The sequence below is a fragment of the Lagenorhynchus albirostris genome, chromosome 6, assembly GCF_949774975.1.
Source record: "Lagenorhynchus albirostris chromosome 6, mLagAlb1.1, whole genome shotgun sequence".
In the NCBI taxonomy this organism is placed as follows: Eukaryota; Metazoa; Chordata; class Mammalia; order Artiodactyla; family Delphinidae; genus Lagenorhynchus; species Lagenorhynchus albirostris.
Genome location: NC_083100.1, coordinates 64,092,697 through 64,381,054, shown reverse-complemented (window position 1 = coordinate 64,381,054; position 288,358 = coordinate 64,092,697). Strand labels below are relative to the sequence as shown.

Below are 288,358 nucleotides of genomic sequence, written 5' to 3'. Positions count from 1 at the left end.
CTGTTTCACGCAAAGAGAATGGAGGGCATGTGGAATTGTGGAGCAGGTTTTTATGCATCCTGACATCTGCCCACATTCATGAGTCCATACTCAGTCATATGATCCTACCTTATTGCAAGGGAGGCTAGAACATGTGAGCTTAGCTGTGTGCACAACACTGTGTGTATGTGTGGGCAGGTAGGAGAAAGAGTAACAAAGCCAAGAACAGACCCCAAAAGACTTTGTTTCCAAGTAGTAATACTTGTTAAGCATGAACTTTGACACTGCCAGTATAATACTAGAATGCATTAGTGCTTCAAGCACAAGACCATTTTTCATTCTTTTAAAGATATAGTTTAAGAACAAACGTTGAATTTTTTAGTGTGGACTTCTATTAGAATTTCACTTGAAAATCAAACTTATTGTGAATTCCACTAGAAATTCCTAGGACTGAGCAATGAAATAGTGTAATTTTTAGTAAGTGCCAACCATTTCCATGTGAATGGGGCCTTTATTAAACATATTTTAACACTCCTGTAGATTAATAATGTGTTAGCAGAAAAAGACATTTTGAGCTTAGTGCAAGTATCCTTCCATCCCAATTATACTGTGACATTAAATCTTGTGACATTTAATAAGAAAGGCCTTTTCACCCATGGCTACCTCTAGTGCAGATGATTTATGCAACAGTGTTCCCATAGACAAAATTACGAAAAGAAGGCATTCCAACATGCTGATATGTCTAACTGCCCACATAAATAAGGTGTAGCAAAATATATAAATTGTTAATATTATAATTACCTGGTACCTGAGATAAAAGAAAGAGAAATTAACAACACTGGCTTTTAATTAATAAAAATTAAACAAATATAAATGGATAATTCATAGGAGAAGTTGCTTAGTAAAAGGGATTCAGGAAGTTATTTTTCCCCATGGGAGGCATTTAAAGCTTTTTTCATAATGTATATTCATCTGGCATATTTGGCCTCTAGCATACCTTAATATTTGTTGAGATTTAAATTACTTTGACTTTAGAGTTATAAGATGCCTTGATTACCTTAGAGAGTTGAAATTCTTGTGTCTGAGGTTGAATTCTTGATCTTTTAAATTAAGGTGTTTTGACACCTTAAATGTCTAAATTTTACTTTTATGTGTGTGTGCTTAATCTGCCAGTGATTGTATAATTTCCTTCCAGAGGGTTAGAATGTCTAACTCTGATTCTGAATTTGCTCTGAGTTTTACAATTAAACTATTCATTTGGCATTAAGTAATAAAGAAGAAAGTCTAAGAGGTGCTGATTAACTATTTGTCAAGGTACATATTTACTTTTATTTTTGATCTTTACACTGTTGACATGATGGAAAATATCTAATGTGATAGAAAATAAATCATCAAATCAGACATTTACAGGGTTACCTTAGACTTCAAATGACCAGAATGAATTTTTAATTTAAATAAATAAATTTTTCAGTTGTTTTTGGTTTTAAATCAGAATCATAGTTTTCAAGAGAAAATGCTAGAGTCACAAAGAGCCATTTTTTTTGTACACTGAGAGGTCTGGGGAGAAAAATTTTTTTCCTCTGCCCTCTTAGGTTCTATAACTGAGCCTGAGAATTAAACTGACAAAAGACAGATTAACAGGCAAAAAGTGTACAAATTTTACTTGATGTTAATATTATTACATGTACACAGAGTCCTTCATATATAAGAAATGAAGGCTCAGAGAAGCAGGTAGGCTTGAGAACTTATATACCATTTTAATAAAAAAATGATAAGTTACAGAGATGTGACAAAGCAAAGGAAAAGGCGGTTTCGTCTAGGGTTAGCAAACTGTGGGAAAGTGACTAGGAAATATATGGGGGAAACTAATGGAAAATAAGGGTTGTTTTAGTAGGTTTGTCTGTACAGATTCATCTCAGCATCAACTCTGTGTCTGCAGTGGTAAGAATATTCTCCTCTTCCTGTACAGGGAGCACATCTTTCTCATGGGAAATCTGTGCCCTACTTATAGGTAGAAGGGGAGAGGTCAGAGAGCCCTTCTTGAAACTCAGTCACCTTCAGCTCAAAATGATCAATATGGTGTATTTTGGGATGGCACGTTCTGATCTCCTTCAGAGTTTTATATTACTTATATAGTTAGTATTTGTATGTGTTTAATTATGCATGCATATAAGTAGATAAATAGGAAAGATAACTAGCTAAATGATAGCATATCTTAATCAAATGGTCTAAAACTTACTATCTTTGAATTTCAAGCCTTTACAAGTTTTAGACAGTGCTCAGATCCACAGACAAGAAATGACACTATTAGAATTGAAATAGCCTTGATAAGATGTTAACCATTCTGAAGACAGCCCGTATCTATGATAGAAGTAGATTTAAAGGACAATAATCTTGAGATTAAGAACTGCCCCCTAATATCATTATCACAGAATCCCTCCCTCACATTAATATAAGTAATACTATATCCTCTAGATAGATTTTGTCTCATGTGGCAGGCAAATGGCCCTCATCGACTTAGTGATGGGATTGGCTTCCAAGGATCCTAGAGTAGTTTATCATTAGAGACAGATATTATACTTACTGATGTATCTGTTGCCCATTCCCATCCTAAATGTGCTTATTGAAAACAGGACCCATGACTTACTATACGATCTTTATAACCTCATGGCTACTGTCTGGGTTACTGTGTTAGTTTGGGTCCTTTGGACTACCAATAACAGGCCAATCCAAGCAGATTTTAGCAGTAAGAAAGCAGAGCATAAAATAGGGTGGGTCCAGCGGCTCAGTAATGTTTTCAGGTTCTAGAGTTTGTATCTCTCTCTGCTCTCCATCCAGAATGTCGTCTTCATCCTGAAGCTGGTTCCCCTTTGATTTAGAGTGACTTTCAGTGGCTGCTGCATACCCCCTTGTTCAAGTCAAGGAGGAAAAAGAGACATTAACTTGAACTGTTCTCTAGCAAGAGACAGGGAGAATGTTTTCAGAGGTCACCAGCATGTACTTCTTTAGATCTCATTGTCTGTTATTGTGTTGCGTGCTTTTCTTGAACTTATTACTAGCAAAGAGGATAGAATGCCTGAAGGCCAATCACAATAAGGTCAGTCCCCCCAGTTGCCATTTTGCTTCTCCATGGAAAGGAAATGGAATGGATGTTGAGTGACCAACCACAGTGTTTACCATAATGGGATAAAGGCATGGAAAATGAGGAGGGAGATGATGGAGAAACAGATGTGGAATGAAGGCATTGGAGGCCCAGTGGGACTACCCTTCTGCCAGAGATAGAGACAATACAAGCCAAACAAAACTGAAGATAAAAGCGGAGAAGAAATGACAAATCAAAAATAGATAAGAACTATTTCATTTTTTTAAAAAAGTGGAGTACCAAACTTTTGCCAAAAATTTATGTTTATTCATAGAGATATTCTATTTTTCTGAGAAGATGAGGATGTACTTTAAAAGGATAAGAGAAAAGCAAGGAGACAGATAGTGCTGTCTTTTAGTTAATGTTAACTCATGATTTGGGAAAAGGGTTGCGTATGAGAAAGACTACCCTCTTGATCTATTTCTTTTGTATAGAAAGATTTAACCATGTAAATGTTGACATATTGGGTGGTTTGTTATAAGTGGGCAGAGTATAGATAATGAGAAGTTCAACTGTACTTAAAATCAATGAGCTTGTCTTTGTGATGAGCTGTAATGAGTCTGCTCCTATGTATATTGGAAAATGCATGTTCTTTGTAGAAAACCTATCTCTACAACCTTTCCTGGATTTCAGCTTCTAGACAGAGATTTACCATTTCATAATCAAAATTATGTGCAGGTACCAGCTCTAAAAGGTTCACTATCACTATCCAAAGTATCAATACATAGCTCTAGGGGACTGACAAATTCACCTACTCCAAGGAGGAACTGTCACTAAGGCAGGCCAGAGTTAAGTATCGATAACCACAAGGTTTCCTCTAATAGCATTTCAAGTGAGAAATAAGAACATAACCTGGTAGTAGTAATCATTCCAAAATGTCTACCTCTTTAATAATTTTAATCCCGAACCAACCCAGACCTCAAAATCTAGGGAATGGGACAGATCTCTGTGTTTAGAACAAGTGTCTGTGGCTAGTGATAAGACCAAAGTGGAAACCACATCTTCATCCAAGATAAAATCTAGGGACCAAAATCTGTGTCACAAGCCAAGCCAGTTGTGAGATGCCAGGGGTCATAGAGCCAACCTTAGGGCAAAGGTTGCTTTTAGGAAATTTTCTTCCTGGTTTATTTGGACAGAAAAGAGAAAACCTACTCTTGAGACCTCGAGCATCTGATTAATTTGTATGTTAATTGGGTTAGCTATATAAGTGCTTCACCTGTCATGTTGCCTGTGTAGAATAATCCTGGACATATGTACAGTTTCTCAAAATATGTTTGTTTTTTAAAAATGGGCTTTTTTGGGCTTCCCTGGTGGCGCAGTGGTTGAGAGTCTGCCTGCTGATGCAGGGGACACGGGTTCATGCCCCGGTCCGGGAAGATCCCACATGCCGCGGAGCGGCTGGGCCCGTGAGCCATGGCCGCTGAGCCTGCGCGTCCGGAGCCTGTGCTCCGCAACGGGAGAGGCCACAACAGTGAAAGGCCCGCGTACCGATAGATCGATAGATAGATAGATAGATGGATAGATAGATAGATAGATAGATAAACGGGCTTTTTATGATATAACATTGTTAAAATATAGTAAGCTGTCCTTTCTGGAGGTTACCTAGAGCCCTTCATCATTTTCTCTCATTTTCTCAAATTCACCTTCTGGCCAAATCCAGGGTGCACCTTGGAGTTTCACTTATGAAAGTGTTGAAAAGTCACATAAAGTCATTTTTGCATTAAGGCCCTGGCAAGATAGCTGGTTTTGTGTGTGTGTATATATGTATATATATATATATACACACACACAGACACAAAGATTACTTATGGCGTAAATAGACATTGCCAGGGAGTTGCAGTTAAGAAATGGGGTGGGCTGCAGTGCTCAGTAAGAGGGATATCTGTGAGAATTTCAGTGTATCAAGCAAATTTTGAGGTAGAGGAGTGCCCTGGGGTCACATAGTTCCATCTTGGCCAAACAAGCTCACAGATCTGCAATTCACCATAGTGCAATTTTCTTTCCCTAGTAAAGCCTAATCTTTTAATGTTTGAAACCTGTGGTTTCTAAAATGAGCATCTAATATCCACCTCTTGGTTCTCTCATATTCCACTGCTGCAGTGGGTAAATTGGGCTAGTGCCCCTGCAGCACATCTGTTATAACCTTAAGGATGGCATTGCCTTATGAAAGTTTTTTTTTTTTTCCCCTTGTCAAGTTTAAGCAGAAACATTTCAGACATGGAGGCTCAAAAAATCATTTACAGTCTGGGAAATACAATCCATCATATTTCTTCTCTGATGGAAAAGAATAACAGATTGTTTAATTCAGAAAAGGGAACAAGTGGCATGTTGATGTGTTGCTTTAGTTCCAAACATTACTGGCAGAAGGCTGATAAAAATGTCTTTATATATAATCATTAACAGTAGGACTTTTCTAGGGAGTTGGTGACAGCCTGTAGATAAACAAAAGAACTAACTTACCTCATTCTAAGGCAGAATGCAAATCTATCTTTCATTGTTAAAGGGATCTTAAGAAAATTACCGATTTCTATGAATGATCTAGTTTGTAGCTTTTATCAGTAGATAGTTAATTTATGAATAGTGGACCTAAAAAATTCAATATTTTCTTCCCTGTGGTAACATGTTTGCAGTAAATGAGACATTAACCTTTTAAAATCTTTGCCTGAAACCAGGAGTCAAATGGTTTTTAACAGACGTTATTGGGGCCTTTTTTTTCTTCTGCTACAGCTTAATCACTGTGCTTCTACATTATGAGTCAGCCCAGAATTCCATAATGCAAACTAACCAGTTCTCTAATAATCCTCTATGTTCTAATTCTCATTGAAACATTGAATCTACTGGGCTCTACACTTGTTTTGATAGGTTAAGTAATCAGGTGTCTTGAAGGCTAATATTCAAACAACCTACACCCTTTTTATTTGCTTTTCAAAAATATTAAATAATTTTTTGCTATTTTTCAGACATTCTATAGTATTTATGTGTGAATTTTATACTGTGCAATTTTTAAAAATCCTTTTTTCCTTGAAGAATATCATGTTGGTATTGAAAATAATGTCAGACTCTAACAGGAGGTCATGGGAAAATTTATGAAGATTTACCAGCTTGAGCAATTCTTAACCTTCTTTTTGTACTTTCTACAATAATTCCTATTTTTTATCCCATTTAGAAAGCAAGATATAGAAGATAAAATTCTATTTTTAATGTATTTTATACACATATATTAGAAAGTGGAAAGAAAATGTATGAAAAACAAATACCCAATATTTGTTGTGGGATAAAGCGGGGTGCGAGAGGATGGTCATGACCCAGGAATTGGGCGAGTGCCTGGGATAGGCCGCCAAGTGATGGCTCTTGGCTTCATGCAGGAAAGAATTCAAGAGCAAGCCAAAGAAAAAAGAAAGCAGAGTTATTCAGAGAGACACACTTTGCATAGAATGTGGACCATCTCAGAAGTCAAGAGCAGCTCCAAGGCGTGGGGGTGGTTAGTTTTTATAGGCTGGCTAATGTTGAAGGCTAAGGAGCGGGAGGATTGTCCTCGCTATTTCGGGGAAGGGGCAGGGATTTCCAGGAACTGGGCCACTGCCCAGTTCTTGACGTTTTATGGTCAGCCTCAGAACTGTCATGGTGCCTGTGAGAGTGTCATTTAGCATATGCTAATGTATTACAATGAGGATCAAGGTCTACTGGAAGTCGAATCTTCTGCCATCCTGGGTCTAGTAGGTTCTAACTGGGTTTTGTCATGTCCTGTTCTTCGTAATGGTTGTGTCATTCTTTTAATGGTTGTGTCCTGCCCCCTTCCTTCCTGTCTCATATTGACATCGATAACTATCTCCTGTTTATTAGCCTATGAGTTTTTGTTTTTCTTTTTATCTTGTTTATATTTCTAACTTTTAAAAATAGTAGATACATGTTACTTCTGTAGAGAAAAAAAAATGTTTAAAAAATATTCTTAAGCTGTTTTCCTCTGAGGATATATGTCTAGATATGTTAGAAGGGGAGCCCAGATTTTGACAGAACTGGTAATTGGCAATTAACTTATTTCTTTCAGTACTTTATCTTTTGGGAGACACAATCAAATAGGTTAAAATATTGCAAAGCTTCAATATAATTTTTATTTTTAGAAATATTTAATGTATACAAAAGATCGTCTAAGAATTCAAAAGATAATTAAACGTCAAGGATATTTTTAATTAATTATGAGAACATCAATATCCATTTCCAAGACATTTCTTAGTAAGCTAAAAATAAATGTGCTTTTTCTTGAAATTGTAATCTCTCAGAAACTGAGAACCAGGGAACTGTTGAAACCATGTTCACTAAAGGCAAGGATAAGGCCAAACTGCCACTAACACTATTATCATTCTATATTTTTCTACAAGTTCTAGCAAATGAAATAAAACAGCAATAGATAAATGTATGTGTTGGAAAAGAAGAGACAAGATTGTGAAAATTATTATTATTTATAGATGATACAATTATCCACTAAGGAAAACCTAAGAAAATCAGCAGATACTTTATAAAATAATTTAGTAAGTGGCTATCCTTGATAACACAAAAATTCAGTGCCTCTCTGTATGTGTCATTCATAATATCAGTATAAAAGAGAATAGGGACTTCCCTGGCAGTCCAGTGGTTAAGACTGTGCACTTCCAGTGCAGGGGGTGTGGGTTCGATCCCTGATCGGGGAACTAAGATCCCACAGCTGTGCATCCCACATGCCGAACAGGGCAGCTAAAAAAAAAAAGAGAGAGAGAGTGAAAAAAAGATCTCGCATTTAAAGTAACTACTATACATATGAAAACTCTAGACTTGAAAGAGGCAAAGCCTCTGTGAAGAAAATGACAAAATCTGGAGGGCAGACATTAAAAAACAAAACTAGATGGAAAATCTAAATATGTAAGAGTTATCAATTCTCCCTGAATCTATTTGTGAATGTAAAAGTCTTCATGGACATCTAGTAGGATTGCGGGGATATGCAGAGTTCTTAGAAAAAAATGTGAATCTAACATCTATCCAGCAAAATAAATATTAAAATAGTTTAAAATTTTAAAAAGATTAATGCCTATGGGCTTGTTAAAATGTGTTCTAGAACTCTAATAATTAAAACGGTGTAGAAATGATAAGTATTCAGGGAATTCATATAGTTCATTGGGGCATAATGCAATGTCCAAAAGCTGAATGAAGTTCAAATGCAGACTGACAATGTGATAAACATATTTTAAATGTATCAGAAAAGGATGAAATATTTAGTATATCAAACTGATACAATTGGCCAACAATTGATAGGTAGGTAGGTGATGGATGGATGGATGGATAGATAGATAGTTATAGATATAGTTTTACCCACAAACTACTCCTAACTAAGTTCCAGATTAAGTTGAATATGAAAAGTAAGAACATATACATATATACATATATATATATATATGTGTGTGTGTGTGTGTGTGTGTATATATATATATATATATATATATATATACACACATACTAAAGAAAACATAAGAGTTTTAAAATAAGTATTGGACTAAGAATGAACTTCCTAAGCATTGTATCAAAGCCAGAGATGATAAATGAAAAGATTGTTGATTAACCCACCCAAAACTGTAAAATTTTGTGAGTCACATATGACACCGTTTAAAGAGTTGAAAAAACAATAAAAGTAAGATTTAGGACAGAATACTAATATCTTTAATAATTATAATAATACCTAGCACTTATGTAGTGCTTATCATGTCAGGGCCTATTCTAAGTGCTTTAAATGTATTAACTAGTAATTCTAAGAGCTCCATGAGAAAGGTACTTTATTATCCTTTTATAAGCAATGAAACTGAAGCAATAAAACTGAAGTATAGAAAGATTTTTAGTAGCCCAAAGTTAGACAATTAGTAAATAGAACCAGAATTTGAAGCCAGGTCACCTGGATATCAAGACTGTGCTCTTCCTGCTCTGATGTATGCCACTAAACACTTGACTTACTAACAATTAGTAAGGTAAACATTCAAATGGAATAATGGACAGAAAGGTTATTTACCAAAGAAAGAAACAGTATAGTCAATAAATACTTGAAAGTAGTAGACAATAATGATAACCAAAGAATGAAAAATAAAAGGGGACTGATTATTTAGTTTTTCATACTAGTAATGATTGACAATGTTGATTAAATATCCTGAGGAGTTACGTGTGTGGGGAAACAGGACCTCTTATGTGTGACATTTCTAAAGGGCAATTTTGCAATCTGTATCAAAAAAAATTTTGATCACATACTTTGACCCAGTAATTATTGTCCTAAGGGAACTATTAAGCAACTGTTTGCTTGTGTGTGTGTGTGTGTGTGTGTGTGTGTGTGTGTGTGTGTGTGTGTGTACATCAACCAAATGAGTTGGAATTATCTAGGCTGAGTGGCTTGTAACCATAAGAAATTCATTTCTCCTAGTGCTGGAGGCTGGGAAGTCCAAGACCAAGGCACTGGCAGATTTGGTGTCTGGTGAGAGCTTTCTTCTTGCTTCATAGGTGGCTGTCTTCTTGCTAAGTCATTACACAGCAGAAGAGGAAGAGAGCTCTCTGCGGTTCCTTTAATAAATACACTAATTCCATTCACTACGGTCCCACCCTCATAATCTAATCACCTCCTAATACCATCATATTGGGGGTTAGAATTTCAACATATGAATCTTGTGAGGACACAAAGATTCAATCCATAATACCAGGCATTTTCTATCACTCACTCTCAGCATGTTGGCTTTTCCATTTTAAACTTAACGCCTCATGGTCATAAGATGGTTGCCTCAGCTCTAACCATCACATTCATCACACAACCACATCAAAGGCAGGAAAAATAATGGGGAGGGGACATGAGCATTTCCACCTTGTGTGTTTCCCTCTTTTTATCTGGAAAGAAAATATTTCTCAGTGTCTCCCTGTCTCAGCAAACTTCCTTTATTGTCTTGGGAAAACTGGCATGTCCACCCTTAAACCTATCATTGGGAGACAGGCATGGGATTCCCATTGTTTGCTTAGAACAATTATGAGTCACCCCTGGGGCTGGATGAGAATCCACTCTCACTGTAAGAAAAGGATAGCCCTTTACTCCACCCTCAGTTATACAGAATTAGGGTTCTGTTAGTAGAAAAAAAAAGGGGTGAAGGCTGTTAGGTAGGCCACAAGTAGTGTCTGCCATAAAAACTGAATCTTCTTGTTGACACAGTAAAACAAAACACAGCAAAACCTTTGTCAGACTTTTATTGGAAAAATAGGCTAGCCCACATTTCAAATTAACCATTCTTTTATCATTTATAATTTGGGAGATACAAAATCATAGAAATTTAGAACTAGAAGGGAATATAAAAATTACCCAGCCTAATTTGCTTAATTAATAAGGGAAGTGGGGTCCAGCAGGTTATAATCTACTTCACATCACTTGGCTTTGTAATTAAGGAGCCAGCCCAGCCTGTTGATTTCCTCCTCAACACAGGACCATCCGTGTGTTTGCCCCTAGCATGCTTGAATCTGGATAATACAAAGCAATGTTATAATGGACTTCTCTTCATTTATTGTGTTTTGTCTGATTTTCTGCTGTTGGATTAAGATTTTTTTATTTACTATTTCATGGCTTTCTCTTATTTAGTCCATACTAAATCCAAATGAAAACCTGTCACATTTTACCATGGCAAAAAACAAACAAAAACAAACTGAAACAAAGGTATAAAATACTTTGGAACTTCCTTTTTCTTCTTGTTACCTGTCCCACCATGAAAACCTCTTCTTTGAACCCCTTTTCCACCTTTTTGCTTGAAATATTTCCTCAGTTTCAGATTCCTAATAGTTGACACTTCCATAATTTTCTCCAACACAAAATTTCCAAAAACATATTGGATTACAGCACATTTTTTCAAAGTTTTTATTAAATTCAAACTTGCAGAAAGATTGCAAAAGTAGCACAAGGAATTTCCATGTGTACTACATCCGTATTACCAAAATATTAACATTTAAACACCTTTGCTATATGTATGTATGTGTGTGTATATGTAAACTTTTCTGAGCCTTTTGAGAGTAAGTTATAGACATGATACCCCTTTATTCCAAAATACTCCAGTATGTGTTTCCTAAAACAAGGACATTGTCTTACATAAACACAAACAAAACAATAATCAATATCAGGAAAATAACAGTGGTACAATGTCATTATCTAACCTACAGATCTTTTTAAAATTTCACCAATTCTTCCACAAATGTTCTTCATAACAAAAGAAAAGAAATTTTCCTACTCTAGATCACTGCAGAATCACGGTGCTGTATTTGGGTGTCATGTCTTTTCAATCTTTTCTCCAAAGCAATTCCTTATGGCTTTGTTTTGACGCATATAGGTCCTTTGTTTTGTAGAATCTCTCTCAATTTGCTTTGCTTATGTTACTCATGATTAGATTCAAGGTGAGCATTCTGAGTGCTTCAGGAAGCAAATTATGTCAGCTTTTTCCTTTATAGATGATAATGTTGATCTTTGATTAAGGAGGTGTCATGCCAGACTTCTCTACTCTAAAGTTACTTTCTTTTTTCTTTGTAATTAATATCTTCTGGGGAGGTACTTTGAGACTATGTAAATATTCTCTGTCTCATCTACTACACCCACTACTTTTGCCTGAAGCATTTGTTACTTACAAGAGTGGTTGTCAAATGATTTTCTAACTCCATTCTTCCTAGTACACTTATTAGTTGGCATTCCACTGGAAGAAAGTTTTCCCTTCTCTCCCATTTATTTATTTATTTACTTACTTATTTATATCACTATGGATTCATGGATTTTTGTTTTTATAGTTTATATTGTCGTTATTTGATACTCAAATTGTCCCGGGTTTTACCAGTTGAAACCCCTTCAAGCTGGCTTCTATATCCTTTCTATATGTCTTAATCATTCTTTGAGCACTTTACCTCCCAAGCCCCAGCTCTGAAATCAGCCATTTTTCAAGGTTCCTCGTCCTTTTCAGTAGAGAATAGTATTTAGACCAATATCCGGTCACTAGGTGTGTTCATTGTTACTTGGGTGTTATTGCTCATGGTATAATTTTAAAGTATAATATACCAATGGAAAACCAACTGGGGTTCTTAAAATAGTATACATGCTTGGATTAAAGTGCACAAGAAAAAATCCTGACTGAATTAATTGATGAAAGTAATGTTCAGAGATTTATTCATACAAATTTTTATGGCATGACAATTAGAATTCCAGAAATTCTGTAGAATCAAATCATGGGATAGAGGATGGGAGGATTGAAGGATAAATGGGTGGATGGATGGATGGATGGATGGACGGAAGGTTGGATGATAGACATGTTTTACAGAATATAGTTTTGAAACTTTATTACCACTTCAGTCTCAAGCACTAAACCATTAATTATTAATACCATTATTAATACTTTTCAGTTCTTCAACAGCATGTGAGGACAAAACTCATACAACTTTCTGTCCTAATATCCCTCTTTTTTTTTTCCTACTCCCCCAGTGTTGGTTTAGAATGCATTGCTTCTTTTCACTACTAAAAATTGAATAAGGAAAGTTGTTTTTAAAGCTGTAATGTTAAAATGCATCAGTGATTCAGATGAAAAATCTCTCTGTGCTTTGCATTATGATAAATGATCCAGCAATTATTTCAAATATAGTAGGCTCTAAATTCGAAGCTAGTAGAAATGCATCTGCGTTTTAATTAGGTATTTATTGTTTAATGTCAGGGAAAATAAAATTTTTTGAATAGTTAAAATACTTGTATATGTGTCAGGAAAAAACCTTATATAGATGCCCTCTCTCTAGAAGTAATTTTACAGTATCTTTTAGATCTAATTTTGGGATTCTCAACATTGCAATTTTGTTTAAATCCTATACCTTAGAGCTACTGAACTGTAGCTTTATAAGTGTGATTCCTTTATAATGCTTTATATTAAAACCTCAATTTCATAACACTTGATGACATGTTGATAGATGTAATTCAGCACATATACACTGTCTATCTCTCTCTCTCTCACACACACACACACACACACACACACACACACACACACACACACACACACACACACACACACACACACACACACACACACACACACACCCCAACAAGAAAATAGCAGAAAAATCTCAGCTTTCAGGTGATTTATGATTTATTGCAAGTACTGAAGATTATGGGTTGTGGAATCTGCAGGAGTTAGATTCTCATCCCAGCTCTACCCTTTACTGGCTGTGTGACCTGGGGGTAAATTACTTTACTTTTCTAAACTTCAGAGTCCTTATCCAAATGGTAAAATGATTCAAATGTGGATACCGCCTAACACTATCTCAAAATATCTCACCAAAATAGTACAACCACATGAGATAATGCATATGAAGGGTTGGTGCTAAACCTGATTGATTGCAAATGTTCAACAATCTCCATTGTTAGTATTTACTAAGGATATTTCTCTAGAAAGATGAATGAAAATTCAGCTTAAAGGTGAGCAGTCTGCTTTTTGTTCTTCCTCTTCAGGTGCTGTATGTTTTCAGAGTTTTAGAACAAGATAATATTAGAATACTGTTTCAGTTCTGGATGTCTGAGTACTTGTGCAAACTTTTTGCCTGAGTTCTGTTTTGTCCTACCTATATTTATTGAGAACCTACCCTCCCCTATGGCTTTAAAATGCACATGGATTTTGATGATTCTTACAAGTACCACTCTGACTCAGAAATATTTTTGGTTTCCTCTGCTCCCTTCCCACTGACTCTTAGAACTTTGACTTCACTCCCTAGCACTTATCACAGTTTGTAATTATAAATTTATATATAAACATTTGTTTAATAGCTGCACCCATCCTTACACTAGATACTAATTTGCATGAGGGCAGGAACCAGATCTATTTCAACCATGGAACATCCAGTGGAGTGCCTAATCATCATAGTTGTATTTTAGGACATTTCTGTCCTTGAAACTATTTTAAGGAGTTAAACCCACATGTACAATTGCGCTGTGCCTTTTTTTTCCTGACATGAACATTGAGAAAATATAACTTGAAGGATAAAGAAACAAATTAAGAGGTAATATTAATTAACCGGATCCATCGTCATGAAAAGGTGGAATCTTCCAGATACTTTGTGGCAGTTCTGCCAGGTATGTTTATGTGTGGAGATCCCAATATAAAGAAATAACAACATTGTTTCTTGTGATATTGCATCATGATATTAGTGAATTATTTATATTGTGTTCTATCCTCAGTGCTTAGCTCAGGGTCTAGAGATGGACTGTGCTCAGTAAATATTTGTTAAATGACTCAGTTTGCACATGAAGCTGAAAAACATTTTGGATAAATGGCAAGGGCAGGCAAATATGTGTGTCTTCCTTTAAAATAAGTATTTGGTATCAGGTAATTTTCGTCTATCATGTTATGTCTGTACACCTTATTCCCCAGCTTGTAGCAGTGATGGTCTTTACCATTTGTAACCGTAGTGGAGTGCAAACTAGCTGCCTGTATGGTGGCATCCTTCTGCCAACAGTACTTGTGTCATACTGTTATAAGTTGCAGACAAATGTCACCAGCTCAAAATTCTGGAGTAAGTGTAGGATTGATGAATGGTTTAAGTCTTACAAAAGTGAGTTTTGCCCAGCCACTAGTTGTCAGTTGCCAGATTTTTGTGTAGTGAAAAGTTGTTGATCCTTTAAAGTGCTATTCATTCAATGAGTCAGTCAGTTGGTAGCTAATACTTATTCAGGGGTTTCAGCGGCCAGACACAATGTTAGGCATAGTTATATACCAGTCATCGAATAGGCTGCCTTTAAGGAGCTTGCAGTCCAATAAGAATGATAGGCATTAAGCAAGGAGATTCCTAACTACTAATTGTACTAAGCTAATAAAAAGCACAAAAAGAATGTTATAAGGAACAGTAACAGGAGGGACCTACTTTAAATTGGATGGTTAAGAAAATCCTTTCTGAGGAGAAGCTATGTTAGCTGAGATCTGATGGACAGGACAAAAACAAATGTGGAAGGAAAGAAAGGGGTATGTGTGTGTGTGTGTGTGTGTGTGTGTAGGAGAAGGAGAGGAAGAAAAGGAGAGCATTCCAGTGAGGAGGTGAAAATGTAGAAGTATGTGTGAGACTTAGCTGGGGAAATATTGGGATGTCCAAAGAACTGATAAATAACCCTGTGGCTGAACTCCAGTACGCAAGAAGGAAGGTGGCTGGAGAAATTGGACAGAGAGGCTGGAGTGAAGCTAGCAGGTCCTTGTAGGCAGTGGCAAGGATTTGGGATTGTATTTTTTTTTTTTTCCTGAGTCAAATGAGAAGTCATTAAAGGTTTCAAGTAGGGCATCACCTGATTCAAAGTACAGTCAATCCTCATCATTCACAGACTCTGTATTTGCAAATTCACTTACTTGCTAATAACATTTGTACCACAAAATCAATATATGAGGAGCTTTCATGGTTTTTAGCAGGAATGTGCAGAGTGGTGAAAAATTCAGCTCACTCTGCACACAGGTTCTCAGCTGAGGTCAAACAAGTTGACACTGCCTTCTCATTGCAGCTCTCATACTATAACAAGTGTCTTTTTCACAGTGTATTTAGAACCACATTTTGTTCCTTTTTTTTCTCTTCCTTGGTGATTTTGCTGTTTAAAATGGCTTCTAAGCAAAGTGCTGAACTGCTGTCTAGTGTTTCCAAGTGCAAGAAGGCTGTGATGCGCCTTATGGAGAAAATAAATATGTTAAATAAGCTTCATTCAGGCGTAAGTTATAGTGCTGTAGCCATGAGTTCAATATTAGTGAACCAACAGCATATATTATATAAGGGGTCTTTAAACATAAACACACAGAAAACAAGGTTATGTATTGATCAGTTGACCAGAGGCTCACAGGAACCTAACCCTCTGTGTCCTCTAAGAGCAGTTGTTCAGTATTTGTTAATTCCATGTTTGCAGTAACTTTAGAGACTTTAACTACTATGAATATCATGAATCTACTATATCGGTTTAGAAGATTACACTCTGCAGGAAAGAGGGTAAAGAATAGACAGGAGTGGAAGTAGGAAGCCCTATAGAAATATTTCAGTGGAAATGTGAGAGATCTAGCAGCCTATACTGGGAATATGGAGGATATGGCTATGAGGAAACAAATTTGAGAGACTAGGATTGACTGCAGGTAAAGATCCAGCGTAAGGTCTCTTTGGCGCCCTTTCTGACCTTGTCCGTTTCTCTGCTGCAGATACACAGAGTACTTACGATTCTACCGGCCCATTCTCTCAGGGAAGTTCTCCATTATATAATAGTATCTGTTATGTTATAAGCTAAGGAGATTGATGCTTATAATTGGATTAAATATTTAACTTAGTATTGAAATATGATTCTTTAAAAAAATCTTTCAAAGAATGATTCTGATGTTGACCATATCATACAGACTATGATAGATATTATTTTTTAATTAGTGTGGACTTAATTAATGTATCCTTTTGACATATATTTAATAGGCTCTCAAGGGCTCTCAACTCATTCTCTGTGAGGAAATGTCTTCTTCACCAACTTGTAATACTGATACTAATCAGCCTGTGAAAACAAATTTGTTACCTTATCATCTAGAGAGCCCTCACCATCAAGTCGAAGGGAATTTTCTTTCCATAGTGAGTGGATTGGCATATTAAGCAAACTGGTTAATGCTAGCTGCAACTGTGACATTTATGAAGTGTCTTTTACATTTTTATAAAGTATCAATCAATTTTCTTAACTTTTAAATTTAATTTACGTGACCAGAGGAGTTTCTAGGAAGAAAGCAGTCATGGATGAGGCTCTCTGCTACAAATCATGAGACTTCTTTTTTTTTTAATTGAAGTATAGTTGATTTACAATATTGTATTAGTTTCAGCTGTGCATGGTGATTCAGTTACTCTTTTCTGATTGAATTCCAATATAGGTTATTACAAGACATTAAATATAATTCCCTGTGCTATGCAGTAAATTCTTGTTGCTTGTCTGTTTTATTTATATAGTATTGTAGTTTGTATCTGTTAATCCCATACTCCTAATTTGTCCTTCCTCGTATGTCCTTCTCTTTTTATTTCAAATAAAATCCAAGAGCTTCCAGTTATAAAGGTAAACAACTCAAGCAAACACATTATCAATACTTTAGCAAACAATTGGCTTTAGAAATAGATACATAAGCAGAGACATAAATAAACAAATTGCAGTGAACACGTTGGTATCTATTCAAATAAATATTCCCTCCATTCTTGTTAGCAACACCTCGATATTGTGCACATGATCTTCTCATCAGGTCCATGTTCTTGAAAAAGAGGGTCTTATCATCAGCCCCAGAGGTTTAGAACTTGAACCTCTTTAGCCTATGGTGACAGTATCATCCCCTCTTCCAGGGACTGACTTGGGGAAAATCATGTGATTCAACTCTGCCCAAAGAACTATGAGAAGTAACTTCTGAGAAAGGATAGCAGCTCAAGCATGAGGACAAAAGCTAAGGCCCTGGGGAAATATATTAAAAACCTGGGTATGTGATGTCATGGCTGAGCCTTTTAATTAACCAAACCTACAGGAAATTTTGTTATCTGTACTTTATTATTATCAGTGTTTAAGGCATTATGATTTGAATCTTCTATAACTTGCAACCAAAAGCATCCTAATATGGACCACCATTAAGGAGTTTATTGTTTCATACTTCATAGATTGGAAGATGCACATATTTGCACACTTCAGTATCTCTGAAAAGAGATTGTATCTTACAGTTGATAGTATCCTAAATTCAGTGAACTAAAGGAATTTTTTTGCTAAATTTAATATTCAACATGAAAATATACAACAGTACTATGTTAAGGAAAAGTGCCCTGGTGACATTTTAAGTTATCTAGGCATTGATAGAACCTAGGGCAGTCAATGTTAACCTGATCCAAAATGAAATAACGCATCACCCATTACATTAGTTACAAAATATGACTATAGAGCATGAACTATAATAGTGGACTGAAGATAAAACAGTCAAGACTATAACATCTTTTGATTCTTCCCAAATATATGTTTTATATTTAAGTAACATTACTTTTACTGAAAAAAATATATAGCTATTTGGTTTGAAAATACAAAGTCATTTCTGATTAATTGATCATAAATTAATAAATGCCAGCTATGACTATTGTGTGACAAGAAGTTTTTACCTAGCACAGGGGATGAAATCTAACTCACAACATTTTAGGGAAGATAAGACATGCACAAAAGTTAGCTGTAACACACAGCAGTGTTTCAGTGATGATATTAACTACTGTCAGAACACCTGTGATGTAAAAATGGATACTCTACAAGGATATTGGGAGGTATTCATGCAGAAGAATCATTTGAACTTCACTCTGAAGTATGCTTCAGACATGTCAAGATGCAGTAGGGTAAGCATTACGCCAGAGAGACCTGTCCAAACAAAATCATAAAACCTGTAATTGCTAGTTTTTCCAGGAAAAGTGAGGCCTAACACTAAAATGTTAAAATGGATAGAATAATCGGCAACAGGGTAGGCTGAGGATAATTGTATGCTCACCACCACGTTATTCCTCCTAGGTCTGCTAAAAAGATGTAGTCCTGTAGTATGTGGTAATGAAGTTCTAATCTTTGACCCCTGACCATTGCTACCTTCCCCAAAGCAAAAACTGGACCTTCAACTTTCTTTAACATGCTTCCTGACGGTTTTCACAAGAAACAGGACAGGACAGTGCAGAACGAGAAAGGAAACTGCAACTAAACATTCATACTAATTATAAGTAAAATGAAAATCAAAGCAACAGTTCTCTTGTGTTCTGTGCCAGCACTGTGCTAACATTTTACATATAATTTTATTTAAAATGCCCAAAACAACCTTATGACTTAGATATGATCTTCATTTTATTTGTGAGGAAACTGAGTTTCAGTACCTTGCCAAGGTCAAGCAACTATTAAATAAGAGCTGGAATTTGACTGTGGGTCAGTCTAACCCTAAAATTTAAATTTACATTAACTGGGGGTAGGGATAAATTGGGAGATTGGGATTGACATATACACACTACTGTTAATATGTGTAAAGTAGATAACTAATAAGAGTAATAAGAACGTACTGTATAGCTCAGGGAACTCTACTCAATACTGTAATGGCCTATATGGAGAAAGAATCTAAAAAAAGTGTGGATATATGTATATGTGTAACTGATTCACTTTGCTATACACCTGAAACTAGCACAACATTGTAAATCAATCATACTCCAATAAAAATTTTAAAAAGACTAAAAATAAAAATGAATTTACATTTACTATTTCCATATATTATACTGTCTTCTAATCTCTTTTTTAAACATGGCTTTAAATAAGTGGGCTTCACTCTTTGGTTTGCCATGTTGAAAAAGGGATTTGGAAGAATTTTTCTCTTTTAGTTAGGTGTTTGGAGGTGTTTTTCTATTTCTTTTAGTTTATTTGTTCTTCTTGCAGAGTCCTATTTGCTTTTGTTTTCTATTTGCATTAAACTGTATGAAGAACGTTCATGAAGAACATCTAGTATTTTTTACTAGGAAATAACCTACAATTACCTATTTCATTAAAAAATTACTGAATAGCTGTCTAAAGATTGGTCAAACCCAACTGATCAACCAGCTAATGATTTTCTATCAGCATAAAGTATTTACCATTCCCTTGGGCCAAATTTCCTTCCATAAGGAACAGAGAGCCAAGCCTAATTGGAGAATAAATCTCAGACATACATCATGAGGAATATAGATTTTATTTTATTTTCTACAAATAACTTGTCTTGGAGGTGCCTTGAACTTCAGAAATATTTTGGAGTTCTGCCGACTAAAGTACAAATAAAATAGAAAAGTATGAACCCTTCCATCTTTTTATTTTAATCAATTTAAAGTCCAAGGCATGTGCTTTAAGTATACACCAGTCTGGAACTCCAAAGGCCACAAAATGCCATAGAAATAAAAATGGATGGCTAACCTTTGAGGCAGTGCCAACCTGGCCACAATCATTCTGACTTTGACCAGTTTAATCCTTTTATAACAGCTTTGTAACTCCTTTGTTTGAAGTGTTTTGTTTTTTTGGGTGTGTGTGTGTGTGCGCGCGCGCGTGTGTGATTTTTTTTTTTAAACATCTTTATTGGAGTATAATTGCTTTACAATGGTGTATTAGTTTCTGCTGTATAACAAAGTGAATCAGCTATACGTATACATAATACGCTAAAACATTTGTTTTAACCAAACATCAGTATTTAACAGGGCAGTACAAAGCAGATATCTGTGCTTATATAATATGATTATTTGATCAGTAAGATAAAGATACAAAAAGGCTAAATCTCAGACAAAGAAATTGGATATTAAACATTAAACCACCCCGCAACGCACACACTGATTTATATTTTCACATTCAGAAGGAAACGCCCATCTATTTTCCATGTCAAAGGAGAGCTTTAGATTAGTGTTATAATTAACTGTATGGCATGATTCATTCCAAACTATAGTTTCTCTGCACTTTGCTTGTAATTAATTTTCCTCGTTTTAATCTTTGGAAACTGGCTTTGTTTCCTTCCCCCATTTAATTTCTCTGTCTTACATAAAGACTGCCTGTTGACTTCAAAATTATCTCTGGGTGTGACAAATTAAGGTGAGGCTGTAGAAATCAGTGAGTATAGAGATATTTGTAATGTTTGCTTTCTGCTTGAAGCCAGGTCATATAAGTTAGAAACCACCCAGGGCTTCCCTGGTGGCGCAGTGGTTGAGGGTCCGCCTGCCGATGCAGGGGATGGGGGTTCATGCCTCTGTCCGGGAGGATCCCGCATGCCGCGGAGCGGCTGGGCCTGCGTGTCCGGAGCCTGTGCTCCACGGTGGGAGAGGCCGTGTCAGTGAGAGGCCCGCGTACCGCAAAAAAAAAAAAAATTAGAAACCACCCAGATGACAGAAAAGTCAACTTCTAGGCTCTTTATACTTTTTTTTTTCTTCATATCAGGAATTTCAAAATCTAAGCCACAGCAATGGTTGCTGAAAACTCCAAACAATTTCCCTCTGAAGGGAACAATTTTCAGCTCAACCAAAACTACAGCAGTGAGGCTGGGAAAAAGAAAAAGAAAAGAAGCATAAAGTTGGTCATGAGTAGAATAAAAAATATTTTACTAAATACCGTATTTTTCCTCATTTTTTAAAGTGACAGTGAGTGGCCTATAGCCATATCGAAATTTTTTTTAATTATAAATTCATAATGACATGTATACACTGCTGTATTTAAAATGGATAACCAGCAGGTTCCTACTGTATAGCACCAGGAACTCTGCTCAATATTCTGTAATAACCTAAATGGGAAAAGAATTTGAAAAAGAATAGATACATGTATATGTACAATTGAATCACTTTGCTGTACACCTGAAACTAACACAACATTGTTAATCAACTATACTCCAATATAAATTTTTTTTTAATTCATAATTATAGCTCTAATTTGAATCCAGCCCCCCTCATGGATCTTTTCTGCCTTCCTCCATTAAGTATTTGTATCTTCTTTATCCCACAGTAATAACCTTTGCATTCAACAATGTCAACATGTTAACTCATTTTTTCCATCCTTCAATATACCATAACAACCCTATATTAAGTACAAGTCAAGATTTCTTTATGGTTCTGTGTCAAGAAGTTTGGTGTCTGGAAATTATATTTTGAAGCTGAAAATGTTGGCAAACGTTTGACAGATTTCATCAAAAATAGATCCAGAGAAAGCACACAGTTCTTTCAAGTTCCTGATTCATTCTCTTATTCAAAGACCAAAAAATAGAAACATTGAACAAAACTGTATTTTTTCTTCCCTAGTAGTTTTGGCTTGCCTGTTATCTTTCTGTTAATATTAATTTAGTAACGAAAATTAGAATAATTGGAAAAAATATGTGCATCTCCTTACGTATAATATTCTGTGAGAGGCTAATAGACAGATTATTCCACAGCCAAATACATTCAGTAAATATTCAAGTAAATGTATTTATAGTCACTGTAGAGACTCTTGGGGTTCTTAATGTGTTCATGTATTAATAAGGGGGAGCAGAAAGGTGGGCATATAGTGTACAAGGTCCCCCAGACTTATCTGATCATAGGACCCTTTCCTCATACAATTTTCTTTAAACCACAAAGCAACAAAGCAGTTATTACAGTTTGTGGTTTCACATTTATACAGTTATTTAATTAATATCTCCCCTCCACTGGGCGAATGATCCAGGAGGGTCAGAACCATGTCTGTTGTTCCTTGTCATTTTCTCTCCAGTTCCTTGCCATTTTCTCTCACATGTACTTTTGATGACTTAATGATAGAGCTTTATAATTACAACCCAGCTCCACACCGCTGGCTCGCCTTACCCCTATTCTCTGCTTTTTCTGTTTCCTCCATTGCACTTAAGACCATCTGACATAAAATACATCTTATCTGGGTCATTATTTATCTTCATGTTCTCTAACTAAAATCTGTGCCCGCGAGAGCAGAGGTTTTTGTCTGCGGAGTTCCTTCTGCCAACTAGCATTAAATCAGAGCCTGGCACGTACTAGGTCTTCAGTAAGTATTTATTTAACTAATAGTACACCTTCAGTTTTCATCCATCTGGCCAGAAAAAGAACCTTAAAAGTTAGTAATTTTATTTCAGTTCCTTTCCTAACATTAAACCATAGCTCTTCCATCGATCAGAAAACATTCCAATCTCATGCAAAACAAATTATGTAGATGCTGTTGGTTTAGTTTGGGGTCAATAAGGCTAAGACCTCAATAATGCAAGTATATTTGTCTGTAATGTGTGTGTATTTGTGTGTGTGCTTGTCAGGGTTTTGAGGTGTAATTTATCTATGATGCTACAGTTCACACTTGAACAACATGGGTTTGAACTTCATGGGTCCCCTTATACACAGAATTTTTTTCACTAAATGCATCTATACAGTCCAAAGTTGGTTGAATCCCCAGATATGGAGGAACTGCAGATATGGAGGGCTGCCTCTAAAGTTATATGTAGATTTTTGACAGCGTGGAGGTTTAGTGCCCCTAATCCCTTCATTGTTCAAGGTTCACCTACAGTTGCCTTCTTGTAATGTATACTTCTCCGAGTTTTGACAAACCTATACAGGTATTTAATTGTCACCACAATCAAGCTATGGGCCATTGCCTTCACCCACAAAAGTTCCCTCATCCTCCTTTATCATCAGTCTCTTCCTCCCCTCTCCAATGTCTCTTGCAGACAAACAACCACTAATTGATTTCTGCCCCATGTGTTATTTTTTTTGTTTTTTGGTGTGTTTTTTTTTAACATCTTTATTGGAGTATAATTGCTTTACAATGCTGTGTTAGTTTCTGCTGCATAAACAAAGTGAATCAGCTATACACAAACATATATCCCCATATCTCCTCCCTCTTACATCTCCCTCCCACCCTCGCTATCCCACCCCTCTAGGTAGACATAAAGCACCGAGCTGATCTCCCTGTGCTATGCGACTGCTTCCCACTACCTATCCATTTGGTAGTGTATATGTCCATGCCACTCTCTCACTTAGTCCCAGCTTACCCTTGCCCCTCCCCGTGTCCTCAAGTCCATTCCCTACGTCTGCGTCTTTATTCCGGTCCTGCCCCTAGGTTCATCAGAACCTATTCTATTTCTTCCCTGTTCAATCTTGGAAGGTTGTGCATTTCTAAGAATTTGTCCATTTCTTCCAGGTCGTCCATTTTATTGGCATAGAGTAGCTTGTAGTAATTTCTCATGATCCTTTGTATTTCTGCAGTGTCAGTTGTTACTTCTCCTTTTTCATTTCTAATTCTATTGATTTGAGTCCTCGCCCTTTTTTCCTTGGTGAGTCTGGCTAATGGTTTATCAATTTTGTTTATCCGCTCAGAGAACCAGCTTTTAGTTGTATTGATCTTTGCTATTGTTTCCTTCATTGCTTTCTCATTTATTTGTGATCTGATCTTTATGATTTCTTTCCTTCTGCTAACTTCGAGGTTGTTTTGTTCCTCTTTCTCTAATTGCTTTAGGTGTAAGGTTAGGTTGTTTATTTGACATGTTTCTTGTTTCTTGAGGTAGGATCGTATTGCTATAAACTTCCCTCTTAGAACTGCTTTTGCTGCATCCCATAGGTTTGGGGTCGTCGTGTTTTCATTGTCATTTGTTACTAGGTATTTTTTGATTTCCTCTTTCATTTCTGCAGTGATCTCTTGGTTATTTGGTAGTGTATTGTTTAGCCTCCATGTGTTTCTACTTTTCACAGTTTTTTTCCTGTAATTGATATCTAGGCTCATAGCATTGTGGTCAGAAAAGATATTTGATACGATTTCAATTTTCTTCAATTTATCAAGGCTTGATTTGTGACCCAAGATATGACCTGTCCTGGAGAATGTTCCATGAGCACTTAAGAAGAAAGTGTATTCTGTTGTTTTTGGATGGAATGTCCTATAAATATCAATTAAGTCCATTTTGTTTAATGTATCATTTAAAGCTTGTGTTTCCTTATTTATTTTCATTTTGGGTGATCTGTCCATTGGTGAAAGTGGGGTGTTAAAGTCCCCTACTATGATTGTGTCACTGTTGATTTCCCCTTTTATGGCTGTTAGCATTTACCTTATGTACTGAGGTGCTCCTATGTTGGGTGCATAAATATTTACAATTGTTATATCTTCCTCTTGAATTGATCCCTTGATCATTATGTAGTGTCCTTCTTTGTCTCTTGTAATAGTCTTTATTTTAAAGTCTATTTTGTCTGATATGAGAATTGCTACTCTAGTTTTCTTTTGATTTCCATTTGCATGGAATATCTTTTTCCATCCCCTCACTTTCTGTCTGTATGTGTCCCTAGGTCTGAAGTGGGTCTCTTGTAGACAACATATATACAGGTCTTATTTTTGTATCCATTCAGCCAGTCTCTGTCTTTTGGTTCGAGCCTTTAATCCATTTACATTTAAGGTAGTTATCTATATGTTTGTTCCTATTACCATTTTCTCTATATGTGTGTTCCTATTACCATTTTCTTAATTGTTTTGGGTTTGTTATTGTAGGTCTTTTCCTTCTCTTGTGTTTCCTGCCTAGAGAAGTTCCTTTAGCATTTGTTGTATAGCTGGTTTGGTGGTCCTGAATTCTCTTACCTTTGCTTGTCTGTAAAGGTTTAATTTCTCCATCGAATCTGAATGAGATCCTTGCTGGGTAGAGTAATCTTGGTTGTAGGTTCTCTTTCATCACTTTAAATATGTCCTGCCAGTCCCTTCTGGCTTGCAGAGTTTCTGCTGAAACATCAGCTGTTAATCTTATGGGGATTCTCTTGTATGTTATTTGTTTCTTTTCCCTTGCTGCTTTTAATATTTTTTCTTTGCATTTAATTTTTGATAGTTTGATTAATATGTGTCTTGGTGTGTTTCTCCTTGGATTTATCCTGTATGGGACCCTCTGTGCTTCCTGCACTTGATTATTTCCTTTCCCATGTTAGGGAAGTTTTGAACTATAATCTCTTCAAATATTTTCTCAGCCCCTTTCTTTTTCTCTTCTTCTTCTGGAACCCCTATAATTCGAATGTTGGTGCATTTAATGTTGTCCCAGAGGTCTGTGAGACTGTCCTCAATTCTTTTCATTCTTTTTCTTTATTCTGCTCTGCAGTAGTTATTTCCACTATTTTATCTTCCAGGTCACTTATCCATTCTTCTGCCTCAGTTATTCTGCTATTGATTCCTTCTAGAGAATTTTTAATTTCATTTATTGTGTTGTTCATCATTGTTTGTTTGCTCTTTAGTTCTTCTAGGTCCTTGTTAAACGTTTCTTGTATTTTCTCCATTGTATTTCCAAGATTTTGGATGATCTTTACTATCATTATGCTGAATTCTTTTTCAGGTAGACTGCCTATTTCCTCTTCATTTATTTTGTCTGGTGGGTTTTTACCTTGCTCCTTCATTTGCTGTGTATTTCTTTGTCTTCTCATTTTGCTTACCTTACTGTGTTTGGGGTCTCCTTTCTGCAGACTGCATATTTGTAGTTCCTGTTGTTTTTGGTGTCTGCCCCCAGTGGGTAACATTGGTTTAGTGGCTTGTGTAGGCTTCCTGGTGGAGGGGACTGGTGCTTGTGTTCTGGTGGATGAGGCTGGATCTTATCTTTCTGGTGGGCAGGACCACGTCCGGTGTTGTGTTTTGGGGTGTCTATGAACTTATGATTTTAGGCAGCCTCTCTTCTAATGGGTGGGGTTGTGTTCCTGTCTTGCTAGTTGTTTAGCATCGCGTGTCCAGCACTGTAGCTTTCTGGTCATTGAGTGGAGCTGGGTCTTAACGTTGAGATGGAGATCTCTGAGAGAGTTCTCGCCATTTGATACTACATGGAGCCAGGAGGTCTCTGGTGGACCAGTGTCCTCAGCTGAGCTCTCCCACCTCAGAGGCTCAGGCCTGACTCCAGTCAGAGCACCAACAGTGTGTCAGCCACACGGCTGTGTCAGGCATCTGACACTTGAGAGAGCAGAGGGTTTAAAGTCAGAAGAACTGGATGAAGTGATGCCTCAGTCACTTGCTGTTTGTGGAACCTAGGCACAGCCCAAAGCTCCCTGAGCCTGTTTCTCACCTCCACTCAGCCCCAGGGCTGTTCCAACATCATTGGGGCTCCACCTATTACTCGTGGCTGGTGCACTTCCTCCCCTGTCTGGACTGATATTTTTTCTTTTTCTTTTTCTTTTTTGTGCGGTATGCGGGCCTCTCACTGTTGTGGCCTCTCCCGTTGCAGAGCACAGGCTCCGGACGCACAGACCCAGCGGCCATGGCTCACAGGCCCAGCCACTCCACGGCATGTGGGATCCTCCCGGACCGGGGCACGAACCCACGTCCCCTGCATCGTCAGGCGGACTCTCAACCACTACGCCACCAGGGAAGCCCCCGGACTGATATTTTTTAAGTGGTAATAAGCAAGGTCATTTTTCATGGGTTTTCAAAATAAGTCTGTGTGTGGTTAGTTCCAGGAGAGGAAAAGAGCTAGAACTTATGGATACGTAGCAGGCAACAAGATCAAAGCATTCCCCAATTATTTTCTGCCCCATTTAATTATTTATTCATTCGTTTAACAAATACTTATTGATGATGCACCTGATAGAAGAAGTCTGTGGAATGCACTGGTGTTAGTTGGAAGCTTCAGGAGTTCCTCTGGCTGCAAGTTGAAACTGACCGCCTGTATACTGAGGGTGAGGAGAGGTGCCCCTATGTTTTGTCTTTTCCAAAATGACCATCTAAATGGAGTCATGCAGTATGTAGCCTTTTGAGTTTAGCTTCTTTCTTCTAGCATGATGTTCTTTTTTCTTTTTTAAATTATAAACCATTTTCAGGTTCTTTTTTTTTTAAGAGTTATTGATTTGGGCTGTGCCAGCTCTTAGTTGCAGCATGTGGGATCTTTAGTTGCGGCATGCAGGTTCATTAGTTGCAGCACGTGAACTCTTTAGTTGCGGCATGCATGCGGGATCTAGTTCCCCGGCCAGGGATTGAATCCGGCCACCCCCCCCCCCCGCCGCAATGGGAGCACAGAGTCTTACCCATTGGACCACCAGGGAAGTCCCTAGCATGATGCTCTTGAGGTTGGTTCATGTGACTGCACGTATCAGCATTTTATCCTTTTTGTCACTGAGCAGTATACCATCATATGAATATACCACAAGTTGTTTATCCCTTCACCAGCTGATGGCATTTGAACTGTTTCCAGTTTGGGACAATTATGATTAAAGCTACTGTAAACATTTTTGTACAGGTTTTTGAGGATGTATATCTTGGTTTCTCTTGCATAAAAACCTGGGAGGGAATGGTTGGGTCTTATGATAAGTGTGTGCTTAGCTTTTAAAATAAACTACCAAACCATTTTCCAGTATGACTGTACCACTTTGTATTCCCACCAGTAGAAATGCAAAGTTCGAGTTGTTCTGCATCCTTGTCAGCATTTCGTATTGTCAGAATTTTTAACTTGAGACTTTCTAATAGGTGCATGGTATTACTTTGTGATTTGAATTTACATTCCTCTAGTGACTGATAATTTTGAGTAACCTTTCATGTGCTTATTTTCCATCTTCATCTATTCTTTTTTTTTTCTTTTTTTCTGGCTGCATTGGGTCTTTTTTCTTTTTTCTTTTGGAGTAAAATTGCTTTACGATGTTGTGTTAGTTTCTGCCATACAATGAAGTGCATCAGCTATATGCATACTTATATCCCCTCCCTCTTGGACCTCCCTCCTCCCTTTCCCCCCCACATCTAGGTCATCACAGAGCACCAAGCTGAGCTCCCTGTGCTATATAGCAGCTTCCTACTAGCTATTTTACACATTGTAGTGTATTTATATCAAACCTAATCTCCCAATTCGTCCCACCCTCCCCTTCCCCCCATATCCACATGTCCGTTCTCTACATCTACATCTCTATTCCTGCCCTACAAGTAGGTTCATCTGTACCATTTTTCTAGATTTCACATATATGAATTAATATATGATGTTTGTTTTTCTCTTTCTGGCTTACTTCACTCTGTTTGACAGACTCTAGGTCCATACACATCTCTACAAATGACCCAGTTTTGTTCCTTTTTATGGCTGAGTAGTATTCCATTGTATATACGTACCACATCTTCTTTATCCATTCATCCATCATGCTGGATCTTCGTTGCTGCGTGCAGGCTTTCTCTAGCTGTGGCCAGCAGGGCCTACTCTTCGTTGCAGTGCACAGGCTTCTCATTGCGGTGGCTCCTCTTGTTGCGGAGCACGGGCTCTAGGGTGCGTGGGCTTCAGTAGTTGTGGCTCACCGGCTATAGAGTGCAGGCTCAGTATTTATGGCACATGGGCTTAGTTGCTCCGCAGCATGTGGGATCTTCCCAGACCAGGGATCGAACCCGTGTCCCCTGTGTTGGCAGGCGGATTCTTAACCACTGCACCACCAGGGAAGTCCCACCTGCATCTTTTCTTTAGTGAAGTTTCTTTTTAATTGTTTTTCCTATTTTCTAAAAATTGGGATGGTTGTTTTCTTATTATTGAGATTTGAGAGTCCTTTACATATTCTGGTGAGCAGTCCTTTATCATATATGCAATTTCCAAATATTTTCTCCCAATCTGTGGGTTGTCTTTTCATTCTCTTAACAGTATACATTGTGTTTGACCTCAAATGATTTTTCTAACATGCTATTCTGTTGTGAATTGGAGATGATAAACAAAAACTCTTTTAGTGGAGGTGGCCCTTTGTACATCAGTACTCATATTGATTCCACTTTAACTCCATTTAAGTCTGTGAGAGCAAACTTTTGGGGGACAGAGTTGAGACAGTTGCTTTTACAGTCATTCCCCTTATTTGGAAATCTGGCTTGCTATACCATTCAGTCAAATCTCAGATTGTATCTTTAAGCCCAACCCTAAACATAGGTGGATGTGTGGCCAAATTTGAAGATGCAAACTTTGAAGATGGACACACCTGGCCTCCAGGTTTCATCTGGAGCGACAGCTACCAGCAGGATATATCTAGAATGGTACAAATAAAAGATAAGCTAGCTAGTGGATTTAACAATCCTCACTTTTAGATCCATTGAATGAGTATAAATAGTTGTAAGAATTCACTCAAAATCTTCTTGTATCTCTAATATCACTGAACCAGGTAAATGCAACAAAAAAAGTGGAAGAAGGAAAGAGTACTGGGGAAAAGTTATTTGAACTTTGTGGGACTTCAGTAGCAAAATACCACGTTTTCATTTCATTGTGTTAACTATAAGTAGTAAAGGCCTGTATTTTACTTATTATATATTTTTTTGTTATAAACATGTTCAAAGGAATGAAGTATAATCTATCATATCAGGGATTTTATAGGTTTTAAATCCCTTAGTGTGGGAAATTTTATTTATTCTGAGAAAATTACTTGGATGGTGCTAAGTGATATAGAAGAAAATGCACAGGGTAAGGAGACAAGAAGCCAACAACCGAAGCCAAGATCGGTAGTAATGATTGCTAGTGTTTGGAGACTACCATGAATTGACATAAAAGAAGTAAAAACAACCTCTCTGAGTTATATCACATATACAACAGATGGTGCATTGGAGCAGAGATATGTTATGATTCCTTAAAAAGGCAAACTGTCTTCCCAGCCACTACTTTCCAGTAACCATATTGGATGTGAGCATAGCTAATCCACCAGAAGAGAGACTTGGTCATCTTATAATGTCTAAGTGATAGGAAATTTTGGACAGTGAGGCTTTGATGTAAAGGTACCATTGGCAAGGCCAGCAGTGTTCTGAAGATGGGTGAACTGGGCATACTTGACCTGAAGTTATTACACCTAAGGATCATTTAAATAGCTTTTCTTGTTTTTATTTTGAGGTCTGCCTACAGGCAGATAATTGCACGTCGCATAGATGAGAGTTACAGTGCGCACAACAGTTTTATTTCTCATCATGAATTAATAAATATACGCTCTGGTTTCTTACATGAGTTAGGTTAATATGAGCTCACCCTAGAAGACAGAGCTCCTCTATGGAGGCATTTCCTTCCATCATCATGATTTTTTTTTGCTCTAACTATATGCCCTCTAGCCCATTATTTTCTTAACATTTCTCTTTAACTTTCAAGTAACTCATCTTTGTTTTTAACTGAGCCTCAGGCTAAAGAAAACTATCTGGGGTTAGCTATATTATTTCTCTAAGACAAATTAAAATAAGTAACTACAAAAAATAAAAATGGTTTGTACATGAACCTCAAATTACCTTGCACATCACACTGATCTTGGCAGTAAGTAAACCTTGGCAGATTTGCACATGTGAATGCCACCCTGTGAGAAGCCAGCTGACCTTCCCCAGTGACACCAGCTCATTAAGTGCTTTTTACACTTGAAAATGATGTACTTAATAATTACGTGACTAGGCATATCACGCAACTGGTATATCTGGGCCTCTTTTTCTTCTATGTAAAAATAATACTTTTCCAACCCTTAATGTTACAGTATTTGACGAAATTATGTGAGACATACATGAGACACCTATGCAGAACAGGGAAGAAAACACAGACTTGTGACCATAGAGAATTGAGTTTACCTCTCTCCCTTCCATTTTCTTATCAGTCAAATAGATACATTAGTGTTATTAATGTCTTAGGGTTGTTGTAAGAATCACATAAGATTAAAAGCATGAAATGCACTTGCAGCATTTCTTGTAATGCAGGCACCTTGGTCATGAAGAAAATGAGTGAATAGAGAAACAAGCTAAATATTACCCTGAGGAAACAACCAATTTGATCTCTTCACGAAGTCAGTGTAATTTTTTTTTTTAAAGGGTAGAAGGGAGCACTGTTCTAGATTATAAGCAATTTAAAAGAGTTTACATCCAAATTCAAGGTGTGATTCTTTTTTTTCTTTATTTTTTATTTTATATTGGAGTCCAGTTGATTAACAAATTCAAGGTGTGATTCTTAATTGAATACAAGTCCCCTCACCAAAAAATCTATTAATGATATTTGGAAAATAATTGGCGGCATTTAATAGTTGTGGATATTAGAATATATTTAAGAATTATTATTGAATTTGTTAAATACAAAAATGGCTATCCCGGATAATGTTCTTAGCCTGTAAGCATTCAGGAATGAAGTGTCGTGATACCTGGAGTTTACTTTGAAATGATTCAGTAAAAAAAAAAAAAAAAAAAAAAATACGAGATAGATAGATAATTGAAAGGTACAGTAAGTGAATTAGGCAAAGAATTAGCAGTCTTAATCAAGATGGAGATATTGGCTTGGCCAAAAAGTTCCTTCGGTTTTTAAGTAAAAATATCAATAAAAGACACATTTTTCATTTTCACCAAGAACTTTATTGAACGACTTATTCAGCCTTTTGTTCCACTACCTTCTGCCATTTTTCAGGCAACTTCATAATTCCATCTTCCCCAAACTTTTTATCTTTTTGAGCTAAGAACCGTTCCAGGTGCCTTTTACAGTCTTCCAGGGAATTGAAATTTTTTCCATTAAGAGAATTTGTAAAGACCTATATAAATGGAGATCCAAAGGTGCAATGTCTGGTGAATATGGCAGATGAATCAGAACTCCCCAGCCAAGCTATAACAGTTTTTTCCTGGTCATCAAAGAAACATGCAGTCTTGCGTTACCCTGATGAAAGATTATGTGTTTTCTGTTGACTCATTTTGGATGCTTTTCGTCAAGTGCTGCTTTCAGTTGGTCTAACTGGGAGCAGTACTTGTTGGAATTAATTGTTTGGTTTTCCAGAGGAGCTCATAATAGAGGACTCCCTTCCAATCCCACCATATATACAACATCACCTTCTTTGGATGAAGACCAGCCTTTGGTGTGGTGGGTGGAGGTTCATTTCGCTTGCCCCACGATCTCTTCCATTCCACATTATTGTTCAGTACTTTTCATTGCCCGTCACAATTTTGTTTTAAAAAATGGAACGTTTTCGTTACGTCCAAATAGAGAATTGCATGCAGAAATATGGTCAAGAAGGTTTTTTTCACCTAACTTACGTGGAACCCAAACGTCAAAGCGATTCACATAACCAAGCTGGTGCAAATGATTTTCATTGCTTGATTTGGATATTTTGAGTATGTCAGTTATCTCCTGTGTGGTATAACACTGGTTGTTCTCAATTATTGTTTCGATTTGATCGCTATCAACTTCAACTGGTCTACCCGACCGTGGAGCATTGTCCAGTGAGAAATCTCCAGCATAAAACTTCGCAAACCACTTTTGACACGTTCAAACAGTCACAGCACCTTCTCCATACATTGCACAAATCTTTTTTTGCGTTTCAGTTGCGTTTTTACCTCTCTTGGAATAATAAAGCATAATATGCCAAAAATGTTGCTTTTTTTCTTCTATCTTCAGTATTAAAATGGCTACACAAAAACTCACCAATTTTGATAAGTTTTTTTTTAAATGCACACTGACATGACAGCTGTCACATACATTCTAACAAAATTGTTTTGAATGAAGTTAAACACAAGTGCTACTAGAGCCACCTTACAGAAAAAACAAACGAAGGTTTTGGCCAACACCACGTATGGGTGCTTATTGTACCAATCTTACTGCATATTTGAGAATTCTCATAATAAAAACTTTGAAAAAATTATCTAAATAGAGTAAGGGTTCCAAGATATACTATAGAGCAGATAAAGCCAAAAGCTAAGGATTGTACAGAATAATTCGATTTTACACAATCTTTCTTCTTTCCTTCCTTCCTTCTTTCCATTTTTAATTCCTTATGCTGGAAGAATAAACAAGAAACTTTAAATCATGATATATTTATTCAGAAGAGAACTGGAATTGGGGAAAGGAGATTTTACTTTTTATTTTATTTCTTTCAGTATTATTTGAATTTTTAGTATATTCTTATAGTAACTACTTAAAATATTTAAATAAAATAAAGTCATAGCCAAAAGTTTATGTTAATTATCATTCACTGTTTAACCAAAATTATTAGTGTTTCTCTGAACTTGAATCTTCTCTAGAGTATATCAGGGCACCATATTCTGAAACCAGCACTTTTATGCAAAGTATCATCTGAGGTACTGATTTGACTATAAAAAAAAATGGAGGTTTATTCAGGACACAAATACCCAAAGAAGAGGAGTTGTTGGTACCGCAACACTTGTCATTTATGTGGATAGAAGAAATATCCAGATACTTGCTCTTTATTTTCTACAATTTGCCTTTAAAAAATACAGATTGTTTTGAATGATTATTTTCACTGTTAAAATGTAATTTTTGAAATTTCCCTTGGTATGTAGTTTCTTGATTTCCTGATCTAATAATTCTGTTCTAACATTCTATGGTAATATTTTTTAATTCCATCCACCTGCCTGTAGTGAGAGCAAGAAGCTATGCTTAGTTAATATTCTCATAAGTCTAAACTTCTTAATAAGACATAAGTTCTACACATGCTTAAAAATGATTTCAGGTAAGAAGTATCCACAGGAACCCAAATAAGAAGTCTGCATGTATTATCTCCTTCCAGGACATATATTATCTATGGGAGAGATAAAGATAGAAAGTTACACGTTGTAAACCTCGATGGGTCATTGTATATAATATTAGGCCCAAGAAATGTCATGTTGCAAATTTGTTTTCACAGTGCTATACTAGATGTCTAATACTTGGTTTATCTATGATTTGAGAATTAATCTGCATTTTAGCAATCAGTTTGCATTCTTACTTTGAATTTTGAGGTTTATTGAAATTACTTTTAAATATCAAGTAACAAACCTGTAAACATTACTCAGTCAAAACAGAAACACATTAAAGAAAGAAAGCCTGTTCTTTTGGGATCTTCTTCACATTGCTTGTTCATAATAAAGTTGTAAGCAAGTTGAGATTCTGTGTTTATTTGTTCATGTACTGTTATTGGCTCAATTTAATCCAAGAACAGTATATTAAGCAGTTACTGTAGACATAGATAGACAGACAGAGGGATAAATAGATAATAGTATGGTTAATCAGCTTCTTACAAGCTTACTCTCCTGCTAATGAAGTAACCTTGTAGCACCAATGCACTTTAAAAATTCAATACTGCTATTTTTTTTAAGGATATATAATCTTTCTTTAGTCTGTGTATAAATGACGTATAATTCTATGGATCCAGATAACAAAGCGCTCTACTACCTTATCGATCAAAAGAAATAATTTAGCTGACATCCAAATCATTGAAGAATTAGCTGGTCCCTGCGTATAACACTTCAGTTCCATACTTCCTTGATGTCAAACGCCAAAGACCCCACAGGAAAAATGGAGTGACACGTGAAAGTGGATGAAAGAAAACTTTTTTTTGAGGCTACCTGGGAGACATTGTAATTTATAATAAGGTGCTAAAAAAATTCATTTAAGACTAAATGATAGATTAGAATATTATTTGTCAGCGTTGCGACAGACAATAGTTTTGTGTAATATGATGTCCCAAATGAATCTCTGAAGATATATTCTTTTGATCTAGGCATTCATTATGCTGTGAGAGGTGCCAAGCAGTTATAAAATATTTACCTGACTGTAGAAGATATTTTTCCCTTACAAAAAGTTGACCTCACACCCTCCACTTCTGTCAATGCTGCCTAAGGCTGTCACCTCAACTGGAGAGAGGTATAATACATTGTACACCACACACTGATCCTCAGAGCCATGCCCATGCATTGGGTTTTCCTTGGGTTACATGGCTTTTCAGACAGATCTGTTTTAGATAGTAATTATGACCTATGCTTTTCTTTTTTATTCTCATTGAAGGCCTTGAAATATATATTCTCCCCTACGGCTTTTACTTTTAAACATTCAGCCGTCCTGCTATCTAAAATTATGGTAAATGTCAAAAAGTTCAATTTACTTGTTTTACTGTAAGTTTGACTGATTTTCCCCTAGAATGAACTGTCTTCATTAGCAGGGTTGACAGACCAGAAGCCATAAATTAGTGCCCCTTGGGCCAGTATATTCCACAAGTGTGTTCTATTTACACTGAACAGTATTATCAAAAAATTGAATTAAATGCTAGCTTTTAAAACTAGGAGATATTTCATTTAAAAATTCCTGATTTCTGGCTTCTCTCCAGTATGCCCCCATTGTCTTATTCCAAAACTTACAACTGGCTCATTTCCATTGCAGCCTGGTCTATGTAGGCCTTTTAGCTTTGGAACTCTGATCTAGACAGACAGACCTATCATCCCATAAGTGAACATTTTGGGCAACTTATTGACTTAATATTTCATAAAATTTTACATATTGAGCTCCGCAGTGGTCTGAGCTTCTTTGATGATATTATACTTGACCTTTTCAAACTTTGCGTATCTGTAAGTCCATCACAAAATGAATTTCTTCCATTAACCTCTTCCTTATCCTCACCCTGATCAACACTAATTGAACACTGAACAGATGAGAGAAATCGCGGTAAAAGCTGAAATAACAGAGATAAAAAATATAAAGAGTGCTTAGTTCAGCAGCAAAGACAGTTATCTGAAAGAATAATTGCAATAAAATATTATCAGGGCTGTTTTAATAATAGCCATCAATTATTGAATATTCTAGGTGCCGGGCCTAGTAACTGTGTGCATGTCTATACCCACGATCCTTACTGTCTCATTTCCCATTTATTCTGCAAACCACTCCAGGTTCTGTACTGCTTTACGGAACAGCTCTGTTTAAGGTCATCAACTGTCTCCATCTTCCTAAATCCATTACTGAGACTGCATGACCAAGTTATTAATAATCTATTCCACAGTCTCCTCATCTGTAAAATTATGACAATAACAGTACCTACTACACACGACTATCGTGAGGACTATATGGGATAATCCACGTAAACCTTCAAAACAATGTTTGGCAGATAATAAGGGTATACTGCATGTTAACTATTATTATGTTATCATCATTAGTACACTACTATGATGACTACTGATTTTGGCAGCAGTACTTTGCCACAAATGGGCATTCTCTTCTTGTAACATTTTCTTCCCTCGGTTTGCCTTTCCTGGCGTCACACTCTCCTGTTTCCCTGTAATGTGACTGGCCTTGGTTTTCTTTGCCACCTCCCTCTCCTTGTCAAACCTGCAAATATTGGAGTACTCCAGAGCATGGCAGTGGGCCTCCCTTTTCTATCTACTCTCTACCCATAGTAATCATATCTAAGCTGGGCCATTTATGCTCTCATGACTATAATATTTTTATTTCCGATCTGACATTTTCCATAAACTTTAGTCTTGCATATCCAAGTGCCTTCTCAACATATTTTTCAGGCATCTGCAGCTTGAACTCCTGACTGCCTTCATACATCTGGTCATCCTGTTTTTACTCTTTCTCCAGAGGGTCCATTCTGCATAAAGCAGCAGAATGATTTATTTTTAAGTTTTGAATCACTCAGTGCATCTCTGTGGATTGATGAGTGCTGTGAGCAATATCTGGTTTGCTGACATCCCTGCTGGTGTGTGACAGCTACTTCTTCTCACTGCAGACTTGGGGAGATAGAATTCAACAGCAGTCACTGTTTCCAACTACACCCTGCGCTTATCACTTGCTGCCAGAATTCTAGAATAAAAAAGGGTGATAATCACTAAAGATGATTTACCGTTAGTGGTTCCAGCCAGGAATTTTATTTTTCCCTGAGAGCCAGTGAATCTAAAGCTGTATCGTACTTTGTATTCATGTACCACAAAAATAGCTGGTGCAAAGAGTGAAAAATTCAGACCACAAACCACTTGTTTTGTCCATGTTTATTAGACCAAACAGTTGATTTAATCGTATTTTCTGATCGCCTTGTTGTTGGATTAGTGTTGTGTAAATACAACCCATCAGAAGATAAACCTTCTTTCCCTGATTATCAGACGTTTCCTTCCTGAGAGCTTCATACAAGTCTCTACTCAAACATCACCCTATTAGGTAAGCTGTCCCTGACAACCTGATCAGCAATGGCACCCATCTCTCTGTGCTCACTCTCCCTATTCTATCTGTCTTCTAGTATATTATATATTTACTTGTTGAGTTGTTTGTCACTGCTGTGGTTGTTGTTGTTATCTGTCTCTTTCCTCAAGAACAGAAGCTCCACAAGAGGAAGGGCTTCATATTTTATGTTCCTATTATATTCCCAGTACCTAAAATATTGGCTCATATTAGGCATGCAATAAATAGGTATGAAATGTACAAATGAATGATTACTAGTAATGTGCAAAATGTATAACCAAATGCATGCTCTCAGAGGGCTCATCCTGTATCATTTCACCAGATAAGAATTTAACGCTATAGTTATGTGTAAGGATGTAAGGAACCTACCCATTATAGAGTTGGTTGGAGTTGCAGTTAACTTTACAGTATTTTTTTTATTGAAATATAGTTAATTTACAATGTTGTATTAGTTTCAAGTATACAGCAAAATGATTCAGTTTTTTTAATATATATATATACTTTATATATAAAACTTTATCTATACACACATAGTTTTATATATATATATGTACACCTTTTTCAGATTCTTTTCCACTATAGATTACAAGATATTGAGTATAGATCCCTGTGCTGTAAGTAAGTCCTTGTTATTATCAATTTTATATATAGTAGTTTGTATCTGCTAATCCCAAACTCCTAATTTATCCCTACCCACTTCCCCCCTTGGTAACCATAAATGTTTTTTCTATGTCTGTGAGTCTAGTTCTGTTTTGTAAATAAGTTCATTTGTATCATTTTTTTAGGTTCCACATATAAGTGATATCATGATATTTGTCTTTCTCTGTCTGACTTACTTCACTTAGTGTGATAGCCTCTAGGTATATCCATGTTGCTCCAGATGGCTTTTTATGGCTGAGTAGTATTCCGTTGTATATATGCACCACATCTTCTTTATCCATTCATCTGTTGATGGACATTTAGGTTGTTTCCATGTCTTGGCTGTTTACTTTACCGCATTTTTAAGGCATATCTTATAGAATGGGTTAGGTTACATGAAGATAATTCTTCATATAGTAAGCTTTGTGCACATACCTTTTCTAAAATCCTCAGTTACAAACACACACACACACACACACACACACACACACACATATATGCACTAATGTACGTTAAATCTTTCTTTGAGATTTAGGGGGAAATGATTTAGCTACATTAAGAATGAGAAATTCAAAGCCTCACCTTTACTTCCTTGTTGATGACTCAAATATTATTGGTATTTTATCTCTGCTGCCACTAATCACACTTGTTAGTGGTATGTAATACAGATTGGGATTGGATCAAAATTTATGACATCCATGGTTTACATCATTGACCATTTATTGGCATTGCTGGCCGTGGAGATGCACTGGCATGACTTGCAACTTCATGCCCAAGAAAAGAAAAGGCACGATATTAAAGTTGTCTGTGGAGAATTGTGGTGATCATACCGAAACCCAAATTTGGATTGCTGACCCAGGCAGCTGAAGACAGAAACAGAGAGAGGAAGAAAAAGGCAATAATGCCAGATTTCTCAAGACTTAAACAAACATGCCATAACCCCTTTCCCTACAGTCATCACGCTAAATGGAAGAGATTACCCACACATACCTAATTCTTCCAAATGTAACACGTTTTCCCTTTCGTGAGGTTCATTTGAATTGAACTTTGTTTACAAATGTATAAGGTGCAGGTATCTGGCAATATGATTAACATAGGTCTGAGAACCTCAGGTACCATATGCAGACTTCTCTGTTTTTTCATAGAAATTATTTATGGTTATAGTTCTTTGTGCAAAGTGAATTAGAGGACTGAGGCAGTTGTTTTGAACTGTTTTGCCATTAACTCCATGTCTCTTTTATGTATAGACATTGTCAATGTCTGTAAAGTGGGTGGGATTATCTATTCAGAAAGAAGAGAAGAAAGGAGCAAAACACAAAGTAAAGGCAACGTGTAAATTAAGATAAAAGTACACAAAATAACTACTAGAGTCCAGTGTTCCTAGTTCTGAAGGTGGTGTTTAAAACAGTTAATAATTATTTTATATCATGTTGATTATTTGTTTTGATACTGGCAGAAGTGGGCAGTCATTGGCACGTCAATTTTTGATTGGTCAAAAGTCAGATACTAGTTGGATCTAAAGTAAAAACGTTTATGAATGAATTTAATTGAGATGTTTCGGATGGGAGAGGACAAGTTCTTACCGGTAGAATACAAGCAAACAAAACCCCTTATTATCTGGTTTAAAAAGGGGGGAAGGCTGTTTTCTAGAGGACTTGAAGAGGAGTGCCTTCATTGATTTCATTTACATCAATCTCCAATAAAAAGCCCTGAAAACCCTGTACACAGCATAACTAAAAGAAATATCTTTCAAGATCACCTATTGAACTGATCTTAAAAACATTTTACCAGCTTTTATTCTGAGTAATATATTCTTAACAGATTTTCTTTTGCACTTCCAAACAGGAGTCTTCTTTCCCGAAGGTACCATATCGATTTTGTTATCTAAGCTTTAGCACCATTCAGACTCAGAGCCATGTTTACCTGAAGTGCCTAATTGCCGCTGAATATTTACTGGGGAAAGGTTGAAACTTCACCTTCGGAATATTTTCTAATATGTTTCCCGTTTATTCTGAGTACAGCACTACAGACAGTACTAGGCCTAGAGCTTTCTTTATCTTCCACCATAATCCTCTCCTCTTGTTATCTTTAAGCAAGACTCCTATTGAAGCAGGCAAGACTTAAGGGGCTGACTTGAATGGGATTCAGCCATCCACGGTTATTTAAGAAAGACTGCCTGCTGAACTGGCCACCATATGCTCATCACTCTGATTTATTTTTCAAAGCTCTTCCAGATCTTTTCTAACAATAATTTTTTTTAAGGAATTACTATAATGAAACATCATGTTGAAAATTCTTGGTAATACTTTGCTTAAATGCTTCTCTAAAAAGTCACTAACAGGGGCTTCCCTGGTGGCGCAGTGGTTGAGAGTCTGCCTGCGGATGCAGGGGACACCGGTTCGTGCCCCAGTCTGGGAAGATCCCATATGCCTCGGAGCAGCTGGGCCCGTGAGCCATGGCCGCTGAGCCTGTGCTCGGCAAAAAAAAAAAAAAAAAAAAAAAAAAAAAAAGTCACTAACAGCTTTTTGGAGAAGCAGGGTGGTGCAAACAAGATAGAAAATTTAAAGATCCAATGACGAATTCAGGAAAAACCCGTGGACGTTATCAGAAATAAGAGGCACTGCTTCACTGAGAACTAAGTTGTTAACAGGTTTCACGATGCTTCTGTGGTTTTGGAAGAGTTTGCACTTGTTCTATCCTTGGCCACTACCCATAAAAATGTATAACTGGGGGCTTGTAGCAGTTGTGGAATATCTATGTGAGCTCACCATCAGGAGAATGGCTTCAAAAACTATGAATGAAACCTTAGAAGTGATTTATAGGTAAATTACACCTGGTTTTCTTCGTGAACAGTTTTCTGTATCTTTTCTGAAACCATGGAAGGTTGTGGTTGGAAGAAAGCTTAGAGGTTATCTCTTTTGATCCCTTATTTTTATAGAAAGGCACCTAAGGCTTGGTGAAAAGAAATGGTTTGATAAAAAAAGTGAATTAAATTTCTCAAAGATATATTGTGAAAGGTTACCACAACCTAAATGAGAGTCACCCCAGGCCTAATAAAGATCTGGGTGCAGTTTTAAGTAGACCAGACAGGTTGAGTAAAGAAATAGAAGGCCTCCTTGCTGTAGACTCTTTGGTCTCTCATGGGCAGGACCTAAGTCTTCCTGATCAGAAAGGAGGTCTTCCCTGGGATGAAGGGAGCAAAGGGGAACTATTTTTTTTTTTTATCACTCTGTTCCTCCCTGTCTCCTGCCTTCTCCTAGTTCCCGCCTACCCGGCACTCTCTTTGTCTAACGCCCCCAGTGTAGCTGCTGACACAGCTGAAGCTACCTTTTTGTGAGTGTCTGGTTGCTGTTTTTTGCTTTGTTTTCCACCTTGACCTCATCCACCATTACGTGATCCACTGAAACCTGTAGCCACAGCAGTGGGAAATCAGATACTTATAAAAATACATTCAGCAAACAAATCTGAATTGGCACAGTTCTGAAGCCATCCATACACTGAGGGTGAGTGAGGACCCCCTCAGCCTTGTGAGAAGAAGAAAGAAATAAAAATGGCAAGGAAAGAAGGGAATAGCTTTAGACTGGTCAACAATCATTTGTTAGCTAAATGTATGTAACGTTTTTCTGGCAATGACTTTTGAAAGCCAAGGGATTTTATTAACAGATTTGTGTGGGTTTGTTTTGCATCATTTCTAAGATCTTAATCTAAAAGTTTGAGTTTTTGTCTTCTCATTCACTCAATAGACGTTGTTGTGTCATTGGATCTTCAAAAGTATTCTAGGGATCTCTTCTTTGAAAGCATAAGTGTAAAGTTTATTTATCCTAGTTTAGTGTTTGCCTTATTGTTTTTGCTTTTGACACTCAGTGTCTTCACTTACCTTCTAAAGCAGAAAACTGCTTTTATTAGAACAGATTTTTCTCAAGACTCCTTCCAGATAAGCCAGTTTACAACTAGATGTGAACCTTCTCAGCTACATGTAATGTGTGTCTCAGAGAGGAAGTGGCAACGTTCCCCATGAATGCATCCCACGCAGCTGGTATGCTGGGCCAAGTGGGACCCCAGACACCCTCACAAATTTTCCTGAAAATCCAAGTAGATTGTTACACATTTTCATTTATATTTGCTACTTAGTTTGCTTTTCTTACATTACCAGGCACCATCTTACACAAAAGCCTTCTCCCAGGTCTTCAAACCGAGCCAAGCATGAAGAGCAAAGAAAGGAAGCCCACGAAAATAATCCTTCAGGAGAGAAGCAGTCTACTCACGTGGTTATACTCAATGGCCACACTTCTCTTCATCTCATGACACATCTCTTTTTCTTCCTCATTCTAGATGGAATACACAAAAGCAAGAGGCAAGGCAAAGAGTCCCTTCATTAAATAATGATGCAATATGCTATTTAAATCATTTATCCAGAGTAACTCTAAAATTTGAGAACCCTTGAGAGAGTACTAGAAGTGTCCAAACAATGGCTTTCAACTCTCTATCTCCTGACCTGGATTCTCTCTTTACTTCCTGTTGGGAATGTTTGCCCTACAGAAATCTCCACCCTGGAATGTTCCAGGGACTTCAAACTCTCAGTGTCCGTTTGGACTCATTGTTCATGCCCCCAGATCTAGCTCTTCTTTCCAATCACTCCATTCTTGATAGTGTTTCCACTGTCCTTCTAGTTTTTCATCTTACAAACCTTGGAATCATCTAAGAATTTTTAAGTGTAATTCATCTCTTATAGTTATTGGTCGCTAAATTTCATGTCCATATAATCCTTTCTTTCAATCTCAGTGTAATCATCGTAGCTCCATGAGAATCCTGCCTGGGTTACCATCAAAACCTCCTAACCAGTCATCTCCCTCTTGTGATCTCCCATATTTTCAATTCATCCTGAATACAATTAGATTTACCTTCTAAAATTCTGCTTTTATAATACCATAGCCTTGCTCAAAATCCTCTAATAGACCCCATCTGCATGTAGGATAATGCCAAACTCTTCACATCAGCATTTAAGGACTTCATTTGTCTGATCTTACAATAAATATCCAATCTTAATTTCTTTCCCTGTACAGTATTACACTTAACAAAGTCCTCACTGTCTCATCTATCTTCCCTGCCATGTCCATCTCATTCTGATCCTTACTTACAAGTAATGTCTCTACCCCCTCCATCTGTGGCCAATTCCTACCCATTCTTTAGGGTACAGTATAAATCCTATTTATCATATGAAATATTCTCACCTATCTTTATTCCACACTAATCTATACATCCCTCTTCTATTCACCAATGAAGACATCTGGTCTTGGACTTTTCTTTGTTGGGAAGTTTTTGAAAACTGATTCAATCTGTTTACTTGTGATGGATCTTCTCAGATGTTTTATTCTCCTTAAGCCCATTTGGTAGTTCCCATGTTTCTTGGATCTCTTACTTTCCTTAAGCACATTTTATTTTTCTCTCCATTCAAGCTTAAGCCAGTAGAAAGGTGTTCTTCCTCTGAAAGTAACTCTAAATGAAAATATGTTAACTAGAGTAAAGCCAGTTTCCTACCAAACTAACTAAATGAGACAAGAAAATGTCTCATTATGTTTTCCATGTTTTGAAACAAAATTTCTAAGGAAAACAGGTGGTAGGCTTGACCTCTCAAAGCCTTTTTTAGACCTAAATTTTTTCTAGAAAGGGGAATTGTTCTGAGATTCTAAGTGAGAACAGTAGTCTAGTATTTTATGCAGTGAACTTTTGCGAGGGAACTCACAATTCTCGAAGTCTTTCTCTTGTTGTGTTGCTTCTCCTACAAATTGCATGTCAGCTTTATATGCATATCCAAACATATCCCTGGAGGAGCAGGAAAGGTGTGTGCGTGTGTGTGTGTGTGTGTGTGTGTGTGTGTGTGTGTGTGTAAAAAAGAGGGTAAAGTAGCCACTTCATGATTATTAGTCGCTCTGAAAGGAGGTAGACTTCAGTCAGGATAGTGTTACCCACACCACAAAATGTCTTCTGATTTAACCTGCATCTTCATTACTTTCCCTATGCATTTAATACCTCTTTTAATCTGACTCACTTAAATTATCTTTTAGTGTATGCAGTCAGCATAAATAATTATGCTTATTCATTCAGAGGAAAAAGGAGATATCTGCCGAGACACACACACACACATAAATATACACCAGCTGCTTCTCCAAGTTTATTCAGGAAATATTGATTGAACACCTACTATGTGTCATGTACGTATCATGTTGGACTTCGAAAACATAGTATGAACGAAACAGATATGTTTGTCAGATTCAGGTCATGATTCCTTTTGTTAAAGATCCAGTTCATAAGAATCCTGCTTTTATCATGTGCAGAGTTCAATAGTGCAGTTGAACAAAACAGTTGAGGGCTCACGTACCAGTGGAAGTTAAATGGTAATTCAGAAATGACCCCCAAGCTTCTGCTGCCCAGGAAACAGTTAATGGCGTTACCCAGGAAGTATCATGACACCATACAAAGGGGCATCTGTTTGCAACTCTAACCTCGACAAAGAAGCAATTCTTCTTGCCAAAGGGAGTAGAATAAATTCCCTTCCTTTTGCCCCAGGGTGCCCCACACCACTGATCCGGCAGAGAACGCTGAATGCTCACAATAGACAGAAGGCTGCAGGGTCAACCAAACCAACAAGAGCCACAACAGGGGTTAACGAGGAAAGCAGGAAGCCAACACTTTGCTGAGCATATTGGGGGGGAGCAAAACCTTGAAGCCGTTGATCGAAGCTGTATCCAGCACAGTCGCAACAGCCAAGAGTGAGATAATCTACCAACACCTCAGAGTTCAGAAATGAGGAAGCAGCCAATCTCAGGACAGACAGCCTGGGGGGAAAAAAGTGGCCCTGGCTCCAGAAAAGAGGCTCAGCAGAGCCAGGGCCGGACAAGCCTGTTCTTACTTTAGCGGTGTGGAATTGTGGCTAGACCTGGGATTGAATTCCAGCTCTGTTGCTATCCTGCTGTGACATTGTGTAAGTCCCTGAACCTCTCTGAAGCTTAGCTTTTTTGCCTGGAAAACAAGTTTCCAAGATTGCAAGAATTAGAGAAACTGAATGTAAAGTAGGCATTCAGTCAATGGCAGCGACTTTTATTTTGAAGTGTGTATTCAGTCATTACACATGAATCCCTTGATAGTCTTCTTAAAGTTCCAACATGTCCTTTGGTGTTAAAAGTTTGGTGTCAGAGGAGGATTCCTGCCTTAGAGATGACTCTTCAACGGCTTATCTGTCCTAAATGTGGTACACCTGATGATGCCCTTAGTCCATAGTACTTACATCTTTCTCTGTCTCCCTCACATCTCTTGCCTTCTGTCCTCTCCATACTAGACACTGTTTGGAGTCAGACCCATGCCTCGTTCCTGTTTGTCCCTAGTGACTGTCATAGTTTTTATACATGGTAGGTACGCAGTAAAATTTAACCCTATGTATGCCTCTTTTTCATCACTTCGTACCACATTTTCATGCATTTTTGGCTTGAAAAGTCAGATCATAAGAAAAGTGAAGTATTGTAGAGGTGCATGGATATGGATATTTCTGTGCATATGTCTGTGTCTGTGTGTAGAAAATGAGACACCACCTCACCTTCATTAATAGCTAGATGTCTACACATGCCAAGGATTTGTGGAAAATGCCTCGCCTATTTATTGAAGGGAATACTTACAAATGGGACTTTTAAAAATGTTTATATATAGAGATGTTAACAATAGTAAAATTATATGAAGAAGACTCCCCTGCTGGGCTTCAAAAATAAAATCCAGTCAATTTGATCTGTGTAACTATTTGCGTATTTATGTCTTGAAAAGTATTTAATACAAGAAGGTCTAAAAACATGAGGATTCAAAACAGCAGGCAGTTGTGTGTCCAGTTGTCCAACTGTGGCCAGTGTGGACATTAACCAAAGTGCCTCATTTGCTATTCATTGTTGCTAATTTTAGTCTTCAGGTTCACATATAGCAGTTTTTAAACCCTGAAAATTCCATGAGGTCTTTTGTTAAAACCCAGCCTCGCCCATATGATCTCACTTAATTCTTTTTTAATAAGTAGCTTCACTCCAGCATCCCAGAACCTGTTTGAGCTGGCCAACATTAAAAGATAGAAACTGTGGAAAGAGCAGCAACAGCTCCCTGGAATCACAGAATCGTCAAGCCTCTGAAATGAAAGAGCTTTAGAAGTCTGCAGGCTCAGCTTCCCTCCCCATGCTCCAACATCCTACCAGGTTATTTACAGGAGATGCTACAGGCCCAACCTCCTTATTGGTATTCCCATTTGCTGAGCTGAGCCTGTGTCCAGTGTCGGGGGTCTATGCTTGAGTCTCCTTGAAACCATAAGAATTAAAGTATCAACACTATTGTAGTAACCAAAAGCTATGTGTGCCACTGCTGCCATTGCCCTGGTGGGAGTTCATCGGTTGGTTCCATCTAGTCCCTCCTTATCCAGGTAATGAACTGGGTAATGACCACTCGCAGCTATCCAAAGTCCAAACATGCATTCTTGGGGGCTAATGAGTGATTACCCTGGGTCACTGAAATGGGTGCTGTCTGCACCCAGGACATCTGTGGGGCTGATGGGCAAAGTCTTGGGTATCACTCCTGCTGGATGGTAAACAGGTGACACATGGGCTGGTTACTTGAATGCCCTCCTGAAAGGGCAGTAGAGTGTTGGTCAAGAGTGTGGCCTCTGAAGTCAGGTTGGCTGGTTGACATCCTGGCTTCAGCACTTTTTAGTTGTGTGATCTTGGACCTGTCACTTTTTGTCCCTCTGTTTCCCCTTTCATAAAATAGAAATAATAATAATAATAGTACTTATTATAGGATTCCTGTGAGGATTAAGTGAATGCATACTCATCACGCACTTAGACTGAATGGCATTCAGGGGATACTTAATAAGAGTATTGGCTGTATTAACCTCATCAAATGGAACCGAACAGAACAAACTTTATAGCTCCTTATTACCAACTTCTGCTCTGCTGATCAGCTCTGATGCTGGCTGGTCAAGCTGAACTCTGAGATCAGACCCTGTGAAATCTTTTCCAGTCTTTCTGTTTCCCACCTCTCCCAGCCCAGGAATGAGTTAAAAGTGGGAGCTAAAAACTTAACTCTGCAAGGCTGCATCAGAATTTTCTCTCTTCTATCTAGACCCTAGACCAACTCCTTTTTTTTTTTTTTTTAAACTTATGACTTTGTCATTTTGACTCTCAGGTTCTGTAATGACCCCTTTAATATTCTTCCTACCCCAAGTAACTACCTACTAAATTAGCAATCAGTGCCTCTGTCTAATTGGGCAAGATAGAGAAGGCCTCTGTAATAGAATTAGTGAACAAATTCCGTGAGTAAAGGGAGTCAAAGGGAATTGATTAATATGCTTGGAAACAGTATTCTGTCATGTAAATCTGGAACTATACTTCTTACCCAGAGATTTATACTAATATTGTGTTCAAGCCTACTTAATACTAAACAGTTTTTATCACTCAAAGAGATACACAAATCCCATTTGAATGCCGGCAAAAATGATTGGCCATACATGTTTTTAAGTTAGAGCAAGAAGGTTAATAAGACGTCTTAGCTCTGTAATCTAGACTCTCAACTTAACATTCAAGCCTAAGGCAAGCTGGTGCATATTGTGATCCATAATATAACTGAGGAGAGTAGAAATTATAAACTCAATGAAAGAAGGTGAGCGTTCAAGAATTCAGGAAAAAAATAAAAATAAAGAAATATTCCATGCAGGTGACCTGACCAAATCACTGTCTTTTGTTTCTTAACCACAAACAACACTGACTAAATTTGATTATGCAGTCTTAAAAAACAATAACTTAGGTCTTGAAAATCAACATATTGTGACGTATATAGAAATTATGGAATCACATGGAAATAAAATACCACCTTAGCAAGGGAGCTTAGAAAATATATCTTGGATACTGGAAATTTTATTTTGGGATGAGAACAGGAGAATACACTTAAAATTGTTTATTGACAGTTGGTAAATCATTTTTTTCCCATTTTTCTCTGTGTGGTACAGATGGGAAACTAACATCTTCCAAATTCTTTTCTCAGTTATACATATGTGTAAATTAGCCTGTGCAAATTACACATTTTTGTGTGTGTGCTTTATTAAATCCTGTCAAAGCTGTTATTAGGACTGATTTTATATTGTCTAGTACTTATGAAAATTGACAATGTAGTTTGTTAGTCGCTCCAAAAGACTTTTAAATATCTGAGCAAATGCTAGAAAGCTAATAAAAATATGTGAGTGCATAAATATCCATGCCCACACTTCATGAACATTTTCTTTCCTATAAATACACTACTCAACTTAAAAGAGTCAAAATATTCTCTCTATTGGGCCAGCCACACTGGAGCTCCTCTTCCCCTGATAACACAATGGTCTCACCATTAGTTTATATGTTAGACAGTCTAGTGGATTCAAATAACCCTACTTTTGTCTTCACTTCTCATTCCATGGACACCGTATAGATTTATGTGAGGGAAGAATGTTAGGCTCTCCAGGACAGTAAAGGTATCCAGACTGAAAACCACTTCATACTCTTCCTCCTGCCCATAATTTCCGCATTCAAATGGTGTCTTCTCACCCTCTCCAGGTTAGAATAGAGCCCAGTTTCAATCTGACAAGTTAATCCTTCAGAGGTCTTCCCCATGGTTCAATGCTTGGGTCTAATCCCACAATGGATCCACGGAGGCTTTACGACAAAGAGCAAAAGCAAGCAAAGTAACCACAACAAATTTAAGTATAAAGCTCATTGTTGAATAGAGAAATTTCCAGGGTCTGACTTTTTTCGTTTAGAATTGCATTTTTCGTGTGAAGTATTAACAACTTTTTCAATCCTCTTTTGTACGCATTTCCCTTAAAATTCTAAAGAATCTAAATTTAAACCACTATGGTATTAAGGAAGAAGAATTATACTTCTGTGTATTGTGCTTCAAGCATGTAATTGGAAAGAAAAAGGCATCAGAAATGAGAATAAGGACAAGGCATTGAGACATTGAACTGGCATATTTAAAGGTTGTGATTTATACTGGATTAGCCATCTTAAGGCTTACTGTTGGTGCCACAAAGGGAAATTGATTATAGTGTATTATCTATACAGAACTTAACCACATTCACTTAGTAAATACTCAATTTGGCACTTCCCTAATAGATGTGTCTGGATTTTAGAGAGGGATGAAAACCTAAAGGGACCCATTGGTCTTTTCTCTAATACCTTAGAGAAAAATAAGTTTCAATAAATACTGAGAACTTACATTTGATAAGTATGCCGCTGGGTGCCGGAGCTGCTTTGGTGAAGATAGGGCTCACTCTCTAGTGAGGGAGACAATAAGGAAAGAGGCAACTCAGAATGAGTGTAATAAAGGTTTATGATAGAGGAGAAAATAGTTTTTCAACTGGATGGAAGGTGGTACCATTCTCTGAGATAGGCAAAGTTGGAAGACAGAAGAGGGCTGAGAGGGTGTTGGAGGAAGTTATGTTCAGTTTGGAACCTGTCCTTTGAGATACTTGTGTTATATTCGAATGGAGAAATCCGGTGGACAGCTGAGTTTGTGGATTTTGAAGCTCAAGAGAGAGATTTGGGCTGGAGAATAAAATCTGGGGAATTGTCCGCTTTTGATCATTGAAACATCAGGACTGGCTGAGATCAACAGGGGAGAGTATGCAGAGAGGAAAAAGCAGAGAGCCCAGGGAAGAAAACTTAAGGGTCACGAATATTTAAGGAGTGGGCTGGGGTATAGAAGCCTGCACAACAGCCTGAGAGGGGGCAGTATCAATGCTGAAAGATGTATGTGTCCACAGAAAAAGGGAGCAGGGGTCATTTTGATGAGTTATTTAGTCATCCATTACCAAAATGTTTAAGAAAGACCATATTCTTGGAATTCAGATAAAATCTTATCAGTTAACTTTATTTTCTAATGTGAAAATATATGACATTATAATTCATTTACCAGGAGTTATAACCAAGGAACAAATAACAAGGTTTTTTGATCCTTCCTGAATATTAATGGTCAGGGCATTTATCAATGAACAGCAAATTAAATTAGTGTGGTCTACTTTATAAGAATGTGTAATATAAGGATAGGTAAGCATGTATTTGATTACTTTCAAACTGGTATGATTCCCTCAACTAATTGGTTAAGGTATTTGATGATTCATCCATGCCCTATCCTTTCCTTGTTCTTTAAAGAATCAGCACGCGAACTCTATTCATTTATCTTAATTAGCATATCTGAAACCAGTAGAATTAAAAGGTTCATTCCTACCAACATAAAGAAGCAATTTCAAACAATAAGTTCTATCAAAACAAAAAAGCTGTGCTATGAAGTTTCCTATTCTTTCCATAAATTGGTGACTACTTATTGGGTACGTACTGTGTGCCTGGAACTATTGTAGCTTCTGGAGATAAGGCTGTGAGCAAGCCAAAGAATGCCTCTGAACATGTAAGACTTACATTCTAACTGAGGAGACAGAATTTGAATACATTTTAAGAATTAAACACACAAGAACTATCAAGTACTAATGAATGCTATTTAAAGACTAAAAGAGAATGCTGTGATCATACATATCATGATAGATGATGGTAGGAAAATTCCTCCAGAAGTAGACAAATTGATGATTTAGGAGAGAGGAAGTTTATCTATGAGTGAAGTTTTGAGAAAATTAGAGGGGGTTGGATCGAGAGCTAAAATTGAGGGATTGGCCTTTGACAGACCATCCTTATCACAGTAACAAAAGGGAAGGATTGTTCATGAGAAGAGATAATGTGCATCTCTTCTGAACTTCGCTGTCAGAGAACCTGACCTAGGTATTTTCACCACGGGAATCAGCAAATGATACAAATCAAGGCTTTTATTTTTCGTGGACTCCTGTTTGGGAAACATTTACCAGCACATCACTGGCAAAGTGTATGACTAGGCTGACGTATTTCATGATAGGAAGATAAGCCATTTCCTGGCTGACGATAGCTATTTACTCCTAAGAAATATGAAGTAAGGTCATCACCTGAATGTTATATAGATTTGAGGCATTTAAATAAAATCTGAATGGCTGCTGCCACAGGATGCTATATAGATTTAGGTATCTGACCGGAGTTTGAACTAGATGATCCCAAAAGTCCTACCCAGCGCTAAGAATATATGATAATATTACAAAACTGATTGCTAAGGAGCAACAAATTCTAATTTACTTTTATCTTTTTAAACTAGTTTTCCCAGATTTTTGCCCAGAGTTGTAGATGTAAATATAAGAATCACTTGTCATTTTTCTTTTTGAGTTAATTTTTATCACTACTATTCAGTTGTTAATGTTTCACTTTAAAAAGTCCATAATTCTGTGATTTAGAAATTGATTGCACTTTGGAAAAACAAAAGAACTAAATCAGAGGTGGGGACAAAAGGTATATCTGAATGGATGAAATTGTGGAACTGGTATTAAAGCTTTAATTAGAAAATATCCTGGGCTATTTCCTGTATTATTTGTTTCTAATTTTTAAAGGTATTTTAATTTTTGGCCTTTCTCAACAGTTGCTCTGTTATGCTTCTTTGACTCAAGGTTGCAATACAAGTACTACAAGGTAGTTCAATATGTGTAGTTATACGGAAGCCTTTTGGCAAGTGACCAGTCAGATGAAAACTTCAACTTTGAAATCTTACTAGGTAAAAGCATTGAAAAAAATCTTTTTAATTTAATTTTTATTGAGGTATAGTTGATGTATAATATTATATGTCTCAGGTGTACAACACAGTGATTCACAATTTTTTAGTTATACTCCATTTATAGTTATTACAAAATATTGGCTACATTCCCTGTGCTGTATGATATATCCTTGTAGCTTATTTATTTTATACATAGAAGTTTGTACCTCTTGATCCCCTATCCCTATCTTGCTACTTCCACTTTTCATCTTCCCCCTGGTAACCACTAGTTTGTTCTTTGTATCTGTGACTCTATTTCTGTTTTGTTATATTTACTAGTCTGTTCCACATATAAGTGATATCATACAGTGTTTGTCTGTCTCTGTCTGACTTATTTCGCTTAGCAAAATGCCCTCCAAGTCCATCCATGTTGTTGCAAATGGCAAAATATTATTCTTTTTTATAGCCAAGTAGTATTCCATTGTGTATATATACAACATGTACTTTATCCATTCATCTGTCAATAGACATATAGGTTGCTTCCAAGTCCTGGCTCTTATAAATAGTGCTGCAATGAACATTGGGGTGCATGTGTCTTCTTGAATTATAGTTTTCTCCGGGTATATGCCCAGGAGTGGGATTGCTGGGTCATGTGGTAGTTCTATTTTTAGTTTTTTAAGGAACCCCCATACTGTTCTGCATAGTGGCTGTATCAATTTACATTCCCACCAATAGGGCAAGAGGGTTCCCTTTTCTCCACACCCTCTCTAGCATTTATTGTTTATAGATTTTTTTGATGATGGCCATTCTGACGGGTGTGATGTGATACCTCATTGTAGTTTTGATTTACATGTCTCTAATAATTAGTGATGTTGAGCATCTTTTCGTGTGCCTGTTGGCTATCTATATGTCTTCTTTGGAGAAATGTCTATTTAGGTCTTCTGCCCATTTTTTGATTGGGTTTTTTGGTTTTTTGTTATTGAGTTGTATGAGCATTTGTATACTTTAGAAATTAATCCCTTGTCAGTCACATCATTTGCAGATATTTTCTCCAGGTCCGTATGTGGTCTTTTCATTTTGTTTATGGCTTTCTTTGCTCTGCAAAAGCTTATAAGTTTGATTAAGCCCCATTTGTTTATTTTTGCTTTCATTTCTATTGCCTTGGGAGACTGACCTATGAAAACACTGGTACGATTTATGTCAAGAGAATGTTTTGCCTGTGTTCTCTTCTAGGAGTTTTACGGTGTCATGTCTTATATTTAAGTCTTTAAGCCATATAGAGTTTATTGTTGTGTATGGTGTGAGGGAGTGTTCTAACTTCATTGATTTACATGCAGCTGTCCAGCTTTCCCAACATCACTTGCTGAAGAGACTGTCTTTTCACCAATGTATACTCTTGCCTCCTTTGTCAAAGATTAATTGACCATAGGTGTGTGGCAACATTTGTTATTTGTATTCTTTTTGATTATAGCCATTCTGACAGACGTGAGGTGATACCTCATTGTGGTTTTAATTTGCATTTCTCTGATGATTAAAAATGTTGAGCATTTTTTTCTTGTGCCTGTTGACCCTGTGTATATCTTCCAATAGATATTTGGAAAACTGTCTATTCAGGTGTTCTGCCCATTTGTTTGTTTTTTTGTTTTTTGTTTTTGGTATTGACTTATATGAGCTGTTTATATATTTTGGATATTAACCATTTATTGGTCATGTCATTTGCAAATATTTTCTCCCATTTAGTAGGTTTGTTTTTTTGTTTGTTGATAGTTTCCTTTGCTGTGCAAAAGCTTTTAAGTTTAGGTCCCATTTGTTTATTTTTGCTTTTGTTTCCTTTGCTTTAAGAGACAGATCCAAAAAAATGGCTACAATTTATGTCAGTGTTCCATCTATGTTTTCTTCTATGCATTTTATGCTTTCTTTTCTTACATTTAGGTCTTTAATCCATTTTTAGTTTATTTTTGTATATGGTATTAGAGAATATTCTAATTCTTTTACATGTAGCTGTCCAGTTTTCTCAGCACCACTTATTGAAGAGGCTGTCTTTTCTCCAGTGTATATTCTTGCCTCCTTTGTCATAGATTAACTGAACATAAGTGCATGGGTTTATTTCCAGGCTTTCTATCCTATTCCATTGATCTGTGTGTGTGTGTGTGTGTGTGTGTGTGTGTGTGTGTGTGTGTGTGTGTGCCAGTACCATACTGTTTTGATGACTGTAGCTTTGTAATACAGTCTGAAGTCAGGGAGCATGATTCCTCCAGCTCCATTTTTCTTTCTCGAGATTGATTTGGCTATTCAGGGTCTTTGTGTTTCCAAACAAATTTTTAAATGTTTTTGTTCCAGTTCAATGAAAATTGCCATTGATAATTTGATAGGGACTGCATTGAATCTGTAGAGTGCTTGGGTAGTATGGTCATTTTAAAAGTACTGAGTCTTCCAATCCATAAACATGGTATGTTTCCATCTGTTTGTGTCCTCTTCAATTTCTTTCATCAGTGTCTTAATAGTTTTCAGAGTACCGGGGTTTTACTTCTTTAGGTAGGTTTATTCTTAGGTATTTTATTCTTTTTGGTGTGATTGTAAATGGGATTGTTTCCTTAATTACTCTTTCTGATAGTTCATTGTTAGTATACAGAATTGGTACAGATTTCTGTATATTAATTTTGTATGCTGCAACTTTACCAAATTCATTAATGAACTCTAGTAATTTTTTCGTGGCATCTTTAGGATTTTCTATGTATAGTATCATGTCACCTGCAAACAGTGACAGTTTTACTTCCTTTCCTATTCGGATTCCTTTTATTTCTTTGTCTTTTCTGATTGCTGTGGCTAGGACTTACAATACTATGTTGAATAAAAATGGTGAGAGTGGACATCCTTGTCTTGTTCCTGATCTAAGAGGAAATACTTTCAACTTTTCACTGTTGAGTATGGTGTTAGTTGTGGGCTCATCATATATGACTTTTATTATGTTGAGATATGTTCCCTCTATACTCACTTTCTGGAAAATTTTTATCATAAATGGATGTTGAATTTTGACAAAAGCTTTTTCTGCATCGATTGAGATGATCATACGATTTATATTCTTTAATTTGTTAATGTGGTATATCACATTGATTTCCAGATATTAAAAATCTTTGCATCCCTGCAATAAATCCCACTTGATCAAGATGTATGATCCTTTTAACGTATTGTTGGATTCAGTTTGCTAATATTTTTTGAGGATTTTTGCATCTATGTTCAATATCAGTGATACCTGCAATTTTCCTTATTGGTAATATCTTTGTCTGGTTTTGGAATCAGGGTGATGGTGGCCTTATACAATGAATTCAGAAGCATTCCTTTCTCTCTAATTTTTTGGAATAGTTTGAGAAGAACAGATGTTAACTCTTCTCCAAATGTTTGATAGAATTTACCTTGGAAGCCATCTGGTCCTGAACTTTTTTTTGTTGGGAAGTTTTTTTTTTATTATTGATTCAATTTCATTACTGGTAATTGGTCTGTTCATATTTTCTGTTTCTTCCTGGTTCAGTCTTGGGAGATTGTATTTCTAGAAATTTGTCCATTTCTTCATTGACCAGTCAGATGAAAACTTCAACTTTGAAATCTTACTAGATAAAGGCATTGAAATTTCTTCAAAATAAACCATAAGGGAAACTTTAAAAATTGACACTACGTATATTCAAAATTTTGTTCTACTACATTGTGGAATACTTATTTTGCATATTATTTCTTCATTACTTTCTAGATGTCTTTGGTTCCTCAGACATTTGCATAAATTGTACAGATGCAGGAGAAAAAAAAGGTAAAGTAAAATATTATTTTTAGCGGATTGTAGGCAGTGATCCAGTTACTGGAAAGTCTGCCTGTGTTGGGTTCTCTCTTCTTGCCCCACTACCAGCCTATGGTAAAGCCAGAGAAACACCTCTGAAGAGGTTATATTAACTACTCTGTTGTGAAATATTTCTGTAGTCTGATGTGGATTACTTATGTGAGGGCACTTTCGCAGGGAGACACTAGTGAGTTGATATCTCTCTCAGATCAGCAATAGTTGAGTCTTAGGGCATTTCAGAGATAGGAAATCTCCTCCCTTCTTCTTACAGTGGAGGAAAAATCTTCACTTCTACCCTGGAACCAGAGCCTCAGCTGCTCCTGCTTGTGAATGATGACTAGTAATGATGGTTCCCCAGTTCCAGAAGTGAGTGGTACCTAATTCCAATTTTTATCCCAGTTTCAGGAAGCCTGTTTCTCTTGCTCTGAGTCTGGTCTTCCCCAAGAAGGTTATTTTCTGGAAAGAGCCTGTCCGAGAGGGGGAAATTTCCCCCTCTACCCCTTGAGTTCTTGTGGTTGGACTAATAATAAACTGACACAAGACAGGTTAACTGGAGAAAAAGAAACAAATTTTAATTCATGTGCAAGGAAATCTCATGGAAATGGGACCTAAGAAGTGACCTAAGCAGGCAGACTTTATATTTTTTAGACAAAGAAACAGTAAGTAACTGAGGAATTAACAAGACAAAGAAATAGGCTTTGGGTGCTTAATTAGTGAAGAATCTAAACAGAGTTTGGGCTTGGATTTGGGCTTTGAGTAGTAAATTAAAGAAGTAATAAGGTTTGTTTACACAGGCTTCTTGGCCCCAAATTTCCTATCTCTGGTGATAAGGGTATCCTTCTACCTCTAGATGCAGGGGGTATACCTTTCACATGAGAGATTTATTCCCTGCCTTCAGGGAGACGGCGGGGGTGGGGGTGGGGTCCAAGTGTCCCTCTTGCATCAGCTGCTTCTTAAGTAACTTTAATCCAAAATAATCAATATGCCATTGAGGCATATTTTGGGGGAAGCCTGCTCTAGGCCCCAACAAGCCCTTGGGATACAGCTGCCCTACATATCATTTGCCCAGCTCCAGATAGAAGGTCTTTTTATTTTGTAAACTAACTGACATTTCATAAACATAGCAATACTCTTTGGCAGGGAAATTTTAAGTTTGTGCAGCATATTTGGGAAGTGAATTTTGTCACTTGAGCACTTGGAGCTCTCTCTCCTCATAGCTGTTCCTAAGTCAACGATGCAAACCTCGGAAGTTATTACAAGAAACTAACTGTAGCTGTTTGTCTTCCCTCCTACTGTGTGGTTCTCTACTTTATGGAAATGTGAATAATGATGGGTACTGTGCTGTGTAGCTGGTCTGTGTTTTAAGGGACCAGAAACAGCCCGGTAGGTCAGGGAAGAATATTAGTGCAGTTCAGATGAGTTCAAGTGATACTTAGTAGAAAGAACAGCTTGCTGTGCTCTGCTGTGATGGCAAAGGTATCTTGAGAGAAGATTCTATTATTGTGATTTGCCTTCTCAGGCCACAGGGACCTGAATACGTTCCATATTCTAATTGCTTGCAGACTATTTCTAGAATAATTCATGAAGGGAGTGTGTGAATTAATATCTATAAAGGATCTTTCAAAACACAATTTCTGAGGGTCTGGATCCTCCTTTCAGTACCCATTTTTGTCTTACTGTGGCCAGACAATGTTGGCTTATGCCTCTGTTTACCAACTTCTAGGGAACCACCTTTGTTTTATCAAATGAAGGATACACTGATGGTGACATTTTCTTTATCTTATCAGAAGGCTTTCACATAACTGCAGCATGACTGCTCCCTGGCTGACAGTGATTGCATGAGGCGTTGTGTTTTAAGATACACCTTGTTTCAGAAAGGTTAAAAGGTGAAAATATGCTGTTTCTGAGAATTGATGAAATAGGTAGTAAGGGGGAATTTTCTGGACTGCCTCATCACATTTACAAATTTGATAAATAGCCTTTGAAAAATTGTTCCTGATAGTTTGTCATTGTTAATGCAATTTGTAGTTTTCAGATGTATGTTTGATCAACTGGAATGAAAAGAGAGAAGGATATGTTATAATCTTTGGGTTTTCTTCATCGTGCATTGGGGCTTAAATCCTCCATGTAGCGTGCACACTTACCATCATCACTGAGGCTACAAAAGAAATAAATTGAGTAAGTGGGAAAATATTCCTTTAAATCTGGGAAGCGATGTTGTCACCCTCTTGTCCCTCAATTACAGTGTGCAAAATCTCATTAGTATTTTATAGAAGATGCTTTTATAGCCCTTTGTATTTCATTAAAGCCCAAAGCAACTTCTGTAATATACTATGGCAGGTCCTGAACTGCTGCTTGAGTTACTCTATGGAAAAGACTGTTGTGGAGGAACATTAACTCACTGTAGCCCCAGGAGGACCATTCTGTACAGTTTGATGTCTTCAAACTGATGAAAAGTTCTGTCTGCTTGGAATGCCATCCACCTCATTCAAGTGCTTCTCAGCTCTTGTTCTAGAACAGGGTTTCTCAGTCTCACTACTACCGACATTTGGGATTAGATGATTCTGTGTCCATGGGAGCTGTCCAGTGCCCTGTAGGATGTTTGGCAGAATTTCTAGCCACCAGGTGCCAGAAACTTCCTCTCCCCAAAACTGATAATTTAAAATGTCTTCAGGCATTGCCAAATGTCCCCTGGGGCACCAAATCACCCTGGTAGAGAACCATTATTCTCGAATTCTCTCTTTCAAGGTACAGAGGCCCTGAAAAGACAGGGATCACATGCTTCAAGAATTAGTTCTCATCCATGTTATTATGATGATCAAATGTGAAACCAAAGGATTAATTAGCCAGAGGTTATATAAAAGCCATAAAAGCAGTAGAGCAGATGCTTTCAGCGTATGGACTCAGTATTGTAACATGCAGCTACACTATGAGATAATTTAGTATCGGGGGTGAGTTTGAAGACGGCAAGGATGACATATACCTCCTTTCCTCTCACACATTTTCTGTAAAAGAAAATCTCAGACTTTCAGAAGTGTAAGAAAACTGCCAAAAGCACACAAAATCAACTCTATTCAGTGTAGACTTGGTCCTATATTGATTGGAGAGACAGTCAAAAACGTTGAGTTTTTCATAAAGATAAGTAATGAAAACAAAGAAAAATAACAAACTCTGTGGTATGATTCAAATGAAAATGTTATGATAGTAACACTCCTCCACCTCGTTAGTGCTTGGCCCATCCACTTGAAAATATTTGTCACCTAGATGCTTGCCCAGGAGTATATAAATGGCTTATTTTTTTAGTATTCTTTAGTATTTCAACAGTTCAGTATCATAGCCGTGGTTGGTTGTGGTTTCCTTTTAAAACAATTATTTTTAAAGTATGTCAAAACAAAAACTGTACTCTTATTTTGCACATTCAGAAAAGACTCTCCAAGAGTTTGCCTCAGAAAAGTAGGCAATGCTTTCCCCAGTGCTGTAGTAGAAAAAACCAAGTACGTCACCTGCAAAGATTAGGGCTCAATTGGCACCAGTGTGGAAAGGCAACCTGTCTCACATAGCTTATTGCAATAGCCCACTTATTAGTCTCCTTGCTTCCACCTTACTTCTTAGTGTCTCTTCTCTCCACTGTAACAAACAGAGCAGTCCTGTTGAACATCATGAGATGGTGTAAATCCTTTGCTCAAAGCCCTTCAGTGGCTCCCAGTATTACTTAGAGTAAAAGCTAAAGACTGGAGAATGGTCTGCAAGACCCCACCTCTGGGGTTTCATCTCCTATTGTTCTCCCCCTTGTGCACCCCCTCCCAGCTACCTTGGCCTCCTCAGTGCTCTGAGAACACACCAGCTCTATCTCAGAAATTTTGTGCCTGCTGTTCCTTTGCCTGTGATGCTCTTCCAAGGATATATACATGCATCTCTCGCTCATCTCCTTAAGTCTGCTTTAATGTCACCTCTTCAATGAGGCCTCCTCTGACTATCTAAATTTGCTATCTCACCCCCATCCCCACTCCACTGCCTCTCTCCTTCTTCTCTTTATGTATTGTCATGACATGTATCTTTCTAATATATTAATTCCTTTTTGTTTTGCTCTGTATTCTCCACTCCTCTAAAGAACAAAAATTCAATGAGGCAAGGAATTTTTACTGTTTGATCCTCTGTTACGTCACAAGGTTCTAATAAGGGCTGGTGGTATATGTGTTTATTGAATGGATCTGTAATCATGGAAGCAAGTAATAGATATCGTAAGCAAAATTTATTTTCAAAGTATAAATTCAAAGATCATGAAGTTTCAAGATTAGCCTGGTGCTGAGTTTTTTTGAAAAATGAAGTTTCAAATTATATTGGATGTAGTCTTACGTTTCTTACCATTCTTTTTTAAAAATACTTTTGAAGTATAGTTGATTTACAGATTATATTAGTTTCAGCTATACAACATAGTGATCCAATATTTTTATGGATTATACTCCATTTAAAGTTATTACTTTAAAATAATGGCTATATTCCCCTGTGCTGTACAATATATCCTTTTGCTTATTTATTTCATACATAGTAGTTTGTATTTCTTAATTCCATACCCTATCTTGCCACCTTGCTTCCCTCTCCCCACTAGTAACCAATAGTTTGTTCTCTGTATCTGTGAGTCTGTTTCTGTTTTATTATATACGTTCCTTTGTTTTATTTTTTAGATTCCACATATAAGTGATTACATAGAGTATTTGTCTTTCTCTGTCTGACTTATTTCACTAAGCATACTATCCTCTAAGTCTATCCACATTATTGCAAATGGCAGAATTTTGTTCTTTTTTATGGCTGAGTAATATTCCATTGTATGTACTTATAGGATGTGATCTTTTTAAAATCCCTATTGCCTGAAAATACAAAGCAGTTAGTTGTGGAAGGGATTAATTTACAAGTCAAAGAATTTCTTATTATGAAATATGAAATTTATTAACTGTTTTTTAAATCATCCTGATTTTGAAGTGGATATAAATTTTGTGGGGAACTGTCAATGATTAGATTATTATAATTTGCCTTGAGTCAAGTTGAGGAAAAAGGGATGGATCTATAATTTGTTTTAACTATTTTAGTTTTTGAAAAACACATTATGAGGATGAGCAACAATATTTCGTCTAGGAAATAAATATACATATTATAATCAAAAGATTTTTTTAAACATCAAGTTAGATAGTAACTCAAGGGATTTTCTGTCAGTGTTTCCAAGTTTTAATTTACATTGTGTGTATTAATCAAGGTTCTTCAGAGAAACAGAACCAACAGGGCGTGTACATATGTATATGTCCCCCCATAGTGATATTTATATTTACATTTATAAAGAGATTTATCTTAGGGAATTGGCTCATGCAATTATGGAGGCTGCGAAATCTCAAGAGCTGCAGTCAGCAACTGGGAACCCAGGAGAACCAATGGTACATCTTCCAGTTAGAAAGCCAACAGGCTGAAAACAAAAGAAAAATCAGTATCACACAATGGAATATTAGTCAGCCATAAGAAAGAACAAAATAATGCCATTGCAGCAACATGGATGGGCCTAGAGATTGTCATACTGAGTGAAGTAAATCAGACACAGAAAGGCAAATATCATATGATATCGCTTATATGTGGAATCTAAAAATAGGGTACAAATGAACTTATTTGCAAAACAGAAGTAGAGTCATGGATATAGAAAACAAACTTACAGTTATCAGGGGGTAAGGGGAGGAAGGATAAATTGGGAGATTAGGATTGACATATACACACTACTATATATAAAATAGATAACTAATAAGAACCTGCTGTATAGCACACAGAACTCTACTCAATAATGTGTAATGGCCTATATGGGGAAATAATCTAAAAAAATAAAAATAAAAGTGTATATATGTATAACTGATTCACTTTGCTGTACACCTGAAACTAACACAACATTGTAAATCAACTATACTCCAATAAAAATTTTTTTAAAAAGAAAAGAAAAACAAACCAGAGTACTAAAAATGAAGAAAAAAGAAAATCAGTTTCAATTCGAATCCAAAAGCAGGAAAAGATAAAGATCAATGTATCAGCTATAGTCAGGCAGGAGGAATTCCCTGCTACTTGAGAGACAGCCAGACTTTTTGTTTCATTCAGGCCTTCAGCTGATTGGATGAGGCCCACCCACATTAGGGAGGGCAATCTGCTTTACTCAGTCTGCAGATGCATTGTTATTCTCATCCAAAAACACCATCACAGACACACCCACAGTGTTTTACTAAATATCTGAGCACACTGTAGTCCAGTCAATTTGACATATAAAATGTACCATCACAGTGTGTTCCAAATTTCCTAAGTATTAAAGATTTTTTCTAATAATGATTCTAGAATAAAACTATATATCTTCATTGTCTTCAAAAGGAAAGGTAATACATAGGTTTTTTTTTTATTGAAGTATAGTTGATTTACAATGTTGTGTTAGTTTCTGCTGTACAGCAAAGTGATTCAGTTATACATATATATATTCTTTTTCATATTCTTTTCCACTGTGGTTTATTACAGGATATTGAATATAGTTTCCTGTGCTATACAGTAGTACCTTGTCATTTATTTTATATGTAGTAGTTTAATATATTGTTTATTATGTGAGAGAAATGATGAATATTTCAAAAACTATCTGAGATAATGTCAGAAACTTATATTTTTTTAAATCTCTGTTTTTCTATTGAAACCTTCCATTTAAAGAAGATTGCAAATTCTGAAATACAACTTTAAGAGTGTATTTCTATTTCATTGTGAAAGCAGTATAAATGTAACATTTCTTATGGGAGGGAGCTTCTTTGTTACTAACTTTCATTTCATGTTTTATACAATAATCAAAAGAAAGTGAAACAAACTTCAGAACTACTTTTTTAGAGTAGTGACAGTGAAATATGTGAATAATTACAATGGCCCCAAAACAAATATTTTCCCACAACTTTGATTTTCTCAGAACTACACAAAGCTCAACTTCATCTATGAGCATATTATCTTCAGTGTTTATTCTGTTTGTTCAGTTGATAGAGGTTTTTTTTCATGAAATGCCTTGATCGTAGAGTCACTATAAGCTCAGTTAACTTTGCAGAGAAAACTGGGTGCTCATTTTCTCCTCTGTATTGCCCAATAACATACTCAAACAAACATTATAGTGGGGAGAAGAGAGCCCATGACTTGACACTGAAGAGTTCACGTATATGGAGTGGTATTCAAAATACTTAACAAATGGTAAGACATAAGTACCAATCAATAAGAACACAAGACATAAATGTCACTAAATGGAACCTGCCTAAAGTTCTCAGTGGAATTTTGGAAACTATTGTCACATAAGAAAGCAATGATGTTTACTAACTTAATCATGCCTATACAGATGTTACACTTTCTTTGGTATGTTGTCCCATTTTTGCATTTCAAACTCTAATTTATAGGTCCTAAAGCTTTCTGAGGATGTAATAGTTTGAGTATGATGCTGGCATTGTTATCATGGAAATTGGGACTTTATGAAAATATCCCATACTAAATAATACATCTGAAAATTAAATTTCTCAGAAAGCTTCATTAAAGCATCAATAGATTTTATTGAGAATGGGTCAGGAGAGAGAGAGAGAGAGAGAGAGTGTGTGTGTGTGTGTGTGTGTGTGTGTGTGTGTGTGTGTGTGTGTGTTTGGGGCGGGGTGTCTAATAAGGGTACACACGGAAAAAGCACAGCCCTCAGAAACAGAACAACTAGGAAGTGGGAAATATATATACATGAAGAATTAGAAAACTAGATCAAATATGGTGGTTCCTAAGAAGAGGCATAGGAGGATGTTATAGAGCATTGAGGGGAGAAGATCCCTTTGTACTAAGAGACCTCAGAGAAGGCTTCATGGAGAAGGTGGTGGCATAGAATATGAGAGAACAACAGGGAAAATGAATGATCGATTTGGGATCATCTCATTGTAAGCCATAAATGGTAAACTAAGGCACCTTGCTTGTTAATGTGGGGTATAAAGAAAGTTGAAAGACAGAAAGAGTGCTCTCCCAGGTAGAAAATAATTACATATTGATATAAGAGAAGGTAACGCTTATAAAAGATCGAGGTGATGCTTGTTGGAATCAGTCATCTTCTGAAAGAGTAAGTGCTGTTATCAGATTACATTTTTTTCTTTTTTTAAATATTAACACACACTTCTTTTTATTATATTAAAATCGGGCAATGGTCTGACAATAAAAAGTCTGCTTATGGAATACTGTTATGTTAAACTTTACTTATAGGATGTTAAATCCTTAGAACTAGGGTTTTCCCCAGAAAAAGATTAATGGAAACATCAGGTGCTTTGCAGACTTGATAGTTGCTGCTTTAAAAGGTGGTTTTACACCACAAACACTAAATTTAAAAAAAAAAAAAAAACTTAGAACACAATGAATTGCTCTTATTTTGGTATGCGTCCAGCATCTCAGCATTTAGTGGTCCTGAACAGAAAAGTGGAAAACGCAGCCACTGGCCAGGAATTCCGGGGATCTGCCATGCACGCCAAGTTCTTTCTTATCCCTGCTGAGGACTCAGAGAAGCAGCAGCACTGAAACCAAAGTATGCACTGAGTTCAAGGTTCTTTATGTTCCAGTTGTCAGATTCCAAACTAGACCCAAATGGATTGCAAGGATGACCAAATGAGAGCCCTGTTTAAAACGTCTTCAATTTTTAAAAGCAAAAGCAATTACAGGAAAAGAAAACAATTCATTCAGAGGAATCGTGTGTGCTTACCAGTGTCTTCTGTGGCCTTTCTCCAAGTTTAACGACCAAGGACTTTGAGAGCTGGCAGGTCTGAGTGACCTTGGTGACTGTTCTTTTCACCTTATCAAAACCTGAGCTAGGGCTTCCCTGGTGGCGCAGTGGTTGAGAGTCTGCCTGCCGATGCAGGGGACGTGGGTTCGTGCCCCGGTCCGGGAAGATCCCGCATGCCGTGGAGCGGCTGGGCCCGTGAGCCATGGCCGCTGAGCCTGCGTGTCCAGAGCCTGTGCTCCACAATGGGAGAGGCCACAACAGTGAGAGGCCCGCGTACCACAAAAAAAAAAAAAAAAACCTGAGCTAAAAAAACGTATCAGCTGATGATGACAGCAGAGGGTGGCAGGCCTGAGAACCCAATATTCATTTCCCAGGCTGGTGGAGAGTAAATAAGTGTGGTTCCAAAACTAAATGAGGGAGGTCAGAGATGCTCCAACCTTACCTTATGGCTTCTGGCCAAAGCAAGGAAGTGTCCTGGAAGTTGTTGGGTGGTGATGGTGCAAAAAGGGACTTGAGTAGGAAGAAGGAAAAAGCAGCACCCGTCGATTAAGGTGAGGGGAGAAGATATGGGGAAATCCCTGAATTCCTTACCAAAGGCCAATTTCAGAGGGGAGCTGAGGGGGTTACAATCTATGCTTCGGCCAAGGGTGGTAGTGGAGACTGGGAAGAGGATGATGGCTTGGAAGGGAGGCAGCATTTAAGAGTTAAAGAAAGAAACCAGGGGTGCAGACAAAGCACCCCACACACACCCAGGAGTAGTCCCACAGGCTGTGACCTGCAACCTTCACATCTACTCTAAGAAGCCACCCCCAGCTGGAGGGCTGTTGCAGGGAGGGAGGAGGCAGGGGGAGGGGAAGGGGGAGAAGGCAGAGACCCCAGGCCATGTAATCAGCAGCAAGGTGATTGCGTGGTGTGTCTTTTGACAGTTGAGTTAGATGTGCCCCGCCGGTTATGATGGGAATCGATTTAAATACACTTTCTTGATCCCAGAAGTTCAGCTATGTGGACAGTGGTTACACTTGACAGGATGATTTGTTATTGCACAACTTATATATTTCAAATGGAAATAGTATCAAAAAATTAGTATCATTTACAGTATCTTACGATAAACTGCCTTTGAATGGGAGTTTCCTTTCCAGTACTTTGAGGTCTACAAGACGTATCTAGAAATTTTACTACTGTGGAAGATGAAGACGACTGCTTAAGTTGAATGGGGGCTAAGGGCGGGCCTGTGGTTTTTCTTTTTGATTAATTGCTGTAACACTGTCCTTCAGGAGGCTGAGGGAGTTTCATATTTTCTTTAGACATCATTAGGCGCCGAAACTCTTGCAGGACAACTTTGATGCTATATGAGTTCTGCCATTCTGCTAGCACTGACATGGCTCTTGGGTCCACCACTCCATTAGAACTGTTAACTCCATTCATATTAATTTTTGTTACAAATCTTACAAAGAGGGGTGCTTCTGGGTATTTAAGTCCACATTCTATTTTAAGGCTGTGTATTCAGTTTTCATAAACTGTTCTTGGAGGCCCAATTATCATCCCTGTCCATCTTGTAAGTGTCATGTCTTTGTCATCTTCTAGACGCCAGCTAACTGTGCCATCTCCTATTCCTTTCTGGCCTACTTCGAGTTCTTCCAACAGTGGGCAATTGCGAGGGACTTTTACTCCCTAGCCCGTGGTGGCTACCATCTTGCGTCGCTGTCGCTCAAAGGCCGGCCCCTTCTTCACCCCCAGATTACGTTCTTTAGTTCTTCCCAGTGACTCCCAGTAAGCCCAACACTGAGAGATACACATGAACAAGATTCGCACCTTGCACAATACCTTGCTCCGGGTGAATAAATATTTTTCAAATACCTATTTTAAGATTAAGACCAAAATCCTTATATTGAGAGCTCAAAAAGGGTCTAATAAATATCTTTCTTTCAAGATACCTAATTGCCTAATTAGTATTCTTAAAAGTCACAAGAATTATCTACTTCAGAATTGTTTCATTAGATATTTGGGTTGTAATTAGAATATAGTTAGATATTATGATCTAGTTAGTTATCTAGAAAAGCCTTTGGGGTGAATCATTTTTTTTTAACATCTTTATTGGAGTATAATTACTTTACAATGTTGTGTTAGTCCCTGCTGTATAACAAAGTGAATCAGCTATATGTATATGTATATCCCCATATCTCCTCCCTCTTGCATCTCCCTCCCACCCTCCCTATCCCACCCTTCTAGGTGGTCACAAAGCACCGAGCTGATCTCCCTGTGCTATGCGGCTGCTTCCCACTAGCTATCTGTTTTACATTTGGTAGTGTATATATGTCCATGCCACAAGGACCTCTGATTAATCAGAAAAATTGTTCCCCTCATTACATTGCTAAAGAAAGATAAAAAATAATGACTGATTATTATAACATTTACTTTTTGCCATTAATCCTAATAGTTAGATAAATTGGAAATAGGGTATTAACTAGTTCTGAATTAAGCTTTGCTATTTTATTTATCCATGGAAATTATTGTTTTAATTAAAGATACAACCACAGTAAATAGCAATAAGTGGTCTCAAGACCTACGTAAACTACCAGTTACTAGGATTGCATATATATTAGATACAACTAACATTGGTATTAAAAGAGGAAGGCCTCTAGGACTGTGAATCAAATATTTTTACTTGTTATTAAGATGGTGCCTGCCAACAGGCTGCTCACAAATACCCATTAGCGTTATAAAGCAAGAATTTATCTTAGTTTATTAATGGAAAGTTAATGAGTAGAACGCATGGCCTCTCTCTCTCCTTCTCCCTGCTTCCTATCCCATTATAAATCCACACCTTTTCTTCATTTTCTTTGGAAAAAAATTTTAGTGTTCCAGTTTATCTTACGTAAGCAGAAGATAACACTTAGAAATGTACTTGCAACATAAAAGGGCCAGTTAGTAAGCATGGGGCCACGTCTGGACTAAAAAGCATTTTGATGCAGCCTCCAGAGAAGCTTTTGTCAAAGAATAACAAACATATGAAGTAACCAAAGAGTCCATCCTGAGGTCAATTTGTTGAGAGGTCTATAGACCCAGGATGTCTCAAAGGAGTTGACAGCATCCTGCTTTGGACACACATAAATAACATGCTGGCAAAAGCATTACTGATGAACTGGTACAATTTGATGAAAATATCAGACCAAAGTGATGAAAGACCAAAGAAGAAAATTAAGATTTGCCTGTTTTTTAAAACATGGTAATTTTTAAAAAGAATTTATATTTTGACTCTTTTTAAAGGCTGGGCAGTTTGACCTGTAATGAATAGTCGCATATTTGTGATTATATGTCTACAATATGTATTAACAAATTATTAAAAACTGTTTGCCCCCAATACAAAAAAGGGAAAGTTATAATATATCACTTCCTGAAATTACTTTTGACTGGGTGTCAAGACAAGCAGCTGGAATAGGACCTGATGCTGGAAGTGCATTTTCCCAAGTTGTAGACATACAATAACGTGTAGCATCCTGCCCAGGACTGTGGTCTGGACCTGCCAGATGAACCCCTCTGCACCTTAATGGCCCAGCCCTTGTGTTGAATGCACACAGTGGTCTTCTTGCGTTCGGAGTGCTTTATCACCCTCCATCGTTTTCTACAACATGTGAATAAAAATGGCCTCTGTTTGGAAAAGTTAAAGTCAAACTGAGAAATGAACTTGATTCCCAATCCGCCATAGTATAAGAGAAACTGAGCGGTTTGAAAATACTTTTGTGTTACTTTGACACACTGGCTCTCAACCCTGTCATACTCCAAGCCCCATTTTTATAGCAAATATTTTATGAGACATCTTTATTTGCCTCAGAGAAATTCCAAGATAAACTACCTGCACAGACTATTTAAAGAAATAAATATAATGCTCTGCCTGTAATATAAGGGAAAAATACATAAATGCCCTGGAGTACAACTGCATTGGTGACATAATGAAGTAATCAGACACCTGCATCTATCCAGAGGTAGACTCACTGGAGACTCATAGTGAATGTGGCAGCTACAAAGGCTGACTGATACGGGTGAGTGTATTGGGAACTCAAATGCCTTGTGATGTTTGTTACTTTTCAAAATAGTGAACACTCCTGGCAAATTAAAAAAAAATTGAACAAAATACAGCATTTCCTCCATTCACACAGCACTTCCATTCCTGATAAATTCAGTATACGCTAGAACCATACTAAAAATACTTTGTGTTTTACTCTGTGTAAAAAAGTTAGGTTACAGGCTTCTGTAATTATACCCAGGTGTTTTACCTTCATGCATATGTGAAAACCAGGTAGAATGGGGACTACTCTGTACATTGCAGAGTGTCTAGCGTCCCTGGCCTCCACCTACTAAATGCCGGAGCACCCTCTCCATTTTTATGACAACCAAAACCATCTGCAGAGATTCGCAAGGCACCCGCAAGGGGTGGTACCAATGCCACTGAGAGCTTTGCCTGGTTCTCAGCATGGCACGTGATCACTCATCACTTCTACCCTACCCCAGTCCTGTTAAAGTCTGAAGTATAGCAATACTGTTAAAGCCTGAAGTATAGCGATACTGACTTCCTATCTATCAGAAAAATTCATACCAAGGGATTTTATAACCTTTGCTAAAAAAAATAAGGAATCACAAAATTATTTTAAAATTCAAACCTGATCATGTTTCTTCCTTGATCAAAACTTGAGTGGATATTTATTTATTTACTTAATAGTTGATTTACAATGTTGTGTTAATTTCTGCAGTACAGCAAAGTGACTCAGTTATACATATATATATATATATACATATTCTTTTTCATATTCTTTTCCATTATGGTTCATCACAGGATGTTGAATATAGTTCCCTGTGCTATAGAGTAGGACCTTGTTGTTTATCCATCCTTGATCATTTTTTAAATTCAAATAGTTTTTAAGGAGCAGATCCTTTTATTCAAACAAAAATCTTACATGAAAACACAATATATAAAAGAGATAGAAGCAGTTCTGCTCTGCTTAGAACTAGGGAGGGGACCTGGCACCTTACCCACCCAAGCCTCTCCTTAGCAGTGTCTGAGGCAATCCCACAAAACCTTTCATCTAGGGCTCTAAGGAACACTGTTTGGAAGGCACTGACTTATAGGATTCAGGCTACCAGGCTCTAGCCCCAGAACCCCTCCCTCACAGTTGACACTCACACTATAGCATCCAACCATACCTGCTAGGGGCCATTTACCTCCAAATGTCTGCTGCCCTTTACCTTTGTTTTCACTGCTTCTTCTACCCTGAACTCATCTTAATCACCAAGCCTACCCATGTTTTATCAGCTCTCTGGGATGTTTTCCTTCACATCGCTAGGTAGTCAGGCTCTTTATTCTCTGTGTTTCCATCTGTTCTGCCATCCATCATGGGTCTAATAATGACAGCTGGCATTGGTTGATTGCTTGCAATGTACCAGGGCATTTTATAACCTCTTTCTTGTTTTAACACGTCTTCCTCATAATAATCCAATGATATAGGTACTAACGGTGTCCCCATTTTACAGATGAGGAAACTGAAGCCCAGAAAAGCTAAACAACTTTCCCAAGGTTGTTTGTAACTTGGAAGTGCAGGAACCACAATCTGAATTTAGGTAACCTATGTGATCTGATTATCATGCCTTTTTTCCCACTGTCTTCTTCTACACTGGGAATTCCTTGAAACATCAGTCACATCTTACTCATCTTCCTGTACCCAGCACTCAATAAGCCTCAAAAAATGCTATTAAATAATCAAAATGAGTGCTTCCTTCATAGACTCAGCCCAGTGAGATACTTTAACTCAAAAATTCATAAAATGTTTACTGGCCTTCTTATAATGATTTCTCCTTTTCCCGCTTTCATTACTTTATTAAAAGCTGATAAAACTAACAATGTTAGATCACAGTGCAGCAAGCAGTGTGCGGCTCAGATGGTCATAGAAATTGAAAATATTTAAAAGAAAATTCAGTTAATAGATTTATAATTGTTTTCTGAACAAACTTCCAGTTAATATATTAAATGTGCTTATTCAATAGGGAATCTGTTTCATGTAATGCATAGTTTTCATGTTGCTATATTAAATAGGTGTGTTTCCTGTACTAAAGTAAGGAATAAATATATTTCTTTTCAGGGGGGGCTTTATATCTTTTTTTTATTTTTTAAATTGAGATATAATTGACATATTAGTTTCAGATGTACAACATAATGGTTCAATATTATGTGTTGTAAAATGATCGCCACAATAAGTCTACTGAACGTCCATCACCACATACAGTTACAGTTTTTTTCCTGTGATGAGAACTTCTAAGATGTCCTCTCTTAGCAACTTTCAAATGTGCAACACCTTGTTGTTAACTATAGTCACCATGCTGTATATCACATCCCCGGGACTTAGTTATTTTAGAACTGGAAGTTTGTACCTTTTGATCACCTTAGTCCGTAATAATTCGTAGGATTATATTCATAGGAGTGAATATATTTCTATTTCAACTTTTCCAAAGGCTCAGTTTTATTTTTATTAATTATATGTAATTTCAAACCTTTCTAACCTTTATTATACCTATTCTTTTACTCACCCACTTACGCAGTTACATTTCTTTTTCCCCGGCATATCTTCTTAATTCAGGCCTTTTGTAGAACTCTCTAAGAATTTTCCAGATCTTGAGATTTCAGAGCTTCCAGTAATTAAGACTGTGGGTCTCAGAATCTGTCAGCCTTGGCTCTGCCTTTTACTAGCTGGAGGACACTGAGCAAAGTTACTCATCATCTCTGAGCATCAGCTTTCTCATTGGTAAAACTGGATTATACTTGTTCCTGTCTCAGTGTCTTTAAAATGCTTACCTCAATGAGTAGCTCATACTACGTGCTCAGTAAATGTTAGTTATTTGTAACTTTCATGTTTATCTTTGGGGGAGAGGCTGCTTTTTTAAAATAAGTGTCTCAACTTTCTCTTAGACTGAGTACCCGTTGTTACTTCCCTTCTGGCAAGTAGCATAGACTTCATTTTTAGCTCCCCTTTATTGATAGAATGTGTTATCTGACATTGGTCTTGCTAACTCATGAGTTCTTTCTAACTTAATAGACCATGTTAGTGCCTAAATTACTTTTTTTTTTTTTTAACTGCTCTTTGGTGAAACCTTGGAGCCTGGCATTTTCTAAATGCTAATTGCTTTCTTTTCTCACTCTGGTAATTCATCCCAAACACATACTTTTGATTAAGGATTAGTTCTATATAAATATTTTGTGAATGAAAAATATCACATACAAAGTTAAACCTTTGTTCTGAATGTAGGGAAGATTTATAAATACACATCACATTAGAGTTGCCATATTGTCAAAAACCCAGGAAGAGGACGTTTTTGTTTCTCCAGTTCAGTAGGCTGATATGTAAAAAGTCATTCACAAGTCAGTCTGTTTATATGTTTTGTGTTAAAATCCAGAATGGGAATAAAGATTTAATCTCTCTCTCTCTCTCTCTCTCTCTCTCTCTCTCTCTCTCTCTCTCTCTCTCACACACACACGCACGCGCGCGCACACACACACAGAAGATAGTGCTTTGCCTGCCCTCGTAAGCACACATCAAAATCTGCTAGTGGTTTGCATGAGGCACAGGGGCAGGTGGGCAGGCAACCTTTCTAATGACTACGTAACTAAATAACCGGGTTTCCAAAGCATTCAGATCCTGGATGAGGATTTTTTTAAGGGGATGGGGAATTAAACCTATCCCTCCATATTTGTCCTATGTTATTATGTAGTTAAAATGTTTTTCCAATATCTTCTAAGTTCACAGATTCTGAAAGAGCTAGGTATTTAGGATTCATGTGGTTTTTAGTGAGTGAAATATATATCTCAAGAGATTCAGATTTGTCTCAGCCAAGGCCGCAGAAAATGCCAGGGGCAGAGCTAGAATGTGGACTTGGAGACATTTCTTACATCTTCCCTGATTCCTGATGCAGAATTTACTTTTTTTTTCAAAAAACTGAAACCATTAAGAAATCTTTCTCATTATACTTCTGGTGAAATAAAATATATAAAATAAAAATGAAATATAATACAAACTAAGATGCACATAGTTGCAGAAGTTTGATCTAATATATAGAAATAAAGTACTTTTATGATTTTTCTATGAATGTGTTCAACCATTTAAAAATTTTGAAGCTAAATCATTAATTTTTAAAATTTATAATTGCAAGGTTGCTGTTATTGGCAACAAAGGCTGTGGCAAGGAGCCCTGTACTACCAGAAAGGTAGGGGATGGAATGGAATGAAAGTAAGGGGAGGAGGTCCAGTGGACTACACTGTGGTGAGCGCACAGCTTAGGAGAGGGCCACGTAATGTGGAAGTATTAACCCGATCGTAGCGTTTTGCTTTCAAGGAGTGATGCAGCCTCCAGATACAATATTTTTCCATACATCCCCCAAATCTGCTTTACATAAGCATTTTCTGCTGGATCAAGCAAAGAGTTAGAGAGTCCAATTTTTTTTTCCTATTTTGGTTTTAATGACCCCATAGTCTATGAAACCATTGCCATTGTGAAATACCTCGCAACCTTCTCACTCTCCATGAATCTTGTTGACCCTCTGAGAAGAAATTCACATGGCAGCCCATGGGCTTCTTAGGAGTTTCCATGATGGGTAAGGCTGGGGTCTACAAAGTCACAAAGATTTGGGTCCCAGATCATCAGCTCTTTGAGTGTTTAATGGTTTGACCTTGGCAAGTTAAATTTCTGAGCCTTAGTTTATTAATTTGTAAAGAGAGGATAATCTTACCTCATAGGCTCACCATAAGGATTAAATATGAAGATATATGTGAAAGGCTTAAGCACAGTCCTGACATTTAAATAAGTGGTAGTTACAAATGCTTTCCACTAACTCAAGATCAGACCCACTGAGTAGACATTTTTGTTGAACCATAGAAGTTTCTTTCTCATTTCACTATACATCACAGACATGATTGATTTGCATAGAAATGGACTTGGTGTTCACCAAATAACCAATAATGATATTGGCTGGTTTATATTAGAGTCATCCCATTTGACTGAACTTTATTAACCGCAAATCACAGAGAAAATAAACATGAGCACCAAAGAAATAGAAGAAATTTAAGAAGAAATGTACAATAGGTGTAAATGAGAAAGTACAATAAGCACTTAATCAAAATAAGCCTAAAGCAGAATCCTTGTGCATTAGACAAACTGCTGCAAGAACTAAATTCTAAACCTCTGCACGCACAGACCTTACATACCTCACCTAGCTTGCGTGGGACTGAGTTTCCTCATTTATAAGACAGGGACTGAATTAAATCATCTTCCGGGCCCCATTCAGTTCTAATATTCTAGACTTGTCTTGAACTGGAGAATGTTAGCAACTTACGTCTTAAAAGCAAATCCAGTGCTTTAAAAAACTCCTGTGAAGCAAGTATAACTGTAATCTTTCCAACTAGCAATCCTTTCACTCATTTATGCAAGCTTTGCAGAATTCAGTCTGAAAGACCGTGGGCAAATCCAGGTCATATCTCCAAAGTCAAACCAATGGTGGCTGTTGACCACGAAAAACATCTGGAAAGCCATCTGCTACAGTTCACACAGGGCCTCTCACATTCAGACTATTCCCCGATAGGACATTCAGTGTCCTAAGTAACCGTGTGACTGCCTGGAGTGCCTTTCATGTGGATTTTCCAGGACAAGGATACTGCCAGAGGACAGTGTATTTAGGGATGGCCTTAGAGCAAGCAGAGGCATGCAGTACGGGTTTTCTGGAAGTTATTTTAAGCCAGAAAGTGCTACTTCCAATCAGCACCGCAATTAATTAATCAGTTTGTGTATTCTAAAACCAAGATTGGAAGGCCTGTCTGTGTGCATCACAGTAGCAACACAACAGCGAGCTTGGGTCCTACTGCTGAGATGCTCATGGCGCAGTGCAAGAAGCAGGCGCACAAGCATACAGTTGTTGCAGTGTGGTGAGGCCCAAAGCAGAGGAGCCAGTCCTGAATCCAAGGCTGATGCATAAACTCTGTCATCAATGCAGTTTGTTTTCAGAACAGTGAAGGGTGATGCTGAACTGTACTTTCTTTTGTTCTGTTTTCCATTGAACCATTCTGTAAAGTGATCTCGTTTAAGATAGAGCATATTGAATCAGTTCCATTTTCAAATAATTCCAGAATAATGAATTTTTATGTAAAAAAAGTCACAGCTATTTTGCTTCCTGTCTTTTCCCTCCAATTGGGGACCAAGTCCTTTAATGTTTCCCTTGTTATTATATGACTCCCTTCTTCCCATCCTGTCCCTGTTGCCCTAGATTTCATCCTCTTTGTTTCTTGCTTTGACTCTTGTGCCCTCCCTGTCTGTGCTTGCCTAGTTCCAATTCATTATCACCTTTGTGACCTGATATTTTAACTAAACTATTTTGATCCAATGGAATAAGCTTTCTCAAAAAGACAAAATAAATAAAATATTAAACTTTCAACCAGTTAAAATATCAAATAAGGTGTGAAACTAATTCTTCATCTGAATCCTAAATGTTATTTCGTCTCACCCCATCCTTCATCCTATAATTGATGCCATGTCAAAAAACTGCATTGGAAAATTCCAGTTTGCATTGGAAAATTAAAATCTCCTGCCCCTCCTCACATGGCTACCAGAGCACTTCTCCTAAGACATTTAACCCCTCACCCTGCTTGTTTGCTTAAGACTCTTCAGTGACCTCTGATATTGCCAAAGAAAATGGTTTCAAACTTGAACATGTGTGGGAATAATGTAAGCGTTTTTCGTTGTTGTTGCTTTTTAAAGCAGAGTCTCAAGGCTAAACCCTCCCAAGATTCCAATTTAGTAGTTCTGGGGTGTAGGGCCTAAAGGATCCAGCCCACTATGGCATGGGTGCCCTTTTTCCTGGCATCTCCTCCAGTTCTACTCTTCCCTTGCTGTAAATTCCTTGCAGATAAGAACCTACTATGTCCCCGTACCTAGCAAAAAATGGATGGCTCAGGAAATTGATGGCTTTCCATAATTACCTTTTTTTTTTTTTTTTTTCTTTTTGCGGTACGCGGGCCTCTCACTGCTGTGGCCCCTCCCGCCGCAGAGCACAGGCTCCGGACGTGCAGGCCCAGCAGCCATGGCTCACGGGCCCAGCCGCTCCGTGGCATGCAGGATCCTCCTGGACCGGGGCACGAACCCGCGTCCTTGCGTCGGCAGGCGGACCCCCAACCACTGCGCCACCAGGGAAGCCCCATAATTACCTTTAAATGAAAGAAGGAAGCAATGTGTATACTCAAAATTATTCTGGCTGATCTGATAAAACTAGAAACGAAACGTGAGATTTCGACAAATATCTGAAATGAATGCATCAGTTGGTCGAAGATTGAAAGAAAACATATGGAGCATTCAGCTTTGGTTGTGATTAACATCTATTTCTGATTATCCTTAGGGAAGAAAATTCTAATTTATGATGATTGTGATTATTGTGAAGATGATTTATAAACATATAGGTTTTGAGAAAAACAATTCACTTGCTTTTCGTTTTCAGCGTTGTTAATTTACAAAGATTCCCTAAACGCTTTAAGGCAGTTAGAGCAAGAATAAAATTATGTTGCTCATTTGTGACAGGGTATTAAGGTTATCAGGCACAGTGCCTTCTTAATGTGCTTATTTTTAATTACATAGTGGTGATAGGCACCACAGACTTCCTGAGGAAGGTGTGGAGGTGATCCAGATGAATGTGAACCTGGCCTTCTTCAAAGTTCATAAAGCCCTGCCCCTGTACAGTTCCAGCCAGGGGAATCTTGCTGTAACCCACTTTGCCAGGAGGTTGACTCTGTTATAAAGTGATAGTGCCGACACAGATACATCTAAGGCGATCCAGGTACTGAAGTGCTGTGTGTGATTCCATGCAAGAAGCTGTGGTTCACAAGATCATAGAAGAATAAAAATTACTGTTATTTTATTTTTGTGTTTTGGCCATAGTGAATGGGAAGATACATTAATGCATCCACACCGACATGCGCATTCTTCTCTCTATCTGGAACATTTTCCCTCTTCTCACAACTATTTCTGGCTTATCCTTTAGATCTCATCTTGGAATCAGGATTCTGGGAACCCTTCCTGGGCACCACCACTGGGGTTGATAACCCTTCCTGAATGTCATCTCTCTTCATTCCCTCGTTCTGGTCTTTATCACAGCACCTAGTGTGATCCATTGATATTACACATTTACTTGTTGGCCTCCCCATTTGACCATGAGAAAGAAATGCTATCATATTCTCCATTGTACCCGCAGTGTCTAGAATAAAGCCTACAGTAAGGCAGATATAGAATAAACATTTGTCAAGTGAATCAATGATTTATGTGTATTTATTAGATCCAAATCACTTAGTATCATCACAGCCTAAAAATTACTTCAATTTTTATCTTGTTCTCCTTGTTTTCGTACTTCCGTCCCTAAAAAATTACCCAGTGTCTGATTTAACTTCTAAAGAGGCGTAAATTGTATAGATTGGAAGGTCTAGGAGGGCAACAATCTGCCTTCAGTCCTGGCTCTACCACCAACTAGCTAAGTGATTTTTACAGATCACTATGCCTTTCTGTTGTTTATGTTCCTCACTTAGAAGAGCGGATTTCCGACCCAAAGATTCCATAAGTCCAAAAAAGAAAATCTTCATATTTCAGGCAAAATACCTACTCCAGTGATAAGTCTAAGCCTTGATTGTTCTCCAGCCATGTGATAGAAGTTTTCTTGGTGATATTTTGTGACACTAACAAATATCCAGTGGCTTTAAGCGTATAGCATTTTTTCTGTATTCTAAGCAGAATTAACATGAAAAGGTAAAGGTGACTTTGTGCCTAGTGGTGATGGCAGCAGCTTGGTGGTCAGATCAGGTAGCACTGATGCCAAATGTGGGCGGATTTGTTAACAGAGTTCACACAGCCATCTGTGGTACATATATTGCTGTCCTGTCAGTTAATCATCGCCATCTGGGGCTCATGAAAAGTGGACAAATGACAGTGAAAGGTATGAAATCGACATCAACCACACCACTGGATAGGAGTTACAACGTGACCCCTTCCTTATCTAAACTGTAGAAATTGGGCAGCAATACATTACCTTCATTTCCTCTCAGTTTATATAAGCGTCTAAGAATATAACAAGATGTTGTACATGGAAATCTTGGTAAGTTGTAAAATGATTATGCAAATGTTAGTTCTTACACCAAAATCAGACTGTCACAGAGCCATCCGTGAAACACCCTGAGAGTCAGTCAGTCTATAAATATTTATTGAGCCCATAATATGTGTCAGATACAGTTCTAGGCATGGTGCTAAAAGAAGCTTGTCCATTATTCTAGGTAGGGTAAACAGAAAACAAACACAGCAAAATAAATAAGCAGACAAACAGATGAACAAATTATCTTGAGAGGGCTATTTTAGCGAGGCTCTCAAGGAAAGACCTAAAAGGTATCCTTTGAATAGAGAGCTGTTTAGATCTGAGGAAGTTCATCCTAAGCAGGTACAAAGGCCCTGTGGTAGGAATGAACTTGGCATGTTTAAAGAATGGAAATAGGCTGCTGAGGCTAGGAAACAGGCTGCTGAGGCTAGAAAATAGAGAAGGATGCACAAGAGGTAGAATATGAGACAGAGACAGAGGAAGGGGCCAAGGGAAGGAGTTTGGATTTTATTCTATGCAGTGGAACACCACTGGAAAATCTAGAGCACTGTGGCCATACACCTAGTGGCCCCAAACTACTGCTCTCTGAGCTACTTTTTCCCTCCAGAGGAAAGGGCTAGACAGACAAGCAGTCTCTCCAGCAAATTTAAACCAACTAAGGCCACACAATGTTTTGTGTGCTTTCTAAAACCTATTAAATATTTTATTCTACCTGCTTTACTTAAATGAAAAGGTCACTTTCAATTATTTTATTATTGGTTTGCTTTCCTGAAAATCAAAATAAGATCAGGAGTCATTTGCAATAAGTAGTGACTATCAGTTTGTGATCCTGGAATTCAAAGTGATGGATTATTAGAATTCTTTCTCTGCTTTGACTTGTTAATTATTTTTAATATTCTGTTTTGAGAGAAATTCGAGGTAGGAAGATTAGACAGTGCATTAGGATTTATGAACAGCTCATTTTAATAAAAAATTTTAAGACTATGCAAAATTAGGTGTACTAATAAAAACATATGCTGCGTGCCATCCTGATATTCTCATACATTTATCTACAATTATTTACTGGGCCTTCTAGTCTTACTTTTTTTTTTTTTTTTTTTTTGCGTTACGCGAGCCTCTCACTGTTGTGGCCTCTCCCGTTGCGGAGCACAGGCTCCGAATGCGCAGGCTCAGCGGCCATGGCTCACAGGCCCAGCCGCTCTGCGGCATGTGGGATCTTTCCAGACCGGGGCACGAACCCATGTCCTCTGCATCGGCAGGCGGACTCTCAACCACTGCGCCACCAGGGAAGCCCTAGTCTTACATTTTATTTAGACTCTGATCTTATAGTTTTCATCTGAGCAAAAATCTCATCTATTTAAATTTAAAATTTTAATTTTTTAAAATTTAAAAAATTTTTTTTGAAGTATAGTATGTTGTGTTAATTTCTGCTGTACAGCAAAGTGACTCAGTCACACACATATATACATTTTTTATATTCTTTTCTATTATGATTTATCCCACGGTATTGAAGATAGTTCCCTGTGCTATACAGTAGGACCTTTTTGTTAAATTTAAATAATCAGAAGTAAAACACAATATTAGAAAATTCAGTGATGCTTTATTAATTCATGTGTATTTCTATCTGATTAGCCATTAGAAGACTCTTTATACATTTTTTGTGTTTTAATTCCATGAAATTTTTAAAGAGTATGATTTTAAAGGTCAAACCTGAGTTACCAGGATCAAACCAATTCTTTCTCCTTGCTAGATTGTTACTTATTTAAAGATTTTGTTTTTGTTTTTAATTGGAAAGAACAATATTTGAATAAAATTAAACTCCTCAAAGCTAGTCAGGTCTTTAAAAAATAGTATTTAAGCAATCTGGAGTGTGCAAAATCATATGTTGGTCCCGTACCGGCTCGTTCCAACATGGCTGCATGCACTCAGGCATGCACACACAGGGTAAATTAATATCTTCGTTCCCTAATATACGAGACTCCTAGAAAAGTGATGACCAATTATAAATTTTTGGGTGCTGACTTCTTCATTTAGGGCCACTGCTTCCTCTCTGCAAAGTTCACCTCTGAGCAAGTCAGTGTGGGCTCCCTGTAATGTGCAACAATCACAACTTCACACAGAGAGAAGCTGAAGGGGTGCCATGTCTAGGCAGACATTTTTAAATAAGCCAGAAAGAGGTGTTTGTTACCATTTGAGCATTTTTCAATATTCTGATGTGGGTGTGCTTAAGAGGTCTCAATATCAATTCAGACATCTTATAATTTGGAAAAAGCTTTCCGATTTATTTAATGATATTCATAAATTTTGCTCTGTATCTGAGTTACAAATTCCTATACAGAACTTGAAAAACTCTATTAGATGAGTGTTGGCCTTTTTTTTTTTTCTTTCCAAACTGCCTTTAGAAGAATTAGGAAACAGAATAGATGTTCTATAGCCAGCAACTCTCTTGTGTTATTCTTTTGAAAGAGTGAACTTGAGACTTATCATATAACCAGTGTTTTAAACAAAAATTATAGAGTATCCTGAATTGCTTAAGCTACATCTCTAATTTAACAGTGAATATATTTAAATGAAGATGAGCTAAAGGGTTTGGTAGTCATGGCAACATGATATGAAAATATACCATGTCATTCAAGTCTATTAGAAAAAAATATATTATCATTCCAAAGGTTTCTGTTGCTACTTTAAATACTGACTGTAGAAGAGAAAAGAAAAGAAGAGGATGAGAGAATAGATGAGGCATGAAATATTCTAATTTTTTATTACAAAAATGCTGGTTTGAAAATAATGTGATCTAAATTCTAAATAAATTTAACTACAAACAAAATTGATATTAAAAATAAGAATATGAGAAAATAAACAGATATCAGATTTGCTGCTTGACAAAAATGTGTTAAATCTACTTCCTGCAAGTAAGCTTCTAGAAGTGAAGAGTAATTTCATATTTTTAAGATTTAAATAAGTTGCTTTTAGAGCACATAATTTGTGACTATTCATATGAGAAACAAAACCTCAAAAACACAACTTTAACTAAGTTTAAACAAACATGTGAGATATTCAGAGCTTTATTCAAAATCAGATGATTAAATAGTGATTATTGTAGATAATTTAAAGCACAGAAAGACAAAAATGTGAATCATACAAATATCATATTCATAAAAAATACCAGCTAACATTTTGAGGTCTATTCTTAAATTTTTTCTGTGCTAGAAATATTTGGCTGTACGTTTTTTCTCATAAAAATAGAACCACACTATACTTTTTGTCTATAATTTGAAAGCCTGAGAGCCTGGCTTTTATGTGAGACACACTTGGATTCTAGTTTCACCTCTCATTTCCCACTCCCAAAGGTGTGTTTTGAAGCCTGTCTCATTTCCCACTCCCAAAGGTGTGTTTTGAAGGGAGCCTCCACTCCCTTATGTGAAAAAAGAATAGAATAAAAGCACCTCTAGCAAAGGACCATTTTCAGACCAGGAGATATCTAAAAAAAGACAGTCAATAGATGCTATAACAGATCTGACAGAATATTAGAATTTTCTGCCAAAGATTTTAATGCAGTCATGATAAAAATGCTTCAACAAGCAATTATGAACACACTTAAAACAAATGAAAAAAGTGGAATCTCAGTAAAGAAATAGAAAATGTAAAGAAGAACCTGATGGAAATTTTAGAACTGAAACATACAATAACTGAAAATGTTAAAACTAAGTAGATGGACCCAACAACAGAATGGAGGGGACAGCGGTTGCGGGGGTGGGAAATCAGTGAACTGAAAGATAGAACAACAGAAATTACTCAGTCTGAACAATTGAGAAGAAATTGACTTAAAAAAAAAAATCGGGCTTCCCTGGTGGCGCAGTGGTTGAGAGTCCGCCTGCCGATGCAGGGGACACGGGTTCGTGCCCCGGTCCGGGAAGATCCCACATGCCGCGGAGCAGCTGGGCCCGTGAGCCATGGCCACTGAGCCTGCGCATCCAGAGCCTGTGCTCCGCAACGGGAGAGGCCACAATCGTGAGAGGCCCACATTCCGCAAAAAAAAAAAAAAAAAAAAAAAAAAATCAACAGAGCCTCAGGGACCTGTAGTTAATACAAAAGGTCTAATATCCATATCATCAGATTCCTGAAAGGAGAGGAGAAAGAAGGCAGTACTGAAAAAATATTCAAAGAAATAATGGCTGAAAATTTCCCAAATTTGACCCCAAAAAAGTAAACCTATAGATTCAAGAAGCTGAACAAACCCCAAATAGAATAAGTCTAAAGAAATCAACACCAAGAAACATTATAGTCAAACTTCTCAAATATAAAGACAAAAAAAAAAAATCTTGAAAGCAGTAAGGAGAAACACCTCATTTATAAGGGGAAAACAATTTGAATGACAATGGATTTCTCATCAGAAACCATGGAGGCCAGAAGTGGCACAACATTTTTAAATGCTGGAAAAAAAAAAGAAAGAAAAGAGCTATTAACCCAGAATCCTACATTCAGCAAAACATATCCTTCAGGAATGAAGGGGAAATCAAGACATTCTCAGATGAGGGAAAACTAAGAAAACTTGTGACCGCAGACCTACCTTAAAAGAATGGCTTCAGAAAATTCTCTAATCAGAAAGGAAACAATAAAAGGAGAAATTGTAGAGCAGCAGGAAGTAAGAAAGAGCATAGTAAACAAAAATATGGGTAAATACAGTAGACTTTCCTTTTCTTCCTGAATCTTCAGCAAAGGGTGAAGGCTAGTCTACTTATAAGGATTTCTGGACTCCAAAAGACAGGAAGACTCATTGCAGGTCGGGTACAGAGGAGTGATGTGATCTGATCTGACATTTAAGAGGATCTTTCTGGCTGCTGTAGGGACACCAGAGTGAAAGCAGGGAGAAAGCAGAGTGAAGTGATGGAGACCTAGACCAGGGTGTCTGCAGAGAAGGTGATAAGAAGTGATCTGTTTCTGGGTGCAGCAGGATTTGCTGTTGATGATCATATAGCAAGAGAAAAGGAGCAGCTTCATCAAGGACAATGATAAGATTTTTGTTTACAACAACTGGAAGAATTGCTAGCAGCTAATGGAAGAGGCTGCTGGTGGAGCAGACAATCGAGGAAGATCATGAGTTTAGTAAATAAGCCTATGAGAATTAAAATTTCAGAATATTTGAATTCCCTGATTATCTTCTCATACAAACATCCAAAGGGCCACATTTATCTATTTGTGTATTAGCGCCACTCTCAAATTTGGCAATTTGGAAATATTCAAGGCCATTAACTAAGATTTGAATGATATATACCCAGTGATGCAATGCAAGAGAAAAATGACAAAAACTGTAACTGAATGTTCAGATTCCATGATTTTAAAAAAACAGTGAAAGTAAATATTTAATACACAAAAATATGAAAATTTATAAGCATGATAAAATGCCAAATAAAAATTAACTATAAAATATGAATAGGCATACCTTAATATTCCAATGAAAATAATTACTAGGTAAAATTAATTACAATAAAATGTTCAAGTGTAACAAAATATTTATAGTGTAAAAATGAATAAAATTCAACCCGTAATATTTTAAAAGAAAGTGAATTAACATTTTTCAAAAAGTGAAATCTTTAAAAAGCAAAGAGTATTAATGATGTCATTGTAGAGTTTCAAGTATATTTTTGGTGCACATTTTCTAGCTCTTGCATAAAAGTCTTTGAGTCAAAAAGGGTTTGAGGAAGAGTGAGAACATAATTATAAACCAAGTCCAAATACTTTCCTTTGACTCTTTCATTTTCAAACAATTTTGTGCATTATTTGATACCTTTGGAGATTTTTTTTAACAACTTTTTGTTATTTGCAAGAGCTGAAATGTTTTTATTGAGTGAAAGCTGCAATTTGTGTTTCAAAGAATATATTACCACCTTATCTTTGTTTAGATCCATCATTTACAGATGGAGATCTCACTTTTCAGAAAGGCTTTGAACTAAAGTAAGAATTATTTGTGCACTAGAAGCTTTGCTCTGTTGATTTTCATTGTTTTCTCCCTTTAGGAAATGGTTTACATATGGAAGAATGCTTCCTCAGCATAGGTACCTTTGTTTATATAAAATTTTATCATTTTAAAACTGACTAAATTGTAAGATGAAAATAATTCAAATTTCAGATTTTTTCAAAGGTCTGAAATAACAATAAGAAGACGAACCAAAATATCAATATTTTAATTCTTCCAAATGGCACAAAATGCCAGAACAGCTGAATATGGAAAAATTTTTATCTAAATTCACGAATAAATAACTTTTTGTTCTAGTGTCTTTTTAAGTAAGTACAGCTAAATTCTAAAAAACCTAAAATCCTCACAAGTAGTTTAAGGTCTTGTTCTGTTGCATTTTTTCCCTCTTCAGAGCTAGTCAGAACTTATCTTTATATTTTGCATCAGTATCACTTTTGTTCCAAAGTGCACTGAATTTAAACTGGCTTTGACCTACTTAATCCTTCCCACACGGGATGGGGACTCTTCTAACCACAGCTAAACATCCCATCTGCAAGTGTGACATTTATCTATATTGCCTACAGGTCCCATTGAAAAGTTATATTTTCTTTTAACTGTGCAACCACTTTGTTTTTGCCATGAAAACATACTCAAAATAAGCTAACTTGTATTTTTTCACATTCAGTAAAATTAATACCAACAAAATAAAGATCATTACATGAAAATATTTTTTAAAACAGATTGTAGCATCACCATAAATAAAAAGGTTTAACCACTCAGAATTCATTAGAAGATTTTGTTTCTTTGTACTCTGTTGAACAAGCAAAATTTTTTGTTTTAGGGAAATGTAAATTTTTAAAATTTTTATTGGAGTACAGTTGATTTACAATGTTGTGTTAGTTTCAGGTGTACAGCAAAGTGAATCAATTATACATGTACATATATCCACTCTTTTTTAGATTCCTTTCCCATATAGGTGATTAGAGAGTATTGAGTAGAATTCCCTGTGCTATACAGTAGGTCCTTATTAGTTATCTATTTTATACATAGTAGTGTGTATATATCAATCCCAATCTTCCAATTTATCCCTCCGCCTCCTTTTCCCCTGGTAACCATGAGTTTGCTTTCTACATCTGTGACTCTATTTCTGTTTTATAAGTTCATTTGTACCATTTTTTTTAGATTCCACATATAAGCGATATCATATGATTTTTGTCTTTGTTTGGCTTACTTCACTCAGAATGACAATCTCTAGGTGTATCTGTGTTGCTGTATCTATAATGCCATGTCATTATTTCATTCTTTTTTATGGCTGTGTAATGTTCCATTGTATATATGTACCACATCTTCTTTATCCACTCTTCTCTCGATGGACATTTAGGTTGCTTCCGTGTCTTGGCTATTGTAAATAGTGCTACAATGAACATTAGGGTACATGTATCTTTTCAAATTATGCTTTTCTCCAGATATATGCCCAGGAATGGGATTGCTGGGTCATATGGTAGTTCTATGTTCAGTTTTTTAAGAAACCTCCATACTATTTTCCATAATGGTTGTACCAATTTACATTCCTACCAACAGTGCATAAGGGTTCCCTTTTCTCCACACACTCTCCAGCATTTATTGTTTGTAGTTTTTTGATGATGGCCATTCTGACCAGTGTGAGGTGATACCTCACTGTAGTTTTGATTTGCATTTCCCTAATAATTGGTGATGTTGAGCATCTTTTCATGTGCTTTTTGGCCATCTGTATGTCTTCTTTTGAGAACTATTTCATTCTCTGCTGTATCATCAGCACTTGAATTTTGCCTAGTACATAGTCGGATGTTCAATACACATTTGCTAAATAAATGTGTAATATGAGTTTCATGTATTTGAGAATATTTAATTCTGCTATGGAAAACAATGGTACATTTATGAGTAACTTAGTGTCTTATAAGGCGTAGGCAAAATTCATAGACTGTGTTAGGTATAAAGATAATGAATAAGCAAGTAGTGTGTGAAACATAGGCAGAACTATAAGACCTACAGGTATGGATATAGGTATAGATGTTAGTTACCTATGAGACAAATTGGTCATGGATAAAGTAAGTAAAGCATGTATAACTAAGCATCTCTTATGCATCACATGCTAAATACATGTGAGGCATATGGGATGTTCCACATGCGGACTATTAAGTTGACCACCTTTTAATGACATACATCCTGGCAAATGAAACATATTGCTGCTCATCAGGCTAAACCTTTAACTGTGGCCAGGAATACTTGCCTCTTTCGTAAAGTATGTGTGTGTTGGTCTAAGTGCCTTCCATCTGCCAAGCCCCTTTGCTCAAACATCACCCTTGGTCCTCGTAACCACACCATCAGCAGCAAGATGGAGATAGGATATATAACATTGCATAATACAGAATTCAGGTGGAAGACTGCTTCTTAGCTTGCACTTTTCCTGTCACATCTTTTGCCTCTTTCTTCTTGCTATGTGTTTAAATTGATTTAATGAACCGAGTAATTCAAGTATCTTAATTTGGTCTGTGAGCTTTTCTGTTCCCTGGCCTTGGGGGTAATTTGCTTAATTGTGCACTTAGAGTCTACTTTGCATCATATCCATATGACATAACTCTCATAATATCAGTATATATGTGAATATGTTTTACTTTGTAAAAAAAAGAGCATGAATACTCATTTTTTTAAAATTTAGAGCTTAGCACAATTCCCACTTTTTCTTTCCTTTGAGTTGGTTTGAGAACCAAAGTTTGCTTGTTATTAACATAGTTGGTATAAGCTTTGTAAATGCCCCATGGTTTAAATTTTACGTCTTTCTTTGCACTTAAACAGACATTTTCACTTTAATAGATTTGGATATATTTCTGATTAATAAGAATTTTAAAATAATAGAACTTTTTCAAGAGTTTTTAAATTATCCCAAATCATAAAAATCAAATGCCAAGTGTCATCTAGTTGATAACTATAAATAAATGATTCTAAAAGAAAATAATATCTTAATTTTTTTAAATCATTGAATACTGCTATTTTAACTCAGTAAAGACATTATAGTCCGAGGGTAATCCAGGAGAAAACTGATGAGATGGGCTCTTCTTTCAAGTTCCCTAGATATGCCATTCAGGCCAATTTCCAACAAGTTTTATGAGCCATAAAAAGGAAGAAAGTCTGCAAGAGTGCAGACTGACAGCATGATAAGTAAAATTATAGCTCTTAAGGAAGCAAGAGCAACATAAGGGGTTGCTGAACTTGTGATTGAATCATCTGAGGCTATCAGTGGGAGATGTTGGTAAGCTAAATGAGAATTCACAGTCCAAGAATGTCCAAGGTCCTGGTGCAAAACCCTGTAGAGAGTTTGGCTGAATGGTTATCTAATCTCAGTCATTTCAAAAGCCTTTATTTTTAAAGAGCCAGACTCCCAATTGAATACCAACTTGAAAATCAGTGAAAGATAGAAACAAAAAAAGATACTAGCAGATGTTGAACCAGAAGCTAATGAGTGTGGTAGTCTCTCTAAGCATAGGAAGCAGAAACGTAACATTTAAAACGCACACACCCTTGGGTTCATCCCTTCTTAAAGCCCCTTGGTGGAAAATTATGAGTGACCTTGAAAAGGCAAAGAAATCAATAGGACTTTAGGCTTCATCCAGCTTTATGAAGAGTGGCAAATAATGTCAGAAAGAGAAAGACAAATACCATATGATATCACTTATATGTGGAATCTGAAATATGACACAAATGAACTTGTCTGTGAAACAGAAACAGACTCATAGACATAGAGAACAGACATGTGGTTGCCAAGGGGGAGGGAGAGGGAGGGAGGGAGGGATTGGGAGTTTGGGATTAGCAGATGCAAACTATTATATATAGAATGGATAAACAACAAAGTCCTACTGTATAGCATAGGGAACTATATTCAGTATCCTGTCATAAACCATAATGTCCAAGAATATGAAAAATAATATATATGTATAAATGAATCACTTTGCTCTACAGAAGAAATTAACACAACGTTGTAAATCAACTATACTTCAATAGTAAAATAAATTTTTTTTAAGTGGCAAATAATGAAAAAGACTGTCTTCTTTAGTGTGCTCTGTCAACATATATTCTGCTGTGAAAGCAGTGGCATAATTTGGAGGAAAGGAATTCTCCCAGTGATTCAGTAGGTGACAAAAAGAAATACCCCTTTTATAGACTAAATACACTAATGACAAATTCACATATTTCACTGTGCTAATTGGCACTACAGATAATGCCTATACTTTCTAAATGTAAGCTGCTATCTGATTTCTTTACAATGTTTGATACTGTAGATTGTCCTCTACTTGAAATATCTCTTTCCCCTGCTTTCATAGTACTACATGTTTCCGATCTATTTCCAGCCCTCCTAGATTTCTGTTTCTTCTACTGTATTAGTTAGCTATTGCTGTATAACAAACCACCATAAAACATAGAGGCTTAAAACAACAATTTATTCACAATACTATTGGTCAGCTGGTCTAAGCTGGGTGATTCATTTTTTCCATGTGATATTGGCTGGGGTTCCTTATGCAGCTGTATTTACTAGGAGCTCAGCAGGGACTGGAACTTCCAAGTTGGCCTGACTCATATCTTTGCAGTCTCATCTACGGTGATAAGAACTGGTTAAGGTTGGCTGGGCCTTTCTTTCCATCAGGGTATCAGGAATGGTGGTGCAAGCCTCTAAATGGAAGCTGTAAGACCTTCCAAGATCTAGGTCTGAAAATGCTCCAGTGTCATTTCTACCACGTTCTATCAGTAAAAGCAAGTCACCAGTGTCAGGGGGGCAGCCAAGATGCAGGGTAAGGGGCCATAGACTATACCATATAATGAGAAGAATGGCAAAGAATTTGCAGCCCTCATTAATACAGCACATGCATTTTTCCTCTATGTCTTCCCAGCCAACTAGTATTTCTGTTGCTGAAGATTTGGACCTTAACTCTCTACTTCTCTCCTTTAAAATTTCCTCATTTAGAGAACTTCATCCGAAAGCTCTTCAATATCCTCTGACACTTTCTGTATTTTGACCCTACTGATTGCTTTCGTCCCCAGAATGAGCCATGCTGTCTGACATGACCTTTGCTCAAAACACTCCCTACCTTATCACTCTTCTCTCCACATCTGATTTACTCCTAATCTCTCTGTAGATTTCAAATTAAGCATCACTTCTAGAATATGTTCTCTAATCATCCAAGTCAGAGTTAAGTTGTATCCTATGCACTCCAATAAACTTTCATCTTCCCTCTTATTCCTGAATTCAATTCACTCTGCGGTGACGGTGAAAGTTTCTATTTTGTAGACCAGAATTACCTAGTAGATACCCTTTGTATTCAGATTATTAAATATTCTCATAACCTTCTTTCCTATTTCCTGGCTATTTCTTAAAAGTTATCCCCAAATGATTAATTCTTGGTTATCTTTAATCAATGGTTAATCTTTAAAAACAGTTCTTATGGGCTTCCCTGGTGGCACAGTGGTTGAGAGTCCGCCTGCCGATACAGGGGACACGGGTTCGTGCCCCGGTCCGGGAAGATCCCACATGCCGTGGAGCGGCTAGGCCCGTGAGCCATGGCAGCTGAGCCTGCGCGTCCGGAGCCTGTGCTCCGCAACGGGAGAGGCCACAACAGTGAGAGGCCCGTGTACCGCAAAAAAAAAAAAAACAAAAAAAAAACAGTTCTTATTATATCACACAGGATAGATAATCAACCTATATTTGCTGAATGGAGGAGGCAGTGAATCAATCAGTTTACAAACCCTTGCTCAAAACCTTTAATTGCTCTTATTTATGAAAAGGTACATCCTCAGCCTGAGCAAGGAAACCCCTTTACAACCTGATCTTTCTATATATCCAAGAATATTTCCTGCTGTTTATCAAATATACCTTGGCCTTAATTTTTTTTTTTACCAAACACAATTATGTTTATTACTGCTTCTGCCTCTTTTTTTTTAAACATCTTTATTGGAGTATAATTGCTTTACAATGTTGTTAGATTCTGCTGTATAACAAAGTGAATCAGCTAGACGTATACATATATCACCATATCCCCTCCATATTGCGTCTCCCTCTCACCCTCCCTATCCAACCCCTCTAGGTGGTCACAAAACACCGAACTGATTGCCCTGTGCTATGCTGCTGCTTCCCACTAGCTATCTATTTTACATTTGGTAGTGTATATATGTCCATGCCACTCTCTCACTTCGTCCCAGCTTACACAACCCCTCCCTGTGTCCTCAAGTACATTCTGTACATCTGCATCTTTATTCCTGTCCTGCCCCTAGTTCTTTAGAACCATTATTTTTTTAATTCCATATATATGTGTTAGCATATGGTATTTTTTATTCTCTTTCTGACTTCACTATTTTCAACAGAATCTACGTCCATCCCCCTCACTACAAATAACTCAATTTCGTTTCTTTTTATGGCTGAGTAATATTCCATTCTATATATGTGCCACATCTTCTTTATCCATTCATCTGTTGATGGACACTTAGGTTGCTTCCATGTCCTGGGTAGTGTAAATAGTGCTACAATGAATACTGTGGTACATGACTCTTTTTGAATTATGGTTTTCTCAGGGTATATGCCCAGTAGTGGGATTGCTGGGTCACATGGTAGCTCTAGTTTTACTTTTATAAGGAACCTCCATACTGTTCTCCATAGTGCCTGTATCAATTTACATTCCTACCAACAGTGCACGAGGGTTCCCTTTTCTCCACACCCTCTCCAGCATTTACAGTGTGTAGATTTTTAGATGATGGCCATTCTGACTGATGTGAGGTGATGCCTCATTATAGTTTTGATTTGCATTTCTCTAATGATTAATGATGTTGAACATCCTTTCATGTGTCTGTTACCATTCTATATATCTTCTTTGGAGAAATGTCTATTTAGCTTTTCTGCCCATGTTTGGATTGCGCTGTTTCTTTTTTTAATATTGAGCTGCATGAGCTGCTTGTATATTTTGCAGATTAATCCTTTGTCAGTTACTTCATTTTCAAATGTTTTCTCTCATTCTGAGGGTTATCTTTTCGTCTTGTTTATGGTTTCCTTTGCTGTGCAAAAGCTTTTAAGTTTTGTTAGGTCCCATTTGTTTATTTTTGTTTTTATTTCCACTTCTCTAGGAGGTGGGTCAAAAATGACATTGCTCTGATTTATGTCATGGAATGTTCTGCCTGTGTTTTCCTCTAAGAGTTTTATAGTGTCCAGTCTTACATTTAGGTCTTTAATCCATTTTGAGTTTATTTTTGTGTATGCTGTTAGGGAGTGTTCTAATTTCATTCTTTTACATGTAGCTGTCCAGTTTTCCCAGCACCACTTATTGAAGAGGCTGTCTTTTCTCCATTGTATATTCTTGACTCCTTTATCAAAGATAAGGTGAGCATATGGGCATGGGTTTATCTCTGGGCTTTCTATCCTGTTCCATTTTTCTATATTTCTGTTTTTGTGCCAGCACCATATTGTCTTGATTACTGTAGCTCGGTAGTATAGTCTGAAGTCTGGGAGCCTGATTCCTCCAGCTCCATTTTTCTTTCTCAAGATTGCTGTGGCTATTTGGGGTCTTTTGTGTTTCCATACAAATTGTGAAAAATTTTTTTCTAGTTCTGTGAAAAAAGCCATTGGTATTTGATAAGGATTGCGTTGAATCTGTAGATTGCTTTGAGTAGTAGAGTCATTTTCACAATGTTGATTCTTCCAATCCAAGAATATGGTATATCTCTCCATCTGTTTGTATCATCTTTAATTTCTTTCATCAGTATCTTGTAGTTTCCTATATACACATCTTCTGTTTCCTTAGGTAGGTTCATGCCTAGGTATTTTATTCCTTTTGTTGCAGTGGTAAATGGGATTGTTTCCTTAATTTCTCTTTGAGATTTTTCATCATTAGTATATAGGAATGCAAGAGATTTCTGTGCATTAATTTTGTTTTCTGCTACTTTACCAAATTCATTGATTAGCTCTAGTAGTTTTCTGGTGGCATCTTTAGGATTCTCTATGAGGAGTATCATGTCATCTGCAAACAGTGACAGTTTTACTTCTTTTCCAATTTGGAGTCCTTTTATTTCTTTTTCTTCTCTGATTGCTGAGGCTAAAACTTCCAAAACTATGTTGAATAATAGTGGTGAGAGTGGGCAACCTTGTCTTGTTCCTGATCTTAGAGGAAATGGTTTCAGTTTTTCACCATTGAGAATGATGTTGGCTGTGGGTTTGTCAGATATGGCCTTTATTATGTTGAGGTAGTTTCCCTCTATGCCTACTTTCTGGAGAGTTTTTATCATAAATGGTGTTGAATTTTGTCATAAACATTTTCTGCATCTATTGAGATTATCATATGGTTTTTCTCCTTCAATTTGTTAGTATGTTTTATCACATTGATTGATTTGTGTATATTGAAGAATCCTTGCATTCTTGGGATAAATTCCACTTGATCATAGTGTATGCCCCTTTTAATGTGCTGTTGGATTCTGTTTGCTAGTATTTTGTTGAGGATTTTTGCATCTATGTTCATCAGTGATATTGGCCTGTAGTTTTCTTTTTTTGTGGCATCTTTTTCTGGTTTTGGTATCAGGGTGATGGTGGCCTCGTAGAATGAGTTTGGGAGTGTTCCTCCCTCTGCTATATTTTGGAAGAGTTTGAGAGGGATAGGTGTTAGCTCTTCTCTAAATGTTTGATAGAATTCGCCTGTGAAGCCATTTGTCCTGGGCTTTTGTTTGTTGGAAGCTTATTAATCAGAGTTTCAATTTCAGTGCTTGTGATTGGTCTGTTCATATTTTCTATTTCTTCCTGGTTCAGTCTCGGAAGGCTGTGCTTTTCTAAGAATTTGTCCATTTCTTTCAGGTTGTCCATTTTATTGGCATATAGTTGCTTGTAGTAATCTCTCATGATCGTTTGTATTTCTTCAGTGTCAGTTTTTACTTCCCCTTTTTCACTTCTAATCCTGTATATTTGAGTCTTCTCCCTTTTTTCTTAATGAGTCTGGCTAATGGTTTGTCAATTTTGTTTATCTTCTCAAAGAACTAGCTTTTAGTTTTATTGATCTTTGCTATTGTTTTCTTTGTTTCTATTTCATTTATTTCTGCTCTGATCTTTATGATTTCTTTCCTTCTGCTAACTTTGGGTTTTTGTTGTTCTTCTTTCTCTACTTCTTTTAGGTGTAAGGTTAGATTGTTTATTTGAGATTTTTCTTGTTTCTTGAGGTAGGCTTGTATAGCTATAAACTTCCCTCTTAGAACTGCTTTTGCTGCATCCCATAGGTTTTGGATCATCATGTTTTCTTTGTCATTTGTCTCTAGGTATTTTTTGATTTCCTCTTTGATTTCTTCAGTGATCTCTTGGTTATTTGGTAACATATTGTTTAGCTTCCATGTGTTTGTGTTTTTTACGTCTTTTTCCCAGTAATTGATTTCTAATCTCATAGTGTTGTGGTCAGAAAAGATGCTTGATATGATTTCAATTTTCTTAAATTCACCAATGCTTGATTTGTGACCCAAGATGTGATCTATCCTGGAGAATGTTCTGTGCGCGCACGGATGGATGGAATGTCCTATAAATATCAATTAAATCTATTTGGTCTATTGTGTCATTTAAAGCTTGTGTTTACTTATTAATTTTCTGCTTGGATGATCATTCCATTGGTGTAAGTGAGGAGTTAAAGTACCCCACTATTATTGTTTTACTGTTGATATCCTCTTTTAGAGCTGTTAGCAGTTGCCTTATGTATTGAGGTGCTCCTATGTTGAGTGCATATATATTTATAATTGTTATATCTTCTTCTTGGATTGATCCCTTGATCATTATGTAGTGTCCTTCCTGGTCTCTTGTAACATTCTTTATTTTAAAGTCTATTTTATCTGATATGAGTATTGCTACTCCAGCCTTCTTTTGATTTCCATTTTCTGGAATATCTTTTTCCATCCCCTCACCTTCAGTCTTAATGTGTCCCAAGGTCTGAAGTGGGTCTCTTTTAGACAGCTTATATATGGGTCTTGTTTTTCTATCCATTCAGCGATCCTGTGTCTTTTGGTTGGAGCATTTAATCCATTCACGTTTAGGGTAATTATCGATATGTATGTTCCTATTACCATTTCCTTAACTGTTTGGGGTTTGTTTTTGTAGGTCCTTTTCTTCTCTTGTGCTTCCCACTTAGAGAAGTTCCTTTAGCATTTGTTGTAGAGCTGGTTTGGTGGTGCTGAATTCTCTTTGCGTTTGCTTGTCTGTAAAGCTTTTGATTTCTCCGTCAAATCTGAATGTGATCCTTGCTGGCTAGCATAATCTTGGTTGTAGGTACTTCCTTTTCATCATTTTAAATATATCATACCATTCCCCTCTGGCTTGTAGAGTTTCTGCTGAGAAATCAGCTGTTAACCTTATGGGAGTTCCTTTGTATGTTACATGTTGTTTTTCCCATGCTGCTTTCAATAATTTTTATTTGTCTTTAATTTTTGCCAATTTGATTACTATGTGTCTCAGCGTGTTTCTCCTTGAGTTTATCCTGTATGGTACTCTCTCCACTTCCTGGACTTGGGTGGCTATTTCCTTTCCCATGTTAGGGAAGTTTTCAACTATAATCTCTTCAAATATTTTCTCGGGTCCTTTCTCTCTCTTTTCTCCTTCTGGGACCCCTATAATGCGAATGTTGTTGCTTTTAATGTTGTCCCAGAGGTCTTAGGCTGTCTTCATTTCTTTTCATTCTTTTTTCTTTATTCTGTTCCACAGCAGTGAATTCCACCATTCTGTCTTCCAGGTCATTTATCCATTCTTCTGCCTCAATTATTCTGCTATTGACTCCTTCTAGTTTATTTTCCATCACAATTATTGTGTTGTTCATCTCTGTTTTTTTGTTCTTAATTCTTCTATATCCTTGTTAAACAGTTCTTGCATTTTCTCAATCTTTGCCTCCATTCTTTTTCCGTGGTCCTGGATCATCTTCACTATCATTATTCTGATTTTCTTTCCTGGAAGATTGCCTATCTCTATTTCATTTAGTTGTTTTTCTGGGGTTTTATCTTGTTCCTTCATCTGGTACATAGCCTTCTGCCTTTTCATGTTCTCTATCTTTCTGTGAATGTGGTTTTTGTTCCACAGGCTGCAGGATTGTACTTCCTCTTGTTCTGCTCTCTGCCCTCTGGATGAGGCTATCTAAGAGGCTTGTGGAAGTTTCCTGATGGGAGGGACTTGTGGTGGGTAGAGCTGGCTGTTGCTCAGGTGGGCAGAGCTCAGTAAAACTTTAATCAGCTTGACTGCTGATGGGTGGGGCTGAATTCTCTCCCTGTTGGTTGTTTGGCCTGAGGCGACCCAAACTGGAGCCTACCTGGGCTCTTTGGTGGGGTAATAGCAGACTCTGGGAGGGTTCACGCCAAGGTGTACTTCCCAGAACTTCTGCTGCCAGTGTCTTTGTCCCTTAGTGAGCCACGGCTGCCCCCCGCCTCTGCAGGAGACCCTCCAACACTAGCAGGTAGGTCTGGTTCTGTCTCCTATGGCATCACTGCTCCTTCCCTTGGGTCCCGATGTGCACACTACTTTGCATGTGCCCTCCAAGAGTGGAATCTCTGTTTCCCCCAGTCCTGCTGAAGTCATGCAGTCAAATCCCACTAGGCTTCAAAGTCTGATTCTCTAGGAATTCCTCCTCCCGTTGCCAGACCCCCAGGTTGGGAAGCCTGACATGGGGCTCAGAACCTTCACTCCAGTGGGTGGACTTCTGTGGTATAAGTGCTCTCCAGTCTGTGAGTCACCCACCCAGCAGTTATGGGATCTGATTTTATTGTGATTGCGCCCCTCCTACCGTCTCATTGTGGCTTCTACTTTGTGTTTGGGGTATCTTTTTTGGTGAGTTCCATCTGTCTTCCTGTCGATGACTGTTCAGCAGTTAGTTGTGATACCAGTGCTCTCGCAAGAGGGAGTGCATGCACGTCCTTCTACTCCACCATCTTGAACCAATCTCTGTTTATTCCTGCTTTGTTTTTCCTGGGCTGGTCTTAGAAAGTGTCACAGTTTTATAGGGATTTAGTGATGTTACTTAATCATGTGGTTTTGTAAATTAGTACTTTTTATGAAAATAAGGAAAATGCTTTGAACCATCTTGGTCATTGTGGATGTTTTGTTTATAAGCAACACAAAGTTTTTTGGTTTGAATTTTATTTATGGCTCATTAAGCCATACTTTCAGGTTCAAGAAATTCTGAGAAATAAACTTAATGAGGAAAATAGAGAAAATGATTGTTAAAGCACTTACTTCAGGTCATCTGCTTCCTATTCTGCAATCCATTAGTGTGTAAATGGATTTAGATTTTATAAAGTAATTTTAAAAATGGGGCATTAGAGATTATGTCCCTCTAAGTCCTTCATTTTACAAATATCTCAGCAATTCAAAGTCAATCCAGGCACAGGCAGGAGCTGAGCCACCAAGATCACCACCTCTCTGTATTAGGGAGGACAGAAAAGTAAAATGAACTCATTGGCTTTTATTTTAAAGCTTCTGAAAGTAATAAGAAGGACAGGGCTTTGACAAGTTCGTTCAAGGGTAAACTACTCCTAGAAAATCTTATTGAGACAAATTTTAGAGAATGATTATTCACCCACATAAAAAAACTAATAGAACTTCTGTTCAGTAAATCTTTGGCCTTTGGAGGGTTAGCATTTGTGTTTTTGACCCTGTAGGCTCATAACATGATCTAAGGCAGGAATTGGGGTCTATTCAGTATGGCTATATTTTTCTCTCCTTATCTTTGAATACACAATAAGTCTTCTAAGGATATTGTTCGTGGAATTTTAAACACCAAAGAAAATCCATCTTTAACGTTAAGAATGAAAATGAAGAGAGTCTAAAGAGATCTAAAAACATGATTCTTCTTAGCTTTAAAATAATTTTAAAATTATTTTATTCTGTATTTAAGTATTCATCAGAAGCCAAATGGTATTTCTAGCATTTTTAGCTATAGGGGAAATAATATGCTGCAGAGTTATGGTGAATTTGCCAAGATCTGGGTTTTGGTTTTTTTTTTCCTTTTAGATGTAAGCATTCACTGTGTTTATAACAGTAATAAGATTTTTTTGCTTGTTTTTCACACAATTAAAAAATAATGACTGTTTAGTAGAGGCAGATCTATATAAGGATAGATCTGTAAAGCATCATTTATAGAATATCATCTTACTGAAGTTGTTGCCCCAATAGACATAAAACATAAGTATTTTGTTGTTGATTTTCTTTTACCATTGTTCCTAATTTAAAAAAATCTTTTAACTGAAACTAGAACCACAATTAACCAGAATATGATCCACTCTGCTTTTAGTTGAAAGGATAAATGACCAAAAAAAGTGAATAGGCAACATTTGCAAAAATTGAAGTAAATTTCTCAAATATACCATTACAAGGACATACTTAATCTGCTATAACTTCTATGCCCAAATCTTTAAAAGTAAGTTTAAATTCACAAAAAAAATTACTTTTAATCACTGTAACATCTTGATTATCAATAAAATATTAGGGAACATTCAGTATACTTAATTTAGAAAGGCAAGCTATAAACCAATATATTTTAGACAAAATTTTAATTAGAGTTTAGTATAGAGTTTTGTCATATAATGTTCTATCAAATATAACATTAGCCAGTATAAAAATCAATATGGGAAGTTAGCTTTTCTTGATCATCTAGTTTTTTTGTAAGGTTTGTCATCACTATAGAAATAATCTAGAAAAATAACTCATCTTCATTCAAAAGGAAAAGTATTATCTTTATTGTATTCATGTAAAAAAATCTTTGTGAAATTATAATTTTGAGAACTGATATACCTAGGAAAAATGTATTTTTTCTGAGATTTAATGCTTAATTCTCAGTAGGTGAGTTTCTTAACTTTATTTTGGTCATAAAAATGTGTCTATTCAAAGAGAAACAGAAGAAATAACTTAATAAATTAATGGAACATTTGTTTACTGTCATCACTCACGTGGATTCAAAAAGCATGTTGGATTTTCAGTAGAGAGTAGAAAAGGACAGTGACCCATGGGCTAAATCAGGAACCAAGCCTGACCCCAGGTTGGCATTGACATCCCAAAGTGGTAGCGGTAAAAACGAAGAGGGTTTCAGAAGAAAGTATCTCTAAGAAAGCATGGCATTTGTACTCACATAGGCCATGCTTGTTCATTTGTGTTTTCAATGTAAAAATTCTTTATTGGTAAGCAGACACTTAAAACTTTTTGATTACATACATCATGCAAAACAATTGACCTCCTATATGGTTGTCTAACTGCTCATTATAACAATCTTTTTTGAGATGATGATAAATATTAAAAGTTACAGTGACTACAGTAGTAAAAAGAATTCAGGAAAATGACTCTAAAAGAAGCAAAACACTGTGTAGCACTATGTTTCCACAGACTGTCCTCTCTCAGAATCAAGATCCTATTATCTGCCTTCATCATCATTATAATTTGTTGATTGTTTATCGTGTACCATGGATTGTGCCTATGGCTTGTATGAATTTAATAGTCACAACTTTATGAGACAAGCACTATTATTGTCTTTATCTTATAGATGACAGAAAACAAACCCAAAAGACAAGGAAGCACCATTAGTAAGAGGAGCAAGCAAAGGTCACACAGCTTGGCAAGGTCCCCCTAGTGCAATGAGTCCTCCCAGGACTGAGGCCAGACGGAGATTCACAGGTCCCTGGGGGTGGGTGGAGCATTGAGGTAGCAGACGCTAAAGTACTAATTCCTCACCCTTGCTGTAGGAGGGTGAGGAGTGGGCCCACCAGAGATGGTGGGTGGAAGGGAATTCATCAGGAATAGCCTTGGCACCGCGTGTGGTAGAGGGGCTAACTGAAGGTTTCCAGTGCGGCAGCCTGTAGGGGAAGAGACCACAGGCACTCATGCTTGTAGTAGCCGAAACAGTCAACATTTTAAGAAAATGAAGAGTTTCCTATGAAAATACCTATGATAGTCATAAAGTTTCTAAGTGCATTGACAGAGTAATGAATGCTGGGTTTCATAACAATAAACATAAGTTAGTTCGTGAATCTGATTTTTTCCCCTAAGAGTTGTTAAATTGGAAAAAAGTTTTAAGATCTTCTTACTTCTTTATGTTCCTTTGTTTTTACTGCAGCAGGTATCCTTGATCAAAAATTAATTAGTTACAATATAAATCTGTGAGTTTCGATAATTGCAAATATCAGGCAGCATACAAGGCTCTTTTTCTTGGACTCAATTCAGATATGCTTTTAATTTCACATAAAAGTTTTCCAGCCGGGCATTTGAGGACAGATGCTATTTGGCAGGCACGAACACAGCATATCAAGCCTCTTTCGAGTTCTTTGTGGGAGCTTTGGTGCTTTAGTATTGTATCGCATTTGGACCTGTTAACACCTGTGATAATTTCTCATCCATTTCAAATTATGCCCACTGAAATCTGGCATGTCACCTTCCAGCCTGAGTTATGATTGAGTTTTAAAGGAGTTCAGGCTTTTTGAAATCCTTTGCCGAATAAAAATTATACATTCGTAACATTCGGACCTGCAATTCTTTGAACTAAACCTCATAGCGGTGACTTGTAAGAATCACTATGTGATGTAGTCCTCTCTTTACCAGAAGTTCCCTTTTCGTGGTTCCCTGAGAACTCTTGGGCCACCTACTACCCAAGCATGCCACAAGCCAAAAATCTTCCTTTGGTCATTCACGAGCAACTCTGTGAAAAAGCAAAAGAGCAGAAGAGAAAAGATTTCAGTTGTTATGCTTAAGTCAGATCCATTCCTGTATCCACCAAATATTGTATATTATATCTCTGCATTATATTACTTTTTCTGAGAAATGTTCTACTCAATGAACCAATATTCTTCTATCTTCAGTTTCCGGGAGAGTGTGATTAAAATAATGTGCATATATGTTGAAGGGCAAAGGAAGGTATTGCATAATATAGATGAAATCGCCTTTGGTTTGTTTTACATTCTATTCATTTTTAATGAGCAAATTCCCATTTATAGGAATTAAATGTTCCAGATACTGATTTCAGAGGGATAATATATAATATGAAAATAAAATTTGGTAGCCTTATGTGATGATGTGTAATTCAGTATAGCTAGAACCCTGGAAAGTGAAAAATGATGCTATTCCTGTCGAAATAGTTCAGAAAATCAAATTAATTCCCTGAAGTACATTATAATAAAATTGAAACAATGTTACATGATTTATAGTCTTTTAAATCTGGTTTTTAAAGGCGATTTTCATGTCAGAAACAAAGGGATTGGGCTTCTCTGGTGGCGCAGTGGTTCAGAGTCTGCCTGCCAAGGCGGGGGACACAGGTTCAAGCCCTGGTCTGGGAAGATCCCACATGCCGCGAAGCAACTAAGCCCATGGGCCACAACTACTGAGCCTGCGCTCTAGAGCCCGCAAGCTACAGCTACTGAGCCCACGAGCCACAACTACTGAAGCCCACGTGCCTAGAGCCAGTGCTCCACAACAAAAGAAGCCACCTCAATGAGAAGCCCACACACTGCAATGAAGAGTAGCCCCTGCTCGCCGCAACTAAAGAAAGCCCGCTCACAACGAAGACCCAACGCAGCCAAAAATAAAATATAAATAAATAAATAAATTTATTTGTTTAAAAAAACAAAGTGATCCTTAACCCTCTGTTGCTCAACCATGTATATATTCTATAATGACATCTGAAAGATCTACAAAAGAAGCGTTATAAAGCAGATGTGCCCCCAGGTTTGCTCCTGCTTCACTCCTGTGGATGTGGAATACTCAAATTATGTAAGTGGATCTGGATTAGATCCCAGTCACTCGTAGGTTTTCTCACAAAGTAAAATACTATACTTCCTTCTATCCATTTTTAGAGAGTGAAGATTCACCTGGTAAGATTTGTACTAATCCTTTCAGAGTATCAGAGGGACAGTTAATTAGTGGAGAAGCATTAGAAAGTAAATATTTATTGGGGGCCTTTACCAGCCAGGCATTGTTCTAAGTGCTTTCACATGCCCTCTTATTTCACCCTCACAGGACCCGATGAGCTAAGCGTCATTTTTATCTGCACTTTGCAAGAAGGGAAAATGAAGCTCAGTAAGGCTTTAGTTACTTGCCAGAGGTTGTACAACATCGTAATGGAGAAGCCAAGTTTCAAATTCAGAAATCAAAGGGCCTGCTCTAACCTCTGGACCACTCTCCTTAATGTAAAATGCCCAGAAAGGATGCAAATGGCTAGAATGAGGGGACCGACTTCTGTGAATGGTCATGAACTTGATTTCTGAAACCTTGACACATCCTAAAGTGACCCAGGAAGAGCCTGGTCCTGGGATATTTATGTTTTGTAATATTTTCTCTTCTAGAGTTGGTCCTGAAGGTTGAGATTGTGTTAAGGTGAAAACACGACCGTTTGAGTGATGCAAATAGAAGCTTTTGCTGTTAGAACAGATGACATCTGTTGCCTGGCTACAATTCATTTTACGATGACACAAAATGATGCTACCAGAGACCACGGTGCTTTCATAAGAAAACAGAAACTCTTGGTCACTTTTCCTCTAAGTGACTTCCTGTATGGGAAGCTGATCTCAATCTGGAGTGCTTAGAAATGGTTGCCAGAACGGATCACTTTAGAGGAAGAGATATTTATAAATCAAGGACTAAAGATAAACTCAATTGGAACTAGAGCAAAACAAAATTAAAACTCCGACTGAACTCTAAAATACTCCTGTCCCCTCAAAAGCACACTTCTTTCTCTCCTCTAAGAAGCTTATAAATCATGGAAATATGAAGTTGATTTCTATCCTGCCAACTATGACAGCCTGTCAAAATATTCGAGGTATAATGATATGGTTTTTATTTTTAACAACCTTTTGTCATAAAAAATAATACTTGCTTACTGAATAATGATCTAATGGTATGATAGTATATGAAGGGTACAGTGAAAATGAGATATCAATACCTCTCCCCAGAAGCAACCTAGCCTTCCTAATCCCTTCTAAGCAGGTATAAACACAAACATTTACTTATATAAATAGTACATTCTATCTATCATCTATCTTATTTTCTAACCTACTTTTAAAAATAACAATATTTCATTAATATTAAGGAGTTGTCTTCTAAAAATTTTGAATGGTTTAGACTAAGCTGGAATTATTTTAGACAGGTGCCATAGAGCTCCAAATGGGATGGCTCCAGAGAGACTGGGTACTAAATTAGTCATTGGTTTTTAACTAAATGAATATCAAAGGCTTTAAGGAAAAGAGAAAAGGTAACAAAATTGATGCATTGGGCTTCCCTGGTGGCGCAGTGGTTAAGAATCTGCCTGCCAGTGCAGGGGACACGGGTTCAAGCCCTGGTCCGGGAAGATCCCACATGCCGTGGAGTAGCTAAGCCAGTGCGCCACAACTACTGAGCCTACACTCTAGAGCCCGCGAGCCACAACTACTAAGCCCATGTGCCACAACTACTGAAGCCCGTGTGCCTGGAGTCCGTGCTCTGCGACAAGAGAAGCCACTGCAATGAGAAGCCCATGCACCGCAACAAAGAGTAACCCCCGCTCGCCACAACTAGAGAAAGCCGGCATGCAGCAACAAAGACCCAACACAGCCAAGGAAAAAAAAAAAAAAAACCACACACACACACACAAAAATTGATGCATTAAGACTAATTTTTCTATCACATCACATTTAGACTATCAAAAAGTTATTAAAGATCACAATTAGTAAACTAGTTTCCAGATAACTAAATTTGCTGATGTATTTGCTATAAAAGAATGTGATTTTTAAAAAGTTCCCCAAAGATGGAAGTAAAAAAGAGAGGAGTCAAAGCATTGTCTTTCCAGGTATAGAAAGGTTTTTTTGGTTTTTTTTTAAAGCATTGATGTTGTTATCACAACCAGAAAAGTGTGTGTGTGTGTGTGTGTGAGAGAGAGAGAGAGAGAGAGAGATAGACAGACAGACAGAGAGGCAGACAGACAGAAACAGAGAGTGAGGAGAGAGAAAGATTGAGTCTGATGTAGGTATGGTAAATTAAATTGCGGGTCCTAATTCTTCACTCTCTCACAGTAGTGTTGTACATCCAAACTTTCTCCAGGGCCTCATAATGGGAAGAGTGGATCTCCCACCCTTTGACTCTTGGCTTGCCTATGTGACTTGCTTTGGCCAACGGGATGTTAGCCTATGTGATTTGAGCAAAGCCTTGAAATGTGCTTGCAAGACTAGGTTTTCTCTTCTGAGCTTCTACCATCTCTGTGAGAACATGTCTAAAATACATAGAGCAGACCTGAACCTATCCTGTAGCCTGGGGGCACACTCAGCTGTGCTCAGCCTAGATCAATTGAAGCTACCCAACCTGTACTTGTTTAGTTTGTAAGCCACTGAGTTTTTTGGGGATGATTTGTTACACAGCATTGTTACTGCAATTACTGACTTATTGGTAGTTGTAACTGACGCAAAATAAAAACTTGTCTCAGCTTTAAACCCTGAAGAACTCTTCTTTGGGACTCTGCTATTTATCATGTTTGAAAAATTGGGAGAAAGGTGATTCAGGCCTGAGGCAGACTTTGCCAGTATCAAAGCAAGATTTGGGGAGCCTTAGGACAGGAATCAAGATGCTCTTTCTAGTAAAAGCATCCGTGAGATCCATGAATACAAGATAATTGGCATCGTTATGTCTTTGTTTTCTCACAAAATAAAACTGTTCAAGGTAAAGCCGGAGTCCAGTTGAACTCCTCATGCCTTGAAATCCAGTGGTACAACTAGAATTATATCCATATATAAAAGCCTTATATTCTCCCAATCTCATGGAGCTCTGATTGCTTTAGACCTCCTTCCTTGGCTATGAAAGAGCTTTCAGAAACTGAGGACCCAGAAGTCACACTAAGATTTCATCATTTAGAGTCATGCTCTCCAGTGTGGTAGCTACTTACCACATGTGGCTATTTACTTTTAAATTCAATGAAATTGACCTAAAAATTCAGTTACTCAGGGCTTCGCTGGTGGCGCAGTGGTTAAGATTCCGCCTGTCAATGCAGGGGACACAGGTTCGATCTCTGGTCCAGGAAGATCCCACATGCCACAGCGCAGCTAACCCCATGCGCCACAGCTACTGAGCCTGTGCTCTGGAGCCCGTGAGCCACAGCTACTGAGCCCGTGGCCAACAACTGCTGAGCCCGTGGGCCACAACTACTGAAGCCCATGTGCCTAGAGCCCGTGCTCCATAACAAGAGAAGCCACCACAATGAGAAGTCTGCGCACCACAACGAAGAGTAGCCCCCGTTCACCGAACTAGAGAAAGCCCGTGCATGGCAACAAAGATCCAACACAGCCAAAAATAAATAAATGAAATAAATTAAAAAATAAATTTTAAAATAATTCAATTAGTCACACTAGCTACATTCCAAATGCCTAATAGCCACACATTGATAGTGGCTACCATATTGGACAACTCAGATATGGAGCACATTCATCATTGAAAAAAGTTTCTATTGGACAGTATTGACTACAGGCAAGAGGACCCTTTCATTAGTCATCTCCTACAGGAGGCTCAAGCCATTTGGGATTGGGACCAAAATTGTATAGGCCCTTATTTGAAAAAGAAAAAGCCCAAAAGAAGGGGACAGTTATGAATTATGGGGTCTCCAAATGGAAGCTACTTTAATTGATAGAAAATTTAACATACGTCATTTTACCTGTTTTATCATTCAACCAAGCCTATTCTTCTCGATAAGAAAGACAGAAATAAAGATATTGTGGCAAAGAAGGCAGAGGAGATCTTAATTACTGTAATCGCCAGTCAACTAAGACTACATGGGATTATGTACCTTGAGCAATTAAAATGTTCAAAGGCAATCTCAATTCTGTTATTGTGAGTCTGAACCTAATATACTTACTTTGGAGTTCAGTTAGATCTTAACTTGCTAGATTCCGTTTGCATAAGGGACTGAGCAGCTTCTTAAAGAAGTAGTGTCCTGGGTTTCCTGGTGGCGCAGTGGTTGGGAGTCCGCCTGCCGATGCGGGGGACACGGGTTCGTGCCCCGGTCCGGGAAGATCCCACATGCCGCGGAGCGGCTAGGCCCGTGAGCCATGGCCGCTGAGCCTGCACGTCCAAAAAAAAAGAAATAGTGTCCTATGTGGGTATTCCTTAACAGTGTAACACGAAAAGCAGAGGGAGCAAAAGCTGCCATTCCTCTTTTGTACAGCCTAACATATGCATTTGGTTCCTAAGGGTGATAGCGCAGTGGGAAAAACAACAAACCTTCCATTATCCAGAAGACACAGCTGTACTCAGAAACAGCAGTTGGAAGCAAGAGCAAAGAAATAAAACTGCGTATATTAGGTGGTAAATACATGGCTTATTTTTAAACACACATGAGAAAACACACTGTGGGCTTCCAGAAATAATTTTGGAAGGTAGTGCACAAAGCGTTGAGATTTCACGTGTGAGGTTTGCAGATTGTATCTTTCAAAGATGGCCTCACCGTCTCCATGCTCTACTAGAAATGTGCCACTTCCTCTCAAGAGGTGAATCTATGTCCCCTCCCCTTGAGCCTGAGCAGGCCAGTAGAATATGGCAGAAGTAAAGTTAGGTTACTTCCCAAGCTCAGTCATGAAGATATCATGCTCTTCTACCTTGTTCTTCTCCCTTGTTTCCTTGGGCTGCTTGATCTTGCAGTCATCTTGCATCATGCTGTGAGGAAGCCCAGGCAGCCTGTGGTGAGACACATGTGGGAAGGGAATGAGTTCCCAAGCCCACAGCGCCACCTGAGCTCCCAGCCAAGCTCCCAGCTAACAGCTAATACTTATTCAGCGATGGGAGTGAGCCATCTTGAGAGTAGACTCCCCACCCCCCAAAAGAAGCACCAAGTTTATGGTGTGTAGAACTGAGCCAAACTGCCCTACTGAGTCCTGGCCAGACTGCAGGTTCACAAGCAAAATAAATGATTATCGTTATTTAGATCACTACATTTTCAGGTGGCTTATTACGTGGCAATAGATAACTGATACAGCTCTATCTTTGCTGCCGTAGCAAACTGTGTGGCTTAAAATAACACAGATCTGTTATCTTACCTTTTGGTAGGTTAGAAATTCAACATTGAGTCTCATTAGGCTAAAATCAAGATGTTGGCAGAGCTGATTTCCTTTCTGGAAGCTCCAGAGGAGACTCCATTTCCTTGCTCTTTCCAGCTTCTAGAGGCCACCTGCATCCCTTAGCTCACGTGTCCCTTTCTCCACCTCGGAAACCAGAAAAAGTGTGGAGTCCTTCTCTCACAGCATCACTCTGACCCTTGCTTCTGCCTTTCTCTCCCACTCTTAAGGACCCTTGTGATTACACTGGGCCCACCCAGATAATCCAGGATAATTTTCCTATTTTAAAGTCAGGTCAGCTGATTAGCAACCTTAATTCCACCTGCAACTTGAAATCTCCTTTGTCATCTAACCCCACATATCCACAGGTTCCAGGGTTTAGGATGTGGACATCTTCGGGAGGCTATTACTCTGATACCACAACAAGTATGGACGTGAATCAATGAAATCTGAATCATAGCTTTAAAATAGTAGTTACATTGGTTAATGGCGTCTAGATATCAGCTGAGCACCCCATCCATTGAGATTTAAGTGCAGTTGATTCAAACATCATGTTTAGTGAAGGCTTCATATTCTTTCCAATCATACCAAGAACTCTGGTGGAGAAGAGAATGGCTTACATTGTTCGTAGTCACCTTTATTTTTATACTCCCACATCTCCTGAATTTGTTAAGTTTATGAATTTTCTCACCATCCCACACATGGTATCCCCGCTCTGTACTATATCTCACTTAGATATAATATCCTTCCTTTCCTGGATTGCCACAAAGAGCAAATCAAATCAAACCAAATATAATAAAAAAGAAAACACTTAGAAATACTTTACTAAAAGTGTGAGGAGATGGAAAGGGTGCATATCACAAGAGAACTTTAAAGTTATACTTCAGATGTTTTGGTCAAATGCCAGTTCTGCCAACTCAGGTCAGCCTCCCCACAAGGCATAGCTCTCTCTTCTGGAGGAAAACAGAAGAACATGGAATCATCTTATTGCTTCATGCACAACAAGGCAACTCCTTCCAGCCTCTGACCCCAAGCTAGGTTCCAGGCTTTCCATTATATACACAAAGTTCATTGATGTGCCCCACTCAACATTTCTCCTTCCCTCATCGGTGTCTGGGAGAAAAAGAAAGAGAATGAGGGATCTATATCCAGAGTAACGTAAACAATATCACCACTTCCGTCTACCCCCATAGAAGGCAGCGCAAAGGTAACTCTTTGTTTCGCTTTAACATGTATTTTCTCCTCCATTCAGTTATATGAACCTTAAAGACATATTTATGTAACACTGATATTTAGTAAATCTTATGAATTCAGGGATCTAGGGACCTCCGGATAAACGTTTTTCTGGGTTTTTTCCTCCTGACCCTCATACCCTTCTGTGACCTGGAGACCAAAAATCAGACAAAGCAGACCAAGCAAGGAGGCTGCTCGTCAACACAGCAAAGTATCTGGTAATGTGTGTTTGAGAAACAAAAGGAGGCATTCTTGCCAGGAGCTGGCCTCAGGCCAGAGCAGCGTAGTGCTACCGGCAGGAAGAATAACAAGCCCAGATGTAACCTAGAGTCTGCTGGGCACTTCAGACATTCCAAGGAAAATTAAAAACTAATAACCAGATAATACATTCTGAACTCTATGCCCTGTGGGCTTCTGCTGAATTTTGGATATGGTGAGAAAAAGAGGGAAGGAAGGGTGACTAGGGAAAGAAACCAACCTTTCACAAAGGCCACGGGTAGAGTGGAAAGTGCTCTTGTAACTGGTGCCCAAGGGCTCAGGAAGTCACTGGGGGTTGGGCATGCTAAAATTGTGTTAATATTTATTTAGGAAGAGGTACTCAGCTTTGATAGCAAATTTTAGTGGGGCAGAGTTGTGAATAATCTGAAAAATTTAGAAAGACTGCAGCCTCCAATAGCGTAAAAAGCTTAGTGATAGCTGCGCATCAGGACGCTGCTGGGAGAGTCTGCCTCGGGGGTTGGGAGTGAGCCTGGGCCAAGGAGGGGCCTGAACTGGCCTGAAATCCTAGCTCTGTCACCCTCTAAGGTTCAGTTACCTCATTTGTGAAGTGGGACAAATATACCAACTGCTTCTAGTTCTGAGAATTAAATACATTTATATGTGAAGATCATTTATCATAATGCAATGTGTGACCCACAGCACATGCTCAGTAATGGCCAATATATGTTACATGTCTATGTGAGTAAGTATAGATAATACGTATTTTCCACTAAGGGGGGTGATCCTGCAAGAAAAAAAAAATTTGCTTATTAGAATAAAGGGAAACATTCCAACTCGGGTTTATGTACCTCTAAAGAAAATAGTTTTGTCCCAGGTGTAAAGGTAGACTTAATGTTCAAGAAAAAGGACTTTACTTGCTCTCACTTCGGAAGAACTGTAAATACTAAACCAAAAAAACCACATTTTTAAAAATCCAGAATTAAGTGTAGGAATGTAACAATAAAAAACACCTGAAGAATCTTTATTACTGTAACTTACTTATGTGTATGACTTATATATTCAGGATCCCTAGAATAGACCCAGTGGGGTTTTAAAACAGAGAATTTAAAAATTGGAAGTGGCCACAGAGAGCATCTAATTTAAAACTTCTTACTTTACTGACAGAGATACCATGGCTCTTCAACACTGAAACTCCTAGCTGTGCTCCAGAGCTACCCACAGGGTAGCACAGCTGCTGAGGAAGTTTGCAGTAGGTGGTCCTGCCTGCCTCTTAGGATTGGCTGTGCTGCTCAAAGCTTTGTCTGCAGGTTCTTCTCAGGGGACAACAGACCCACCTCCTGGGCATTAATGTGCAAAATGAAATGCATGTACCTCATGCAATCCAGATATCACTTCATTGGAATTCCAGAAGGTGCAGCTCTCTGTTTCCCATTAGTTTTGGAAAGTTGGGAATATTTTTGCTGACTTTTTAATGTTTATTTAACATGATTATCTCTTTCTAAAAATTTTTCTTGGGGTATAGTTGTTTTACAATGTTGTGTTAATTTCTACCGTACAGCAAAGTGAATCAGCTATACGTATACATATATCCCCTGTTTTTTTGGATTTCCTTCCCATTTGGGTCACCACAGAGCATTGAGTAGAGTTCCCTGTGCTATACAGTAGGTTCTCTCTTTAGTTATCTATTTTATACATAGTATCAGTAGTGTATATATGTTAATCCCCATCTCCCAATTCATCCCACCACCCCCTTTCCCCCCTTGTTGTCTATATGTTTGTTCTGTACGTCTGTGTCTCTATTTCTGCTTTGCCAATTAGATCATCTATACCATTTTTCTAGATTCCATGTGTATGCATTCATCTACGATATTTGTTTTTCTCTTTCTGACTTACTTCACTCTGTATGACAGACTCTAGGTCCATCCACGTCTCTACAAATGACACAATATTGTTCCTTTTTATGGCTGGGTAATATTCCATTGTATATATGTACCACATCTTCTTTATCCATTCCTCTGTTGATGGACATTTAGGTTGCTTCCATGTCCTGGCTATTGTAAATAGTGCTGCAATGAATATTGGGGTGCATGTGTCTCTTTTTTTTTTTTTTTTTTTTTTTTGCGGTACGCGGGCCTCTCACCGCTGTGGCCTCTCCCACTGTGGAGCACAGGCTCCAGACGCGCAGGCTCAGCGGCCATGGCCCACGGGCCCAGCCCCTCCGTGACATGTGGGATCTTCCCAGACCGGGACACGAACCCATGTCCCCTGCATCGGCAGGCAGACTCCCAACCACTGCGCCACCAGGGAAGCCCCGCATGTGTCTCTTTGAATTATGGTTTTCTCTGTGTATATGCCCAGTAGTGGGATTGCTGGGTCATATGGTAGTTCTATTTTTAGTTTTTTAAGGAACCTCCATACTGTTCTCCACAGTGGCTGTATCAATTTACATTCCCAACAACAGCGCAAGAGGGTTCCCTTTTCTCCACACCCTCTCCAGCTTTCATCGTTTGTAGATTTTTTGATGACGGCCTTTCTGACCAGTGTGATACCTCATTGTAGTTTTGGTTTGCATTTCTCTAATAATTAGTGATGTCTAGCATCTTTTCATTTGTTTGTTGGTCATATGTATATCTTCTTTGGATAATATGATTATCCTTGATTCCTCTCTTCCTTTTACCCCTCACGCCATCAAATCAACGATCAAGCCCCACTGAATCTGTCTTTAAAACACGCAGCAAATCCATCCACTCCATACCCATTTCCCCAGGCATCAACAGCCCAAGTCAAAGATACCATCATCTTCCTCACCTGGACTAAGGCAATAGCCCTCCAGATGCTCTCCTTACTTGCATTTCATCTCCACAGTGCCAACAGTCTTCTAAGTGCAGATCAGAGTGTAGTAGTCCTGCTGAATGAAGCCCTCTGTGGTTTCCCACAGCCTTTAGAATAATATCCAAATGCCTCACACTGCCTACGACACCCTATGTGATGTGGCCCCTGTCTCCATCATCAGACTCATCTCTTACCCATCTTCCACTTGGTTCTACACTCTAGCCAGGCTTGCTAGATGTTCTCTTCCTTGAACATCCCCTGTTTATTCCCACCTTATAGCCCTAGCACTGTGTTGCTTCTCTTTGGGATGCTGTTCCACCCAAGTCTCCCATAACTAAATACTTGTCAATCACATCTCCACTTACATGTCATCTCCTCAAAGATGCCTTCCCCAACTATCCAGTCCAAACAAGACCCTAGTCACACTCTGTCACATCCCTCTGTTTTATTTTCATTGTAGCATTTGATATCTTGATGTTTTCTTTCTGTTTGGATTATCATTGTAATCCCAGCACCTACTTCAGTGTCTGACAATAGCAGATGTTCAGTGAATGTCTGTAATGAGAGAATGAATGAGTGAATGAATGAATGGCAGTATAAGTAGAAAAGGTGATACAGGAAAGTCCTCTTAGTAACTGAAGGGGTTTGCAGACTGACAAGAATGTGTGAGAAAGAGACTTGGAGTACTAAATGGTATTTTGATTTAAGGGCCAAAAAAATTACTTAGTTTTTCTTCCTAAGCCTAAACCTACTGACAGTTTCCAAGTGGTAAGAAATTTCATCACCACCAGTTCTAGATAAGTAGCCTAAACCTTGTTAATAAAAATAATTTTAAAAAACATTCAACAATTCCTTAGAAATGTAACGGAAAGCTTATTAGCACGTCCATACAGAACTTTTAACCAGTGCTTATTTTATGTTTTGGGCTTTCATCTCTTACTTCTTTTAAGCCTTTCAGAAGCATTCCTTTCTAAATATTTATGGCTTTTAGTTGTGTCAATTTCCATCTTTTAATCCAAACTTTTAATCATCGGTCAGTGGGAAAACAGAAAGAGATCAAGGAAGTTAGAATCCCAAACCTGGATTCACCTCCTTGATTTGATCTATTATTTGTATTTTAAGCCTCCAAATATGCTGCAGAATAAAATAATATCTACCAGATGGTTTCCAAAGTACAAACTAACACGTGATTAAGAAGTGAGATGAAGAAATGAGAATAAAAATAATGTGGAATACAGTGAGCCCACCTGCCTACAAATAGCACCTCACACTCAGAATTTCACAATAACCAGCCCTATCATAGACTACAGCCAGCCAACAGCCTTGGAAGCACTTTCTCTTAGAAGCCTAAACTTCCGTTTGACTGGTGCTTGAATAATACTTCCTTAGTCTTAAGTTTTGTGAGTTTTCTTTCTGCTTTTTTGTAAAAACATTGACTTTATTTTTAAGAGCAGTTTTAGGTGAACAGCAAAATTGAGAGGAGGGTACAGAGATTTCCCACATATTCCCCACCCCCATACATGCATAGCCCCATCAGACATCCCCCATCAGAGTGATACATTTGTTATAATTGATGAACCTAGATTGATACATCATAATCAAAATCCATAGTTTACATTATGGTTCACTCTTGTTGTTGTACCTTCTTTGGGTTTAAACAAGTGTATAATGCCATGTATCCACCATGACAGTATCATACAGAGTAGTTTCACTGCGCTAAAAATCCTCTGTGCTCTGCCTGTTCATCCCTATCACTAACCCCACTTCTGGTAACCACTGATCTTTTTTTTTTTTTAATAAATTTATTTTATTTATTTATTTTTGGCTGCATTGGGTCTTCGTTGCCGCGTGCGGGCTTTCTCTAGTTGCATTGAGCGGGGGCTGCTCTTCGTTGCAGTGCGCAGCTTCTCATTGCGGTGGCTTCTCTTGTTGCGGAGCACGGGCTCTAGGCGCATGGGCTCAGTAGTTGTGGCATGTGGGCTTCAGTAGTGGTGGCTCACGGGCTCTAGAGTGCAGACTCAGTAGTTGTGGCGCATGGGCTTAGTTGCTCCGCGGCATGTGGGATCTTCCCGGACCAGGGCTCGAACCCGTGTCCCCTGCATTGGCAGGTGGATTCTTATCCACTGCACCACCAGAGAAGCCCAACCAACGACCTTTTTATTGTCTCCATAGTTTTGCCTTTTCCAGAATGTCATATAGTTGGAATCTTACAGCATGTAGCCTTTTCAGATTGGCTTCTTTGTCTTAGTAATGTGCATTAAATGTTCCTTTATGTCTTTTCATTGCTTGATAGCTAATTTTTTTTTAGTGCTGAATAGCTTTCTATTGTCTGGATGTACCATAGTTTATTGATCCATTCACCTAACTGAAGGACATCCTGGTTGCTCCCCAGTTTGGACAACTATGAATAAAGCTGCTGTAAACATCTTTGTGCAGATTTTTGCATGCACACAGCTCCTTTCCGTAAATACCAAGAAGTGCGATTGCTGGACCATAAGGTAAGAGTTTGTTTGGAAATTGCCAGGTTGTCTTCCAAAGTGGCTGTACCATTTTGCATTTCCGTCAGCAGTTAATGAGAGTTACAGTTGCTCCACATCTTCACCAGTATTAGATGTTGTCAGTGTTCTGGATTTTGGCCATTCTAATAGGTGTTAGTGATATCTGACTGTTGTTTTAATTTGCATTCCCCTGATGACATATGATGTGGAGCATCTTTTCATATGCTTATTTTCCATCTGTATTTCTTCTCTGGTGAGTGTCTGTTAAGGTCTTTGGCCCATTTTTTTTTAAGTCAGGATGTTTATTCTTATTATAGAGTTTTAATACTTCTTTGTGTATTTCATCTGATGTCTTTTGCAAATATTTTCTCACAGTCTGTGGCTTGTCTTCTCAGTCTCCTGACAGTGTCATTTGCAGAGCAGAAGTTTCTAGTTTTTATGAAGCCCAGCTTATCAATTGTTTCTTTCATGGATCGTACCTCTGGTGTTGTATCTAAAAAGTCATCAGTAGACCCAAGGTCATTTAGATTTTCTCCTATGTTACCTTCTAAGAGTTTTATAATTTTGCATATTACATTTAGGTCTGTGATCTATTTTGAGCTAATATTTGTGAAGGGTATAAGGTCTATGTCTAGATTTGTATTTTTGCATGTGGATGTCCAGTTCTTCGATCAGCTTTTGTTGACGGAACTATCTTAGCACCATTGTTTTACCTTTGCTTCTTTATCAGAGATCAGCTAACTGTGTATATGGGTCTATTTCTGGGCTCTCCATTCTGTTCCATGTATCTATTTGTCTATTCTTTTGCTAACACCACACTGTCTTGATGATTGCAGCTTTACGGTAAGTCTTGAAATCAGGTAATGTCAACCCTCTGACTTAGTTCTTCCCTTAGATATTGCGTTAGCTATTCTAGGTCTTCTGGCTCTCACATAAACTTCAGAATTAGTTTGTCCGTACCCACAGAATGATTTGCTGGGATTTTGATTGGGATTGCATTGAATCTATAGATCAAGTTGGGAAGAACTGATATTTTGATGATATTAATCTTCCTGTCCATGAACATGTATTATCTCTCCATTAGTTCTTTGATTTTGTTCATCAATTATAGTTTTCCTCGTATAGATCTTGTATATATTTTGTTAAATTTATACCTAAGTATTTCATTTTTGTACTGCTAATGTAAATAGTATTGTGTTTTTAATTTCAAATTCCACTTGTTCATTGTTGGTATATAGTAAGGGAATTGACTTATGTAATTACCTCATAGCCTACAGCTTGCTATAATCACTTATTAGTTCTAGATGTTTTTGTCAATTCCTTCAGATTTTTCTGTACAGATGATCATGTCATCTGACAACAAAGACAGTTTTATTTCTTCTGTTCAAGTATATATACCTTTTATTTCTTTTACTTGTCTTATTGCATTAGCTAGAAGTTCCAGTACAGTGTTGAAAAGGAGAGGTGAAAGGGCACATCCTTGTCTTGCACGTGATCTTAGTGAGAAACCTTCAAGTTTCTCACCGTTAAATGTGATGTGAGCTGTAGATTTTTTTGTGGATATTGTTAATCAAGTTGAAGAAGTTCCCCTCTATTCCTAGTTTCCCAAGAGTTTTTATCATGAATGGGGAGCTGGATTTTATCAAATGTTTTTCTGTATCTATTGACCTGATGTGATTTTCTTTTTAGGCTGTTGGTATGAATTATATTAACTGATTTTAACATGTTGAACCACTTGGTCATTGTGTACAACTTTTACTCCGAATGTGGCTGAATACAAACTCACTAGCTATGTAAAACTCATCTCTAACAAATTAGATTGCTCTGTGCTTACTTGGGAAAACTTGGACTTGAATCAAGGCCCTTTCCCTTTTATTCTTCTTCCAGGTCCTTGTTGTAGTTTCTTTTGCACATGTGTTTCTTTGAGGGGTGGGGTTGTCCCCATTTCAAACTCTAGAAAAAAGTATTATGTCCTGTTGGGAGTGACCCCATCTCTAGTAGCAAAGATTTAGGAAAATACTAGGCTCAAAGTTAAATTTGTTTAAATAACAAATGAATAATTTATCTGCTATCAATAGAAAAAATACCACATCAAAGGGTGAAATTAGTGACCATTTAGAATAAAGGATGTCCATATGGAAATATTAGATAAAAGTTAGCGATTGGAGAAGGAAGCCCCATGATTTTTGCAGGTGTACACATGGCGATTGTTGTCCCTTCTGAGCAGAACAGAAAAACAAGTATCTGCATCCCCAAATTTTAGTTGTAATACTTACTATTAATGACACCCAGAATCTATTTACAAATTCTTATGCTCATTCCCAAAATCTGGAACCAAATTAATGCACAGCTTATTTAACTTGTTACAAGCAAACTGATAACTGTAATGCTAGAACATATATAAATTCAAAAAATAAGATATAAATAAGGTATTATGAAAGTTTTCTTGGAAGGGGGGCTATTTGAACTGGGAATTTAAAAATGAATTCCAATTCATTTTATAATTAATTACTGTTACTGTAAAATGACATAAAAATAGTATAGAGTGTTTGGAAAGTACATTGGAAAACAGGTAATTTCACCATCCTAACAAACCTATTATCTGTGCTATATGTCTTTCAAGCATGTTTTCACATGTATATATTTTTTATAGATTTTATATTGATGCTACCAAAGCATCCCTACTCAGAGGAAGTCTGAAATTATCCCAGGCTCCAAGACTTTCATTTAACTTGATTTTACTCATTTTCTGTGTTTTTTGTCCAGTGTGTGTGTGTGTGTGTGTGTGTGTGTGTGTTGGTTTTGAGATTTTTCTTCATTTTTTTATTGAAGTGTAGTTGATTTACAATGTTGTGTTAATTTCTGCTGTACAGTAAAGTGATTCAGCTATACATATATATATATATATACATATATATACACATTCTTTTTTTATATTCTTTTCCATTATGGTTTATCATAAGATATTGAATATAGTTCCCTGTGCTATACAGAAGGACCTTGTTGTTTATCTATTCTATATATAGTGGTCTGCATCTGCTAACCCAACCTCCCACTCCATCCCTCCCCTAACCCCCTCCCCCTTGGCAACCACAAGTCTGTTCTCTACGTCCATGAGTCTGTTTCTGTTTCATTGATGGGTTTATTTGTGTCATATTTTAGATTCCACATATAAGTGATATCATATGGTATTTGTCTTTCTCTTTCTGACTTACTTCACTTAGTATGATAATCCCTATTTGCATGGTTTTGAGATATTTTTTAAATGACATATTTTGCTACTTTAGTTATTATTTTATCAAATAATATAATGTTTGATGTACAGGCAGATTCAGTGAATTTGTTCTTGTTGTGCTATAGCAGTAATAATAAACTCTACATGATTACAAGTATGTTTTTGCACCAAACTTCATATCACATAATTTAACATAAACTTATCAAATCTAAAGAAAATAGGATTCATTTCTGTGATTGCCATGTATTATAGCAGAATCCTAGTCCTTAACGCTTACCTACAGAGGAACAATGTACAAATCCGCTGTGTTTGAGAGGCCTGATTCTTATCAGAACAATGAGTGATAAAGGTGGTAAGAAAGTGTACGAAGTCTGGCTTGGTTTCCAGACTTCACTAAGTTTCCTTAGTGAATGGAAAGAAGTAGCCACAGTTCTTGACCAAAGGGAGCTGTACTTCTGCTCTTGCTTTGCCCAATGAATTGTGCCATCCATACAACTGCATTACTGAAACACATGCACGAAAACCAACAATGTTACTCCGTGCCTAAACTTCTAGCACCTATTTCCCTTCTCCATCTGAGGTTATGATTAAAATGTGATTTTTTTAATGGGTTTTCTTGGTAGTGCAACTCTGGAGATACAGCAGGATAGACCATTTTGATAAAAATAATGCTTGTTTTATCTCAACATTTGCTATTTAGTAATTGGCTTTTTATGGTAAAATCACTTTTTGTTTGTTTATTTTTGTGGTTTTATATTGGCTACTTATTAATTTACTCACTATTTGTTTTTTGCTGGTAGAGGGTATATTATGGAAATACCAGCTAAAACATCTGGATGGAAGTTAAACATTCAATTGTCTGAATGTTTCACCTACATCATGCCCAACATCTGGACCCTGGAAATTATTCTCAATTTCTATTCTGATGACTATAAATGATACTAAACTCAATCGCTCTCAGACACCTCTTGCATTAAAACACTGGGGTCATTCAACTTGCAAGGCATCCATGAAGTGAATCCCAGTTGGGGAGTTCAACAAAAAGAAGCCTGTTATACACAGTGGCATAGTCACCAAGGAAGAATTCCAGGGACAGGACTTGGAATTCCTGGGAATTCTTGGCTCTCACCCGATTCAGTCCCTCCCTCCCTCCCTCCCTCACTTGCTCACTTACCCAAGAAGTATATGCAATGCTGTTGAAACCGGACTTTGGTCTTGGAAATGATGCATTGGAGTGACATTATTTAAATTTCCTCCTAGAGAAAATTCCTCTGCTGACCATTTACCCTCCTTACTACCATTCTTGAACTTTTGGTTTGGTTAATTTTTGACTGAATATATTATATGGGGCTTCCTGACTGGCAGGTTCCTGCCTTTTATGCACTAAGAGTACATTATTCTAAAAGTTACCCTAGAGAGAAGCGAAGGATGCACCATTCACTTGGAGGATGTATTGAGGACATCACAGGAGGCATGCTGTGGGATTAACTTTCTGTTTGTACTCTGTTATTATTATTCTTGGGCATTCTCTGTCTCTGTCTCTCTTCCCTCCTCTCCCTCCCACTCCTTCCCCTTCTCTCCCTCTTCCTCTCTCTCACATTTCAGCCACAAAATGCTCTGCAGGTGTGATTCATCATTGACAACACACTCTGTTACAGACAATCTCGTTTATGTGCTAGAGCAAATACACAGTTACAGAAAATTTATTTCATGCAACCAGGAAGTTTTGGTATCTGATCATAGCTCCTGCTTGGAGGAGCTAAGGAGAACAGGAAAGGATTTAGCAGGTTTACATACAGTTAAAGCAGAGGAAAGGGTAACTGAAGCGTTGCAGAAAAGGGAGAGTTTGTGTCTCTCACTGTCTGTACTGCCTTTGATGATTTTCCGTTGTAGAAATTCCTTTTGTGGACAGACAAGGGCAGAAGCAGAAAATAACAGCATAAATTAGAATCTTTCCCTTGTCAGAAAACAGCAGGTACATCTTAAGAGAAGTATAATTGTGTGTGTTTTCTGGATGAGTGGCAGCCTATAGGAACTAGAATCCAGGAAGCAGCTGGGACTTGGTAGGACAAGATCGGACCTCAAAATGAGGAAGGGAGGAGAAAATTGGGGAAAGCTTTGCAGAGTGTCGGGGCCCAAGTCAAGGTTTCAAGACAGGAAAGATCCTACTCAGGACAGAAGAGGAAATCACAGTACATTCTCAGGGATCCACCTGTGGCTGACACATCTCAAGACTTATAGCTGCCAGGGCTGCACATACAGCGTGGCCATCAGGCAGCAGTGGCTTTGAACCTGGGCAGGGCTGGTCCTGTAGGCAGATGAAATCCAGTCCTGTAGTAAAATAGAGGTTGAGAGCAGGCAGGGATAGCATTTGTCATATTATTTGCATTATTTTCAACTTATCTCTTTTGGGGTAGGCTTATGTGTCCCCATTCTTTCACTAAGGATAAATTCTTTTTTGTTATTTTGATTGTTTTCTTCACAAATATTCCCATTGGATGTAGTATTCTTTCTATGTTGCTTTTGTTGAAAAAAAGAAATCTGTTTTGTGTAAAAAGGATAAAGGAGTTAACTAATTACTCTTCTCAAATGTTAATTGTAGTACTAATACTTGTTTACTTGGAATCTTTGCATAATAATTATAGGCTTTGATGTAGGCTACAGTACTGATGTACTATAATGTAAATATAAATTCCATTTGTATTAGAGAATTCCCTGCACAGCTACTTTGAAGTTAATGAATCTATACAATACATTACAGACTGAGTATTCCTTCCTCCTTTTCATATGATGTGAGTGGATTATGTTATATAAACAATTGACCCATTTTCTCAAAGTCAGTAGACTTAAATTACCCCAAGAGGACGACTTTAGTGTCTTTTACTTGACATTGATCAGTTTTCAACTTTCCAAATGTACTGAATAAGTAGAGAATATCAGATATTTGAAAATTTTCATTCCTTTTAATTAGCTTTTAATTAACTTTCTGTGTCCTTTAATGAGAATTCAAGTTCTTTGTAATCATACAGAGTTCATGACTCCTACATTTTCTTAATGCTGCTGAAGCCAGAATTTTAAATAATAATTGGTTACTTAAAATGCAGTAGCATGGTCGACAAGCTATAAGCTGATGGCTTTGAATTAGCATGGTCTTTGATAAGATTTTTATTCCACTGCTTTGGGAACAAAAACATTTCAGAAAGAGTTGTTTAAAATTGGATGAAACCCAGAAGTAGTGAAAACTGAAATTCCTAAATCACATGACACAAATTTCAGTAAACCAGATAAATAAAAATTGAATTGGCCCAAGAATTATTCCTTTCCCTCACCTCTATCTCTACTCCACTCCCACCACCCCCAAGATAGCCCAGCAAAATGTGGGGAAAAAATACTCAATGATCAAGTGAGTCCAAATATTTTTTATTGAAAAAATCTAAATTCTTTAAAGGGTAAAAATTCTACTTTTGCCTGAAATACTGTTATTTTCTGTAAAGATATTCTTGAGATCTTCTATAAAATGTCACTGAACTGATGTCACCATTCACTGTTTTGTGATGGTTGATCTAAGATTGTGATGAATCTTGCCTTTGAACCTTGTAGTAAAAATAGTTTAAAGGGTAAACAAAAAAAATTATAAGACAGCAGGTGACATGTTTTACTACCTGAGAGAACAAAATATACTTAAGAAACCTACTTGTCCTACATATGAATGAATGTAGAGCTGATGATTATTGGTGCATTCTCTTTACTTAGTAGATGTGATAACGGGGAAACCAAATAACTTGTTCAAAATTGCAAAGCAAGAGTTTTGCTTTCATTAAGTTAAGTCTAGTAATATATATATTATATATATATATTTTGAATTCCATTGTATATTAGCTGGAAATATGAAGTATATTCCAAAGCATTAAAATTTCATCTGTTAACATTTTATTTGAAAGTATTTCCATTCTGAATTTATTTTCATATATTTAGTTTGGACTTCATCTCAGTTAGTCAGTTTATACTGAGATTTGCCCATAGTCATAAATCTTTTTGCTCCAAAGATAAGGCTTAACAATGTTGTTTACTGTTTCCTGTAAACTACACACGAGTGAAATATTGAGAGAGAATTTTACATTTGGTACATTTAAGTGATAAAACTTCAACCAGTTACCTAAAGATAATATTTTAAAATGTAATATTTCTCACTAGCATCAGTAGAGAGATTTTCCTTGCATTTATCCTAAGTTTTTCTTCATTTAATCCAATCATGCCTGGTTGCAAGACATTTTCATCACTGGGTTATTCTAGAGGCAGAAATATAGGTGAATAGTGTGAGGCCCACTAATACTGTCTCTCAGGATTCACTCCCAAGCTCAAAGCCAGTCCATGGTGGAGAGAGTCCAAACCCTGAAGGGAGACCCTCATGTGCCTGATGGGTCAGCCCCCATCAAACCAAATATCTGAATACCCATATCTCGCAGACAACTTAACATCTCATAGAAACTTAGAAACCAAGAATCTTTGCTCACTTTTACTGTTATTAAAAGACTGATTACCTATTCAGAAACACTTGAATTCCGATGCCTCTGAAACAGGGCTTCAGACATTTTTATCTCTTTACCCTCTTAAAAACTATTGAAGCCTCCCAAAGGGCTTTTTATTATGTAGGTTATATTTATCAACATTTACCATATTAGATATTAAAATTGAAAGATGTATATAACATTCTTGTTTAATTAATTTTAAAGAGCAATAAAGTCATTACATATTAAAAATAAATAGCATCTTTTTAAAAGAAAATAACTACATTTTTCAAAACAAATTAGGGAGGAGATGGTACAGTTTAATATTTTAGCAAATCTCAATACTGTCTGGCCCAATAGAAAACAACTGGAGTCTCATATCTGCTCTTGCAGTCAATTTATCGTGATCTGTTATTTTGGTTGAAGTTTAAGAAGAAAATCAGGCCGCATAGAAATATGTAGTTGGAAAAGGACGGATCTTATTGACCTCCTAAAATGGTGTCAGAGACACATGGAGATCCAAGGACCACACTTTGAGAACCTCTGCTCCAGAAAATACAAGGCCTTATTTCATCCAATTGTTGGAGAACCTGACAACAGAGGAGCCCCAGTTGCATTATTCAGAAATCACAATGAGAATCCTTTCTCCAAGAAATCATAAAAACCCATCAGCCAGACACTGCTTTGTCAGAGGGGTTCCTATAATTCAAAGCCTGTGTGTCCCAGCAGGGTCATTTGAGCCCACAGCCTGCTCCTATGTTCTGATGTACTGCCCTTTGGACATTATAAAACCCAACATTCTGTCATCTAGAAGCCTTGAAACTTGGAGGACAATAGTCAGTTCAAACCTCTAACGTAAAGCCTTGGTATTTCTACCAATTCCTGGTGTAGAAGATCTGAGAAGACCTTGTCCCAGTTCTAAGACACCATAGTACTTTGCAGCCAAACACATTATGGTTCTTTCATCCCCTTGCCAATGATACTTTAATTTTTTGTGTCCTGGACGTGCTTGGTTGAATTCTGATTCTATATATATACTTTTGCAGCTCTTGTCTTTTTCCTCAGGGATATATTTTGCATCTCTGGAGTCTCTGAATGAATAATTTTAAACTAACTTACTTCATCATAATGGAACTTCTTATCTCCCTTAAGATGTTATAATTCAGGGCTTCCCTGGTGGCGCAGTGGTTGAGAGTCCACCTGCCAATGCAGGGGACACAGGTTCGTGCCCGGGTCTGGGAAGATCCCACATGCCGCGGAGTGGCTGGGCCCGTGAGCCATGGCTGCTGAGCCTGTGTGTCCGGAGCCTGTGCTCCGCAATGTGAGAGGCCACAACAGTGAGAGGCCCATGTACCGCAAAAAAAAAAAAAAAGATGTTATAGTTCAATTCCTTTATCTTTCAGATGACAGTAAGAAGGACCAAATGACTTTCCCATGGGTACACAGACAGTAGAGCAGAATTTATATCCACCCCTTTATGAACCCTTAGCAATAATGTAGCTAGACTTTCTAATGGACTGGAATAAATATGGCCCCAGAATGGGAGCCCTCTCCCACACTCATGATCTCACAGAGTTGAAACATTCTACAGTTGACCTACCACCAACCCTAAATGTCAACATTGTGTTAGTGTTAAGGGAGGTGGGGAACTTCCTGATAAAACCTTGAATTGTCCAGGATCTCCAAGAATGAAGAGCAACCCTAAATCAAACCAATTAAGGTCACAGTAGATCTACTTCTCTCCAAGAGAGAACCAATTCTCAACAGTTCTGTTCACATGTTATGCTGTTACTGACATATTTAGAAATATTGAATAGATATCTGGTGTTAGGGATCAAATATGCCTTAATAGATCTTGGTCCTTTAAGGAAGAGAGTTGTTGGCTTCTCCATAAAATTGGTTTGAACAATCCTGAGTTGCCACCTTTTCAGGGAGGAAGAAACGGCTTCCCCTGGAGCTATCCATGGTGCTCATCTCAGGGCATCATTTTTCAGACTGCTTTGCGAGCTTAGGTCTGTCCTACTTCCAAGTATTTCTAGAATATCAAGCTTCTGTGTGAGTCTTGTTGTGATTATTTCTTGACATGGTGCTTATGTTTTTCATACCCACAAGCCTTACAGTGCAAGTTAACATTGCCAGCTCTACTCCCTACCTGCTTCTCTTTTTCTTTGCAGCCTTATCTTCTCATGAATCTGCACACCTGCCTCTGCTCCTGGCTTGGCCTTCACTAGTCCAGGCACATTGCCCTGCCTGAGGCAGCAGCAGCCTTCCTCACCTTAAGAGTAAACAGTAAGTGAGCCTTATTCACCTTAAGAGTAAACAGTAAGCATGATTTAATGATCACAGGAGAAACCACCTTGCCCCATAGTATTTTTCCCTTGTAGACTTGCAATTTGACAACTCTCACATTTGGTGATGTAGCATCAAAGAACAATAGTGACTGGATTTAGGAAGTGCACTGGGTTAAATACTTTAGATACTTTGTCTAATTAACATTCACAACATCCCCATAGGATAGATATCATTATCCTCCAATTTATAGTAAAGAGAACCAAGACTCCAAGAAGTTAATAACATGTCCAACTTAGCATAATGAGTATGTGGCAGAGGCAGTTTCATCTTTAGATCTATCTGACTCTATACCTAGTGCCTTGCAGAATGCAGTCTAAAAGAATTTCAGGCATCTTTAAATTCATTGCTATCTACATGTAAGCAACATTCAGAATTTGATCTTTAATATCTCTTTGATATAGGCACTCTATCATTTCTATGTCCCATGTTCATTCACCCTTGACTGAGGGTAGAGAAGGTGTATGTTCTTCACAAACCAACTGATTGAGTGCAAGTATAAAGCTATGTCATCATAAACATCTAACCCCTTTCTCTATACAAGGTAACAGGCAATTAAATCACAGTGATTTGCTCTAGGCCAGAAGCTCATTGCCCAGCACAGACATCTATACTTTTTTTGAGCTTAAGAGATATCATTAACAACACAAAGCCCCAAAGCCAGCGTGAAGCAAAGTTTTACAAGTGATGGATTTAAGCCTGTCCTTTGGGAGCTATCAGTGATTATCTCCATCAGCTTTTGTTGGCACTTTTAGAGCTCATTCTCTAGTTTCTCTTAATCTCCAACCTCTTCTAATTTTAAAGTCCCAGGGCTCAGAGAACTGACTCTGGGCTAAGCACTTACTTGACTAGCCAGCTAGCCTTTTACCAATAATGTGATGCCATTGATGAGGAGTTTTCCTCATCCTTCTTTTAAAATATTCAACAAATGGCCTGTGGTAGATATATAGATTCCTCTTTTACCTCATTTTATAGGGCTTTTCTTTTCTTTTTGTACTGTTTTTCTTATTTTTAAAGTATTATATATCCACTTTTAAAAAAAAATATGAAAGAGAACATCCATCCTGCTCTATCCCAAGTTGATGACTTCATTTTAACTGCGAGGTACAGCAGTCAAAGGTTGTCCTTACTATCCCCCCAATACCCAAAGGTTCTTTTTACTTTTAAAGTACCTGGGCACTTCCTAAGGTCACTGGATGGTGGTGGGACAGGGACTTTCAGAATCTGCCAGGCACGGCTTCCACTCCTGTGGTCAAGTACCCACCCAAAGACCTGGTAGCCTGATCTCTAGACCCGCTCCAAAGTGTTCCTGGGACCCTAAAATAGTGCCCCTTTGTAAGTATTGGTCATGCCTTTAGCATACTGGTTCAGCATTGTCCCCTAGCAGTGACCATTGTCACACCACTTGCCCAGCTGGGACTCCCTCTCCCTTTACCCTTCTTGCTCAGCCTCCCTTTTCTTCATACTTTCATCCCTTTATTCTCTTCCCATCAAGGCCCTATTTCCTTATCATTAGTGATTCTTGGGTTATCTGGAAATATTTGAAAATCTACTAAATCCAGAGTTGACACCATTAATAAAAGAAAAAAATATTTTCTCTTCAAGGGCAATAAATTCTTTCCTTTAGAACATACCCTTTAATTCCTGTGAAGTAAGAGAGTTGCCTGTGTTCTTTCCTGGAGAGCACTGTATTCCCCACTCTGAATGGGTCTAATGATCAATTCAAGGTTACGACGAGCTACTTTCATATCAACAAAGGATTAAATGTTTATATCCCATTATATAAATATGAAAAATGTGATCAAATATCACCTAAACTGTCAGTTTTCAGAAACACCATGTTATATGGTATTGTAGACTGAATGTTTACACTCCCCAAAATTCATGTGTTGAAGCTCTAGCCATCCCCCACCCCCAGTGTGAAGGTGTTAGGAGGTGGGGCCTTTGGGAGGTAATTAGGTTTAGATGAGGTCATGAGGGTGGGGCTCTCCTAATGAGATTAGTGTCTTTTTAAAAAGAGGAAGAAATCCGGGCTCTCTCTTTCCCTCTTTCCCATGTGAGGACACAGTAAGAAAACTGCAGGTCAGAAGGAGAGCTCTCACCAGAAACCAACCATGCTGTACCCTGATTTCAAACTTCATGTCTCCAGAGCTATGAGTAAAAAATTCTGTTGTTTAAGCTACCCAAGCAACCAAGACATATTGTCTTCCACATGCATTTCTTAATTTATTTATTTTTGCTGTGTTGGGTCTTCGTTTCTGTGTGAGGGCTTTCTCTAGTTGTGGCAAGCGGGGGCCACTCTTCATCGCGGTGTGCGGGCCTCTCACTATCGCAGCCTCTCTTGTTGCGGAGCACAGGCTCAGCAGTTGTGGCGCATGGGCCCAGTTGCTCCGCGGCATGTGGGATCTTCCCAGACCAGGGCTCGAACCTGTGTCCCCTGCATTAGCAGGCAGATTCTCAACACTGCACCACCAGGGAAGCCTCCAACATGCATTTCTTTTATTTATTTATTTATTCATTCATTCATTCATTCATTCTACTTTTAAATTAACATTTATAGTACAGTGTATTTTTAATTTTTATTTTTTTTTTACTTCATAAGTCCTGATAATGCCATACTGTACTATTATATGTCCCTGTCTTCTGCATTAGTTTCCTGGGGCTGCTGAAACAAATTACCACAAACTTGATAATTTAAAACACCAGAAATGTATTACCTCACAGTTCTGGAGGCCAGAAGTCTAAAATCAAGGTTTTTGATGGGACTGAACTTTCTCCAGAGGTTCTAGGCAGAAACCGTTCCTTGCCTCTTCTAGCTTGTGGTGGATGCAGGTGTTCTTTGGACTGTAGCTACGTCATTTCAGTCTTCATAATGCCTTCTCCGCTGTATGTGTGTGTGTGTATCTCAAAATTCCCTTTGCCCTTCTCGAATAAGCATACTTGTGAAATTTTTAGAGGTCCTGTCACATAACCCAAGTTAGACACCTACTCTCAAGATCCTTAATTTAATCATATTGTTTGCTGTATAAGGTAATAATCACTGTTTTGTCATATAAGGTAATATTCACAGGTTCTGAGGATTAGAAAGAAAATACATATTTGGGGGGAGTGGTGGCTTTTTTCAGCTCACCATAGTCCATCCTCTGATCCCCAGAGATTCCCATCCATCCTACATGCAAATACATCCTACCCCAGCATCCTCCCAAGTCTCAACCCAGCACAGCATCGATGTAAGCCTAAAATCTCATCTAAATCACATTGGCTGAAAAGTCCTAAATCTCATTGTGCAAATCACCTAAGTCAAGTAGATGTGAGGCTGGGTATGTTCCATCATAGAGCAAATTTGCTCTTCACCTATGGACCTGCTAAACTAGAAAAAAGGTTATCTGTTTCCAAATTACAGTGGTGGGACAGGCATAGGATAACCCTTACAGACATTCCCATTCCAAATGGGAAAAAGAAATGAAAGAATGTGGTCTCCATCATTCATGGTCATAAGTTTGTTTGCCACACTGGCCACCAACAGTTCTGCATTGCTTCCCAGTGACATAGCCCTTCTCATAACACAGAATCTTCATCTTGACGTTTCCCAGTCTTAGGGTTGATATTAAAATTTTGAGGCAAATCACAGGACCCCAAAAGCCACATACGCTTTTTTTTTTTGGCTCTATTTAGTTTTGGTTTTTGCTCACTTGTGTAGTAAATGGATGAAAGTTAAACAGCTCTTCTTGAAAGTTAGCCAGAAGCTTTTGATAAGTTAGTGCCTGAGTGAGAGTCCTTCATGATGTGTGAATCAGCCACACTAGCTTCTCCTGGCTTTGAAAATCCTATAATCTATTCCTGAGACTTAGCTATTTCTAGTGCCTTTAATTGCATTGTCTGGTATGCAGCAGACACAGTCTTCTGCATACACAATATTTTTCATGTCAAAGCTGTATCTAAGCATATTTTAAGACAAGTAAAATAACAACTAAAATGACAATTAGAAGTACAAACTTAAGTTAAAATTCAACATATACGGTGATGCCGTTACAAATAGCTCGACTGAGGTGGCACGCAGATAAACAGAAACCCCTCTCTTTATACGTACTGCATCTGCACACACAGGCAACGTAAGTCACAACTTAGTCATCTGCTCAGTAACTGTTGAATTGTTTCGAGGATGGTGTCTTAATATATACTAGGGATTCCGCTGATCAGCACACATAATCTGACACCCTCGCCACTACCCTTTCTCTGCTGTAAAACGGCAGGTGCAAATAGTGAACACAAGGATGATGCCATAGAGTTAGGGAAGAGATCTGGAAAGTGGAAGGAGTGTGTGGGCCCCTGAAGCACCGGCTCAGTGATTGTATTCATTAGTATAAGAGGAGGGTGACAGCCTGCAATTGTGTACAGGGACACACCTCACCAGGGGCAGACATGGAACCTTCTGCTGAGAGTAACAATCGTCTGATCCATGTATCTTTCCCTCTCCCCGTATCTGAGGCTTTTCTTTAAATCCTTTTTTAAGTTTTTTTTTTGAAGTATAGTTGATTTTCAGAGTTGTGTTAACTTCTGTACAGCAAAGTGATTCATTTATATGTATATTTACATTCTTTTTCATATTCTCTTCCATTCTGGTTTATCACAGGATATTGAATATAGTTCCCTGTGCTATACGCTAGGACCTTGTTGTTTATGCATCCTATATATAATAATTTGCATCAACTAACCCCAAACTTTCAATTCTTCCCTCCCCTGTACCCTCCGCCTTGGCAACCACAAGTCTGGGTTTATTTTTCAACATGTTGCCTTACCGAATACTATGATTCATTTTCATCAATCACCGTATCCCTCCATCTTCTCTAACGTATTCTCAATGGTCTCTCCTTCCGACCTGCTTACTGTATACTGAGATTCAGATCAGATTCAAGCAAATCCAAAAGAATCACGTACAGAGGTAAAGTGGGCAAAATCCCTTTGAGAAAAAGCATGAAAAGAGTGAAAAGAGCTAAGGGGCATTCCACTGACCTGCAGAGCTGTGGGCTGTGGCCAAGCGCACACCACACCAGCCCCAGGTCTCCAATTAGACCCTATTTCTTCTTCATAGACAGACTCCCGAGGGTGTGTGTATGTGTGTGCGTGTGTGTGTGGTGAATGAGGCATCCTGGCCTTATAGCTGACCTGCAGTGCCCGGAAGGGTACTAGATCAGCATTGTCTAGGCTCTAAAAGGAAGAAAGGAGCCCACTGTCTCTTGAGAAAAGCCTAAAATAGAACTGCGCTTTTAACTGCTGTATGACATTGGGAAAGCTCAACTCTATTTTCTGTTTTACTTTAACCACTGGGTTGCCCATCCACAATGTTACTGTCTAGGTTTCTGTAACTCTATTTCAGAGTCCTTTCTTCATGCATAACGAGATACGTCTTTTTCGAGGTTGAATCACATTTCATTTTTTGTTTGTTTTAAGCTAAATTTAGTACAGTGTGTCTTGGTTCTTAATGGTGTTGGCAAGGACTCCCAAATTAGAAAGCTCCTGAAACTTCACGAGCAATGTGTTGTTTTCTTGCTTTTTTTCAAACCTTCTCACGGTGTGAACATAATTACTAATATTTGTACAATGCTTTACAGTTTACAAAATACTTTCAAACCTATCATCACCTGACAGGGGTATTATTCGGAACTCTTTTACCAAGGTGGAGCCTTAAAGATATAACTGGTTTGTCGAAGGCTACACAGCCACTCACAGAGTTGAGATTGAAGCAGGTCTTCTGGCTCCAAATGTCATGTCCTTCATGTCACACAGCACTGCCTGTGTCTGTCCATGGGTTCCACACAAGACATTATGGATAGAAAATATAAGTGTTATTATTTAACATGTAAGAGAATAAATCTCAGCATCTGGAAAGATGTTCCAACTGTCAGTTTTTCGTCAAAAATGTGTCATCTTGCTCCTGTTCACATGAAAGGAATACACACGAAAACAGTAGCTGGTGCTTTTAAAGATATCAATAGCTCACATTTATTGAGTACTTACAATACACCATACTTTCTACTCAGTGCTTTCCAAATACTATCTCAAATAATCTTCATACAAACCCATGAAAGAAAGTACTAGGGTCTTAGCTCAGGCTGTTCTAATGGAATCCTGTAGACCAATGAGATGGTTTAAACAGCAATTTTTTTTTCACAGTTCTGGAGGCAGGTGCCAGGATGATTGAGTTCTTGGTGGGAGCCCTCTTCCTGGTTCACAGACAGCTGCCTTCTCTCTATATTCTCACATGGCAGAAAGAGGTCCCTTCCTCTTCTTATAAGGCCACTAATCCTATCAGTGGGGCTCCACCTTAATGACCTCATTATCTAATTATCTCCCAAAGGTTGCATCTCTAAATACATTGGGGATTAGGGCCTCAACATATGAATTTGGAGGAAGAATGCAAACAGCCCGCAGCAACCAACCAGTATTATCCCCATTTTGTAGATGAACAAACAGTTGTAAGAGAGCATGTCAGTCACTCAAGCTAGTAAGTAGTAGGGTGGGGACTTGAACCCAGGAAAAATGGCTCCAGTGAACACAGTCTTCACCACTAAACCATGAGGATTAAGATGTTCTGTAATCAACCTTAGGTTAGAATTTCAGCTGCACTGGTGACGAGCTGCGTTAAATCGGGCAAATATTTAATCTCTCTGAAGCTGTTTTTTCATCTGTCAAATGACTAAAATAAGTTAACCAAAATTTGCACCTAATTAGTAGTCAATAAATGTGAGCTCATATATGTGGAATCTAGAAAAATGGTACAAGGTTTGCAAGGCAGAAATAGAGACACAGATGTAGAGAACAAACGTATGGACACCAAGGGGGGAAAGCAGGGGGTGATGGTGGTGTGATGAATTGGGAGATTGGGATTGACATATATACACTAATATGTGTAAAATAGATAACTAATAAGAACTGCTGTATAAAAAAAAATAAATGTGAGCTAGTATTATTCTACTGATGCTACACACAAGCTTCATTTATTTATTCTGAACTATATACTGAACGCCTGCTGTGTGTGCCGGACTCTTTCTCTGCAGACTCAGTTTTTAGAAGCTCCATCTCCTCAGTACTCCCAAGATCAGCAAAGTCCACGGCTAACCAGACACTTTCCCTTCTTTCCTGCACTTGAACAATTTTCTCACCATATGGAGTCAGGATTACTCACTTTTAGCTTGCTGTCATTGCAGATGAGTTGGTAACTCCAGCATCTTTTGTTTTGCACCATTGTATCTCCTCCACCATTGTATCTCCTCCTAATACCTCCTTCTTAAAAATGTCAGGATTCATGTGACAGTTCTCTAGGGCTATTGGAGGTCACCCTCCCTGCGCATGAAGGAAACCAGTCTGTTTCACTATGGACATCTCCCATTTGCACAACATGATTTAAAACCAAAGGCTTCCATCTTGAGGCCCCCTCTCTTTTTCTGTTCTGCTTTCTTTTCCGCTTATAGAAAATCATGGGCTAATGCCTCTGAGTCAGAACGGTGGTGTGTGATGGTCCTCTCCCCTTAAGTGGTTTTGTTCCCAGGCCCCTTCGCCCTGACTGTCAATTGTCTTTTCCCAAGACTTTTGTTTTCCCCATTCCTCAGCCGTGAAAACTTACTCAAACTTTCATTTTCCTTTTGACCTACAGTGATTTGGTAAAACACTTGTTCAGCCTTGCAGTGCTCACTTGGAAGGGCAGTGTTTTATACATAGAATTGCAACCTATATAATGCTTTTCTATATGAATATGGCCAAGAACAAAAACTCTAAGTTCAATGTCAAACCTGATACCATTGTGATAAAACAAATGCAAAACACCTTTAATTGGAACAGACGTTTTATGATCTGAGTATTTCTGTAAATTTAGTCCACACAGCCCATGTAGCCAAAAGTAGAATCCATTGAGACATAAAATTGTAAACTGGACATGTGGACGAGCTTTATTGATATTGTAAATTATTATGGTAAAAACTTTCTGTCAAATCTCCTCATTTTGGAGCACCACATAAAAAAATAAAACAGTGAGAGTTGTGAGTAGTGCTGACGTCATTAGACGTGGAACCTATTTGGATTCACAGCACTCACTCCAGACAATTACAGTGTTAAACTTTCAGCAGATGGCCGGAATTAAGTCCTGGTGAGCCTTCACACAGCAGTGAAGCTGACACGCAGTAAGATCTACCATTGGCAAGGATTTAACTTCACCTGGAGATAAGCTGCTGGGCTGGAAACTGCTGAACCTGATAGTGGTGTGGCTGTAACTTCAGCAGAATAGCTGCTTCCATTGTAAATCTCTACTGTTTCTGCGTAGAACTAAAATGTGGTCAGTTTGGTGGGAAACCCATAATTGAATGAAGTAGGGGGAAAGAGATAGAAAAGGGAGGCAAATGAATCAGTTGAACTTGGTCATTTACATAAGCAAAACCTAATGTTCTTTAATAGAAGGTATTGCTCCTATTCATGTAGTGTTGGTACTCAGTTGACATAGCAATGATCTATCATGGCCCTACATTGAAGATAATTAAATGAAAGGATAAAGAGGAAGAAAAGAATATTCTCTGAGAGATTCATGAAAACTCTGCTGATACTTTTTGAGTGTTTACTATGCATTGGGTCTGGTATGCTCTTTACTGTATGTTGGGTATGCTATAACTCTTTAAATATAAATTTTTTAATCCTCATAACACCCTGTGAGATAGATACTGTTTTTCTTTTATTTTTTAGACCAGTTTTAGGTTCACAGAAAAATTGAGCAGAAAGTATAGACATTTCCCACATACCCCCTGCCTCTACATATGCATGGCCTCTCCTACTATCAGTGTCCCCTGCCAAAGTGCTGCATGTGTTACAATTGATGAACCTACAGTGACATAACGTTATCACCCAAAATCCATGGTTTACATTAGGGTTCACTATTGGTGTGGGGCATCCATGGGTCTGGACAAATGTATAAAGGCTTGCACCCACCATTATTAGAAACTATTTGTATTCCCATTTTATACCAGAAAAGAGTAAGGCAAAGAGAAGTCACATAAGCTGGTAAATGACTGAAAAGAGTCTGCTGGATCTAGCCATAAGGAGGCTTATCTGTGACCCCAGTGAGGGCAGTTTTAAGGGAGTCGTTGGGTGGGGTGGGAAGAGAACCTGATTTTCTTATTAATAGGTCCCTGGAGGCAGGCACAGGAGGGGAGCCTGTGGGCATCTACACATTCACGTACAGAGATGCCACCCTGCATGTTTCTCATCCAGGAATTTTGGCTTCAGTGTGCTCTTGACCATCATGGTAACCTACCTCTTGGTGTCTCATTTGTTTAAACAGTTTCTGACTTTCTAAAACCCTTTCAATCCAATACAATTTGATTGCCACAATCCTGTAATGATTGCTTCATTGTACAGACTAACAGCAGAGGTACAGAGAGATTTCAAATGATTTGCCAAGAGTGCAAAGCTTGTTGCTGGTAAAGTCAATGTGAGAATGGAGGAATAGCATTCTACTCTTGAGCTCAACATTCTTTAGAGCTGATAGTCTTTGACTCAGGTCCCACAAACACAGCTAATAGGGATGCTTCATCATGTGTCTGATGGGCTTAAAGAGAGCTTCTGTGGTGATTGATAGGATCCAGGAGACCCTGTCATTCCTCCTTCTCCCCCAGTGTGCTGGGCAAAGGCCACTGACATGGTGATGTTACTGGACTAAATTCACTTGGGAGCACCAGGCATTTTGCCATTTCCTGGTTTATCCTAAGTCATATTACTCAGCTTGCCAGGCCAGGAAAGTAAAAAGCAGGCAGCGTAAGTTCAAGGTCACAGAATGAGTCAGAGAAGAGCACAGGCTGCTCAAGTCCTTAAGCAACGTCGTTCCCACTTGTGCATAGGCAGGACATTTCACTCATTGGTTTATTGACATCTAAGAGTCATGTTTGTGGGTGTATAAAAATTATTGTTGACTGCAAAGATTCAGAAACATGAATCCAGGGAGTGTTCTGCAGAATAAACTCCCGTGTGATATTTTCTAGAGCCAGTCAGTAAAGAAGTAAACATATGTTGGTCCAGTCATTATTCACCCAAGCAGGGGATGTAAAATTTTAAAAAAAGGCACAGTGGTCTTTGATCTCAATTTCTACCCGTTTACAAGTTTATTTGCTTGTGGCTGCTACTATAACATCAAGTTAACACAATTTCCAGGCCGTTATTGCTCTAAGGCAATAGCAACTTTTCAGTTGCTGTCGACAGGGCCTATATGTGTGGGAAAACTTCAGAGATTACCCAGACATCAGCAAAACACGAATTATTTGAGTGAGGGTCTGTGTGAGTCCTTGGTCAGGAAATGAACAGCACAATCCGTTTATTCCTGAGGGCACTAAAAGTTATGCATGTCATCCTAACAGCCACAGCGATCTCTCTTTAAAAGTATTCACATATGGATCTTAGAGAACTGAGTATGAATTATGAAAGGCTATCTTTTAAAATTTCCTTAACAAGCCATTTCCTCCAGTTTCACTGCTGGACCTCTTTGCTATTAAATCAAGCAGATAATATAAAGAGGAGACAGATGATGTATTCAGAGTTAGTTGACTTCTTTTTATTTATTTACTTATTCATTCATTTGTTCATTTATGGCCACACAGCTTGCAGGATCTTAGTTCTCTGACCAGGGATCAAGCTGGTGGCCCCTGCAGTGAGGGCACCAGGTCCTAACCACTAGACCACCCAGGAGTTCCCAGTTGACTTCTTTTTATTATGTTGTTTCTGCATCTTTAATTCTTCTGATTTTTCTTTTTTGTATGTGTTTTCCATCCATCTTTCTTTACTCGATTTTCAGGTATTTTCAAATACCTCATTAGCAATTGCCGTTTTCCTGCCCTTCTGTTTTCAGTATGTGAAGTATTTTATTTCTCTTCCCTTTCTGTTTATGCTGCCATCATCTTCTCACTCTCCAAGTAACTGAGTTTACACATGGTTTTAGATTTTTGAACACTCATTCTAACAATGTTCCAACTGTCTCTGAAGAAAGGAATACAACCTTAATTATAAATAAGCCTGAGTCAAGTGAAAGCAAAGCATTAAATCCCCCCTTCCGATTTCCAAAACCATACTGAGAAATAGCTTAGGTCAGCTAGAGAGGATGTGGTAAAGATGAAAAATGATAGTATGAAGAGCCTGTGGTTATATCACATTTTCCTTTTTTATTACTTTGGATTTGCCAATAAATTCTGGGAGCCATGCCTTTTTAATATATTTTCTTGGTCTCTGCTAACTCCAGCATTTGGCAGGTGAAATTCCGATAGACTAGAGACCTCTTGCCGCAATAGCAGCTAAACATCTCAGTGGGCCAACCACAGAGCAAGAGTAATGAGAGCATGAATTTCGATCTTTTCTACCCTTGCTGTCTTAGCACTGACTGCTTATATTTGATCATATGTAGCATAATATTTGAGACACATTTTTACTGGCTCAAACTAGCTGTGCAAAAACAAAGAAACGAATACATCTCTCCTACATATAGTTCAACAGGTATATGTAGATATAGATATATACCAGTGAAGAATGAAAAAAGGCTTGAGGACAGGAAGGGAAAGAAGTAATGTATGATGATTCACTGAGCCTCTACTCTGTCCCAAGTGCTTTAGCTATATTATTTCATTTAATCTTACAATTATCCTATGAAGTATTTACAACTATACCTTTTGCAAAAGTAAGAAAGTGGAGGAATAGGATGGTTAAGGAAATTGCCAGTGGTCACCTGGTAAATGTTAAAGTCATCTATGAATCTGGATGATGATGATAATGATAAAGTAGAAGGAGGAGGAGAAGAAACATTTATTGAGCCAGACCCTGTACTAAGCATTTCATACACATTATTTCATTTACAGCAACTCTCTGAAGTAGGTAATGTTATTACTTCCATTTTATTTATGAGAGACCAAACAGTAGCATCAGTAAAATAATTTGTCCGAGTCATGGAACTAGTGGGTAGAAGATCCAGGATTCGAACCACAGCCGACTGACTTCATATCCCACACAGGAAACTCCAAATTCACAGGCTTTCCACTCTATAACCATGCCTCTTGAGACATTTCAAATGGATATTCAACACCAAAAATATTTTTTAGTGCCATATTTAAGAAAAATAAAAATTCTATATCATCCAAGATGTGCGTAGCATCCCAGTGTAGCCCAAGTACTGAAAGAGTTATGTCAAAAGATAATCCGTCAAGCGTGGAAAATGTTCGTCAATATCTTGTCATCCCATGGATAAAGATGTGGCACATATATACAATGGAATATTACTCAGCAATAAAAAGGAACGAAATTGAGTTATTTGTAGTGAGGTGGATGGACCTAGAGACTGTCACACAGAGTGAAGTAAGTCAGAAAGAGAAAAACAAATACCGTATCCTAACGCATATATATGGAATTTTAAAAAGCGGTACTGATGAACCTAGTAGCAGAGCAAGAATAAAGATGCAGACGTAGAGAATGGACTTGAGGATATGGGGGGAAGGGGAAGCTGGGATGAAGTGAGAGAGTGGCATGGACATATATACACTACCAAATGTAAAATGGATAGCTAGTGGGAAGCTGCTGCATAGCACAAGGGGATCAACTCAGATGCTTTGTGATGACCTAGAGGGGTGGGATAGGGAGGGTGGGAGGGAGGCGCAAGAGGGAGGGGATATGGGGATATATGTATACATACAGCTGATTCATTCTGTTGTACAGCAGAAACTAACACACCATTGTAAAGCATTTATGCTCCAATAAAGATGTGAACTATATATATATATATATATATATCTTGTCATCCCTGCAGTACATGTAGGACTCCTTCTTCAGAATGCATTAGGGTTTCAAGGTGGTATTGATAGGAGAAGGAGAGAGCAGTGTAAAATCTAGTTAACTCTATTGCTCATGCAGTATTAGCAGGTTGTTTCCGAACTGGAGTAATATATTCAAAGAATTGCATGAACTCAACTAGAATAAATTCCAAATGTTAGGACTCCAAACTGAACAAAACCAAGTAACTCATTCTAACAAATCCCTTTTGACAGGGTTAAAGCAATTAATGATGTCCACTCTTTCCTTTGATAAAAGTATCTTTATAAGCAATGCAGATAAATAGATATATTATTCCATAATTATTTTCTCCTTTAACTCTTTGGATCTCCTTGTCTCTTACTGTGGCAACTTTGAATAAGTGGGAAAGTATGGACTTACAGGAACTTACTTCAGTATTTACTGTGTGCCAGGCATTGTGCTGTGTACTTTATTTGCATTCTGTTATGTGAGGTAGGTGCTATATAATCTCTGTTAAATGGATGAGGAAACAATGGCTTAATGAGAGTAGTTAATTTCCCTGTGTCACATAACTAAAAGGAGCTTGGCTTTAAATCCAGGTCTTCCTTGACCACAGAGCTCAAGCTCTTCATCAGTATTCATTGAATTCATAGCTGATCAAATGTTCATGTTCAAAAGGTGTGGATTAACAGATCATTGTCAGCATGAAGGGCTGTGCATTGTCCAGTTCTGGGTCTTCCAGTTTAAAAGAAATACAGGTCACTTGCAGTGTGCTTAGAAGAGAGCAACTCGAGGGGCAAAGGGCCCACAACCACTTCAGCTGAAAAGGGATCTTAGGAGCCAGCAGTGTTTAGCCAGGGGAAGGGAAGACATAATACGGCCCTGTCTTCGGAGATTTGAAGAGCTGCCCGGAAGGAAGTGAAATGAGCCTCTATTTAGAGGGGCCTGGAAGAGACCATTTCCAGGGTTGTTAGCCATTCTGTAATTCTATGATACATTCCTCATAAATCCAGAGAGTATGTCTTAGTTCAGGCAGCTCTAACAAGACACCACAGACTAGGTGGCTTAAAGAACAAGCATTTATTTCTCATGGTTCTGGAGGCTGGAAAGTCCAAGATCAAGGTGCCAGCAGATCTGGTGTTTGGTGAAGACACTCTTCTTGGTTTGCTGTTGGCCATCTTCTCCTTGTATCCTCACAGGGCAGAGAGCAGAGAGGGCTCTCTTCTTCTTCTCACGAGGACTCTAGTCCCACCGTGAGAATTCCACCTTCATGACCTAATCGCCTCCCAAAGTTCCCATCTCTGAATGCCATCTCATTAGAGTCTCAACATATGAATTTGCGGTGGTGGGGGGAGACACAAACACTCATTACATAGCAGAGTAGAGCCTGTCGAAATTGCATGTCAGCTTAGCTTGAAGAAGAGTTCTCTGCTAGAGCAATCGAATGGTGGCAGTTGTGCTTCGGACTTAATCCATCACTGCAATTACCAGCATGGTCAGAAAAACACTTGGCAGGAATTTTGGAAAGGAAATTTAAATATAGGTTGATTGATTAAACGAAATGCCTTTCCCAGACTGGAGAGTCCACGAATTGACACATAAAATCTTCGTGATTACAAACCCCCAAAGCATTGTGCTAAGATTCCTGAGCCTGGGATCCCATGTTTCCTCTGCTCATCTCAAGAAGCCTTCAATAGAAAGGGAAGACTAGAGAGAAGAATTTATAATGACAGTAGCGTCAGCTCTCAGCTCTTGCACTTGAGTTCTAAAATGACATAGACAGAGAGGTAAGAAAATCTATGTGATTATTCACAATAGTCAAGGGCTGAAAGCATCCTACATGTCCATAGACAGATGAATGGATAAACAAAACATGGTGCATGTACAATGAAATATTATTCAGCATTGATAAAGAATGGAATCTTTACATATGCTACAGCGTGAATGAACCTTGAGACATTATGCTAAATGAACTAAGCCAGTCACAAAAAGACAAATATTGCACAATTCCACTCAAATGCTTCATCTAAAGTAGCCAAACTTTTATTTTTATTTATTTATTTTACGGTACGCGGACCTCTCACTGCCGTGGCCTCTCCCATTGCGGAGCACAGGCTCCGGACGCACGGGCTCAGCGGCCATGGCTCACGGGCCCAGCCGCTCCGCGGCACGTGGGGTCTTCCCGGACCGGGGCACGAACCCGTGTCACCTGCATCGGCAGGCGGACTCTCAACCACTGCGCCACCAGGGAAGCCCCTAAAGTAGCCAAGCTTTTAGAAACAGAAACTAGAATGGTGATTGCCAGAGTTTGAGGGGAGAAAGAAGGGGGAAGTTGTTATTCAGTGGGCATAGAGTTTCAGTTTTGCAAGATGAAAAGTTCTAGAGATGTTACACAACAATATGAATGTTCTTAACAGTACTGAACTGTTCACTTAAAAATGGTTAAGATGGTAAATTTTATGTTATGTGGGGTTTTTTTTTACCACAATAAAAAAATAAGAGAAAAACCATGCAGGAACTAATGAGATAATTCATAAGTGTTTTAAAAAGAACAAAACTCCATTCATTTTAGGAAATATAAATAATATCAACAAGTTAGAGAGGCAACATTTCTAACTGATAGAGAATCTTCCTTGGTTAAATGCAACTATATATGGATGTGGGTTAATGAGTGAAAAATTCAAATTAGGTGATAAGATCAAATTCGTTTTTAAAATGCAGTATAATCAGACATCATGATGAACACAATGAGAATGACAGGACCTACTCAGCAGATACACTGAAGATGGGGTCAGTTTCATCTTTAGCTTTTCTCAAGTGATTTTCCTAAAACAGAAGTTACTTCAGTGATGTTCTTTTTTTTTTCTTCTTTCAACCTCAAATACCCCCAATATCTTCTATGTGAAACACACATACATGGATACACAAACAAAAAATAGTTAAGAACCCCTGTCTAGACAGACAGGGTTACAATTTAGACCTCTGAAAAGAGAGATTTCAAATAAAACCTCGAGATTTCTCAGCCTTTCAGACTAGCTAGAAGTTTCAGAGAAAAGTCAAACTCTCCCTTCTGATTGCTTGTTGTTTGTGTATTTTCCATTGTGGAACCAACTCTTGTCTATATTTGAAACCAAGAAACAATTGCCTTTGAACCCCATGTATCCTTGACATCTTCCATTTTCTGACATTCACTATCTTTCCAGGTTTCCCTTGATAGCTCTTGGATTGAAACATAGAACTGTTAAGACAGCATTATAAGCAGTCCTTCCTTTTTGGTTAGACATGAAATCGTCTGTCACCCTAAGCTCAACCTACCCTATTTTTTAAGTTTCTTGCTGGTTAATTCTACTCCAGGTTTCATTCCCCTCTGCCCTCCTTACTCAAGTTTGGATTGATTTTTTTCTTTCAGCTGCCGAAGCTGTAACAATTGGGGGCGTGTGATAAAGGATAAACTAGCTATGATTCTAAATTGCACCTAGCGAATGGAGACATTTTTTAATTAAGTTGTTGTTCCTAACTTTATCTAAACAACTGTAATTTCTAAATTTATGACTCACATATAGCTCTGATGTAACTTATAGGGCAGCTTGGTGTAGTGATGAAAAATTTAAATAATTCCCTAAGATAAAAGATCAGAGAGCTATCCATAACATGTAGTAGCTTCCTTGGTCCAAAGAAGGAAAGCATAGGGGAAAATGGTAGAGATGGGAATCAGGAAACATTTGTCCATGGTTCCAAAGCTAAGGATTCTTCCTGAAAGCTAGTGTCAAAAGGATTGTGGTCCAGTTGGCTTTATTTCCCATGTTAAGTGTGGGGAAGTGATTTGTGTTCCCTTCACTCACATACTTTCCAGGTATTTAGCATTTTCTCCCTCCTTTCTGGTTCTTACCCTACTTTATTTTCTCCATATATATAACATGTTAAGTGCTTTTCTCCACTTAACATATTACTGGGTTGGCCAAAAAGTTCATTCGGGTTTTCCATGGTACGGAAAAACCCGAACGAACTTTTTGGCTAACGCTAAATATATATTTGTGTTTCGTATCAGCCTCCATATCACTAGACTGTAAGCTCCCCGTCATTCCAAAGATAAGCCCATAGCAAGAGTTCAATAAATATTTGTGAAATGAAGGAATGACTGAACGGTGAAACAAGCTTTTTTTTTAGAGTCCACATTGCATTAAAAGCAATTCTGTTGGGGAAACTTATAAAGCAATGTGTTTGGGGCTACTCAGATTAGGGTAAATGGAACACATTTAATAGCGGTCCACTTTTTGCAACAGTAAAGATGGATGGTATATACAGTCTCCCTATCTTCATGCTTAAAAGGGAAACATGTATAAATATAGAATTTTCAGAGTTCTTTGGCCTATTTTTTTTTTTCCAAGAATGTTAATACATACTACCCTTGAACACCAGTGAAAGCACCTTATAGTGAGATGTCTTTGGCCTCTCTGGCATTCTTAACTTGTGTCAACAAAAATAATCAATGAACAATCTATAATAAGAAGAGAAAAGTGTTTTATTTGAGCCAAACTGAGGACTATAGCCCAGAAGACAGCTTTTCAGATTGCTCTGAGAAACTGCTCCAGAGAAGCATGGCTTTCAGTACAATTTTCTATCTTGCCAGAACAAAGAACATTAAACAAGTCAGGGATACATTTCTTCAAGGTTTCAACAAAAACAGACCAGCACATACCCAGTGAGTCAGTAGGGCCTTGGCACCTGGGAAGGGAGCCTTATCATCAAAGGAGTACCAGCATTGGCATTCCAGGGAGGGAGGCATTTAATCTTTATTTTTAACATGGACATTCTTTACTTCTGGTCAGTGTGCCCTTTTCTTTAATAATTAAAGCAGATGTACAATGTATGTTTGATAGGCCACAAACAGGCTATTGTAGCATAAAATTAGCATAAAATTCAAGTTAACTCATGTATAAAGCAGAATGACTTCCCTATACCTCAATATATGAAAATTTCTTTTGTGACTTGGATGCAAAATAATACTGAATAAAACTCTTGTGGACTTTCTTTTTTTTCTTTTTTTTTTTTTCTTTTTGCGGTACGCGGGCCTCTCACTGTTGTGGCCTCTCCCGTTGCGGAGCACAGGCTCCGGACGCGCAGGCTCAGCGGCCATGGCTCACGGGCCCAGCTGCTCCGCGACATGTGGGATCTTCCCGGACCGGGGCACGAACCCGCGTCCCCTGCATCGGCAGGCGGACTCTCAACCACTGCGCCACCAGGGAAGCCCTTGTGGACTTTCTTTTAATCAAACATGGCAGGAAAGACAATATTACCATAGCATGATAATAAATAACTTTATTTTTTTAGGTACTTTGCAAATGCATTACAGGAATAGCCCACATAGTAATTTGGAATAAAAAGGATACAGAATAGAACTATCTTGCCTGACTACCCCTCTGAATGAGATAACAAGGAACAGACAAGATCATCTTTATGCAAATACTCTGAAAAGTAAAATATTAGCAATACAAATAATCAAATATGTAAATAATGAAAAACTTTCTAGGAATGGTTCATATATAGTTGATTATTTTTAGATTTTGCCCAGTATCATAAGCTCTGTTCCAAGCAAAAGCTGCTTTCACACTCCACTATACAACCAATTATCCTTCATCTCTTTGGTGGGCACTGTGGTAGCCTCTCAACTTCCGTTCCCGCTTCACCTGCTAAAAACTCCAGTTTTCCTTCCGGTTTCCGGGAGGGGCTCCCTTCTTCCCTGGTTCTAGGAGCCATTGATTCAGGGGTAAGCTCATGACCCAGGCCAGGGCAATGAGAATGGAGAGCAAGATTCGGAAAACAAGCTTCCTTGCCCTTGTGGGGATGTTTCTGGAATTACGCTTTGATTTCTCCAGTCATGAATGAAGACTTTTGTAGCCTTTGGAGTTACTGGAAGCCAGTTTGTGTCTGTATGGGTGATGTGACACCCCAGAAAGTAGAATGGAGAGGCAAAAGAAAGTGGGTATTTGATAACATTGTTGGGTCACTGAACCAAGTTTCTCTCCTGATTCAATGTATCTGCTTTGTTGTCAGTATCAGTGTAAATTGGATGCTTGGTTACTTGTCACCAAGCACATCCTAACAAATGAAATTCCTTTCTTCAACAAGCATACATTAAGAATCCACTAAATGTTAGGCTTTGTGATCTGAAGGTAATTTAGGTCTCTTTCATGCCCTCAAAGAAGTTATAATCTGGTAAGAGAAACAAAAAGTAAACACCCAGGTGGGCTGATGATGTGGTGAGAATGTCCATCAGAGACGTGGGCAGTAAGAGGGTGCATTGTTTAAAGAGAATTTTAAAAATTACAAAATTGACTAAAAGTCTTCTTTTTATCATCACCACACACTGTAATTTTAAATAATGCCAGTGTAGTGATAGGATACTCCTCCCTGCCAGGATGGACCATTCCCACTGCCTCGGGTCCCCACATCTGATGTATCATTGTTAAATGACTACCTCTGAATCACAGTAAATCATCTTTGTAGCTTGAAGCTCACCATTTCAGAAATAAGGCTTCTAAAAACAGCTGCTCTTGATCATATGGCAACCACAATCTTGATTGCAATACGGAGTAGAGTTATCAAACTATAACAAGGTTGGCGACAGGGAGTATTTAATTTAGTATTGTATGAAGGCAACTTGGGAACTTATTGAAAGTGTATGAAGGTTCACAATGGGATAAGGAAAATTATATGCCACAAAATATTGATGCTAAAGAGGGGAGGGCTGATATATACTTGCAGTTTGTCCTTACTGAGAAACTGATAATATCTCTCAGCCAGGTGAGGCTAAGAGAACAGACTCTGTAATGACTCTAAAAGTTCCTACTAAGGTAATTTAATCCATCGATGCTGTTCTGTGCATCTCCCATTCTGGCTATGTTCTAGCCCTTGTCAGGTGCTCTAGCCCTTCATCAGTGCTCTGTACTCTCACTTTCCGATGAATGGTTACTCCAGTATTGCTTTAAGTGGAGTCTTTACCCATTGTAGTATGAAAGACAGTTGCTTCGACATTATGGCTTGGCTATTTCCTACCTGATGGATGCAGATTGCACTGTGTTGACCTAAAACAAACAGACTGCCAGTGACTTCTCCCACAGAAATGGGTTTATTCAGGATAAGCAAAAAATCGCAGTTTGGAGTATGCAACCACGGCTAGCCATGTGGAAGTGCCCGCACAGCACGGAGAGGAAAACTCTTTTAAAGAGGGGAAAAGGAAGTTGGGGGGGCTGTAGTAAACAGAGAGTCCGTTGGAAGAACTGAAATTTTGAAGTATAGTGGCTTTTCATTGGCTGAGTTGTGACAGTCTCTCACTGGCTGAGGCCTTGCCCAGCAAGAAAAGGAAGTTTTCTTCTTACCCTTGGGCTGTGCTAGTATTGTAGGGTGTGACAGCTCTCCCTTATGGCCTCCCAACTATTTTCTTTGAGCTTTTTGTTTATTAATTTTTACAACTGCAATAGAGGTGCAGATAATATGGAGTGGGAGAACTGACTCTGGTGAAGTCATTCCTCACTGGGGACATGAGGAAGTCCTGGGCCCTGACAGATGAGAATGGTTTGTATGAGCAGAGGCAGAAACTGAAGGCACTGAAAGCTGAGGACATAGTTTAAGATGCAAGAGTATAGAACCATGTTGTATATTCATTAAAGAACTGTAAAGCAGCAAGACGAAACTGTGAGTATGTGGCAGTATGTGCGAGGGAAAGAAATCTGTTCTAACATTACAGAAAGGAGACTAAAAGTATTTAGCAGAATGACGTTGCATCTAGAACATTATGCTAATTACTTAGAACTTCATTTGGTAAATAATAAGGAGCTATTAAAAAAGTTTACCCCCCAAAAAAAAAGTTTACCCACAGAAATGATAGAATTCTGTTTTTCAATTTTATATTATGTAATATTTGAACGTTCAAAAATACATTTGAAGGGACTCCCCTGGCGGTCCAGTGGTTAAGATTTCACCTTCCAATGCAGGGGTGAAGGTTCGATCCTTGGTCAGGGAGCTAAGATCCTGCATGCCTTGCGGCCAAAAAACCAAAACTTTAAAACAGAAGCAGTATTGTAACAAATTCAATAAAGACTTTAAAAATGGTCCACATCAAAAAAACTTTAAAAAAAATACATTTGAAATATATGTTATGAATAATATTATGATTAATATCTATGAAACTATCACCCAACTTAGAAAATTAAAATAATTCTAACACCACTGCATATCTACTTTGTTTCTTCTCTACTCTGCTTTTTACTTCCTGCTCAGTTATCAGATCATTAATCTTGTTTTATCATTTCTTTGCTATTTAAAAAGAAAAAGATTTGGCATGTATATATCCCTAAACAATGTATTGCTTGGTTTTCCTTGTTTTTAAAAATTATATGCTACATGTAGTTTTCATTATTTGCTTTTTTCTGTGAATACTATTTTTAAAACTTATCAATACATAGTTGTTATTTTAACTTTAATTCACTCATTTTCATCACTAACATGCCAATGTGAATATGCCACATTTATTTATCTATACTCCTGCTAATGAACATTTCAGATTTTTTTTTATTATTACAAGCAGTGTCTTCTGTGCACATGAGCAAGAGTTTCTCAGGTATATACCTTGGAAGGGAATTGCTGAAGGTTATGTTTAGGAAGGTTCAGTTTTACAAAATAGTGCCATTATTTTTTCTAAAGCAGTTAAAACAATTTAAACATTGGCCAGCATCAAACCACAGCAGCCTCAACAAGGGTGTAGAGTCAAACTTCTTGTCTTTCTGCCAAACAAGGAAACAACAAAATGTATATCATTTTTGTATTGCATTTTCCTGATTACTAAGGAAATTGAGCATTTTTAGGATATTTATTTGCGATTATGTCTCTTTTAAGATGTGTCTGTTCTTATCTTTTGCCATTTTTCAATTGAAATATTTTCGTAGTTATAGGACTATTTCAATTTTCTATATTTTAAACCAGTTTTGGTAAGAATGTTCCCTATTTTGTCTGAGTTTTCAGATTATTACATTTCTCTGAATGTCTTTTTATTATTTTTAAAATCACCAATGTATCTCTAGTTATGTTCTCATTTATATTCCAAATATTTTTAATTTATATCTTCTCTCTTTTTCTCTTCATCAGTCTGGCCACCAGCTTATCTATTTTAATAGCTCCTCAAAGAAACAACTTTGCTTTTGTTGAATATCTGTGTTAATCTGTTTCTTATTTTGCTTGTTTTAAAAAAACTCATCTTTATTATCTCTGTTATTCTGCTTTCTTGGTACTTATTCTGTTTTTCTAACTTCTTAATTTGATGGCTTATCTATAAGCACACAACGTTGCGATGGTTTGTTGAGCACTGTTTCAATATAACATTATCATTCCATTTAGATATTTTAATTTCCATTAAAAATGTTTTGACTTATGAGTTATTCAGAAGTGTGTGTGTTTAATTTCAGACTACATGGAGATTTGTATCGATCCTTTGGTTATTCTCTTCTAATGTATTTGAACTGTGGTTAGAGGAACTGGTCTATGTGTACTGACTTTTCAACACTGAGACTTGCCTAATGGCCTAATATGTGAAAGATTTTTTTAAAGTCCCATGTTTCTTTTTCTTTCTCTGTCTGACTTACTTCACTTAGTATGATAATCTAAGACAAATATCATATGATATTGCTTATATGGCTATATATCACTTATGGATATGATATCACTTATAGTGGAATCTAAAAAAAGTGATATGAATGAACTTATTTACAAAACAGAAATAGACTCACAGACATAGAAAACAAACTTATGGTTACCAAAGGAGAAAGGGGGGGTGGGAGGGTTAAATTAGGAATTTGGGATTAAAATATACACAGTAATATATATATATAATAGATAAACCACAAGGACCTACTGTATAGCACAGGGAACTGTACTCAATATCTTGTAATAACCTATAACGGAAAAGAACCAGAAAAAGAATATATATATACACATACAGATATATATATGTATGTGTATATATATATATATATATGTATATATACACATACAGATATATACACGTAATGATATATGTATGATTTTAGTGGTTTAGTGCCTTAGGATTTTTACCATGCATACTTAATAAAGTCTAATGTTAATCAATGTATTAATTCTATCCTAAAACTATACAAGGATCTTGGAATATTTATTGTTTACCCTCTCTCCTAACTTTCACACTATGGTTTATCTTTTTTTTCCTCCCTGCATTAGAGATGATTATGCTTATTTATATAGACAGTATTAGTTTAGATGTATCTGCTTATTTACAGTTTCTTCTCACCATTCTGCTTGCATTTCAGACTGTCTTTTTGAGACCATTTTCCTTCAATACATAATGTCAATATTCTTTTAGTGATTGCCTATTATTAGAAAACTCTATTTTGTTGGTTATTTTTTTTAATGAAAATGTCTCTATTTTATTCTCATTCTTAAAAGGTAGTTTTGATATTTATGTTGAAAATTCTTTTCCTTCAACACTTTGAAGATTTTATTCTGTTGGCTTTTGGGTTCCATTATTGTTGTTGAGAATCTTTTTTTAAATTGCAGTATATTCTTGTTACAATATTATATTATTTTCAGGTATAGTGATTCAATATTTTTACAACTCATACTCGATTAAAAAAGTTGTTGCAAGATAATGCCTTGTTCCTTATCTGTTTTACACATAGTAGTTTGTATCTCTTAATCCCATACCCCTATCTTCCCTCTCCCCAATTCCCGTTCCCCACTGCGAACCAATAGCTTATTTTCTATATTTTTAACTCTGTTTCTGTTTTCCTGTATACATTCATTTGCTTTATTTTTTTTAATTTCCACATATAAGTGATATCATATAGTATTTGTCTTTCTTTGACTTATTTCACTAAGCATCTTATTCTCTAGGTCCAACCACATCACTGCAAATAGCAGAATTTTATTCTTTTTATGGCTTATATTCCATTGTGATATATATATATATATATATATATATATATATATAATGTATGTGTGTGTGTGTGTGTATATATATATATATATATACACACACACACACACACATATATATATACACACCTCACATCTTTTTTTATCTGTTCCTCTGTTGATTAACACTTGGGTTGCTTCCATATTTTGGCTACTGTAAATAGTGCTGCTATGAACATGTATCTTTTCGAATTAGTGTTATCATTTTCTCCAGATATATACCCAGAAGTGGAATTGCTGGATCACATGGTAGTTCTCTTTTCAGTTTTTTGAGGAACCTGAATACTGTTTTCCATAGTGGCTGCACCAATTTACATTCCCACCAACAGTGTATGAGGTTTCCTTTTCCTCCCCATCCTTGAGAACATTTGTTATTTGTAGATTTTTTGATGACAGCCATTCTGACAAGTGTGAGGTAATCTCTCATTGTGGTTTTGATTTGCATTTCTCTAATGATTAGCAATGTTGAGCATCCTTTCATGTGCCTGTTAGCCATCTGTATGTCTTCTTAGGGTACATATCTATTCAGGTATTCTGCCCATTTTTTGATTGAGTTGTTTGATTTGTTTTTAATATATTTAGTTGTATGAGCTATTTATATATTTTAGATATTAACCTCTTGTCAGTTATATCGTTTGCAAATATTTCCTCCGATCCTGTAGGTTATCTTTTTTGTTTTCTCAGTGGTTTCCTTTGCTGTGTAAAAGCTTTTAAGTTTAATTAGGCCCCATTTGTTTATTTATTTATTTATTTTTGCCTTAGGAGACAGATCCAAAAAATAATTGCTACAATTTATGTCAAAGAGTGTTCTGCCTGTTCTCTTCTAGAAGTTCTGTGGTTTCAGGTCTCACATTTAGGTCTTTAATCCATTTTGAATTTATCTTTGTATATAGTGTGAAGGAATGTTCTAATCTCATTGTTTTACATGTAACTGTCCAGTTTTCCCAGTGCTACTTATTGAAGAGACTGTCTTTTCTGCATTGTATATTCTTGCCTCCTTTGTCAAAGATTAACTGAACATAAGTGTGTGGGTTTATTTCTGGCTTTCTGTTCTGTTCCATTGATCTATGTGTTTTGATTACTGTAACTTCATAGTATAGTCTGAAGTCTGAGAGTTTGATACCTCCAGCTTTGTTCTTTTTTCTCAAGGTTGCTTTGGCAATTCAGAGTCATATGTGGTTCCGTATGAATTTTATTTGTTCTAGTTCTGTGAAGAAGTGTCATGGGTATTTTGATAAGGATTGGATTAAATCTGTAGATTGCTTTGGGTGTTATGGCCATTTTAACAATATTAATTCTTCCAATGCAAGAGCACAGAATATCATTCCATTTCTTTGTCTCACCTTCAGTTTCCTTCAGCAGTGGTTCATAGTTTTCAAAGTATAGGTCTGTCACTTCCTTGGTTAAGTTTATTCCTAGGTATTTTATTCTTTTTGATGTGATTGTAAATGGGATTTTTTTTTTACTTTCTCTTTTGGAGAGTTCACTATTGGTGTATAGAAAAGCAACAGATTTCTGTATATTAATCTTTTAACCTGCAACTTTACTGAATTCATTTATTAGTTCTAATAGTTTTTTGGTGGAGACTTTAGGGTTTCCTATATAAAGTATCATGTCAGGACTTCCCTGGTGGCGCAGTGGTTAAGAATCTGCCTGCCAATGCAGGGGACACGGGTTCAAGCCCTGGTCCAGAAAGATCCCGCATGCCACGGAGGCAACTAAGCCCGTGCACCACAACTACTGAGCCTGCACTCTAGGGCCCACAAGCCACAACTACTTTCCATGTGCCACAACTACTGAAGCCCACACGCCTAGAGCCTGTGCTCCACAACAAGAGAAACCACCTCAATGAGAAGCCCACGCACCACAACAAAGAGTAGCCCCCCACTCCCCACAACTAGAGAAAGCCCACACTCAGCAATGAGGACCCAACGCAGCCAAAAATAAATTTAAAAAAAGGAATCTGCCTGCCAATGCAGGGAACACAGGTTCGAGCCCTGATCTGGGAAGATCCCACATGCCACGGAGCAGCTAAGCCTGTTCACCACAACTACTGACCCTGCACTCTAGAGCCCATGAGCCACAACTGCTGAGCCTGTGTGCCACAGCTACTGAAGCCCCGGCTCCACAACAAGAGAAGCAACTGCAATGAGGAACGCACCACAACGAAGAGCAGCCTCCGCTCACTGCAACTAGAGGAAGCCCATGCGCAGCAATGAACACCCAATGAAGCCAAAAATAAATAAATAAATATTTTTAAAAGTATCATATCATATGCAAATGGTGACAGTTTTACTTCTTCCCTTCCAATTTGGTTGCCTTTTATTTCTTTTTTCATGTCTAATTGCTGTGGCTATGACTCCAATATTATTTTAAATAGAAATGACAAGAGTGGGCATCCTTGCCTCGTTCCTGATTTTAGAAGAAAGGCTTTCAGCTTATCACCATTGAGTATGATGTTAGCTGTGGGTTGTTGTAAATTTCCCTTATTATGTTGAGATATGTTCCCTGTATACCATCTTTGAGAGTTTTTATCATGAATGGATATTGAATTGTGTCAAGTGTTTCTTCTGAGGTGATCAGGTGATTTTTATCCCTCCTTTTGTTAATGTGGAATATCACATTGATTGATTTGTGAACATTGAACCAATTTTGCATCCCTGGAATAAACCCAACTTGATCAGGGTGTATGATCCTTTTTGTATATTGTTGGATTTGGTTTGCTAATTTTTTTTTTTTTTTCCTGATATGCGGGCCTCTCACTGTTGTGGCCTCTCCCGTTGTGGAGCACAGGCTCTGGACGTGCAGGCTCAGCAGCCATGGCTCACGGGCCTAGCTGCTCCACGGCATGTAGGATCTTCCCAGACCGGGGCACGAACCTGTGTCCCCTGCATCAGCAGGCGGACTCTCAACCACTGCGCCACCAGGGAAGCCCTGGTTTGCTAATATTTTGTTGAGGAGTTTTGCATCTGTATTCATCAAAGCTATTGGCCTGTAATTTTTTTTTTTTTTTTTTTTTGGTAGTGTCTTTGTCTGCTTTTAGTGTCAGGGTGATGGGGGCCTTGTAAAATGAATCTGGGAGTGTTTTGTCCTTTTCAGTTTTTTGGAATAGTTTGAGATAGATAGGTATTAGCTCTTCTTTAAATGTTTGGTAGAATTCTCCTGTGATGCAGTCTGCTCCTAAACTTTCGTTTGCTGGGAGTTTTTGTATTACAGATTCAATTTCACTTCTAGTCATCAGTCTGTTCAAATTATCTGTTTCTTCTTCATTCAGTCTTGGCAGGTTGTGTGTTTCTAGAAATTTGTTCATTTCTTCTAGGTTGTCCAATTTGCTGACATGTTACTGTTCAAAGCATTCTGTTAGAATTTTTTGTATCTCTGTGATATTACTTTTTATTTCTCCTCTTTCATTTCTTATTTTGTTTATTTGTACCCTCTCTCTTTTCTTCTTGGTGAACCTGGCTAATGATTTATCAACTTGCTTATCTTTTTAAAAAACCAACTCTTGCTGTCATTGATATTTTCTGTTGTTTCTTTTATCTCCATTTTATTTATTTCCTTTCTGATCTTTATTATTTCCTTCCTTCTGCTGATTTGGGGCTTTGTTTACTTCTTCTTTTTCCAATTACTTTAGGTGGTAGGTTAGATTGTTCATTTGAGTTTTTTTCCTTTCTTGAGGAAAGCCTGTATTGCTATAAACTTCCCTCTTAGAACTGCTTTTGCTGCATCCCATAGATTTTGGAGTGTCTCAAGGTGTTTTCTAATTTCCTCTTTGTTTTCATCATTGACCCATAGTTTTTTGGGGTGTTTTTAGTAGTATGTTGTTTAGTCTCCGTGTGTTTGTTATTTTCCCATTTTTATTTCTGTAATTTGTTTTTTCTTTTATATCATAGAGGTTGGAAAAAATGCTTGCTGTAATTTCTGTCCTCTTAAATTTGTTGAGACTTGTTTTTGTGTCCTTGCATGTGAACTATCCTGGAGAACATTTCATGTTTAGTTGAAAAGAATGTGTATTCTGCTATTTTTGGATGTAGTGTCCTGTAGATGTCTATTAAGTTCAACTGGTCTATTGCATCATTTAATCCACTGTTGCCTCATTGATTTTCTGTCTGGATGATCTGTCCATTGATGAAAGTAGAGTGTTAAAGTCCTCTATTATTGGGAATTCCCTGGAAGTCCAGTGGTTAGGACTCCACACTTCCACTACAGGGACCATGGGTTCGATCCCTGGTTGGTGAACTAGGATCCTGCATGTCACATGTATGTTCCTATTCCCATTTTCTAAATTGTTTTGGGTTTGTTATTGTAGGTCTTTTCCTTCTCTTGCCTAGAGAAGTTCCTTTAGCATTTGTTGTAAAGCTGGTTTGGTGGTGCTGAACTCTCTCAGCTTTTGCTTTTCTGGAAAAGTTTTAATTTCTCCATCAAATCTGAATGAGATCCTTGCTGGGTAGAGTAATCTTGGTTGTAGGTTTTTCTCCTTCGTCACTTTAAATATGTCCTGCCACTCCCTTCTGGATTGCAGAGTTTCTGATGAAAGATCAGCTGTTAACCTTATGGGGATTCCCTTGTGTGTTATTTGTTGTTTTTTCCCTTGCTGCTTTTAATATGTTTTCTTTGCATTTAATTTTTGATAGTTTGATTAATATGTGTCTTGGCGTGTTTCTCCTTGGATTTATCCTGTATGGGACTCTATGTGCTTCCTGGACTTGATTAACTATTTCCTTTCCCATATTAGGGAAGTTTTCAACTATAATCTCTTCAAATATTTTCTCAGTCCCTTTCTTTTTCTCTTGTTCTTCTGGGACCCCTATAATTCAAATGTTGGTGCGTTTAATGTTGTTCCAGAGGTCTCTGAGACTGTCCTCAGTTCTTTTCATTCTTTTTTCTTTATTCTGCTCTGCAGTAGTTATTTCCATTATTTTATCTTCCAGGTCACTTATTCATTCTTCTGCCTCAGTTATTCTGCTATTGATCCCTTCTAGAGTATTTTTAATTTCATTTATTGTGTTTTTCATCATTGCTTGTTTCCTCTTTAGTTCTTCTAGGTCCTTGTTAAATGTTTCTTGCATTTTCTCTATTCTATTTCCAAGATTTTGGATCATCTTTCCTATCATTTTTCTGAATTCTTTTTCAGGTAGACTGCCTATTTCCTCTTCATTTGTCAGGTCTGGTGGGTTTTTACATTGCTCCTTCATCTGCTGTGTGTTTTTCTGTCTTCTTATTTTGCTTATCTTACTGTATTTGGGGTCTCCTTTTTGCAGGCTGCAGGTTCATAGTTCCCGTTGTTTTTGGTCTGTCCCCAGTGGCTAAAGTTGGTTCAGTGGGTTGTGTAGGCTTCCTGGTGGAGGGGACTAGTGCCTGTGTTCTGGTGGTTGAGGCTGGATCTTGTCTTTCTGGTGGGCAGGTCCATGTCCGGTGGTGTGTTTTGGGTTGTCTGTGGCCTTATTATGATTTTAGGCAGCCTCTGTGCTAATGGGTGGGGTTGTGTTCCTGTCTTGCTAGTTGTTTGGCATAGGGTGTCCAGCACTGTAGCTTGCTGGTCATTGAGTGAAGCTGGGTCTTGGTGTTGAGATGGAGATCTCTGGGAGATTTTCGCCGTCTGATATTACGTGGAGCTGGGAGGTCTCTTGTGGACCATGAAGTTGGCTCTCCCACCTCAGAGGCACAGCACTGACTCCTGGCTGGAGCACCAAGAGCCTTTCATCCACACAGCTCAGAATAAAAGGAAGAGAGAAAGAGAGAAAGCAAGAAAGAGAGAGAGAGAGAGAGGGAGGGAGGGAGGGAGGGAGGGGATAAAGTAAAATAAAGTTATTAAAATAATAATTATTAAGAAAAAAAATTTTTAAGTAAAAAAAATAAAAGACGAATGGACAGAACCCCAGGACAAATGGTGAAAGCAAAGCTATACAGACAAAATCTCACACAGAAGCATATACATACACACTCACAAAAAGAGGAAAAGGGGAAAAAATAATAAATCTTGCTCTCAAAGTCCACCTCCTCAATTTGGGATGATTCGTTGTCTATTCAGGTATTCCACAGGTGCAGGGTACATCAAGTTGATTGTGGAGATTTAATCTGCTGCTCCTGAGGCTGCTGGGAGAGATTTCCCTTTCTCTTCTTTGTTTGCACAGCTCCTGGGGTTCAGCTTTGGATTTGGCCCCACCTCTGCGTGTAGGTCGCCGGAGGGCGTCTGTTCTTCGCTCAGACAGGACGGGGTTAAAGGAGCCACTGATTCGGGGACTGTGGCTCACTCAGGCCGCGGGGAGGGAGGGGTATGGATGCGGGGCGAGCCTGCGGTGGCAGAGGCCAGCATGACATTGCGCCAGCCTGAGGCGCGCCATGCGTTCTCCTGGGGAAAGTTGTCCCTGGATCCCGGGACCCTGGCAGTGGCGGGCTGCACAGGCTCCCCGGAAGGGAGGTGTGGATAGTGACCTGTGCTCGCACACAGGCTTCTTGGTGGCAGCAGCAGCAGCCTTAGCGTCTCATGCCCGTCTCTGGGGTCCACACTGATCGCGGCTCGTGCCCGTCTCTGGAGCTCCTTTAAGCGGTGCTCTTAATCCCCTCTCCTCGCTCACCAGGAAACAAAGAGGGAAGAAAAAGTCTCTTGCCTCTTCGGCAGCTCCAGACTTTTTCCCAGACTCCCTCCTGGCTAGCCGTGGCGCACTAACCCCTGCAAGCTGTGTTTGTGCAGCCAACCCTAGTCCTCTCCCTGGGATCTAAGCTCCGAAGCCTGAGCCTCAGCTCCCAGCCCCGCCCACCCCGGCGGGTGAGCAGACAAGCCTCTCGGGCTGGTGAGTGCTGGTCGGCCCTGATCCTCTGTGCGGGAATCTCTCCGCTGTTCCCTCCGCACCCATGTGGCTGCACTCTCCTCCGCGGCTCCGAAGCTTCTCCACTCAGCCACCCGCAGTCTCCGCCCGCGAAGGGGCTTCCTAGTGTGTGGAAACCTTTCCTCCTTCACAGCTCCCTCCCACTGGTGCAGGTCCCATCCCTATTCTTTTGTCTCTGTTTATTCTTTTTTCTTTTGCCCTACGCAGGTAGGTGGGCAGTTTCTTGCCTTTTGGGAGGTGAGGTCTTCTGCCAGCGCTCAGTGGGTGTTCTATAGGAGCAGTTCCACGTGTTGATGTATTTCTGATGTATCTGTGGGGAGGGAGGTGATCTTCGCGTCTTACTCTTCCGCCATCTTCCTCAACTCCCGCATGCCACATGGTGTGGCCAAAATTTAAAAAAGAAAAAAAAAGTCCCTTGCTATTATTGTATTATTGTCAATTTCTCCCTTTATGTTTTTTGTTGATAATAGTACTGTCAAATTTTCATCCTTTGTAGCTGGTTTGTGTTCTTCCTCTGGCCATCTCTTTATTTTTGGTGTTCTGCAGTTTTCCACATGTCTAGGTGTGGATTTCTAAAAATCTATTCTGTTGGCATATGGTGTGCTTCTATTTTATGTGGAGTCATGTTTTTCATCAGTTCTGAAAATTTTTCAACCAAATATTGAATTTAAATATTGTGTCTCCTCTATTATTTCTAGTCTCTCTCACTGGACAACAATTGTGCATATGTATATTCTCATATTATCTGCTATGTCTCTTCTCTCTAATAACGTATCTTCTTATATCTACATAATTGTATCATATCTAAGTCTTAACCTGTGTCTAATCTGCTAAATCTCATAAATTGGTTGAGGATGGAAATAGAGAAGTAGAGTAAAGGATGATTTAGGAAGTGGTAGAGTCATTTCAAAGATAGAGGGGACAGATTAATTTCTTTCCTAAGTAACTCACATTAATAAACATTATCTTTCTTGTTCTGTTTTATTTAGAATATCTGTAAAATTCATGCTGTACAATTAACTGAAATTTTCACTTTAAAAGAAATTTTAGCTCATCTTTCTGATTGTTACATTAATTTTTCTTTTTAAAAGATAAATAAAATGACATTTTTAAAATTTATTTATTTTATTTATTGTTTATTTTTGGCTACATTCCTGTGCAAGGGATTTCTCTAGTTGCGGTGAGCGGGGGGCTACTCTTTGTTGTGGTGCACTTGCTTTTCATTGCGGTAACTTCTCTTGTTGCGGGGCACGGGCTCTAGGCGCGTGGGAGTCAGTGGTTGCAGCACGTGGGCTCAGTAGTTGTGGCTCTTGGGCTCTAGAGCACAGGGTCAGTAGTTGTGGCACATGGGCTTAGTTGCTCTGCAGCATGTGGGATCTTCCTGGACCAGGGCTCGAACCAGTGTCCCCTGCATTGGCAGGTAGGTTCTTAACCACTGCACCACCAGGAAAGTCCAAAATGAGATCTTTATTAAGTTTCAAAGTTCAGCTAAGAAACTTAAGAGTCAGTGCAGTAACATGCATTTGAAAACTCACCCTAGTGATTTATTTGATGTGGGATCATCTCCTAAGCCCTCTCAAGTTTTTTTACCATATCTCTAAGAGGGTATACATGACCTAACCCAAGGACAGCACCATATTCTATGAGTGTGTGATTTATTGTTTTCCAAAAAGATCAAAAAAAAAATCATGGGTTCAACAAATGCAGCTAAATTCTCCTGCAGTTGAGCAAATTCATTTCTTACTGACTTTCTTCAAAAATACGTGACTACAGAACTGCTTTTCCACTATTCTTAGCAATGACAGATTGTTCATACACGTCAATTAATAATAATTTGGTAAATAGCCTTGTTGTATCTGTTTGCCAAAGTCAGTATTCCTTGTTGTACATTAATTTAAGATACAGAGCTTCAATTATGAAATTTGTTTTTCAGCTTTTACATATTACATTTAATAGCCCCCAAATTTGTTGTGTCTCTTCAGTCCCCCTTCCCCACAGACTGTAAATCAATTTCATTTTTATTTTATGAAAAAATTAGATTAACACATACAATCGATCTCAGAAGTGGCATTAAAATGCATGCATTCTGCATATCTAATAATATAATAGCATTCAGATTAAAGAGATATTTCTTTCATTCCCTGTGTTGACAGTCCTCCTTTCCTGTCTTTACCCCTTCCTTCCTGCTTTCCTTTCTTCTCGTTTCCGCTCTCACCAAATCCAAAATTATTTGGAGCCACCGTGTTGACATTTTTCCCTTCTCTACTGAGTTCAGCAGTGTCAGTGTTAGCATTTGGACTTATATAGAAAATAACTTCTTCATTATTTATGGTAATAATGGGGGACAGCTTTGTGGGAGTGGGTGTTCTCTGCACTTGTAGAGCTGGCAGTCAATAGGATGGGATTGGAAGGCTTTCTAACCCTTGAGGCCATTCCCAAACTATTAAATTCTACCATTAGCAATTTGATCCTAGGGGTTAGGGCATTGACCCTTATCAAAATGCGAATCCCTCTGAGCCAGAAAATGCCTTAAGCTGCTATCATTGATTAACATCATGTGACTAATTCATATATTGGAATCTTTCCAGCAGAAGTAGGCTGAGAGCAGATTTTGTAAGGAGAGCTAGAGAGGTTCAGTTTGAGAGAGGGTCAGCATGAGATGAGGTCACAGAGCATCCAAAGAACAGTAGGAAGCCATTTCAGGCAGAGAGAAAGAACAACTAGAGGTTGAAGAGGCTGAAGAGAAACTCACCTAGTTCCCATTTTTGCCCATCCTTACTCCTAAGTGTGAATTTTTTTTTAATGAAGAAAAAAAAATCCCCATAAACTTAGAGCAGGGGACACAGTCTCCTGCATAATTTCATTTGGGATCACATTAGGCAAGAATCATGGAGAGTGGGAAGCATCAGTAGAAAATAACTTGTAGGTGATCAAAGCATGAAGAAGTGAGGGGTAGGGAGTAGAAAGAGGTTATTTATTGCATTTGCAGGATTTTAGAACACGTATGTAATTCTGATAATGACTATTAAAACTAGACACAAAAACTCGTCGGAAGTCTCATTTTAATCCAATAGTTTAATACTCGTTTCACCAAACTGGAATTTGATATGTTTGCATATGCTTCTTTTTTCTCTTCTCACATTTAGTAAGCATTTCTAGTATCTTTGTTTTTACAAGTTTTATTGCTAGTGTTCCAGGGAATACAATGAAAAACAAAAGAGCTGTCCCCAAGTAGCTACCAAAGCATTACAAAAAAGAAAATTAAGCAATAAATATAGTACAAGGTAGACTATGATGTGAGCTCCTTGGGAAGAACAGAGGAAGCACAATGTGGTATACAGAGGGTGTTAAATAATACTCAACGCTTTGGTTATAAATAACCTATTCAGCCTTTGCTATAAAGATTGGCAGTTGCAGGGTGAGAGTCACTTTCATGCAGATCACCTAAGGCAAGCCACCAGTTATCCACTGAGATGAGGGTTAAAATCCTGGGAATTCATCATTGATGAAAAGAGCTTCTGCTCCCACCTTTGCTAGAAATTCTCAAAGATCCATAAGACTTCAAGGAAGGAAACAAAAATTAAAATATCTCCCTGAAACTTTTTCTTAGATTATTCCTTCTGGGTCAGAATCCCTCCTTGTCATAGTAGAGTAGCGTTAGGGGTTGGGAAATGCCAAAGTGTTAGAAGTTAGAGCAGGGACTTCTTAAGTTGAGGTAGCAGAAGGCACCACAACTAAAGGAAGGTTAAAAGTGGACAGCTGGGCTTCCCTGGTGGCGCAGTGGTTGAGAGTCCGCCTGCCAATGCAGGGGACACGGGTTCGTGCCCCAGTCCGGGAGGATCCCACGTGCCGCGCAGCGGCTGGGCCCGTGAGCCATGGCCGCTGGGCCTGTGCGTCCGGAGCCTGTGCTCCGCAGCAGGAGAGACCACAACAGTGAGAGGCCCGCGTACCGCAAAAAATTTTTTTAAAAAATTAAAAAAATGTGGATAGCTATGTGGAAGTTGAGCAGCTATGATCCAGAATTTCAGAAGGACAAACTTAACGGACCACAAATTTGAAGGAGCCAGAGGCAGGTATTGAAATCAGGCTGTGCGGCCAGAGTTCTATAAGTTAGTCACACTGGACCCCACAATAAGTGGCAGTGTTTGTGGCTTACTTTTGTGGAATATATGGTCAAAAGGCCTGAGGTCAAACTTATTGGGCCAGGGGCTGAGTAGATATTGCCAGCCAAAGCCAGTCTTCCTTGGACAGCATCTCTATCTTTGTGTTCTCACACTGCTTAATAATAAGTGATGAGAATCATTCTTGCTGTCATTTATGCCTCATGCATTTAGTAAGCAGCAGCTGTGTTCTAGGTTCCATGCCAAGTGTGCATGGAGAGGCGAGTGAAAAAGTAGATGACGCTTCAGAGCCTAGAGTCCAAAGGGCACGTGTAAACCACCAAGAAGCCAGACAGAGCTACGTTGCATGTATTTTTGTGAGGTTGGCCAAGGGCTGGTCTTAGAAGTCTAGCTTCAACATGTAAATAGTCATGATTAAGCTTCCCACAGAACTCACATGATTAATCATAAAAGTCCTTTGATCACAACCTTCTCATAGACTGATGTACTGTAACATTGACCTTGAAGACACATGCCTTTAGAGGACTGATGAGGGACTTCCCTGGCAGTCCAATGGTTAAGACTTTGCGCTTCCACTTCAGGGAGCCTGGGTTCTACCCCTGGTCAGGGAGCTAAGATCCCACATGCCACGTGGTGCGGCCAAAAATAAATAAATTTCAAAAAAATAAAGGACTGATGAGCAGAAAATAGGTAGGCTCTACTCAGGTAACACTCAGGAAACTTTGGGACTGTCATATTTGTTCTCTTGGACCTACATGTCCCACTGTCCTGCCCATCTGTTCCTTTCACTCAAGATGCCGGAATCCTACACCATGGGCAGGATTTTCACTTCTCAATATAGAACACGTACCTTACCTCATGGTCCAACTGACTTCCTGAGAATAAATCATTGTCCTTGTACTTTGTAAGAGACAGCAAACAATGATTTTGTTGTTGAGGTATATGAGGCTGCATTCATTCGACGACGACATATTTTAATCACCAACAAGTATCCTAAAATTTTGGATTTTAATGCCCTGAAAGATCAACTTTTAATCAGTTATTGATTACAATTTGAGGAGCCTTGTGTCCAGGCTAAATGCAGTGTGACTTATTCTATGGTGAGTAACTCCTGTTCATTTGAAGTCTTGAAGTTGTTTTAAATGCCTTAAACCAAGTTTCTCCAACAGCAGTGTCAGAATTGTGACATTTTATGCTAGTTTTACAGTGAAAAGGATTCTTTAGCAATGTGTTGAAAGCACTGTGAGTTCACTCTGAGTCTTTGATTATGTTTAATAGCTTCGCTGTCAGACAGTGAGTCATGATCTTTCTCTTTACAGTTTGTATTTACACCTCCTGGCGTTTGATAAAAGCAATGTAGCAGGCTCTGCCTGTTGACAGTGATGAGTCCTTTATTGTAATCAGTACAGCAGAAAAAATAAAACTTGGCACAATAGGGTGTAAAACCCCTTCCTTCTGCCATTTTAAATGTTAGTAGTTATGTGTGTAACCTTGTAGAAAGACTGCTTTGTGAAACAAAATGTCAGCATATCCAGTCATTCGATTTACATGAGAAATTTTGCTTTCTCTCTATCAGGTTCAGTTTAGCAAATGAAGTTAAGAAAAAAAATTTTTTTATCTTCTCTATTTGCAAACCTTGGTGATGTAACCATTTATAAGCATGCCTATGTAATATTTAATGGGAGAAAATCAACGCTAATTCCCTCTCCAATCCAGTGAGGCTGAATTTGTCTAGCAGTAGGGAGTGATCAGAGTAAATGAACTGCAAACAGAACGCTGACGAAGGAGTGGGATTGCTATTTCTGAATTCCTATTGGACTACAATAATTGTTAATAATTTATCTCAAGTTTGCCTCACTCTAGGCTGCATTTTTTTAAAGTAATTTCCTCTAGAAGTCTTTGAGTTGAGCTTTGCAGGTTTTCCCCCCACATATGCTAATATCTTTAGTCAGATGTCACTAATTTGAAATAGGTTTTGTCCCTTTTGGTGAAAATAGCTTAGAATTCAACAAAGTAGGTATCTGGGTACCTGGGTTCTAGCCCCTCATGTAGGAGTCTATTTAGGATCCAAACAGAGAGATGAAGTAATGGATGAGTATAAGGTGGAGTTTGGTAAACTTTTTCTATAAAGGGTCAGATAGTAATTATTTTTCGCTTTGTGAGCTATGCAGTCTCTGTCGCAACTACTCAAGTCTGCCAACGTAGCGTGAAAACAGACATAAACAACACATAAATGAATGAGCAATGATCATGGTTGTGTTCAAATATAACTTTATTTAAAACAACAGGGAGCAGCATGGTTTTGGTCTGTGCACCATAGTTTGCTAATCCCTGCTATAAGATTTCAGCCCTCCAGAACCGTATTTTGGCACATTACTAAAAATAGCGATCACATATTTTTCTTTACATGTTCATGTAGAGAAAGTGTTGGGGTTCCTTTAGACACTGCTGAGTTATTTAGAATGTGTCCTAACACCAGCAAACCCTTGCTCTAGGCCTGCAAAACCCAAGGCAACAAGTGCTTGAGTAAAGGGCAGAAAAGGACCAGAAGAGACCTGGGCCAAAGAAGCAGCCATACCCACCCAGCATGTTTTCCTGGTTATTAATAATGTTGGGTGGAATGCATTGACGTGGGAGTAGAGGAGGGAGTCTGGTCATGCGAGAAGCTTGGACCAGGGACTGTTCTTGCCAGTATGATCATTCCAAATCAGAATCCATCCAAGGCCTTAAGGAAGTAGGAGTTATCAAGATAATGGGACCTTAGCCTAGCAGACAATTCAGAGAGGAGAGTCAATCCCAGTAGGGAGAATAGACCACTTGGTAGGCACCACGTTGGACTGTTGGGGGAGCTGATAGAGGTGAAGACGTGGGAGGAAGCAAGGAGTGGTTGATGAGATGTTCAGAAAGTGGAAACTTGTGTTTTCAGCAGCCAACTTAGACACCCAAGTTCTTCTCCGACAACCTAATTCCCGGAATATCACAAGGTTTAATTAAGACACCGCTGGAATGTGTGACCGAGTTTCTGACCCACAGGTTGGGTAGATGTCTGTAGATACTACAGCAAAGGCTGGGAAAGGGGATGATCAAGACCTAGGAACTAGGCAGCAGCTGACAGTATGTATGTATGTATGTATTGTGCTCACATAGGACAAAAGCTGCGAGGGCCAGAACTGAACTCTTTCATTATAAAGTCTGATTTATACCTCTGTGGGAAAATCAGCCACTATGCCTAACACTGCATTGTTTCATGAGAGTCTTAGCTACTGAAAGTCATATTGTCTAACCCTTTTTTTTTTTTTTTGTGCTCCGCGGGCCTCTCATTGTTGTAGCCTCTCCCGTTGCGGAGCACAGGCTCCGGACGTGCAGGCTCAGCGGCCATGGCTCACGGGCCCAGCCGCTCCATGGCATGTGGGATCTTCCCGGACTGGGGCACGAACCCGTGTCCCCTGCATTGGCAGGTGGACTCTCAACCACTGCGCCACCAGGGAAGCTCTGTCTAACCCCTTTTTTGTGACTCATAAAGAAGTTTTACATTGTAAAAAGATTTTTAAAGATGCAGTGATAATTTCACTTGAATATGGAAGCATTTTCAAGATGAAAAGCAGAAACAAAGAACAGCATAATAGGTATTATGTTCCGTAGACATTTCAAGATGAGTTATTGTACTGTAGGCATTTTTTTAAATACAGAGAACAATGCTTTTAACCTTTATGTGTATATTTAAACACTCATAAAACATTTCTACTTTTTATGACAAAAATTTCAATGTACTAATGTACTTACAAATGAAAGTAAAGAAGAATACCTGATGTTAATTGTATAAACATAAATACATAAAGCACATTGCTTTTATAGCCATGAGGAGACCCGTGTATACCATTTGGGTAGGTTTATTCTAAATTTCCCATAAAGCAATATTCTATTTGTTCTTTAATAAAGTGCGGGCTTTGCCATCAGTGGAAAATAATAACCACCGTTTAATTTCGCAATTAGTGGCTTCTCCCTAGATAAGATTTGCCTGAGAGGATAAGTGCATTCCAGTTTTGAGAAATTAACATCTCCTAGGTGAACAAACCTCTAAAAAGAAAGTCAAACAAACCTCATCTCAGAACCTCACAAGAGTTGGAAACAACAGGCCTGATACCTCAGTCCCACAGCTCTTTGCCAACCATGTTTGGGGAATTGCTGTGACTGACAGAAGTAGAGAAGCTGAATTTGAGATAAACAGAAGTGAGATGCTTCCTAAGTGAGCCAGGAGAGATGAGATAGCTAAATGCAAGCAGCACTAACTATGCTCTGCACCGTTGATTCCCGGGATAAATCTACATGTGAAAAGTGGGGGCTGGATTGGAGCCGTGTTAGAAAATCTACCTACTGGTGGCTCCAGGGCTGATTCTGGAAAAGAACCTTATTCCAGGCAGCCCACTGGCATCAGTGGAGGGCCTACTGCATGCAGAGCATTAGAGAGAGGGGCCATTTCATGGAACCTGAGAACCCAAATGCAACTAGATACTTGAGTTTGAAACTCAGAAATGTGAGTAACACTTTTTTTTTAATTTAATTTAATATTATTTTATTTTATTTTATCTTGAAGTTGATTCATTTATTTCTTTATGAAATTTACATTCTCATGAAAAAGACAGAGTAAAACTCTTTTTTTTTTTTGCGGTACACGGGCCTCTCACTGTTGTGGCCTCTCCCGTCGCGGAGCACAGGCTCCGGACACGAAGGCTCAGCAGCCATGGCTCACGGGCCCAGCCACTTCGCGGCATGTGGGATCTTCCCGGACCGGTGCACGAACCCGCGTCCCCTGCATCAGCAGGCGGACTCTCAACCACTGCGCCACCAGGGAAGCCCCGAGTAGCATTCATTTTAAGGAAGGGGAAAAAAAATAGGGAAACTACAGTGATAGCAAAGGCCACTCAACAGTTGTCCAGCCTTGAGGAATACCTAGAGCCATGTCCCTCTGCAGAAACATCTGATGAGCCCCAAGTCCTTCATTATGCTCCAGCTGTTGGTCTGAAGCCATGTGAGGCTAAGAGGGTCACTGCCAGCAGGGGAAACCCAACCACACAATCTGCTGTCCGTAAGCCACTCATGTAACCTCCCATTTTCCATGCAGAGAGTTGAGTTCAGACACCAAAAATGGTCTCCTGAAGCTTTTTTCATTTCCAGGAGCACCTGTGTCTCTACAGAGCCAGCTCGCCTGAGGAGGTTCTGAAATGCACTCTGTCCCCACGGTCTCCCTCTGCCCTTCCCAGGAAAATGTGGAAAAGTTCCTTACTCACCAAGTGGTTTGCCTTGATGCCAAACAACTCACTTGGTAATTGGTTCAATTGTAATAAATTAGCTTAGCCACGATTTTGGAAGAGTTGTAGCTGCATATTGCAGACCTTCTTCACTCAAACTGCTTCCCACAGACCAACCGGGGGCTCTTAGAGAAGATGAACTCTTCTGGTTGCTAATCTGAGGGGGAAACCTAGCAGATCGCGTTTACTTAGCCTCTCCATTCAATTTGCCTGTGATAAACTGGGCTCTGCTAGATTTGTGCCTGTTTTATACAATAGGGATAATGGAAATAAAATGAATACTTCAGAACAGAGGCAATAAAGTATTATGGCTAATGAAGGAATGATTTGTTTTGAATGTCAACTGCTTAGAGGCAAGGATTTTATAAAAAATCAAATAATAAATGGTCACCATATCGACAATATAAATATTCCCTTATTGATCTTACATGGAAATCAGGTTTCAGAGAGAAAAATACCCAACACACTTCAGAATAGATTCTAGAGCAAGTATCTATGATGAATTACCAAGTTCCTAACTTGCTTGCATTACATTTTTCGAAGCACCCTGATATTTGATTTATAACTGTTCTTACATTACTTAGATTTCTAGATTCTATGGGTTACTAAAATTGAAGTGAAAGTTTCATGAGTCGAAACAATCAGAATAAGGCATTATATAATGCAGTAGTTCTCTTAAGCTTGCACTAGACATACATGGAGAGTTTATTTAAAAGACAGATTCCCAGGACATATCCTCCAGAGACTTTGAGTCAGAAGATCAGGTAGGACCTAGGAATCAGCATTCACACTAAACAGCCAGCGAGTTTCTCTGCTTGTGGCCCTTGATCGTATTTTGAGAAAAACTGCAATAGAGTACATCCTGCTTTTGAATCAGGTTTCACAGGACACCCATAAGAGGACAGAAAGTTAAGAGGCTTAAGATAGCTGAAATGGAGCTGAGATCAAGCCTCTGGTTCAGAGTAGAGTGCCAAAGGGAGGAAGAAGATAAAAAGGAAATTTTATAGACGGGCCACTCACCTTGCTCCCCTTTTCCTGATCCACACCAAGTCTACATCTTACAAGAGAACCCAGAATTAATCCCCGCACAGTGCCTAATGCACCCACTGGGTTCAGTAAGCCCTGCCTCTCTGGAATAAAGGCGGGTTTTAGTAAGGAACATTGCAGTTATAAAGACTAGGGCTACTCAATACAAAAAAAAAAGGTAAAAATGTCAATGATAGAAAAGTACTGCCTGCCCTACTAATTATTTTAAAACATCTGGATAGCATAGTTAGTCTACAGTTCATCCAGATGTTTCAGCTTTGTGTACAGAGCCATGCTATGCATTCCAGCTGTCTGTTTTGACATGCATTTCCATGCTTGAACAGTCAGTGTCTGATGAGTATATTGTGGGGTGGAGGGGGAAGAGACAGCCTGAAGCCACGCACACACAGTCCCCAGCTTCAAACAGGTCTGTGCCAAATATTGGTTTATTAGATGTTCAGTATTCAGAGCGTGGTTTCCTCTGGAAACCATGTTTCACACAGTGGTTAACTACTCAAGCCAGTCCACAGAAGCCTCTTTAATCCATAACATAGCTAAAGTAGGGAATGGATAAAATTACCCAGTTGAGTTGTAGAAGTTGGATGTCCCCATGAAGCCCTCTGGAAGAGGAGTGGGAGAAGAAGAATTTTTTCTCTTTCCTGGAGTCAAGGATGAGCCTGGGCTACAAGACGTACTGCCTCCCTCCCCAACACTCAGGCAAAACTCACATTCTTAAATGTAGTTTGTCTGAAATAAATGGGCTAAAAAGAAATTTGGACAAATTTGATTGACCAGTAGCCCCCTAACTTTCGAGGAGATATTTGTCTTTTAAAAGAGGCTGTTTATTTTTTATTGAATTTCTAATTGTTGAAATGGCAGGCAGTGTAGCATATTAGCTTGCATGAAAATAAAAGAGAAATACTCAGATTCTTTTGGAGAAAGGGAGATTATAGGCAGGTTGAACTTGCCTAGGAATCCTTCTCTAGTCGGTTCCCCAGGGTGCTGCTTCATTTATGCCAACATTTTCTATTTCTTTGCTTCCAAATATTCATATGTTCCAAATGCTATACAATGTGTTTTGAAATAGCCAATATGGAGGCAGTTAGGCCACCCCACTGTGTGTGTGTGTGGTGGACAGGGTTTGGGTAGAGGCAGAGGGACAAGCATTTGAATCTGTGGATCATTTCTGAGGTGAGTTCTGCCACCACTAAAAAATATATTGGTCTATGTAGACAAATACCTGTGTTGATTGTATATAAATATACTGAGTGTTGATGGTGAATCATGTTAATTAACACAGACCAACACTTGTTAGTGATATGCTACGATCAATACTGTTCTATTATGATATTCATCTCTAATTAATTTTGGCTCAGCAGGATGAAGCTGCAGACTCTGGTTACTCAGGGGATGGCATTTAAAATATGCACTGCTTTACTTGTGGACTAAACTAGTGAATAGCTAATCTTGGGCAGTGGAAGAAATTATTTCACATCACTGCTCTCTGCTGATGTGTTTCCACCAGAGAACCTCTGCAAAGATGGGAAAAAAAAAAAAATCACTACAAGAGAATTCCAGAGGTGGAAAGAGAAAGAAACCATGCAGATATCTAAGAAAATCTTGGTGCTTGAGTAGAAATCATCCACAAGGACTGACCAATTTACTGGCATTATTGCAGAAGCTGGACACTCATTGCTTTCACTCCATTCTCTTTGTAAGAGAGTATAATCCTTCCTTGAGATGTTTGGAAAGCAGTGTATTGGGGTAATAAATAGAGGGACTTCTCAAGTCCAAAAGAGTGGGTTCAAATCCCATGTCTTCACCACTAACTGGCCATGTTATTTGGGTCAAGTTACTTATTTTCTTTAGTATCCCTCTCCTCATCTACAGTGTCAGACTGATAATAGTAATTGTTGTCCACTACCTCAGAGGAAATGGTAAAGAAGACATGGCTTCAAGGGGCCTCACACTCCATTAGCATTCACAAAATGTGAGCTGTTATTAGGTTGAGGGACATATTTGCTCTCGTGGCCGTTCAGTTCAGTGTAACAATGGGCTGTGTGTAGTAGCGTCCTAGTGTACCCATCCAGACAACATAGGCCAACTCTGCGACCCCCATGACCTCAGGAGACTAGAGAAGCAAGATCCACTATTTCTCAGAGCTGCCCTTCAGCAACCTCAAATTTCTGACTGTATAGGTAGCTAGGTCACAGGCTTAGAAAAGAATGACCAGTTAAGTTTCGGGAAGGATGTGGCCTTCTCCATCGTAATCTTAGGACAGGACTGATCGCAATCTGAACAAAAAGAGAGGGGTCCCCTTTCTTACCCAGGCCTTGAACATACAAAGGTCAGCCTGTGGTTGACTTGATTTGATTCCCTATTCACTTTGTAACTGTGGGGCAGGTCCAGGACCGGGATATCCAGGGTGCACGTTATAAAGCCAGCTTGTAATTCAGGCTGTGATTTCAGTCCCCTCAGATGAAGGGGAGGAGTAAATGCCCCAGCTCAGGCTTGAACAAGTCATGGCAGGTTCCGTCTTCATGATGCAGTGCTGTAACTCATCTGCTATTTGTCCCTCACCCTAATGAACACCAAACTCACTCAGAATATACTAAGAGAGAGTTTTTATTAAAGATAACATTAACAAAAAGGTTAGGCTCTCTTTCAGCACTGCAGGCAATTACTGAAGTATATGAATTCAAATAGGAGCAGAATTATAATGGGTTTTTGCTTTCTTCGTCTTCCCAGTTTCCACCCTTTCCCTCCATTCCCAGCTCTGTCAAATAGGCCTGTAATGAGAGCGTGTAGCGATGTCCCAGGAACCCCTTTTAGAGAGCCCTTTGATGTATAGTCCAGTCCATCCAAGCATATCTGGTCTCGGATTATAATCACCTATGAACATCTCTATCTGCCTCATTAGATCATAGCTCCTTAAAGATTGGGATCGTGTGTTTTCATCATTTTTTTTTTGCCTGGGCCCCACTCCTCCCTGCCTCAGCAACTGGCTCTGAGCCATTCTGAGATGATCTCAGTGATAGGGATACAAAAGAAGGAAGGAAGCTGGGGAGGTGGGCTCAGCAGCCTGCAGCCTAGTGCTCCCTGGAGAGCAGGCTCATTGTTGGGGACACACCAGCAGCTCTGGTGAGCCAAGCAGTGACTCCAGTCCCCTGGGTGCCTTTGCTGCCTCTGTTCCTGTCCCCCAACACTGCTCTGTCCTCTCCCCAAACTCCAGCTCCGTCAGGTCTTCTGTCATCTCCTAACCTCTGTATAGTGGATTTTTTTCTGTGTGTCTCTTGGCATTAGTGCCTTCTTTGTGTGTCTCACATCTAACCTCTTCGGGAGAGGATTTGATTCGTTTCATTATTACGCAGCTCTCACAGCAACTTAGCTCAGACGCCACAGGCCGGTCTAAAGATGCCCCGGCCCAGATCTCTGACCCAGTCAGCTGTGGTCCAGGAGAACTGTGTTACCTGAGACGAACATGTCCACCTGGGCCCAGTGCACTTGTGGGTACTCTGTACAGAGAGAAGTGTTAGGTGTGGTAGGTTCTCAGCCTTGCAGCACCTTTCCTCCAGAAAAGAAGCCCTCCAAAAATGTTTCCTGAATGGCCAACTGGCTCTGGGGGCTGGGCCTTTGCTTTAGGCAGAGCGAATAATAGCTTTTTTGAAAAGATGAGCACAAGAATTGCTAAATTCCAACATTGTGCAAGACACAAAGGAGAGAACAGTTGACTAAAATGTTGTCCCTATTCTCAAGGTGCCGGCAGACTAGTAGCAAAAGACAGATATGTAAGCCTCTAAGAGCAGCAGCAGATGACCATGGCTAAGAGTATGGGCTTTGGATATCAGTTCAAATCATAGGTCGTCTATTTACTAGCTGAGTGACCTTAACTTCCCTGCGTTTCAGTTTCCTCAGTTTCCTCATTTACAAAGTACAGCCTTGTACTGGGAATATACAGGGAGGGAAGAACGCCCAGCACACAGCCTAGTGCTTTGTGTAAAACTGGAATATGAGGATAGTATTACTAACTTGCATGAGGTTATAATACATAAATTTGGACGTAAATCACTTAGCTTGGCACACAGGGGAATCTTACTGAAGGATAGCCATCTATTTTTCTAATGCAATGTAAATGTGAAAATCAAAGTATCCATAAAGTATCACGGAAAGGAAAAAAGGAGAAAACAGAGGTCAAAGAAGCCCCTACTGAGAGCTGGCTGTTTGGAGCAAGCCAGTAGTTGGCAGGGTCAAGGCTCAACCCCAGGAGCACAGTGGTGGTTTTTTCCCACTGTGCTATCCGGAGCTGCTGGCTTTTCTCCCCAGGCTGCCAGAAAGCAAGGAGCAACCACGTGGGGGAAACTGAGGCATGCCAGCATCCTCAGGACAACGGCAGCCCCATCTGTAATAAGCTACTCTGTTATCCTGCAAAATGCATATCCTGTTATAATGGGAGAGCTCAAAATGTCTAGAGATTTGCATTGATTTTGTGTCCATCTAGGGCTATTAGGGTGTTATTACAGCTGAGGCGCCGTTTTGAGGGTTTGTTTACTTAAGTTGAACCACTCCTAGGAAAGCACAGTATGAAAAATACATGACTGTGCTCTTGGATTTATTCAGCTCAACTTTTTCTCTCGTCACTGGACTCTGAACTCAAGTACTAGTTTGAAAGTCTAATTAATAGCCAAGAAGGTCATTAGAGAAGGACTTGAGAGTTCATTGAAGGATACAGCCATACTTAGTTTATGTCACACGAAAAATTAAACACAAAAGTAATAGCCACAAAGATTTGTTTTTGCTATGTGATAGTCTTAGACCAGAGTGGGGAGACTTATACTTGATTAAGCTTCTGATGAAAGTAAAAGATCCCCTTTCATAATAAATGAAGATAACTATTTCTGGACTAGAGGTCACAATTTATAATATTAACATGCCTGGCATTATGATGACAGTGGCACTTTAGTGAGTCACTGAGAGGATACGGACCCTGGGTATGGGAACGAGAATTGTGATGAATGCGGGAAGCTGGCTATCACGGCGGCACTTGTCCTCTGCAATCATCAGGCCAACCTGCTACCCTGCAATATGATGAACAACGAGGTAATCAGGACATTGCTGTGCATTAACAGGACAAGATGCTCCTGCTAAAAATCAGGCCCGCACCACCACAGTCACCCTTTTTTTCTGAGATTAAAATGAAATGCTGAATTTCAGTTCTTGTCATCTTCCTTTTCAGACATTTGGAAATTATCTTCTACTAGCAGACTTGTGCCTTTGGCTTCTCCAGTAGCTTCTTAAGCTACCTAATAAGTATAACTCTTATTTCTTATCATCTGTAAATTGGGATGCTTAATAAATTCCATAGGATGATCATTTAACATTCTACAAAAGGAAAACTAAAGGTGTCACCGTTGTCTTTGGCATTCATGATACAGTGTCTTTAACTGTATAAACGCTGTCTAAAGAGTTCATTCCATGCACTGGAGACAGGACTTAGGGTGCACCATATTTGAACCTGGAGTGCAGCAGGGTGCTTCACAATTCAATATTATGTGTGCCTATTTGACCTTGAGTCCCCTGAGAACAGCCTCGGGTTGGTGGTGCATTCCTCAGCGACATTGTTCCAAGGCTCTAGATAACTTTTCCAAATAAAAAAGTAGTAGAAAATAACGTAAAATAGTAAAACAGTGGTCATCTAGTGATCGTTTAGCCTGTTTTCAGCACCCTCTCTGTAATACAAAGAAAGTTCCAGTTAAAAGTTCAGTAGCAGTTTTTTCTTCTGCAGCAAAAGATAGATTTTCAAACGATAGTTCTGGATTGATACAAAGCACCACTTCCCTCAGAACATTGTTGCTACTGTCATCATCAGGTCCTCCTGCCTTGGGGAAGCAGCATATGTAAATTTTAAAAGGAGCACATTTATCAAACTTAGAAATACAATGACAGGTTGAAGGTGTGTTGCTTGGAAGAATGCATTTCAGGGGGGCCGCGGGCGCAGCCTCCTCGTCTCTCCCCCGCCACGGCGGCGCTCTGCGGGCTCTTCAGTCGCCTCCCCCCTGGGCGGCGGCTCGGACTTCCTGCAGCCGCCGCCGGCTTTCCTAAGCCGGGCCTTCCCGCTGGGACCGGACGCGCCGGGCTGGCCCCGCAGTCGGGGCCCCAAGCAGCCCGGGCGGGAGCGGGGCGCGCCGATGTGTTTCAGATCACCGCAGTTCACCGTAGAAAGAAACACAAGCGAGAGGAAGATTGTCCAGTAAGAAAGAAGAGGCTATAACTGAAGCAGAGCTCTGTGCTGGTCCTAATGACTGGATTCTTTGTGCACGTCAAGATATAGAGGGTCATGGAGTAAATCCGTGCACTAGTGGCCTTTCTGCACCTGGCATGTTAGTTGTTATTTGTGAAGAGACGAATCAGACAACAGGAGAACCACAGTGTGCAGTTGCCCGAAGGAGGCTTCAGGAAATTGAGGACAGAATAACTGATGAAGATGAACTTGAAGCTGACAGAAATATTAACCGTCTTCCCAGGCTTGTCCTTCCTGATACCATGAAAACAGGTTTGAAGAGGGAATTTGATGAAGTCTTTACAAAGAAAATGATTGAGTCCATGAGCCGTCCTTCAGGGAGCTTGTGCTCTGGAAGCCTCTCCCTGAACTCCTTTCTGCTAAAGCCGTCATCTAATGCTAAGAACTACGCAGGAGAGAGCCAAACTAAGTGTGCAGCTGCTGCAACTGTCTTCCCTCGAACTGAACTGTTCTTAGAACCTCGCAGACAGGGTTGCCTGTTTACACTAGTTTGGAGACAGCTGCTTGCACAGAAGAAGAGATGGAACTCTAGAAGCCAGTTTCTACACCAAAGTTGTCAAATTTAGAAGGCTTATGTGTTCAGTCATGAGCCTGCTTGTACAGTATAGGGACTTGAAAGTTTTGAAATGGGTGTAATATCTCCACCTGTGATTTGGGATGGGACTCTCATTTGGGGTAGCCATTTCTTGAATTCAACTTTTTGCCAAGGAAACTTGTCTCAAGGGAAATGCAGTTTTCTAGGGGGCTTATTAAAGGAATAAGGAGTACATTCTGCAAAGTCAAGTGTAGAAGCTATATGTGTAAGCATGACTTCTAAGTCATCTGTCACATTGTCTAAATCATTCAGATACTTGAGTTGAAAAAGATGCATTAAGAAAGTAGGATGCTCTCCTACTACGGGTACCCTGGCAGTCGAGCCACAGCTTCATCTGTAGACGTGAGCTCTGTTTACAGTGGTGACTATATATCGTTGGGGGGAAGGAGGAAGAAGGCAGTAGTTTAAGCCTATGCTGGGGAATTTAACAGAGGCTCTGAAACCTGTGTATCAGTTGTCAATTCAGTGTAGCTGTATTGATTAAATAGCCAGTAGCATTGTGGCTCCCCTCTTTGCCTCTGATAATGCAACGAAAAATACAAAGAAAAGGTTTTTCCTTCGAGGCTTTTTTGCCTTGTGCTACCATCGCTCCTTGGTTTCCCTTCCAAAATCGATAAGCCCAGCTATTCAGTAATGTTTACAGCTTAATTAACCTTGAGTGATAGTTTAAAAGATTGTGAGGTAAACCATGTGCGAATGGGCTCTGGGAGAAGCATCCCTCAGGTAATCGTGGGGCGGTGCTGTATCAGCTAAGCCCAGCATATAAATTCTGTAGTTAAAAAAAAAAGCAAGTTGAGTTGTTTAATGTTAATTTAGAAAACAGTGACTGAATAATTAGCTGAGCACATATGGGCAAGTGACATTGAGATTTACTGAGATAGCCAACTTGCCTGTTGTTTCAACTGTTGTGCAGTAAGCCTAAAAGTTAGCAGAGGGCTTCCCTGGTGGTGCAGTGGTTGAGGGTCCGCCTGCCGATGCAGGGGACACGGGTTCGTGCCCCGGTCTGGGAAGATCCCACATGCCGCGGAGCGGCTGGGTCCGTGAGCCATGGCCGCTGAGCCTGCGTGTCCGGAGCCTGTGCTCCGCAACGGGAGAGGCCACAACAGTGAGAGGCCCGCGTACCGCACAAAAAAAAAAAAAAATGTTAGTAGAAAATACCTTCCTGCTAGCAGGAAATCTTCATCTTGAGGACCTTACCCAGGCTCAAGGTGTCCTCTGAGGGTAGCCAGGATTGAAGTTCTTTATTTCTCAGGAAGAGCTCTTCTGCGTGGCAAGGACTCGGTAGTACAAAGTAAAATGACAGTTCCTTTAGTCCTACAGAATATCCACTATAACTTGTTAAATGAGTGTAATATTAGCCCTTTTATCAGACAACGGGAGACCACCCCAGTTCCTTCCATTTTGCTTTCTGGGTTTCTTTTGCCTTTGTAGGAATCAGACACCTTGTGTAGAAAACATGGTTTGTGCCAAGCAGAGGTGACTTTAGGCGACAGCTCCCAGGCAATTTTGAAACCCATGCCGAAGTCCCTCCCCTTGTTACAGATGGCATAGCAGTCACAAGTCTGTTAACTGGACTGTTTCTTCTCCTGCCTGTTGTTCCTGCTTTCTCTATTTCTGTCTTGATAGTTAGGAAAAGATTTGATGTTTCATATTTAAACAAAATAATGTCTGCACAGTAAAATTATTCAAACTGCAAACCAGTATTGAAACCAGTTGGAAACCAGCTAATAGTTTCTTAATCTCAGATTTAGAGATGAATGTAAACTGTATTCTGTTGAAATGTGCAAGTGTTTGATTCATGCTGTTTAAAAAACTCCTGCCCCTAGGTCCTTGTTAATGGGACCAACTTGTGAAGTTTGTAGCCTTAAAGAAATCTCTACTCTAAAATGTTTATTCTGCTACAGCTCAAAAGCATGGAGTGACTGCCTGGAATTTGGAGTTAATCCCAGTGTTCAGGTGAAGGAGAGGTGACAGCTTTCCAAAGAAGAACCCAAACACACTAACACTGTCTTCTACAGAGATTGTTGGGCAGGCCTGGGATCCAGGTCAGTGAACAGGAGGAAGGAAGAGCTCTGAAACAAGGCTCTGAAACCACGGGTATATGTAGGAGAGAACTAACAAGATTCTGTTAATTAAGAGCTAAGCAGAACTTGTTTCACGAGTCCTTTTATCTGACATGATCATTATTTCTGCAGGAAACATGGATGCTCAATGATCCTTTTTAAACTTTGTCTTGCATATGTTTGTACAAAAATTGTCTTCTTCATCCTTGTGATGCTTATTCATCTGAGCTGTCTCCACAGTCCCCATGCCTCTGCTTTGTTTTTCTTTTGTAGAGGAAGGGTTTTGCTTTTGCCGTAAGGTTTCGCTAGGGAATTGACAGGTCTGGTCATTTCGTACAGCGTTTGCGCATGGATCAAACAGTGGCTTACTATGCTAACATGTGAAAAGAAATAATTGTCTAAGGCAGGTGAGCTTTAATGAACAAACGTATATTTTCTCTGCGTTTGATTAGGGTGCGTGTGGTTTTGTTTTGTTTTTTAAATTAATATGAAGAAAGTTAAGTCCAGTTCGCACAGCTATTAATCAAATAAAAATTGCTACTCATTCTTGAAAAGGTGCAATTGTAAAATTTTAAAAATAAGTGGAGTGGAGGCTAGAACCATGAGAAAACTGTTTACCAGCAGGTTCGTTAATTATTTTGGATCTGGAACTTGGTTTTGTTTTTTAATAGTAATAAGAATGGTGGAGTACTAGGAAAGCTGCGGAAGATGCTGTTTTACGTTAAAATGAGAATCTGGTGTTTCTGTATTTTATTGTTTTCAGTAAAATTTCTTAAGTGTTTTGGAAAAAAAAGAATGCATTTCAAGTCAGTGGATTCACATTTACCTTTTCTCTGTATATGTATTTATTTAATTTTACCCATTCTTAATGGTGTTGTTTTGTAATACTATACATCAAGGTGTTTTTTCCATCGTCCACCAGATGTTTAAGGGGAAGTAGAAGCAACAGAAAGGAGAGATGTTTGAAAGAGGTCTTGTATGGTTACTCAAGGCAGTGAACCAGTACTTCATAGATTTGTAACGAGCCAAGGCAAGTGAAACCCCTGCTATTTCACAAGCATCCTTCTGGTTCTTTCATCAGAGGTTCAAGTCTTTTCGAAGCAGTGAAGTTCAACATCTGGAAATAAAGATAAGAAATTGATTCACCCACCTTCACAGGTTCAAAAGTCTCTGACTCCTACACATGCATTCAACCAAGACATTTAATCTACAGGTATTTAAGAATGGGGTCAGATCTCATGGTCCCTCATGTCTATTAAATATCCAAGTTCTAAACAGGCTGCCTCTTGTCCATTGATGCCTCCCCACCACAATGTCTAGCACGTAGTAGGTACAAAATACATGTTAGTTGAATCAACTTGGAATTTTGAGGGAGTGAGGAAATCCAGATTTGAAAGGAAAATTATCAGCATTTGTTGTTTGTAGATTTTCTGATGATGCCCATTCTAACTGGTGTGAGGTGATACCTCATTGTAGTTTTGATTTGCATTTCTCTAATAATTAGTGATGTTGAGCAGCTTTTCATGTGCTTCTTGGCCATCTGTATGTCCTCTTTGGAGAAATGTCTGTTTAGGTCTTCTGCCCATTTTTTAATTGGGTTGTTTGTTTTTTAAATATTGAGCTGCATGAGCTGTTTATATATTTTGGAGATAATCCTTTGTCTGTTGATTCGTTTGCAAATATTTTCTCCCATTCTGAGGATTGTGTTTTCATTTTCTTTATGGTTTCCTTTGCTGTGCAAAAGCTTTTAAGTTTCATTAGGTCCCATTTGTATATTTTTGTTGTTATTTCCATTACTCTAGGAGGTGGATCAAAAAAGATCTTGCTGTAATTTATATCAAAGAGTGTTCTTGGGCTTCCCTGGTGGCACAGTGCTTGAGAGTCCACCTGCCGATGCAGGGGACACGGGTTCGTGCGCTGGTCCAGAAAGATCCCACATGCCGTGGAGCGGCTGGGCCTGTGAGCCATAGCCACTGAGCCTGCACGTCCGGAGCCTGTGCTCTACAACGGGAGAGGCCACAACAGTGAGAGGCCCGCGTACCGCAAAAAAAAAAAAAAAGTGTTCTTCCTATGTTTTCCTCTAAGAGTTTAATAGTGTCTGGCCTTACATTTAGGTCTCTAATCCATTTTCAGTTTATTTTTGTGTATGGTGTTAGGGAGTGTTCTAATCTCATTCTTTTACATGTAGCTGTCCAGTTTTCCCAGCACCACTTATTGAAGAGACTTTCTTTTCTCCATTGTATATCCTTGCCTCCTTTGTCATAGATTAGTTGACCATAGATGCGTGGGCTTTCTGTCTCTGGGCTTTCTATCCTGTTCCATTGATCTATATTTCTGTTTTTGTGCCAGTACCATAGTGTCTTGATTACTGTAGCTTTGTAGTATAGTCTGAAATCAGGGAGTCTGATTCCTCCAGCTCTGTTTTTTTCCCCTCAAGACTGCTATGGCTATTTGGGGTCTTTTGTGTCTCCATCCAAATTTTAAGATTTTTTGTTCTAGTTCTGTAAAAAATGCCATTGATAGTTTGATAGGGATTGCATTGAATCTGTAGATTGCTTTGGGTAGTATAGTCATTTTCACAGTGATGATTCTTCCAATCCAAGAACATGGTATATCTCTCCTTCTGTTCCTATCATCTTTAATTTCTTTCATCAGTGTCTTATAGTTTTCTGCATACAGGTTTTTTGTCTTCCTAGGTATTTTCTTCTTTCTGTTGCAGTGGTAAATGGGAGTGTTTCCTTAATTCCTCTTTCAGATTTTTCATCATTAGTTTATAGGAATCCAAGAGATTTCTGTGCATTAATTTTGTATCCTGCAACTTTACCAAATTCATTGATTAGCTCTAGTAGTTTTCTGGTGGCATCTTTAGGATGCTCTGTGTATAGTAGCATGTCATCTGCAAACAGTGACACTTTTACTTCTTCTTTTCCGATTTGTATTCCTTTTATTTCTTTTTCTTCTCTGATTGCCGTGGCTAGGACTTCCAAAACTATGTTGAGTAATAGTGGCGAGCATGGACATCCTTGTCTTTTTCCTAATCTTAGAGTAAATGCTTTCAGTTTTTCACCATTGAGAATGATGCTTGCTGTGGGTTTGTCATATATGACCTTTATTATGTTGAGGTGGGTTCCCTCTATCCCCATTTTCTGGAGAGTTTTTTATCATAAATGGGTGTTGAATTTTGTCAAAAGCTTTTTCTGCACTATTGAGATGATCATATGGTTTTTCTCCTTCAATTTGTTAATATGGTGTATCACATTGATTGATTTGCATATATTGAAGAATCCTTGCATCCCTGGGATAAATCCCACTTGATCATGGTGTATTATCCTTTTAATGTGTTGTTGGATTCTGTTTGCTAATATTTTGTTGAGAATTTTTGCATCTATATTCATAAGTAATATTGGTCTGTAATTTTCTTTTTTTGTAGTATCTTTGTCTGGTCTTGGTATCAGGGTGACCGTGGCCTCATAGAATGAGTTTGGGAGTGTTCCTTCCTCTGCAATTTTTTGGAAGACTTTGAGAAGGATGGGTGTTAGCTCTTCTCTAAATGTTTGATAGAATTCACTTGTGAAGCCATCTGGTCCTGGACTTTTCTTTGTTGGAAGGTTTTTAATCACAGTTTCAATTTCATTACTTCTGATTGGTCTGTTCATATTTTCTATTTCTTCCTGGTTCAGTCTTGGAAGGTTATACCTATCTAAGAATTTGTCCATTTCTTCCAGGTTGTCCATTTTATTGGCATAGAGTTGCTTGTAGTAGTCTCTTAGGATGCTTTGTATTTCTGCGGTGTCTGTTGTAACTTCTTTTTCATTTCTAATTTTATTGATTTGAGTCCTTTCCCTCTTTTTCTTGATGAATCTGGCTAATGCTTTATCATTTTGTTTATCTTCTCAAAGAACCAGCTTTTAGTTTTATTGATCTTTGCTATTGTTTTCTTTGTTTCTATTTCATTGATTTCTGCTCTGATCTTTATGATTTCTTTCATTCTACTAACTTTGGGTTTTGTTTGTTTTTCTTTATGTAGCTCCTTAAGGTGTAAGGTTAGATCGTTTATTTGACATTCTTCTTGTTTCTTGAGGTAGGACTGTATTGCTATAAACTTCCCTCTTAGAACTGCTTCTGCTGCATCCCATAGGTTTTGGATCATTGTGTTTTCATTGTCATTTGTCTCTAGGTATTTTTTGATTTCCTCTTTGATTTCTTCAGTGTTCTCTTGGTTATTTAGTAACGTATTATTTAGCCTCCATGTGTTTGTGTTTTTTATTTTTTTCCCCGTAATTCAGTTCTAATCTCATAGTATTGTGGTCAGAGAAGATGCTTGATATGATTTCAATTTTCTTAAATTTACTGAGGCTTGATTTGGGACCCAAGGTATGGTCTATACCGGAGAATGTTCCATGCGCACTTGAGAAGAAAGTGTAATCTGCGGGTTTTGGATGGAATGTCCTATACATATCAATTAAATCTATCTGATCTATTGTGTCATTTAGAGCTTGTTTTTCCTTATTAGTTTTCTATTTGGATGATCTGTCTATTGGTGGAAGTGAGGTGTTAAAGTCCCCCACTCTTATTGTGTTACTGTCAATTTCCTCTTTTATAGCTGTTAGCAGTTGCCTTATGTATTGAGGTGCTCCTATGTTGGGTGCATATATAATTGTTATATCTTCTTCTTGGATTGATCCCTTGATCATTATGTAGTGTTCTTCCTTGTCTCTTGTAACATTCTTTATTTTCAAGTCTATTTTATCTGATATGAGTATTGCTACTCCAGCCTTCTTTTGATTTCTATTTGCGTGGAATATCTTTTTCCATCCCCTCACTTTCAGTCTGTATGTGTCCCTAGGTTTGAAATCGGTCTTTTGTAGACAGCATATATATGGGTCTTGTTCTTGTGTCCATTCAGCGATCCTGTGTCTTTTGGTTGGAGAATTTAATCATTCACGTTTAAGGTAATTACTGGTATGTGTGTTCCTATTACCATTTTATTAATGGTCTTGGTTTGTTTTGTTTTTGTTTTTGTTTTTTTTTTGGTAAGTCCTTTTCTTCTCTTGTGTATCCCACTTAGAGAAGTTCCTTTAGCATTTTTTCTTTTTTTTTTCTTTTTTTTGCGGCACACAGTCCTCTCACTGCTGTGGCCCCTCCCACCATGGAATACAGGCCCCAGACGCGCAGGCCCAGCGGCCACGGCCCACACGCCCAGCCGCTCCGCGGCACACAGGATCCTCCCAGACTGGGGCACGAACCCATGTCCCCCGCATTGGCGGGTGGACCCCCAACCACTGCACCACCAGGGAAGCCCCTAGCATTTGTTGTAGAGCTGGTTTGGTGGTGCTGAATTCTCTTAGCTTTTGCTTGTCTGTAAAGCTTTGGATTTCTCCATCGAATCTGAATGAGATCCTTGCTGGGTAGAGTAATCTTGGTTGTAGGTTCTTCACTTTCATCACATTAAATATGTCATCCCACTCCCTTCTGGCTTGTAGCATTTCTGCTGAGAAATCAGCTGTTAACCTTATGGGAATTCCCTTGTATGTTACATGTTGTTTTTCCCTTGTTGCTTTCAATAATTTTTCCTTGTCTTTAATTTTTGCCAGTTTGATTACTATGTGTCTCGGTGTGTTTCTCCTTGTGTTTATCCTGCCTGGGACTCTCTGCACTTCCTGTACTTGGGTGGTTATTTCCTTTCCCATGTTAGGGAAGTTTTCAACTATAATCTCTTCAAATATTTTCTCAGGTCGTTTCTCTCTCTCTTCTCCCTCTGGGACCCATATAATGTGAATGTTGTTGCATTTAACATTGTCCCAGAGGTCTCTTAGGCTGTCTTCATTTCTTTTCATTCTTTTTTCTTTATTCTGTTACGCAGCAGTGAACTCCACCATTCTGTCTTCCAGGTCACTTATCCGTTCTTCTGCCTCAGTTATTCTGCTGTTGATTGCTTCTAGTGTATTTGTCATTTCAGTTATTGTATTGTTCATCTCTGTTTATTTGTTCTTTAATTCTTCTAGGTATTTGTTAGACATTTCTTGCATCTTCTCGATCTTTGCCTCCATTCTTTTTCTGAGGTCCTGGATCATCTTCACTCTCATTTTTCTGAATTCTTTTTCTGGAAGGTTGCCGATCTACAATTCATTTAGTTGTTTTTCTGGGGTTTTATCTTTTTCCTTCATCTTGTACGTAGCCCTCTACCTTTTCATCTGGTCTGTCTTTCTGTGAATGTGGTTTTTGTTCCACAGGCTACAGGATTGTAGTTCTTCTTGCTTCTGCTGTCTGCCCTCTGGTGGATGAGGCTATCTAAGAGGCTTGTGCAAGTTTTCTGATGGGAGGGACTGGTGGTGGGTAGAGCTGGGTGTTGTTCTGGTGGGCAGAGCTAAGTAAAACTTTGTTTGTCTGCTGATGGGTGGGACTGGGTTCCTTCCCTGTTGGTTGTTTGGCCTGAGGTGACCCAACACTGGAGCCTTCCCGGATCTTTGGTGGGTCTAATGGCGAACTCTGGTAGGGTTCACACCAAGGAGTACTTCCCAGAACTTCTGCTGCAAGTGTCCTTGTCCCCACGGTGAGCCACAACCACCCCCCGCCTCTGCAGGAGACCCTCCAACACTAGCAGGTAGGCCTGTCTCCTATGGGGTCACTGCTCCTTCCCCTGGGTCCCAGTGCACACACTACTTCGTGTGTGCCTTCCAAGAGTGGAATCTCTGTTTCCCCCAGTCCTGTCAAAGTCCTGCAATCAAATCCCACTAGCCTTCAAAGTCTGATTCTCTAGGAATTCCTCCTCCCGTTGCTGGACCCCCAGTTTGGGAAGCCTGACGTGGGGCTCAGAACCTTCACTCCAGTGGGTGGACTTCTGTGGTATAAGTGTTCTCCAATTTGTGAGTCACCCACCCAGCAGTTATGGGATTTGATTTTATTGTGATTTCGCCCTTCCTACCGTCTCATTGTGGCTTCTCCTTTGTGGGGTATCTTTTTTGATGAGTTCCAGTGTCTTCCTGTCGATGATTGTTCAGCAGTTAGTTGTGATTCCAGTGCTCTCGCAAGAGGGAGTGCACGCATGTCCTTCTACTCTGCCATCTTGAACCAATCTCAGCGGCATGAAGGCTTCTGTTGTTGTGGCACATGGGCTCAGTAGTTGTGGCTCACAGGCTCTAGAGCGCAGGCTCAGTAGTTGTGGCACACAGGCTTAGTTGCTCCACAGCATGTGGGATCTTCCTGGACCAGAGCTGAATCCGTGTCCCCTGCACTGGCAGGTGGATTCTTAACCACTTTGCCCCCAGGGAAGCCCCCAAAATGTTTTATTTTTATTCTCTACAGTTCTTAGCATAACATGTCACTTGATACTTAATTGAAATGAAAATTATGATTTAAAATATCTTCATGTAAATCCATTAAAACAGTATCAATACTTATCAGTACATGAAATTCACATTACTAGATCACGAATATGGCATTTGAGATGAGAACAGTTCCTTCTTCCACTCCATTCCTTTGTAGTTGCAATTATCTTTTGAGAGGAAATGTACCATCCCCTTGACAATGCTGAGATTATAACTTCAGAAATTTCCAAAGGAATGAAAATGGATCTTTTTCCTCTGGAGCAGGCCACTTCTTCTGCCTCTCAGGTCAACCCAATGCCCTAGGAGTCTTAAGACATTTTTAAAGAAAGAAATGGCTTTGCGAATATAAAGGAAGTCTGAACTGAAAAAAACCTAATGAAGAGGTTAAATTTAATAAGACAGCTATTTCTTGCTAAATGATTTATGTGCTGATTGGGCTGATGCCCCTTCACAAGTAGAGTGTGGGATGTGTCCAGGCTCCTTTGTGAAGAATGAACTCCACCACATTTTCCTTGAGAGGCAAGAGAGGAACTTAGGTTGAGCATTTGGTGTGAAGGATTTCGGAAGTGGCTCAATTTAGCTAACTTAAGATTGAAATAGTGAGAAAACCAGTAAGATCCCAAAGGGAAAATTCTTTCTTCTGTAAAAACTCATCTTTTGCCCCCAAAATGCTTGCTTTGTAGTACAGAAGGAACTCTTGGAGCTGTGATTTTAAATCAGTTGCTATCATTCTTGCCCAGAGGGCAAGAATAAACCTGAAACTCATCAGCCATGTAGTAAAATTACATCTGTTAATAAAATGCATTTTTTCTTCGTAGAAAGTACTACTATATGTTCTGTAAGTGATCTCTAGATTTCATAATAATTATTCTGCATTTATGGTTAAAACAATTAAAAACACTTATCAAGTACCTAGGATGTATACAGAATGATACTAGGTATTATGAAAATATCATACGTGGACAACCCTACAGACTCTTGTCTTGAAATATAAAATAAATGCTGAAAATATTCATAAAAGTAAAGATTGGGGAAACTAATATCTTCTTTCTACTTTCGGTTGCCTTTTTCTATTACTAGTGATAGGAAGGGCATAAAGGAACAACTTTGGTTTAATAAGCTTATCAATAAAAAAGTAAGTAAACATTTTGGAATGTACATAACAGCTGCATGTTTTAAACAAAGTAGACAGCATCTGTTGAGACAAGAGAGAAGCCAAATTATGATCTGTTCTTCCTTCTCAATAGTCTATGTCCAACAGAGGCATTTTGAGAACTCTAGTAAACTATTCAGGTATGAAAATAGAAGCTAGTGTATTTGTGTTAATGGAAAAAAAAAAGAAAAGAAAGAAAGGCTTTTGATCACTGGATTCGTCTCTAGCCCCTAAAGAAAGGTACTAAACAGTGTTAAGAGTAACAAAGGAAAATATGAGCTGCAAGCACATCCTTGAAGACAAAGTCCTGATGAGTTTTCATACAAGACCAAAGGTTTGGGATAGAACGCAGCCAAGAGTCATTTACATGGAAGTGGAAGAGATGCTTTTGAAATGAAATCACTCTAGCTTAAAAGTTATAGAATATAAAAGACTCAATTTTTAAGTGTTATGAGAAGAGATACTTTGCATTTATACGTACAATTACCTCAGTTTTCAACAGCAAGGGAAAAGTTTCCTTTTTTAGGTGTAAGAGCTCCAAATAGCCTTGTAGTCTACATTAAATGTCCAGTGCCCCTTTCCTTCACAAAACTCCTCTGGTTCATTTAAGTCACTGAATTCCAAATCTTCATTGGGGTACCAGAATTAGTCCCCATTATTATATTCATAAATTAATCCTAAATAGATTATAATACTTCAAAGTTGGCTTCTCATTTTCCCTTTTAATTCTACAGTATAGTTGATACTTTTCACTAGAGTTATTAGTAATATTAAAATATTGGGTAGCAGTTGCCTGCACAGCTGAGGAGGAAGTGCATACCCAGGCATGCGCATGCAGATGCATAGTGAAACCCAAAGACATGATTGGGTTAGTCTCAGAAATAATCCTACCCTGTTATTGTTTTATAAAGGCCTAAATTAGGTTGGCATAAATACAAAAAAAGCATTCATTTTTATTTATGTATCTTGAATATGCTTTTATAAATATGTCAAATGAACATATTTTGAGAGTTTAATGTATTTTATAATTCTATTCCTAGATAAACATACTCTTGAGAAAAAAAAAAGAGAAATAATTATTCCTTGATTCATTCCAAATTAGCTGAAGGGACCAAAACATAACAAAGCAAATAATGAATGCAAATAAGGAAAGACTCCCCGTATTGCTTTCCTTCAGCCCCAGATTTATTAGAACATGAATATATGAAAATAAGTAATGGCTTTCTACACAGATCTTTTTTTTTTTTTTTTTTTTTTTTGCGGTACGTGGGCCTCTCACTGTTGTGGCCTCTCCCGTTGCAGAGCACAGGCTCCGGACGCGCAGGCTCAGTGGCCATGGCTCACGGGCCCAGCCGCTCTGTGGCATGTGGGATCTTCCCGGACCGGGGCACGAACCCGTGTCCCCTGCATCGGCAGGCGGACTCTCAACCACTGCGCCACCAGGGAAGCCCTCTACACATATCTTGATCCATGCTGGTGGACTGACTGCTTGGGTGTCCCCAAGGGAAGCCTTGGTAGTCTGAGCTTTACAAAGACCAGAAAAAGCAAGTAGGGATATTATAGTCGTTTGGGCTGTCTCTTTAGATACCTGCTAACTTGCCAGGTTAAGGAGAAAAATGAACAATTCACTTAAAGGTGGCCTTAATTAGGTAAATTTCATTTAAAGTATCTTTTCAAAAGATACTTTTTTGTATGAGAGAAGTTTATTAATCTTTATGGCTCTAACGAGGAAGGTCTTTGTTAAATATATGAAGAAACTTGTAGACACTGTAGTAATATATTCACTCCATGTCTTCCAGAAACCAAAATCTTTATTCTGAATAGTAGGATTGGGTTTCTTTGCATCTGGTTGGAGGTGTTTTGTTTTGTTTTGTTTTGTTTTGTTTTCCTTAAATGAAATCGTCATCATGGTCTGAAAACTGGTGGGCAAAGGACCTCCCCACTCAGGATTTACGACGTTACCCTCTGATGAAAACCTACTAACTTGCGTGGCATATCCACTCTAGGTTAGAGGATATGGAATGATGGTGCGATTACAAATTCCACTCATAGGAAAGGCAATTATTTTGATGACAGGAACACGTTTATTCTCAAAGATATCAGAACATAAATTAAAATGTTAGATACTCAAGCTGACACCTGGAAAAATAAAGGTTTTTCCCAGTGTGTATGGTAGATATTTGCCTCTGATAAATTCATAAAATGCATCTTTTTCTTAGTGTTGTCACCAGCAACTCTCCCAGACACCTGAAATTTCCGTGCTTTTAAAATGCACTTAAGGTTACGTGAGGTATATGAGAGACATTTGGAAATTGCAACGTTTGGAAGTAGTTGATAGTGATTGTGTGGAGATTCTAACAATAGCCAAGGTGCCTTTGGATCCTATTTGCTTTTACTAATGCCTTGATCATAAATTAGAGTCTTGTTACATTTGCTATTCCATTTAGGAAATTGTTGCTTAACAGGACCCTAGTCAGCTTAGAAAGGTAATATACTTCCAGAATTGCCTAATTTTCTCACCTTCAAAGGATTAGCTAATATAAGAACTTTTTCTGTTGACTCTATCTTTAAAGAGCTAGGTGGCAGTAGAGAAAAAAATTGTATTTGGAATTGCACTGAGTTAGTTGGATTCTCCTGAGGGTGTGCCCGTTGGATAGGCAGTCTAGCAGCTCTGGGGATCCCAGGCCAGCCCCAGTAGAGGCAAAAAAAAAAGCCTCTGAGCTCCAAGACCTTGTAAATTGTCACTTTAGGCTGCACAAATCCTGGAGAGTACAGATGTGATATACTTCAAGAAATAAGTCTAGATCGAGACCCCAGCCCCTGCAGGTACCTTCCGCTCTCCTCCAAGACTAAGTAAGAAAGAATAGAATCGGTTGCTGAATTTCCTAAATCTCAGTGCCTTCTTTTTTCTCTGTTTTGAATTTAATTTTCATCTTTTAAAACGTTATATGCAGTAAGATTCACTCTCTGGCATATATTTTTATGAGTTTTGACAAACGCAGAGTCATATAACAACCACCACGATTAAGATACAGAATAGTTCCATCATTCTACCCCCATTATGCTACCCCTTTGTAGTTGAACTCGTTCCCCATCCTTAATAGAGAACAGAATTATTCTCTGTAGTTTTGTCATTTCCAGAATATTGCATGAGTGGAATCATACAGTATACAGCCTTTGAGTCCGTCTTCTTTTGCTTACCATAATGCATTTGAGGTTCATTCAAATGCAGTATATATGATAGATAGACAGATGTTCTTGCATGTATCCATAGCTTATTCCTTTGTATTGCTGAGTAGTATTCCACTATATGGATGTACCACAGTTCATCTATTCCTCAGCTGAGGGACATTGGGTTGTTGCCAGATTTGGGCAAATATGAACAGTACATTCAGGGTTTTGTGTGAACATGGATTTTCATTTCATCTGAAATACCTAGGAGTAGAATTTTGGGGGTCATATGACAAGTATATGTTTAACTTTGTGGGAAACTGCTGAACTGTTTTGCAGAATGGCTGTACGATTTGGCTTTTACACCAGCGGTTCATGAAAGTTCCACTTGATCTACATCCTCCTTTGCACATGGTATTGTCAGCCTTTTTTTTTTTTTTTTTACTTGTTTGTTTAGTTTAGTTTTTATTTTAGCCATTCTAACAGGGATACAATGATATCTCATGGTGGGTTTAATTTGCATTTCCCTAAAGACTAATGAGATTGTGTATTTTTTCATGTACTTATTTTCCATTTGTATATCCTCTTTCGCCAAATGTCCATTCAAATCTTTTGTTCATTTTTAATTGAGTTGTTTATTGTTGAGTTTTGAGAGTTCTTTAGATATTCTGAATATCAGTTGTTTGTTAGGTTTGTGGTTTGGAGATGTTTTCTCCCCATGTATGGCTGGTCTTTTCATCCTCTTAGTGTCTTTCTCAGAGCAAAAATTTTATCTTGATAAAATCCAATTTATCAGCTTTTGTCTTTCATTGATCATGCTATTAGTACTAAATCTAAGAAATCTTTACCTAATCCAAGGTCACAAAGATTTTCTATTACGTTTTAAACTAAAAAGTGTATCATTTTTTATATCAGTGCCCCTTTTAATTAGGCCATTAAGTACTCTGTGAATTCTGAGTATTGTAAATGGACATAGAAATTTTAAGATGTCAGAGAAATTTTTAAATGCCCAATTAGATTTTTAGCTCCTTGAGTCAAAGGCTACATCTCCCAGTGACATCACTGTGCCTCACCCTAACCCCATCCTTGTCAGCAGCTAGGTGTCCAATGAACACTTATTAAGAACTGATATATCCTCTTGGAGAAGCAAACCTATTATCTCAGCATTGTGTAGTACAGGAAGGATAGGCTTTCAATCAGTTCTAAGTTCAAATTACAGCCCCATGCCTTTCTGGCTCCATGATCTTGGGAAAGAATTTACTTTAGTTCTCTGTGATGAGTTTTCTGACTTAAAAATATGGACTGATGGGCGTCCCTGGTGGCTCAGTGGTTGAGAGCCCGCCTGCCAATGCAGGGGACACGGGTTCGTGCCCCAGTCCGGGAAGATCCCACATGCCGCGGAGCAGCTGGGCCCGTGAGCCATGGCCGCTGAGCCTTCGCGTCCGGAGCCTGTGCTCCGCAACGGGAGAGGCCACAACAGTGAGAGGCCCGCATACCGCAAAAAAAAAAAAAAAAAAATATGGACTGATAATGCATTCCAAGGTCTTTGTGAGAATTAAGTGTGGTAACATATGAAAGTGTCTTCGTAGTACGTGGCATGTACTGGAAACTCCATAAAAAGTTATTTTCTCCCTTTTTTCTTTTTCCATCCAGTCCTAAATATGTCTCTGTTTACAGTCAAATAGCTCTGGTTCTGAATAACTGAAATCTCCAACATGCTATGAATCAATATATTCCACATCTGCAGTTTGAATATATTCTTTCATGTACGCATGATTTTTTAGCAAAGATGACTAAGATGGTTCCACGTGGCCATTTTCAACAGGTTTTCTTAGAATAACTCTTTTACTGTACACAAGTAGAGGGAATGAAAAGGGGCCACGTTAAAATGGGGAGTAGTCAGAAGGAAAACCCAGGAGTGTAGCATTCATGGGAGAGTCCCCGTCTCACTCATGTTTGGAATTTGGCTGGGCAGTTTTAATCAGCACCTGGCAATCCATAAGTTAACTAATTATTAAATACAAATGGGAGAAAAATGGTTCTGCTTAGGATTTGCTTATCAGATCATTACCAATAACTTAGTGCATGTAAGTTATGCTACCTTTTATTAATATCTCAACTCTTTATTAAACTAAAAGGATTTTTCTATGTAAAATCGCTCATTAGTGGATGACTGAGGGGATCAAAAAGGCTAGCATAGTTTCTAGTCCCAGATATTAGGTTGGTAAACTGGATAATCAGAATCATTTTGCTTGATTGGCAGGCTACAAAGTAAGCCCCCAGATTAGTTAGTTTAAAAGCACAGACCAACACAATATCTTTAGGTGCTCTTGAAATTGGTTACTTTGAGAGTTGACCTGAAAAGAAAATCATGATGACATTTTGTCTAATAATAGTGCTATGCCTTAAGCATTTGCTCAATGCCAGGAAGTGTCACTGAAGCTTTTTGTACATTATCTCATTTAATTATTATAACAACCCTGTGAAATGGCTATTATTTTATGAACAAGGAAATTGCAGGCTGAGGTTAAATATCTGCCCTAGGTCACACTAATAAATGACTAACTCAGCATTTGAACTCAAGTCTGTGTAACTGGAAAGCCTCTTTTTAACTGCTATCCATTATCACCTTATCCTACATGGCTTACAACTTGTGGAAGTATGGATAGAAATGCTCTCTAAGACATAGAATCTCAATTTTGAAGACCCAGTGAATCAGGAATGTACCTAACTTTTAGATACGCAGCACAAGGCCTTTTGATTAGGCGCATATGTATTTCCATTTGCAATTACAAGATTAAAGGTCACTCTAGTTTTATGTTTCCTTATTAATATCCTAAACATTTTAGCACTTACAAATGCATATCATACCAAGTATGTTACTCTTCTCAAACTCATCTAAACATATTCAGTGTTACTGATTAAATTTTTCAATATCTGTCAAGAGGTAATTATCATTTAATAGAGCTGTCCAAATGTTTCCTAATTTCCTAAATGCAGAATTTCCCCAGCCAAAAGAAAACATTGCCTTAACCCCTTAGGCAGAGACAATATGGAGCCTCTACTATCATTTTTAGCAAAAATTCCTCTGAGTTTCTTAGTGAAAGGACAATATCCTATTCACTGTGGTATAGTGCATTGATTTAAGGAGAGAATCAATTAATGATTGTTGGGTTGAGGTATGAATGAATGAATGAATGAGTGAATGAATGTGGCAGTTGGCAAATTTTAACTCAGTAAATACTTTTAGGATGAACAAATCAATTAATGAATTCATCTATTTACAAATTTTAGCTCATAGAGCAATAACTTTACCCACTTAGAATGAATTTTAGAACAAGATCATTTAGAAGCAACTTTTGATACTATATATATTATGTTTGAAGGTATAAACACAAATATATAATATTTGCATATATGTATTTATGGTACATATATATATTTTTAAGGAAAACATTAGTATCAAACTTACCTTGCCCTAATTTACTATGCATTTTCATGATATTAAATTTATAGCTCATGGATATGTCTCCATGACTGGCACTTTAAAATGGTTTACTATAAACTAGATCAGCTCTGCAAAGAACTGCATAAAAGATGCATGAAATAATAGAAGTCACAAGCAGCAGACATATGTTAGGTTTGGGGCCTTATATAGGCCAAATGATAAGTGAAAAATAGGAGGAAGAAATTAACTGCAGAAAAGCAAGACATTGCCTATATGGTAGCAGTCGGACTCTCCAATTCTACATGAACTTCCCTAAGTGAAAGTTACAAAATTCAGTGAGCACAAAATTCCAGACTCCTTTGGCAGATTTCTCGCTCCACATAGGCTGCTAAACTACTGTACTTCAGGATTTCTGGAAAGAATTTCAAAGGCAGTGGGAACCACATCCAATCATATATATTTTTTTGATTTTTCATCACTCTTTTGCATACTTATTAGCTGATTCCAAAGTAAAACAACTAGGGGGAAACCATAACCAAGTCCAAGTGGTCGTTTATTCTTGCCAATCTACTAATCTGGAGGAGATTTATGCTTCTGACCTAAAAAGGTCCAAACCCACGCCTGGAAGTATGGCTCATCAGCTTATTGAAAGGTTAAACTGATAGCTAGCTATTCTGAATACTCAATTTAAAGATCCGTGCTTCAGATTGAAATTGAAATGGTGTCCCATTTTTTCAACTATTGAAAGGCTATTGTTTATGCCTCGACTTACAGGACATTTTTTCATAACTTTGTGTTCATTTGTTTATTTGTTGAACCATCATGTGGCTGTTAAGCAGGTGATAATAAAATCACTGAAAAAGTAATTTCTCATTCGTTCAAGAATCCCATGTTACAGTCAACCAACTATGTGACCTAGTATGTTCAAATTTTCTAACAATCATTTGAATATTTACTGTTAACATTACAATAAACATGGATTAAAGAGCCAAAGTCCCCTACCTTTCTTATACCTTGATCCCAGCAAGCATCTATCAAAATGAGAATATTACTGAAAAGATTGAAGAATGATTTTCCTTGCCATTGTCATTCCCAGAGTTTTATTTTTCTATATGAAAACGGAGAAACCATTATCCTTTCGATATTTGCTTCTGTAGCTCCCCTGTGTTTATTCTTAAAACTTGAACTGAAGCTAATGAACTGGGTTTGCTTAATTACATTAATAAACTTATTAAAAATCAAACTCACTAACAATCAAAAGAATGCAAATTAAAGTAGCAATAGGATATTATCATTTGCCTCTCAGAGCAGAAGCACTAATTTTTTTTTATTTTTTTTTTTCTGTGCGACATCTATAGATACGACTTTTTTTCAACTCTTAATATTATTTATTTGTGCTTACCTTATATTTTTTTCTTATTGACATTGACAGAGATATGTCAATTTTACCTGTATTTTCTTTTTTTTTTCTTTATTGGAGTATAATTGCTTTAGAATGGTATGTTAGTTTCAGCTTCACAACAAAATGAATCAGTTATATATATACATATGTTCCCATATCTCTTCCCGCTTGCATCTCCCTCCCTCCCACCCTCCCTATCCCACCCCTCCCAGCGGTCACAAAGCACCGAGCTGATCTCCCTGCGAAGCACTAATTTTTAAATGATACTGTTTAATGCTGATGAGGTTACTTTAGGTAATCCTTCCCATGTGCAATTTGTAGTAGGAAATATAACCTTCCTGGAAAACCTAATGATTCTGCCTTTTTAACCAATAATGTGAGTTCTAGAACTCTATAAGAAGGAAGATAAATATAAATGCAGATAAAGATTTGGGAATAAGGAAATTCTTTATGCTGTTATTTGAGACAAAAATTTTAAGCCAGTTAAATGTTCACAGTATGAAATTAGTTAAATTATACTATATACAAATGATGGCATATTTTCTATCCAGTAAAAGGTGTGTTTACAAAAAATGATGAAACGCTCATAATATAATGTTACATAAAAATATAAACTGTTGGGCTTCCCTGGTGGCACAGTGGTTGGGAGCCCACCTGCCGATGCAGGGGACACGGGTTCGTGCCCCGGTCCGGGAAGATCCCACATGCCGCGGAGCAGCTGGGCCCATGAGCCGTGGCCGCTGAGCCTGTGCGTCCGGAGCCTGTGCTCCGCAATGGGAGAGGCCACAAGAGTGAGAGGCCTGCGTACAGCAAAAACAAAAAAAAAACAAAAAACAACAACAACAAAATATATACATATATAAACTGTAAAGAGTATAATTCCAGTTTACTTTTTAAAGTATACACACATAGAGAGAGACAAAGACACACACACACACACACACACACACACACACACACACACATACACGTGGGGGAGGGGAGAGGGGTTGTATATGCATGTGTATATGGAAACCAGACTCAAAGGCAGACCATCCAAAACCAGAGATATAGTGGTTATCCCTGAGCTATTGATGATACTCTTTTCTTTCTTACACTTTTCTGTAATTTCTGGATTTTGTACCCTCAACTTATAACACATATACTTGGAAAATAATTATTTTTAATTAGCTCATGAGACCCCAGCATTATATAAATGAGTGACATGGAATATAAGATTACCAAAACATGAAAGTAGGAGGATAATCAATTTCAAAGGAAGACTGTGAGATACAGTATTAAGCACGATTATTTTATAATTTTTAAGGGCTCCTCTCCTAGTGAGTGATTTTAACTCTGGTTAAAGCACTGTTTAACAAAAGGAATTTTTAAATAGTGTATTTCGAGCATTCCCCAAGTTTCCTGCTGTTTAGACTATAAATAAGATTATGCAACATTGGATTTTTTATTTAATTTAATAGTATTCACAGGGATCTTAGGAAACTTAAACAGAGACGCTTCCATACCCAAATACATGAAGAAATAACACTACGTGTATTACCAATTTCTACACATCTGATTACTTTGTGTAACCAGCAATGTCTTATATAAATCGGACAATAATAGGAAATGTGCTTTTATTACAGGCAGAGCTCTGCTCTAGGTACTGTCGAAAGACCCAAGAGAAACAATCAATAGAGTCCTTACCCTTCAGGGGTCTGTAACCAAATGAAAGAAACCAGAGTACAAAAAGAACATCAGAAAATGTGTTAGGCAACTGTACAAAGAGATGGTTATGTAAATATGGGCGCACACACACACACACACACACACACACACACACACACACACACACACACACACACACACACACACACACACACACACACAATGACAGGTATCTAGGATGCTTTCCCACCTCCACAGAGATGTTTCTGACTTTTGTAGTCATGCTCAGCACCTCCAGACCTGGATGTTCTCTCTCCCCTCTTAGGGATTATGTCATTCACATGACTAGAACATAGATGTGAAAGATGAGGGATTCTGGCCATGTAAGCCATGTGAGGGGGTGTTTTGTGGGGAAAATTCCACCCCATTTTCCCCCAACCATCCCTTCATGGAAATTAGCATGGTTTAGAGGAAAATCCGTAACCTTGGAATTAGAAGACCCCGTCCACATCCCAGTTCTGACACTTACTGAGTTTCTTGAACATGGGAAAATTACATTACCTTACTAAACCTGTCTCCTCTTCTTTAAAGTGTGAATGACAGAACTGATGACACACGGTGTTCTGAGCAGTAAATTAGAGAACACAGGTGAATGAGGTGGTGCAGCAATGACCCCATCAAAGGCACTCGATAAGCTTAGTTGAAATTGGATTCAGAGCCTGGATGTGGATTAACCATCAGTGCTTCTCTGTATCTGACATACTCTTTGACAAACATGTCACAAGAATCTGTTTTATTTTCATCGGCTCCCTGCCTTGGTTTCCTAGTCTGTGAAATGGGACATTGTATAACTTCAATTTCTGCTTTCTAAACATCTGAGGGTCTACAGTGAGAAATATGATTTAGATCATAAGACAATTGGGAGTAACATTTAGAAAAACTTTCTGAATTCCTCTTGCCATTGTGCACCTTGAGTTTGGTATTATTTGGCTTTGTTTTGTCTTTGAAAAAAAATGCTTAGAATTCTGTCTTTCAGTTCTGGTCTCCACTTATATGTGTTTCTTCTCTGTGTACGTGCTAAGGTTTTTTTGTTTTGTTTTTGGTTTGTTTTGTTTTTTAAGATCAAGTAATGAGTTTCTCATATGGAGTAAAAGTAGATTGTAGTAACTTCCCAGTGACTACTGGAGAGAAGAGTAAGAGACAATTAAAATCACATTGAATTTTTCTGAGTATCAGGCACATACCAGATTTAACTTGGAACTAAAAATATATAATCCCACTGTTCAGTAGAGTTTGGGGAAAATAGGGTTTATAATAGAGTTTTTTTAATAACAGAGATGTAAAATGAACAAGTAAACAAACTACGTATATGGACATGACACTTGATGACATTTATTAGTATACCAATTGCTAATGATCATTATGAATCATCGTATCTACCAACTAAACACTTTAGGAAAAACGAAACCTCCTATGATATTGTTATAGCATTCCTCCAAAGGAGGACATTTACAGTCTCCTGAGAACAATTAAAACAATATGACATATTTGTACCTTGATGTCTCTAACAGTGTATTGTCATTAATTACCAAGTATATTTCAAGCACTGAGTGGATTTACTCCATTGGGTCCATATGCCTAGAACAATGGTTCTCAACCAGGGGTGATTTTGCCCTCAGGGGATACTTGGCAATGACAGAAGACATTTTCCTCTGTCACAACTGACTGGGAACATGTAGTGGCTAGAGACCAGAGATGCCGCTAAACATCCTACAATGCACAAGTCAGTCCCCACAACAAAGAATTATCTAGCCCAAATTGTCAATAGTTCCGAAGTTGAAAACCACCGGCCTAGAACAAGCATGAATTTAGGGATGATCTGTAACATATCCGTTCATCCGATCCATGTGTTTTGAATACCAATGCTAGGTACGACAAAAAGTGTAGACGTTTGGTGGATGTACATTTGTGGTTGAATAATAAACTAGGAAACAGCTTTTCCTCCTTAACTCTGAATCAGTTCACCATTTACTTGCTTCACCTCTCTTGTATTCTACTTTACTTCTATTGTCACCTCTGCATTTTTTTCTCCTTTTCCTTTCCGTGCTTCTCCCTCCATCAACTCTGTGTCCATTTTCTTCTTCTGTTTCCCTATGACCCACGCTACACCTTTCCTCTCCTATACTTTTCATCTTCCTGTCCTTTTTTTCCTTTCCTCTAGGATTGAAGTGCTTGAACATTCTTCCTCATCAGTGCATAAATTGTGTGGAAACACAGAACTAAGTTTTATGTATAGTGGACACAAAGAGAAGAGTCTGTACGCTTCTTCCATTAGCAGGCAAAATAGAGACCCAACAGCTACTTCGATATTTTGTTTTTTCCCTCCTTAGGATTTGGAGACAACTTTGGCATTGAAAGTAACTTATGTATTTATGTCCTTTCAATAAGCAGAACCTTGTGGTTTCTTGTGGACCACATTTTCACAGGAAAAGAGAACTTATAAAGGAGTACCAACCTGCACAAATGGGAGGGGTGGCAAATCCTTTGGAGTGAAATTCTTAGGGATTGATTAAAACGTTAAAGCAAACCATTTTCTCTGACTTATCCCATTCTGCTAGAATGAGGGGTGGGCCAGTCAGAGCGACTCCCTAGTACCTCCTTGGAAAGTCAGGGTACCTGGGCTGATTCTTACACCCATCTTTATCTCCTGATGGGACACCTATCAATTAACAAAGACATCAAATGCAAAGATTTTGGTCACAGAATTGGGAGGAGGCTAGATCTCTGCAGGTGTACTATCACCTGAGAGTCCAGAAGAGCCTTAAGAGGGACTTACCCAAGCAGAAATGCATCTTTTTTCATTCATTCACTTTTTTCATCCCTTCATTGAATGTAACTAGATGCCAGACATAGGTGAAGTATTTGGACAACAATGTCCAGGTTATTTTTTTTTTTTTCTCTTTCTCTCCACACATTTCTTCAGTCTTTTTAAACAGGCCACGTAGCAGAAGAAGGACATTTGGAGCCACTTGGAATTGCTTGTCGTGTGTAGATTATCAGAATTTAATGGTTTGCATGATGAGAAGGGAATGGCAGACTCATCAGGAAGGTAGTAGAAGTATTTCAGATTGGTAGATGTTTTAAGACCAACAGATTTCTTTAAGTTACCTGCTGTGATAGGTCCATTTTCTTTCTATTGTGGAAAGGCTCTGACTTGCATAAAATATATCCACAGTGATTTCCTGTTTTTCTGATGCAGTTAGCCCTGATCAATATGCTTTTTTTCCGTTGGTTAGTATTTATTGATCATAGCTACTACATCGAGAATGACTGTTGAAGTACAAATCCCTTGGTATGCACGCTCAGAGAAGCTATTAGTGCCTCTCACTAATTTGTAGGTACTGGTCATTTCATGTGTCCACGGGCTCTGTGGTTCAGTGCCCAGCAGGCAAGGCCAAATATGAATGTCAGTTTATGAAAACAGCCGTCAAAAAGAACAGTAAGAACCAGAGCATCACATATTGTATTGTTCTCACAGTGCCACTCAAACTCATAACTTATTAATTTCAGAGTAATCACTGGATGAGAGAGTTTGATCCATCTGTTCAGAGAATTGTGGAAAACTATTAAAAGAATTTACCACATATGTAATCCCTTCCTCTTAATATCACACATCCTAAAAACATTCAGCTTTTTAAAATGTATATCAAAATGTCAATGTGAACGTGAGGACCATTATTTGCTGGCTAACTGCCAAGGTCTGTCTCACTGAATGGATCACAGATCTCAAGGAAGTTTCAAAGAGACTCAAGAAAACATCACACAAGAGTTCATTTTTTATCTTTGCTGTGTTACATCCACCATATTCAAGACAGTACCTCAAGACAGAGAATCAAGTTTGCAAAGCAGCTTTTGCAAACAGAGACTTCCTGTGACGGAAGAGTCTCGAATGACAAATGTTTATGGATAATATTGCATTGCACACAATGATTTAGATCAGTGCCTCCAAGCTGGTGTGCTGCAATACTGAACTCTGAGCCCTAGGGATGGCTCATGGGGCCCGGAGTGACCAGAACCCCTGGTCCAGTCATCTCCAGACATGATCAGCTTTGACCATTGACCCCGATGTGCTGCTCTAATATCTTTTCCTGTATGTGTATTGGCATAGAAAAGGTTGAGAGCTCTGCTTTCAACGATCAACTTTAGTAATCGTGCTCTAAGGAAGACAGACATTCTGTACTCTGAAAGGCCCACTAAAATTGTAAAAACTCACAAAGAGAAGACATCTATTATGATGACATCTCTACACAGCTGTCTGTTGTTAAGCACTTTCAGTAAATAGTCAATTCCCACAGTAGTTCTCTGCCCATAAAGCTCCCAGGGACTCTCACATCTTTTTGTTAGTACATCTTGACACACTCTTACAGATGCACACTTTGTCGATAAAGCCTGACTTATTGACTAAATTGCTATACTTTAGAAGCATAGCTGTCCCCTGGAATTGTTTCCTGCCACTACCAAAATGCCACTTTTCTGAAAGCAGAGAAGTGATCCCTGCTGAAGTTTCAGTGATGGACTTCAACTGTATTTCAGCTCTGCAGGTGTTATCATACCTGACAGGCAGCCTGAGTTAGTGTGGAGGTGTCACTCTGTGGTCATTGACAGAATGCACAAAAAGGGACCAGGGAAAGTCTTTTCAGAGTTAACTACAAAAGCTGTGATGTTCTTGTATGTAAATCACACGGCTGAAGACCATGGAAGAAAGTTCTTTCAAATAAAAAAAAAATTGTTTAAAGGCATTTCAAAGTTGAAGATCTCCAACAGGCTATAGGCTATTCATTTCTTTCAGTAACACTAGGAATGGCCCAATAAATGGGGATGCCACGTTGTGGAGGGAGGCATCCTGCAGTTCTTGGGTAAATCTGTGTGTTCCACAATACTTTGGCTTTCTAGAAGTTGAATATGAAATATAACCCCATGGATTTGTTATCTTTGCTTTTATTTTTCAAGCCAACATTAGCTTGAAAGCACTAGAGACTGGAAAGTGTTAGAGTCGCATGCTGTTAAAAACACATGGGAATGAAGTACTGATACATGCTACAACACGGACCAACCTTGACATCACTATGCTAAGTGAAAGAAGCCACACACAGATGGTCACATATAATTCCACTTATATGTAATTTCTAGAATAGGTAAATCCATAGAAACAGAAAGTTCTTGGTGGTTCCAAGGGCTGGAGGGTGGGGAGCATGGAGAGTGACTGCTTAGTGGGTACAGGGTTTCTTTTTGGGGTGATGATGAAAAGATTTTGGAAGTTAGCAGAGGTGGTGGTGCACGACGTGGTAAATATACTGAATGCCACTGCATTGTTCACTTAAAATGGTTAATTTTCTCTTATGTGAATTTCACCCCAGTTAAGAAAAATTAAAAATACACATTCAGAATCAGAGAACTGCAGTATTAGATAAAACAACAACACAATGAAAGAATCTCCTCCTCTGAGTGAATGTAGTGTGTTATCTCAATTATTCCATAAATAAAATAAGTAATTATACACCATTCCTGACTCCTGGAAGGAAAGTTATCTTAACAGAGTATGTGCTTTAAGATTCTCAGTAGAGGGCTTCCCTGGTGCAGAAGTTAAGAATCAGCCTGCCAATGCAGGGGACATGGGTTCAAGCCCTGGTCGGGGAAGATCCCACATGCCGCGGAGCAACTAAGCCCGTGCGCCACAACTGCTGAGCCCCACCTGCTGCAACTACTGAAGCCCATGCGCCTAGTACCTATCTTTTTTAGAGCCCATGCTCTGCAACAAGAGAAGCCACTGCAATGAGAAGCCCACGCAACCCAATGAAGAGTAGCCCCTGTTCGCCGCAACTAGAGAAAGCCCGTGCCGCAACTAGAGAAAGCCCATGCAGCAACGAAGACCCAGTGTAGCCAAAAATAAATTAAATTAAATAAATTTTTTAAAATCCATATCAGAAAATAAGACCTAAAATCAATATATATAAAAAAAAGATTCTTAGTAGAAAAGTGCAAGTATTTTTCTAAATATAATTTCTAAAAGTTGGAATCATTTGTGAAACCTTCCTAAATAGGTGAGTCTAATTATATTATCTATCCAAGTCCCTTCAAAAGCTACGTTTACAAGATAATGAAATTATCTTGTTAGTAAGAATAAAGAGAATAACAAGAATACATTCAAGAAAGAAACATTTTAGGTTAAATAATAGAGCTTCTGACTATATGATTCTTTTGATTACTGGAGAGTTCTCCCTCACGTATGGGCATAGAGTCTGGTGGGACATTTGATTTGCGGTGGCTGGCAGAGAACACGGAACAGGCTGTGTGCACAGGTCGGCACTCACGGGGAATAAGGTAGACAATTTTAAAGTTACTATTTCTGCCTTCTGTTATGCCCCCCAAAATCTCATACGAAACAAGTAAAGTTTGAAAGAAAAGGAAAAGTGATTAGAAAGAATAAAGAGGGTCCAAAAAATGTAATACCTTTTTCAACGAGGTTTAATCACTGAACTCAACTACACAGAGGAAAACAACGCCAAATGTTAGTGGCCCACCAGGGGATATTGTTCTATGTATCTTCGTGTTAACTACATCTGATCATGGTGAGAAAAGATGGTAGGAGCTGAGAGTCCATGCCATTATTATTTCCTTGAGGCAAGTGAGGTGCGAGAGCCATCGTACTCCCTTCACACCTCCCCCTAACGCCTGACTCGGAGACACCATGCGGTGCTTCCACCAGCAGAGTGGCAGTTATTTTTCTGGAATCTGAAAGAAAAAAAAAAAAAAGTTTAATCATTTTCCACACATTTTCTTACCATGAAGCTAGTTGGGAATTTATTTCCTTATCCCCAACAGAGCTGATGCCTTTAAGAGCAAATACTAAGGAAGGGTGAGGTGACTGCTTAGCATGAGGTGGAGGAGATGGGGAAGAAACCTTCTGATCCCGTCTAGGTAGCTCCCCAGAGATTCCGGGGAGGGCAGGTCAAAGAAACAATGTTCCCTTCTAGCTAATCTTGGTTTCAAATGCCAAGTCCTGCAAGCAGGTGAAATGAAATTCAGCAAAGTTTCTGCGGTCATTAACTTCCTCTGTCTTAAGGACACCCCCCATCTCATTTGATTTAAAAGCAGTTTTTCCAGGCCAGTAACCTCTGGCAGAAGCCAGGGCTGGTGATTGCATAGAGCAGAAATAACATGACCATTAGCCATGGCAACAGGGGAGGGTCGGCCTGGGGAGTAACCACCAATAGTAAATGGGTATGACAGAGATGGCATGAGGAATTCCAAGCTGGGACTAATGGGAGAATTCCAAGCCACCTTATCTAGCCTGTTTCCTTCTCAAACTCCAACTTATTGCTCCCTGACTCTGTTCCCCAAGCTGTCCCCAGAGTACTGAATTCCAGCAGGCTAGCTCAACTGCACCCAGTGCACAGGCTGAGTGATTAGCATACACGGTGGCCCCTGTCACTGGGCTGGCAGATTGGTGGCCAACCACAAGGAGATTTATGCACCTCTGAGGAGTCCTGTGGGCACACTTAGTTGCAGACAGTGTTCATAGCCTATTGCTTTTGCAGAGCTTTGAAGCCACATTGTTTTTTTTCATGACAGTATAAACATTCATAGAGGTAAAAAAGGATAGAGTTGTCCACATACTGCTAATTAGCATGTTATTTTTAGAGAGCATTCAAGCACTGCAAGAGCTAAATGAAATGATCATGACCTTTGAGCTAGTATTCCCCACCTTGGAGAATTATCTAAAGAAAGTAGCTTTTAAGCTTACTTGTTCAAAAATGTTTATAACTCCCTTATTTGTAATAGCACATAACTGGAAACAACCCAAATGCTCAACAATTAGGAGTGATGAAACAAACTTTGGAACTTTAATATGATAAACTCTGTGACAGTGAAAATTATGACTATCTGAATTGTGGAAATATTTAGAAAGCCTATGTAAAATGCATGCATATTTAAAAGGAGAGCACACAGTATTCCAAGCACAGTAGGACAAAATGTTACTATGACAATGTGAAAACCACATGTGAACAATGATAACAAGAGAAGAGGCCACCCTCTCATATCTAACTAGTGCTTGGAGTGAATGAGGACTTTGTGTTTTTATGGTAGTTCAGGGTTCGTTTTTTTTTTTTTAAAAACCATAAAACTGTAAAGCTGTTTTAAAGTACAACACTTAAAGATAGTATTTATTACTGTTGTGTAAAAAGCATTGAAACCAACCACATGTGTTAGCCTGCCCGTTCATTTGATGTGCACTTCCGACTCATACCACAAGATCAACGTAAATCTGTAGCCCTGGGGAAGTCAATGCATTAAAATAGTATATAATTGGCCTTACCTAAAAGCAAGTGCTAACTTTGCTTTAAGTAATGATCACCACTTGGTATAAGGCAAGGTCAAGAATTACATACCTGAATAATAAAACAAAGGAAGAATCTGAGCCAGAAGACCAGATCTGTAAAAAACAGATGTGAGGGTCCTGTGGGAAAATGGTCAGGATCAATGGAGCATAGAACAGAGTGAAAACCACCAGATGCACAGCCTGGGATAGAGAATCAACAGAGAAGCTGATTCCAAAAAGGGCTTTATGTTCCAGGTTATCATCCCAGTGCAGCTTTTATTCTCCTTAGTCCTTGTTTTCAGATTTCAGTTGGTAGTGACACAGCTCCCCCCTTGGACAGGACTTCTCTTAGGTTTTCTAGAAAGAGTTCACGTGCCATTCCAATCAGGTTCTCAACTGTGTTGCAGTTAAGAAGTTATGTGAATGCTGACTTTCAAATAAATAGTATAATTTTCATTGATGAACACTACAGAGCACTTGTTTATGTAATGTTATTAGAAATATTTTATTTCCTATTGCTGAAATAAATCAACTAGCTAATTGGAACAAAATGCATAAGATCCTTGAATGTCATGCTTCACTGAGCATTTAACAGGAGTGCTTGGATCTAGAATTATTCATGTAAAGATTTCCTTATGAATTCAGGGGCCAAACCTCAGATTTCATCTTGCTGCTGAGTTCTCATTTAGGGGACGACATCCATTTTCACTCTGCTCACTGCTCATGAAGTCAAATGAGAAGATAAAAGCCCTCTGTGAAAGCTGACAAAGCTCTGTTCAGCCCTAGGGCTTTTCTACAACTGCTTTTCCAATTTCATATCAGTAAACTTTTTCCAACTGTTCAAATCAGCAAGAACCATTGATTCATGAGTGATACATTGAAAGCAATTTCCACTGCTCATTTCCAGTCATTCCCAATAGTCAGCTTTTCTGAATCACTATAGCTATTAAGTCAACGCAGATGCAAATGGCAGGTCTGCCTCTTACTCTGAATGAATCTAGATCATTCCTGTTAGTGCACACTAGTAGGAAGAGGACAATTTTCAGCCAGGAAACCTAGCTGTCAATTCCACCTTGAGTTAGTTGTTCACACACAGAATCTCGGGTTCCTCATCTGTTACACAGGAGTTACAACATCACTTGCCTTACAGAAAGGTCATAAGGATCAAGTTAAATAAATATGGGGAAACGGTAATGAAGTTCTACAGCATTATTTGATTCTCTTTAAAGGAATGGTGCTTTGGTAGTTAATGTGTTTATTTGGTAGTTGGCTGCATTCTTACTACCCTTGTTCAGGTCTTATTTAATAATGTGACCTTAGGTTGTTGCCAGAAAGAACTTCCTTCTGTTTTTAATCTTCTCTCTATGTTATAATATTTTAGTGAGTTACATGGTAACTTGAAGTAAGTTAAGTGGCAGGTGATAATAAATATCATAATTAAATGTGTATCTTCATTCCTTTATCACATATATGAGCACAGAGCGGCCTTTAGGAATATGGAATATTTATAACAAATATCAAGGATGTACTGTTTTATAACTTCCCTTTGGGTTATATATAAGTATCTGCTAGTATTTCTTTTTTTTTTAATGATTGAGTATGAGAAGTGATGTATTGGAGGAGTGTACAAAATTATGTGTATATATATGCATATATATACAAAATAACTTCATATTCTCTGCTGGTATTTCTTTGTCAAAACCTCCTGTCTGTTTCTTAGAGACCATGATTCTCACCTACAACCCAGCAAGTACTTAAAGTAAGCATTATCTCTTTGTAGCAATGAGTGGTTCTCAGCCCTGGCTGCAATTAGAAACACCTGGAGAGCTTGGGCCCCATACATATATAAGCTCCTTCCTGGTCCCAGAGATTCTGACTTCATTGGTTTGGGGTGGGTCTCAAGCATGTCTTTTTTTTTTTTTTTTTTTAAAGATTCCCACATGATTATATGTACAATCAGGGCTGAGAATCACTGCTGTACATTCAGTTAGCTAGAAATAAGAAATCCTTGACCCGTGATTATGCTCTGGCCAGTCTGTATTTTGGCCAGCTGCGAGACCATCAGTGGCCACAGCATGCCTTCGACATGCGATATGAAATCTCAAGAAAACCACAGACTTCGGAGCCAGCACGGGGAGAAGTCTGGCTTTGCCCCATTCTCACTGTCCCCTTTAGTGAGTGACCTGGCATTCATGTCCTCATCTGTCACATGGAGATAAGAGCACCCATCTTATAGGGCTGCTGTGGGGTTTATATGAAGTATCTATACTAGCAAGTACTCAAACATGATAGCTATAATATTTAAAATAGATAACCAACAAGCACAGGTTATCTCTGCTCAATACTCTGTAATAGCCTAAATGGGAAAAGAATTTCAAAAAGAATAGGTATATGTATATGTATAACTGAATCACTTTGCTGTACACCTGAAAGTAACACAACATTGTTAATCAACTATGCTCCAAAAAATAATTAATTAAAAAACACCATTTATCTCTTAAAAAAATAAATTGTAAAAAGAGAAAAAAAGATAGCTGTATTGATAATTAGTACAACAAATGAGGTCCCTATTTCCTCATCAGAAGTAAACAAACTGAAAAAAGGAGGTCCAAAAAATTACGTGACACTAAAGCTGGAGAGTTAGGTCTACCATCTCAATCAAATGAAAACTTTATGGTTCTACGTATCTGATCACATTTCTCTTGAAGAGATTATTTTTTCTCACTGTCTTAAGTCTCTGCTGAGGCCTCAAACCTGACCCATTAAGAATCATGGACCATCCCAATGACAGGTACTTCTCCATCCAAGCGAGGCATGCCAAAGTTTACTGAACTTAGCTCTGTGACCCCCTTAATCACCCTTTCCTGAACAGGGCATGTTGCTAAATGTTGCTGAGCTAGAGCCATCTTTTTTTTTTTTTTTTTTTTTTTTTTAAAGCATTGACTAATTTAATCCTCACATCCACGGTGGCATTGATACTTTTGTTTTTAATTAATTTATTTATTTTTGCTGTGTTGGGTCTTCGTTTCTGTGCGAGGGCTTTCTCTAGTCGTGGCAAGCAGGGGCCACTCTTCATCGCAGTGCGCGGGCCTCTCACTATCACGGCCTCTCTTGTTGCGGTGCACAGGCTCCAGACGCGCAGGCTCAGTAGTTGTGGCTCACGGGCCTAGTTGCTCCGCGGCATGTGGGATCCTCCCAGACCAGGGCTCGAACCCGTGTCCTACATTAGCAGGCAGATTCTCAACCACTGCGGCACCAGGGAAGCCCCTAGAGCCATCTTTAAAGGACCTTTCCCAAGAGGTTCCCTCGAGCCCAAAGATCGGGAGCTGAGAGGAGATCAGTAGAGAGTACGTCACCTGTGTCAGTGCTGAGTTGTGCCGGGGGTCCTGGTGGTGAGGACTGAGGTGATGGGCAGACACCTGAAGAAATCGTGAATCTGCCCCATGAGCCAGAGCCAGCATTTGGGTATCTGCCATCACAAAGAATATCGATGCCAGATTACAGGAGCCCCATTCAGGTGAGACCTTGCGGTCTTCCTCTCATCCCTCCCCTCCTTCCTGCCCCTAGCAGAGCCAGGGGCAGGAAGCCAGAGCCAGGGGCAACATAGTGATGGGGTGCAGGGGAGAGGAGAAAGTAGAAAAGTAAAGTGGAGTAGTAATGCAGAAGCCCATGTCCCCAGTCCTGCCATGTGGCCCGCCAGGTCTGAGCTGGGAAATAGTTTCTTTAAATTGGATGAGAGATTAGAGTTTTGATTTAGATGACACTTGACTTCTCTATAACTTGAAAATGAAACTCTTCTAATGTCCCCACCATGACCAAAAGATGAAATGAGCCCAAGAAAATGATCAAGGGAGGGAAGGGGGAAACCTTCAAACCAACAAAACAGAGTTGGGGAAGTGATGTGAGAAAAATTAATGATATTTCATGACTGCGTCGTACCCAGTCCAGCCAATACCATATTCCCATGTACATTTCCTCCCAGCCAGAGGGTCCAATGCTCCCTTGCCAGTGCAGAGTCTAAGCGCAAAGATGACTTGAAATGATATCAGGGCTCTTCTGACACAGATCATTCTAGCCCTGTAACAGCTCCCTTGATTTCTTTCAAGCCAAAGACTTTCCTCACATTTTAAAAATTGGTACCAGCCATTAAGCTCACGTGTCATATAATTTATTCAATTCTTATGATGCATCAGGAGACAGATCATTGGATAACTTCTAGTTCTTTCTCAGCCTCAAGAAGATATCACCATGTCTTTGTGGCTGGGTTGTATAGTGCATTCCTTCTAATGGGCCTGATACCCTAACATGTATATGGATGTAGAGAATGTTAAGAGCACAGGCTTGGGGGTCAGACTGATCTGCGTTTTAATCCTGGCTCTGTCAGTAACTATACAACACTAGTATGTTTCTTAACCTCTCTGGTCTTGATTTTCTCACCAACAAAATGGGCATAATATTTTAAGGATTAAATGAAAGTGTAAGTAAAGCCTTTGGCACAGTTCCTGGCACATAAGTGCTCAATAATGGCAGATTCCAAATAATAATGATGGTGATGATTATAATAATAACAATTATTATTGAAAAGGTCTTTTCAAAGAAAACTGTTAGTTTATTATTGGATAATAATACATATTATTACCCCAACATCAGAAAGACCCTTTCCTCTAGTATATATTGAGGAAGGTGAATGTCATTGTAGATCCCTCCAGAGTTTTCCATCCCTGCCTCTCTGCATTCCCTCTCCTCCCGTAACTCCCGGCTCCGCCATGGATCAAGAATGAGAACCAACTGTATAGCACAGGGAACTCTCCTCAGTGCTCTGTGGTGACCTAAATGGGAAAGAAATCCAAAACAGAGGGGATATATGTATGTGCACAGCTGATTCACTTTGCTGTGCAGCAGAAACTAACACAACACTGTAAAGCCACTATACTCCAATAAAAATTAAAAAAAAAAATCACTCTGTGCCCAGTGGTTAACAGCGTGGAGATTATAGACACAGATGTTACCAGATCTGCACAGATGCAAACAGAAGGGCCAAGGTGGGGCGGGCCCACCTCCCTGTGCCTTTTACTCCTTCGTTTTCTTCACAGCCACCACCATGCAAGAGTGGACAAGTGGTTCAGACTTCTCTGGCATCAGCAATACTTAAAGAGAATTCCAGAAGAGGTGGGGATTCCTTCTTAACTGTATACTTCATCAGACTGTCTCCTGGTACAATAAAAAGCGCTGGAAGAAATCAGTTCTTTCACAGCTGTCCCCTTGGAGGCACACTCAAGTTCCCAGGCTTGCTCCCTGGCACTCAGGTCTGCCCCCCTTTCCTTTTGCACATCTACTAAGACCGTTTCAACCCACCAAACAGGAAATCGAATTCTCCCCAGTGAGTTGGTCTCAACTGAGATTTTAGCACCTAATTTTCTGAAGGAATATTTCTTCTAAGCTGAGTTGTTCGGTCTAGACTAACACTCCACTGGGGCTCAACTAGGGCGATGGGAGAGGACTGAGATGCCTCCGTCCACTCGTACTATTAGGCCGGGATGAGTGCTGTGAGTCTGGTTCCATTTGAGATGTCTCCACTGGATAAGCTATGGCCAAGCTTTCCTATTCTTGGGTCTCTAACGGATAACTGTTGGACCACCCATCCCTACCCCCATCCCCGCCCCACCCTAACCCATACAATCACACACTTTTCAAGCACAAATTCAGAGGCAAGGATTTAAAACTGATGCAGAGGAAGAAAAGCATTTTTCCAGTGGAAAGACCCCATCTCTCTCACCTCCTCCTTCTTGTGCAAAGCCTGGTTGGCTCCTTCCATCAACCCTCTGTTCCTCCTTTTCCTGTCAAATTGTGCAAGTCCCTATTCTATCAGGAGTTGTTTAAAATAGCAATTTTTCTACCTTTTAATGGCTGTTCCCATTACAAAAATGCCTAGCCAAAGGTTTGAGATTACCATTTGTATTGACCTAAGTAAGTTCTTGAGCAAAGTGCCTCCTTTTTTCCTAGATACATTATTACATTATTTTCTTCTAGTTGCCCTTTCGTGTAGATGTGGCATAAATGCAAAGCTCTCCACTTTAGATTTTTATTTGCTGGAACTGTGTCAGGAGATGAATACAAATTACTGTTTACCCAGCAAACACTTGCATAGCACTTCCTATGTGCCAGGCAGTGTTCTAAGTGTTTTACAAACATTAACACATTTAAATCCTCATGACAGCCCTATAGATAGGCATTATTGTCACCCCCACTTACACTTGGGGAAACAAAAGCACAGAGAGGGTAAGGAACTCAACCAAGGACACACAGCTAGTGAGTAGTAGGATTCCTATCTGGGCAGCCTTACTCTGGGGGCCATGCTTTAATCAGTAGTCTTTTCCAAGTCAAAATTAGGCAGATCCCAAATTCAGAGCAGTCTTGTACATCCAAAATCTGGCTTCAGTATACTGCTTTCTCCTTGAACAGGGTCTACTTGGGCAGTCTCTGAAGGATAATAATGAGGAATTTTTGCTATAGAATTTTATTTCCTCACTTGACTTTGCTGTCAATATGATCATTTGATCAGGCCTCTAATATAGAGCACATGTGCCCAGAGGGTCATATAATGAATCCATTTCATGCATTTTGTGAAGAAAGCCATAAATTTTCTCCACATAAAGTAAGCGTGGATCAAGGCTGCCATGTTTCTGTGAACATTATGATACACCCTTAGCCAAAATTGTATTTTCTCCTTGTAAATGGGGATAAAAATTACATTGTTTTGATCTTTGGATCATTGGATCTCGTACATGCAGTAACTACTTCTTTATAGATTGATCTGTTGAACAATTCATACTTTGATCATTATTTAACGCAACTTATGACTTCTGAGAGGCTTCTGAATAGCTTCTGAATGATTTTCCAAAACAAATGCAAATCAAAAAATAATAATTTAATCTCTTTGATGGGATCCTGGTTATTATGACATTGATCTCCCCCATATCACGACATAGGCATTATTAGCTCAAGGTAAAGGTAGAAGAGATGTTATACACATTTCTCACCCTGAAAATTAAGCTCTCTTGAGTTAAAATGTCACACCTTTGCACTGTAGACCTCCCTCTAGAATCAATCACAATATATTTATTAAACACCTAGTATAAGCACATCACTAGATTGAGCACTAAAGATTCAGAATTAAATAAGGCATAGCCCCTGGCTTCAAGGAGTTTGTTGTTTATTGAAGAAGGCAGACTTACAAACAAATACAAGAGATTTGTATACAAATACAAAGAATATTGTGAGACAAGTATTGATAAAGTTACCTGCAAGATACTGAGGTGGCACAAAGAGGGAGTGATCAATGAGCTGAATGGGTCAGCAGTACCGCAGAGGGGACTTCTTGCTTTTTAGCTGCGTCTTGAAGGATGAATAGGAGCCAGTTAAACAATACCTAATAAAGATTATTTCAGGATAGAAAGCTCGGCAAGAACCAGATTATAGAATACCCTGTAAACATGAAAATAATTGGGACTCATATTCACCATTCCCAATAGTAAGACACTGTTAAAGAATTTAAATGAAAGAATAATGTGATTCAGTTTCCCTTCTAGAAAAGGCAGGATGGTTGCAGTCTGCTGGAAGTATCCAGAGACCAGTGCTACAGACAGGGAGATCAATTAGCAATTATTGTAAGAGCCCAAATGAAAGACTTTCAGGAACAAAACCAAGACAGGAGGACAGAATTATAGATAGATGATAGGTAGGTAGATAGATAGATAATAGTAGGTAGATAGGTAGGTAATTGGGTAGGTAGGTAGAAAGATAGATAGATAGAGAGAAGGTTAGATAAATAGGGTAAATAGGGTTGGAGGATGAAGAGGAAAAAGAAATGGAAGGTGTAGTTGAGGGGACTAGAAATTAAGGTGCCTTCAGGGAATTTATCTCTAATAACCACAAGCGTGTGGAAGTCAGGTAAGCCCAAGATTGGTTAATTCAACCACGTCCTTTGGAACCCAGATTCCCATTCCCTCCATCTTTCCACTCTCTTTGCTCACAGTGTAGACACATTAACGTGTGGCAGCATAAAAGGGAGGATGTATGCCTTTTTCTCAGAGTGAAGGAAACCATTCCCAGAAGCCCTCAGCAAATCTCCTTTCAAGTCTCACTGAATTGAATCAAATGTGCCCGCATAACGCAATCACTGACAGAGGAAATGAGGCCACCGTGGAGTGGCTTAGATCAGTGACTCATTTGGAGCTGGAGTCTGCCTTTCCTGGAGTATAGGAAGGGTACAGATGGGAGCAAAATCCTGTTACTAAGGAAGAGTCCAAAAAGAATGGGGACCAGGTAGGAACTAACCTTTCCCCAGTATAAATAACCCGAATGATTGATGTTTTGGAGACTCAAAGGATAAAGCAGGCATCATCTATCATTTTTTATTTTTAGAACTGAAAAATGCAGCTCCCAACCTGATGTTTGACCTGCATGGCATCTAGTTAACAAACATCTGAATGATAGATATTCATTCATTTTTTTTCAAATGTTAGGATGTTATAGGATACAGACTGTCTCTCTTTCTCAATTCCTTGAACTCCTTTCCTCTTTTAAGCACAGCTCCTTCACTCTCATCCCACGGGGGAAAGGATGAAGAAATCAGCCTGAGACTCTACCTCTCAGCTGATTCACTTTTTACTTCAAAACTGGCTCATTTTTCAAACGAGATTTCCCCCAAATAGAGGAATTTGGGAGTTTCCACCAACAGATATTTCAGTAGGAAGACAGAGCCCCAGTGGGCGTATTATGCAATTTTTGCTACTTCAAGTGCTCTGAGTCCTCCTCATATTCTGGAGGTCTGTCTCTAACTGCTGAGACATATTGCTAATGTTTCTTGAAACAGAAATTTGTTCTTCTGTGTTTAACACTCGTCCAACTCAATTATTTTTTCAGCTGTATTATCACTGAATAAACTAAAACCTTACAGTGAGCCTAATGAATGTATGTCTTACTCAGATAAGTCTGGTTAAATTTGATGTTTTTAATAAAGAAATACACACTAGAATACATTGCCTTAGTCAATAAAGTAAAAGAAAACTTTTTTTTTCTGTTGATTCACCTTTGCATTAAAAAACCTAGTAGGAGTACCAGCTCCTTTGTTATACTCTGTATAACATTAACCAGAGCATTTAATAAACTGTATGTTGAAAATTCCCTCATTTAGCAGGCACCCAATTTAACTGGCAGTTTAAAATTTTGAGCCTTCTCTAAATAAGCCAACAGGGAAAAAAAAAAAAAAAAGAACAAAAACCAAAAGCTTTGCTGTGTAGCAGTTATTTTCCTCAACCTTGAAATTTATCCATAAGGCACTTAGTAAGGCCCCTTTGATGTAACAGAAAGGTCAACTTCATTGTCACTGTTTTTCTAACATGCTATTTGTTGAACAAATCCTTTTCATTTACCTCTTTTAAAAAGTTTAAGAGGGGATGCACATATGTGATAAACTGTTAACTTTCATCTGGGCCACCCAGTTCCACAAAGTCAAAATGATCAAAGACTGTGCTGTTTCTCACCTTGCTTTCATCTCGTGGCCTCCGTGGAAGATGGAAGGTAAATAGTCTCACAGAGCTCCAATTACCAATATCAAGATAAAGAAGAAATGGCTTTCCTTTTCTACCTTTGAAATTATATATGGATTGGTGTAAAATAGACTTCAGAGCCTCAAGTACTTGCTTGCTTTCTGATTGCAAACAATGGGTTCGGAACAAGAACAAATAAATGCGGGAAGTGGGAGAGGTAACTTGGTTAAGAGGCAGTCTTGGTGAGCACTGTGATCGCACAGCCAGGTTTCCACCACCAAACTCAGCTTTCCTTTGCTTTTCTGAGTATTTGGATTAAAATTCTACTGGGAAACTATAATTTGCATTTTCCCAAGAACCTGTGTAGCAGATATATGGTTAAGAGGGTTAAAAGATTATTAAAAGAGATTCAAAATTATAAGGAAAGGAAGAAACAATTCGATATTATTTCTCTAGAACAGAAATCTAAGGGGAAGAATATTCTGGGACCCTATGAAACCAGTGCTCCCTTTTGAAAATTTTAATTAGAGGGGGAAAAAAAGCCTCTGAAGAACTCTATTTTGCATGTGGGTTGCTTTCTTTTTGTCCTGCTTAGAGTCATTATTGATTTTTTTGGCCCAATGGCCCATTTATTTGCCTGAATTAACTAAAATAATTTGTTATATCTGTCTTAAAAGTAATTCCCCCATAAAACCAGCTTTTGTCTGTTCTATGTTAATGTTTGGGATATTTATTAAAGTCTTAGAATCAGTCCAATCATGTGTCTCTGGAGAATCCTGATTCCGTTAGCTCATTTCTGTGTTAAGATGGTATGTCTTCCACATCCTGTACAAGCAAGGATCCAGGCTGGTTTGTTTTCTCATCTTTTCACCGTAAACTAGCAGTCCTACCACTGGTTGATTTACATTTCAAAGCTTATAGACCATCCATCCACCATCAAGCAGAATTATAGAAAACCAGCTCTCCAAGGTTTTTTCCAAAGAATTAACCTTGACTTATCAGCAATGCAGATACTTCTAATGCCAGATGAAGGAGTGCTTTGAGGGAAAATGGAGGGCAATTGATTTATCCATGTATCCATATCCTGAGCCATGTGTTTATATCATAGTGATCTTCTTCCTTCTGGAACTGCCTTCACTAAATTTGCTTTAATATTTGTCCTTGGATTTTATTGGACTGGTTGTGTGAAATATGCTTCAATATGTGGATAGTGGCCATTATATAATTTAATCCTCTCTCTCCATGTAAAAGCTGTTCTAGATTTAATGTCAAAATAACTTGATCTCCCCTGAAAAACTGGCATATTTATACTTGTCATTATATTTCTAATTATGTAACTAACTTGTCACATTTCTCATCTTTGCACTGGCTGCCGGGAAGCTCAAATTCAAATCTAAAAAAGCCCCCAGCTATTAGTAACAATAACTCTTGCAGTTAACTTATCTGACTGCTTATAACTTGGGTCTATTTTCTATTTCTTTTTTATTTGCCTTATGATTATATCTTCTGCTTTCTGCCCCTGAAATCTTTGTTGGAAAGAGATGGTATTTAAGTAAATTCACCAGTTAAAATATTTTTTTTGTGTTGCAATAATTTTCTGATTTTAAAACAAAGGGTTTTATAAAGAAATTGTAAACAGATATTTTATCTTTTTCTCTGAGAACAGGGTAAAACAGAAATGAACCTGATGGATTATGCCAGACATTAAACAGAAATTAGTAAAAATAAAGCTGTTTTTCTAGTGAGCAGGCTTGATAAGGGAGATTGCGGGAACATTTTCGAGAGGCCATGGAATAGAGGACAGTCTTGGCCATTTTTGTACATCACCTTAAATATGCCATCATTATAACACTGATTTATAGTTATATTGTCTCTATTTCTGACTCCCCTATTTGCTGTTGGCTTCTTGAGAATATGACCCATGACTTAGCCTTTCCCAGTGTATATTACAATATCTGATCCATGGTAGGGCTTCAGTAGATATTTTGAATGCCAAATGAGTTTTCATCTATTTAGAGGCACTCTTGCGTGAAGAAATATTGCAAGGGGTTGAAATTCTATGATTTCAGTGAACGTGCTCCAATTTACGTTGCCGTAGATATCATTCCCTTAACATGGTACTAGATGCAGCCTCTTGATTCTGTAATAATTTTCTCTGTGAATGGAACATCTAAGCGTTTGTCTCAGTGTGGATGAAATGTATCAAAACTCTCAAAAAGAGACCATCATTTTCAGAAACCAAGAAAAATTACCATAATATGTTGGGAAGATTTTTTTTAATTTACTAACTTTTGCTAAAAGTGATTGTCCAGCTAATGTAAAGAGAGAGTTCGAACAATTGTTTCCATCCAAATCATTAAACCTGATTTTAAGTTTTGAGAAGTCACACTTTCTAGAACACTCTAAATGACTCTTCATAGCTTTATTCCTTGTGCCTGTTCCTGCTCTTGTCGAACTGTGAAGAGATTGTGATCTCATTAAGAATTGAGGGGGAAAGTTTAAGCAAATGTTAAAGGGCAATTTAATTACTTTATGAAATCTGAAATGTGTACATGACCCCGCAGACAGAGACTCTTAGTTTTAATGTAACTTCTGTCTGCCTTCAGTGAAAGTTCTATTAATGCATTATGTATATACACAAGGTGGGCATGCATACAGTTTCTTCCTCTAGAACATAAACTTCACCAGAGCAGGGGTGTTTTTCTGTTTTGTGCACTAATGTGTTTCCGAGTGCCTAGAATAGGGCCCGATACAAATCTTTTCTCATCAGACATTTGTTGAGTATAAAAAGTTCATGCTGAGGAAATGATAGCATTTCAATATTAACTCTATGTCCATCCTGCTGAATTTTTTCCCATTATTTTATTTCACGGACATAAAATCATTGAGACAGGAAGCCCAGAAGGAAAAACATGGGACATATAAGCAGCTCCCAGGATCGTCAGTGCTAGGCATCCTTGTGTGATGCCTTTTAAAATTTGGAACCTCAAGATTAATTATTCCCATGATCAAACAACCTCTGGAGTCTTTCTTACCATTAAATCAGATGTTTAGGAAGGGACAACTGCCACCTGTACCTTCCTGCGCGTGACTCACTATCACCACACCCTATTCACAACCCTCCTGATATCAATAAATCCTCCTCCTCAACAGAGCAAAATCAAAACAAAACATAAAAATATGTAAATACGAGTTCCAAACTAAAATGCAAGTAGTAAATATGCTAAAAATAGCGGCAACTCAGCTTTCCTACCTAACCGTAGATCTTTGAGGCTCCGGAATTATTCCTTAGTATTGAAAATTTTTCTGGAAATAACTTGGCCTCACACTCTATTTAAGCTTATTTTTTCACTCTTATAAAAGAGAAGTTTCTGTTGAGGTCCCAAAAGGAAGGATTCTGTTGATCCTTGTTTTTGTGCCTGGGGATAGGCAGTTCTGTAAAGGAGACCTGACCTTGATCAGTTCTCCTAGATCATGAAGAGTTTAGATGCACAGCTTTTATGCCCCAAGCTCACTTAGCTTTGAGAGGTGTAGTCTAGAGAAAGCATTTGTAAAAAGGAAACATTCTCCGGACCTGAATTTAGAAACCATACATGAAAAACTATTTCAAAAGAGCCACTCACTGAATGTATTCATTGAGGGTTGTTTCTATGTGACAAAAATCCATCAAGGTGAAAGATGAAAAAAGGTGAAAGAGCCAATCACCCATATGAATAATGAGTTGATGCACTGGCTACTTGACAATGTATGTGTTGACTGAAAAAAAAATGCACAACCTAAAAGTTGAGAATTATGTTTTATTCGAGGACCTTACAGAGGACTAAAAGGGATAGTCCTGGGATACACCTCTCAGGTAGTTCGACTGTTCTGAACAGGTTAGGGAGGAACCAAGATATATAGGAGTTTTTTACAGGAAAAAACAGGTAGTCGAACATCAAAAGATTACTGCTAACTAAAAAAAACCCAGACATCTCACATTAATGAATTTAGTGATATTGTATGCATGGGAAGATGTAAGAGTCTGGGCTTAATGAAATCATTCCTTTGATATGCACCTTAACTATCTAGGGCCAATATCCTGTTTATCTCCATCCTCACTTCCCCTCAGGGTGTACCATCAGGGGTGGCTGCAGTGGCTGAAGCCTTGATGGCCTCAACATCCTTTGTTCACTGAAATGGCAGGTGACATTCTTTGTCCGCACAAGCTTGGCTAGATTATATAGTCATATTCTGATCTGAATATATAAGTGTGTGTGTGTGAGTGTGTTTGTGTGTGTGTGTATGTGTGTGGAAAGACAGAGAGAATTGAAAGTTAAGTAATAAAAACTGTGTGTGTGTATATATATATATATTTCTCATATATAGTATATAGTGTGTGTATATATATACATATACACCATAGTGAAAACAAAGCCAGTTAGTGTATATTGGTCCTAAATCAAAAAAACCATCCATCAGGAAAGTCACCCCATTTTATTTGTCCTTCCTTTGAATGAATAAGGAAAATCTATATAGATATGACAGACAGAAATGAAAATGTGAACCTTAGATTTAAATAATTCATTTCCCTTGTACTGTACTTAAAATAACAAGGTCTAGTTTATGCATAAAATAAAAACCAGAATCTTTTATTTGTAGTGTTTTATCCACCTCACATATGCATTACTAAAATTGGACTAAATTCCTTAGAAAAAAAAAATACAGTGCATCTGCTTTCCATGAAATCTCCCTAAAGGATATAAAGGTTTTTATTGGCTACAATGAGCTACCTGAATGTCATGCCATAATACTACATGACATTACTTAACTTGGGGTAATTTAGCATGGCAGCATTTTTTGGGGACAGAATTTAAAGTATTTTAGATTAACTTACCATATTAGCAAGTGTTGCATGGAATTTGCTACAGCTTTTTGAATCTAAACACATTAAATATCACATGATTTGTATACATCCCTAACCCTGAATATCAGCTCTCATAGAGTTATCGTGGAAAGAAGCCACCATGGACCAGCCAGCTATAATCTCCTCCTAGTGTAGGACACAGTAGGATTTCACACATGCTCCCTGGGGTGTGCCAACACATGTTTGGTGGCAGGAGGCGAGAATCATTCTTTCTCTCTGCATCCGTAGGCATCTGCACAACAAAACACAGCTGGGTGAGAATATACTGCAGTCCTGTAGACCCCAAACACATGGACGTGGTGATACGGAGCTTGCTCTGCAGTCCTCCCTGGGAGCTCAGACCTCATGGGAAGTGTGCAGCCCAGGTCCCAGCATGTGGTGAAAATGATTGTCAAGTTGGGAGCAGGCTCCAAAGTTATAAAGAATGAGAAGCAATTCTCAGGCTCCTAATCCAAGCCTAGTAGAAGAGAATAAATACACAGAAGAGGGAGCCAGCACCTCCCTGAGCTCCAGAGAGACTGTGGATCTTATTTGGTGTGGTTGCTTTTCTTGAAATTATTTTTGTTTTTTCTAATTTATTATCTTTTTTATTGAAATATAGTTCATTTACAATGCTGTGTTAACTTCTGCTGTACAGCAAAGTGATTCAGTTATATCCTTTAAAATATAAAAGCAAGGTTTGAATTCGTGGTTGTTATAAACGATTCAAACAATATAGTTGTATGGAGAATAAAAAGAAGGGCCTTTGCACTGGCTGCTCACAGGAGTCCACTCCTATCCCCAGAGGCAACAGCTGTTAATTGTTTTCTAAGTGTTTTATTTCAGGGCTAGACCCAAACATCTAGACTTAATATAACCAAATGGCTTAGTGCTTCTTATAATGTGACTCATTCATAATTGAAAATCCATTATATCTATCATATCACCATTATTTGTATATCTCTACTAAGTCCCTGTACAAGCACTTTATCAGTAGCTCTTGAAAGACATTATCTCAGCTCATCTACTCCAGAAGAACTCCTTCTTAACATTTAAAATGTTACAGTTGCCCGTAGGTAATTGCTATGTTTTTTATTCCATGGAATTAAAAACCAGTAATAACAAAAATCTGCAATGAAGTCAACAGCACTTTAAAATGAATTAGCATTTTTCTTATGAGAGCATTTACATACGTTTGAAACAATAATAGTGCCTATATGTACAAGACATTATTTATTTAGGCTGCAAATGATTGCCGATGGGTTTTCAGATCAGATCACTTGAGGAAATTAACTCATCACTGCTGACCACATCCACCCACCGCCCAACACACCCACAAACACACACATGCAGAGAGACACACACATCCCAGGCTGGGAAATATCAGTATTAAACTATAGAAACTTTTCATCAAGCAGGGACGTTCACTTAAAATGTACCCTTAAAAAATTGCAGTGAAGCAATTCTGTTCTAAATGGGTCATTGTTTAATTTTTAGTTCTTTATATGTTTTAAGGAGCAAATAGGCTTTCTATTCTGAAATAGCTCAATTATGTTTTGATTGCAACGTCAGATTTTTCCAAAGATCTTGGAACTCAGATACTGTAATCATTTATACATAAGTTGATAATTGCTTTACAAAAATTAAAAACTGTTGCCGTGGCGGTGGTACAGTGTGGGCATATGTGGTGTCTTCTCTCATCCTAGAGATTTCACAGTGTGCTCAGCTCTATCGATCTGGGAACATACGTTGTTGGATTCTGCATGATTCCAGGTATCTGCCGTCTTCCAGGTAACAATGCGGAGGAAACGAGCTGGTGCCTGTGGCTTTGGCCGGGGCTCGTGCAGGGGGAGCGTCTTGCAGCAGCTCGCCCATCTTTGACCTTGTGCAGATGGTTTCGCTCTGCACACTTGGCTTCCTGAGCAAAGACCTCAGAAATGAAATGACATTCAGTCATTTATCTAAAACTCCCCCAAGGAATACATTTTTTTAAAAATAAAGTACATTCTGCGTGACCCATTTCCACTCTCACTCCGTCACATGTATCACAGTTCCATGGAGGAGTAGGTAGTTACAGGTGTGCATTTAGCCCAGTGAAAGAGGTGTATTTTACTCTAATTGAGGCATATTTCTCAGGTCCTTTTGTATTTATTACAATTTTTTTCCAGGGGAACATGTATTACAAAGAGTATACACACAGTGGCCCTGATTTGTGACTTTTCTCAAAATATCTTATTTTCCCTCAGAGGGAAAAGTGGACTGATTGGTTTTTAGAAGCTGGACCAAGAAGGATTGTTTTTTTTAATTTATTTATATATTTATTTATTTATTTTTGGCTGCGTTGGGTCTTTGTTGCTGCGCGCGGGCTTTCTCTAGTTGCAGCGAGGGGGGGCTATTCTTGGTTGTGGTGCACAGGCTTTTTATTGCGGTGGCTTCTCTTGTTGCGGAGCACGGGCTCTAGGAGCGCGGGCTTCAGTAGTTGTGGCACGCGGGCTCAGTAGTTGTGGCTCGCGGGCTCTAGAGCACAGTCTCAGTAGTTGTGGCGCACTGGCTTAGTTGCTCTGCTTCATGTGGGATCCTCCCTGGACCTGGGCTCAAACCCGTGTCCCCTGCATTGACAGGCGGATTCTTAACCACTGCGCCACCAGGGAAGTCTGACCAATAAGATTTTAATAGAACAGATGGACTGCTTAAGGTACCACATCTTTGGGGCTACTATTGTTCCAAGTTTAATGAATATAGGCAGAACCGGGTAATTCTTAATGTAACTTTCCACTCTAAAATTGATCATTCCAGCCATCTGTGCACTACAGAGCACATCTTTGTTTACTGCCTAAAGTTTAAGTAACATCCAGCTAAGCTTGCTAAGCCTAGTAGGTCCCACTTCTCGCCCTGTACAAAGAAAACAGCACGGAAACCCAAAGGCAGTTTATCAGATAATTTTTTTTTTTACATCTTTATTGGGGTTATCAGATAATTTTTAATAGAATTCCAGAAAACTCTGCACATATTGCCCAAGGTCATCGATACTTATCTGGGGAGAAAAATAGTTTCTTTTCCTATGTATATCTGGTTAAAATGTACGGCTTCCTCCTGGGAAGAAATCAGGCACAAATAAGAACACATGAAGAAAACATGAAAATGTAGCTCACTCATCGTATTCTCAGTGCCAGAGAGGGGTCTACCTAAACATCAGAGAAGTTCAAGGCAACAAAGAAGGGCCACCAGGCAGCCCAGGTGATACTGTTGTCAAAGGAGTGAGGCGTAAGTGGCTTCCATGACCCTTAGTGAGCAGGGGAGTCTAGATCTCAAAACTTGAAAAATAATAGCATTAATCAAAGTACTAGAGTAAAGGTATAAAGTTGTATTCATGTAGCATAATTGTAGTAAAAAATTGTAAGCTGTTACCGAACCAATCTTGGGCCCATTCACCGGCACACAGTAAAGCCAATCTACTGACACCAGATTGTGGTGAAGGAAAGTGCAGCGTTTACCGTAGGATGCCGTACAAGGAGTCTGGGACAGCTATTGCTCAAAAACCCCGAGCTCTCCTATTAGTTTCAGCAAAGCATTTTTTTCTTATTGAAGTATAGTTGATTTACAAGGTTGTGTTAGTTTCAGGTGTACAGCAAAATGATTCAGTTACGTATATACATATATATTCTTTTTCAGATTCTTTTCCCTTATAGGTTATTACAAAATACTGAGTATAGTTCCCTGGGCTATACAGTAGGTCCTTGTTGGTTACCTGTTTTATGTGTAGTAGTGTATATATGTTAATTCAAAACTCCTAATTTATCCCTCCCCCGCTTTTCCCCTTTGGTAGCCATAGATTTGTTTTCTATGTCTGTGGGTCTATTTCTGTTTCATATATAAGTTCATTTGTATCATTTTTTTAGATTCCACATATAAGCAATATCATATGATGTTTGTCTCTCTCTGTCTGGCTTACTTCACTTAGTCAAAACTACAATGAGGTATCACCTCACACTGGTCAGAATGGCCATCATCAAAAAGTCTACAAATAATAAATGCTGGAGAGGGTGTGGAGAAAGAGGAACCCTCCTACACTGTTTGTAGGAATGTAAATTGGCACAGCTACTATGGAGAACAGTATGGAGGTTCATTAAAAAACTAAAAATAGAGCTACCGTATGATCCTGCAAACCCAATCCTGGGCATATATCCGGAGAAAACCATAATTCAAAAAGATACATACACCCCTATGTTCATAGCAGCACTACTTACAATAGCCAAGACATGGAACCAACCTAAATGTCCATCGACAGATGAATGGATAAAGAAGATGTGGTATGTATGGAATATTACTCAGCCATAAAAAATGCAATAATGCCATTTGCAGCAGTATGGATGGACCTAGAGATTATCATACTGAGTGAAATAAGCCAGACAGAGGAAGACAAATATCATACGGTATCGCTTATATGTGGAATTTAAAAAAACAAAAGGCAAAGTGTTATAAAGGCCGGGTGAGAGAGGGGTGTCCCAGGGTATGTGATTAGCTCACGCACAATTCTAATTGGTTGATGGTGAGGTAACAGGACAGTGTCACAGGGGTTAACATTATCAAGGCACCAGTAGCCACCAGGTGTGGGGGCTACATGCTCATAGTCATCAAGTAATTTCTTCCACTTGGTGGGAGTTTTAGCATTTGTAAAACAATTCAGGAAATATGCACCAGATACTGTTATCCAAGGACTTCAGAGAGGAGCTAAAGCAGAGGGTATGCAGGAGGAGTCTTTCCCAGGAAGGCCCCGTAGAGTCCTGCTCAATTAAAAAGCCATGGGACTTCCCTGGCAGTCCAGTGGTTAAGACTCCACACTCCCAGTGCAGGGGACACGGGTTTGATCCCCAGTCGGGGAACTAAGATCTCACATGTTGCATAGTGTGGCCAAAAAAATTTTTTTTTAATTTTTTAAAAATTACCAAAAAAAATTATTTCTTGAGTGTCTGATGTTCAGATTTAGTCCTTCTATGAGATCATTGGTCTACAGGCTTCCCCTATCTTTGTTTTCCAAATGAAAGGACTTGTGGGGTGTTTTTTTGTTTTGGTTTTGGTTTTGGTTTTTTTTTGTGGTACACGGGCCTCTCACTGTTGTGGCCTCTCCCTTTGCGGAGCACAGGCTCCGGACGCACAGGCTCAGTGGCCATGGCTCATGGGCCCAGCCGCTCCACGGCATGTGGGATCTTCCCGGACCGGGGCACGAACCCCTGTCCCCTGCATCGGCAGGCAGACTCTCAACCACTGCACCACCAGGGAAGCCCCTTGTGGTTTTTTTTTTTTTTAACATGAGTACTAACTGATTCCCTGTTTACTCAAGACATTTCTAAACTGATTTCTTTCACAACTTAGCCAAGATGTGGAAAACACTTTCACAGTGTCAGGTTTAACTCCCCATTCTTTTGGAAGGTCTGTTGAGGAAAATGTGCCCAATTTGGAAGTAACAGATGTGCATTTTCTTTTCACATCTAAGTATCCATCAGTTAAAACCTAGTGTGAAAACCTAGGGTGAAGCTTTGTACTTCAGAGGAAAAGATGCACTGTTCCCCTACTGGGCCTGTTGCTGGCCAGGCCACTTCAACAAGTCATATTGATCTTGGAATATAGAAATCCCCATTCAGCATGATCCATTTAGGGCAAAGGGGGCTTCTCTGTGGGTGCCCACCTCCCAACCTCCCACCCTCTACAGACGCTGCAGCAGCATCTCTGTCTTGCCTCTTTCTGGTCCATATGGCTGTGAGCATCTGCACCAAATGTGCCTGGGTATGAAGGAGAACCACTTAAGTGAGGAGGAGAATCATTCTCCAGGTACATGTCAGGTCAAGATGCTACCCTTTGAATTAAGGGATGCTGTTGCTCCTTCAGCCGTCTGTAAGGCATACATTTTAAGCTGTTGGTTTTGTTTTGCTCTTTTTTAACGGTGGTGATATATTTGTGCAGATGCTGGCCTGTTCTCTCACCCATTGTCTCTAGTGGCAGATGCCGTACCCATTTCTAAAAATACTGATCTAGAATAAAATGCCTGTAGAAAAAGAAAAGAAAAAAAAAAATCAAAGCAATTGCCCACACATGGGTCACATTCAAGTCTCATTGTTGCTTACTGGCTATAGACAATCTATGTCAAAATCAGAAGACATGTTCAAATTCCACGAGCTTATGTGGAATGATTTACCATAACAGTGTTTGCAAGATATGCTGTGCATGACCTGAAATGTCCAGCTAAGGCAACAGTTGACTCAGTCAATATGCAAACTTCGCAGAATTCCTTTGCACATATGCCCTGGAATGGTCTTAATTTTCAGAATCAGCTTCTGCCATCCAAACATCCCTTTAGCTGTAGCTAAAATGTTTGACAGCCAAACACAAACAAGGATCTATTCCATTGTTCTGTTTTTGCTTGTTGTAAAGATAAATTCATTTTCTACCAAAATCATTAGCAAAACAACTCACTTATACAGGCTAAAATTTCATAAATAGACATAAATTAGAACATTTGTATTCTTGAAAAGTGTCATGAAATTATACCAAACTTTTAAAAGGGTCATAACATATCAGATATTTGAAAAGCCACTTGAATTTTCTTCATTGTTCTTTCAATCCCCAGGACCTAGTATGTGAATTGTACATAAGAGGAAAATGAAAATATTGTTGAACTGTTGAAAGACTAGCTCAGATGTATTCTAGCTTAAAATCAGGAAAACTAGGCCAGATTATTTTTAAGGCTCCATACTACATCCCTTTAGCCTCACAATATCACCTGTTTGTTTACAGAAACATTAGCTGCATTCATATATTTTAGTCAGAACAAGTGAAGCTGTTGCTCTTAATTTTTAATACCCTGAACACCTCATTTAAGAGAAAAATGCATTTGGTCACACACAAGACACAGACACACACACACAGTTACAGTGCAGGGTCTCTCCTCTGTGCTTCAATATCTCCATTACTTGCTGGAGAGGGTGTGGAGAAAAGGGAACCCTCTTGCACTGTTGGTGGGAATGTAAATTGATACAGCCACTATGGAGAAGAGTATGGAGGTTCCCCAAAAAACTAAAAATAGAATTACCATACAACCCAGCAATCCCACTACTGGGCGTATACCCTGAGAAAACCATAATTCAGAAAGAGACAGGTACCACAATGCTCATTGCAGCTCTATTTACAATAGCCAGGACATGGAAGCAACCTAAGTGTCCATTGACAGATGAATGGATAAAGAAGATGTGGCACATATATAGAATGGAATATTACTCAGCCCTAAAAAGAAACAAAATTGACTTATTTGTAGCGAGGTGGATGGAGCTAGAGACTGTCATACAGAGTGAAGTAAGTCAGAAAGAGGAAATCAAATACCGTATGCTAACACATATATATGGAATCTAAAGAAAAAAAAATGGTCCGAAGAACCTCGTGGCAAGACAGGAAAAAAAGACACAGACGTATGGACTTGAGGACACGGGGAGGGGGAAGGGTAAGCTGGGATGAAGTGAGAGAGTGGCATGGACATATATACACTACCAAATGTAAAATAGATAGCTAGTGGGAAGCCGCCCCATAGCACGGGGAGATCAGCTCGGTCCTTTGTGTCTACCTAGAGGGGTGGGATAGGGAGGGTGGAAGGGAGACGCAAGAGGGAGGAGATATCGGGATGTATGTATGTGTATAGCTGATTCACTCTGTTATACAGCAGAAACTAACACACCATTGTAAAACAATTATACTCCAATAAAGATGTTAAAAATATATATCTACATTACTATATTGGCTGAATTTTGTCTGTCTCAAGAATTATATGAGTTCCTTTATATTTTCAGCTTCTCCTAGAATACTACAATATAGAAGACATTCAACATAGTTTTGTTGGGTGAAATAATAGATATTATAGGAGAGGAATTAAGTAGCTGATTAGAGAATCAAAATGTGGCCCAAGCTATCTTTCATCAGTTCACCTAAGAGTGAGGTTTGAGAGAGACTAGGCTCCTACCTTGTGCCACGCCCTGTGCTATGTTGTGATATGTAAGACAGAGTTTGCGCCCAATGATTTTAGGCCATGAAAGGCCATTTGTTGGAAACCTCACTTCCCATCTGCTTTGATGCCTGTTACAGAAATGCAGTAGATGATAGAATAGAGATAGTCAATACTGAATTACTTTTTAATCATTGAATTGCAGAATCATCCACACTTTTCTTACTGAGTTTCCTAATTCTAGCCTCATATGCTAAAATCATGACAAGTTTCACTCCTTTTGATGGCTGCTGGTTTTTTTTCCAGAATTGGATGCCTAAGTGGTGTTTTTGCAGTTGCTAGATTGCCAAAAGTTAACGTGGATGTAGGATGTAAGGGGCAAAGCTGAGAAAAGTTTCTGTATAATCTGTCTCTGTCAAATTTTGAATCTCCCCTTATGGTCTTTTTCTGTGGAGTAAAGGACTCAAAAGAAGAAATAACTTTTTTTTTTTTTTTTTTTTTTTTTATTGTCGTACGGGGGCATCTCACTGTTGTGGCCTCTCCCGTTGTGGAGCACAGGCTCCGGACGCGCAGGCTCAGCGGCCATGGCTCACGGGCCCAGCCGCTCCGCGGCATGTGGGATCTTCCCAGACCGGGGCACGAACCCGCATCCCCTGCTTCGGCAGGTGGACTCTCAACCACTGCGCCACCAGGGAAGCCCAGAAGAAATAACTTTGATAGATGTGTAGCTTTGTTCAGAATGTTTCCTCTGAATTTTTCTGCCACCCCAGCTAATGGTGAATTCTCTCATTAACTAACTCTCTGAGTTTCCGAAAAATATTGGTATTTACGAACAGAAATTGGCTTAGTTCATCTTCTTTGGAATTTAGTTTTTAGAAAACTGGAATGCTTTTTAACCCAACGTCTTTGTGTGGCTTGGTTAATGTTTTTAAAATCTTCTCCCACCTTATGGTGTACATGCTAAATTGGCTCTAGAAATATTTTATGATTTCATTAAACAAAGACATGCTGTAGTGATTATCACTCTACTGATAGGACAGACCATATTTACAAGTAAAGAAAATGGCAGTACTTTTAAATAAAATCATTTCAGTTGATTATAATACTCTAAGTATTATACCCAGGATGTTCTTTGATCACTGTCAGAGCTTACTCCTTTGATAACTTTGTCATTTGGACATTGGCAGTTGTATCACTGCATTCTGTCTCATGGGGATGGTTCCGTTTCCATGGGAGCTGGTTGCCTCTTTCAAAAAGGCAACAATAAAGATGACTGACAACACAGCAGGGCTAGAAATCCTAGGATTAGAATAATATTCTGTGTAAAACAGAAGAAACCTAGCCTTGAGAAGTTACAGCCATCCAAGACCTAGGAGTATAGCATATCATTCCCTCTGAGTAGCACTGTGTGCAGTTAAGAACTTATCACATGGATTTGGGCACAGAGATGTGCAAATCAGTCTTTCTTAAGTGGCGGTTTGCTATCCAACAAGCTGTCCAGAGGTTGAGGACTTGGGAGTGGGTAGTGACAGAAGCTCTGATTTCTAGCGCTAGCCAGTTACTGTGTTGTAAATAGATCACACACATGCCTCCAATTTCAAAGTATCAACGTAATGCCACTGACCACGCAGTTGGGAAGAGATGTGCAAAGCCAGCTCTGCCCAAGCCCAGGAGGGCAGCTCCAGCACACAGTGGCCCCATGCAGGCCCACCCAACTCCAGAGCCCCCTGTGAGCTGGGCTCAGGCCTGTGCTGTGACTGCATCACAGTTCAATCTCTCCCTCCCCTTCCCTCTTCTCCTCTCATCCCAAAACAGGTGTTGCTCCTGAGAACATGCTCCGATCAGCTTTCTGCCTGTGTGTCTCAGGGTCTCAAAGTCTGTTTCCCAGGGACTCCACCTATGACAAGAGAAATGGAAAATTAAGCTCATTTTCATTGAAACTTAGAGAATGAAAACCCTCTGTTCTCCCTTCTAAATTCATCAACAAAGCTATTACCTCTACCTGGTTTCCTAATGAATCACAGAACTTATATTGATAAGCTAATAAATGGTGCTTTCTGTTTTGCTCTGTAGGTCTTTATTCAAGTCCTTGACTGCAGACAGACCATACACACACCAGGACCAAATGTAGCCAGCTGCTGACATCAGAGATTCACACTGCAAATTCCTTTGTTGCCATTAAGAGGGCTGTAGCAAAACTGGAGAAACTACATCTCATGTCCAAATATTTTACTATCTTATTTGTCCTATTCTGTTACTAAAGTGCTTCATAGCTAACTCTTGGGTGGAGGCAAAACGAAATGAATGGACTCCTCGGAATAAATGGCACTAGCAAAATTTCTTTTTGCCACATGAATCAAAAAAGAAGAAAAGATATTTATGAGGTGTAATAGGAAAATGTACTAGAGCCACTATAATTTTTAGGCCTGGTAAAATTATAACTTAGATTAAAATGTGGGTGACAAATTTTGAATCTAGGCTCTTTTCCCAGAAAAACACAACAATTTATATAGTCAATTTTCAGTTATCTGCCCAAGGAGAAATAGCAATAATGGCAGTTACCCAAAAGAGTAGATAATGAACAAATTCATTTCTATTTGACTTTGAAATATTGCTTCATATTCTAAAACCAACATTTGGATGTGGATGCATTTTATATTCTGGAAAGCTGTGATGACTCTAGCTTAAATACTGAAACTGTGCTTTAGAAATCAGACTAAAGAAAGTGGCTTATGTTTTCCATCTGGTCTGGTACAGTACGTTCCTATTTTCTATATTATTGCTGAGAATAGCTATCATTACCTCTTAGGATAATGTTAAGTTTATCTGAAAGCAGAGAAGAATTGCATCTATGTTTCCTAGTTTATATTTTCCCAGAACTGATTTTGATTGAAAAGACACCTTCCTTCCCTGCCCTGGTTTGGCTAAAATTACTTTTAAAATATTTTGTGTTAAAAAAAGTTAAACAGAATGAGTGGTAAAGGTAAGGAGTTATACCTAAATAAGATTTAAGGTTTAAACTGAAATATCTGCCCCTGAAAAACTGAGTTAGCTGTATAGACATTTTCCATTTGTATTTTGGCCCTACTTTGATTATTTTTCATTCGGTAAATACTAATATGTAAATAACAGTACCTGGTATAGGATCCGGCTCACGTTAGCAGCCCGTAACTGCTCATTTCCTCTATTCCTTGCTTCCTTCCTTTTCTTCACTCAATAATATTTTATATAAGATGCTTCATATTAATGCTTCATACACTTTAATAAATGTTTATGTCTTATTCTACTCTTTCTTTGTATAGACAATTCTATAAAAGCAAGGACTTTAAAAAAATATATGCTAGAATGAAACCTTCCAGGTCTTATTTTCCCTGTGTTGACATTCAATACATGTTTCCTAAAAGCTACCTCCATGGAAATTGATTTATCAACATTAAGCAAATAATCTGTTAAGAGCCATAGTATTTTAAAGGGTAAGAAGGAGGGTGGATGCAGTCTAAAAATGGACCACGTGCTCTCTTGTCTTATTCATGGTCATGCGGCACCCTCCTATTCTAGAACAATATATTTTTACATAAGGCAGAAGTATACCTAGCATTGCAGTGTTTTGATTGTTTGCTTTGAGGCTCCTTTGCTTTCGTATTTGACTTAATAAGTGATTGGTGTTTGAGCAGAGTTGATTATCTCTCCCTTTAAAGATCTGAATAGTATCTTCAATGGAACACTGAGAAAGCGCTAGTGAAGTGGGTTAAGAAAATAGCTAAGCTAATTAGGCCTGTGTTCAAACACTTGGCTCCGCTCATACCAGAGTGACATTAAACAAGAAGCTGGCTCTCCCAAGGTCATGGTTTTCTTATTATTAAAATGAAGGTAATAACATAAAACAAAGTGGGTTTTGACTATGATTATAGATAATAAATGCAAGAAAATTAGCATACAGTAGGCATTCAATAAATGTTGGCATTTGTTACAAATTGTAGCGAACACTTACTGAGTGCCTACCTTTTAAGTACCATTCTAAGCACTTTCTATGCACTGATTCATTTAAACCTCAGTGCAATTCTGTGATTCAGGTACTGTTGTTGTCACCGTTTTGCACATGGAACTTAGCTTACGTCACAGCAAGCAGCTGAGTCAGTATTTAAACCCATCCCATTCACTTAACCATCACACAATACCACCTGTCATATAAACAGAGCAGACTTTTAGCAGACGCTAGAACCAGCAGGTGGATCCAGTGCGACCCACTCATGCCTCTGCCCATATCCCTCACTCCCACTTTTCACATCTGGCCATGCTGAGGGCCATATTTTAGTCACTTGGCTTTACCCAGAAATCCCTCCATAATATGAATAGTGAGAAGAGAGAATTATACCCCTCATTATGAAGGGTTATATAAATACAGCTTGGGACCCAAGGGTCAGATCAGCTGGAAACAGCTTCTGATTGGCTTCTAGTCTGTTATGCAGACAGGTCTGATCAGATGCAGCCGGTCTTAGAGTGGTCACGAGTCGTAAAGGAAAGGGATGAGGCTCATGTCTAGAAAGCCCAGCTCTGCCACTAATTAGCTGAGTGTCTTTGCACCACGGCTTCAGTCCTCTGGATCCTTCTTCATCCTTGGAAATTAAAGATGTTGCCCTACATCTTAGATCTCATGGCTACTCAGGAGCTAAACCTAACCCTCAGGTGGGCTTTGGCTTTAGCTGTTTGACCTGCACAAAGTTTTGTTTTGTTTAATTGGATTCTATAATATAAATTCAAAAGGTTTCACCTAAAAATCTGTGTTTCTGTCTTCCCTTGAGAACCTGAAGTCATGGCATTTTTGAGCCTGTTTTTCCTTATGGCATCATTGGAAGCTCACGTCTGTGGGGCAGACGTGAGCTGTGGCTGCCCGCTTCAGATGGGACATGTGCTCACCAGTTGAGCATGGCTCTACCACTCCCTGCTGTCTCACACCCAGTCTGCTTCCTCTCTTACCCTACTTGCCTAGTCTTGTAGGAATATAGGTTTGCAATCCTAGGACCAGCTCTGATGTTTATTTGTTCATTCATTTATTACTTTTTTATTTGATCAATGTCTGTTCAATGCTTACTTACTTGCCATTCTGTATATTGTGCTTATAGCCTAAATACAAAGTTTTCTTTCTAAATGACAGCATTTCTGCCTACATTTCTCAGAGTCTGATTAATTTCCATTGTTTCTAAAGTGTTCTTTCTTCTTCTTATCCACCTAGGAGCCTGCAGTTTGCTAAGCAGCAGCTTCTCCTGGCATGAGACACTGCAGATCTCCTCACCAGACAGGCTGAGACTATGCTCTGTGCCCTGCACCTGGAGTAAGAAGAAGAACAAGCAAGGTTGGTCCAACAGGTGGGAGAAGGACGCACTGCTCAGTTAGGTAGGCCACCACACCATCACTGTGGAAAAATAATAGCAATTCTGTAAAATCAGACATCAACATCTAAGAACTCATGAGTAGAGAAAAAAATTTATTTTTCTTTTATTAATATTTAGCTACTATGATTCATAAAATAACCTTACCATAAATGCATTGTTCCTGAATGATACAGGAGGAAAAAACTGATAGCTAAAAGAGGTGTCTTTTTTAAAAAATTCATATTCACAAGTGTCCATGAAACCTTTGACTGATTTTAATGATAGCCTCTTTTAAAATGAAATAGTAAGGAACTAAAGTATGCCTTAGGTGGCCTGAGACAATGCCTATTTAAAAACCCATTTCTCCAAGGTCATAGCTAATGGATTCTTGAATTTTCTTTGCTGAAATAACCTTGTCCCACAGGCAATTGTACTTCAATTATTTCTCATTTTGCTTGAAAATAGTAGTATGTCATATAGGAAATGATGGTATAGTTATAAAAAGTGTCTAAAATAACACTCATTAAAACGTTTTTATTTAAAATGATAAAAGGCAAAGACAAACACTCAGAATATTCCTCTATACACCAACTTTTTGCTCTAAATGATACACTAAGTTTATAAAAATGATCGCAGCCTTCCTGGAGTGTGGCTCGGGAAGTGAAGCACCACACTGACAAGAGGTAACTTGAACCATACTTTTATCTTTCCCACCATCACCTCTGTGATTTGGGCCAATAACTTAATCCCTCTAAACTACAGTTTCCTGGCCCATGAAGTGGACAGTTAAGTGCCTTCTAAATACCAGGTTCATTGGGTAGTAGAGTCATTTTCAATAAATAAATAAATACCAGGTTCAGTTTGACAATAAAGCACAACTGTGAGTGGAGGGCAAGGAGGTAGCTCTGAGCTAATTCCCTGCAAGGTAATTTGTCAAAAGTAAATTCAACAAAATGCCCATTCACCAGAGTCCTCTCTTCTTTTCAATATTTACAAAGTTTACAGCACTGTGCATTGGTTATGTTGGTTTTCGCCACCTTTGGAGATTCCTGTGAGGCTTTAGTTGAGAGTTTCCCAATTGCTAACAGCATTGGAAGGAATACCCAGTTCATCTTTGCCTTGCCCCCCCTCCCCATGGTGTGGAGAGAGGATCCCCTGATAAGGAGCGAGGGAGAGGCGTCAGCACCCAGCCAAAAAGGGCCTCGGCAGAGACATGACATTATCACCATAAGGATTCTCCAAATTCAAGACAAAGAGATTCAGTATTTAAATCTATTAGGTTGATTAACCATTTTTGAGAGCTGTTTCATGGAATTAGCCTGCTGACATGGTCCTTCCTCTTAGAGATCTTACAGTTCAATGGAGGAAAACAACTAAAACCAAAACAGAAAATAAGTAAATAATATAATTAAGAATTGGGATAAGCACTATGGAAAACAAAAGGGATGCTAAGGCAGTGGAGAGCTAGAACTTGCTTCCTAAAGGGTGATTATGGGAGGTGTGAGAGTCAAGGGTTCCATTCCCTTCCCTTTCCTGGTATGTGATAGGATTGCATTGCCTTGGTCTCCGTGGGGTTCCATGGGGTATAGGATCTGACCTGGCTCATCAGTTGTGTCTAGAAATGATATGTGTCACATCCACACTGGAGCATCTAAGTGTTGTTGCTCTTCCTTGTGGCAATCTGACAAGTGTTGTGGTCCGAGACGTGGTTGCTCCGTTAACCTGGAACTTGTGTGAGTTCCAAGAACAGAGTGCCTTCAACCAACCTACAATATGGCTGGATTATAGTAAATCAGGAAAAAGTAGTGAATAATCTTTAGAGTTCCTTCTACTCGCTCAACTCTTGCCTGTTCTGGCTCTGAGGCTATTCTCATATTTATATTCCTGGCAATGCTTTAAGATAGATTAAGTAGCTTGACTCTAAATGCCTTTGATTTGTTTACACAAATCAAACTCTCATGTTTTATCTCTCGCCTCTGGATTATGACCATTTTTATCAAGAACTTGGCATGTGGGTTATTGATATGATAATGCAATCCTAATGCTGTCTCAGAAGGTGAGGGCCTCTATCCTTTCAGTCAACACTGAGGTGCACTTGTTTATATAGGCCATTCATAGCGGAGCTGAGACTTGGGATGAGAAGCCCCCAGCATTTTGCATTTGAATAATATGTAATATTGTGCGATTTTTAAGCTCTCAGCTTTTCATATCAATTTCTAATATTCCAGCAACAGAATCTAGGGAAAAACCCACATTTTCACAGGACTCGTCACAGCCCATTTAATGTTTATGTAAGGGAGATTGTCTTTTGCACTGAAGATCTTTTTTGAAACCAAAATGAGAACCCCTTAGCGAAAAACAAATTGCATGAGATGCAGTTTATCTTCTTTGGAAGCAAAAAAGAGCTGAGTCAACCCTCCTGGGATTTGACAACTTAGGTATTTCTTTATCCCTGACACTGCTCAGATATATCTATCTATCTATCTATCTATATCTATCTATATCTGTCTGTATCTATAGATAGATATATCTATCTATATCTATCTATAACTGCCTTTACTGAAGTTTGGTGGACTTAGAGGAAGTACATCCATCTGATATTACAGTCATTCTTGTACAGTGTTTAAAGTCTTAAGGATTTTTATTGAGGTGAATGAAATCCTGCCTAAGAAAAAGTTGAAGAAGGGAAGGGAAGTGGATCTAGAATAAAAACAGGGTCCTTAATATAGTTCAGGCTCAGTGCTAAGTGCTTTCATTTGTATTATTACCCCCATACCATGGAGGCAGTAGCCCAGAAAGGTTATGATCACCCAGCCAATGACTGGCAGACCAAAGAAGGAACAGAGGTCTTCTCCCTCTCAAGACCCTTCTCTTTCCTCTCGACCGCTAGAGAGGAAAAAGTCTAGAGTGTAAAAGTCTACCTTTACCATCGCCATAATTAAATGTAAAATGGCCATGTCCTGCATTTCTGTAATCTCCAGAGTTGTCCCCTAAAAGGTAAACACTAGATGACTCCTGATTTATTACATTTATTACATATCTAGGTTCAGAAGAGCTTTTAAACAGAGCTGGTTGTAATAAGCTGTGCTCCACTAATTGCATATCTTCCCTTTGTTCGGCCTCATCCTGTATAATTAGCACCGTCTTAAAAATAGAAGTTTTCTGTGACATTAAAATTCTTACACAGCACACCCTCTAATTATTTCATATCTTCACATTACGGACTAAGATACTCATGATGGAGGGGGTAATTCTGTTTGTTATTTAATTAGTTATGGAGGAGTTCAGGAAAACCAAGAAAAAAAAGATTATTGAAATAATTTCTACTTGGCTCTCAGATTTTTTCTCACAGCCTTACTCCCTCCTGGCTTCAGACCTCATCATTTTTGGTACCAGTGTTAGTTATGCCTAGGATCTCTTTCTATTAAAAACTTACCTATCCTTCAAGATCTACTCAAAATCCCCTCCTCTGCAGGCCTTTCCAGATGTCCACCATTAAAATTAAGCTCCATCTTCCATACCACAGGGCACTAATCTTATAGCATCTCGCTGCTTTGTATTATAGGGATGGGAAGTAGGGCAGACATGGCTGGTGACTTACTCAGATTTCTTCCTGGGCATATAACTAGACAGCATGCCCTTGCCTACCTTATGAGTTGGGTGTGATCAGAGGATGAATTTCTAGTAATGGAATACAAGTGGAAGTGACATGTTTCCTTTTGGGGCCAGGATTTTTAGGAGGTAAGTTGCTCCATGCTTGCTGTCCCCTGTTGACATCTGCATGAGAGAAGCCTGATGCCCTCAGAGATGGAGGGAGCTGGGGCTCCTGGGTCACCAGGTGGAAAGCTTTCTGACCAAACAGGAACAGCCTCATTAGGCTGAACAAGAAATAACCACCTATAATGTTAAGCTTGGAAATTTAGGGTTTATTTGTTACATCAGCTAGTGTGGACATACCTACCACTGTGTGTGCATGTTTGTAAGCGTGTGTCTGTGTGTGTGTGACTCCCTCTATTTCAGAAGCCTCAAAAGGACTGGAACAACAACAACGAAAAAAATCACCCTTCGCTGTGAGCAAAGTTAAACTAAATAGATGCCTTATTTGGAAATGGAGCAGATGGTCATCAAAATGAAGAGTGGAGGGGTCTCTAAAACATCTCTAGTATCGGGACTGCCATTTTCTCATTTACAAGAAGCTGTCTAGAATTTTGAAAATAATCTTATAGGTGACCAATTTAGGGTAGAGAATGAAAGGGATACCCAGGTAGTTCCTATATTAAAATGTGTCCTAGTTCATTACTCATTCAAACATTCATCATTCTTTGCATCAACAAGTAGGTTATTCAACACATTCTATATGCCAGGCAGTCCTCTAACAGTTCTGATCAATCACAGGCTTGCCCCCAGCTCACTCCAAATACACAGTCCACATAGCCAGCAAGTCATCACACTACTGAAGTTGGACTCAGCTTCCCACCCAGGTTTTCAGGTTCCTCGTCTATAAGAGAGAATAATAATATTATCTACTTCTCAGATTGTGTTGTAGTTTTAATTAGACAATTATTTAAATATAATGACTGTAAAATTTTTAGCACTGTGCTTCACACTTGAACTTGATAAGCATTCAATAAATCCTAGCTGCTATTATTCCTATGAATTTAGATTAATACTATAAGATTGTGTAACCAAAAATTCTGACCAGACAGAGAGGGTGTGTGGAATACAATTTCCCTTTAGAAGTGATTCCTGATACGAGAGTTGAGAGGTTGGGAATAATGTTCCACATTTTAAAAAATAAAAACAGTATGTGCAAAGGACCGGTGATGAAGCATTTTTGAGGAACTGAAAAAAGTAAGAGTAACGGAGTACGGAGAGCAAGGAGGAAAGTGCTGCAGGATGAGACCATGCAGAGCCTTGGGAACCACCATGTAGCCACGCTAAGAACTTGGCCTTCTTCCTAGCACAAGAGAAGGTCATTGAATGGTTTCAAACGGGTAGTGGCCAAGAATGATAAGATCATCTTTATTTTTTAGAAAGATCATTGTGGCTGGAATGCAGAGGTAGACCACTTGATAAGTTACCATTGGAGTCAAGATAAGGAATGCCCATAGGTTGGACATGGCAGTGACAGTGGAGATGGAGAGAGGTTATAAGGTATGAAAAATTTCTGAAGCGACATTGACAGGACATGGTGATGGATTAAGTACAGAACTGAGGGGGAGAGAACTGTTAAGAATGGCGCCTGGTCTTTCAGATAGATACGGGCACATTTCACAGAGATAGAGAACCCTAAAAGAAGATCAGGGTTGAAAGATCATGAACTTACCTTTGTTCATGCTGCATTCAGGTGCCCCTCAGATATCCAAGAATACACACCAAGTACACAGTTGGATGTATGGGTCTGGAGCTCCTTAGGTACGTCTGAGCTAGAGTGTGAATTTAAGAATTATTGGCATATAGATAACAACTGAGGCCAAGAGCAGGAGAAATTTGCTTAGAAAATGGGCAAAACTTAAACTGAGAAGAAAAGAGGGCCTAGGACCCAGCCTGGAGGAACTTGTTAGCAAAGGAGGCTATATTAAGCAGGGTTCTCAAGACAAACAGAACAATAGGATGTGTGTGTATTAGAAGAGTGTTATAAGGAATTGGCTTAAGTGATTGCGGAAGCTTTGTAAGTCCAAAATCTGATAGGGGAAGCCAGCAGGATGGAGACTCAGGAAAGAGTTGCAGTTTGAGTCTGAAGACAGTCTGCTGAAAAACAAGGATCAGTCTACATTGTAGATCAAGTCCAAAAGCAAGTCTGCTGGAGAATTCCCTCTGGCTCGAGGAAGATCAGCCTTTTGTCCTATTCAGGACTTCATCTAATTGAATGAGCCCCACCCCTCCATACACACACACACACACACACACACAGACACACACACACACACACACTATGGGCAACAATCTGCTTTACTCAAAGTCCACTGATTTAAATGTAAGTCACATCCAAAACACCCTCACAGGAACATCCAGAATAATGTTTCACCAAATATCTGGGCACCATGGTCCAGCCGCGTTGACCCATAAAATTAATCATCACAGAGATATACAAGAAAAGCAGACATAGTGGTTGTTTCTCAGGCTCTGTAGTAGTTGCTAGGAACACAGCCTACATCATGGTTTACAGTCTGAGCCCAGGGGCCAGACAGCTGGGTTTAAATCCTAACTTTGCTTTTTACTTACCCTGTGGCCTTAGGCAAGTTATTCAAGGACTCCATGACTTATCTTTAAAATGGGCACAGAATTACCCACCTCTGATGGTTGTAAAAACTGAATCAGTTAAAAAACATAAAGGGCTTAGAAAACTGACTGAACATAGTAAGTGCTCAATAAGCATTTGCTCTTATTTTTAAGGCAGACGTGGTCTTTTTCCCATGAAGTGACAGGGAGCATCACAAGCAGACAACAGTGTAAGGAAGGCAAATGCAGCAGAAACACCTGACCTCATCTCAGATGAGGGCCTGATCTATAGAAGGAGGAGATGGCTGTCCCACTTCAGTGCTTTAGAGAATTCTAGAACTTGCCCATCCTTTTTTCTCCATGTGAAGATACCTGCCACGTGAATGGCTTGTGAACTTGTGGAATAAGCCCCTCCTTCACTCTTTCCTGATAAGGCCCTAAAGGACTCCGTGTTAAAATACAGATGTTACCTAAAGCTCTGTCAGTATCAGCCTCAATAGCTTGAGGTGGATTCCTTCTTGGATAAACTACTCAGGTTCTAATGGAACATTGTCTTTGTTCAACTGAGGCAGGACTGAGGAGGCTCTTGGAAGCTAGGAAGTAGTTGGGGAGACAGAAGAAGACAGATGGGAAGGAAAGGGGAGGGAAGGAACAAAGAGGGTGTTAAGAGAAAGTCAGAGGACGGCAGAACCCTTCTTGTTACCCGGAATTTCCCCTGGTGTTCACTCTCCTCCAGGCCTTGTGCCCATTCATGCCTGGGGACCCTTGAAATATTTTCCCAAATCCTTTACCTCCTTGCTTTAAATAAGTATTAATCTTAAGGTTTGTGTTTTATTTTTTCCCTACTATGGGCCAAAGTAGTTTTCCAGAGAGAGGCTACCAGTAGAAGACAAGCGTGTTGCTAATTCCACATTATCATATTGAGTACAATGTAAATACTTGTTCCCTTAGGACACGCTTTTCATTTCCACTTCTGAACGGCAATCACCCCTTTTCTCTGCCCTACCCAGGGCGGTTGTTCAGGAAGCAGAGCCCCCTTGACCCCAGCTCCTGTAGCAACTGGAGAAATGGTGACTGTGCATTTGCCCCTCCGTCTTAGTCCCAGGCTTGGGCAGAGGGTCTGTGCAATAGCACTTGGATCCACTCTCTAATCTCTTTAGACAGTGCTGAGGTGTTCGATGTATTACCCTGCTTGTAATTCAGTATCCACTGTGAGTGAGCACGTTGTTTTATTTTTCTTTCTAAATGAAATACTGATAAAGATCTTGTGCCATGACTAATTCAGAGCTCATTTCCTACCTTTTGCCTGTGATTCCTTCTGTTTCAGTCCTGCAAGCTAAGGCTTTATTTAGTCACTTCTCTCTCTCTTTTCTTTTTTTTTCCTATTTATTTATTTATTTATTTATTTTTGGCTGTGTTGGGTCTTGGTTGCTGGACACGGACTTTCTCCAGTTGTGGTGAACCGGGGCTACTCACTGCAGTGGCTTCTCTTGCTGCGAAGCACGGGCTCTAGGCACGCGGGCTTCAGGAGTTATGGCACGTGGGCTTCAGTAGTTGTGGCTCACAGACTCTAGAGTGAAGGCTCAGTAGTTGTGGCACACGGGCTTAGTTGTTCCGCGGCATGTGGGATCTTCCGGACCAGGGCTCGAACCCGTGTCCCCTGCATTGGCCGGCGGATTCTTAACCACTGCGCCACCAGGGAAGCAAGCCCCTAGGCACTTCTTTTTATTTAGACAGAGGTTGGGGCCCTGCAGTTTCCCTCAAGATGGGCTTTTCTGAACGTTCTTCAGCTGGGCAGAGTTGCAGGCCCACCTGCATTTGGTTCCTACATTTCTCAGTCACATTCCCTGAGTGGCATGGCCTCAGTCACACAGCTGGGAATGGGTCGTCCCTTGACTCCCAGGCTTGTGCTCTGCCCACTCTACCAGTCTGCCCTCCAGGGCTCACAACACGCTCCTCTCATGCCTGAAAACCAGTGAGGTTTTCCCTTAGGCCCCCAGAGCCCTGGGAAAAGGAACTGGCAGGAAGGGCAGGAGCCAGTGTCCTACAGTCATTGATGGTTCTCTTCCAGAACAGCTCCCCAGGCAGCTGAGCCAGAGCTGAGGAAGAGGAGACCCAGGAGATACCGGGGTATCTACATTCTAGCTCAGGGGCCTGTTGCTTCTCTCTGCCCCTGTGGAGGTCTCTGAGTCCCAGACCCTCAAAGAACCTCAAGGAAACTGATTAGGAGATGCCCTGTCAGGAATGAGGTGAGGGTAAGGAAGGAGGTGCTGGTCTGGTACAAAGCGAGGCTCAGAGAAGGGATGAAGTTCAGGGACGGGGTGAGAGTCAGGGATGCCGGTAGCACACAGAAATATTGGTCAGTAAAGCACATGGTTTTACACTGTCGTCTACCAAGTGTCCTCCACACCAAAACGACCATGCTAGACATTCAGAGGCACAAGCCCAGGCCCCGAGGACACTGAACTGACAAAATATACAGAAGTCAAGATTCGGACACCAACACAATTTGTGCCTCTTTCCTGTGTCCGGTGCCTCACAGCTCATCTCATTTATTGCTCAAGACAGCCCTGCAAGTAGGTGTTTGTTCATTCACCTGACAATTGAGGACAGCTGAGGAAACGAGGCTCCCGAGAGTGAGGTACGCGGAACGACACAGATGATGCTTTCAGGAAGCAGGATGCAAGATGGTCCATTTAGTCACAGAGAACAAAACAGGCTGTACTGCTTCTGCTCCTAAAGGCTGAGCACATGGTCAGCTGGGAATCTGATGAGCTCCTCAGCCACTGTGTTCCTGGCCACAGGTATCCTCAGTCCCCCCGGACTAGGGGGCTGGATTGGCCTAGACTGGCACCCAGGGGAGACTGAGTGCGCGACAAGAAGCAAGCAACGCCTGCCACGCGCAGATGGCGGCTGAGGAGCCGGGAGCCAGGCATATGTTCTGTAAATAGCGCTCACCCTGCCCTCTCTCTGGCTACAGACCTGGCCCTTCCCCTTCACTGCAGGGCTGCTGCCCAGGAGTTGGCTTTTCTGATGCTGTGTTTGTTTATGGCCTTGGATGCACTGTAACCAAAGTCCGTCTCAAGCTGAGCCTCAGGCACTGAGCAGACTGGAATGGAAACTGGGACATGATACAATTCCTAGGTTAAAAAAAAAGAGAAGTCCCCAAGGGCAGAAGTTGGGTCAGGGCTGGCCATATCACGGGGTTGCCCTGTCTGTGGCAGGGATTCTCAGTGGATTTCACTTAGCCCTGGAGAGACAGCACAAACGGATCCTTGAGCACAGAAAAGGCATCTCCAGGAAGCAAAGGTGTCACAGCCCAGAGTGGTTGCTCTCTCCCCTGCCCTCCTAGAGTAGCTTTGCTCTTAGCTCTCTACTGCATTTATGATGAAGGACTGATTTCCTGGTCACCTCAACACTTACTCAGCTATGTGCAGGGCCCCATACTTACAGCCTGCGACATGTCCAATGCACCTTTGGCTCCCTGGCACCCAGCCCAGAGCCAGAAAGTAGTGGGTGCTCTATAGATGTTGGTCAGATAAATGAGCAAAAACCATGTAGTTCCAGGATTTGTAAAATGCCCTATGATATGAAATGGTCAACAAATCCTCCTTCGCCAATAAAATCTACCTGAGATCACATAAATGGCTTCTCATAACTTCCTAACAGCACAGGATATCCCTTGGACCCTAGTGAAGTAAGTCCAGTGTATGATGAACTGCCTTATAAATTAATGAACACCACCCTTTAGAAAAATGGTCTATTTCATTTGAAATGGCCAGAAATATGAAAGGCAGTGGTCACATAGTTGATGTGAAAGTTACCATAGTGGTTCCTGATATCTTTTCTGTTACAGTCCACACAGGAGATGAATTTCTCATGGGTCATGCACCCCCAACAGGAGAGCCAAACCACACCCCTTCTTTGTCTTGCAGGAAAGTAAATCCAAAGGCAAGTGAGTAAAATCAGTGTCTTTACGAGAATAAACTTGAATCTGCTCTAATTTTATAAATTGAACCCCAATTATGGACAGCCTTTATTGCGTGCTTACTACATGCTAAGCATTGTGCCATGAGCTTTGCATATACGATCCTATTTGAGTTAGGAACAACCCTGCACAGTTGGTTCTATAGAATCTTCATCTTGCAGATTAGAAAACAGAGGCTGATGGAGTTTACACAATGTTTCCAAGGCTAATATATGACTAGGACTGAAATCCAAGTCTTTACATTTACACTCACCTGTCTCCAAAATCATCATACTCAAATTCCAGCACTTGGTGACTATTATTATAAATTTCCTGTGACATCCCTCACAAGTGACTGCCACAATCTGTGTATTATAACATAGAGAACCTTTTACCAAGAATACAGTGCTGCTTCTATCAAAACTGGATTTTGCTCCCTGATTTGAACCCAATTCAATTATTGGAGTCACTTTGGGTCTTAAAAAGCAATAAGGTAATAACCATCCTTTACCGAGTATCTGTTATGTTTTACTCACAAAGTCAGAGATGTTGCAGAAATTATTTCTAATATTATATTCATTATTTCTAATATATTAATCTATGTATATTGTACTATATTAATATTAGATTTCTAATATAACATATGTAGAAAGTGTTATATATAAAGTTGGAGCAGGAGAGAAAAGCCAGGTCCCCACTTGGTTTCATTTCCAGACTCCCAGGGCCTGTGATCTCCCCTTTCCCCACTCTCCGCAAGTCTCATTGGGTGCCTTTCCTCCCCCTTTGTTTCCTTCTTCACTGGCCCATCTCCACCTCTGCTCTCAGCTGAGACTCAGGCCTTGGCATGTTAATGGGCCATGATGAGAGTCTGGGAAAACAGTCCTCAGACGTGTAGGAGTGATGCTGAAAACTTGGCCTCTGTGCACTGGTGCTGAATTGAATCTCGGAGACAGGGTTTTCGGTGACGTACAATAGAGAAGAATATCTTTATTGCTTTGCCAGGCAAAGGGGGACACAGTGGGCTCGTGCCCTGAAGAACTGTGTGTCCCAGCCTGGGGGATTTGAGGAGGAGCTTTCTAGCAATGATTCAAGGGCAGGGTTGCTGATAAGGATCAGGGTGTGTGCAGGGCCTGCAGTCCTTTCATCTGGCCTCAGGTGGTCTTCTGATGCGTTTCTGTGGTTCCTGCAATCTGGCCTCAGGTGGTCTCTTGAACAGCTTCTCTGGTTCCTTTAATCCAGCCTTAGGTGGTCTCCTGATGAGCTTCTCGAGGTTAACAAACTGTGATCTTCGCTGGAATGAAGAATGCTAACATCTTCCATTTGTTGGGGGTTTTAGTTCTGTGAAGAGCTCAAGGTATTGTTATGTGTATCCCTTGAGGAGGAACCAGAACCCTGCCCCAAGGCTGCACTATTGTTTCTTGACTGCTCCTCCCTTGTCTCTGCATCCCCTCCCTTCCCTCATTAGCAACTCTTCCAATCCACCCTTCGGGACTCAGGGAAGGTCACGGAGGCTGGAGTTTATTCCCTACAAGTAAGAAATGGGAGGCCCACAGGGTCCTGCTTGGTTTCAGGAGGAAGGTGGGAGGATAGGACAGGAAATGTTGGAAAGAGGAGTCCTAGGAGGGGAAGTGTTCCAAAGAGAGGTATAAGTCCCCAGTAGGAGAGGGGAGAGTGGGGTGAGAGGTGATGGGCAGGGAGAGAGCGCAGTGGGGGTGAGGCAGCCATCATTCAGGTGAAAATATGGAGGAGGCAGGAGAAGGGGCTACAAGCACCCCAGAGTCTTTGGGGAGGAGAGGAAAAGGGAAAGGAATCTCCAGAGAGCACTGATGATCTTCCATGAAGGAGAAACTGTGCAGAAAGAGAAAAGGCAGCTTTTCCCAGCCCAGGGCTAACATTTGTGTGGGAGCCCTACTGTCAGACAACCCTATCACTCTCGCCAATCACCACCGGTGTCTGGAAGTCATGCCCCAGGGAAATGCCTTCAAGGACTCAGCAACAGTGAATTCTCTGGAGCCCTCCCTCCTTGAGCAGCCTCCTGAATTACGAGTCTCACTAAGGTCAGGCCTTTCTCACAGACCAGGGAGCAGGGGTCAGCAGTGGGCAGGCTGTTGGGCAAACATTCCATTGTCCAGATTTGGATGAGGAAAGACATTAAGCTGGAATGAGATGGAATAGGGATCAATTCATGCTTCAAAAACAGGAAAGCATTGGTCAGGGAGGAAAATCAAGGACGTGTGCGAGTTTTTCCAAGCCACCAGCAAAATGCTACCACAAATTCAATGAAGGAGTTTGTACATCCTTTTATTTCAAACTTGCCCATAATTTGAAACCATCAATATCGATATGGGTACGTTGTTCTACATATTTGAAGATGATGCTACCAGTGATGATTTTCCTGTGTGTGCATAAAATTGGCAGAAAAGAGTGGTGCATGTCTGGCAGTCTCCTATGTTGTATAAAGAATTGATTTCAAACTGTAGCTGTTTGAAAATAGATACTACTGAAACCAGGAGTTTGATGTAAAAATAAACAAGTGTTTCTTAATCTGTATTTTCACAAGCAATCGATTTAATCTCTTTGATTTTAAACTCACAAGTCAAAAGATCAGTCAGTTTGGTTAAAAACACATGCACAGTCCAACTGATTTATTGACTGAACTGTTCGCTTGAAGGAGCAGTGGTGCAATGGTAAGAAACGTGGCTTGGAAATCAGGTAGCCTGGGCTCTGGTTTGGGCTCCATTACACACCCCTTGTAAGAACCTGGGTGACCTCTGAGCCTCAGGACACTCGTACCTGCATCCTGGATTCTGGTGATCATCAAATAGGTAGAAATAATTTTATACCCTGGGAAGTTCTCTCCAAAATTCCGTCACTACTATCGATAACTGTCACATAACCCCAAAGCCAAGTATTCATCAATCCTTTGAAATGCTGATACTATATTTGATACACTTACTCATGGGAACTTTCCCATGTTTGACAACTTCTCTCCCTCTCCTGTCTGAATCATACTTCCTAACAGTGCCCTCTATTACCAATTTAATTCAGCACCCCTGAAGATAATAAGCCTAACTACTGCTTCAGTTAATAGAAATTCTTCTTTCAGTACCTGAAACAGGTACTGTTTCTGCTTTCAGTACCTGAAACAGGTACTGTCATCTGCTATGACATCTGTTTAAAACCCATGGAGAGGATTCAGTGTTCACAAGCAAATTGAGTAATTACTATGTAATTACACTATAAATTGTGCAGTCATTGATTTGCTCATCTTTTGGACATACTCACTATGACAGCCACCTGCGTTCTTCTAAGATGTGCAGATCTGTTCTTCACATGGTCAATATAAGGATTTGAGCTAAATACCTGTGGGTGAAAGATTAGAGTATTATCTCTAGAAAAGAGAAAGTGTTGGAGATGGAAGAAATGAAACTGTGGAAAGGAGATGTTAATAGAGTGAGAAAGAAGGAGGAGGGATATTTTGAAGGTGGATTTATCTAAGTACTTTCTCAGTCATTTCATAAAACCTGTGAAATTGCTAAGCCTTGCCGGCAGGAGAAAACACAAAAGGAAGAGAGATCAGAGATGTAGGATTTCACCCACTCCATGAAGAGCCCCTCACTAGTGATAAACTGTACCATATAGAGAGAGTAGAGGATTAATGACTTGAGATAGTATCTAGTAGTCCATGATAACCACCCAGCGTAACTAACGGTGGTTAAAAACTGAGACCTAACACTTGCTAAATGGTTACAAAACATAGACCTTTGGTGCTTCCTCTAAATCCACTTTTTAAAAGCCAATCAACAAATATTTATCATCCACATGTTATATGGAGTATGTACATTCTTGAAACAGCCTGGAATATAAATAAATAAAGCAGCAGCATGGCATGGTGGAAGAAAGGCTAGCTTTAGATCCTTCCTGACTTGAGTTTGAATCCTGGCTCTCCTAAACAGCTGTTGGGTTGGGCCATATGAAACTGCTGAGGATCAACCTTTCGTAAGCTACATACGTGGCAATTTTGTATGATTCGACCAAAAGGAATTGGAAATGCCTCTTAAATCTTTGAGAATTAGAAAAAATGTTTATAAAATGTTCATAATAAATGTTTGTATAAATGTTTAGAAGTTGTTCATGGTGGAAGGGATGTAGAAATATCCTACCCTTGGTCCCCATCATAAACAACATCATTCCTGTACAGTGGAAATAAGACAAGACAAGGTTGTGAAAGTCAAAGCTGTGAAAGCCTCCCTTTTGACCACTGTATATTTAAAAGTACAAGTCTCGATAAATATTTAATGAAAGAAATTTTATTAAAATGAGAGGACTCATTTGTTAAAACAAAGGCATTTGCCACTGTACAAGCATGCAAATATATATATCCAGTCTCTGAAACCAAAATTCTATGCCAAATGCCCACCTTCAACAAGCAGCCTATTAAAATCAGTTACTCTGCAATTCTGTTAACATCAAAGGGTTCAATTTTAACAGGACTGCACTTTCTGAACATGTACATTTCTCCACAATTTTCAGAAGGTAAGTCCCATTTAAGGATGGGATGCAATTTTACAGAATACAGTATTATAAAAAAAAATGCACACCGAACAACCAGTTACGTTGATGACGGTTCCTGTTCCTTTCCTTTGGGTGGAGGGAGCAGCGGCCCTCAGCAGCATGGGGCCGCACATCAGAAGCAGCGGCAGGGGAAGAGCTAGCACCATCAGTCAGTTTGCTAAGTAGAGACAAGAAGCAAGTTCAATGGAGCAGAAAGGTCCCTGCCTCTGTGGAACTGATGGAGAGAAGGAATGTGATTGGTTTCCTAAAGGGCAGGCAGAGGGGTGATGGGTAATTTTACCTCCCCTCTCTGAACATGCCTGTCTATCAGAGATGAATCAACACCTTAGATTACACATTATGCAAATGACAGTGGCAGTTTGGCACCTAATGGTCTCCTGCCAGAGTTTAGATTCATTCCCACTGTTGTCTGTGAAAAGTGAAAATAAACATGTTCCCCCTTCCCCTCCCTGGCTTCCTTGTCCTTGAAATACAGCTTCCTCCTAGCCCGCGGCTCAGAGGCTGTGTCTCCTTGCAGAGGTTATGAGCTCAAAAGTCCCAGACTAGGAAATTAACTTAACAAAAACAAAAATAGAAGCACCAGTGACTCTTGGACATCATACAGTGAAGTTCTCAAGGAAATTCAGTTCCTTAAGCTAAATTCAGAAAGATCCTGAAAGTGTTTCAATGCCAATGAGTCAGAAAAAAAACACTATCCAAAGAGAGCTACTTCCTGATTTGCTCATTGAAAACTAATTCTGGGCAGCCATGGAACAACTGTGTGTGGTGTAAACTCTTCCCCCCAAATTGAAAAGGGCATGTCTTAATCTGGGGAAAGAAGAGCCAGAAGGTACTGATCTACCCTCACATAAGTACTCTAAAAGAGAATTGATTTGGGGCTTCCCTGGTGGCGCAGTGGTTGAGACTCCGCCTGCCGATGCAGGGGACGCGGGTTCGTGCCCCGGTCCGGGAAGATCCCACATGCCGCGGAGCAGCTGGGCCCGTGAGCCATGGCCGCTGAGCCTGCGCGTCCGGAGCCTGTGCTCCGCAACGGGAGAGGCCGCAACAGTGAGAGGCCCGCGTACGGCAAAAAAAAAAAAAGAGAGAGAGAGAGAATTGATTTGACTATCCCCCACCAAGTCTCAGGGTAGAACTGGAAGATAGACACTGAAATTATAGGAATAGCTAGTCTGTACATGAAATATGACATCTTTAAGTGAACATGATCAGATTCTAGTACAAATTCCCAAGGGATTCTGGAAACTTTTCCTGTACCTCCTCAGATACATTCATATCTAAGATGTGATTTATCCCTGAGGTAGATGATTGTCCTAAAGCACCTTTTAAGACTATTTCCAACATTGAAATTTGGACTGTAAGGATGAAATCAGAATTTTTAACAAAACAAGCTCAACGTTGAACTTCTGTATCCGTGAAGAGTTGAACTCTTGTGGAGTGGATTATTAACTAAAAAGAGAACTTTGCTGGACAGAATAGGGTGTGCTGGTCGCCATTTCAAAAACAGTCTCTAACACAGGTAAGAACTATTAAAAAAAAAAAAGAGAGAGAATGAGTTCAGGGCAATGGTGTTCTTGTGGGTCATAGGATCATTATACCTACTCAGACTAAAAGGAGACTCCATTTTGTTTAATGAAGATGTAGTGGGTGTAACAGTCTTCCATATAAACACTGGTACCCACGGTGGAAAACTTAAGCTTTAAGTCAATAAATAGATACCACTCAAATGGAGCCTAGATTTTTCTTTACAGAGAGTCAGCCCTGTCTGAACAATGATCTTCTCAGTGAGCATCCTTTGTTAGTGCACAAGGTGGGAAGATAAAGAAAGACTGACTTACCCTGGCTTGTCCATCCTTGAAAGGCACCATGTGGCCCCTTTTCCAGAAGATGACAAGGCTCTTAAAAGAATCAGAGACCCGAGTTCCAGCTTTAGATACCACCGGTTCTTTTACTTATGTCACAGATGGTTCACGTCTCTACAGACTTTCTCCCCGTAAAATGAAGCGACTAAATGTTGAAATCCTTTTTATGCAAGAAACTCCACTGCTGCCTTACATTCTGTCATTCATTCACCGAGAATGACAACGTGATAAATACAGTTGACCCTTGAGCAACACAGGTTTGAACTGCACAGGTCCACTCTTACATGTGGGTATTTTTCAATAAATATAGTGTATTTTCTACATGAAATGTGTGGAAGCGTTTGTGTTCAATTAGAGGTCATGATATGTGAAATCACAAGAACGAGGGTTTGAGTCCTGATTCTATCCAAACTGTTTATCGGTTCCTTTGTTTTGGAGGCAGAGCTAGCAGTACGTGGATTTGGATTTTGCCCGGGGGTCAGCACCCCTCACCCTTGAATTGTTCAAAGGTCAACTCTATACTTATGTGATACTCAGAACCTCCTTGAACAGCTTTTTAAAAAAGCTTTTCAAAAAAGCTACTCCAGAGCGATCTCCTCTGTCCAGTGTTAGAACACAATATGGATCAGCGCAAGGTCTTCACCCTTAAGACAAGGTCGGCTTTTGTAGTTCATTCGCATCTGACATTTGATCGTTGTAAGCCACATTGGTGTCTGAATGGAGACCAAAAATTGGAGATAGTGTCTTTCTATGCCTTTAGGGTAAGAAACACAATGATGGGATTAAACTTCCAGTTTGGCAAATTCCCCGGAGACCCTGAGATTCTATGGCTACTCTTTCACATTCTCCAATTAGCAAATCTGGCCACAGTGGCACTGCCACACTCGCTGAGCCGCTTCTGCAAATGTACAAATAAAATGTATCAGGCATCTAATGAGGACCAAAGGCCCGTTCCAGCCTCCCCCTTTTCCTAATAGTGGGTGAGAAGCTACATCAGGCTTGATTTTTAGCCAGTAGCCACTGAAGCCCCGTTCCGAATTAGGAAAGTAAAATGCCCCGACAAAGACACAAGAAATCCAAATGTCTACAGTAGTACAGATCTTGAGATTCTGTATTTGCTGCCAAGAGAATATCTCAGGGAGAAGGAAAAATACAGGAAACCACAGGAAATAAGGACGAAAGGCTAATGTATTTAAGTAATTTTCCCTACCCTAACGTTTCCTTTAAATATAACTGTCTTTTGTTGGGGGGGGGGGGGTTGGCTTGTTTTTGCTTAATTAAACACCAGAAACCAGGCTTCCCTGGTGGCGCAGTGGTTGAGAGTCCGCCTGCCAATGCAGGGGACACGGGTTCGAGCCCTGGTCCGGGAGGATCCCACATGCTGCAGAGCAACTGAGCCCGTGCGCCACAACTACTGAGCCCGCGCACCTAGAGCCCGTGCTCTACAATAAGAGGAGCCACCACGATGAAAGCCCACGCACCGCAACAAAGAGTAGCTCCTGCTCGCCGCAACCAGAGAAGAGCCCGCACGCAGCAATGAAGACCCAACACAGCCAAAAATAAAATAAATAAAATAAAATAATTAAACACCAGAAACTATTACCTTGATTTGGTCTAGGTTTTTAAACACTTGAATAGAATGTGGTTTGGTGTACATATTAAAGAAGCTGAAAAAAAACCCAAATGAATTAAAATGTATTCCCTGTACTAGGCTATATAAAGATATATGATATTTCAAAAGTTATTTTGTACAGAAAATAGCAGGGACTTGTTTTCTCACACCTTCTGTAAGACAGTAAAACCCAATCGTTAAAACAAAACAAAAACACTTGAGGTTTCTTCAGTTCTTTGGATTTAAGCTCAGGTTGAAAGCACCAGAGGGAAGCAGCGACCACAGCATTTCAGTAACTCATGCTGATGCCCTGCAAGTAAAATTCCACTGCCCGTGCCATGTGGCTCCACTAAGTCTCCCCTATATCCATCTACACTGAGCAATGCATCTCCACATCTCATACGTACTTGTATACCATTTATTTCATCACTTACAGGACTATATTGAAATAAACTGCAGGTGACTACTCTCTAGACTTCAACTCCTTAGAGGAAAGTATCTTAATCAACTTTTTACCCCCAGGAACAAGCACAGCACTCACACATAGTAGAGACAATTAATAATAGCATCCTTATTGATAATAAGTTGTATTAAAATATTTAAATATATTTATAATTTTCTTTCAATATTAAAACTAACCATAATAGTATTTATTAAGCATCTCTGTGTGCAAGATGGATATTGAGTGCTTTCCTGATATTTATTTCATTTAATTTTCATGAATCTGAAATAGACACACTTTTCCTGTATTCCAGCTGAGGAGATGATTGCAGACCGGTGATACAGCTAGTAAATGGCAGAATTTGAACTCAGGTTATCTCAATATACTGTCTATAGTTTTAACACTTCACAATACCGCCTCCTGGTACAAATCCCTTAACAAATGTTTTTCAAAATTACTGACAAAATCCAAAATCCTGGGAATTAAATACTAAAAGTTTGTAGCTGCAAATTTTCATAAACATTTGACTTGTAGAGAGAGCCAAGATAGTTCCAGTCCAATTTGACCTCCTTTGTATGGAAGACTACTTCAAGGTGCTTCACAGTTAAGGAAACAAGGATGAGAGGCAATCAAGGTCTCATCCTAAAATAACATGCATGGAGTAAGAGTTCCATTTAGACCAGCGAAATCCAGCCCACCAGCCTCCCTCACGTCATGCCTGTCAACGCCAGGAAGAACTTCTGTGGTCAGTCTACAGATATGAATTCTCAGCACTTGACGCTCATTACTGGAGTTGGCTCATTGAAGAGACTACTGGGCTATGATGTTATCGGCCTTTTCATAACTGTTCCTATGGTGCTGAAGGAATTATCTTTGATGTAAGTGATGTGGGCATTCATTCCAGGTCAAGCTCTGAGATAAATAGCCTGGAAGACTTCAAACAAAACAGGGAACTGTCTCATGCTGCCATCCTAAAGATCCTCACATCCCATACTGTCCACATCCCAGGAGCCAGAAGGGTTAACTTAGTGCCCTTCTGTGGATTTGACCCATAAGTTGCTTGCATTGTCCCTCTGAAGTATTAGTGGCCTGGGAATAAGTTGTAGCTGCAGATTGAATGAGTCGGGCTGGGGCCTTATCACCGTCTGTAGCACCATGAGTATAATTTCAGGGACTCCAGGTGGCAGGTCATTGTCAGTGCCTTTGTTCTCTGATACAGCAACTGAGTCGTGAAGTTTCTAGGACAAGGCTTTATAGAACCGAGAACACTGTCATCTGTTCTGATATTCACATCACTGAAATCTCTGAGAATGCTAACAGAGTAAACTTGGGAAGAGCAGGAAGCCTGTTAAGACTAAACATCCAACAGTGGAAGAATGATTACATAAGTGAAATATGGCAGTGATTGAAAATGAAGTGGCGTGAGAGTAGCTAATAGCATGCAAAAGTGTTGATCCTGCTTGCTAAGTGGAAAAAAAGCATATTAAAATGTCCACACCGGGCTTCCCTGGTGGCGCAGTGGTTGAGAGTCCGCCTGCCGATGCAGGGGACACGGGTTCGTGCCCCGGTCCGGGAAGATCCTACATGCCGCGGAGCGGCTGGGCCCGTGAGCCATGGCTGCTGAGCCTGCGTGTCTGGAGCCCGTGCTCCGCAACGGGAGAGGGCACAACAGTGAGAGGCCCGCGTACTGCAAAAAAAAAAAAAAAAAAAAGTCCACACAACGTGTTCCTATATTTATAAATGAAAATATCTAAAATGCAAATAAAAGATCTACATCTACTTGTCAACAGTGCTCATATCTGCTTGATAGGATTATGGGTGATTTTTATTTTCTTCTTTTTGTTTATTTTGATCCTCTGCATTTTCTGTCTTGAGTATGCATCCTTTGTGTACTACTAAAACAAAAGCCTTCTCCAAAGCAAGAGGGCCTTAAAATACACTGTTAGAAAGAGAAAAGTTAAGAAAATTAAGAGTAATAAGGCACTAGGCTAACAAGAAGTTTTTTAAAATAGATACTCTAATAGGATTATATGTTCACCCCATGAAGTAGCCAAAGGGCTGTGACCAGTCTGCCTTTTTTTAGACCTTTTTTTTTAAGCAACAAGAGATACTATAACAAAAAAGTGGTGATAGTCATTCATAATTCCAAAAGGGAAGTTATGGAGCATCTAAACTGTCCAATAGGCCACAGCATCCCAGACTGTGTTCCCGAGAAGCTCCTGGTAATAACAGAATTCAGTGAGCCTTGTTATATCTGTGTATTGAGATTCCCAAAGGAAAGGATCATAGTAAAGGCTCTGAGCCATCCTGCGGTGAGTAAATCTGAAGAATCTCATTTAACCCAGTGTTCCCACCCTTCAGCATCTCACAACTCAAAATAATAAGGATGCTGGAATCACTCTGCCTATAAGACAGCACTTTGAAAAACCTCCTCCTTCCTCTTAGAAGAATATGTTACTCCTATTGGGAATTTATATTTGCTTGTTAGCTCGCTGACCCAAGTGGAAAATAAATAATAATCTTGATTTCTGACAACTGCCACAGAAACCATGCCCTAGAGCTCCCCAGAGACCCAGAAGCATGAACACTTCTCTACTAGTTTTCTGGGACTGACCTATGCCCAGGGAACCACGGAGCCCATGATTGCTGTTGCATGTGCTTCATGCCTTGAAAACTTTCCAGTTATTAGAGGGCTATTCTTCACCCCATTCCTATTACCCAGGATGCAAATTGTCCTCTTGAATCTGGCAACATATGGTTTCTATAAAGAATTTGCAAGCATATTAAAATCAACCTAACAATAGCTCTGAAGATAATTTTTTGGAAGGGCAATTTTGGCAGTGAAATGTCAGCTCCAAACTTTTCAATGAATGTATTCTTATCAGTAGTTTGGATGTGACATGAGGTGAAGCATCTTGTTAGGGGATTTCATAGAAGAACACAGCACGGAAGCTGGTGCAAATAATGACTGTGGCTATGGTAACCCAAGGTGAAAAGCACTATTTGCATCACTTTATCACTCCTTAGAGATCCAGGTTACACATATTACCGCTGTAACTGGACAAGATGGATGTGATCACAAGTGACGCACCACAACAGCAAGCCAGATAATTTATTAAAAATCGGTTCAGAAAGACATTCAGGAAATAATAAGTCAAGGATGTGACAGTTGACAACTCGTGAAAAACTTTGAAAAATATTCACCCAGAAAAGCTGCAAATTCTGTGTTTCCTGAATTTCTCTTCTTATTAATGCTGAGTTACTGTGTGTATGTGTGTTTTATTGTCACCTACGGAAACTTTATCTTTCATCCAGAAAATGTATTTTTAATCTAGAATCATTATAACTAAGTCACGAATTCAGGAATTAAATCAGAGGCAAAAATTTGCCTTGAATAGCATTGTGAAAAGGGCCCGGCATAGGAAAAGTTATACACCCAGACTACAAAAAGCACCTTCTGGTGTATCTTTCCAGCACATCACATAAATACTTGTTGTAGAATATGGCCCACTTATCTATGATATCTCAGCAAAGGGCTCTTGTTGATGCTACTGTTGGATGATGGATTGCTGTTTATGGCTATCTAGAAGCCATTTACTCAGCAATTATTTATTTATTAACTACAGTATTTCTCGCACTATGCTATTAGGCTTAGACATAGTGATAAAGATAGACGTAATAATGAGAGTAATAAAATAGTGATAAAGCCAGATAAAATCTTTGCCCTTACAGAAGTTACAGTTTATCAAAGAGATGCAGTTAAAAAGTAGTTGAGGAGGGGCTTCTCTGGTGGCGCAGTGGTTGAGAGTCCGCCTGCTGATGCAGGGGACACGGGTTTGTGCCCCGGTCTGGGAGGATCCCACGTGCCGCGGAGCGGCTGGGCCCGTGGAGCCGTGGCCGATGGGCCTGTGCGTCCGGAGCCTGTGCTCCGCAACGGGAGAGGCCACCACAGTGAGAGGCCCGCGTACCGCAAAAAAAAAAAAAAAAAAAAAGCAGTTGAGGAAACTAGCCTATGGATTGAGGGGTTTTTCCATATGACATAAAGAAACAGTCAACCTAAAATACAATCAATGGTAAAGTTATGAAAGTATATTGAAGATGAAGAAATGATAAAAGGTATGGTGGAGAAGAAATATACTCATGATCAAGGACTCCCTCTGCATTCTTAATTTTAACTACACTCTGTCATGAATCCAAGAAGTTGCTATACTGGACAGCTCCCAAGTCTCCAAATAAATCAAACAATTTAACACCTTTGTTTCTTTGCAAGTATTTTCATTTTATCATTGAATGTCTCTCCCCGACAACCAATTTTTCTCCTATTGAGATTTCATTTAAAAAAAATTCTTAATCTAAGTCGTGTTTTCTCTTCCGTGAATTTAACCCAGTCATCCTCATCAATAATAAACTGTTTCAGTTATAGTGGCATAACTAATTATTTCTTATTTCTTCTAGATTATAGTTACTGTAACTATAAGCTCCTTTAAAGTAGGGGATTTTCATTTCAGTTTGTATATTTAATGTAACATTTATAAATTTTAATCATGGGATTGTCAAATATAATGAGTAAATACGTGCAAATAAAACTACAATGGTCCTTTTGAGGACCAAAAAAAAAGAACAGAGAATAAGTTGTCAGCATGTCTCCAGGCTCAAGAGTGGGTACATGTACGATGCCATGTATATTTATATAAGTAAAATTAACACATTACAAAGAACCAAATGAATTTTCAGCAATTTTTGAGAGTGTATTTTTGGAGTCCTGTTTTTAAATGAAGGCTGTGTGGTTTTCAGTGAATTCATCTTGGAGAAAGGGGCACAACAGTTCCCCGAAAGAAATAATCAGTTGTCATACAGGGTATTTTGCCCTAAGCAAGATCACAACAAATGGGCCAAGTGACATCTAGTCCAAAGACATATGCTATACATTCTTAGATAGCACGGAGAGAGAATAATAGAGTTTTCAAATATAATCCTTAATTCAAAAGGCTGCATCTCACATGGGCAATACTATGCAGCATTTTCCAAGGTGAGTATAGCAGGAACTTATTTATTTATTTTGTGGTGGTTGGTAGTTCTCTCCAGCAAAGCTTAAGTGGCCAGCAATTAATAATAACAAAAATTAAAATTTCTATGCCATTTTATTTTATTTCTTAAAACATCTTATTCAATTATTTATTTATTTATTTATTTATGGCTGCATTGGGTCTTCATTGCTGCGCGCGGGCTTTCTCTAGTTGTGGCGAGCAGGGGCTACTCTTCGTTGAGGTGAGCGGGCTTCTCATTGCGGTGGCTTCTCTTGTTGCAGAGCACGGGCTCTAGGGCACATGGGCTTCAGTAATTGTGGCACGCGGGCTCAGTAGTTGTGGCTCATGGGCTTAGTTGCTCCGCGGCATGTGGGATCTTCCTGGACCAGGGATCGAACCCGTGTCCCCTGCATTGGCAGGCAGATTCTTAACCACTGCACCACCAGGGAAGCCCCTATGTGCCATTTTAAAGCTTACCATGTACCTCACAACCAGCCTAAAAAGTAGATTACCATCTCATCTTATCCTTAAAGAAGTAGAATGGTGTATGCTTGGGGTTCTTAGTTACAAACAATAGTATCCACTCTCCCAGGTTGAGAAAGGAACTTGTCAAAGGGTATTAGGTAGTTCATGGAATCTCTGGGATGGCAAGACCCAGGTTTGGTTACTAACCAGCCAGACAGCAGCGTCATGAACAATACAGCCTAAACAGTGCCTGACAATTATTTGGAGCTCTTTTAGAGGATGCCTCATTGCTTCCACTGCCTCTATTCACCCCTACGATGTTCACATTTGGAGGCTGGAAATTTCATCACAGCAGTTCCAGAAGAACCAGATACCTTTGGCACTCCATGTGCTCTCCAGTCAATCCAAATAAGCAGAAAGCCGCTGCCACCTTCCGTTGCTCACTCCTGCATCTTTTTCTTGCCCAGAGGCTTCTGATTGGTGGAAATTAGGTCATATGCCTTTATCCTAGTTGTAAAGGGACCTGGGAAATTTAGTCTGGACTTCAGCTTCTTTTACAACTGGCCTATTTCCTGGAAGAAAAGCTAAAGGGGGATTAGAATAGGAAATCAGTTAGCTAATCTACCGAATTTGCTGTAAGTGGAGAATTTACTTGATTACAGACACATAGCTAGTAAGTGACAGAGCCTCAGATGCCAAGTCTTACAGTCTCCACAAGATAAAAATGAGTGCTTCATTATGGCAGGGATGAGTAGCTCATCTGGCCTTCAGAGCTTAATTAAAATATCCCTTAAGAGCAACTGTTCCTTTTGACATAGAATTGCATGTGCTCCAAGCATCATTATTGGTTTGGTTTTCTACATATCTAAATATGGTGAAGGGAGTAGCCTTGTAAATGGGGATGAGTCCTTCATCCTTTCTCCAGTTCTCATTTAAAAATGATAACTACACATCTACGTTATGTAACTAAGGATCTCAGGGCCAGAAAGACCCTTAAAGCCACGGTAATATTTGCAGCAGCTGTGAGTCAGTTTTCCCTATTTCTCACATTACTCCATGGATAATTGTTTATTAAAGGAAATAAGAAACACACACTTTTAAAATCTGACTACCATGTAAAAAGTGAAATGCTGAATATACTGTGTGGACCCACACATTACAGTTTAACAGACTTGTGTTTAAATCCAGGTTTAATCACTCACTAGCTATAAGATGCTGGTGGAGCAAGTTGCTTAATCTCTTTGGGTCTGTTTCCTCTTCTGTAAAATGGGAACAAGGATGCCTATTTCTTATAATTGTTAGCAAGATTTTATGTAAACTATAGAGAACATCACAGATGTGAGTAGAGGCAGGGAAAGCAATGGTGTGTCTTCTAAGTATGTAAACTGTATGAACAAATATTATTTGTTAAAGCACTTTACATAGTCCTAGCAAATAGTAAGCAATGATTAAATAGAAACTACTATTTAAAATATTATTTCAAAATAATTATGATTTAAAAAATCTTAATAATGGTGTGCCATGATAATCTACCCAGTCATGAAAATGGTTACAGTTTTGACTGAAGAAATATAATGTAGAATGGCAAGTGAGATTTTTTTCCAAGACTAGTTCCTTTCACAACTGACCTGTTTCCAATTATACTTAAAGACCTTTCCTAAATTCTACTTTTGCAAAACTTTAAAACTGTCTGATGGGTTTTCAAATTATATAATCAGGGAAAAGGAAAGCAAATAGCTTGAAATCTCTTAGAAAAGTCACCTGTACTATCTGTCTGTGACTTACTGAAAAATGACTGTTAAAATGCAGTCCTTAAACAAAAAATAGCCTCAGAATTTCATCTCTAATGGGCCAAGTAAAAACACGCTCTGAATAGGACTTTACAACATTTTCACGGTTTCAGAAACAGCCTGACATCTCAAATATAATGAAAAGTAAAACCTCTCATATATGTAGGTGAACAGAAAGCACAGAATCATTTTTTACTTTCTGTTGTCATTAATAAAACCTGCCCTATATGTCTGTTGAGTTTGTCTGTGATGCAGACTTCCCTGTTTAAGAAATTGGACTCGGACACGTGTTCTGAAATATATTGTCTACAAGGGAAAAAGAAAGCAAAAAGCAGGAGGAAGGCAAATGTCTCCCTGCTTTGGTACAAGTTGACATTTATACCCTGTCTGAGAGAGAGAACAGGGTGCTGAAAATGGGAAGAGATGTAAAGTTTCTTGGTCTCTCTTCCATCTTTCCAGTGAACGCTGTTGGAAAGTTGACAGCGGAAGCCTTTTCTCAAAAGAATGAGCTCCCCGTGCTGATGAGACTGGAACGAGGGCCGAGTACTGGTTTGGAGAGTGTAAAGAGCAGGCAGAGGAGGGATGAAGAGAAGAGAACACAGAGGACCGTGAAAAAGATGAGCAGAGAAACGTGAGTAGGAAGGAATCCTAGGTAAGAGTTGAAAGAAGAGAGGGACCAAGTGTATCAAAAGCAGCTGAGAGCAGGGAGGGCATCACGTAGCATGCTGATAAATTGCAAGTTAAGTAGGTGAGGAAATGAAGAAAAGCAGGAAAGAGCACTCATTTAGAGGCTCCGGTTATGAAATGAAGGAGAAAAATACCATGCTAATTGAATGTGAGGCCAGGGTCAGGAGAAGGGTTTGTTGTTACTCCTGTCATTTTTCTAAGCAAGGGCAGATAAGCCCTTCTAAAGACAAAAGAGGAGCCAGTGGGAATAGAGAGGCTGCAAACACCGAATCTAGAAGAGACCTTCACTGAGGGGGTTGAGAGTACATGGACCAGTGGCAGAATTTCTGATCAGTGAGGATGAATGCAATTTTTAAACCAAGAGAGATTTGGCGGGGGCGTGGCGTGGCGATGGCAGTACATTTCCAAAGAGACTTCATGGCAGAGCTACAACTAGAATCTTTTCCTGTCTACTGTCAATCCTGGGCTTTGTCCGGAAGACAAACTGTCTCAGTCTCTTTGATGATGAGACCTTACCCTACAATATTTAAAGGCACAGGAGTAAGAAGAAAGATTACAGGCAACAGTGGGGGATTAATGAAGTGGGGAGAGTAAATGGAGAAATGACACACAAGTGAGAACCGAACCCAAAGCCCATGGGAGAGATTGATATTGTAATCCCTGCCCGTGGAATCCAATCTAGAGGAGTCCAGTGTAGCCTCAAACAGATTCAAGAGCTATGTAAGGTTGATTGTGGTGAAGAGTTCAAGGCGGCAGTAGAATGAAAATTGGCAGGCTGGGTGTCTAACCATTGGAGAAATTAGAATCTTTAGCAAAAAGGAAGTTGTAAACAGAAGGGAATGTGTAGAAATAGAAATCCCAGGCACAGGGCTTCCCTGGTGGCGCAGTGGTTGAGAGTCCACCTGCCGATGCAGGGGACATGGGTTCATGCCGCGGTCCAGGAGGATCCCACATGCCGCGGAGCGCCTGGGCCCGTGAGCCATGACCGCTGAGCCTGCGTGCCCAGAGCCTGTGCTCCGCAACAGGAGAGGCCACAACAGTGAGAGCCCCGCGTACTACAAAAAAAAAAAAAACAAAAAACAAATCCCAGGCACAAAGTAGTGTCTGATGAGGATGAAGCTGAGCAAGTGTTTGGTCAACAACTTGTGGGGAGCAAGGCTGGGGAAGAACCAATGCAGTTGACTGAGAATGAGAATGAAACAAACAGCAGCATTTCCATCTGATGGACCAGTAGGTACTAATTTAAGAAAATTATGTACAAAACCAGAGATTTCAGAAACAAAAGGGCATGGTTAAAAAGCTACTCTGACAAACAAAACCATCATTGTCACCCAGGCATTCCTTTGGGTGCATTTCTAGAACAATTCATAAAGCCAATTCTAATGGTGAAAACTAGTAAGTCTCTTAGTTAAGTGTTGGCATGGTGAGATACTTCGTAATAGTACATTTCTGATAGATTCTATTAAAAACCTTGACAATCCTACGAAGAAAAAACATCATGAATCTTGTATTGGCTTTGTCTTAAGCATCTGTAAAAGAATCATGGCGTAGCCATTTCAGGCTGTCTTGGTGTACATAGAATGTTAATTATGGCTATGTAAATGCTACTCAAAGGGCTATTTAAATCTGGTAGATTTTTCATATTCTTAAGTCCTATTTGAGAAGAGTTAATTCTACATCACATCAGTGCTCATAATAATACTCATAATGACGTTTCCTCTAACTTGCATAAACCCCCCATTTTTTTGGCCAAAGTGCAAGACCTTTTTAATATAGACAATATAAAATGACCTTGAAATTTCTTATGCAAACATTCAACTGGAAATACTAAGCTTTTTGGAGCAACAGACAAGTAAGAAAACTGCTTTTGTACTACATACTCAAGATGCATTGACAGATCATTGCTCAGGATACATTTTATAGGTGATCCTCTCAGGATTTGTCTTTATCATGTTTATATTAACAATGATAATACTTCTAATTCATGTCACAGTGTTCAGCTTACAAATTACTTTCAAATAATTTTTGAAATTTGATCCTTACACTCACCCTGCAAAGTATGTCCAGATGTTACCATTCTCATTTGATAGATGAGGAAACAAGGCAGAGAGAGGCACTGAGTTCAGAACCAATGACTAAAATCAGGAAGTTGAATCCAGTTCTCCCAGTGCCATAAGATTGACTGCCTACAGAATAATTTCCATTGAGGGCATCTACATGAAATTACTTTTGGCTATTACGTATTCCAATTAAGTGATATTGTATAAAGGGGCATTCAAATTAGAAAAGGGGGAAAAAAGAAAATAAAAATTGCAAATTCTCATCCCTATGTTATCAGTTGCTAAATGGTACTTACATCGTTCTTTGAAATTTGACCTAAAATAATATTATCTCTCTGTGGTGAGCTGTCTAAGAAATAGCTCTCCTTAGACTTTGTAAATTTCAGACAGTAATACACTAACATCTTTCTGGTTTCTAAAAATACCCATTTTTAATCAGTTTTCCCCCCAAATAATGGGCCAAGTGAAAACTCTTTTTGGTATCACATGGCTCATCATTTTTAAATTCTCCCAGCTGCTGTTTATATTAGCAGGATGTCTTTCCTCCCATGCTCTTCCAAATCTGTAATGAAACATCCTGGCATTTCCTTTCCCAGTAGAGAAGCCCTTATCCAAGGCCCGACCACATTACCAGGTTCCCAAGCTCCTATGATTGAACAAGTGATTGCTCTGCCCATATTTAAAAACATGCCTCATATAAGGCAGTCAAGACACAATATCGGGCTTCCCTGGTGGCGCAGTGGTTGAGAGTCCGCCTGCCGATGCAGGGGACACGCGTTCGTGCCCCGGTCCGGGAAAAAGACACAATATCCATCGCTGGAAAGGAAGCCAAGGATTTATTTAAAATAATGAGATATCCTCATTTTCATTTTTTCCTGAGAGGATTGTAGCAATGTTTAAAAATTCCCTGAATTCTAGAACTAGGGCAACACATTGATTTGAAGAAAGCTATAATCTTCCCTTCTAATTCGAAGTGCTCTTTTTCTGCAGTGAAATAGAATGTAGCTTTCAGAATAGCAGGAGCCCTAAGCCCATACAAAGGCATCCTCATCCCAACCACTCCTCTTTCAAGCTGGCCCCATTCTTCTGAATGCAGGGATTTATAAAGGCCTTTTCAAGAAATTTCAAGGTATACTGAACTGAAGAAAGAAAGGTTCAAATAATTTCTTCCAGATTTGAGAAGGAAATGACTTCAACTGCCAAGTCATGACGAATATTACCTTTGGCTTTCTGCCGCTTCCTCGTTGCAAATGATCTGTTGGGTAAGTTCAATTATGGGGTCTCTTGGAAAGACTTCATAATTAATTTTTTTGAAAAAAACAGATTAGTTCTTTGTCTTTCTGAGGCAAAGGAGTCAGAACACTTAACTTCTACGAGCATTCAGGGATTTCGACTTCATGGGTATATGGTGCGTTCCATAGCCACAGAGGCCTTACTTCAAAGAAAGGCCAGCCCTCTGTGATTTGAAGAGATAATAAGTTAGCAAGCTGTATAATATAATGGTTTATGAAATCCTGCCTTCAAGGACCAGTGCTTTATTTCTTCCTCTCCTGTGCTTATTTAGAACATAATTATAAGAGCGAGAGGAAGGGAGCTAGTATGGCATCAGGATAACCATTCGCTAAATCAGTGCAGCTGACTAGACTCTCTGGCCTTCGGGGCTCGTTTATCAATTAGTTCTGCTGCAGCCTGAGTTCCTGGATTTCCCCACAGAATGAAGATTCTTTGATTTCACTGATTGACCAGCTCTGAGGAAAGCCATCTGAGATCAAAACATTTTTCAGAACGAATCTCTTTTACCCTACTCACTGCCACGATGTGTTGTACAGCCAGCTTCTCATTCATTTCAGGAACATTTCATAAGCACTAGTATTTAGTTAGTCCTTTCTCTCTCTCTTTCTGAATTTCTGTCTACTTTTCATTCCTCTCTTTTAACTGGTTAAAAATGGGCTTATTTTTTTCAACTGGTTTATGTTTCTACACCATGGTTTTAAAGTTACTATGTGGATTTTAATGTTAAGACCATTTCTTTAGTGCCATGTGGTCTCTGAATATTCAAAATTGGCTCTAATAGAAATAGAATAATAGAAATGCTGGTAATTAGAGCTGACCAGGAGAATTGTCCTTATTCTCTGGAAACCAAGTCAGTATTTCAAGAACTGTTGGCACCAACCTTTTGGAAAATTGGCCACATCCCTGACATAGCTTTCTCAACTAATTAGTGTTTTTAAGGGGGGGCCCAAAGGAAAGAGAAGTGGCAGGAACAAAGGACTGCTTAAATAAAATAAATAAACTGTCCCATATTCTTCACATGATCTTAAAAAATAATCTGAACTAGCTTTTTTTAATGTAAAAGCAAACCAAACTTTGTGTCCCGTTTCACACTTGTGTCTCATCCTCCTTTGAATGCTAGTTACAAATTGTTCATCCTTTCAAAGTTAATTTACCAAAACCCAAGGATTTACCTGCTTAAATCAAGAAAATAAAATGTGTGGAGGAGTGAAGTCTTGTCAAGCAAAGTATTTCATTTTGTTGCTACCCAGGAAAGTAGTTGATACAGGTGGAATTATGTCTCTCCGAAAAGATACACTGAAGTCCCAGCCCCAGTACCTCAGAATTTCTGTGACCTTATTTGGAAGTAGCGTTTTTAAATGAGGTCATTGGAGTGAGCCCTAATCTAATATGACTGGTGTCCTTATAAAAAAGGGGAAATTTCGACACAGAGACACATACAGGGAGAACGCCAAGGAAAGATGAAGGCAGAGATCTGGGTGATGTATCTACAAGCCGGGAGCACCAGAGATGGCCAGCAAACCCTCAGAAGCTAGGAGAGAGTCATGGGACAGATTTCTCCCTCAGAGTCCTCAGAAGAAGCCAACCCTGCCAACATCTGTTCAGACGTCCAGCCTTTAGGACTGTGAAGCAATGCATTTATGTCATTTAAGCTTCCACTCTGTGCTACTTTGTCATGGCAGCCGTAGCAAACTAAGACAGTAGACAACCTACCTATCTAGAAGCTGAGGGCATTTGCAGGAGTGGGCGGAATGGCCACAGCCGAGAAACATGAAGCCAAGAAAATCCAAAAAACGAGGGAGGGGCAGAGGTCAAAAACCAGAAGGATGCTCCTGAGGAAGCATTAATTCCAAAGATCCAAGCTGAGAAACATAAACTTAGTGAAGGACTCAAGGACTGAACCAGAACTAGCAAGACCTTCTGTTCTCAGATCCAGTGTCACCCGCTCAGAGAGACCAATTTACCTAAAGTAGTCCCTCCCCGTTCCACCTCTGTTCAGTCTCCATTCCATTGCTTCACTTTATTTACATCCCGGCACTTATCTCTACGTGAACATATTTTTGCATTCATTTATCATGTGTTTAATTTCTGCCTCCCTCTCCTAGAAAGTAAGCTCCCCATCCATCTTAACCAGCTTGTAGAACAGTGCCTGGCTTCAACAGGTGTTCAGTGCATCTCTGATGAACCAGTGAAGAAGCTATTATATTCCTTGAGACACCAGAGTGGAAACAGGCCGTTTGCTGGGGCCCCTGCAGCCTTGCCCGCGGGTGTAGGGCAGCTGATATAATTGTCAAGCCAACTCAGTGGTAACCGAGGCTTAGGAAATCAGAGTCGACTTGTGCCTGTTTGAACTATGATGGAGAAGGACATGAACTTGGCACCCAGACTATGCACAGGTCACCCAAGGGACACTACCCACTTGCTCTTGGGACTGACCTCTGGCTATACAACAGAACTTTTAGCAGATTCGGGGGCTTTTTAAAAAAATAAATTACTCAAAATAAGACTATCCAGGATGCGATTTCTAGGAGAAACATGTGCTTCTCAAATTGAAAATTCTGCCCCATTAACTTTCTGAAAGGTGAAGGTGCATGGTTACCGAAGGTGTTCTGTGAATGAGGTAATCTGCAATACAATAAGGCCCCCGGGGTGGAGGGGGTGGGTGGAATCTTTTAAATATTCTAGTTGAATGTTTCTTTCTTTTTTTTTTAACATGTTTATTGCAGTATAATTGCTTTACAATGGTGTGTTAGTTTCTGCTTTATAACAGTGAATCAGTTATACATATACATATGTTCCCATATCTCTTCCCTCTTGCGTCTCCCTCCCTCCCACCCTCCCTGTCTCACCCCTCTAGGTGGTCACAAAGCACGGAGCTGATCTCCCTGTGCTATGTGGCTGCTTCCCACTAGCTATCTATTCTATGTTTGTTAGTGTATATATGTCCATGCCACTCTCTCACTTTGTCCCAGCTTACCCTTCCCCCTCCCCATATCCTCAAGTCCATTCTCTAGTAGGTCTGTGTCTTTATTCCCATCTTACCCCTAGGTTCTTCATGACCTTTTTTTTTCTTAGATTCCGTATATATGTGTTAGCATACGGTATTTGTTTTTCTCTTTCTGACTTACTTCACTCTGTATGACAGTCTCTAGCTCCATCCACCTCACTACAAATATCTCAATTTCGTTTCTTTTTATGGCTGAGTAATATTCCATTGTATATATGTGCCACATCTTCTTTATCCATTCATCCGATGATGGACACTTAAGTTGCTTCCATGTCCTGGCTATTGTAAATAGAGCTGCAATGAACATTTTGGTATATGACTCTTTTTGAATTATGGTTTTCTCAGGGTATACGCCCAGTAGTGGGATTGCTGGGTCATATGGTAGTTCTATTTTCAGTTTTTTAAGGAACCTCCATACTGTTCTCCATAGTGGCTGTATCAATTTATGTTCCCACCAACAGTGCAAGAGTGTGGAGGGATTTGTCTTTAATGGATGACAAGTTAATGTGTCATCAGCGTCTGCAGTTGTGGTAGGGCTGCTAAAAGGAATAACAAATGTTTTGTGTTTCGCTTTCTACTTTACTGATACATTAATGTGTCTGTTAAACAGGGTTTTTTGTTTCAATCTTGTAAAACTAAACGAACCCTCTGGAGAATTCTGCTGTGTGACACTCAGCTTCTTCCCCAGAACTTTTCAGCTGATGAATTTTCTTAGATTTTCGGTGCACCTTTGTCTTTGAGTTTTCCAGGAAGAAGAGAAAACTAGAGTTCTCTAGCAAGAAAATCTGTACAGTGTAGTCACTAACCCAAAAAACTGACAGCAATCCTATGTATCTAGAAGGATTGATCAATGTATGTGCCTGGATCCCAAATCATGAACTGATGGACTGACAGAATCCCCTCGCCACGTTAGAACTTGCTCTTTGTATCCTAATACCATCTATCTGTATTACACTCTTTCCCCGGAAACTCAAACAATTAATACCTTTAACGTATTTGGAAGTAAAGCAGATGTTACTTTTGCCCTTATTTTATACCCAAGGCTGCTAAGGCACAGAAAGCCACACAGCCAGTTACTCAAGGAGTAAAACAAGGACATCTGGCCCATTACCATCTACTTAATCCAACATATATGAAATTACTCATTAGCATTAAATGCACCAAGCTACTCTCTCCTGTCTTGACTTATGTTACTGTTTCCGGTCCAGAGGTCTATTTTTGTGCTTGTTTGGCCACCTGAGAAGTTTGTTTGGTTGTGAGCAAAAAGGACGTTTCTGAGCACCCCGTGCTGTGGGTCCACATTATCCTTGGCCGCTCTTCAGATTCTGCCTGGTTCCTGTTCCCATTTCAAATCCTCTCTTTTATTGGTGACCAAGATGTAACACTGTGCCTACTTTTGTTCTCGTCTGAAAAATAAGTCAATAGAGAGAGTGATTCTTTCAGTGTGTGACTGTGTGTGTGTGTGTGTGTGTGTGTGTGTGTGTGTGTGTGTTTTGCAGGACGTCAGAGAAAGGGAATTGCAGTGTTTCTGAACCATTTCAATTTCTAAAGCTCTCCCCCACCCCCAGCATCTTCAGGCTTTAATGTGCTCTTTGCAAATCATCATTTTTTGATGACCAAGGATCCCTTCAGAATTGGTGTAGTGCGGTGGGTAGCAAACCAAAAACTAGAAAAAAATTCAAGCAATGGAAACACATCTAAGAAAATAAACCTATGGATCCTGGGAGACTAGCAGCCTGAGATAATCCCTTCCACCCTGGGCTTTCTCATGCAAGATTTTGCCTGTTGTCCTAACAGGACTTAGGAAACTTGGGATGATTACTTACCTGGTCACTCACCTGTAGTGTGATCTTGAACAAGCTACTTATTATCTCTAAGTTTCCATTCTCTCATCTGTAAAATGGAGAAAATATCTCCCTTGTAAAACCGTGAGGAACGAAACTCTGTAAAATCCATGGCGTTGAATACAGCGCATAGCACAGTGCCTGGTGCACTATACACATTTTTAAATGAGACCTACAGTAACAATGGTAAGAAGTATCATGTTTGTTAGCTGTCTAGGGAAGAATGCTCATTCTTCTGTGAAAAGGGTTTGTAAATACATATACTTGATTTGTGCTCTCACCTATTCCTCTCATAGTTCTCCCTCTTTTAGCTCTTTTTAAATTGCCCAGCTGCCTGTGTTTATGGAGTCCCTTCTCCTGGAAAACCATACAGAAAGTTATCAGATAAAACAAATTTTTGCTTATTCTTCTGGGGCACAGAGCTATGGGAGATAGATATCCTTAATATGGAAAAATGAACTGCTATTGAAAATCAGTGGACAGGATTTGGGGAAGGTAGAATCCTCCCTTACGCCCTTTAGTTAGCAAAGATGGGTAACCAGCTCCTCGGCTAAGAAGAGTTTCTGAGCACCACTCACCATCTGCCCCCTGCCTGTCTCCACAGCCACCACCCCATCACCCTGTCTTCTTCCTTTACTCTACAGCCCTGGCACACACTAGGCTCTCTCATGTTATGCCTTTGCATATGCTGGTCCCTCTGCCTGGAATGCCCGACCCTCATCCCAATAATTCCTAGATGTCCTTGAAGATTCAGCTTAGATAACTTCTATGAACTTTCCATGGCCTTGTCCCCAAGGCAACCTCATTGTTAGACTCTGGGAGCGGATGGAGCGTGGGACTCACACTGCAATTTAGGAGAATGGTCCTTTTGGAGAAGCACTCTGCACAGTCTGCAGGACCATCCCTAGTTCTCCCATGCCCTGTCCACCAGCCCACCTCTCCTATGTACTCCATTAGCCTTATGATGAAAATGTTTATCCCACTGTTTTAATCATTCACTTGCCGTCTTTCCTCCTAGACTGTGAGTTCCTTGAGGAGGCGTGTGCGTTCTGTTTCTGTTTTTCCAATACGTTGCAGCACGCCCTTAACCCCCGATTGATAGCCTGATTACTGGCTCCAGAAGAGAACTTGGTAGAAGCCCCTTCCAGGTGCTGCTTTTGGGGAGCCCCTTCACAGTTCAGTGATGGGTGGCTCACAGTCTAGTAGGAAAGTGTGAGAGGTGACAAGGGCTATATGATGATAAAGGTAGGCTCATAAGAATCAGATCCTAGGCTAGGACAATGGTGGAGAAAGTTTGGTTTCTAGTACCATCTTGAGACTCACTCCAAGACGTCCCTTTGGCATTCAAATGGAGTCGATGTCTGTGTATCCCAAGGTGAGAAACCCTTTTCTAAACTCTCTGTTGCTGATTTCTCACACTTCCTTTGGCTTACTGCTTAAAGTTTCAAAGCTTGCTGCACAGCACACCCTTTTTATCTTTAGAGCAGAAATTCCCTCCAGAAGACCAAGGATACCGGAGCCTATATTTAGAGAGTACTTAATATGGGTCGGATGAAGGCCTGACTATGCCTAGAGTCATGCTGCTTGAAGCCATTCTAATACTCATTTAGTTAGAACCATAACTGCGCTGAGTTATGGCTGGTCTCATACGGATCATATATTCACAGTCAGTGCTTGGCTTAGACAAGAAGATGTGTATTACCTCTGCTGTTGCCCATCATGTCTTTTCATTTCATTATGACTGTTGTGCTTGGAAACATGATTTTCAATCTGTAATCCCAGTTAAATTCTTTCAACACAGTGTATACATTTAAGTGCATAGTTTTCTTTAAAGCAGACTTTGGTGAAACTGATATCCATTATCTGCTATCTCTGTCCTCCAAGACACATTTTGCACATTTTGATCTAAGAAGGAAGAGATAATTTTTTACATGAATGGTTGTCGTAACCTGGCATATATTTTTGACTGACACGATAGCAGCAGAAGTTCTAGAAAGGATTACGGTTCTGAAGGACAACTTTTTAATTTGAACATCAGTTAAAGTGCTCTGTCACATCTCCATTGAATTTGTGGCCCCCAACCTCAATGGTCTCCCTTATTATACTCCTGCCATGTTTACAGGCAAGTGTAACTAAGTAAAAAGAATTAAAAGAGGACAGTATAATTTCACCAAAGGAACATAAGGGTGAATTGCCGAAAACCACAAAAAGCGATACCATTTAGATCAGCTCCAAAATGAATGCTGCCCACTCTCTGAAGGACAGTAGGGCCATGGTCTCCATGCATGAGGAGTAAGGATATTCCCCATACGAAGCATCACAGAAAACTGAGAATGAGGAGCTAACATTTGTGAGAGCCAAAATAAGGAAAAAAGTGAGAAAAGTTGGGAATTACTTCTAAGTCAAAGCCAAGGAAGACAATTTCAGCAAAGATTTTCCAGTGGTGATCAACACATTTTCAAGAACGGGGCTAGAGAAAACGAGGAGATGTTGAGAACTGATGACTTCATCAGAATCAAGCAAATCAAAACTTAGACTTGAGAAAAATGGAAGATATGAGGCCATGGGTGACATTTTCCTGGTTGAAAGAAGACTTTAGCATCAGAAAGTATTGATATTTAACTGCAAAGAAGGCCTTTTGTGAAGAGGGGGAATCTTTTTTAAAATTACGAATATTCCGTTTCCTTCATGGTTCATCTATAGTTTATAATGTATTTGCTAATACCATGGAGCTATGAATATCTGTAAACAACTCCTATCAAGGGAAGAAAGGTAGAATGCTTGTGTCAGGGAGTTGTCAATACTGATGGAAATGAATGCCTGTGTTTATTTTAATCAGCATGGGTAATCCTTATACCCTTATTATGTTTATTTGAGGGTGTGAAATGACTAAGTAAATCTGAATGACAACTGTACTTTGATTTTGCAGAGTTAAGAGGAAGATTTATGAGACATGGACCCTTGTATCAGATTTGGAGAAAAGTAGAGTGAATACAGAGGTGCCAGACGGCCACTGAGACCCATGGACAGTCCTGTACTCACGCTTCTCTGTCGAACTTTAAGATTTACTAGTAATATGCTACCTTTGCCAAATGAAAAGAAACTAATGCCGAGAAGGCATACTCTTCAATATTGGGAATAGACGTGCTCTCAAGACAATGGCTTCAAAGGTCTCCTGTTTATACGTTTTGACAGTCGTGTGCTGGGCCAGCGCTCTCTGGTACTTGAGTGTCACTCGCCCTACTTCTTCCTACACTGGCTCTAAGCCATTCAGCCATCTAACAGTTGCCAGGAAAAACTTCACCTTTGGCAACATAAGAACTCGACCTATAAACCCCCATTCTTTTGAATTTCTTATAAATGAGCCCAACAAGTGTGAGAAAAACATTCCTTTCCTCGTTATCCTCATCAGCACCACCCATAAAGAATTCGATGCCCGGCAGGCGATCCGAGAGACCTGGGGGGATGAGAACAACTTTAAAGGGATCAAGATAGCCACTCTCTTCCTCCTGGGCAAGAACGCTGATCCCGTTCTCAATCAGATGGTGGAGCAAGAAAGCCAGATCTTTCACGACATTATCGTGGAGGACTTCATTGATTCCTACCATAACCTTACCCTCAAAACCTTAATGGGGATGAGGTGGGTGGCCACTTTTTGTTCAAAAGCCAAGTACGTCATGAAAACAGACAGCGACATTTTTGTCAACATGGACAACCTTATTTATAAACTACTAAAACCGTCCACCAAGCCAAGAAGAAGGTATTTTACTGGCTATGTCATCAACGGAGGGCCAATCCGAGACGTCCGCAGTAAGTGGTATATGCCTAGGGACTTGTACCCTGACAGTAACTACCCACCCTTCTGCTCGGGGACCGGCTATATCTTTTCAGCTGATGTGGCTGAACTCATTTACAAGACCTCACTCCACACCAGGCTGCTTCACCTGGAAGATGTATATGTGGGACTGTGTCTTCGAAAGCTGGGCATCCATCCTTTCCAGAACAGTGGCTTCAATCACTGGAAAATGGCCTACAGTTTGTGTAGGTATCGCCGAGTTATCACCGTGCATCAGATCTCTCCAGAAGAAATGCACAGAATCTGGAATGACATGTCAAGCAAGAAACATCTCAGATGTTAGGATTTTTACCAATGTAAATACGTTTCTTTTCTTTTTTAAGAAATGAGGCCTAGGGTGTAGGTATTTTACAGGTGTCACCAGAGGAAATGAACTGGTGAAGGGGTTTTGTAAAAAGTGTTTTTCTTCCCACTCCTAGTTCCTTTCTTGGATTGCCAATTTACGCGTGTTAAGCTCTGCTCATAGAAATAATACATGCGTTAAAAGCACCAGATTTCATTCTCAGGTCCTGAAGTATTGCATTTATCTCAAAAAGCAACTTCCTAACAACTGCTAGGATTTACATACTGTGCATCTGAGATAAAAATCTGGTTCTGGGAAACTAGAACTCATGGTAATGTCTTCATATCCTCTCTGCAAAAGTAAATAAGTAAATAACACTTTTTCAAAAACAATTCAGAAATAATGCACAGTCAGGGAGACACACTGGATGTGATTATTAATATTGTGTGTGCTGTTACATTGAATTTTTACATATATTGCCACGTAATGTGTACAGTATTTGCAGTTCCACTAAGAAATGAACTTAGGACTGGCAGGGAGGCTGCAGTTAAATAAATGGGAATTTAAACTTGAGAATTAAATATTCTGTATGTTTGGAAGACAACTCTGCTTGCTCATCCAAGGATTAAACCTGGTCATCGGGTAGAATGTATATAAAATGCTACGTAACAAAATAAACTGGAGAATTTTTTTTTCCTGCTCTTTCAGAACAAACATTACCTCCAAGGAGATTTTGCCAAATGTAATCTCACCTGCTTCCCTCCATACAATGTCACTAAATACATTTCACACTTTCTGGCTCAGGCAGATACATGTATAGAAGTAAGTTGGTAGGAGGCCAGAAGGACAGTATATCACATGGAGAAAAATATACATTTATGTGTGCGTTACAATTAACAAAAGCTTGGCACTAGTGTTAGATGCCCCTTCCGTACCTTTGCAAAGCACATGAGAAACTATTTGAACAGGGAGCAATGTTACTGAAGGATTTAGCCCTGCTGTTGATAGATGTAATCTCTCTCACATCTGAAACATCCAAGTACCTCTAACAGCAATGCTGTTTGGGGGTGTTCTGCAAGCTCTGTTATTGAGGTTTATAGGAAGGAAGGGTGGGGAAGCTTGGGTTCAGGTTCTATTGCTGCCATCGTGTGGGTCACTTAAGCAGGCATCCTCACTTTGCTGTGCTTCCGTTTGCTCATTTATAAAACGGCTGGAAAAAACACCTACCTCGCAGGTGCTGTGAGAGAAAATCACATTTGCTAAGTATTTTGGGATCCTTGGTTTAAAAGGTGCTACATAATGCAATGTATCATGCATTATGCTAAATGCTAAAATAATTACATAATTACAACGATGGTCATCACTAGTAACATCATCTTAACATAATATCTGTCAAAATACAGATCAGATATGAACTATCAGTGCACCTGATTCTTCTAAGATTTTGACTTTTCCTTCAATATGTTAGGTGTTTGGAGAAGTTTCCATTTCTCTGTCATTTCTTCAGGTTTCAGTGAATAAGTTATTACTTCAGTGAATTGCCTTGATATCCCAGGCTGCTGAAAGGGAAGGCAGCTGCCTTTCTTTGGGGAGGAGCCTCTGGCTGGGGGTATATTACAGTCATTGAAGCACATGCTTTGCAAAATGTATCACATCAACTTAGATCTCAGGAAACATTTGATCTGAATTCTCAGTAAGAACTTTGAGGCCTGGTAGAGCTAGTCTACCTCTGGCAGAAGAAGAATAGACACTCAGCAAACCCACACATTGCACACTTCTACCATTCATTAGAAAACTTCTGTTTGTTTTCACTCAAAGAAAGCTCCCCAACTCAAAGAGTGTACCTTTTTTTTTTTTAACCTGACCTTTGCAAGCCCCCCTAGGAGTTGATAGCAAACAAGTAGATGAAATGTACAAATGGAAGTCATGGCTTATATCTTGAAAACACCGGATCTCTTATCTCCAGCCCAAGAGAACCCAATAGGAGATAGGCCTTTCCTTCCCTTAATACATTGTCATCTCAAGTCAGCAGGATTGCTGAGTTAAATTAGAAAATAGCATGAGGTATCCTGGAGAAAGATGGATCAGCATAAGGTGAGCCACCCTCCAACCCCCAACTCTCAACTGCTGTGCATTCCAATCGCTGGAAAAGTCTCATGACTTGGAACTTGGTTTGCCTGTCAATCATGTAGTCGAATCAAGGCTCAGTGTCATACCAACATCTTGCGTCTACCTTATGCTCAGTCGAGCCACTTTCGGTGTCAAGGAATTGCACAGTATAAGCATCATATGTGTACATCTGCGAGTCGTTTTATATGTCTGTGTGTGAGGAAATTATGAATAGAGCCCTCATCTTTAAAAGGGGCAAAAATCAGAGAATCATGTCTTACAGAACTATTTCCTAACTTTTTTATGCTAGATAGTACCCATGTGACAAACATATAAATATTCATCAAAGACCACATGTATATATTTTTAAAGGCATTTTTTTCTTCTCCCCAGCTGTACGTATTGCTAGAAGCGGCTTGCTATGTACATTTTCTTCTGCATGGAGCTTGGTGAGGCAAGGCCACTTGTCCGGTGTTTCAATAGCCTAAAGCATGTTTGCCCTTCGTTTTTTGAATGTTCCAAAAACGTTTAAGTCAAGCGATGAGGAAAAAGCTCTAATTTTCTACTTTTGTTAATTTTATGACACTGGCCAAATAGTGATTTGTTAAGCCATTTTTTAATTGATTATCATTTCTTTGACATAAAATAGTGTTTCGGATAGCATTTTACCAAGAGTCCTTCAGACAATTTTTACAAAAACCTGCTGACTGTCCCTCTGCCTGTTTTGTTCATTATGCCTTGGATAACAAAAGGTATCAATACTTCATGTCTGTACTCTTAAATTTTCATTTAAAGTTTTATTTTGGGGGAAAAAAAAAGCTTTTTATCTTTGGTGACTAGTTTGCGTGGCTTTGTGTCTCTTGTATTGGAGCAAATGCCAGTTTCAATATATATTATTGTATTTTTATTGTATTTTTAAATAACCAGAATAAAAAAATGAAGGTCATTTTCAATTTGGAATAAATTCAGAAGAACAAAACCCCTTTGTGTGATACGATATGGGGAAAAGAAACTCTTTACAGAGAAGCTAAGGAAGGAGTTTTTTCAATCAAAGCTCTTCTATCAAAAGACAATGGAATATTTACATAAAGCATCTGGGATTCATTTTCTACCTTTCCTAATATGTGGGTTTAGGGGGGATTGATTATGTCATTTCTTCTGTAAAGGTGAAGATAGTTTTTATAAGCAACAGAGTAACTTGTGAATGAAAGAAGTAATTTACTAGAAACGCTTGATGATAATTGAAATTTAGGCATATTGTTATATATGAATGATTGTATTTATGTATTTATTTGTCAAAATTGTACATACTATTTCATCCACCGTACTTGTCTGTAAAAGTGCACTCTCCAGGTTTGTAGTACTACTTAGGGTTACATGGGTTGCCAGTCAAGCTGCTAACCAGAATACTATTTTTTGTATCAATGTTATAAAACTGAAAAATGACAAATAGATGCTGAAAATGTCTTTACATTCAGTTTCTTCACCTTCCTCGTGAAGTGTAAACTGTTGATTGAAAGCACGATGCTAATGTATAAGCCCATCTGTCATGAGGAAGATTATGGTTCCCTAAAGCTGATTTTTTAAACCACTGGGACAAATAAACAGAAGGAGAACATATTTTCCACTTGGCTCTTTTCTGAAAGGATCTCTTTGGTGAGATGTGATTACTGAAATTAGCTGATGCTCTGTCGTATTATTAACCTTCCCCATAACCTCAGTATAGGTGACAGTTCAAACCATTTGGAGCTCATCCGCAAGAGCCCAGGGCAACTTAACAGTCAACTCAGAGATGACATGGTTTAGTAGACTATGGGCTACTCCAGGATTTAGGAAATTATTATCTCCCTTGCCCTTTGGCAGCCTCATGAAAGTCTCTGTGTTAAATTTTATGGGTGAACATGCCAAGAAATTCCAATCCAGAGAGCATTATACTGATAATGTATGGTGAACTAGGATATGTCAAATCTAAGGCAAAAGCGTCATTCTTATGTTTCACCCACATGTATCCTTTGGAATACTTCATACTCTTTTAAAAGTTTGATGGGACTGGAAAAGTGCTATTCAGGCATTCTTTACAGCTGACAAGTAGATGCTGATTGCTGATGCCTCACTTTGCAAGCAAGAGACTAATAGCTCTTTAAGAGACAAAAGTTCCTTTCATTATCAATCTGATCTAGCTAAATAGGTCTTCGCTTTTTAATGGATATTAAACTTTGGATCTACTAACCTGTACCTCGGAGTTCAAAAGGTGAAGTCCATCAGGTAAGCTGAAACGTGAGTAGAACGATGAAAACATGAAATAGATTTGTATTCAATGTGACTTTTTAAAGGGACCAACATCAAGAGCAGTGTTCTAAAAGTATGGTCTCAGACGGGGAACATCAGTGTCAAGTGGGAATTTATTAGAAACGCAAATTCTTAGGCTCCACCAGAAACTTGGGGGTGTGGCCCAGCATTCTATTTTAAGCCCTTTAGGTGATTTTCTTGCCCCTTAAAGTTGAGAACACTGATCAGGAGCAGGGGTTGGCAAACCACACTCTGAACCACATCTTTCTAAGAATGGATTCACAATGAACATTTGCAATGACTTAAAGATAGGCGACACTAACGTTGAATTCCGACTAAGCAAAATATTATCCCAACAGGAAGAATTCTGTTTTTCTCATTAGTAGATGTGTATTGCAAAAAACAAAATTGTACTTAATTATTATTTTATTATATTTTGAACCCATCGATACAGAAACTGCCAACATTTGTACTTTCCTATATCTTCAACTTTGCCTGTTGGCCTGCAAAGCTTAAAATATTTATTATCTGGTCCTTCACAGGAAAAGTTTGCCAACCGCTGATTTAGAGAAACAGGAAAACATCTGAAGAAGCTGCTACATATGAAATTCCTCCACTTGTCAATGAAAAATCACATCAATAAAGCATCCTGGAATTGTCTCCATGCAACCAGGGAGATGACAATAGAGTTATGATCATGAATTGCATTAAAAACCGACAGCTGCGTATATTTTTAAACTATTTCATTTGTCTCTCTCATAGTGATTTTTTTAAATGATAAAAGCTTGATTCTAATTGTAACAATTACCCAAAGCTTAATTAATATATTGCTTAAAGATGTGTGGGTAGTAGACCTAAGAGGGTGGGTTTCATATATAGCTCGATTATCATAATTACAAGCATTCTATTTTCTCATTTACTTAATTGATTGTTATAGCTTTCCAGATGAATTCATGCTGCTGAAAGAGAATTGAATACATTGCTGAGAGGAAAAAAAAACAGAAATGGGGCTGTTTAGAAAAGCAAGGTGTCCCAGAATATAATCTATGTGAGCATGAAAAATTGCCCTCGATAATATTCCCTTATCTCTTTGGTTAAAAGAGGCATTTTTGTGAAATGAAAAAGAAATGAATGAACAAGTATTACTGATTCAACTACATGTACAATAACAGAGGCTCCACTGTCTCTTCAGCCAGAGGTGCCTAGCACTCAAGAAGAATTTTCCATTTAGTTTTCCTTATAGAATCTATTAGTTTGGTACACTGTGTCAACTGTTTGTTATGCCTCTTGCAATGACCTCAGTCCTCACCTGGAGGGAGCATGGCATGAGAGGTGATGTATTCTCTCTCTGAGGTTTATTCCAGAGCACTTCCTCAGCAGTGGCTGCCTGATATGGCAGGCTGGGAAGACTTACGTGTGGGCGTTTTGTGATGAAGACTGTTTTTCAGCAGAGACAAGATGACCTCACCGAGCATGAGGTGAGGAAAAAGAAAACATCGGAGACTTTCTCCCATTGCAAAGCCTTAAATTTTCAGTGCCCATTACCCTGTTTTGTCATTGTCTTCGTTGTTGTTTATTCCTAACAATAGCCCCCATGAGGTAGATGCTGCTGTTACCTCAATTGACAGATTAGGAAACTGAGGCAACAAAGAATTTCATAACTTCCAGGGTGAACTCAGGTCCTCTGGCTCTAAGAGCCATATTCTTAACCAATACAGCTGCATCTCAAAGGTAAGAACATATACACCCACACACACACACGTCTTATGCGACACAGTGTAATTTTTTAAATTTGTTTTCAGATTGGAACTTCCCCCCTTTCTTATTTTGTTATGATTTACATACTTTAAAATTTACCCTTTTGAAGTGTACAGTTAGTTTTAACAAATGCATATGTTCCAGTAACCACCATCATAGTCAAGACATAGAACAGTTCCATCACCTCCCGCACAAATTCTCTCACACCTCTTCATGACCAGCCCCCTTCTCTACCCTCTGGCTATCACTGATCTGTTTCCAAACTTCTGTTTTACATGAGATTTGCATCTTATTCAGTAGCCACCATATAGATGTTTAACGTTTGTTGTCAATCGTGCTTTTTTCTAAGGTGATGTGTTTGTCAGTTCACATTCTCTTGTGTATCAACTTAATTTTTTTGCCTGTTTGTTTTGCTTTGCTTACTTTTGCTTTAAAAAAAGGTTTCGTTTAGAAAAAGTTTCTTCGGATAACCCATTATGACAACTTAGTACAAAGGAAAGGAAAAATCTGAAAAGGAAGACAATAGAAAAAGACAACACATCTTAAGATAATAGTTAAACAACATGAAAGTACAGGTAAAAGATTCAGGAATTTTAAAATAAACCACCATTGGTTTGATAATATCCAAATCTAATGAATATTAATAAGAAGGTGCAAGTCAAAAATCTATAACCCCACTCACTCTGATCTAACCTAACTCACTGGGAACTTTAATAGAGCTTCTGTCCTTCAGAGCTCACACACAGATTTCTGTGGAGTAGAAAGAACGATCTATAAGCTCAATTATACTTTTTCCCCTCTTGGAAGCAAAGGACCCTCTGGAGAGGCATCCATCACTTGCGAGCTCATTAAGAAGGCAAGCGCTCTCTGCACTCGGGGATTTGTCTCAAACCACACTCAGACGAGCTCTGCTTCTGTACCTGCCTGTGCTTCCTTTCTAGGGGTTTCTTCAATGTATGCTAGTTCACATTTCCTTTAGGAAAAGGTAACTTCACCACTACAAGCTTCTCTTCAGACTTCCTCGGCAGAAGTATCTGAGTTAACTGGAAAGCACGCCATTGATAACAATGTGCCCCTCCGTCTGGGAGGCCATCCAAGCTACAGGCAGCATGGGTGTGGGAGAGAAACAGGAGACTGGAGCACGCAGGCCAGCATGAAGGACATGTATGCTCTACAGCAATGCTTCTCAGACGGTAACGTGCCTAGTGATTACCTGGGAATTTTGCTAAAATGCAGATTAATAGTTCGGGGTATCACCCAAGGTTCTTATTTTCTTATAAGCTCTCAGACAATGCTGATACTGTTCGTACACGGACTGCCCTTAGTAGCAAGACTCTAGGATTCAAGGTACCAGCAGTCAATAAGCATTTGTGGGGCTTCCCTGGTGGCGCAGTGGTTAAGAATCTGCCTGCCAATGCAGGGGACATGGGTTCGAGCCCTGGTCCAGGAAGATACGACATGGCGCGGAGCAACTAAACCCATGCGCCACAACTACTGAGCCTGCGCTCTAGAGCCTGCAAGCCACAACTACTGAAGCCCACGCGCCTAGAGCCCGTGCTCCACAACAAGAGAAGCCACCGCAATGAGAAACCCACGCACCGCAATGAAGAGTAGCCCCCGCTCGATGCAACTAGAGAAAGCCCATGTGCAGCAATGAGTACCCAATGCAGCCAAAAAAAGTAAATTTATTTAAAGAAAAATAAGCCTCTGTTATGGACTGCACTAGGGGCCTTTGTGTATATTGCCTCTAAATCTTCACAAAAACTTGTTGGAAGGTGTTAAAGATTGAGTGAGGTTTGACTCTCTGGTATAATCTTAGGTTAGAAACTCATTCTTCTTACTTCTTTTATATAGTTTTTCTCTAAGTCCTTATGGGAGAAGGTTGAGGTCCTAGAGGAAGCAATACACCCAAGAAACAAAAACAATGGGAAGCAAAATACCACACTATTATTTCGCTGGTACAGTGCCCAGTAGCCCAATACAGGATTCTATCTTAAAACCAAGTTGCAACTGATAACTTAGGTCCAGATCAAAGATGGCTTCATCTGCTCACCAACCACCAAATGCTTACCAAGCCTAAGGAGAAGGATACTATCCCGCAGGTAGAGGAGAAAGAGGAAAGCACGTACGGCCAGGCTACAGGGCTCCTGGTACTGGAGCATAGAGACAACAGGAACAGAAGAAAAGCAGCAGAGAGAGAAACACACACGTATGTCATCTGCCAACAAACAGTGACCCCCAAACAGGCATAAATGTGGCCTAACCATCATCTTGGAATATGGCCATTCAGAGGAGCAATGTTTAGGGTGAGAGGAAGGAAGTTTTTCTGGCATGGAATCAGAAGCTAGGTGGTCCCTCCTAAGTAAGGAATCCAGCATTTATTATTGGTACCACTTTGGAGATGAGGAATCCAGGAGTCAAAGTAAGAGACTTCTCCTGGGTCCAAAATTGGTAACCAGAAAGATAGTATTCAAACTCTAGGTCTTTTGACTGGAATCCAAATGCTTTTTTCCATTATATCATACTCTTTTCTATTCCATTTGCAATTTTGGAAACAAAAGAGGGGGAAACCCTGGTTTTAAAGGTTAGACGTAGCATTATATCCAAGACCAAAAGGGCAGTCAGTGCTTGAAGTGCTTGAAAGTCAGTATATCAAAAAGACCCAGAGTCCAGATATGCAGCCCAAAGAGTATGCAGATAGCTGAGAAAATAGCCTCAGAATCTAGGCAAGAGTCAGAGAAATAGGTTCAGAACATCCATCAGAATTACTTAATATTAAGTGGCAAAAAACAGAGAAGCAGATTTTTCAGGCAGAAACTCTCATCCAGGGATACTTTTAACTGCCATGTCTTGGGTTGGCTACAGGTTTCTCAGAGGGAGGGCTGTAACTCTGCTTTGAATCTGGAGGCGACCTAGATCAGATGCAGCCACAAATCACATAAATGTTTTCCAACAAGAACACCAAGCACACTTTGCAAAGACTTTGCATGTGCTTTTTTATTTCCAAGTTAAACGGAGGGAGGAGAAAATGACTCTAAAGTGACAAAGGAGAAGTCAGCAACAGAGACAATGAGGACTTTGAAAGGAGACCAGGAGCAAAGAGCAGGAAGAAAGGGAAGAGAAGAGAAAGCAGTTAACTCAGGTGAGGTGGAAGGTTGGGGAAGGGTCACACCTGTTTTCATTTTATGTTGACCAATGCTTCTTTGCTTTTGCTTTCGCTTTTGCTTTTGCTTTTGTGAAAAGTATCTAAGTGTCATAGATTTCGATCCATTTTCCAGCAAATTCTCTTGCAGCTAGAGAAGTAAAGAAAAAGGAGGGGAGCAGGAGAAAAAGGAGGCTCCCCAGAGGCAGTTTGCAATCGTGCTTTTTTCTAAGGTAATGTGTTTGTCGGTTCACATTCTCTTGTGTATCAGCTTGATTTTTTGCTTGTTTGTTTTGCTTTGCTTACTTTTGCTTTAAAATTATTCTCATTTCTGATGCCCATACCAGAAATGCTACATTCTTTTGCATTAAATTTTGTAGGATTGCTATGGACTGGATCACAGAAATTAGACCTGCTTGGATTTCCATGGGCCTGGATTAAATATTAAGTGAAATACCTAACATTTTAAGTAGAGAAAGAGATGGTTAGATATTTTTTTCTCCACACTAGAAAGCAGGTATAATGTAGAGCAACCTAGGTTTAAAGTCAATATAAAGAGATTCACATTAAGTTTCTGATAAACTATAAAACCAATTTTAGTTGAGAAAGCTGTCATTTTGCTTCCTTACCCTTGGGGAGAGGCAGAATGTTGATGGAAGTCCATGAAGGCATATTCATTGATTCAACCATTCACTCAATGTATATTCCTTGAAGGCTGACTAGGAACCAGATGCACTGTTAGCACAAAGTGTTATACATTTTAGGAGCGGATTTTCCAATATTCTTTCAAAGCTAAAGCTTCTTTGTTACTCAGAATCAGAATATGCTTAGAATTCCTAATCCCTGGTTACCTTAGTAGGAGATCCTTCACTTTAGAAGGACTTGTGATCCCATGATCATGAAGGCAGAATTGTTTATAGCTTGGTTTGTGGATTCAGCATTATGAATAAACCTAATGCATTAGAATAAAGGTTAGTGTCTGTCAACCAGAAAAGAAATATAGCAATGCATATGTAGTCCTACATGTTTGTCTCTCAAATGCTAAATCCATTCTCATAGCAACAAATATTGTCTTCGAGCCCCAGCCCCAAACAGGAAACAGTAGGTTTAATTTACATTGTGTGCTGATACTTCTGTTTCTTCAAACAAATGGAAGATTACCAGGACTTTAAACAGGTTTAATAATTGAAGATGAAAATGTACTTCTGTGAAATTAAGAGAAGCAGATTGCACAATGGGTAATAGAATTTGCTGAAAAGCTTTGAGGAAGCAGACCTGTCCCAGCTCCCTGTCCTGAGTCAACAGCCATGCCCAATGTGTATTCACAGCTATGCATGTGCAACTGGACATGGTTTGAAATCTCCAGACCGTTCAGCAGTCGCCCCACCAGGGCTGAGGCACCTCTCAGCTTGACTGATCTCCACCTACATACAAAGTAAGTGCTTGTTTAAAGTCTCTCCTAAAGCGAGGCAGCCACTCCATGGTCTTGGATGATCTCCCCAATGCAAACCTCTGTTTTACCCAAACTTCAAGACTCAGGTCAAATATTGCTCATTGATGTTCTTGATTGCCTTTCCATAATTCAAAGAAAGGTGCAGGTGTGGGCAATCATATATTATGAGAGCTGAGGGACTTCTCAAAATAAAAATCCTTCAGAAATGCATTTGATGATGCCATGCAATCTCCCTAAATATGAAGTTCACCCAATATAATGCTATAGTCACAAATACCCTCTAGTATCAATCCACTGGGATAAGGGGAAGATTCCCTGGATCATTGCCCTTCATGTTGAAAGAGCTGATGAGCTCCTTTAGAATGGATCAAACAATGATTGCCAACCTTAAACTTTGCAGACATTATTTATCTTCTCCCAAATTGTGTTGATCTTTCAAAGAACCAAGTTTGGGGTTCATTTATTTTTCTCTATTGCTTTTATTTTCCTATTTTATTGATTTCCACCCTGGTCTGTATTACTTCTATCCTTCTGCTTACTTTCGGTTTAATTTTTTTGTTTGTTTTTTGCTTCATTTTGTCTTTTTTTCTTTTAAGTTTCTTTTGGTGAAGTTTGGATTATTTATGTTAGACCTACCTTCTTTTCTGATATAGGCTTCTTTGGGTTATATATTTCCCCTAGGCCATTGCATTAGCTGCATCCTATAAATTCTGATATGTTTTGTTTTTGTTTTCATTCAGTTCAAAATATTTTCTAATATCCCTTGTGATTTTTTGGACTCATATATTATTTAGAAGCGTATTGTTTAATTTTCAAATATTTAAAGATTTTCCAGTGTCTTTCTAATCGTTGATCTCCAGTTAAGTTTCATCATGGTTGGCAAACATACTTTGAATGATTTCATTTATTTTAAATCTATTGTGATTTACCATTTTGTAGCTGCATATATAGTCTATCCTGGAAGATTTTCATATGCACTTGAAAATAATTTATATTTGGCTGTTATTTATAATTTTATTCTCTCTCTATTGATATTCTCTATTTATTAAACCATTGTTCTCATAGTTTACTTCTTTAGACATAGCTTTCTTTGATTCTTTAAACATATTTATTATGGCTGATTTAAAGACTTTGTCTAGTATTCATCATCTGGACTTCCTTAGGGACAATTTCTATTGAGTGTTTTGTTCCTCCAGATGGGTAATACTTTCCTGTTTCTTGGTATGTCTCATAATTTTTTGTTGAAAACTGGACATTTTAAATAATACAATATGCCAGTTCTGGAAATTAGATTTCTCTCCCCTCCTCAGGGTTTGTTATTATTGCTGTTTGTTGTGGTAGTTATTAACTATTTCTTTGTTTAGTGATCTTCCTGGACTAACTTTGTAAAGTCTATATTCTTTGTTGTATTGGCCACTGAAGTCTCTATTCAGTAAGGTTAGTGGCCAACTACTGATTAGATAGAGACTTCTTTCTTTTGAAATTCTTGGGGTTCGCTTTTTTGGTTTTTATTTTTTTGGATAGAGGTTTCTTTAAATGCCTTGAACCAATATGTTTTCCAGCCTTTGCAAAGGGGCTGTATGTGTGCATGCTTGGCCATGCTTTCAGTGCTCTGGAAAGCTGTTTACAACTCTACCTTTGGCTTCACTTTCTGCTTGCACAGAGATTCTGAGTTAGCTAGAGTTATGACCATCAGGCCTTCTTAAGTCTTTCCTGGGCAAATACATAGCCTGGTACATATTCGTGGCCTTTTTGACTCCCAGGAATATGCCAGAACTACTTTTCAAAGCCCCCTATGGACATCTCATTCTCCAGGATTTCTTTGAAGAATTTGGTCAGCCTCTTGTTAGTCCTGCTGGTAACACTGTCTCAGGCAGCTATGATGTTAAACAATTGCCACTGATTGTATTTGACAAATGCTCTATGGGTAGGGCTGTTTTCACAGAGTGAGATCCATGTCAGTTGCAGTAAAGGCAAGCCCTGAGAATGGAGCCCATCAGCAAGTTGCCAGGCAGGTCAAATAGTGACAACTCTCTGGTTATGGGGTATTTGGGGAGTTCCAAACGCATCGTGGGTTTCTGGGCTGCTGGTCAAATAGTGACAACTCTCTGGTTATGGGGTATTTGGGGAGTTCCAAACGCATCGTGGGTTTCTGGGCTGCTGGTTTCCACAGCTACCATAGTTGTTTTCAAGACTATTGCAGAGCTAGGGAGAGGTGGATAAGACTGGCAAATTAATACCCCACAAAGCTTGCTGTTCTTATAAAGGTCCAGCCATATTTCTTAAATAAACACTCCTCAGATCGTTGAAAGGCTTTAGTTAATTTGCAGAGCTCTGATAAAGTTCATTTTGACAGTTGAGAGTTTTTTCTAATATTCTCACTGCTTTCATGGAGGAGCAGATTTTCAGAGGTCCTTATTCTACTATTCTGGAAAATGATAGTTGACAGTTCTTTGATTCATTCTCTCATTCACACAGTACCTGATAAAGGAGTGCTTTTTCATTCAGCAAATATTTATGGTTATTTAGCGTATGCCAAAAATTATTGTGCTAGGTATAGCTGAAACACAGTGTTAGAAGGGGGCGGCTGTAGAACATAGGGAGTAACCTAAAGGTTTTAAAGCAGAATAGGTAGTGGTAGTGGGGTATTCAAGGTAGTGGCAGTGGAGCTTGGATTAGACTGAAGAGTCATGTTCGGATTCAAATAGAATAGGTATAGATGACCACTTAAGTGCAAGACGGAGGGAGCAGGTGGTGCAACATTTTCAGCATTCCTTTGTCAGTTCCCCTTGTCAGTACGATTTGTCAGTATCCTTTGTAACATAGATGCTCTTATACACAATCCGATATGGGAACATATGTATATGTATAACTGATTCACTTTGTTATAAAGCAGAAACTAACACACCATTGTAAAGCAATTATACTCCAATTAAGATGTAAAAAAACAATAAAATAAAATAAAATAAATGCATGCACACACACACACACACACACACAAAAATAGTCTAGGTGTGTTCAGTGGTCCATCATCCCTAAACCACCTAAGCTTGGGATAGCTAGACTCATATTAAGCCTGCAATCAACTCAAACCTCCAACTTTTTTTTCCCATAAATTAACTCTTGCCTCTTCCTTTGTTACTCTGACTGAAGGAATGTGTGGGGAAGGGGAAGACAGGGAGGTATAGGTGGCTGCTCAGATCATTAGATGATCTTCATTCAATAGTGTTTATTCTTAATTAACCATAGTGAGATTTTAATGTTTTAAACCTTCTTACAGAAAGTATGAAAAAGAAAAAAATATCAGCTATTAATCACACCATTCTAATGCAATTATTATTATTCTATATGTTCCCTTTAAATAATTTTCCTGTGTCTATTTTACTTATTAGTAACATTTGCCATGCAATCTGGAATCTTATCTTTGTTCCTTAGTTATAAACGTTTTTCGTGTGTGTTGTTCTGCTCTTTGTATATGTTGTTTTTAGTGGATACATTACATTTCTGCTGGGGAACGTATTTTAATTTAATTAAAATGTCTACTGCTATCAGACATTTCTGTCAAAGTGGCTCATCATTCCAAGAAGACTGAGAATCACTGGGTTAGTAAATTGTATATGAAAATCGTTTATTATTTTCAGCTTTCTAAATAGAATTGCTACCTATCAGAAAAAGCACTAAGTTCACTAGCATCCATGAAGAGGGAAACATAGCCTGTGGTTCTCTTGAAGAACAGAGCACATCTCTGGTGCTTTGGGGGCAGCCGTTCTACCATGCACTTAGGCTTCTCCAGTGAAAGCCTAATTCAGCAAATATCAGGTTTTGGCATCTAGAGGAAGCACTGTTCTAGCAACAGAGAGCGCACCAGCATCTTCAGACCTTACATTGATTTCAGCTTCCCTCTTAGGGACCTAGATGGGTCTTTATTTCTCACAGACAAAAAGGAATCAAACGCCTGTGTTTAAGCAGGAACATTTACACGGTCTAGGCAGCTATCTGCCACACTTTCCTCAAAGTTTATTTTATTCTATTCCCAGGAAAATAGACTGTGGAATTGGTTAAGAAGAGTCCTGTTCACAGTACCCAGCACACCCTCTGTACGCGCAAAGCCTTATTCAGTTTATTTTGAAATAAGCTCATGCTGGGAAGGGCTGCTTTTCTAAAAGTTGGGAAATGAAAGAGACAGTAGCAGATGCTCACTTGCAGTTTCAAAAAGAATAAAGTGATCAAAATACCCTGCCAGCCTCGTTTATTAGATAATTAGCAGTTCTCCTCCTATATCAATTGTCATTCAGCCAAAAGAGGTGTAAGTTTCCTTTCCCCAATTCCCGTTTCACATGCACCCACGTTTTGTGTGACTATGCAGAAACAAGCCAGAAGCTGTCTTTTCTTTGGCCTAAATAAACTCCATCTTCAAAGACTTACTCTCCCACACAGAGGTTTGGGGTGACCCTGGGTGCATAACCCAACGAGAGTTTCACTTTTGTTGAGATAAATGGAAGCAAGTAAGTTCAGGACTGAAAGGGGCCATTGAGATCATCTAGTCCAGTGAGTCTCAAACACCATCCATTTGCCAGTCCAGCTGATTACAAAAAACTTACCACTGGAACTTTTAATAATACAGGTGATCACACCTCAACTCCAAGGATTCTAACAATGGGACGACATTGATGGATGATTCTTCTGCTTGGCCATGTTTGCAAACCATTTTTAAATGAGAAAATGGAGGCCCAGAGAGAATGATATTGAATCAGTTATTCAATCAGTTATCAGGTATCTGTCAATCAGCTATTGACAGAGGTGAATCAAAATTCCCAGTCCTAGTTTTTCCGTCTATTGTTTTTCCTTCTATTATTCTATTCTATTGCCCTGTCTTCCTAAAATTATAACTGCAGGCTAAGTGCCTTCAGATACATTGAGGGTTCACAGAATAAAGCTCTAATGAGTTAAACGATCACTCATTTTGAGAGCAAAGCACTGTTTTCCTAAGTAAAGAAGACCCCCAGTGACTAAATATTTAACCATAGAATTCTAGTTAAAATGCTTTTTACATTTCCTAGGCTCTTCCCTATTACCTCAGCACAGCCTCACCTACGTGAGACGAGGAACAGGGTTGGGGAAATCTATTTGTTTACTTAGCAAATATTTAAAAGTAAGTCTAAGCACCTCCTAATATATCAGATTGTGCTGGGTCCTAGGAATATAGATAGTGAACAAAAGAGATATAGGCCCTACCATAATGAAGCTTACAGTTTAGAGAGGGTTAACGATAATCAAACAGACAATTTGCTATTGAGTATGGTGAGTGTTTTATGACAAGTGGATTATTAGGGAGTTACCAAAATTTTAAAGCCTTTATACAATTACAAAGGAATGATTTTGACCAACAGATATTTCCTATTGATTCAAAATGGTCCAAGAAAATTAAGGATATGAATATATTCATAAGTGGGTAAAATTATAGTAGTTCAAATCACCCAACCAGTGCTTATGGTAGAGTGAAGAGATTGGCAAATCCTTTTCTAAAAAACAGCTATAAAGCTCAATCATATTCTCATAAACATCCATTTCAGGGTTCTGGAAATTGACTAAAGGCAACCAACAAATTGAGGAATGTTGGTTCACAAAAAGCTGCTAGAGCTCTATTAAAAGAACAGAGGGAATCTTTGGCGTTCTTTTCTGGGATGGTTCAGTCAGTGTAGTAATTTTGCCAGGGTGAGGCTAGCCATGAAAGCAAGAGCTTTGTTGCTGGAGGGGACTCACTTGATTTGGAGTAGAAAGTGAAAATCCATGTTTCACCAGGCTATTATAAAAGTAGCAGTATTGGTAATCAGCAACTCTGCTAAGTTAAGTTAGTTGCTCTGCTAGCCTAAAGTTGCAGTTCCGGTTGGGAAGGATAGTGTGACCAGAGACAATGCAGGACTTTAATGGAGAGATTTTGGAACAACACTATTATTAATAGCTGACTTCTCATCTGAAACAGTGGAGACCAAAAGACAGTGCAATGACGTTCAAAATTCTTTTTAAAAAATCAGTGAATATATCTATATCTAGCAAAACTATCCTTAAAAAATAAAGATGAAATAAAAACATGCCTTGATGAATAAAAAACTGAGCTACTTTGCTGGCAGTCTTGCCTTACAAGAATACTCGAGTCCTTCTCAAGGACAGGAAATGGTACCAGATGTTAAGGAGGTTCTACAGAAAGAAATGAAAACTACTAACAGCCTGTACAAATATTTGTCCTTCTCTTAATTACTTTAAAAGATACAAGGTTTGAACAATTCAAAACTGGAATTAAGAAAACAATTCATTTACAATAGCATCAAAAAGAATACTTTGGGGACTTCCCTGGTGGTCCAGTGGTTAAGACTTCACCTTCCAAAGCAGGGGGTGTGGATTCGATCCCTGGTCGGGGAGCTAAGATCCCACATGCTTCAGGGCCAAAAAACCAAAACATAAAACGGAGGCAATATTGTAACAAATTCAATAAAGACTTTAAAAATGGTCCACATCAAAAAAAAAATGTTTTATTGGAATAAATTTAACAAAAGTAGTACAAGATCTGTATACTGAGAACTACAATGAATTACTGAGATAAATCAAGAAGATCTTTAAAAACAGAGAGGCAGGGCTTCCCTGGTGGCGCAGTGGTTGAGAGTCTGCCTGCCGATGCAGGGGACACGGGTTCGTGCCCCAGTCCGGGAGGATCCCACATGCCGCGGAGCGGCTGGGCCCGTGAGCCATGGCCACTGAGCCTGCGCTTCCGGAGCCTGTGCTCCACAATGGGAGAGGCCACAACAGTGAGAGGCCCGCGTACTGCAAAACAAAAACAAAAACAAAACCAGAGAGGCATTCCATGTACATGGATTAGAAGATTCAATATTCAAAATCCCGGCAGGTTTTTAAATTTTTTTTCAATTGACAACCTGATCCTAAGATTTACATGGAAAAGCAAAGAATCCAGAATAGCCAAGACAGTTTTGAAGGGGAAAAAAACAGGAAAAACCTGAAGGATTTATATCACCCAATTCCAAAACTGATTACAAAGTAAATCAAGATGGTGGGGTACCTGTGTATGGATAGAAATATAGATCAATGGAATAGAATTGAGGGTTCAGAAATAAATCCTTACATTTATGGTCTAATGTTGTTCAAAAAAGGTGCCAAGACAATTCAATAGGGAAAGAATAATCTTTTTAAAAAATGATCTGCAACAGTAAGATATCCTCAGGCAACAAAAATGATTTTACCTCACTGATTCCTCACACAACACACAAAAATTAATTCAAAATGGATCATAGATCTTAATGTAAGAGCTAAAAGTCTGGTCTGAGAAAAAATGAATCTAAGAATTACCAAATTGGAATGTCATTTTTGTTGTGTCCAGAAGATACTGTCACCAGGGAATCCAGGAACACTCAAACCCTGCCCCATTAACATTAGCTAGGGAAGATGAAAGCACAAGGAACAATAGCTGAAGAAAGTCACAGCACCATCTTACGATTAATGTGGGTATGAGCCCCAAATCTGAATGATGAAAAGTGTGGTAAACTGAATTGGAGAGCCTGGAATTGAACCCCCCTTCTTTAATTGGCATTTTCCCCAGGTTAACTGATCAATGATCTCATCCAAACTGGCTTAAGAAGAAAGAATTTATTGGGTTGTAAATGAGAAGTTCAAGGGTGGAGCTGGCTTCAAGGATGCTTTGTCCTGTAGCGCAGTCCCCAGGTCTCTTTCCATCCATATCATAACACACCACTGTGTATTGGCTCCATTCTCAGGCATGCTGTCCCTTCGTGACTGATGATGGCCACCAGAAGTTCCAACCTAACATCTTCCCATCTCAAGTTCAGTGGAAAAGAGCCTTTTCCTAACAGTCTCGTTGATTTCTTCTCCCTGAAACAAACACTGCGGCCAGGGTGGTGCAATGCTGTGATCGCCCAGGCCTGAGCCACTTGCTCTAGGGAGTGGGAGCTCCACCCAACAAATATAAATGGACGGTGGGAAAGAGGGTAGCTTCCCAGAGATAAACTGGATAACTGTTTCCAGGAGAAGAGTGAATGCGTGCTAGGAAGTAAAAACAACAGAGGCTTCCACTACCTTATTCTTCTAAGCTAATAATTTTCCCTTTGTTTCATGCAAGATACAACTAGAAAACATCCATCAGATCCAGAGGGAGAGAGAAAAAGCAGTAAAAAGTACATTTGAAAATCAAACTTAAAAAAAAAAAGAACAAGAGATTGGTTCAAGAAGGCTGAGTGGAAGGACATGCTCTCACTCCCTCCTGCGAGAACACCGGAATCACAACTAACTGCTGAACAATCATCGACAGGAAGACAGTGGAACTCACCAAAAAAGATACCCCACCTCCAAAGACAAAGGAGAAGCCACAATGAGACGGTAGGAGGGGCGAAATCACAATAAAATCAAATCCCATAACTGCTGGGTGGGTGACTCACAAACTGGAGAACACTTATACCACAGAAGTCCACCCACTGGAGTGAAGGTTCTGAGCCCCACGTCAGGCTTCCCAAACTGGGGGTCTGGCAATGGGAGGAGGAATTCCAAGAGAATCAGACTTTGAAGGCTAGTGGGATTTGATTGCAGGACTTCAACAGGACTTGGGGAAACAGAGACTCCAATCTTGGAGGGGACACACAAAGTAGTGTGTGCATCGGGACCCAGGGGAAGGAGCAGTGACCCCATAGGAGACTGAACCAGACCTACCTGCTAGTGTTGGAGGGTCTCCTACATGTGGGTGGCGGTGAGGGGGTGGAGGGGGTGGCTGTGGCTCACCGTGAGGACAAGGACACTGGCAGCAGAAGTTCTGGGAAGTACTCCTTGGCGGGAGCCCTCCCAGAGTCAGCCATTGGCCCCACCAAAGAGCCCTGGTAGCCTCCAGTGTTGGGTCCCCTCAGGCAAAACAACCAACAAGGAGGGAACCCAGCTCCACCCATCAACAGTCAAGGGGATTAAAGTTTTACTTAGCTCTGCCCACCAGAGCAACAGCCAGCTCTACCCACCACCAGTCCCTCCCATCAGGAAACTTGCACAAGCCACTTAGATAGCCTCATCCACCCCAGGGCAGACGGCAGAAGCAAGAACTACAATCCTGCAGCGTGTGGAACAAAAACCATGTTCACAGAAAAATAGACAAGATGAAAAGGCAGAGGGCTGTGTACCAGATGAAGCAACAAGGTAAAACCCCAGAGAAACAGTTAATGAAGTCTAGATAGGCAACCTTCCAGAAAAAGAATTCAGAATAATTATAGTGAAGATGATCCAGGACCTCGAAAAAGAATGGAGGCAAAGATCAAGAGATGCAAGAAATGTTTAACAAAGACCTAGAAGAATTAAAGAACAAACAAACAGAAATGAACAATGCAATAACTGAAATGAAAACTACACTAGAAGGAATCAATAGCAGAACACCTGAGGCAGAAGAACGGATAAGTGGCCTGGAAGACAGAATGGTGGAATTCACTGCTGCGGAACAGAATAAAGAAAAAAGAATGAAAAGAAATGAAGACAGACTAAGAGACCTCTGGGACAACATTAAATGCAACAACATTTGCATTATATGGGTCTCAGAAGGAGAAGACAGAGAGAAAGGACCTGAGAAAATATTTGAAGAGATTATAATTGAAAACTTCCCTAATATGGGAAAGGAAATAGCCACCCAAGTCCAGGAAGTACAGAGAGTCCCATACAGGATAAACCCAAGGAGAAACACGCTGAGACACATAGTAATCAAATTGGCAAAAATTAAAGACAAAGAAAAAATTATTGAAAGCAGCAAGGGAAAAAAGACAAATAACGTACAAGGGAAGTCCCATAAGGTTAAGAGCTGATTTCTCAGCAGTAACTCTACAAGCCAGAAGGGAGTGGCATGATATACTTAAAGTGATGAAAGGGAACAACCTACAACCAAGATTACTCTACCCGGTAAGGATCTCATTCGGATTCAATGGAGAAATCAAAAGCTTTACAGACAAGCAAAAGCTAAGAGAATTCAGCATCACCAAACCAGCTCTACAACAAATGCTAAAGGAACTTCTCTAAGTGGGAAACACAAGAGAAGAAAAGGACCTACAAAAACAAACCCAAAACAATTAGGAAAATGGTCATAGGAACGTACATATCGATAATTACCTTAAACGTGAGTGGATTAAGTGCTCCAACCAAAAGATACAGGCTCACTGAATGGATACAAAAGCAAGACCCATCTGTATGCTGCCTACAAGAGACCCACTTCAGACCTAGGGCCACATACAGACTGAAAGTCAGGGGATAGAAAAAGATATACCATGCAAATGGAAATCAAAAGAAAGCTGGAGTAGCAATACTCATATCAGATAAAATAGACTTTAAAATAAAGAATGTTACAAGAGACCAGGAAGGACACTACATAATGATCAAGGGATCAATCCAAGAAGAAGATATAACAATTATAAATATATATGCACCCAACATAGGAGCACCTCAATACATAAGGCAACTGCTAATAGCTATAAAAGAGGAAATCGACCATAACACGATAACAGTGGGGGACTTTAACACTTCACTTACACCAATGTACAAATCATCCAAACAGAAAACTAATAAGGAAAAACAAGCTCTAAATGACACAATAGACCAGATAGATTTAATTGATATTTATAGGACATTCCATCCAAAAACAGCAGATTACACTTTCCTCTCAAGTGCTCATGGAACATTCTCCAGGATAGATCACATCTTGGGTCACAAATCAAGCCTCAGTAAATTTAAGAAAATTGAAATCATATCAAGCATCTTTTCTGACCACAATGCTATGAGATTAGAATTACAGGGAAAAAAAACGTGAAAAACACAAACATATGGAGGCTAAATAATACGTTACTAAATAACCAAGAGATCACTGAAGAAATCAGAGATGAAATCAAAACATACCTAGAGACAAATGACAATGAAAACACAACAATCCAAAACCTATGGGATACAGCAGAAGCAGTTCTAAGAGGGAAGTTTATAGCAATACAAGCTACCTCAAGAAACAAGAAAAATCTCAAATAAACAATCTAATGTTACACCTAAAGAAACTAGAGAAAGATGAACAAACAAAAGCCAAAGTTAGCAGAAGGAAAGAAATCATAAAGATCAGAGAAGAAATAAGTGAAACAGAAACAAAGAAACAATAGCAAAGATCAATAAAATAAAAGCTAGTTCTTTGAGAAGATAAAAAAAATTGATAAACCATTAGCCAGACTCATCAAGAAAAAGAGGGAGAGGACTCAAATCAATAAAACTAGAAATGAAAAAGAAGAAGTTACAACAGACACCACAGAAATACAGGGCATCCTAAGAGACTACTACCAGCAGCTCTATGCCAATAAAATAGACAACCTGGAAGAAATGGACAAATTCTCAGAAAGATATAACCTTCCAAGACTGAACCAGGAAGAAATAGAAAATATGAACAGACCAATCACAAGTAATGAAGTTGAAACTGTGATTTAAAATCTTCCAACAAAGAAAAGTCCAGGACCAAATGGCTTCACAAGTGAATTCTATCAAAGATTTAGAGAAGAGTTAACACCCATCCTTCTCAAACTCTTCCAAAAAATTGCAGAGGAAGGAACACTCCCAAACTCATTCTATGAGGCCACGGTCACCCTGATACCAAAACCAGACAAAGATACTACAAAAAAAGAAAATTACAGACCAATATCACTGATGAATATAGATGCAAAAAGCCTCAACAAAATACCAGCACACATAATCCAAGAACACATTAAAAGGATCATACACCATGATCAAGTGAGAATTATCCCAGGGATGC

The 288,358-nt window shown here is 39.0% G+C and overlaps 2 protein-coding genes and 2 pseudogenes across 12 annotated transcripts; 3 read left to right on the top strand and 1 right to left on the bottom strand.

Annotated features, from left to right (window-relative positions):
• Nucleotides 1-65,630: 65,630 nt before the first annotated feature.
• On the bottom strand, nt 65,631-66,074 carry LOC132521790 (ubiquitin-conjugating enzyme E2 variant 1-like; annotated as a pseudogene).
• Nucleotides 66,075-158,088: 92,014 nt separating this feature from the next.
• On the top strand, nt 158,089-270,900 carry B3GALT1 (beta-1,3-galactosyltransferase 1). 11 transcript variants are annotated; one of them, XR_009541163.1, is made up of 4 exons: nt 158,089-158,282; nt 226,656-226,816; nt 236,873-236,971; nt 238,223-238,378. XR_009541163.1 is itself a non-coding variant. In XM_060152722.1 (4 exons), exon 4 carries the CDS (start codon nt 264,803-264,805, stop codon nt 265,781-265,783), a length of 981 nt encoding a protein of 326 aa, XP_060008705.1. In that variant the 5' UTR covers nt 158,089-158,282; nt 226,656-226,775; nt 253,213-253,384; nt 264,574-264,802; the 3' UTR covers nt 265,784-266,461. The 11 variants fall into 11 exon arrangements, 5 of the variants coding, with proteins under 5 accessions (XP_060008705.1, XP_060008704.1, XP_060008702.1 ...); XM_060152722.1 differs by lacking the exons at nt 236,873-236,971; nt 238,223-238,378 and adding exons at nt 253,213-253,384; nt 264,574-266,461 and having other exon boundaries at nt 226,656-226,775; XM_060152721.1 differs by lacking the exons at nt 236,873-236,971; nt 238,223-238,378 and adding exons at nt 253,213-253,384; nt 264,574-266,461 and having other exon boundaries at nt 226,656-226,788.
• LOC132521541 (coiled-coil domain-containing protein 117-like) lies at nt 166,999-170,347 on the top strand (annotated as a pseudogene).
• On the top strand, nt 264,803-265,783 carry LOC132521540 (beta-1,3-galactosyltransferase 1). Its single transcript, XM_060151183.1, has one exon. The coding sequence runs from the start codon at nt 264,803-264,805 to the stop codon at nt 265,781-265,783; it is 981 nt and encodes a 326-aa protein (XP_060007166.1).
• Nucleotides 270,901-288,358: the final 17,458 nt, after the last annotated feature.

Excerpts from the sequence above, each read along its gene's own strand:
- B3GALT1 (XM_060152723.1), top strand. The coding sequence starts at position 264,803 with ATGGCTTCAAAGGTCTCCTGTTTATACGTTTTGACAGTCGTGTGCTGG.
- LOC132521540 (XM_060151183.1), top strand. The coding sequence starts at position 264,803 with ATGGCTTCAAAGGTCTCCTGTTTATACGTTTTGACAGTCGTGTGCTGG.